Source organism: Bufo bufo, chromosome 7 (assembly GCF_905171765.1).
Source record: "Bufo bufo chromosome 7, aBufBuf1.1, whole genome shotgun sequence".
Classification (NCBI taxonomy): Eukaryota; Metazoa; Chordata; class Amphibia; order Anura; family Bufonidae; genus Bufo; species Bufo bufo.
Window position 1 is genome coordinate 174,221,141 of NC_053395.1, and position 288,358 is coordinate 174,509,498.

General features: G+C 43.9%; 4 protein-coding genes across 6 annotated transcripts; 3 read left to right on the forward strand and 1 right to left on the reverse strand.

Moving 5' to 3' along the window:
• Window positions 1-750: 750 nt before the first annotated feature.
• On the reverse strand, window positions 751-35,321 carry NUP35 (nucleoporin 35). Of its 2 annotated transcripts, none has more exons than XM_040440148.1 (9): window positions 35,203-35,321; window positions 16,252-16,410; window positions 15,835-15,962; window positions 13,456-13,516; window positions 12,491-12,632; window positions 12,081-12,150; window positions 11,869-11,997; window positions 7,868-8,020; window positions 751-1,217 (listed from the first exon to the last, which is right to left on the reverse strand). In XM_040440148.1, the coding sequence occupies exons 2-9, from the start codon at window positions 16,397-16,399 to the stop codon at window positions 1,140-1,142; spliced, it is 909 nt and encodes a 302-aa protein (XP_040296082.1). In that variant the 5' UTR covers window positions 16,400-16,410; window positions 35,203-35,321; the 3' UTR covers window positions 751-1,139. The 2 variants fall into 2 exon arrangements, with proteins under 2 accessions (XP_040296082.1, XP_040296081.1); XM_040440147.1 differs by lacking the exon at window positions 35,203-35,321 and adding an exon at window positions 21,859-21,971.
• Window positions 35,322-35,730: 409 nt separating this feature from the next.
• Window positions 35,731-50,516, forward strand: DUSP19 (dual specificity phosphatase 19). The gene is made up of 4 exons (XM_040441259.1): window positions 35,731-36,072; window positions 37,790-37,836; window positions 39,281-39,433; window positions 50,192-50,516. Exons 1-4 carry the CDS (start codon window positions 35,847-35,849, stop codon window positions 50,414-50,416), a joined length of 651 nt encoding a protein of 216 aa, XP_040297193.1. The 5' UTR covers window positions 35,731-35,846; the 3' UTR covers window positions 50,417-50,516.
• Window positions 50,517-69,886: 19,370 nt separating this feature from the next.
• Window positions 69,887-189,095, forward strand: NCKAP1 (NCK associated protein 1). 2 transcript variants are annotated; one of them, XM_040439388.1, is made up of 31 exons: window positions 69,887-70,249; window positions 105,029-105,139; window positions 111,591-111,683; window positions 114,142-114,198; window positions 124,708-124,850; window positions 124,999-125,089; window positions 127,737-127,874; window positions 130,969-131,017; window positions 133,101-133,257; window positions 134,619-134,675; window positions 135,636-135,732; window positions 137,721-137,827; window positions 140,787-140,919; window positions 143,602-143,683; window positions 146,300-146,358; window positions 158,033-158,178; window positions 159,801-159,924; window positions 160,899-161,018; window positions 162,978-163,117; window positions 164,770-164,901; window positions 168,550-168,768; window positions 171,460-171,590; window positions 173,526-173,623; window positions 175,167-175,260; window positions 177,195-177,277; window positions 180,658-180,738; window positions 182,626-182,719; window positions 184,743-184,859; window positions 184,960-185,069; window positions 185,455-185,544; window positions 188,073-189,095. In XM_040439388.1, the coding sequence occupies exons 1-31, from the start codon at window positions 70,142-70,144 to the stop codon at window positions 188,187-188,189; spliced, it is 3,378 nt and encodes a 1,125-aa protein (XP_040295322.1). In that variant the 5' UTR covers window positions 69,887-70,141; the 3' UTR covers window positions 188,190-189,095. The 2 variants fall into 2 exon arrangements, with proteins under 2 accessions (XP_040295322.1, XP_040295321.1); XM_040439387.1 differs by having other exon boundaries at window positions 70,142-70,249; window positions 159,792-159,924.
• A 52,991-nt stretch (window positions 189,096-242,086) lies between these two features.
• FRZB (frizzled related protein) lies at window positions 242,087-285,122 on the forward strand. The gene is made up of 6 exons (XM_040440597.1): window positions 242,087-242,831; window positions 253,209-253,268; window positions 272,849-272,914; window positions 274,707-274,911; window positions 283,346-283,409; window positions 284,476-285,122. Exons 1-6 carry the CDS (start codon window positions 242,372-242,374, stop codon window positions 284,569-284,571), a joined length of 951 nt encoding a protein of 316 aa, XP_040296531.1. The 5' UTR covers window positions 242,087-242,371; the 3' UTR covers window positions 284,572-285,122.
• The last annotated feature ends 3,236 nt before the right edge of the window (window positions 285,123-288,358 follow it).

The window sequence follows — 288,358 nt, forward strand, 5'->3', positions numbered from 1 at the left end:
CAGTGGAAAGTTTTTTTTGGGATTAAGTTAATTTTCATGGCAAAGAAGGACTATGCAATTCATCTGATCACTCTTCATAACATTCTGGAGTATATGCAAATTGCTATTATAAAAACGTATGCAGCAACTTTTCCGATTTCCAATATTTATCTCATTCTCAAAACTTTTGGCCACGACTGTACACCCCGATTAGTCTACCGAACACAGATCACCATAAACTTGAAACTTTGGTGAAAGTAGGGTTTGATTCAGTAAACACCACATAAGGTCCTCATTGTCGGAGGCCCTGTAATCAACCTCTGGGTGGTATCACACACACTTATGTGGGTTTTTTTTTTTAGCAGCTACAGACTTTTGATGGAAGTCTATGGGAATTAAATACAGTAGAAACATGCAATTTTCCAATGGATTTTTTTCCAATGAATCAGTTGCATTTTATGTCAATGGAGTTTTATTTTAGAAATTGCAACATGCTCTGAGTGTGAATATTTTGCCTCTGTGGCATTTTTGTCCCTTAGCTATCCATTGTTTTTTTGGGTCTGCTTGGAAAAAAAAACAAAAAAAAAAAAACACAAGCACAAATCAGGCAATTATCAATGCACACACAAAACCGTAGTGTCAGCACCCTAACAAATTTAACTAGAATACTTCCGCTATCCATCTCAAACATTTAGTGCTTTCATAGACTGAACGACAAATACATTTTGTACATTTATTAGAAAATAATAAAATTGTAAAATGTGCTCAAGCAACAGACTGACATTTTTGCAAAATTTCAGAAAATGTTTACAATCAATTAGGACATAAAAAGAAAGTTCACAAACACACTTGCATTGGGGAGTAGTGCATTAATGATTGGAATGGCAGCGAGTACTACGGTCACACTGTAGTAATTGGTTTCCAATGGTACTGAAGGGTTTCCAGATGAGAAATTACATTCGTTAACTGGTTCAAGTCCAAGCAGCATCATAATAATACAGTCATACACCGCAGATAGAAAAAGAATGAATGAGAAATATCTGTACAAAGTACATAAAAGACGAGTTTGGTGTGTTCATGTCTCCACTGAACTGCCAAGAGCGGTTATACAACTAACCAAGAAATGTGGCAGTGAGTTTGAGAAGTCTCATAGTTTCCTACTACCATCCAAACACAAATTCCATAGCTTTTGATACAAGACTTTCATCCTTTTTAGGCGTCTGCTTGTCTGACAAAACCTTTAAGAAAGGAATAAAAAAAAGACAAAATTAGACAAGAGTCCAGAAGATTGGAAATGTTATAATAAACCACACATTAATGAAATCATAGCGATAGGCTTTTCCTTGTTGTGGCTTGGGAGCAAGAGGACAGCGTGACTGAAGTCCTGGGCATGGGACATCACCTCCGTTTTATGAGGTCCATAGGAGACAGCTCATATGGAAATTTGCCTTTAAAGGGATTCTGTCACCAAGTTTTAGGCTATAGAGCTGCGGACATGCACGGCTAGATCGCCGCTAGCATGTCCGCAATATACCGGTCCTATAGGGCTGTGTGCTTTTATTTTCTTTAAAAAAAGGATTTTAGAGATATGTAAATTAGTCTTGTAGCTGCCCAAGGGGCTGAACGAAACTTCATGGTGCCCAGCCACGCCCGCCTGTGAAGGAGCCCAGCACCGCCTATGTCCTCCGAATCTCCTCCTTTCGTTACAGTTAGATAGCCGTAATCTCACGATGCGCGCGCACGCGCAGTGCCAGTATAGTGTTCCTTCCCTGTGCTGGCATCAGCCTCAGGGAAGGAACTGCGCATCGCGAGATTACGGCTATCTTGCGATGACGAAAGGAGGAGATTCGGAGGACATAGGCGGTGCTGGGCTCCTTCACAGGTGGGCGTGGCTGGGCACCATGAAGTTTCGTTCAGCCCCTTGGGCAGCTACAAGACTAATTTACATATCTCTAAAATCCTTTTTTTAAAGAAAATAAAAGCACACAGCCCTATAGGACCGGTATATTGCGGACATGCTAGCGGCGATCTAGCAGTGCATGTCCGTATCTCTATAGCCTAAAACTTGGTGACAGAATCCCTTTAAATTGAAAGTCCTCCTTTTATCACAGGTCATTATTCGGTCCAACATTCTGTAATATCAGTTTCTTGATAAAGAATTGCGGACAGAGCTGCAAATCCTCTGCATACACAGAGTTAAACAGTACAATTTAGTAGCCCCCTGCGTATGGCTTTATTATTCAGATAGATGCATAAAACTTATGAAGTAGGCTCCCCCTAGTGGTGACTACAGGCTGTCTGACTTTCATCATTTAAAGAGGACCTGTCCATTTTCCTGACATGTCTGTTAGGTATACTGTATGCCCCTTGAAATAACAGTTCTGATTCATTTTTCTTAGAACTCCACACTGTTCCTTCGCTCTGTTATTCCTCCTGGAAATGTATAAGTATACTGACAACTGGAAGTTAATATTCCCCTTGCCAAAAGGGTGACTCCTTAATAGAGTCAAACAATGGAAGCCCTTTCTGGACAGTGTGAAAGAATGCAAAGGCAGATGCCAAACTAACGAGGAGTAACAGAGCAACTGCAGAACAGAGTTTTAAAGAAAGATACTTCAGAATTATTTCATGGGAAAGAATACAAAATTAAAAAAACAGAATGCCCCAAAGTCCATGGGGTGACTGGGACTTTTCTATCTATCTATCTGTCTATTACAACAATTAGGGTTCCTGCACACAACTGTATCCATGTTTTGCCATCCACAAAACAAGGAGGATACTGGTCGAAATCATGCCACCATATTTTTTTCTCCTGCAGAAATGTCCTATCCTTGTCTGTAAAACAAGAATAGGACATGTATACAATTAACCAGTCCTAGGTCATCACTAGTAATGGAATAATGCGCCTTTTCTTCCTTTCTGGATTTTATATTCATTCTAAGTTTTTTATTTTTTTTTTATGTATATGTGATATCTATTTTAATATAGTATGTTATCTTTGGATGTGTAAGGTGCAGATAATGTATCGGACACATGATCTAGTAAAAGTCACTGCAATGATTGCAAGTGTAGGAATGAATAATGTGAAGAAACACCTAGTAATGTTTGTATTGAGGTCTAAGTCACGGTCCGTTCCAGGTTTTAGTAATGTCATTAGCCCTATTTAAGGAGCGATATGTCCCTCATTTATAATATATTTTTTGTCATTGAGGAAGAAACCACTGAGGTTTCAAAACGCGTCTGGCAACATCATACTGAACAATAAAGCTGCGATTCCCTGAGAAGTCTATCCCTGCTTTAAGAGCGATACAAAAGTTAAAACTTGGCGTTTGGATACTCTTGATACGCATGCGCAAAGTGCTGGCACGAACACGGAGACTGCCTGGAGGTCCGGGAGGTTGTTGGTGAACAGTCAGCATACAACAGAACCTCCGGAGCAACGTATGTATTATCTCACACGCAGCCACACCGGAGATCGGTAAGAGGCGCAGTAGCGCATAACGTTCTGTGAGAACGTGCAATAAGAAGACTAAGCCCATTCGCAGGGTTTTACGTGTACTGTCTCACACACAGCTATACCGGAGCTTTGTTAATAAGCGCAGGACACCTTAGGCCTCTTTCACACGGGCGAGTTTACCGCGCAGGTGCAATGCGTGAGGTGAACACATTGCACCCGCACTGAATCCGGACCCATTCATTTCTATGGGGCTGTGCACATGAGCGGTGATTTTCACGCATGCTCTATATTGTGCATTTTTCACGCAACACAGGCCCCATAGACGTGAATGGGGCTGCGTTAAAATCGCAAGCATCTGCAAGCAAGTGCGGATGTGGTGCGAATTTCACGCATGGTTGCTAGGATGAAAGTCTATTCACTGTATTATTTTCCCTTATAACATGGTTATAAGAGAAAATAGCATTCTTTAACCACTTAAGGACCACAGGTTTATACCCCCCTAGTGACCAGGCCCTTTTTTCCAAATCGGCACTCCACAACTTTAGCGGTTTATTGCTCGGTCATGCAACTTACCACCCAAATGAATTTTACCTCCTTTTCTTCTCACTAATAGAGCTTTCATTTGGTGGTATTTCATTGCTGCTGACATTTTTACTTTTTTTTGTTATTAAATCGAAATGTAACGATTTTTTTGCAAAAAAATGACATTTTTCACTTTCAGTTGTAAAATTTTGCAAAAAAAAAAAAACTGATAAAAAAAAATGGTTTGGGTAAAAGTTATAGCATTTACAAACTATGGTACAAAAATGTGAATTTCCGCTTTTTGAAGCAGCTCTGACTTTCTGAGCACCTGTCATGTTTCCTGAGGTTCTACAATGGCCAGACAGTACAAACACCCCACAAATGACCCCATTTCGGAAAGTAGACACTCTAAGGTATTCGCTGATGGGCATAGTGAGTTCATAGAACTTTTATTTTTTGTCACAAGTTAGCGGAAAATGATGATTTTTTTTTTCTTACAGTCTCATATTCCACTAACTTGTGACAAAAAATAAAAACTTCCATGAACTCACTATGCCCATCACGAAATACCTGGGGGTGTCTTCTTTCCAAAATGGGGTCACTTGTGGGGTAGTTATACTGCCCTGGCATTCTAGGGGCCCTAATGTGTGGTAAGTAGTTTGAAATCAAAATCTGTAAAAAATGGCCGGTGAAATCCAAAAGGTGCTCTTTGGAATGTGGGCCCCTTTGCCCACCTAGGCTGCAAAAAAGTGTCACACATGTGGTATTGCCGTACTCAGGAGAAGTTGGGCAATGTTTTTTGGGGTGTCATTTTACATATACCCATGCTGGGTGAGAGAAATATCTTGGCAAAAGACAACTTTTCCCATTTTTTTTTATACAAAGTTGGCATTTGACCAAGATATTTATCTCACCCAGCATGGGTATATGTAAAATGACACCCCAAAACACATTGCCCAACTTCTCCCGAGTACGGCAATACCACATGTGACACTTTTTTGCAGCCTAGGTGGGCAAAGGGGCCCACATTCCTTTTAGGAGGTCATTTTTTGACATTTGGATCCCAGACTTCTTCTCACGCTTTAGGGCCCCTAAAATGCCAGGGCAGTATAAATACCCCACATGTGACCCCATTTTGGAAAGAAGACAGCCCAAGGTATTCAATGAGGGGCATGGCGAGTTCATAGAAATATTTTTTTTTGGCACAAGTTAGCGGAAATTGATTTTATTTATTTTTTTCTTCTCACAAAGTCTCCCTTTCCGTTAACTTGGGACAAAAATTTCAATCTTTCATGGACTCAATATGCCCCTCACGGAATACCTTGGGGTGTCTTCTTTCCGAAGTGGGGTCACATGTGGGGTATTTATACTGCCCTGGCATTCTAGGGGCCCTAAAGCGTGAGAAGAAGTCTGGAATATAAATGTCTAAAAAATTTTACGCATTTGGATTCCGTGAGGGGTATGGTGACTTCATGTGAGATTTTATTTTTTGACACAAGTTAGTGGAATATGAGACTTTGTAAGAAAAAATAATAATAATTTCCGCTAACTTGGGGCAAAAAAAAATGTGTGAATGGAGCCTTACAGGGGGGTGATCATTGACAGGGGGGTGATCAGGGAGTCTATATGGGGTGATCAGTGGTTCATAAGGGGTTAATAAGTGACAGGGGGGGGGGGGGGTGTAGTGTAGTGGTGTTTGGTGCTACTTTACTGAGCTGCCTGTGTCCTCTGGTGGTCGATCCACACAAAAGGGACCACCAGAGGACCAGGTATATTAGACGCTGTTATCAAAACAGCGTCTAATATACCTGTTAGGGGTTAAAAAAAAAATCACATCTCCAGCCTGCCAGCGAACGATCGCCGCTGGCAGGCTGGAGATCCACTCGCTTACCTTCCGATCCTGTGTGCGCGCGTTCACAGGAAATCTCGGCTCACGCGAGATGACGCCAATCGGCGTTAGTGTGACCTGGGAGCGCCGCCGCGATGACTCCTTTCGGCGTTAGCGTGGCGGGAAGTGGTTAATACAGAATGCTTAGGTCAATTGAGGGTTAAAAAAAAAAAAATTAACTCACCTCCAATTGATCGTGTAGCTGCCGGTCTCCTGTTCTTTCTTCAGGACCTGTGGTGACATCACTGTGCTCATCACATGATTCATCACCATGGTGATGGACCATGTGATGAGCTCAGTGATATCACCCTAGGTCCTTTGACAGGTCCTGAAGAAAGAACAGGAGACCGGCAGCTACGCGATCAATTGGAAGAGGAGAGTTAATTTATTTTTTAACCCTCAATTGACCTTCTACTAAGAATTCTGTATTAAACCATGTTAAAAGGGAAAATAATAAAATTTACAAAATACTGAACCCAAACCCGAACTTCTGTGAAGAAGTCTGGGTACCAAACATGCAGATTTTTCTCACGCGCATGCAAAATGCTTCAAACCGCTTTGCACTCTCGGGGGAAAAAAATTGTGCATGTTCCCGCAACGCACCTGCAATGCCCGTGTGAACCCGCACCCACAATGCCCGTGTGAACCCAGCCTTACAGAAGCCCATCCTTAGGGTTTTGTGTGCATTGCTCTATACATAATTGCACTGGAGTTCGGTAAAAAGTGCACTAGCGCAGGACATTCTGTATGAACATACCACAAGTACGCTCTATAATTAAACCCAAGATTGAATACTTATTTACCTAATAAATCAGGAGCGGGATATGGGAAAAATCGCAGCATATGAGTTACAGCATATGCATTGTAGGTTGCGTGAGCTCCGCAACTTATAGTATATGAGGGGAGGGACTGGCCACCACAATATATACATTTTTATATGTATTGATTTTTTATTTAAGTGTCTGTGTGAATCTAGTGTTAGTGATAAATAAATACTGTATTGATTACTTGCGAGCCGACCATCATTCTAGAGTATACATTTATAACAATAAAATAACTGGAACAATACTGTCATTTTTTGTATGTTTTTAGTTGTTTTTTTTTTTATCTTCATTAAATATATTAGAGATATATATTTAGAGCACCTCCCCATTATTATCCAATAGGACACGTTCTATTTTTTTGTAGACCAAAACTACGGCCGTGAGCATGAGCTCTTAAAGGGAACCTGTCACCAGTTTTATGGTGTCCTAACTAAGGGAAACAAATAAGTGACTGATTCTCTTAGCAGAATGCTGGGTCACTTTCTTTAATTGACCCAGTCAATCTGCCAACATCTTGTATTGAAAAGCTCCAGCTCATAATGATGAGTCCTGAATATTCATGAGCTCTTGACTCTCCCCGCCCACCTGCTGCTGATTGACAGTTATTTTCCATATGAATCAGCAGCAGGTGGGCAGGGGAGTGGCTTTAGCTCTGAATTAAAAAAAAACGCTGGACTCACTGACATCACGCTAGACTCAAATCAGCTCATTAGCATGCGGCATCTTTGTGTGTATATTATGAGGTAACCATCTGTCACACCAGTAAGTGAATACATCTAAGGTACTTTTTAGTAGTTAATGATTGTATATAATTAGTTAGATTATAATCAAATATCCACATGACAGGTTCCCTTTAAACATATGGCCGTTGTGTGAACATATGCTAAAGCAGTGGAAGATTTATTCATACAGATAATGGCAAAAAAAAAAATACCATCAATAAGGGCTTTGAAACATTCCCTAAATCAATATTTCACTGCAACAATTATGTTCCACACCAAAGACAATAAGGAGTCTTGTCTGTCAGTCTGCAAACAGACACCTGAGCGCAGGAGGATGGTTTTCAGACCTTGATTTTGCGACTGTGCATGGATAAAGACAACAAAAACGTACCTGACAGTACGGTAACGTCATTGACATACAAATATTATAAATTTGCCACTGGGGGCTTTTATTGAGAATGCAGACAGAAAGTACCTGGTAGTCATTTGCTGGAACTCTGTATGCTGCAGAAAGAGGTCTCATTCCTGATCTTGGTGTACCCATCTGCTGAGTAGGGGTGCCGAGAGCTGTAACTGGCGATGTGAAGACTGAAGAGACCGAGGTCTTCTCACCACTGTCCATTATACTCTACAAAGATTAATAAATGCAAAATCAATTAGGAGGCTAAAAAGAAAAGTCAATTAAAAGGACTTCTGCCAACAACTAGAACTACAGATTGCCCAACTCCTTCATGTACTATATGTCTCCAGAACTAGTCACCTTCTGCAATACTTCTTTATGTAGACCTTTTGTCATTACATCCTTCTATAATAAAGGAATGGTGCCCCTTTAGCTTACAGGGAATCTGTCACCAGCGACTTCCCTATTTAAATGTTTGCATAGATGCAGCTGTGGTTCACCTGTTTAAAATGCTGGTTTTCTTTGTTGATCCAGAGTTAGGATCATTTTTCTTAATATGCAGCCTTTGGTGCAATGAGGACATCACCTTTACTCTTGAAGCTCCATTCCTTGTGGTGGCCAGTCCCTCCCCGGCAGCTTTGCCACTGAACCAAATCAGGGAGGGAGCGGCTGGCCGCAGAAAGGCGAGGCGCTTGGGAGCAACAAGAGCAATGGTGACACCCTCTGGTCACCAAAATCTTAATTTGCATATTAAGAAAAATAACTCTGGAATGGAGCCCAAGATCAACAAAAGAAAGCAGCATTTTAAATTAGGTGAACTACATCTGTGTGTCTATGCCCACGGTTGGATAGGGAGGTCGCTGGTGACAGATTCCCTTTAAAGTGTCCCTGTACTTTGGGAAAACTTTTGATATGTCATAGCAACAGATTCAAAGTTTTAATCCGTAAAGAGCGAGTAAAGAGAAGCGCTTACATATCTCAATTTCTCTTCTTGCTGCAGGAGACAGGCCCAGAGACCATCAAGTCCGCCTTGCTTCAATCTCCTGCCGCGTGCAGAGAAAGTATGATAGGCAAGCGGTTCACTCCTCGTACTAGCGATCAGCGGGATTCTCTGCACTAGGACCCCAATTAATCAAAAATTTTGATCTGTTGCTATAAGCTATCAAATATTTCCCCAAATTAGACACTTTACATCAGCCTACCCTCTCACACTGTTAGAATGTTGGTTGACAGTTTGTAACAATCCCTGCAGTGTGATCTATTGTGCACCGTGCTAAGTGCATATCCACAGGCGTTCATGGCTCAGCTTCTCACACCCCTCCGGTTTGCTATCAGTTTCTATTCAAAGCTGCCGGTATATCAGCGTCTGCTGCACTATAATCGCATATACAGCCTCATCCTGCATGAATGACTTCCATTACAAGATAACTGGGCACCAGGGTCTCTGCTGTTTCTTCCTTCAGCCTGCTATGGCCATTCTTAGACAGCATTTGACCCAGACCTGTCTGATGGAGAAATCAGCATCTATGATCATGAGGAATACTATGATGCTGCTACTGGATCCCTACCGTGTCCTATTAGCAGCAATCTGTCTATTCCACTGCCGGCAGGGATTAACCAATTTATGTTTCGCTGTGTAACCGGTTACTTCTGGGGGTGCCACAATGAAATGTACATGGGGTAATCACTGCTGGAGTTCGATGCACAGTGCACCAGACAGTGAAGCTCCGCCTCCAGTGCTCCCATTGAAGTGAATAGGAACTGACCTGCAGTTGTCTTGATGCAAGAGGTGCAGGTAACCACTGCAGCCTGTGATTGGGCTCAGCGGTCACATAACCTGGCACAAGGCAAATGCTGTGTGCAAATTAGGAAGAAACTAGAGCTCTCTCTCAGCTGTTCATGTACCTAGACAGAGGTCCGTAGGAGTGTGAATGCTTGGCATCTTCTCTATAAAACCCCTAGTAGACTATTCTAGTGACTGGTCGAGTCAAAGCAGTGATACCTCCAACAATCTAAAATGCATCACTTCTATGGCTATTAGTGTCTGGGACATCACTTTAGGGCTCATTCACGCATACTGGAATTGCTGTGGATTTTCCTTCCAGGTGGGGATTCCTAAAGCAGATCGTTCTACTGCTTGCTGCTCTTGCCCACGGTTCTCACGGCTCCTGCTGCAATGCACCAGAACTGTAAGAGCTAAAGAGAATCTGATAGACTCTTCTGCAAGTAGTAAATTACTCTGCAGTCACATCACTTCATGGACAGGAAAGGCTGGGGATAGTAAATCATTCTCCTGTATGTGATCTGTTACCTTGCAGCACTGGACCATGAAGCAGGAGCTGGAGGCTTCTCTCCTACAAGGCTCTCATGCTTTGGCACCAAGTACGGTAAATGTGAGAGCTGTGGGAAAGAGGAGCCGGCAGCTCCGGCTTCATATAGTCCAGTGCTGAGAGAGAACAGATCACATACAGAAGGGTGAACACTTAGCCATTCACTGCACATACACAGTCGGCAGCAGAGGAGACTGAACATTATAATAATGCACGGGACAAGGCCTCTATCCTGGAAGTCTATGTGTCGTCCAACCTAGAAGATGATGACAAGTGGGGAACGCAGAGAACGAAGGAGCTGGAACACATCAGCAGGGAGCGGATAAATATGCTTCTCTCAGCAAATCCAACAAGGTCAGGGGTGATTATGGTGGAGGGTTTAGCCAGAAAAGTCTTTTTAAAGGGAATGTGTCATCAGAAAATGACCTATTGTTTAAATCATGTTTACCTTACTTATATAGAATTTTTTAATCATGTTAATTTTTAATTTTCCATGTCACTATATTTAAGCAAAAACCATGAAATCCTGCAGTTTTTCGCACTGGCCACTAAACCCAATAGGCGCCACTTCTTGGTCTATACCAGGGATGCTCAACCAGCTGTTGCAAAACTACAACTCCCAGCATGCCCTAATAGCTGTAGGCTGTCCAGGCATGCTGGGGGTTGTAGTTTTGCAACAGCTGGAGGGCCGCAGGTTGGGCATCCCTGGTCTATACAGATCATTTTACTGCAGTTACCTGCTTATCTGTCATTCTAATCCTGCCTGTAAATATATCACCTCTGTTTATAGATAAGACAGGATCCACCATTCACAATAGGCGATTGTCAAAGCTTATCGGTTCTTTCCTTGTACAATGACCTCTGCACAGGTCACAGAACATGCCTAGAAAACGCTCCCATAGAGGTCAATGAGTTCCCCTCTTTGATAGTGTCTATGGCCCATGGGGCTGCCGTAAAGCAATTTTTTTTTAATGCTTTCTAAGAACAGCTGAGGCAAGATTGCCGCCCTCATAATCATGCTCTGGAAATAGAATAAATAAATCTACAAATCAGAAAATAAAATCAGATTTAAAAAAAATAAAAAAAAATAAAATAAAATAAAGGGCTGTGTGTTGAATATTATTAATAGTAATAAAATACCGGTGGTGCTCTCAGTACTGTACAATTTAGTCTACTGAGATGCCACCTCGTTCCATGTGACTGCTGCAGAGAATCATAGGCTACAGTGATCTCCTGGAACAAGAAGTCTTGGCCAATTTCAACAGCTGAATTCTACAAGCAAATCTACAGCTACACATTTCCCCCAGCAATAACGCTACCTATGGACGTACCCTTGGAGTGGCTCTGCAGAGATCAAAACCTAGTATCTTTGGGGCTGAGCGGCGATATCAAGCACAGCCGCTATACAATGTACCGCGATGTGCTTGGTGAGCTGAGAGAAGGCTGCAGCGCTACTCTGAGCACCGCTGCCTTCTCAAACCGCTGATCGGCAGGGGTCCTGGGTGACGGACACCTATCCAGAGGACAGCTCACCAGTATATAAAAGTCTCAGAAAACCCTTTTAAATAAAACTATTTTAATAAGGAAACCTGAGTAAATGAGATTGTTTGAGTTTTTACAGCATTTCAGAAACCATAAACTTGTTTCACATTATACTCCAATAAGCAGAAACCATCAATGTGACAAACATGGCAGCTGCTTCCGTAACCCATGCAAGCCTGGTATTCGTTAGCTTCCATCACTCACCTTATCAATACAAGGCTTCACACCAATCATAATGCAATCTCCAAAAACCTTGCCGTCTTTACTTAACGCTTTCCTCGCCTGCAGCTTTGACTGGTACTGTATGTGCATCCAGTTCCCTGCATTTGACATCTGTAAATGTAATAAAGCGTTAAAAGCGACGGAATTTGGAGAGTTCACCGAACCGCTGTTATACCGTTGAAAATGCTCCTTACCACATGTTTCACTATATTCCCATACTGAGCAAACTGCAGCAAAATGTAAGAGGCCGAGGCTTGAGGAAACCTAAAACACAGATGGTGCCCGCATTAGTTTCAATAGTAAAAAAGTTATATGACCAACGCAATGTGACAGACATGGCAGCATACCGCCAAACTATTTGTACAGATCCCTAAACACATGCTAAAACTAAGGGGTAGTGCTAAACACTAAAAAAATAAAAGAATCGGCAAATAGAGGCGAGAAACACATTCGTGCAAAAATAAACCATACTAAAAAGGATAACATAAGTAAAAACCATAAAGTAAATTGCTTCTCCCATCCCAAGGAGACCAGTCAGTCATTCACATAAGAAACAAGAACTGGGTCAGCGCGGCAAGCTGACATGTTAGATGACACCGCTTACCCGAATACTGTAACCCAAGTATCATCTAGTTGGTCATCAGATGTCAAAGCATCGCCTTGTGTGTAAAACGGATCTAGCTGGGCAGGAGATAGCGTTCCCTTCCTGGTTTGCACAAAGGTTGCAGGGCTAAAAACATTTGCAGCTGTTTAAAAGAAAAATGCCAAAAGTTTAACACATTTGGTATACACAAAGTACTTCACAGCAGCTGGAGTGCCACAGGTTGCCCACCCCTGCGTGGGCTATGGTCACTTTCACATGGATGTATCTTAGGGCTCATGCATTTCGTTACGCGTCCGTTCCGGCTTTTTTGCGGCCCGTATGCGGAACCATTTATTTGAATAGATCCCCCCCCCCCAAAAAAAAAATAAGAAGTTACTCTGTGTCCGTATAGCAAAAAAAAAATAGAACACGTCTTGTCCGCATTACGGACAAGGATAGGACTGTTCTATTAGGGGCCAGCTGTTCCGTTCCGCAAAATACGGAATGCACACGGACATCCATATTTTTTGCGGACCGCAGAATACATACAGTCATGTGCATGTAAAGTAAAAACTAGGAGAAGGACCAAAATTAAAATTTAACTGAAGTCTCCATTTGAAAATACTGACGTGTGAAAATAAAGACGACATTAAACGAGAAAACCTTATGCTTCCTTTTCTATAGAGCAGGGCGGGTATTTTCCTACAAATCATGAAATCCACTTACACTACAAGGATGACACCTAGTGACCACATTGAAGAAGTGAACAGCAATCCCTTCACATTCATCCTCTCTTTGGTCTAAGACAGGGATGCCCAACCTGCAGCCCTCCTGCTGTTGCAAAACTACAACTCCCAGCATGCCTGGACAGCCTACAGCAGGGCATGGTGAGAGTTGTAGTTTTGCAACAGCTGGTTTGGCATCCCTGGTCAAAAGATGATAAGGATTATCTATGGTGGAACGGTCCCGAGCTGGGTAAGACTTACCTGCACATGGTGTAGATGGCGTTACCCCTGTGTGAGACATCTGCGCTGTAGAGAAGTTGGCCTATATGAGAATAGGAAACAAAACGGGAAATCACAAGGTAACATGACGCATACAGAAATGAGCATTTCTAATGGCAAACACCAGTACAGGGCTGCGACCCCCTAAGGTACAGCCAAGTGTTCAGGTTTCCCGATGCAGTTTCGGAAGCCAAAACCAGGGCACTCAATTCAGCCCAAATGCCAAGATTCAGACCCCGATCAGATATGTATGTGACCTACGCATTGTTTGATGGACATTAAAGGGGTTTTCCACGATGACTATGATTTTTAAGAGTCAAAAGCGGCTGGGCAGCACTGCAAACAATAGTAGAACAAAGTAGAAAAAGCGGTGCCAGCGGCTGTGGCCGTGATCCTCCCGTCAAACCATAAATGAAAAAAGAAATTCCACGCCACTTCCCAAAACAGATACGGGTTTATTTCACCAGATGCAACGTTTCGGTTCTCCCTCTGAAACCTTGACTGCAGGCACTGCTTGAAAAAGGTTTCAGAGGGAGAACCGAAACGTTGCACCTGGTGAAATAAACCCGTATCTTTTATTTATTTTTTTCCCAAATCCTTTATTATTTTCTGGAACAAATATACAAATTTTCATATCAACCAGTTAAAATTTACAAATATACTTTATACAAGTTAATACACTTGTTCCTTTTAACTCACCCCATCCCTTTTGCTTCCCTGCTGCGGGGTCCATCCGCATTTTAATAACTACCTTAACTTCTGTTTCCAGAAATTCCAAATATAAGGGACCCTGGGGGCCTGAAGCGAGTAAGGGAGCCTGCCCCCGCAGGAGCATTCACTCCAATTTCCTTGTCATTCTTCTATAGGCCTCAATAGTGTCTAGCCGAGCCCTCCATTCATTAAAGCTAGGGCTATTCTTCGTACCCCAATATTTAATTATCAAGGCCTTTGCGACCATAAAACTTTCCATGCTAACTCGTAATTGGTAGGGGGTCAGTTCAGAGGGGGGGGAAAGACCCAATATTGCCTGCGTAAAACTTCGCTTCAATTTGATCTTATATCTTTTATATAGTTCCTCATAGATGCTAGTCCAATACCCCCACACTTCCCGACAATCCCATAGTAGGTGACTTAACTCCGCATTTTCTGACGAACATTTCCAGCACAGGTCCTTCCTTTCCTTGTATATCTTGGTGAGGAAGGAGGGGGAGTAGTATAGGCGGTGAACAATCTTGAACTGTATCAATCTGTATTTCTGAGAGATCGATACTTTTTTTATGTTTTGATATACGATATCCCATTCCAAGCTGTTCCCCTCGCCCAATTCAGCTTCCCAGCCTCCCTCACTTTTAAATGTGGTTATTTCCCCCAAACAGTCCCGGAGTTTCTGATATATTTGAGAGAGTGTAAGTTGAGTATCCTTAAATCTAAAACAATAGTCCAAAAAGGGGCTTGTCCTAATGGCCAATAAATTTTTGTCCTGAGTGCTCATATATGCGTGACTAATTTGTGCATACCTATATCTATCTACAAAGGACGGTATACCTTTTATTAGTGCATCTAAAGGAATAATATTACCATGTGATATTATATGAGTTAAGCGGTTAATTCCGCGTGAATTCCAATATTTATAGTCTACAATTGACTTAAATTCTTTTAAATTATAATTGTGCCAAAGTGGAGTAAAGTGTGTAGGGAATGTCTCACCCAATAATTTTTTTATCTTATTCCAAACCTTGTTTAGTGTATCACTGATCAAACATAGTTTTTTCCTCATGTCCAAATGGCCAGTCTCCAAGACAGAAAAAATGTCCCCATATGGCCCCTGGAAATCCCTTGAAAGGATACCCAACAGCAAAGCAGCCTGACTTTCTGCCCTCCCCCCTCCCAAACACCCGTATCTATTTTGGGAAGTGCCGTGGAATTTCCTTTTTCATTTATGATTTTTAAGAGAGAGGCCCGTGTAGTTTCTTAGCTCATGTAAATCTCCGATGCTTTTCCCAATCTGGATTCTCCTGACCATCTTTACAGTGTAAATATATCACTCTGGTTGGTTTTCACCCCATAGGTAGCACTTCCTGTCGCTATATCCAACCAAACCCATGATGCACGTCTCCATTCTCTACCACAGCTCTAGCATAGCCCCCAGGCTAGTTTATATCTCCTCCCCTATCACTACCTATGGACATAGCTCAGGAAATAAGAGCGAGCTGCTTGGACATGACCATGTGACCACAGCCCAGAACGGAAGATAGAAGCAATAAAGGTGAAGGAAATACATTATAAAATTACAGCTATCCTCATAATGCATGATGCAAACAGGAAAATACCTTTAAAAAATAAATAAGGAAATCTATTTACCAGCTTTCTGGAACTTAAAGGTGTAGAGCCAAGACCGGGGCTTAGAACGTCATCATAAATACTTGAAACTGGAGGTGCACCACTCTTATCTTTATGAGCTGGAACCACAGGCTGCGGTGGAGAACTCCCTAAAAGAAAACAGTGACACCCCCGCAAATTGTGTTAAACGGAGTACAGCCCGATTCACGTGTTATTCTAAAAGGGTCGGCCCCTATACATCGCAAACTGCATGTGCTGTCCGCATCTTTTGTGGACCTGTTAAAATGAATGGGTCCGCATCCCATCCACATATGTGGATCGGATGCGGACCGAAACCATGGTTGTGTGCATGAGGCCCAAGTGGAAGTAAGCAGCACTGATTTCTTTTTGGGTGAAATATACATGGCTGTGTGAACAAAAAAGTCGAAAATAAATTACCTCCCATCAACGGTGATCGCAACTCCATTACTCCCAAGGATGGACGAAGCTGTGGCGTTACAGGTGTTTGAATATCACCCATGAGAAAACCAGGCAGAAATTGAGCACCCCCACCAGGCTTTGGAGATGTCGGTGAACCCAGCGCCATTGGTTCGCCACCTGTTAAAAAGGGGAAAAAGAAAATATGTAAGTTAATTCCAAAATGGGGGCGTTGAATCTCTTCAGATCGTTCACTTATGGGGTCATTTATCAAACTGGTGTAAAGTAGAAACTGCTTATTTGCCCATAGCAACCAATCAGATTCCACCTTTAAATTTATGACAGCTCTTTTGGAAAATTCAAGGTGGAATCTGATTGGTTGCTATGGGAAACTAAGCCGGTTCTACTTTACACCCAGCTTCAGTTAGAACAGGCACTGCTGGGGCCATTGTAATGGACAGGGGCAGATTAGGAACTTCAACTGGGCAGCAGGTGGCATAAACATGAACAGGTGGGCTCAGCAAACTGGCAGCTATAGCCACACGGGTGTTGGGAGGGGGCAGTGCAGAGATACACTGGAATACCCCTTTAAAGGGACTGTCCGTTTTTTTTTAAAGTGTACCTAAACTGTTGAATACGCTTTACTAAGGCTAGTTTCACACTTGTGGCAGGACGGATCCGACATGCTGTTTAGCATGTCGGATCCGTCCTGTGGCTGTTCGCCGTGCCCCCGCTCCGTCCCCATTGACTATAATGGGGATGGGGGCGGAGCTCCGGCGCAGCACGGCGGTGCACGGAGAAAGCCGCCGGACTAAAAAACCTGACATGCAGTAATTTTAGTCCGGCGGCCTTAAGCCGTGCACCGCCGTGCTGCGCCGGAGCTCCGCCCCCATCCCCATTATAGTCAATGGGGACGGAGCGGCGGCCCGGGGGCACGGCGAAACAGCCGCAGGACGGATCCGACATGGTGAACAGCCTGTCGGATCCGTCCTGCCGCAAGTGTGAAAATACCCTAAAACCTATTATAAATGTTATTAAATGAACGTTTAGAACATACTTTTTTTACGTTTTCCTTTCACAATAGGGTAACCTGAAGTTCAGGTGTCTATGGCACTTTGGAATCCGCACACTGCTGACATGCCTGCGGTGTATTGGTGTATTGGTTCCATTGTGGGGCTGGAGTGAGCGATGTACAGGCAGGAGTACACATGGCTTCCCCTGGCATCGTACATCCCATGTGCTAGATCAGGCTTTAGAGGTGCAGGCAGCAGCCATGTGCTATGCAGAGCTCCTGCCTGCACTCGTTCCACTCGGCTAAAAGCCTTGCACACCAGTAGTTAGAAATAAAGAATCTGTACTCTCCTCCACTGATCACCCCCTCTTAAGGCCATCAGCAGGCCGCCATGAGGACAAGCCTCCCTAGCATCACCCGCAATGCTAGGGAGGCTCGTTCCCATCGCGGCCTGCTGATGCATTCTTATATGTACTCTCCGATTGTGTTTAGAAGGCCAGAGCATTGTACAAAACATGCACTTTTTACGTTTTGAGTCACCCCCGTCTCCTCAGATTGTAAGCTCCTGCGAGCAGGGCCCTCATTCCTCTTGTTTTAATTGTAAAAGGGTCATTCTCATCTCAGACAGGATATGGCGCCAATGTCCCATAGGTGCGGGTCTCACCTCTGGGAATGAATGGAGGACGGGCGCGCATGTGCAGTGCCCCCTCCGGGACTTTGGGGGGTCCATTCTAAGTATAGGAGCTGGGCCCAGAGGTGGTGCACCTATCAGACATTGGGGGGCATTTTGCTAGAATATGCCACCAATGTCTGAGAAGGGAAAAACCGTTTAACTTGTTTTACTATGTAATGTCAAGAAGGAGCATACTTACCCGCTGCCCAGCTCCTTCCCTGGGCTCCCTGGATGTAAAGGGAGCAGGTCACTGCTATGGGCAGCGATTGGCTGCAGCAGCGTCAAATATGAAGTTTACATCTAGGTAGCCCAGTGGGACCAGGGCCGGTAAGCAGGTAAATAAGCTTCCCTTCACAAGTCTGCCAACCAGCCTCCTCCCCCCCACCAAAAGGTGAACCACCCCTTTAACAAAGAAGCATTTTGGCTGTTTAAGTAGGATACACGTGTTCTGTGTCAGAATTTTTTAATATAAAAATATATTAATTACAATATAGACAGATATATGTGCTGTTTGGGAACCATCTTGTCAGACTGTAAAAGGGCAAAGGGAGTTCAATATCCTTTGGACTGAAACTCACTAACCAAGAGATTAGGGATCTCAGTAGAGACTTTGCAAACTTAGGAGTGTTTGTACAGTCTGCTCTTGTGAGAAGAAAGTTTTGACACAATAAAAGGCATATGATTAGATAAGAAAAAGTAGAACGAATCTAAAGTGCGCTATGTCAGAGACTAGGGTAGGTAGTACGTTTTTAGAAAATCTCTTGAAGGGGAATTGTAAACGCAAGTGTCCAGAAGCAAACAAGGGATTTTCACAGAGACAATGAGGATAAGTGTTTTACAAAACTGTTTTTCTCTCAATGAATAGGAAAAGGCATTTGTAATATGTGTTTTTAATAGAAAAGGTCTTAGTCCTGTCTGGGAGTGTATACTGTATATGTCTGTGGGAATAGAGGTCTAATCCCTGATTCACATTCATGTTTGCGTTCTATTGTTAGGAAGTGTTGGCCAGAAATTTAGGTTCAGTCAAATTCATCCATTAAGTTCTATCCAAGCAGATCAATCGATTTAGATCGAACCATCCATTAGTCCAACCCATCCAAGGAGGCTACAACAATAAGGAGACTAAATAGGAACAGACCAGACTACACTCCTGAACCTTAACACTGATCTGTTCCAGTCAGATTCTGTAGTATTAGTATAAATGTCTATTTCAGAAAATTAATTATATATTATATCGACCATATTTTGTGGGTAGGATCTAGACAAAGGGGGGGGGAATTGTAACTGCAGTATCAATTGCATCCTCTTCAGTACAGGGAGATCAATATATCGTTGATGTATATTTTCATATCACTGTATCATCTCCAAAGAAATGTTTTTAGTTCAAGTTACATATGGTTGGATGAATGAAATTTTATATATAATATGAAACATCTGTTGGCTGGAAGAAATCAAGTGTACGGTTAAGGATTTGTTTCCTTGTGTTAAGATATCCAACTATATTATCGATTAGATCTATATTCTTTGGGTTATTTTGTGTTTATTAATTGCATATCATTGTTTATCACCATTTTATTGTCACTGATTATATATTTTATTCTATTTGCACTGAATTATTAATATATACCTTTTTCTTTTCTGTTTGTTTTTCTTAAATTCAGCGCAGATAAAAAAGCTCTAAGGCTACTTTCACACCTGCGTTAGGTGCGGATCCGTCTGGTATCTGCACAGACGGATCCGCACCTATAATGCAAACGCTTGTATCCGTTCAGAACGGATCCGTTTTGACTTAAATTGAAAGTCAATGGGAGGCGGATCCGTTTTCAATTGCACCATATTGTGTCAGTGAAAACGGATCCGTCCCCATTGACTTACATTGTAAGTCAGGACGGATCAGTTTGGCTCAGTTTCGGTGCAAGCAGCGTTTTGGTGTCCGCCTCCAGAGCGGAATGGAGGCTGAACGGAGGCAAACTGATGCATTCTGAGCGGATCCTTATCCATTCAGAATGCATTGGGGCTGAACTGATCCGTTTTGGACACTTGTGAGATCCCTGAAACGGCAGTGTGAAAGTAGCCTTAGTAGTTCTTGTTTTGTTTTTGGAAATAAGTTGGAATCTCCTTTATTATAGATCCTGACTCGATTACATAAATAAAAGACTTTCAGAGCAGTATAAATATTCTGACATCTGAAAGGTTCCCAAATTAAGAAATAGCGTAGCTTGCTGTGTTACACCGTTTGCGCAGCTCCGGTTCACTACTATGGGATTTACGGAAACAGCGGCGCGCTGGCCGCCCGGCCTTCTCCATGACTACACCTACACGTCACTCGCGCTTACTGCAGTTAGTCCCATCTACGGCCATGAAAGGCTAAGATGGGACGAGTCTCTCTGAAACGTTCAAGTGGCAACATTACTGTCTGTATGGATTTTATGAAGGCATTTCCATAAAGCTTGAACGGTTTTGGCTCTACCCGGATGCTGGAACCGACATTCTCTCATTTGGTGCCACATGTAGCCCCTCAGGTCTGTGCATTCAAGCTGACCTTTCCTCCTATGGGCCTCTGCACCCCATTGCACACACACCAAAATATGGTTGTAAGAGTAAGCCCTTAGCGGAGCTTTCTGCACCCAGAAATACCAGCCAGGTTCAGGACTTATTCACACATGACAGTTTTGTGGTGTTTATTTTGTGGGAATCGCAGCAAACTGTGTCCTTGGCCCTCTGCTGCCTTGCCCGTGGTGATGTCTTGTTGGCACCAATCGCACACTTGACCCAGTCTTGATCCCGCTGATGTTCAAGCGGCCGGGAGTAGCAGATGTAAAATGTGGCTGTGGATCTGTAAAACATGTAAACTGACGGTGTGCACCTCGCATCGCAGACTCATTGACTTCAAAGGGTCCACAATCCGCACGTTGTGGACACGTCCGATCCCTTGCGGGGGGTGGGTAGCCACATGGACCCAGAAGCACACAGAAACCCGCAAAACGGACACAGACATACGACTGCACCCTTTTTGTGTCTTGCTAGCTTGTCAAGTGTCTAGAAAAGGGGAGCGGTTTTGTAGAGTCAAAAATGGCACCAGATAAAAAGGACTCCTTCGGGAATAAAGACTTTTTCTTTACATCCCACAACCAGTCTCCGTAAATAGAAGAGTCATACTTACCTGATCCCGCGTGTCCATATTTCAGTGCCCGGACTGTTTACATGCTCCACTACATCGGTGACGTGACCACTGCTGAAGCCAGTTATCGGCTGCAGCAGAGAGCGTGACCACGCCTGGATGATCATGGATGACGTTCCAGAGATCGGAACATGGACATGCACGGGTGCGGAGGGGGAACCGTATGGAAAAAGGGGGCGATCTATCAGAACTGGTGTCATGGAAAACTGGCTGTTACCTATGGCAACCAATCAGATCCCAAAAGAGCTCTGAAAAATGAAATCTGATTGGTTGCTAGGGGCAACTAAGCCAGTTTTCCTTTACACCCGTTTTGATCAATCTCCCCCAAGGTCTATGGCTAGAGAACCGTCCATGCACCATTTTTCGAGGGCACAAAATAAGGGAGTAAAGCAGGCCAACTGAGCTGCGATAGATATGGCTGCCTTGTCCGCAACATGAAGCACGATTAGTACATCTGCCCCAATATCTAATTATGTAAAATTGCCAGCCCTTGTGAATACCAGTAAAAACGTTACTGGCAGTGGTTTCCCACCAGTCAGGGCTCTGGTTTGCTGGTCTTGTGACAACTCCACTCGTCAGGGTGTAATTCCAGTAACAGCATTACTCTCATCATACCACGTGACATACAGGCACAGTACAATGTAACACACAACAACCTCCCGCAGCAGTGACATTCTATTTAGTGTGTCCCTCTTCGGCTCCCATTGCTGACTAGTACGAAGGTTATAAAGGTGTGGAGTTAGGTGCAGGAGCTCTACTCACCCAGCAACTCCAGAGAGAAGGCAGACATGATGACAGGAGCGGCCACACAGCTCTCCCTCCCTGCACACGTTTCAAAAAATACAAGCGCTGACCGCCGGGAAGTCCTCGCCTTACGTCACTTCCCCTCACACAGCACTTTTTTTTTCTTTTGGAAATATAAAGTAGCCCCGCCTAGCGGTGACTGGTGGCGCAGCACCTGGCCCCTGACGCTTACCCTCAATCTCAATAAAGATACAGGCAGTCGAACGCTCAAGCTAGCCGTTGCCATGGAGACAAGTGGGCGATAATGGCGTTCTGAGGTTGTAGATATACCACATCGGTTTGACAGAAGTGTCTGCAGCCTTGTGGACTTCGCGGCCATTTTGTGGTGGATTTCGGCAAGCTGTTAAAGGGTGTGAATCACATTTGTAAGAAGAATCTCAGTAAAATGTGGGATGATTTTAAGGCTTGGTGCGCCTTTCTAAATTAGAAATGAAGTGTGGAGACGTTTTTGTATATCTCTGACATGTTATGCACCTGGTTTACCAGCAAGTGGAGTATGTACGGCAGTGTTTAGCAACAAGAATTGACCTTACCACTACATTCTACCCCCTCCCCCCCTTTGGCAGAAGTGGGGTAAGCCGACTGCTTGCCAAGAGTGGGTCTGTAATAGTCTAAGGTGACAGGTCAGTCTGGAGGAGGGTGAGGTGGAGAGGGGATGTGTGTGGTCCCTCTCCTGCCTGAGGGAGGGGGGAAGCAGCTCCTAGAGCACCCACTCCCTAGAGCAGGGCATAGCTAGAACTGACTGTGCCCCACAGCAATTTTTTGTACGGCCCCCAACCCCGTCCTCCCGCTCTATACTATATACTTATCCCGTTACTATTGTATGCAGAACATGGCAGCCTCCCCTCTCTGCCCACTGTTCCACCATGTACTAGTGTTTATTATGGCACACATAAGTACATATAAGCACCCGATGCTAGCCCAGGACCATCCTGGCATCACATGTGTGCACATGTAAGAGTGCCATAATCAGCCATAGTACATGGCGGAACAGCGGGCAGGGAGGGGAGGCTGCCATGTACTGTATGCTATAGTACAGGAGGCTGGCAGAGGAAAGAGTAAGGAGAGGTTAGGTTGGCCACTGGCTTCACCCCAGAAAGCCGGACCTCACCGACCATGCCCCAGAACTGATAAACCACGCCCGCCTCTGTGAAGCCACGCCCCCACCCCCAGCTGGGGGGAAAACGGGGAGAGGAGAGGGAAGAACTTTCTGAATGGAAGGTGAGCTGGGGGCAGCCCCGGATGCTTCTCTCCCCCTCAGTCAGCCACAGGGAGCCATGTTTGCAGGCTCTAGTGACTGACGGGGGATGGGAGAAGCCTCAGTCAGTTGCTGCAGCTCACACTCAAACAGCGCAGTGCTGCTGTCTGAGCGTGAGCTACTGAAAGGGTGGACAGGGAGCCAAAAAACCGGACTGTCCGGCCTAAAACCGTACGTCTGGCCACCCTAGGAGTGATGGCTGCCTGGCAGCTGCATGCTGTTGCCTACCCTAGCTTCACACTCTAAACTGCTTTCCGGCTGTACCTGGCCTCGTCTTTCTTCTACTCTCCCAGTCTGTCTCTTCCACTTTGCCCTGCTCTCCGTATCATGCCCAGAACCTGCAGGCAAGAGCCAGGGCACATACCTTAAAAAACGATGCTGTGCCAAATCCCTGCTGCTCCTCTCACCTGCTGGATATTGTACGGATCGGTGATAGGGCACCCATAGAGGTACACGGATCCTTCACCGTACCTCCATAGCCCTCAGATTTATTATGGAGGCATATGGAATTTTTTGAACGATTGTTGCATTCTCTATGGCAGGGCTGGCCAACCTGTTGTTGTAAAACTACAATTCCCACCAGGCCCTGCTGTAGGTTGATACCTGTAAGCAGTCTGGGCATGCTGGGAGTTGTAGCTTTGCAACAGGGCATGCTCTATGGTGGCGGTATTCCTTTCTAGAGACGGTAACATAGCAGAACACAGCGGTACTTAGGAGAAGGGAAGGGGAGAATTTTTTTTAATTTTTTTTTAAGGGGGGTTATGGGGTAAAATAAGAGGAACATTTTGGGGGAGTTTCTTTCTTTGCTAACAGTTCTGCGGCTTCGTGCTTGTCATTTCGCAGCTATACTGGCTCTTTGTCCAGAGGATGTTTAGACTGGATTTTTTCCTCCAGAATAGTCAAATGCTGAAAGAAAGAAAGAAAGAAAGATAAGTTATTTGATATCTGCTATTTCCATGTGTGGTGTAAATTCTACTCTACAGATACAGAAATTGCAGAATAGTGAGGTCCAGCAGTGCCATAGCGCTGTCTCCTCATCAATCCTTATTATTAGGGGCAGATTTACTATTCGCCACCAATTCCATGGGCGTTACGTTAGTCATGGTTTTAGATGCTTTCCTGCTCCTCACAAGACACTTTGTAAAGAGTGTAGAGAAGGGGCCGTGGCCAGGTAGATGTATAAAAGCTACCAGAGCTAATAATGGAGTGCGCCAGTTTGTGGGTGCAAAATAATGCCCAAAACTAAGTTAACCTTGATCTGGCGTAAAGTAAAGAAACGAACCTAATGTCACGCAAGATGCCCAAATCTGTCACACAGCGTGCACCACTGTGATACATTTGGCGCATCTCGTGACTACGTTTACACTGTGTAAATATTAGGCAGCATTAATAGATGTGGTCCATAGAGTAACTTATAAATGTTACCTACCATAGGCCAGCAGTCATCATGATGGTGACGGAGCCGGCCACAGATGTTCCTGTGAGGGGGTTATTGCTCTTACCTAGTCCCTCAAGAAGTGGCGGCTCAGGCGCTGGGATGTCAAGCATGTCAGGAAGTACAGGGCGAAGCTGGTGTTTTTCTGTTGATCAGTTCCCATCCTTTCAGAACTAAATGAAACAAAATTAGATGAATAGTTCATACCATGAAGAGTGACCACGGCATGGTGGTGTATCTGAGAGGGGAAATCACATTCTAGATAGAATTTATCAGAACCATCTCTTTCATGGCTCATAATGACTTCAGTGTGTGCGCCAAAGGTATTACTGCTGTACGGAGCAATGAAGAAGCTGCAGAGCAGAGTGGAGCACCACGGCCTCACAGCTGATCAGTGGGGGTGCTGACACCCACCACCCTAATACTGATGGCCTATCCTACGGAAAAACCATCAATATTACTATTTCGGACAATCTCTTCAGTTATATTGAAATTGTTACATTCACCTTAGACTCATATGGTGCAAATCTACTACTGGTCGGTCTGTAGAAACTACAGTGTGCATGGAGACCACCCTCATTTATAAGGAACCCGTCACAGTGAGCATGCAGTGCAGGTTATAGAGCAGGAGGAGCAGAGCAGAATGGTCTACAGTCAGGTCCATAAATATTGGGACATCGACACAATTCTAACATTTTTGGCTCTATACACCACCACAATGGATTTGAAATGAAAAGAACAAGATGTGCTTTAACTGCAGACTGTCAGCTTTAATTTGAGGGTATTTACATCCAAATCAGGTGAACGGTGTAGGAATTACAACAGTTTGCATATGTGCCTCCCACTTGTTAGGGAACCAAAAGTAATGGGACAATTGGCTTCTCAGCTGTTCCATGGCCAGGTGTGTGTTATTCCCTCATTATCCCAATTACAATGAGCAGATAAAAGGTCCAGAGTTCATTTCCAGTCTGCTATTTGCATTTGGAATCTGTTGCAGTCTACTCTCAAGATGAGATCCAAAGAGCTGTCACTATCAGTGAAGCAAGCCATCATTAGGCTGAAAAAACAAAACAAACCCATCACAGAGATAGCAAAAACATTAGGCGTGGCCACAACAACTGTTTGGAACATTCTTAAAAAGAAGGAACGCACCGGTGAGCTCAGCAACAGCAAAAGACCCGGAAGACCACGGAAAACAACTGTGGTGGATGACCAAAGAATTCTTTCCCTGGTGAAGAAAACACCCTTCACAACAGTTGGCCAGGTCAAGAACCCTCTCCAGGAGGTAGGTGTATGTGTGTCAAAGTCAACAATCAAGAGAAGACTTCACCAGAGTGAATACAGAGGGTTCACCACAAGATGTAAACCATTGGTGAGCCTCAAAAACAGGAAGGCCAGATTAGAGTTTGCCAAACGACATCTAAAAAAGCTTTCACAGTTCTGGAACAACATCCTATGGACAGATGAGACCAAGATCAACTTGTACCAGAGTGATGGGAAGAGAAGAGTATGGAGAAGGAAAGGAACTGCTCATGATCCTAAGCATACCACCTCATCAGTGAAGCATGGTGGTGGTAGTGTCATGGCGTGGGCATGTATGGCTGCCAATGGAACTGGTTCTCTTGTATTTATTGATGATGTGACTGCTGAGAAAAGCAGCAGGATGAATTCTGAAGTGTTTCGGCCAATATTATCTGCTCATATTCAGCCAAATGCTTCAGAACTCATTGGACGGCGCTTCACAGTGCAGATGGACAATGACCCAAAGCATACTGCAAAAGCAACCAAAGAGTTTTTAAGAGAAAGAAGTGGAATGTTATGCAATGGCCAAGTCAATCACCTGACCTGAATCCGATTGAGCATGCATTTCACTTGCTGGAGACAAAACTGAAGGGAAAATGCCCCAAGAACAAGCAGGAACTGAAGACAGTTGTAGTAGAGGCCTGGCAGAGCATCACCAGGGATGAAACCCAGCGTCTGGTTATGTCTATGCGTTCCAGACTTCAGGCTGTAATTGACTGCAAAGGATTTGCAACCAAGTATTAAAAAGTGAATGTTTGATTTATGATTATTATTCTGTCCCATTACTTTTGGTTCCTTTACAAGTTGGAGGCGCATATGGAAACTGTTGTAATTCCTACACCGTTCACCTGATTTGGATGTAAATGAACATGGCATACATGCGATAAATACCATATTATCTCAGAGGAAAGATCTTAAAATAGAACAGTTGCAATTCATCTTGGACAGCATTAGATATGTACTAACACATAATTATTTTTATTTTTATTCAAGATATTATTTACAAATTAAGGAGTCTAAATTTGTATGTAGTACATATCAAAAAGCTGTAGCAAAGAACAGTTTCATTCTAAACACGAGCTGCCACTTACCTCGATGGCTGCTGAATGTACCATTCAGCCAGTTTCGTAGACTGAAACGCAACTGTACAGAAAAAGAACAATTTGAATTGGAGGCAACATCTATGAAAAACCAATTTATGGAAAAACAATAATCCATCCGCATTACTGGATGATGCATTAAATAGAGTGAAGAACTTAGATAGACGCACATTTTTTGAAGAAAGGGATAAAAGAAACAATCAAGGAGAGGAATCATCTAAGCTAGTATTGCCCTTTAATACAGAATACAAAAAAATGTCTACTGTTGTAAATAAACATTGGCGTATGTTACGAGAAGACAAAGTTTTGGCCACTGTTTTGCCAAATAAACCACCTATTAACTATACTAGAGCAGCTAATTTAGGACTACAGGTAGCCCCCACTATTAAGAAACAAGAGCAAACATCTATAATTACACATTGGAAGACCTTAAAGGGGTTCTACAGATGCGGCACCTGTGGTAATTGTAGAACAACAAGGTTCCCCAAAAAAACGATGAAAGTAATTTCCCAAACTAATTCATACGAATGGGAAATTAATTAAATACTATCATGCAATTGTGAGGGTGTAATATATTTGCTGGAATGTCCATGTGCATAACAGTATGTGGGCCGCACCAGTAGGACCCTTAAAATTAGGGTATCTGAACATATAAACATTAGGAAGAGCTTTGAAAAACATATGCTGTCCAATCACTTCAAAGTACACCATGCCAGTGATCCAACAGGTTCGAAATTTACAGCTCTCCAGTCTGTTAAGAAAGATTGGAGGGGAGGTGACTTCATATCTAAGATGTCAGTGTATGAGTCAAAGATGATTTATGAATTCTCAAGGGACTTAATTCTGAACTGGAAATTTTTGGATTTCTATAGATGGTCCGTTGGCAGGTTTACATGACATGTCGACGCCAGGCTGTTTTCCAGCGTGTCGACATGTCCTGCATCCTCCCACCGGTACCAGATAATCCATCAGTTGAAGCAAAGCAGCCAGTGCCAATCAATGTATAGTAATACAAGGAATGACTTTGAGAATTTTGTAGACTTAATTTTAAAATGTCGCTGTTTTTATAAAAACCTAATGTTAGGTTTATCTTATAGCAATTGTTTATATGTGGAAAATGATATAGGCTTATTAAGCTAAATGTAAACAAAATGGTCTATTGTATACGCTATATGATTAGAAGTCACGGTCCGGTCCAGGTTTTAAATTAAGCTCAGGCTCTATTTAAAGAGTGACATGTCCCCCTTGCTAACACAATTCTTGTGCCACTGAGGAAGAAACCCTTGCGATTTTGAAACGCGTCTGGTGATAAGAGTGACTGCGTCCCTGTGCTATATGTTTATACCGTCAAATCCAGAGTGCTACTAAGTACAGAAAAAAGGAAACAACTTGATACAACTCGGCGACTGTAAAATCCAAGCACGCGTGCGCGGAGTCACGATAACAGCGAGGAACAACTCGTGGAGCTGTCAGCGTCCGGAAACACACACTGCGCAGGCGCGAAGTGCCGCCACCAGTGAAACAACATCTGTGGAGCCGCCGGTGGGTAGCTTACATACAAACAGATATCGCTTTGCGGATCGAGCTACAAGGACCCGGTAAGAAGCGCATTTCATTTATACAACAGTGACATACATCGGATGTCCGTGTGGCGCATATGTGAGTGAGTGAACTTCCATTCACTATACTAAGCCGGTTACTGACAACTATCAGACGCACCAAATATAACCGCATAATCATACTGGACTTAACCAGAAAGCCGCACAAGTTTGTGTCCTTGTTCAAAATCTGGATGACTTTACATAGGGAATCACAACCAAGGCTATAAAGTTTTGCAGTCACCATATTAAATTGTGAGCTGCGAGAGCTCCGCAGCTCATTACAAAGGAGGGGCCGTGATCATTTTAGATATTTTATGTTGTTTTATTTGTCATTCTACATTGGTATTATCTATTGCTTATGTCTGTATATGATTGATCCGTAAGGGTTATTGTTATTTCATTAGTGAGGATTAAATAAGTTATATTTGACTTCTTGTGAGCCGACCATTCTTTGTATTTCTTATTATTATTAGCTACGGGGTGATAGCAGGTCGTGCTCTATTCTGGTGAGCTTCCCACAAGTCTTTTGTGATATATACGATTTTTTGGTAATCATGTGAATAGGGCCTTACAATCATGTGAATAGGGCCTTACACAATCATGTGAATAGGGCCTTACACATTTATGTTTTTTTTCTTTTATAATACCATATTTTATTTTTCCTTTTATTCCCCCCCCCCCCCCCCCCCCCCTTCAATATATCTGTATCATGGCATTGCAAGCCAATGGCTCTGAACTAGCCTGTCAGTATCATTATAAGAGTGGGCTTGCAGGCAGCATGCACACGGTTACATCGCAAGCTGCCTCCCCTGTTGTGCTGTCATTATGATAATGAGAGAGCACAGCAGAGATGCTAGGGCTGGCACTTGCATACCTCTCAACCGTCCCGGATCCTGCGGTACAGTCCCGGTTTTCAGTGGCTGTCCCGCGGTCCCAGTACGGGGGAGGTATGTCCCACTTTCTGGCAGCTGTCCTTGCTTCCATAGGACTAAGAGACAGCTGCCTGTAATGATGAAGCAGAGAGCCGTCCGTCTGCTCCCTGCTCAATCATTTTCCCCCATGTCCTGCTGCTGCTGGGGAACAAGGTGAGTATGTGGAGTTTATTTATTTATTATTTACTGTCTGTGAAGGGGGCACAGCTGGGCATATTACTGTCAGGGGCACATAACTGGGCATAACTACTGTGAGGGGGCACATAACTGGGCATAACTACTGTGAGGGGGACATAATTGGACATAACTACTAAGAAGGGGCACATAACTGGGCATAACTACTGTGACGGGGTACATATCTGGGCATAGCTACTGTGAAAGGGGGCACATATCTGGCCATAACTACTGTGAGGGGGCACTTATCTGGCCATAACTACTGTGAGGGGGCACATAACTGGGCATATTACTGTGAGGGGCACATATCTGGCCATAGCTACTGTGAGAGGCACATATCTAGGAATATTATTGTGAGGGGGCACATAACTGGGCATAATGACTGTGAAGGAGGCACATATCTGGCCATAGCTACTGTGAGGGGGCACATATCTGGCCATAGCAACTGTGAGGGGGCACCTATCTGGCCATAACTACTGTGAGGGGGCACATAACTGGGCATATTACTGTGAGGGGGACATATCTGGCCATAACTACTGTGAGGGGGCACATATCCGGCCATAACAACTGTGAGGGGGCACATATCTGGCCATAACTACTATGGGGGGGCACATATCTGGGCATAACTAGTGAGAGGGGGCACATATCTGGCCATAACTACTGTGAGGGGGCACATATCCGGCCATAACAACTGTGAGGGGGCACATATCCGGCCATAACTACTATGGGGGGGCACATATCTGGGCATAACTAGTGAGAGGGGGCACATATCTGGCCATAACTACTGTGAGGGGGCACATATCCGGCCTTAACAACTGTGAGGGGGCACATATCCGGCCATAACTACTATGGGGGGGGCACATATCTGGGCATAACTAGTGAGAGGGGGCACATATCTGAGCATCGCTACTGTGAGGGGGGGCACAATTCTGACATAAATACTGTGTGATGGCATAAAGGGGGAATAATTTTGCGTGCCACACATAGTGTCCCTCTTTCTTCTTTTCAAAAGTTGGGAGGTATGTTGTACGTCCCCGTTTACATGAGTGGTATGACATCACTTTCTGTGATACTAAGTGTAGGACTACCCCTCTGCACATGCTGTGAATTTTCGTGCATAAAAACAGTGGATTATTTTTGTACATGTGAAAATTGCCCTCCTGTGCGGACTGTAAAAATCTGCAGCACATCAATTGTTTGTGCGGATCTGCGGCTGATGCATACTTAGTAACGTTTAGGTTGGTAAAAATCAAGACATTAAAAACCCCGCCCCTGGGAATGCCTAACTCTGCACGGAATTTGCCCGGACTGTCTCTGAAAACAAGGGAAAATCTCTGCAAATTCGGGAACTTTGTTGGCGTAATGTTGTTTTCTCCATAGACTTCAATGGGGTTGTTAAAATACACAGAAAATCCACACCAAAAACAGCAACCACAAAAAAATGCACAAAAACTATGATAAATAGTGCAGATTTTTTTTTTCCAGTGGCTTTTATGCGGATTTTCTGCATACTTGACTTGCGGTGGGGATTTTAAACCCTCAAAATACTTGCAAAATTTACGCCTGCAGGGAAAATTCCGCCAGCTGTGCTGCAGTTTTTCTGCTAGCAGAGAATCCTTAGTGGACCTATTCTGTGTGAACATGCCCTTAGGTTAGTCACACACGAGTTGAATGCGAGGAACTCGCAGCATGTGTCAGTGAGAGGTCCCGTTCTGGCCTCCTCATCCTATGACTGGATCGCACAGCATTAAGGCCCACGGCCGTAGCCATTTTTGTGGTCCGCAAATTGTGGATCCGCAAAACACGGATACAGGCCGCGTGCATCCCGCATTTTGCGTAACGGAACATCTGGCCCTATATAGAACTGCCCTATCCTTGTCAGTGGCGTACATAGAGAGGTAAGGGCGCCATAGCAAGGATCACACCAGGCCCCCACACAGACAAAAGGGTTTCCGCCTAAAAACATTTCAGTGACCCTTGAGCCATTTTTTCCACTGCCTCATTTGCTAAAAGTTGTTCTTTTAGGCCTCTTGCACACGACCGTGGTTTTGTTCCACATCCGAGACGCATTTTTTGCGACTCGGGTGCGGACCTATTCACTTCAATAGGGCCAAAAAAGATGCGGACAGCAAATCGCACATATTTTTGTGTGGTGCGACTTTTCTGCAACACGTCACCATGTAGTCTAACCCTTAGGCCTCCTGTAAAAGTTGTGGAATATGCAAGGTTTTTAGACACGGGAAAACCACAGCATAGTACAGTACCAGCAAGGTGTATGAGATTACACAAATCTCATGTACACTTTGCAGATTGTTTCCGCGAGGAAATTGACCTGCAGTGCAGATTTCCAAATCTGGTCGGCGCTGACTGATTCACGCGCATAACAAAACACAAGATGCATGTTAAAATATATAATACACTGCTCAAAAAAATAAAGGGAACACAAAAATAACACATCCTAGATCTGAGTTAATTAAATATTCTTCTGAAATACTTTGTTCTTTACATAGTTGAATGTGCTGACAACAAAATCACACAAAAATAAAAAAATGGAAATCAAATTTTTCAACCCATGGAGGTCTGGATTTGGAGTCACACTCAAAATTAAAGTGGAAAAACACACTACAGGCTGATCCAACTTTGATGTAATGTCCTTAAAACAAGTCAAAATGAGGCTCAGTTGTGTGTGTGGCCTCCACGTGCCTGTATGACCTCCCTACAACGCCTGTGCATGCTCCTGATGAGGTGGCGGACGGTCTCCTGAGGGATCTCCTCCCAGACCTGGACTAAAACATCTGCCAACTCCTGGACAGTCTGTGGTGCAACGTGACGTTGGTGGATTGTCACGAGGGTATCAAGAGCCACGTCTGACTCCGTTATACCCGGGGTCAGGAGGTCGCAGCGGGTGGCTGCGCGCTCTATATCTAAAGATCACGTTGTTTCTTAGTGATTGTTTTCTGTGTTTGCCTTGCTATCCTTTTTGTCTCAATCAGGGATCCGTAGCTTCTCCTCCTCAGCTGTTTCTTGTCTGCCACTCCCAACCTCCTTATATTCTCCCCTCACACTTCTCTAGTTGCCAGTTATAGAGCTTCCTGCCTGGACATCTATACTGACCCACTGGAGTTGTGAATCCTGGTTGTCGTTCCAGAGTGCTACCCTCCGGATCCCTGTTGGGCTTCTTGTTGTCTCCTGTTGTCGCCCACCTGGGATTATATGTTGAGTTTGTATTGTCTGTCCTTCCCTTGGTGTTTTCCTTTAGAGCTAGTGGTGCGGACTAGTGTTCCCACCGCCCTGTTCACTATCTAGGGCTCAGCTTAGGGAAAGCCAGGGCTTTAGGCACGTGATCGGCGAACGGGTGAGGAACCCGTCTAGGGACGTCAGGGCAGCCAGGTGCCAGCCGCTAGGTGAGTCAGGGGTCACCACCTTCCCTCTCACTTGGGCAGGGCCTTCCTTGTTCCCTCCCTCTGTGTCACGTATGTGATAGTCACGCCGACCGTGATATGGATAGAGCGAGACATGATGTCCCAGATGTGCTCAATTGGATTCAGGTCTGGGGAACGGGCGGGCCAGTCCATAGCATCAATGCCTTCGTCTTGCAGGAACTGCTGACACACTCCAGCCACATGAGGTCTAGCATTGTCTTGCATTAGGAGGAACCCAGGGCCAACCGCACCAGCATATGGTCTCACAAGGGGTCTGAGGATCTCATCTCGGTACCTAATGGCAGTCAGGCTACCTCTGGCGAGCACATGGAGGGCTGTGCGGCCCTCCAAAGAAATGCCACCCCACACCATTACTGACCCAATGCCAAACCGGTCATGCTGGAGGATGTTGCAGGCAGCAGAACGTTCTCCACAGCGTCTCCAGACTCTGTCACATCTGTCACATGTGCTCAGTGTGAACCTGCTTTCATCTGTGAAGAGCACAGGGCGCCAGTGGCAAATTTGCCAATCTTGGTGTTCTCTGGCAAATGCCAAACGTCCTGCACGGTGTTGGGCTGTAAGCCCAACCCCCACCTGTGGACGTTGGGCCCTCATATCACCCTCATGGAGTCTGTTTCTGACCGTTTGAGCAGACATATGCACATTTGTGGCCTGCTGGAGGTCATTTTGCAGGGTTCTGGCAGTGCTCCTCCTGTTCCTCCTTGCACAAAGGCGGAGGTAGCGGTCCTGCTGCTGGGTTGTTGCCCTCCTACGGCCTCCTCCACGTCTCCTGATGTACTGGCCTGTCTCCTGGTAGCGCCTCCATGCTCTGGACACTACGCTGACAGACACAGCAAACCTTCTTGCCACAGCTCGCATTGATGTGCCATCCTGGATAAGCTACACTACCTGAGCCACTTGTGTGGGTTGTAGACTCCGTATCATGCTACCACTAGAGTGAAAGCACCGCCAGCATTCAAAAGTGACCAAAACATCAGCCAGGAAGCATAGGAACTGAGAAGTGGTCTGTAGTCACCACCTGCAGAACCACTCCTTTATTGGGGGTGTCTTGCTAATTGCCTATAATTTCCACCTGTTGTCTATCCCATTTGCACAACAGCATGTGAAATTGATCGTCACTCAGTGTTACTTCCTAAGTGGACAGTTTGATTTCACAGAAGTGTGATTGACTTGGAGTTACATTGTGTTGTTTAAGTGTTCCCTTTATTTTTTTGAGCAGTGTACTATATAACGATTACATTTATAATTTAAATGCACTGGTCTGTGCTGCAAGGGGCTCTGCAGCACTGGGCTCTGCTGCAAGGGGCTCTGCTGTACTGGGCTCTGCAGCACTGGGCTCTGCTGCAAGGGGCTCTGCAGCACTGGGCTCTGCTGCAAGGGGCTCTGCAGCACTGGGCTCTGCAGCACTGGGCTCTGCAGCAAGGGGCTCTGCAACACTGGGCTCTGCTGCAAGGGGCTCTGCTGCAAGGGGCTCTGCAGCACGGGGCTCTGCTGCAAGGGGCTCTGCTGTACTGGGCTCTGCTGATGTCTGTCTCTGTGATATTTTCAAGGTGCACATGACAGGAAGAGGAACTGCACTCCAAGGTCATTCTCCCGCTCCCTCCCTCCGGTACTAGCTGAAAGAATTCCGCCCTCGGCATTTGGCCCGTCATGTTTATTTCCATTGGTGGGGCAGTGACATCCTAACCAATCCCTCTCTCACACCCCCTTTATCAGGCTTTTCATTGGTGGCAGTGGCTGGCCAGCATCACAGTTAGAAGGAAGCAGCGCTCTCCTTCCTTCCTCCTCTGCCACCTGAAGTTGAGTGTGACGTGCGCGTCCCGCACGCATGCGTCTAGCATCTCTCCTCGTCTGTATTGCCGCGGCAGGCAAACAATCATCCAGGGCCCGGTCCTGGGCTGCGGACCGGTGTTTGGGGAACACTGCCCTAAGGTAAGGGTCAGCAACCCTCAGCACTCCAGCCATTGGGAAACTATGAGAGTTTTTAGAAGAGCAGAGCAAGTATGCATGCTGGGAGTTGTAGTTTCAAAACAGCTAGAGTGCCGGAGGTTGCCTACCTCTTCCCTTGCGGGCTCCTTCACACAAGCAAGTTTTCCATCTGGATACGATGTGTGTTGTGAACGCATAGTATCCAGACTGAATCCTGGGTCTGTATATTTTGCGTTCGGGAAAAATCGCAGCGAAAAACGAAAAGAATACGAATGCAATGCCGGATGGTAGGAGATGTAGATTGTTATTCACGTGCGTGAAAAACGCATCCAATCCGGATACAATTCAGACGGAAACACAAACACTGAACGCAATTGCTGAAAAAAGCTGATTGAACTTGAGTGCAAAACCATCCGTTTTTTCCTGGACAGATCCTGACACAATCCGTATCGCTCGTGTGAAAGAGTTTACTTCCTGCAACACATTGCATTTCTGTGACCACACAAGTGTGCAGCACACAGCTGCCAGCAGGGGGGGGCCTTCCATTCTGTCTTCCAGAGACTTTCTGTTCTCACTGCACAGCAGCTGGGATCTGCGGCTTCAGCTTTCAGCCTTGTAAAGAGAAACCAATGAGAATTAGCAGCACAACGCCCAATGGCAGGTGGCCTAGAATATATAACAGGAAGACAAGAACTTCAATGGGTGCAGAGGAGCAGATACCAGTCAGTGGTGGCAATCCTCTGCTGCGCATCGTAGGCTGAACACCCATGGGATGCACTCACTGGGAGATGAAATCAAAGGTTTCTCAAAAAACAGACTCAAGAAACAATGTACGAGAGTGACAACCTTATCCGGGAAGAGGATTATAGAGACCTGGAAAGATTCTCTAGTGCATGTGGTGGATGATCCCAATCAGCAGGATGGACCAGCCTGTGGATACGTGCAGGACCTCAGCCTGGACCTACAGATTGGGGTTATCAAGCCATGGCTTCTACTTGGTAAGCGTCCCGACAGGATGTTATAATATCAATTCCTGTGATGATATAGGGTATAATGTATACCTGGGAGGTCCTGCGACAGGTCGAATCCAGGGCACAGAACTCCTGGTGACTGCTACTATGCTTGATAATGGAGACACCTCAGCTGCTGCAGAACCCTTTTCAAGAGAAATGCAGCGCTTCTATTATTTCTTTCATTTAGGGATATAAACCCGGCTTTTCAAACAAGGTCTGTAGCAACAAAGATACAGAACTGCAAAGTACAACTGCAGCTGCTGAAGAACCTCTTCGTAAAGGAGTTTATCCATAATGAAAACATATCACCTATCAACATGATTGGTTAGAAGTGTCTGATCGGTGAGGGTCTGACTACTCGGGCCCCCACAATCATGAAAACAGGGCTCCCATGCCCACCCCTACCCACATCGCATGACCAAAGATCTCTGTGTAGCAGCCATGGAACTGAATGGGGTCACAGCGCAATTCACAAGTGGCAGCAGATCGACCCCAGAAATGCAAAAAGATCCAACAATGTAGGATTTTTTTTTTAAACAATTCTGGAGTCGCTGTCACAGAAATTTACACGCTGCACAGAAAGTCACGCTGCAACCCCATTCAGTTCAATGGCTGCACTGCAACATAGCGATCTCTGGTCGTGCAAAAGGTATTTCAGGCAGGATCGCAATGTAGCCCCAGCCAGTAGACTGCTGTGAACCTGAAAACCTGGCGGACTAGTGTCACCATGCAGCTATACACTTATAGGGGTTTTCAGGGATTTTAATATTGATGACCTATCCTCAGGATAGGTCATTAATATCAGATCTTTCCTCTAAACTTGAATAGGAACAACTGCCCCATTGAAATGAATGGGATGGCTTCTTGTATTTAGTGCAAGAAGTTGAACGGCACACCTCTTCTTTTTGTGCGAGTGGGGCTCAGTGGTAATTTTTGACGTTCATATAGTAGAAGATAGACCACGGCGATCAGTTGCTGGTGTATCAAATATACTTTTTTTATTAGTTGATCGTTATGGCATTCGTCCAGAAGGTGAATACAAATTTACTGGCCAACGTTTCGGTCAACACTAGACCTTGGTCACTGCCTGGACGGCCGATGTCGACAGCGAGCAGGTAAGCACACAAGGAAAGGCAGTGCTTGCATGGAGTGCGGCCTTCCCTTCAACCAGATGACCGGCAGACCCCCAACCGATCTGCTATTGATGACCTATCCTGAGGATAGCAATCAAACAACAGGTGACGGCAGCATCTCCAGACGATCTTTATTCATCGTACATCCATGAATGTGTACAAAAAGAGCAATAAAGTGCAACGTTTCAGCTACATGGTAGCCTTTTTCAAGCATGCTTGTACCCGAAACGTTGCACTTTTTGTACACATTCATGGATGTACGATGAATAAAGATCTTCTGGAGATGCTGCCGTCACCTGTTGTTTGATAGCTGATCTGTGGACCGCTGGGGATCGTGGACAGGCTATGGCATTCCGGTAGTGTCGACAAGGTCCGTGGGTGCTGCTCTTAACCATTATTGCTTTACTCGGTCATCAGTCTTAAAATCCTAGAAAACCCCTTTAAAGATTACTTAGGTTTGAATAAGTATAAATCGAAACTCCTTATTTGCATAACACTTTTTTTTTTTTGGATGGTTTGTGTTTTGTACATTTATGTTTCGCTCTGTTTTTATACTTTTATATCTCTAGGAGCACAAGATGTTGCCCAGGACCATGATGTACTGAAAAAGTATAAGGTAAAAAAAAGCAGCCCTGGCAGTAGTGGACGGTGGAAGGAATGTAATGGGCAGGAGGAATGAAATTTAAGCTTAATTCTATCTATCAGCACATTGGGTTCTCTCATTTCTTATTTAGAATATCCAGTAGATAGGTAATCAATGCTTTTAAAAGAACAAGAATACAATTCGGGTCATTTTACTGCAGCCAGACAGTCCTCTCTCATCCCTACGATGTTTCCTGGCTTTATTGAAAGGGAAGACTGTTCCTAAGGCCGGCCGTGCACGTGAGAGAAGATTTGGTCGATTGGTGGTCTATGGGATTGTTCATACAACCAGTCCTATGTGCAACAACTGCCATTAGGCCTCATGCACACGACGGTAGCAGGTCCACGCAAAAAGCAAGTCCATAATATACGGGCACTGGCCGTGGGCGCACCGTATTATGGATGCGGACCCACTCACTTGAATGGGTCCACAATCCGGAAGATATGGTGCAGTGCGGAACGGAGGCACAGATCGAAAGCCCACACCATGGGTTTTTTTGTCCGTGCCTCTGCATGTACTACCTTTCTGCAGTGCGGAGACGGCTGGCACACGTTCATGAGGCCGTAGGGATCCAGTTTAGAAAAAAACACACCATACTTGCAATAATCAGCCAAATTCAGCCAGTCATGCCATACACTAGTATTCTTTGCTGACCATGGATGAAATTTGTCAACGGCACAGATCACGCTTTCAGCAGACAATAGTCTACCATCGGCCATCCTGTTAAATGGTTAAAGCTGGATATATGCACAAGCATGCATACTGTATGTAGAGAATGACAGGAAAGGAGAGAAAGCTGCAGCCAGACTCCTCTATCCAACTTCTATGTTGGAAAAAGTGGAACCAGTACATTTATCCTGAACACTGCCATAAATACATTGGTAAATCTCTCCACAGACAGCGCTATGTCTGCTGCTTCCCCCAGTGTTCTATAAAACAATCTACATGAAGCCACCACTAGGGGGAGCTCAGAATATAGGAATTTACACAGTCACAGTTGACTGCAATAGAAGGTGGAAACACCTCTTCGCTGAGCTCCCTCTAGTGGTGGCTGCATGAAATTCAGTGTTTTCATGTCAGGAACAGAATAACGAGATCAGCACTGCACCCACCCCGGGGTCCCATGGCTTCAGTTTATATGGGGCCATGACTATTCTACCGGAACAGAGACCGGCAAAACCTGATGGACCTTAGTGGAGTCTGTCAAGGCTCCATTCGTTTTGTAGGCCACAGTAGCTCTGCAGACTGCCCTATTCGTGCTGTCAAAAAGCCATGTGAAGCCCATTAAGTGTGAACAGAGGTTTACCGATTGTAGTAAGCCACCTAATCACATTTGCGTATCAGTGTTCATACAGTATATGGAATCCCTGTCCAGATTTCACTTTCGGAGCTTACATACATGTGCTTTTCTCTGTAGGTCACACACGTCTTGAACGTGGCATATGGAGTAGAAAATGTTTTTCCAGATGAATTCACCTATAAGAAACTTTCCATCCTTGATCTTCCAGAGACTGATATAACATCTTATTTCCCAGAATGCTTTGATTTCATAGAGGAGGCAAAGCTACAGGTAATGATATTTTGCTTCCTCATTAGAAGGTCGTGTACCATATCTATAGCCAGAAACATTTTATATTCCGAAAAGCACGATGAGACATCGCTCTAGTTTAAAGGGAATCTGTTACCTTGAAGAGGATCTGTCACATCTCCCGACATGTCTCCTACTTGCTTCCCCCTTGTAATGACAATTCTGGAGCATCAATTCTTATGACTCAATGATGTGTCATTCCTTTATTATTCCTGCTAGAAGTAATGAATTAAAGGGGTTCTCCGGGCTTTTAATTTTGATGACCTATCCTGCTATGCTATGTCTATGGTAAAGCAGCAGCAGAGCAGGAAGAGAGGCAGGAGGCGGCACATGCACACTGCACGCACCATCTCCTCATACAGCGGATCGGCGGAGGTGCTGGGTGTCGGATCCCCACTGATCTGATATTGATGACCTATCCCGAGGATAGGTCATCAATATTAAAAGCTCGGAGAACCCCTTTAATTACAAGCAGGTTGCAATGAAAGTTGAGATGGGTCTTACCAGTTGGGGGTGAGTCCCTGCACAGTCTGACACTATCCAATCAGTGCTGCCAATATAAGATGGTGCAGGGACCCCCCCCAAACTGGCAACACCCATGTGGACCTTCATTGCAAACTGCTGGCAAATCATTCATAACCTCTAGCAGGAATAATAAAGGAATGGTACAACATAGTCATAAGAATAGATGCTCCTGAATCATTATTACGTGGTTGTTGTATATTGCGGATAGCGGACCCATTCAAGTCAATGGGTCTGCACCGCAGCATGGAGTTCACAAGGCCAGTGCATGGCGGACTGCTATTTGCAGTCCACAGCGCAGGTATGGCGATCATATGGTCGTGTGAATGAGCCCTTGGGGGGGTTATTGAGTGGGTAACAGTGCAAAATCTGCAACTGTGTCACAGACGTACCGAGACATACGGACGTCCCCGTGACAGTGAGTGGCAGGAGATCTTTGAGACTGGCAACACGTGGTTTGATCTGACATGTTTACCTCGTGGATCAATAAGTGTCAGTGTTGTTTCTGGTACGGGTCACACCCTTAACTTCCAGGTGTTGCTATTGTTGTCATTTAACTTTCCCCATTTATAGTTGTCTCTCCCACAATGCTGTGCGGTTTATAACTTCAGTTGGACCTGTGGATAGCTGGTGTTTGGATCTCAGCTGAGTTCCTGGTGCTGCCATAGCTTCTTGGAAGCTAAGTGTGTCCTTTCCCTCTGTATTTTGGCTTTTCTCTGTTTTGCATTTCTTTGTAGTTTTGTTTTAGGCCTTAGGGAAACTCCCGTTCATCCTTCCTTTTGGAGGAACAGGATGTCTCATTCCTGTCACTAGTACTAGGGTCCTTTAGGGTTAGATAGGACTTTAGGTATTCCTGTGTATGAACTCACCTACCTTTTGGGGTCTGTTCATACTGGTAGTCATTCAGGGCTTTGGTTAGGGTTTTCACTAGGAGGTGTCCATCTTCCTTCCCTAGTTTTCAGGCCTTATTTCCTTTCCCCTTTCCCTCCTACGTTCGGTGTGGGGTTCCCCTCTCACACTAGACCGTGACAAACAGGTCCCCTCAACTACCTTTTAAAATACTGTAGTAGTTTTCAATAGCAGAGGGGTCATTGGGCACACTTAGGCACCAGGGCCTTTGTGCAACTGCCACCTCTGCACCAACTATAGCCATGCCCCTGGGTTAAAGAGATATGTCTCACACAGTCTGTATAAAGTGTAGTATCCATTTTGGTGGATCTACTGTTGATTAAAAAAAAAAATCCTAGTATCTACCTATTCACAAAATTTCTACCTTTACAATAAGATACTTTCCAATAACAGATCGAAAACCTGCAGATGATCCAAACTTCGGTCAACCCATCAACAGGGAGGAAAAATGGAGCAAATAATTTTAAGGATGGTTTCACACACAACTGGTTTGGAGGAAAAAAAATACAGTGGCCCAAATTTACTAATGTGTCGGAGCCAAAAATGTTTTTAAAAAGTGCTGCAAATTGGCGCATCTAGGTTTTCTACCCTCTTTTTAGACATGTTTGACAGGGGCATGCTTATGGGAAAGGGCGAGGCTTCACAGGAAAGGGGAAGGTCTAAGATGCACCATTTTGCTCCAAAAATTGCACCACAATTCTGGCGTAAAACTCTGTCTAAAAGACAGAGAGGGTTAGAGACACAGTTTCCATTTGTCCAATCACATAACTTTCTCTTGATCTAGCCAACCGCATTTATCATCCAGCCTGAGCCCCTGCGATAGATCTGGTGCAGGTCTAAACTGTCTGCCTAAGTTTACACCTTCTTTAAGATTAGTAAATCTGGGCTGCAATGTTTGATGCTGTTTTTTAAGCCAGAAGTGTATCCAGCAGAAAGGAGAAATATATGTTCTTCTTTTATATTTTCCACTAGCAGAAGGACCCGGCTTCGCATGGGTATATTTCATCTATTTCATTTAATGTTTGTGTATGTCATTAAAAGATATCGACAGAATCCACTATAACAGTGTCATCCACAGCACCCTGCCCCTTTAAAGCTGACCTGCAGCAGTGAAGAAAAATGGCTGGGTTGTTATGGAAACCTGGTGTAAAACTGTGTGTATGTGGAGACTAAGGGCCTGCGAGCTTCTATTGGCTGATAAGGGTCATGTGACCAGGCTTCTATTGGCTAATGCATTTTTTAGGAATATCTCACGCAGGGATGTCCTTTTGAACAGCTCACTCTCAGACAGCAGCACTGTGTTGTCTGAGTGTGAGCTGCAAGGAGAAATTCACCATCCCTCCCACCCCTGCAGCTGACAGAAGTTGATTTTTACCTTCCTTTTTTTAATCCCTGTCGGCTGCGGAGTGGGAGGGGTCGTGGCCAAACCGGATTGGGGCATGGCTTAGCGCGGCCTGGGGTTTTTAAGTCCGTCTTTTGAGGGTGGCCTGAATGGCCACCCTACCTTCCCCCTAGACTGTCACCTCCACAGCACTCCACTCCCTTAACAGTGTCATCCACAGTGCCCTGCCCCTTCAAAGCTGACCTGCAGCAGTGAAGAAAAATGGCTGGGTTGTTATGGAAACCTGGTGTAAAACTGTGTATGTGGAGACTAAGTACCTGCGAGCTTCTATTGGCTGATAAGGGACATGTGACCATGTGTATGGCAGTTGGGATATGAAGAGAAAAACCTGCAGGCTTCTATTGGTCATGTGATGTGCCATATTTGAATTTTTTGGGAATATCTCTGGAACGGTACGTGCTAAAAAGCTGTGACACCCCCCCCCCCCCCCCCACACAAGATTTCTTTCCGGGTAGCAAGGGATGTGTATACCAAATTTAGTTGAAATCGATGGTTTGCGTAATCCACTTATGACTTTTTGCACAAACACATCCAAAACTGCAGCTTTTTTCAAAAAATGGTTTGTGTGTAACCAAAGCGAAGGAGGACACACCACACATGCGCGGCCACAATCCATTCATCTCTGTGGGAGTTACGGAAGTAGCCGGAGGGTGAATGGAAGGTGGCCATGCTTGCGCATTGCACCCTTGTTCAATTTGGGGCCCTGTTCTAGAGATGTGTGGGAGCCGCACCTATCTGACATTGGTGGCATATCCTATTCATATGATAACAATGTGTAAGATGGGCCTACCCCTTTAATGGCTGTCTTTTAAAAAGCATCTGCTAGAAAAAGGCTATTAAAAACGGGCCATTTTTGGCTGCTGTTTTTTTAATGTTTGTGTAAATGCACCCTAACAGTGATTTGGGAGTTGACTGACTCCCTTTAATGTATATATATCTATTTATGGGTGTTTTCATATTTCTGTGAATGGTGTTTTCTCCAAATGCATTTTGCTACAAACAAGAACAGATCTCACTGGGAACCAGGACTGGAGTTAAAGGGAACCTGTCATGTGGATATTTGATTATAATCTAACTAATTATATTCAATCATTAACTACTAAAAAGTACCTTAGATGTATTCACTTACTGGTGTGACAGATGGTTATCTCATAATATACACACAAAGATGCCGCATGCTAATGAGCTGATTGGAGTCCAGCGTGATGTCATTGAGTCCAGCGTATATTTAATTCAGAGCTATAGTCACTCCCCTGCCCACCTGCTGCTGGAGTACGGCTGATGCTCTATATAAGCAGGAGTACGGCTGACGCTCTATATATGCAGGAGTACGGCTGACGCTCTATATATGCAGGAGTACGGCTGACGCTCTATATAAGCAGGAGTACGGCTGACGCTCTATATATGCAGGAGTACGGCTGACGCTCTATATATGCAGGAGTACGGCTGACGCTCTATATATGCAGGAGTACGGCTGACGCTCTATATATGCAGGAGTACGGCTGACGCTCTATATAAGCAGGAGTACGGCTGACGCTCTATATAAGCAGGAGTACGGCTGACGCTCTATATAAGCAGGAGTACGGCTGACGCTCTATATAAGCAGGAGTACGGCTGACGCTCTATATAAGCAGGAGTACGGCTGACGCTCTATATAAGCAGGAGTACGGCTGACGCTCTATATAAGCAGGAGTACGGCTGACGCTCTATATAAGCAGGAGTACGGCTGACGCTCTATATAAGCAGGAGTACGGCTGACGCTCTATATAAGCAGGAGTACGGCTGACGCTCTATATAAGCAGGAGTACGGCTGACGCTCTATATATGCAGGAGTACGGCTGACGCTCTATATATGCAGGAGTAGGGCTGACGCTCTATATATGCAGGAGTAGGGCTGACACTCTATATAATCAGGAGTGCGGCTGACACTCTATATAAGCAGGAGTACGGCTGACACTCTATATAATCAGGAGTGCGGCTGACACTCTATATAATCAGGAGTGCGGCTGACACTCTATATAATCAGGAGTACGGCTGACGCTCTATATAATCAGGAGTACGGCTGACGCTCTATATAATCAGGAGTGCGGCTGACACTCTATATAATCAGGAGTGCGGCTGACACTCTATATAATCAGGAGTGCGGCTGACACTCTATATAATCAGGAGTGCGGCTGACACTCTATATAAGCAGTAATCAGTGAATTGTTTCTTCACGTCTTCTAACCCTCCACAGACCTCTGTGAATAATTCCAGGTATTCATTACCAGACATTAGGGGTTTCTGTCTTTATATGGAATTAACTTCTCATCAGATCTAACGTGGATTATCTATCACAGATTAACATCTTGGAAGATTAGATTGCACTGCTCTTTGTTGTGTGTGGTGTCTTCTTCCTTTGTGGAGCGTAATTTACACGACATCTGAATCCCACTTTGCAAAATGACCGCACTTGGGTTACATACCAGCGCTGAAACGTGGAAGTTTTCCGTTTTGTATACATGAAAAGCATTCAGTGACTCTATCACTCAGTACGGCGTGAAAGAGAACTTTTTTGTGGGCTTTCCAATTACAAAAACTGTTATGCGATTTTATGAAGTGTTGAAAGTGTTCATATTTAATCAGCTATTATCCATTTAACTCATGAATTAGTTACGTCATGCATGAGAAAACTATAAACTATTACCGCTCGGCGCTCCTCATTAGCATGACTTTAATAAATAATTGTCTCATCATGTTTGAGTTCTTAAAGGATATTCATGAAATGCGTAAATGTCTGATTGGTGAGATACCCTCTTTCTAGAAAGAAAAATGTCTGCAGACCCGTCCAGCATTGTTTCTGTAAGTGCCCATTCAAACAAACGTATGGCCGCCGTGCCTGTGTTGCGGACCGCGAATACCGCTCCACAAAACACAGGCATCGGCCATGTGAACTCCATGCTGCGGTGCGGACTCATTGACTTTAAAGTGTCCGCGTTCTGCACGATGCAGCAAAAGATATGTCCTACCATTAGCTGTGTGGTGGCACTGACCCGGAAGCCCATGGCAGGACTCCCAAATGTTTCCATGTGCTTCCAATCCGTGCCCCTGCTCCACAAAAAATAGGACATATCTATTGCTGTATCTTGCGGATTGTGGACTCCTTCAAGTCAAAGGTTCTGTACCGCAGCAGGGAGTTCACAAAGCCAGCGCATTGTGGACCCGCTGTTTGCAGTCTACAACACATCCACGGCGACCATAAGGTGGTGTGAATGGGGCCTAAAAGGGCCGCTCTGGGTCAGGTAATCTGTCGCTAATTTTAAGGAAAAAACACCTTCAAAAGTGAAGATCTTGTTTGGTATTAAAGGAGTTTGCCAAACCCCAGTAACCCAATACATCCACAGCACTTTGAATTGAGCTGTGCTACCAGCTCCATTCTCATTGGTGGTTCCAGTGCCAGCAGGTAATAGCTGACCAGTGGGGGTGCCAGGTGTCCGACCGATTATTATTATTTATTATTAAAGCGCCATTCATTCCATAGCGCTGTACATATGATGCACATACATAATACAGACAAGTGCACTAAGCAGTTACAGACTGGTACAGAAGGAGAGAGGGCCCTGCCCGTGAGGGCTTACAATCTACATGGTATTGGAGAAGGACACAGTAGGTGCGGGTTAAGTTGGTCATGGCGGTATGGAGGCAGCAGAGTCACTGGTTGTAGGCTTGTCTGAAGAGGTGGGTTTTCAGGTTTCTTTTGAAGGATTGCGGTACGCCAGACCTGCAGGGTAATGCGAATGTGAGGTCACGGTCAATGGCAAGCGAGGGTTACTCACAGTTCTGTATGGAAACCCTGGGCAGGTATACAGCAGTGAAGGAGAGGCTGGCACAAAAGTCCTCTGGGGCACACTCGGTATTTAGGGACCAGGCCTGATGTTGGATGAGGTGCCCTGGATGTTGCAGGTGTTTTATGTGCCCGGGGCAAGGTCCCTTTAAGGTTCGTGACGCCAGTGCCAATGGAACGGTGGCACACCGTGTAGTGACAGATGGAATAATGGAGGAATCAGTAGATAAACCAAATGTCTTTTTACTGGAAACTCACAGTGCAAACTTTACACATACAGTTCAATTTATGGATGGTTGTAAGGCAGTTCCTCAGACAGTTCTTTCACAAACAGGTAGACTTCAGATGGTGGCAGGAAATAAACAGGCAAGATACTTGGAGGAACACAATGATGATTGCTTTACAGTGCAACCCTGCTCTATCCCCTTCAGCTATTCTAGCTGGCTGGATCCCAAGGCCCGGATGCCTAGATGCTGGCTTTTATCCTTGGTATATCGTTCCTTCTCCAAGATCGCACTTGCTGCATTCTATATAACTCTGTCCATCATGGTACTTATCTGACCTGGTGTTGACTGGAATGGAAGGGAGGATAACTGCTGGTTTTCCCCAGGAGGCGTTATCCTGCTACTGGGGTGTCTTCAGAGCTAACCTAGGCTCTCTTGATCCACAGGTAGGCTAGGATCCCTCGACTAGCCCCCTGGTTACAGCTAACAGCCTGGGCTGTCCAGCTGCATGTCAGGGGGAGGCTCTGGCTTGTCCTCCTCACTGGTCTCAGCAGACCCCTGACTTTGAACTCTCTCCACTCGACCTCCGAACTGACCCCCTTCCCTGTCTGGGAATACTTATCCTAAGGCTACTCTAGCTCCCTCTAGCGTCTAGGATGACTAACTACAGGGACTAGGCCTGATACTACATAATACAGGGAAAAACATTACATATAAAAACAACAATACTTTACAATTCACATAACATATGCACAGCTGGAAATGACACTCCTGTCCCTAGTGAAGAGAAGTCACGCACACCCCAATTGACCCTCGTGTAGTGCCCACGCTTAGTCCGTGAGGCCACTACAGGATTCCACTGTAGGTGAGAGTCTGATATGTTGGGGTAGCGACTTCCAGAGTATGGGGGATACACGGGATAAATCTTGGAGTCGATTGTGGGAAGAGGCAATAAGAGGAGAGGAGAGAAGGAGGTCTTGTGAGGATCGGAGAGTGCGTGTGGGGGTGTATCGGGAAAGTAGCTCAGAGATGTAGGGAGGGGACAGGTTATGGACGGCCTTGTATGTATTTGTTAGTACTTTGAAGTGAATTTGTTGGGCAATGGGGAGCCAGTGAAGGGATTGGCAGAGGGGAGAGGCATTGTGTTTGGTCATCCTTCATTATCTGTGTGTGTGTACAGTGTTGCTATCTTGCCTTATTTAAGCCCCTAGCATTACAATACAGCTGTCAATAAAGGGTTTTCTGACTTTTTGATACTGATGACTTATCCTCAGGATAGGTCACCAATATCTAATTGGGTGGGGGTCTGACACTTGGGACCCTCGCAGATCATCTTGTTGAGGAGCACCTCAGCCTCCTCACAGCTTACCAAGCACAGTGCTGTACATAGGTATCGCAGCTCAGACCCAGGGGCGAACTGGCAATAGACCCCACAAGGACATTTTTTGGTGGGCCGATGCCCAGGGGACCAGCCAGGCCCTCCTCCAAGTGCATAGCGATCTGATGCTCTCAGCATTAATTAATGCTAGGAAAATCAGGTACTTATACACTTGGTCAGCGGCGGAAAGTGCCCTCCTGCTTTCAACTGTATTGCCATCCTCAGGACAGTGATGCAGTTTAATATTGCAACTGGGGCGGCAGTATTTAATGCTGAACTGTGGTATTTGGCCCCACCTAGTTATGTTGACTCTGCCTACAACATGGGGCCACTTTTTTTTTTTTTGCAGCGCTCAGCTCATAGCCTGAGAGTTTTTTTTTTCTCTCAGGCTATGAGCTGAGCGCAGCGATTGGCCAGCGCTACAGCCTGGGAGAAGGAGACGCCGGCAGGTTCCACTGGGTGGAGCCTAACTATGAAGATACCGGAGGCTATACCGGGAGAACGGAGCGGCGCCCAGGGATAACAGTAAGTGCAGGGGATCCCTGGGCGCCGCTCTCCGTGTCTGTATAGTTAGTTTAGATTTTTTAATCTAGTGAAAGGTCCTCTTTAAGCCCCATAATCAGTTGTTTGCGATGCAAAGGGAGGGGACACTCTTGAATAACAAACTGTGAAATCTGGCGCCACAATCGCTGGGCTAGCTGGTATACATCAACTCCAAGCAGAAAAGCAAAATAGCACCACACATTTGTAGAAAATATAAATACATCTTTATAAGTACATGTTTATATCATAAAATAGGTTTAAAGCATACTGACAGCTTAGGCTACTTTCACACTTGCGGCAGGACGGATCGGACAGGCTGTTCACCCTGTCGGATCCGTCCTTCCGCTATTTCGCCGTGCCGCCGCTCCGTCCCCATTGACTATAATAGGGACGGGGCGGAGCTCCGGCGCAGCACGGCAGTTCGCGGTGAGAGGCCGCCGGACATGCAGCACTTTTAGTCCGGCGGCCTTTCGCCTTGCACTGCCGTGCTGCGCCGGAGCTCCGCCCCCATCCCCATTATAGTCAATGGGGACGGATCGGCGGTCCGGCGTAATAGCGGAAGGACGGATCTGACAGGGTGAACAGCCTGTCGTATCCGTCCTGCCGCAAGTGTGAAAGTAGCCTTAGGACATTACTGACATGCCATATACAGATACTGCTGTCCAAAATCCCTTCTGATCTCAAAAAAACTATTCATAATGGGAAAACCCATCTAACCATAAAGGACTTGCAATGGTATGGGGGTTGTGTAGAGATAATTCAAGAAAAAACTATTATAAAGAAACGATCAAATTCAAGTGTTAACAACCTTCATCAAACCTCAGCCCCTAGCTCATGCATATAATAGCCACTATTAAATAAGCAATTGGTAGAAGGTGCCTAGAAAAGATAATACAGACTAGGGTGCTGGGGGGAGGGGTACCCCAACATATGTTGCTTCCTTAATGTTCCAGGATGTGGGTAGATTTTTTAACTATTTTATGATATAAGCATGTACTAATAAAGATGTATTTATATTTTGTACAAATGTGTGGTGACATTTAGCTTTTTTCCTTGGAGTTGATATGCAGGTGCATCTCAATAAATCAGAATATCATTGAAAAGTTAAATGGGGTTTTTCGGAGACTTTAATACTGAGTACTCAGTATGTGATCGGTGGGTGTCCGACACCCAGGACCCCCACCAATCAACTGTTTGAGAAGGAATCCATATATAAAAATTCTAAATAATTCCGTCTTCACCAAAATAAACAATACTTCATAAAAAAAAATCAACATCATGAGCATCGACGCATGTGAAAATGCTGATTAAAATATTTTAAAAAGTTATCCCATAGGGTGAATGGCGTAACTAAAAAAAAAATGATGAATTTTATTTTCTATCACTTTACCTCCCAAACAAAATTTTATAAAAAGTGATCAAAAAGTCAAACACATGCCAAAATGGTATTAACAAAAACGACTGCATATGCGGTAATCATACTGACTTGGAGAATGAAGAACACAAGTCAGTTTTACCGCATAGTGAACGCCGTAAAAACAAAACCCATAAAACGGTGGCGGAATCGCAGTTCCACCCCATTTAGATTTTTTTTTACATTGTATGCCATATAAATTGTGGCATTAGAAAGTACAACATGTTCCACAAACAACAAGCCCTCATATGGCTATGTGAATGGAAAAATAAAAAAAGTTATGGCTCCGGGAAGGCAGGGAGCAAAAAATTAAAACCCAAAACCTGAAAATCGCTGCGTTAAGGAGAAGACAAATTTATCAAGTAACATGAGACATTTGATAAATGTGGCATTAAGCACTCCAACACAGACTCAAGCAAAACTGGCTTCAAATATCATCCTCATGATAAATTCCCCCCTTCGACTAGATGCCTGTGCACCGGGGAGATTGTATTAATGCAACTGAACATTTCTTTTTCTTTGCAGAATGGTGTGGTGCTTGTCCACTGTAATGCAGGAGTGTCTCGTGCACCGGCAATAATCATTGGTTATTTGATGTACAGCGAAAAACTTAATTTCGCCAGAGCTTTTTCAATAGTAAAAAATGCAAGACCCGCAGTGTGTCCGAATTCTGGGTTCATGGAACAGCTCCACAAGTACCAAGACGACAGTAGAAGACAAACAGATGGAATCCATGAAAAAAATGACTGACATACATTGGGATGATTTCAATTTAGCCGTGTTTGTGTCCTATCTGTAGTTACGCTGTTTTTTTGTGTTTTTTTTTTTAAATAAAGATGTGTGTAGTACAGTTTTTTGGAAAGTCAGAGATCATGTCATGAGACTCACACAAATCCACAAACGCCACCAATCTGTAGCGTAAGCAATCAATTACTGTGGTGGAAAAAAAAATTAACTTTGGGGTATGTTCCTGTGGACTCTCCATAGGGAATCTGAAGGCAGAAAATCTGCAGGGTACTCAAATGGAGCAGCAAAATGGATGAGACTTGACCAGTTCTTACACACATGCAAAATACCTGCACAGAAATACGGTGCATATCTGGAATCTGTAGCATGCCAATTTAGGTTGCATTATCACTGTGGCAGGGCCGTATTTCCAAAGGGCTAAAGGGCTTCCTCCGGGATGTGGGGGGTTAAATGGTGCTGTGCCACTGCATACTACAATCGCAGCATGACTTTCTTGTCTGCGATGAAGCTGTCGGCAGCACCTCAAAGGCAGGGGACGAGGAGGGAGAGGAGCGATTCTCCTCCCTCTCCTCTGCTAACTGTAAGCTGATTGGTGGAGCAGCAGCACTCACCGCCGCTCCACCAATCAACTTACAGACAGGAAGAGACTACTGCGCCCGCGCTACAGAGGAAGCAGCTGAACAGGCCTGTGAGACCTGCCTGCCCGCACATCCGTCCTCCCATCCACCTGAATGCCTGCTCGCCTGTCCTTCGATCCAAATGAAGGCCTGTATCTGCAGGAGGTCTACTATACATACACTATATGAAAGAGATAAGCTATAAATAGTAGATACCTTGCATATAGGGCATGTACAGTAGTATATAATATACTATGATATATGCACTATATGCAAGAGACCTACTATAACCTATCTGATCTGTGTCTGGTCACTCTAAGGCCTCTTGCACTCAAAAAAAATATAACCTGTCCTATTCTTGTCCGTTTTGCGGATAAGAATAGGCAGTTATATCATGGCTGTCCGCGCCGTTCCGCAAATTGCGGAACGCACATGGACGCCTTCCGTGTTTTGCGGATACGCAATTTGCGGACCGCAAAACACACAACGGTCGTGTGCATGTTGCCTTATTGTAATATACACTCACCTAGAGAATTATTAGGAACACCATACTAATACGGTGTTGGACCCCCTTTTGCCTTCAGAACTGCCTTAATTCTACGTGGCATTGATTCCACAAGGTGCTGATAGCATTCTTTAGAAATGTTGGCCCATATTGATAGGATAGCATCTTGCAGTTGATGGAGATTTGATCCAGGGCACGAAGCTCCCGTTCCCCCACATCCCAAAGATGCTCTATTAGGTTGAGATCTGGTGACTGTGGGGGCCATTTTAGTACAGTGAACTCATTGTCATGTTCAAGAAACCAATTTGAAATGATTCGAGCTTTGTGACATGGTGCATTATCCTGCTGGAAGTAGCCATCAGAGGATGGGTACATGGTGGTCATGAAGGGATGGACATGGTCAGAAACAATGCTCAGGTAGCCCGTGGCATTTAAACAATGGCCAATTGGCACTAAGGGGCCTAAAGTGTGCCCAGAAAACACCCCCCCACACCATTACACCACCAGCCTGCACAGTGGTAACAAGGCATGATGGATACATGTTCTCATTCTGTTTTCGCCAAATTCGGACTCTACCATTTGAATGTCTCAACAGAAATCGAGACTCATCAGACCAGGCAACATTTTTCCAGTCTTCAACAGTCCAATTTTGGTGAGCTCGTGCAAATTGTAGCCTCTTTTTCCTATTTGTAGTGGAGATGAGTGGTACCCGGTGGGGTCTTCTGCTGTTGTAGCCCATCTGCCTCAAGGTTGTGCGTGTTGTGGCTTCACAAATGCTTTGCTGCATACCTCGGTTGTAACGAGTGGTTATTTCAGTCAACGTTGCTCTTCTATCAGCTTGAATCAGTCGGCCCATTCTCCTCTGACCTCTAGCATCCACAAGGCATTTTTGCCCACAGGACTGCCGCATACTGGATGTTTTTCCCTTTTCACACCATTCTTTGTAAACCCTAGAAATGGTTGTGCGTGAAAATCACATAACTATGTCATACCCAGCTGTGTCATTGGCTCATATGGGAAAATCCAAGCAAATAGACATCTAGCACAATTCCCTTAAAATATCGCATCGCACATCGTTATCGCAATTTTTAGGGCCCTAATCGCAATTAGGGCAATATCGTGCAGCCCTAGTATATTGTATATAGCATAGATATTGACATGGAAAATTAAAAATAACAAAAAATTATTTAAAAATATGTTTAACCACTTTGCATCCGCCCATAGGATATTAACGTCCTATGGGTGGATGTTTATCTCTGAATGGACGTTCTGGAACGTCCATTCAGAGATGGCAGCTGCACGCTAATCGTGCAGCTGCAGAGCGGGGGTCCCGCTGTCAGTGGCATTAAATGTCCCCCAGAGGTCTTGTATGACCTTATGGGTGACGCAAAGTGTAATATAAAAAATAAAATGTTTTAAAAAAAATAAAATAGAAAAAAGGTTTCACATGTAACAAAAAAAAAAAAATCCCCCAATTACCGGTAAGTAATTAAAAAAAAAGTTAAAAATATAAAAAATAAAATAAAATAGACATATTTGGTATTGCCGCGTCCGTAATGACCGGCTCTATAAATATATCACATGATTCACCCTGTCTAATAAACACCATAAAAAAATAAATGATGTCAAAAAAAGCCATTTATGTCACCTTACATCACAAAAGGTGCAAGTCCAACTGATCAAAAAGGCATATGTGCCACAAAATGGTACCAATAAAACCGTCACCTCATCCCGCAAAAAATGAGCCCCTACATAAGAAAATCAGCTCTATAAAAATATCACATGACCTAACCCCTCAGGTGAACACCGTAAAAAAAAAAAAAATACAAACAGTGCCAAAAAAGCCATTTTTTGTCACCTAACATCACATAGAGTACAACACCAAGCGATCAAAAAGGCGTATGCCCCCCAAAATAGTGCCAATCAAACCGTCACCTTATCCTGCAAAAAATGAGACCCTACCTAAGACAATCGGTCAAAAAATTAAAAAAACAATGACTCTAAAATATGTTTTTTTTTTGCTTCGAAACTGCTATTATTGTGTAAAACTTAAATAAACAAGAAAAAGTATACATATTAGGTATAGCCACGTCCGTCTGCTCTAAAAATGTCACATGACCTAACCCCTCAGGTGAATGCTGTAAAAATAAATAAATAAAAACTGTGATAAAACAACCAATTTTTTGCTCACCTTGCCCCATAAAGTGTAATAATGAATGATCTAAAAATCATATGTACCCAAAAATGGTACCAATAAAAATGTCAACTCTTCCTGCAAAAAACGATCGGCAGAAAAGAAAATATGGCGTTCAGAAAATGGAGACACAAAAACTATTTTTTTTCCAAAAATGCATTATTATGTAAAACTCAAACAAAGAAAGTAGACATATTTGATATCATTGCATCCGTAACAACCTGCTCTATAAAAATAGCACATCTACCGTGTCAGATGAATGTTGTAAAAAATAAAAACAGTGCCAAAACAGAAATTTTTTGGTTACCTTGTCCCACACGTAATATAGAGTAATTAAAAATCATATGTACCCCAAAACAGTACCAATAAAACTGGCTCCTAGTTTCCAAAATGGGGTCTTTTTTGTGGAGTTTCTACTGTAAGGGTGCATCAGGGGGGCTTCAAATGGGACATGGAATCTAAAAACCAGCTCAGCAAAATCTGCCTTCCAAAAACCATACGGCGCTCCTTTTCTTGTGCGCCCTGCCGTGTCCCCTTACATCAGTTTACGACCACATGTGGGGTCTTTCTGTAAACAGCAGAATCAGGGTAATAAATATTGAGTTTTGTTTGGGTGTTAACCCTCGATGTGAAATTTAGAAATGTCATCTCCATTTTCCTTTAATTCTTGTGGAACATCTAAAGGGTTAACAAAGTTTGTAAAATCAATTTTAAGTAACTTGAGAGGTGAGTTTTTACAATGGGGTCATTTATGGGGGGTTTCCACTATGTAAGCCCCACAAAGTGACTTCAGACCTTAACTGGTCCTTAAAAAGTGGGTTTTGGAAATTTTCTTAAAAAATTTAAGAATTGCTTCTAAAATTCTAAACCTTCTAACGTCCTAAAAAATTAAAATGACATTTACAAAATGATACCACCATAAAGTAGACATATGGGGAATGTAAAGTAATAAATATTTTGTGAGGTATCACTTTCTGTTTTAAAAGCAGAGAAATTGACATTTTGAAAAGTACGAATTCTTCAACATTTTTGGTAAATTTTGAATTATTTTATAAATAAAAGGTGAAATATATCACCTGAAATTTATCACTGTCATGAAGTACAATGTGTCACGAGAAAACAATCTCGGAATGCCTTGGATAAGTAAAAGCGTTCCAAAGTTATTACCACATAAAGTAACATGTCAGATTTGCTAAATTAGGCTCTGTCAGGAAGGGTGTAAATGGCTCGGATGTGAAGTGGCTAACTTAAAAACATGATTTGAAGAATAGGTCATTTTCTGTTTTATGGCTGCCTGCAGCACCTCTAAGGGGAGTGCATCACACACATATGTATACTACTCCTGTAGGGCTATAGAGCAATGTCTCATGACAGCAAGTCTCAGAAAATCATTAATCTGTGATTTGCAACAATTTAACCCCTTAAAGGAAATCTGTCACCTAGTTTGAGCGTATTAAACTGTTAACATAGCAATGTTCAATAAAGTACCTTCTTTCTAGCAAGGGTCTTCTTTCTTTTATTCAAGTTGTCATTTTGATAAAAAAGCGATTTTTCAGATATGCTAATTAACCTTCAAGGTGCCCAGATGGGCGTTATTCCTCTCCTCTAGTGCCCAGTAACGCCCCCCTGCAGTGCCCAGCACGCCTTTATTTCAAGCCCAGCACGCCTCCTCAAAAATAAATGTACTCCCACAGCCGAGTTGAACGGCGCCGGCCCCTCCGCTACGTCATGTAATTTATTCACCCCACGATCCTTGCGTCCTCCTTCCATGCCCATGAAATCTCGCGCAGCCGCAGTATCGCAGACTGCCTGCGCCTGTCCGTGAGGGCAACAGCCTCAATAGTGTCACTGGGCATGCGCAGAGCCCAGTGACGTAATCAGAGAACTGTTGCCTCTGCAGCTGCGCGAGATTTAATGGGCATGGAAGGAGGATGCAAGGATGGTGGGGTGAATAAATTATATGACGTAGCGGAGGGGGCGGCGCCGTTCGGCTCGGCTGTGGGAGTACATTTATTTATGAGGAGGTGTGCTGGGCTTGAAATAAAGGCGGGCTGGGCACTGCAGGGGGGTGTTACTGGGCACTAGAGGAGAGGAGTAACGCCCATCTGGGCACCTTGAAGGTTAATTAGCATATCTGAAAAATCAACTTGAATAAAAGAAAGAAGACCCTTGCTGGAATGAAGGTACTTTATTGAACATTGCTATGTTAACAGTTTAATATGCTCAAACTAGGTGACAGATTCCCTTTAAGTACCTGGCCCATTTTTGGTTTTGCATTTTTCGTTTTTTCATCCCTAAGTTCCAATAGCTATAACTTTTTACATTTTCTGTTCATATAGCCATATGAGGTCTTATTTTTTCTCGAGATAAGTTGTATTTTTAAGGGCACCATTGAATTTACCATGTCTGTTATTGGAAAACGGGGAAGAAAACATTTTTAATTACACTTACCGGTAATTTGATTTTCAAGAGTCCATGACGGCACCATGAGAGAGGGTCCGCCTCCCAGGACATGAAACCCACAGGTATAAAAAAGGAGGAGCCTCTCCTTTCCTCAGTGATTTTCAGAGATGAGAAGACCTCCATAATCCAATCATCTGACTTTCCTCGCTTGCTTGACTGAAGGCATATGCTCTCTTCATGTTTAATTATATTCTCTTATTCTTTTTTTTTTTTTGCACACCTCGTGACCATACCCAAGAACAGCCACAAGCACCGAAGTAAAAAGGGTGGAAAATTTAGGGGTGCTGTCATGGACTCTTGAAAATCAAATCACCGGTGAGTGTAATTATAATTTTTCCCTATCGTCCATGACAGCACCATGAGAGATCCCAGAGAAAATCTAGGGTGGGACCACGGCCTGGAGAACCTCACTACCAAAGGATAAGTCAGAAGAAGAAAGATCCAACCTATAGTGCTTATAGAAGTTCAATGGAGATGACCAAGTTGCGGCTTTGCAGATGTCTTGGATTGAAGCTTCTGTTCTCCCTGCCCAAGAAGTTGCCACCACTCTTGTTGAGTGAGCCGACCATCCCCGGGGAACCGGCTTCTGCAGGGAAACATAAGCTAAACAGATAGCCTGGCTATGTAACTTTTACTAGCTGATTTCCCTCTATTAGGGCCTACAAACTGTATAAACAAGGAGGTTGCCTTCATCCACCCCTTGGTAGCCTCTAAATAAGCCAACACACATCTCCTAACATCCAAATGATAAAGCTCAGCTTCCTTAGGGTGACCACAAAAGGAAGGGAGAAACACTTCCTGGCCCTTGTGAAAATCCGAGACTACCTTGGGAGAAATGCTGGATCGGGACGAAGATTAATCCTATCCTCCTGAATGGACATATAAGGAGGGTTGATGGAAAGAGCTTGCATTTCACCTAATCTTCTGGCCGATGTGATGGCCACTAAAAAGACACATTTTAATGTTAGGATCTTGATGGAGACTTCAGAGAGGGGTTCAAAGGGCGCTTTAACCAAAGTCTGAAGGACCAGGCCAAGGAGGGACTCTTGCGATCCTAGCTAGGATGTTTCTAGCAACAGCCTTACAAAATCTAACAATCAGAGGATGTGCAGCAAGACTTGAATCAAATAAGACACTTAGGGCCAAAATCTGAACCTTTAAGGTACTCAAGGCCAACCCTTTATCTAATCCCCTCTAGAGAAACTCTAAAATCCTAGGGATGCTAAGCTGACAGGAAGGGGATGGAGGTATCCCTAAAAACTTAAAGAAAACTGACCATACTCTCGCATATATACCTGTAGTCACTTCCTCCCTACTCCTTAATAAGGTAGAGACTACTGACCCCCGATAACCCATTCCGGATCAAAAGAGACCTTTCAAAAACCAAGCCGTCAAGTGAAGGCACCTGACTCAGGGCCGGATTAACGTAGGGGCTGATGGAGCTGCAGCTCCAGGCCCCTACCATAAAATAGGCCCATCTGCCAGCCAAAAGGCCGTCGGAGGGTTAAAAGTCCTCTGTTGTACACAGCGCAGCGTCACATAGCAGCACACAGACAATGCGGAGACGCTCACCTCACGCTGGCAGCAGGGAGCCTGAGGGCGGGACTCGGGAGGAGCGTAATATGATCCTAGAGTGGAAGCTGCTTCTGCCAGCCCCTCCCCTCCCCGCCCACCAACCAATCAGAGCTGAGGCAAGGCAAGCACTTCACAGGTCCTGTAAGGGAATTGCACAGTGTAAAGTGTAGTTCCCAGGTTAGAACAGTGCATCTGCCAGGACCTGTGATGACATCATCTTCAGCATCACAGGTCCTGCAGAATCTAGCAAAGGAACAGCACCAAAAATGCTGTAGTTCCTAGGTTTGAAAGGTACATCTGCCAGGACCTTTGATGACATCATCACAGGTCCTTCAACCCCTAACAGCAAGTATTAGAAGTTCACAATCAGCTCTGCATTGATCCATACAGACTGGAATGGAGTGGTAAGAGGAGGTCCTCCACTTCTCATCATTTACCCCCCCTCCATGCCCTGTTTTTACTCAATGCTCACTCATGTATAATACTTCAGACAGGTACAGTGACCACTACCTCATGTACTTCACACACACAGTGACTATAATGCATAACTGACCACATATTTCTATAAACACTGCATCTACAGTATTATACCTTGTATGCCTCACATCTATATGTATATACACACACACACACACACACACACACACACTCCATATATTAAACAGTATTATAGATGCAATATGTACAGATATATAATATATATTGCAGTGTACTGATATGTGAGGTACAAGGTATAATATATGCAGTGTGTATAGATATATTGTATATACAGCAGTGTACTGATATGTTAGGTACGAGGTATAATAGATGGTGTGTACAGGTATATTGTATATACAGTATTGGATTGATATGTGAGGTACGAGCTGTAATTTATACCTCATATATCAGTACACTGCTGTATATACTATATACCTGAACACACTGCATATATTATACCACGTTCCTCACATATCAGTACACTGCTGTATACACTATACATCTGTACACACTGTATCTATTATACCGCGTACCTCACATAACTGTACACTGCTGTATATAATATACATCTGCATCTATTATACCTCGTTTGTGTGCCAGGCCTGTTTTGTAATCCCAATCCGGCCCTGATGGCATAAATTATAAAACAGCAGCGAACATAGTTCATGGAACAAAGAGAGAGGCCTGGAATGGGTAGTGGGAGGGGATATAAAAGGGGAATGGGGGCCCAATTTAGATTCTTGCTATGGGGCCCAGTGATTTGTATGTACGCCTTTGACAGGAGCAGAGAGATAAGAGAAGTGACAGATGACACAGAGTTTAGATTACAGGTTGAATTAACCCTTTAGGATCAAATTGGCTTCTCAGGAGATATATATGTTAAAGGCATCTCATTCAGTAGCTATATAACTAAGGGTGGGTTCACATCTCCTTTATGGATTCCGTTAAGTGGGGACTGTGGGGACTATTTTATTATCAGCCAGTGACTGTGTTACTGTAATACTGTTATCAGTTCAGCACATAGTTTTCCCTGTGCATTCACATTTCACTTCACTTGGTTCGTTGTACTACTGTCAGTGTCAGACTGTTGTCACTGTGGGTAACAATGCACAGCAGACAACAATGCACACCACAGTGACAGCTCCTGACTCCTGTCTGGCGTCAGCCTCAGCTTCCCTTCACTATCACTATAATCAATCACTCTTCCTGATCCGGACTCACTCATTAGAGAGCTGAAGAGCCGACTGAGTCAGCAGCAGCAAGTGAATCGAATGGATAGCATCTGCGCATGCGCACCGGCACCTAGAGTCTTTGGTTCACTTGCGAGTCAGCTCAGCAGTCAGTGACTCAGCAAGTGAACCGAAGATCCGATTCATGAATCGGTTCATTTGAATGAGCTGATTCAAATGAACCGATTCATCTGAAAGATCCGAACTTCCTATCACTACTGAGGTCATATCCGGCGGGCCGCGGCATTACAGGAACAGCACCAGCTGCTCTGACGTCCTGCCGCCGGATATACGTCACAGGATATCCGGCGGCAGGACGTCAGAGCAGCTGGTGCAGTTCCTGTAATGCCGGCCCGCCGGATATGACCTCAGTGCGCCCGCGGTTATCCCTCCTGCACGCTGCGCTGTGTACAACCTACTCAGCAGTTTCGACCAGCACATGGCCCACAGCGCTCAGCCACACCAGCCCGTGAGACAGCAGGAGCTTCTGGAGCAGGGCAGGTATCAGATAAACTCATCCAGTTGGAAGGGAGGGCAATCATAGTGCTGTTAGGATTTATGGACACAGCTCTCAGCATGCTTAGCCAGCCTTCTATCTGGCTGTGCTTCTTGAGAGTCACAGTCCACAGGCTGTTTCTGAGCCTGTGGACTGTGACTCTCAAGAAGCACAGCCAGATAGAAGGCTGGCTAAGCATGCTGAGAGCGGTGTCCATAAATCATAACAGCACTATGAAAATTACTGACTGGCTAAGCATGCTGAGAGCTCAGTCTCTATAACATAACACATAAAGAAATTACTGTTTCTAGCTGCTAGTCCACAGTCCACAGTCCACAGCAGCTAGAAACAGTAATTTCTTTAAAGGGATTCTGTCACCAGGTTTGACCCCTGTCAGCTAAAAATATGCTGATGTTCAGGGCGTCTTCACAATTCCTAATGTGGGCTTATAAATGTCATCTGTGGGCTTATTTAGCTAAAAAACAGCTTTTACTAACCTGTCAGTCAAAAAAATAAGGTGCCCAAGGGGATGTTAATGGGTGCAAGATGCCCGCCGCACCCACCGCCGTTCGTGCCCAGCGCCGCCTTTCTGGACTTCTGCACCGCCTCCTAATCCTCTGTGCCGCCTCTCGCTCTCCCTCCCTCCCCCCTCCTTCTGCTGTAAGATCTCGCGCTTGCGCACAGGGCTCTGCCTGATGCGCCCGTGCAGACTTTTCCATTTGGCTTCTTACAGCGAAGTGCACATGCGCCGGCACTTCGCTCAACCCCTGTATGCGCGAGATCTTACAGCAGGAGGAGGGGGGAGGGAGGGAGAGCGAGAGGCGGCACAGAGGATTAGGAGGCGGCGCAGAAGTCCGGAAAGGCGGCGCTGGGCACGAACGGCGGCGGGTGCGGCCGGCACCTTGCATCCATTAACATCCCCTTGGGCACCTTATTTGTTTGACTGACAGGTTAGTAAAAGCTGTTTTTTAGCTAAATAAGCCCACAGATGACATTTATAAGCCCACATTAGGAATCGTGCAGACGCCCTGAACATCAGCATATTTTTAGCTGACAGGGGTCAAACCTGGTGACAGAATCCCTTTAATGTGTTATGTTATTTAGACACAGCTCTCAGCATGCTTAGCCAGCCTTCTATCTGACTGGCTAAGCATGCTGAGTGCTGTGTCCATAAATCATAACACAGCTCTATGAAAATTACTGTTTCTAGCTGCTGTTGTCCACAGTCCACAGCAGCTAGAAAACAGTAATCTTCATAGTCATGTTAAATGATCACTATAGTGTCAGGAAAACAAAGCGGTTTTCCTGACACTATAGTGCCCTGAGGGTGCCCCCACCCTCAGGGTCCCCCTCCCGTGGTCCCCCTCCATGTTGCCAAGATAGACGCCAAATGAAGGGGTAGTTGCAGGAACAAAATACTTTAATGGTATCGATAAAATATATATGTAATTAAGACACTGAGTGCAGTTCCATAAAAAGGCCCAGCAAAATCCTCAGCACCAGGCCCATGATGCTCTTAATCCGGCCCTGACCTGACTGGTGTATTACTGGGCCTTGATACAAAAGAGACCAAGAATCTCCGGAAGGACCCATGGTTCCCTGACCGACAGCAGTCTTAACTAGGTGAACCATGCTGGACCAGGCCAAAAGGGTGCTATCAAGATCACCCTTATTTTGTTTAACACCTTGGGAATCCACTGTAACAGAGGGAATGCATAAAGAAGCACCCCTGCCCCAGGAAGGCATCTACTGCTATGGGAGAATCCCCTGGACAAAGGGAAAATAACCTTTTCACCTTCCTGTAGCAAAGAGGTCTATGTCTAGCAACCCCCACAGGCTTACTATTTTGGCAAATATCTCCTGATTCAAGGACCATTCTCTCCGGTCTAGTCTGTTTCGACTCTTGTAGTCTGCTTTCCAGTTGTCTATACCTCTGATATGTAGGGCTGATAAGGACAACACCGTCCCTTCCAATAAGGGGAATATTTGACTCGTAATTCCCATCAACTCCTTGGATCGGGTTCCCCCCTGATGATTTAGGTAGGCCACCTCGGAACCATTGTCGGACAAAACCCTTAAATGTCGGTTCTGAAGCAAAAGCAGAATCTCCTGCAGAGTCTTCAGAACCGCTGTCAATTCCTTTGCATTGGAAGAAATTTATCACTCTGCACTGCCCCAGGATCCCTGAAAAACTCTGTCCAGAACATGGGCCCCCCACCCAGACGGACTGGTGTCTGTAGTAGGGTTGTTTCAGGAATCGAACTTTCGATACCCAATCGATACTTTTAGCCCGGTATCAATACGATACCGGGATTTGTCTTTTATTGATACCAGGCTGTGCTACTGCACAGCCTAGTATCAGAGAATATGGATCGGGCTGCTCTCAGCGTGCGCCATATTCCCTCAGCAGCACAGGGAAGAAGGAAGCAGTCTCTCCCTCCTCCCTGTGCTGCTGCCGCTGTCTCCGATGAGAGCGCAGAGGGGAGGGTGCACTGCGCCACCAATGATAACTAACGTTTAATACATTACAAATGCAGGCGGCGGCAGAAACACATTACCGGCACCCTGCCTCTGACAGGGCGCTGCGGTCCACGGCAATTAACCCCTCAGGTGCGGCACCTGAGGGGTTAACTGCCGCTGATCGCAGTGCCCTGTCAGAGGTCGGGTGCCGGCAATGTGTTTCTGCCGCCGGCTGTATTTGTATATTAAACGTTAATTATCATTGGTGGCGCAGTGCGCCCTCCCCCTCACCCCCGGTATTAAAAACATTGGTGGCACAGTGCGCCCTCCCCCCACAGTATTAAAAACATTGGTGGCGCAGTGCGCCCTCCCCCCCCTCCACAGTATTAAAAACATTGGCGGCAGTGGCCACAGAGTCCCCTCACCCCCAGAAGTGTAATTGCGAGCTCCGATCGGTTAGCATGGCAGCCAGGACGCTACCGAAGCCCTGGCTGCCATAGTCAGCTCCCTGAGTTTACTATGCACAGGGCAGCAGGGAGAGTGTGAAGTCCTATTTACCCTAATAGAGCTCTATTAGGGCGAATAGACAAGGGATTAAAAGATCCCAGGTTCTAGCCCCTAAGGGGGGAAATAGTTATTAAATAAACTGTAAGAAAAAAAAACCATTTAAAAAACACACCAAAATATTAAGTATAAATCACCTCCTTTCCCAATTTTAGATATAAAATATAAAATATATAAACTATGAAAAAATTAAATATTACATATCGCCACGTCCGAAAAGTCCAAACTATTAAAATAATAAAAAATCTCTCAGGTTGGAGTTCAGCTCTTCACCGCCAGAAAAAAATTAACGCCGTAAAAGAAAAAAAAAGAAAAGAAAAACTGGGCAATTTTTTTTAGTCACCTTATCCCCCCAAAAAATAGGATAGGACTGTTCAATTATGGGCCGGACGTTCCATAAAATGCAGAATGCACGCGACTTTTTTTGTCTTTTTTTTGCGTGGTATCAAGTGTCACAATACTTTTTTATGGTATCGAAACCGACTCACAATGTTGGTATCGAAACAACCCTAGTCTGTAGTGACTACTAAAGGGTTTACCACCTTCCACGGGCCCCCTAATCTAGATTCTCCTGTACCAGCCACCATTCCAGCGACCGACGGGTCTTCCTGGAGAAGAGAATCTTGCTGTTTAGCTCCTCCGACCTCCCTGACCAAGACCGGAGAATATCCCACTGGAGATCCCTGGAATGGGCTTGAGCCCACAGAACTGCCGGAATGCACGATGTTAAGGTACCGAGGACAGACTTAGCTTTCCTGACTGAAACGGAAGGGCATAGACTCAGATCTTGCACCACTGACCTAACTTTACAAAGGTCAGAAAGGATCTCTGGGAGGTCAAGACAAACAATATCCCCAGGAACGTCTGCGACTGTAGGGGATCATTCTGGATTTTTCCATGTTCACGATCCAACCCAATGATTCCAGGATCTGAATTACTTGATCTGCCTGTGAAAGACAACTCTGCTTGGATGGGGCTACTATAAAAAAAATCATCCAGGTATGGGACAAACAAGATGTCCTTCTCTCTTATGTGAGCAGCCATCTCCGCCACCAGCTTGGTAAATATACAGGGAGCCATAGAAATTCCCAAACGGAAGCACCTGGAACTGAAAGTGGTTACTCTCCCCTTCAGATGCAGTGCTACTCAGAAATTTTTGATGACCAGGATAAATCGGCAAATGGTAATACGCATTCTTTATATCCAGCACTACCATAAAACAATCCTTGTAAAGGAGATCTATTACAGATCTGAATGTCTCCATCTTGAGCTTTCTATATTTCAGAAATTTGTTCAAACCTTTTAAATTTATACATGTCCTGTAATCCCCGTTTGGCTTCTTCACTAGAAAGAGATTGGAATAATAACCCGAACCTTCTTCTCCAGGAGGGAGAAGAAGGAATAAGAGCACCTTTTCTTGACAACGTATCCACCTCTCTTTCTAGCGCCCCTTGCGTATTCAGACCTATTTCTGAAATGAAAAATTTTTCTGGCGGGGAAGAGCTGAACTCCAACTTGAACCCCTCTTTTAGAGAGGTTAAGATTCAACTGCTGTTGGAAATTCTGGACCAGGCGGGGAGGAAGTTTGACAATCTTCCTCCCACCCTGGCATCATTGTGTATTTTCCTTCCTGGGGGCAGAGCCCTGACCCTTGAACAGGAAGCCTTTTGATTTAGAAGAGGAGAATTTCCACCTGTTATTCTTTCCATCCGCGTTCCTATCTTTACCAGAAAATCTTTTATTCTCATGAAAGGGATTATATTGCCTGCGGAAACCAGAGGGGAACCCCTTTTTTCTATCACCAGCTTTTCTAATATATCATCTAAGGTTGAGCCAAATAAAGACTTTCCTTCGCAAGGAATATTACAAAGGTTTTTTTTTGATGCCACACCTCCTGATTTTTAACCATAAAGCCCTCCGGGCAGAGTTGGATAACGAAGCGGCTCTGGCAGATAATCTAACAGCGTCTACAGAGGCATCCGCTAAAAAGTCAGCTGCCTTAGCAATAACTGGAATATTCTCCAATAATTGTTCTCTGGGGACTCTATCTTTAATCTGATCCTCAAGCTGTTTAATCCATAGGATCAGGGCTCTGGCTGTGCAAGTAGCGGCAATATTGGGCTTAAAAGAGACCCCCAGTGATTCCCATGTGCGTCTAAGAAAACTGTCTGCCTTGCTATCCATAGTGTCTTTTAACGGACCTAAATCATCAAAGGGAAAGGGAGGATCTACGGATACTTTTGCTACGGGTACATCAATCTTTGAGGCCCGATCCGAAGATTGGCAATCCGACTCCTCAAAGGGATACTTCCGCTTCATGGATGACGGAATAAAACTCAGTTTATCTGGATTTTTCCATTCATTAGATATTAAGGAAGATACATTTTTATGAATAAAAAAACACCGCTTCTTTTTCCCTTCTAGACCTTCAAACATTACACCCTGAATGGAAAGAACTTCTTTTTGGTCTTCAACGTTCATGGTCGCTCTTATTGCTTTTAAAAGCTGATCCGTATCCTGAATAGGAAACAGGGGTTTTCCATCCCTATCCCCCTCAGAAGATGAATCTGAGCCTAGTTTCTAACAAAAACTCTTCCTCTTCTGAACTAGAGATATCGGAATAAACCAGGGGAGATTTATGAGGAACCTTCTTGGATTTAAGCGCGTTCCCCACTTCCTCTCTAAATAACTTCTTCATGCATTTCATCGTGGAAGGTGATTCTTCTGCAATTGTACACTCAATACAAGGACGACAAAGTGGCTTAGTATAGGCGGGAGCTGACTTTGCTTTACACAATCCACGTTCTTTGTATTTTGTTTTGGGGGTGCCTTTTTAGGTTTATCCTGAAAAACAACAAGAGTGCCATAAGCCAATATTCAATAGAACAGAACATATCACCGTACAAACCCTCCATCCATACCACAGGCGCAGGGGTAGACGGCTCCTTCTGGTCACCAGTACTCTCCATGACCTTCAACAGCCTGGATCCGGACCTTCTCAACAAGGATCTCCGCTTGTAGCTGGGTATCTGAATTTAAAACAGCCATTTCCCCGCACTTCCTGGTCTGCAGTAGGGATCGACCGATTATCGGTTTTACCAATATTATCGGCCGATATTCAGGATTTTGAACGTTATCGGTATCGGCATCTATTTTGCCGATATACCGATAACGTATGGGGAACACAGAACGCGCTGCTCTCATCGCTCTCCGTGTTCCCTCAGCAGCACAGGGGAGAAGGAAGCAGTGTCTCCCTCCCCCTGTGCTGCCGCCAATTAGAGGAGAGAGGACAAAAGAAGGGGAGGGGCTAGGGCCACCGCTCCACCAATGAAGAGAGATCTCTCATTAATTCATATACAGGAGGCGGGAGCTGGCTGCAGAATCACATAGCTGGCTCCCGACCTCTATGAGCGGTAGCTGCGATCTGCGGTAGTTAACCCCTTAGGTGCCGCGGATCGCAGCTACCGCTCATAGAGGTCGGGAGCCGGCTATGTGATTCTGCAGCCAGCTCCCGCCACCTGTATATGAATTAATGAGAGACTTATATTCATAAGTCCCCCAGTATTATCTTCATAAGTCCCCCAGAGACTTATCTTCATAAGCCCCCCAGTATTAATCATTGGTGGCGCAGTGCGCCCCCCACCCCCATCCCAGTATTAAAAACATTGGTGGCGCAGTGCGCCACCCCACCCATGCCCCCCCCCCCCCAGTATTAATCATTGGTGGCAGTGGCCACAGGATCCCCTCTCTCATGCTCCTCCGATCGGAACCCCAGCAGTGTAATCCTGGGGCTCCGATCGGTTACCATGGCAGCCAGGACGCTACTGAAGCCCTGGCTGCCATGTTCAGCTCCATGCTGCTGTGTGCACAAAGCACAGAGCAGCAGGGACAGTGTGAGATCCTATTCACCCTGATAGAGATCTATCAGGGTGAATAGGACAAGGGTTCTAGTCCCTAAGGGGGCTAAAAGTTAGTAAAAAAATAATAATAATATTAAGTATAAATGAAAAAAAAAGATTTACAAAAAAAATTTAAATACACGTTAACAATAAACATAAATTTTCAGCAGATTTGTGTAGGAAATTTTTCCTAAATGAAAATTCCCAGAATATCGGTATAAATTATCGGCTATCGGCCTGAAAGTTCACAAATTATCGGTATCGGTCCTAAAAAATCAATATCGGTCGATCCCTAGTCTGCAGGGACAAATCTCGTGGGATTTTATGACGTCACACGCTCCCGCGTCTTGCGCGCACGTGACTCACCAGGCTGGTCCTCCTATTATTATAATATGACTCCGCCCCCTTCCCCGCTTAGCATGCCGCACGGGGGCCTGCCTCGACCGCTGGAGATGCCCGCAATTGCAGGGGACTTTGCTACCTGGTTAGTAACACGGAGTGAGGGAAGAGTGAGGACAATTATGGCAGAGATGGAGTTGGGAAGCTCATCTCGCGCACAGCCGCTCAGCTCAGTACAGATGCCTCACTCTCCAGTATAGTGCTCACGTCCTTGTGTCTTTCGGGTGTGTGGAGCGGGGAACTCACCCGGCGCACCCCCCCCCAGCTAAATAAAACTTTCCTAGATACTCCACTCTATGGCCATACCTGTAGGAACCACTTCCTAGGACAGGAAACCACTGAGGAAGGGAGAGGCTCCTCCTTTTTTTATACCTGTGGGTTTCTTGTCCTGGGAGGCGGACCCTCTCTCTTGGTGCTGTCATGGACGATAGGGAAAAATTCTTTGTGGGGTTAAATTGAAAAAAAAAAAAAAAACACAATTCCGCCAAGGTTTTTAGGGTTTTGACATCATGGCGTTCACTGTGCGCTAAAAATGAGATGAAGTTCTTATTCTGCGGCTCAATACCAATACAGTGATGCCAAACTTGTATAGGTTTTGTATTTGTTTTACTACTTTAAAAAATATATATATCTTTGAAAACAAATCGAAATTTTCTTTGCATCACCATTTTCTGACAGCCATAACTTTTTTATATTTCCATCCACAGAGCTGTATGAGGGCTTGTTTATTGAGGGACAAACTGCCGTTTTTATTGGTGCCATTTTTTGCCATGTTTGATCAATGGTATTAAAAAAAATTGGGGGGGAAAGGCGACTAAAAAATGGCAAATCATGTGTTTTTCAGATTTTTTTTATTACGGTGTTGACCACAGGAATTTTAAAAAAACAGTTTAATAGTTCAGAGATTTTTGGACACGGCTATATCGGATATGATTTTTATTTATTTATTGTTAATTTAGTTTTATATATAAAATAGGGAAAGGGGGGTGATTTAAACTTTTAATATCATAATTTTTAAAGACAGTTTTATTTTTATAACTATTAGCTCTCTTAGGGGGCTAGAACATGGGATCTTTTGATTCCTTGTCCTATTCACCCTAATAGAAATCTTCTAGGGTGAATAGGATTCTGACACTCTCCCTGCTAAGCTGTGCTTTGTGCACAGCGCACCAGGGAGGTTACCATGGCAGGCCTGGAAGGCTTCAGAAGAATCCAGGCTGCCATGGTAACAGATCGGAGCCCCGAGATTTCACTACAGGGGCTCCGTTTAGAAGGCTGAGGAAGCCATATCCCTCTGCCTTGCCTCACAGGTGCCGCAATCTGCGCTGATCGAGGCACCTGAGGGGTTCAGTGCCCAGTCAGTGCGGTCTGGTGCCTGCTGTATGATATGGCCGAAACCCACCGCGTATGTGAGTGAGGTCTTACAGTCCCGACTCTGTCAGAAAAGGACAAAACGCATTCAGTGGGTCTACGGCATTCAGTGAGGCAGAGGCAAAATGTGCTGTGTGAACACGAACTAATTCACATGTTTACAAGTTTTTAGCACAGGTTTCAGCGCTGAAAACTGCGTCAAATCTGTGTTGAAACCACCTCCCATTGTTTTCAATGGAAGGCCGGGTTCATGTGGCAGAAGATTGTCCACTCGTGGTTTTCCTGACCGCGCCCAAAAAGGTGCTTGTCCATTCTTGACACCTCAATGGAGCTAAACTAAAAGCAGGACCGCAGCATTCAAAATGGCAGAAACCTTAGGGTACTTTCACACTAGCGCTGTTCGGATCTGGCAGGCAGTTCTGGCCACGTACCGTATGCAAACGGAAATATGTTTTTCTCCGGATCCGTCTCATCCGGAATAACGGATCCGGTATTTAATTTTTTTCAAAGATCAAAAGCAAAAATAGCTCCTGCTATGTCCCGGCGCACGCACAGACCGGAAAAACCGGAAAAGGCAACGTGGCAATTTCCGGAACACTTGGTACCGGATCCGACATTAATACATCTCTATGGAAATTCATGCCGGATCCAGCAAGTGCGGTAGTGTTCTGGGATTTTGTCCGGTCAAATACCGCACAAAGGACGGAACGGAAGACATCCGGATGCATACTGATTGCTTTCCATTCAGAATGCATTAGGAGAAAACGGATGCGTTTTGAGACCCTTTAGCGGATTTCAATACCGGAAAAGAATAACGCGCCCTGCTTCTGGTGCTGTGCACACTGCGGTCCCTGCCGTCGCACACACAGCGCGGGATATGAGACTGATTTTGACACAGTCAAAATCTATCATGTGAACAGACCCCAAGGCTGCGGCTGTACAAGGGCAGATCTGATAAAAGTCGCAGGTGTGTCCCGTCACAGGACGCAAGTGACAAGTGACCGCCTTGGGTGTTCGCCATACTCGTTTCTTCTCAGGGTCACTGCTTCGCTACACCAATGACCTGAACAGTCCCGATTGTGGACCGGACATGACAGACGTAACAGTCTCAGGGCAGCGCCAGGACCAACCCGTCCACAGCGGGACAGCCGCAGACCCGAAGCGTCGGAACGCGCATGCTCAGTATCCCTCAATCTTCTCCATTGGGAACGGCAGTGGGGGCGCGGCATGGGAAGGTCCCGCCCACATTCGGCAGGAAGGGTGGCGCTGGACGGCGGGTGCCAGGCAGGCGTGTCATCGCGTTAAACTGCGGAGCATGGGATGTGTGTGAGGGTCCCCCCTTCCATAACAACGACCCCTCCTCCTCCTCCTCTTCTTCCCAGGCCGCTGCTATCGTCCCTGAATCGCGACACCGTCGCTTCGCCCTCGCTGCGAGGCCTGGGACAGCTCCGGCGGCGGTAGTGGCAGGACAGAGGCAGCATGTCGCGATCCGTGCTGCAGCCCAGTCAGCAGAAGCTGGCCGAGAAGCTCACCATCCTCAATGACCGGGGCGTCGGGATGCTCACCCGCCTGTACAACATCAAGAAGGTAAAAGGAGGGGGCGGGGGGCTCTCGTCGTCTGTGCGGGGATGAGGGGGGTGATCCCTCCGCTGGTCTCTGCGAGCAGGGCGGTGCAGGATGAGGGATCCCAGCTGCAGGGAGGAGGAGGAGGAGGAAATCCTCCATGTTATTACTGATGGCAGGAAGAAATCTCTGCTGACATTCCCATGTCATGTGTGTGCAGGAGGGTGTCATGTGTGTGCAGGAGGGGGTCCTGGGTCATGTGTGGTCATGTATGTGCAGGAGGAGGCCCCGTGTCATGTATGTGCAGGAGGAGGCCCCGTGTCATGTGTGGTCATGTATGTGCAGGAGGAGGCCCCGGGTCATGTGTGGTCATGTATGTGTGCAGGAGGAGGCCCCGGGTCATGTGTGGTCATGTATGTGTGCAGGAGGAGGCCCCGGGTCATGTGTGGTCATGTATGTGCAGGAGGAGGCCCCGGGTCATGTGTGGTCATGTATGTGCAGGAGGAGGCCCCGTGTCATGTGTGTGCAGGAGGAGGTCCTGGGTCATGTGTGGTCATGTATGTGCAGGACGGTGTCATGTGTGGTCATGTATGTGCCGGAGGAGGTCATGTGTGTGCAGGAGGAGGTCCTGGGTCATGTGTGGTCATGTGTGTGCAGGAGGAGGCCCCGTGTCATGTGTGGTCATGTGTGTGCAGGAGGAGGCCCCGTGTCATGTGTGGTCCTGTATGTGCAGGAGGAGGCCCCGTGTCATGTGTGTGCAGGAGGGTGTCATGTGTGGTCATGTATGTGCAGGAGGAGGCCCCGTGTCATGTATGTGCCGGACGGTGTCATGTGTGGTCATGTATGTGCAGGAGGAGGCCCCGGGTCATGTGTGTGCAGGAGGAGGCCCCGTGTCATGTATGGTCATGTATGTGCAGGAGGAGGCCCCGGGTCATGTGTGTGCCGGAGGAGGCCCCGGGTCATGTGTGGTCATGTATGTGCAGGAGGAGGCCCTGTGTGGTCATGCCTGTGCAGGAGGAGGCCCTGTGTGGTCATGCCTGTGCAGGAGGAGGCCCCGGGTCATGCGTGGTCATGTATGTGCAGGAGGAGGCCCCGGGTCATGCGTGGTCATGTATGTGCAGGAGGAGGCCCCGTGTCATGCGTGGTCATGTATGTGCAGGAGGAGGCCCCGTGTCATGCGTGGTCATGTATGTGCCGGAGGAGGCCCCGGGTCATGTGTGGTCATGTGTGTGCAGGAGGAGGCCCCGTGTAACATGCAGCCTTCATATAATCTTGTGTTTAGAGTGTAATGATTGACACAATGGATCCTGTGTAAGCAGAGCAGACCCCGGCAGAGGATGCATGTACTGGGACACCTATCCTCCACATAGATCCAGCTGTAATGTGTCAGAAATATCAGTACCTTATTGATTGTGTGCCCCCCGCTGTACTGACCCCCTCCAGTCCCCATGTTCTGTAATCTGCAGAACGGCCACACGGGTCCACAAAAAATACCGATGCATGTGGTCGTTGTGCTCCACAAAAAAGATAAAAAATATGGTTGTGTCCATGTGACCTAAAGTGATGTCATGTGATGATGGCTGCCGCTGTCAAACTGCGTGACGTCATCATCATCTACATCCAGTAAATTAGGAGAGTGAGTGCGCTGCCATTGGTTTTGCTTTCCAGGTGTAGAGCCATTAGAGGTTCAGCTAGTGGCCTTTATCATGTAGAGAACCTTAATACAAACCGATTACTAATGTGATCCTCCATATTGCCTCCTTTGCTGGCTGGATTCATTTTTCCATCACATTATACACTGCTCATTTCCATGGTTACGACCACCCTGCAATCCATAAGTGGTGGACGTGCTTTCACACTATAGGAAAAAGTACCATCCTCTCTAGTGGCCCAAACCAAGGGAGCTCACTTAGGCTGGTGCTTTTTCCTATAGTGTGCAAACACGGCCACTGCTGATGGATTGCAGGGTGGTCGTAACCATGGAAACAAGAAGTGCATAATGTGATGGAAAAATGAATCCAGCCAGCAAAGGAGGCAATATGGACAATCACAATACATTAATAAGTGCCTTGTGTTAACTTTCTCTACAGCAGGCTTGGCCAACCTGCGGCTCTCCAGCTGTTGTGAAAACTACAACTCCCACCATGCCCTGCTGTAGACTAATAGCTGTAGGTAGTATGGGCATGCTGGGAGTTGTAGTTTTGCAACAGCTGGAGAGCCTCAGGTTGGCCATCCCTGACCTCAGGATACATGCCACTTGCTAAAGTGAGACAACCCCTTTAAGGCTGCTTGTTTTCCGACTATTTTATATTGATTTCTCTATCCATAGGATCGGTCATCAGTATGAGATCAGTGAGGGTCCGACTCCCATCAGCTCTGCCGATTGGCTGTTTGAAGAGGCCACGGTGCTGACCTAGGCCTGTGGTCACGTGGCCTAGGCGTAGCTCAGTCCAATTCAAGTGAATGCCGCTATCCAGTGGACGGTCTGTACTTGGTCATCTCACTGGAGTGCTGTGACCTCTGCAAACAGCTGATCAGTGGGGGTCCCGGGTATCAGACCACCATCAGTCACGAGGATAGGTCATCGGTATAAAACACTTGGAAAATCCCTTCATCCTTTCAATAGGATTTTAATCTGACATATTCTGCATCGCTAGGGGGTCCTAGGTTCGAACTCTAGGACCCCCAATGCTGCAAGGCACCAGTTTTGACCACTGAGCCACCGTGCTGCCCATAATAAAGGGGTTGTGCATGCAGTTTAGGGTCCATTCACACATCTGTAGTGTATTGCGAAACCGCAAATTGCAGATCTGCAATAAACCTGGCCGGCGCCCCCATAGAGCTGCCTATTCTTGTCCGCAATTTTCTGGAGCTGCGGACCGGAAGATCGGGGGCGCACTCCAGAAATGCGTATGGAGACAGCACACTGTGTGGTGTCCGCACCCATTCCTGCCCCATAGAGAATGAATGGGTCTGCACCCATTCTGCAATTTGCGGAATGAATGCGAACCCATTCTACGGACGTCTGAATGGACCCTTACATTGATGACCTATGCATGGGGGTGCATGCATGGTGTAATCCCATTCACTTTGGGGGGGGGGGCCTATTTTGGAGATAGGAGCAGGTCCCACCTTTGGGACCTGCCCCTATCTGACATTGGTGGCATATCCCAGTGATATGCCATCAACGTCGGAGAACTTTCTGATCACGTGCGGCCAATCACTGGCCTTAGAGATGCACTGGAGAAGCCAGCGATTGGCTGCAGCAGTCACGTTTATCAGAAATCTGAAATCACTGATCTATGCCACCCGTGTCAGCTAGGGGCAGGTCCCAAAGGTGTTCTTGGATTTCCCGCAGTCCCATAGTGGTGAACGGAGAGGGGGCCGCTAGGGTTTACATGTGTTCACTTATTAACACAAGGTAGATCTATAGAAATCTACGGAACATCTGTAAACAGACACCGTGTCCTTTCCCCTGGTGGCTGTGGACGGGGGATGGGCAGACTGGATGTTAGTTCTGCTATTTAGCCGTGTCTGTGTTTCCCTTTAATGCTGTCCTTATTCTGTAAACCCGGTCACATTGCCGGTGCTTGGAATATTCCGCATGGCCTCCGACGGAGAAATGGTCAGAGCGGGGCCACAGGAACCGGGCTCTTGGACTTTCTGAAGCATGTGTCTAGGGTTACATAAGCCCGATGGGGGTAAAAGGAGCACAGTGGACAATAAAAATAACTATCTATATCTCTGTATGGAATTCATCACGGGCATCCTCTTAGTTGGAGGCCATAGAGTTGATGTGAACCAAAATCTGAAGATCTAAACCAAGAACATGAATGGATCCCAGAACAGAGGAGACGGGGAAACCAATCTCAAACCTCTTCTTGATTGATGTCATTACTTCCCAGTGGATTGCGTCCGCTCCACGTTCCTGTACATACAGATTCCCACTAAGCCGTGTAGGAAACCCATATGGCGTCAGGGTCTGGCCCTTTTATTTTTCTCCTCCACCTTTCGCTTGCATGAATGAATTTTGGATGAAAAATGGACAAGAATGGTTCGGGCCATAAAATATAAAATTGAGTTACACGTTGTACCACTTACTTTAAAGGGATTGTTCACCTTCATGACCCTTTGTACAGACCTCACAGTGTAACCGGACCCACAATGGTAAACCTGATCCCCCACCCCTAGTTTCCGGTTCCATCGCTGCCCCGTAGGCTTTGCAGGTCCCGGTTTTCCTCTCCATCATCTAGTTTGACGTCAGATCACATGACTGCTGCAGACAATAATTGGCTGCGGTGGTGACGTATCACCCATGCGTCATGTGACCCGGCGTCATGTTGCTGCTGCAGCAGTCACCCGTTGACTTGGCGTCAAACTGGATGTTAGCATTAGGTAGACCTGGGACCTGCGGGGCAGTCACTGAGTATGATTACCACCGCGGGTACAGCCACACTTTGAATTCTGTACAAAGGGTCTTAAAGGTGAACAACCCCTTTAATGGGTCACTGTACTGTTGAGATGCAGTCTGGATAACGCATGGACGGGAAATACTGTCATGTGTATCAGGTCTTAGGCCTCTTTCACACGGGCGTCGCGTGTGAGGGCCGGATAAGATGTGGGTGCGTCGCGGGAAAATGCACGATTTTTCCGCTCAAGTCCAAAGCGTTTTAATGCGTTTTGCACGCGCGTGAGAAAAATCTGCATGTTTGGTACCTGTTGTGTAGATTTTATTATTTTCCCTTATAACATTGTTATAAGGGAAAATAATAGCATTCTTAATACAGAATGCATAGTAAAATAGTGATGGAGGGGTTAAAAAAAATGTAAAAAAAATTTTTCTCTCCTCATCCACTTGTTCGCGCAGCCCGGCTTCTCTTCTGTCTTCTTCTTTGATGACCTGGGAGGAAAAGGACCTGTGGTGAAGTCACTGCGCTCATCACATGGTCCATCACATGATCCATCACCATTTTTTAACCCCTCCAGCCCTATTGTACTATGCATTCTGCATTAAGAATGCTATTATTTTCCCTTATAACCATGTTATAAGGGAAAATATAAAAAGATTGGGTCCCCAGCCCGATCGTGCCTAGCAACCGTGCGTGAAAATCGCACCGCATCCGCACTTGCTTGCGATTTTCACGCGGCCCCATTCACTTCTATGGGGCCTGCGTTGCATGAAAAACACACAATATAGAGCATACTGCGATTTTCACGCAACGCACAAGTGATGCGTGAAAATCACTGCTCATGTGCACAGCCCCCTAGAAATGAATGGGTCCGGATTCCGCACGGGTGCAATGCGTTCACCTAACGCATTGCACCCGCGCGGAAATCTCGCCCCTTGTGAAAGGGACCTTAGGCTAACGTTTCATACTCAAGCGTGAACCCCATGAGCGGTGGATTGAGTCTGTGCTCCGTAATCAAGTTTAAGTCACCTTCGAGGTTGCGTAAATCTGCACTTTGAACTAAATTTTGGAATGCATAATAAATTTGTCAGATCAAAGGAGACCACTTCCCCTTCCTCTAAGTCCTGGCCGCATTTCATAAATATCCATGTGTAGAAAATAGTGCAAAGATAATGGCGCAGTTGTCCCTGGCAACCAGATGTATTCTAGTCATCATTTATACGTTAAAATGGCTCTAAACGCCGCGCCTGCCATTTTATTCAGAATTTTGTGTAAGCGTGCCATCGAGAGTCCAGCTTCAGGCCGGCAGCTGAACTGTATCCCTCAGCTTAAATACCGTAGCATACCTGTCTGCGTTACGCCATTAACCCCATGTGCGCACTATCTACTTTATACCTGTAATAGCTGTATATAGCACCAGCATGTGCCACTTTACAACGGGCGAAATAACAAATGAAAATCAAAACGGATAATGAGACAGAAAGAGAGACTCCTCTGACCATAAGAGCTTGCAATCTGTAACACCAGGTATATGGAGCTGTAATATCGAGGCCTGTACAAGTCTACGGGGCCTTATGTTACCACCGTACAGAGTTCATACAGAGGCGTAGACATATATTTTTCGTTTTTGTAAGGTTGGCTGTAAGTGTAAGGCCAATTGGACATGAAGTGAAGAGATGCCAATTGATATCAGACATGAGATGCTTAGCAGCAGCTTAAGGGCTCATGCACACGACCGTATGGCGTTTTCAGTGTTTTGCGGGCTGGTTTTAACGGCTCAGTTTTTCCGTGTTTTGTTTCAGTAGTGTTTTCGGCTCAGTTCCATTTTTCCGTATGGCATATACAGTAATTACATAGGAAAAATTTGGGCTGGGCATAAAATTTTCAATAGATGGTTCCGCAAAAAACGGAACAGATACGGAAGACATACAGAGTACATTCCGTATGTGTTCCGTTTTTTTTTTGCGGATCCATTGACTTGAATGGAGCCACAGAACGTTATTTGCGGGCAATAATAGGACGTGTTCTATCTTTGAACGGAAATACGGAAACGGAATGCAGACGGAGACACTTCAGTTTTTTTTTTTTTTTTTTTTTTGCTGACCCAGTGAAATGAATGAATCAGTATAAGTAACGCATACTGAACTAAAAAAACGGCCAGTACACTGAACACAAAAAAACGTTTGTGTGCATGAGCCCTAAAGGGGTTGTCCAAATTGTGCCAGAGAGGACAAAGGAAAAAACCCACACTCGGCTTTTCAGTGCCGCGCCGCTCCACTACCGTTCATGTAAACGCAGCAGCCAGTCGGTGGTTTCGGCAATCACATGCTGTTCATGCTGCAGACGCCAGTGATTGGCTGCAGTGGTCATGTGACTGCGGCAGACCCAGCATGGATTGGAGCACAGGGGACAATTTTAAAAGTGTTTTTTTTTTTTTTTTCTGTTTTCCACTGCTGCTCCAATCCCAGCCGAACTGGAGTTGACGACATGCCGTGTACATTCACGAGTGGCGATGGTCAATCAGTTTTGATATGTGCACGAACTTCATGTGTGTGACTGCTGATTACGGGCGGGGGACACAGCTGGTATCCGGACACTGCGAACTGTTTTTACACTCTATATCATTACTTATTCAAATATTTTTTTTTTTTTTTAATGAATGACCTGCCTCCACCATAAACATGTGAGATCTTCTAACCTCAGTATACATGTTAGCTTCTGTGGCGGATGATAGGTATGTTATAATCTAATGTGTATAGATTTAAAGGGGTTGGCCAGGTTTTTTTTTTTTTTTTTAAATTATTTATATATATATATATATATATATATATATATATATTTTTAAATCTGCAGCTGAAGACCCTAAAGGAGCAAGTTTTCCCGCGCGGGTGCAGTGCATAAAGTGAACTCATTGCACCCGCACTGACTCCTGACACATTTATTTCAATGGGTCTGTGCACATGAAGTGTGAAAAACAATGCTCATCTCTGCGTTGCGTGAAAATCCCAGCATGTTCTATATTCAGCATTTTTCACGCAACCCTGGCCCCATAGAAGTGAATAGGGCTTTAGTGAAAAACGCATTGTATCACTGATGGTTGTCAGGAGATGTTGTTTATAAATTTTATTTTTTATTTTTATTTTTTTCACGCGCGTGAAAAATGCATCAAAACTGATGGCGCCTGCGCTGAAAAAAACTGAAACCCTGAACGCAATTGCAGAGAAAACTGACTGGACTTTCTTGTGAAATGGTGCGGGTTTCACTGAACGCACCCTGACACAATCCGTATTGTTAGTGTGAAAGAGGCCTAAGGGCACAACTACACAGCGTGGTCGTGATCCATTCAGGTCATGGCCATTTGTAGTTAAGAACTACGCCGCCAATTAAGCAGCAACTGCCTGATATTTTACTAATGAAGACTGGTTTGTATAGGCACACGCGGCCATTTTAGAATTCAGACCTCCTGTACAGTGCGGTCTTCTATCAGGCAGCTCCGGCCTAATTCTTGACCACAGTTGGCCGCGATTCGAACTGATCACAACTGCACCGTGTGGTCATACCCTATCGGAGCCTCCAGGGGCGTTGTGAACACATTGGAAAATCAAGTAGTATCGGCTTTTGTTTTCTATTGCGATGGATTTATACATCTGACATCCAAGGTGAAGACCTGCCCTGGAGGCATCTCAAGGCTTTTAGCTAAACGTCAGGGATTCTGGCCCAAATGCCATTGCCGATCAGAAGATAAAGGGGGAGATTTATCAACCTGGTGTAAAGTAGAATTGGCTTAGTTGCCCATAGCAACCAATCAGAATCCACCTTTCATTTTCCAAAGGAGCTGTGAAAAATGAAAGCTGGAATCTGATTGGTTGCTCTGGGCAACTAAGCCAGTTCTACTTTACACCAGGTTGATAAATCTCCCCCTTTATCTTCTCATCGGCAATGGCTAGTTTGATAAAACTCCCCCAAAATTGCTGCTTCTTTTAGCACCTTGTGTGGCCATTGCTGCAAATCCTGTGCCTTTCAGGCCTTTGTTTTCATTCCGCCCCTAGCCGTGCACGTTCTTACATCATGGCAGGACACCACTGTTTGTCCGCCCGCTGTTCTGAGGTCAGCACTAATGACCCGAGGTTTCTCCTGCTGTGCAGCGCGGTGCAGCTCGCCGTACAATACGTATGTGTTCTAGAACTGTTGGATGGAGGTCAGAGGCCCCCAGACTTGTTACCATCAGCTGGTTTTCATGTGTGATTATTAGTCACCATGTAGATGACTGACTTATCAGATGTCTGTTGTCTTGGTCTGTCAGCAATCAGATGACAGCAACTTCCTCAACTGAAAGCAATGCAAAACTACTAATCTGCGGCACTGTGGTTTGTGGTCAGGATCCCCATTGCACTTTGGTTGTGTGTGTATATATATATATTTATACACTGCTCAAAAAAATAATGGAACACAAAAATAACACATCCTAGATCTGAGTTAATTAACTATTCTTCTGAAATACTTTGTTCTTTACATAGTTGAATGTGCTGACAACAAAATCACACAAAAATTGAAAAATGGAAATCAAATTTTTCAACCCATGGAGGTCTGGATTTGGAGTCACACTCAAAATTAAAGTGGAAAAACACACTACAGGCTGATCCAACTTTGATGTAATGTCCTTAAAACAAGTCAAAATGAGGCTCAGTAGTGTGTGTGGCCTCCACGTGCTTGTATGACCTCCCTACAACGCCTGTGCATGCTCTTGATGAGGTGGCGGACGGTCTCCTGAGGGATCTCCTCCCAGACCTGGACTAAAGCATCGGCCAACTCCTGGACAGTCTGTGGTGCAACGTGACGTTGGTGGATAGAGCGAGACATGATGTGCTCAATTGGATTCAGGTCTGGGGAATGGGCGGGCCAGTCCATAGCATCAATGCCTTCGTCTTTCAGGAACTGCTGACACACTCCAGCCACATGGAGGTCTAGCATTGTCTTGCATTAGGAGGAACCCAGGGCCAACCGCACCAGCATATGGTCTCACAAGGGGTCTGAGGATCTCATCTCCGTACCTAATGGCAGTCGGGCTACCTCTGGCGAGCACACGGAGGGCTGTGTGGCCCTCCAAAGAAATGCCACCTCACACCATTACTGACCCAATGCCAAACCGGTCATGCTGGAGGATGTTGCAGCCAGCAGAACGTTCTCCACGGCGTCTCCAGACTCTGTCACGTCTGTCACATGTGCTCAGTGTGAACCTGCTTTTATCTGTGAAGAGCACAGGGTGCCAGTGGCGAATTTGCCAATCTTGGTGTTCTCTGGCAAATGCTAAACGTCCTGCACGGTGTTGGGCTGTAAGCCCAACCCCCACCTGTGGACGTCGGGCCCTCATATCACCCTCATGGAGTCTGTTTCTGACCGTTTGAGCAGACACATGCACATTTGTGGCCTGCTGGAGGTCATTTTGCAGGGCTCTGGCAGTGCTCCTCCTGTTCCTCCTTGCACAAAGGAGGAGGTAGCGGTCCTGCTGCTGGGTTGTTGCCCTCCTACGGCCTCCTCCACGTCTCCTGATGTACTGGCCTGTCTCCTGGTAGTGCCTCCATGCTCTGGACACTACGCTGACAGACACAGCAAACCTTCTTGCCACAGCTCGCATTGATGTGCCATCCTGCACTACCTGAGCCACTTGTGTGGGTTGTAGACTCAGTCTCATGCTACCACTAGAGTGAAAGCACCGCCAGCATTCAAAAGTGACCAAAACATCAGCCAGGAAGCATAGAAACTGAGAAGTGGTCTGTGGTCACCACCTGCAGAACCACTCCTTTATTGGGGGTGTCTTGCTAATTGCCTATAATTTCCACCTGTTGTCTATCCCATTTGCACAACAGCATGTGAAATTGATTGTCACTCAGTGTTGCTTCCTAAGTGGACAGTTTGATTTCACAGAAGTGTGATTGACTTGGAGTTACATTGTGTTGTTTAAGTGTTCCCTTTATTTTTTTGAGCAGTGTATTTAAACATTGGCTTTTCACGGCAGTCTTTCCTCTTTTGTGCTGGCTTTGCTGGCAGAAGATGTGCCTAATTTATGACGAGGCGCACCTTCACAGTCTGTGCGCCTAGCGGAAAAACTAGCCCATCCGCTGGTTGGAGTAGTTTTTCACCAACCTTTACACATGTAAATGTTTGTTAAATTTGTCGGGGCCGAAGTCCTGGTTCTCACCACACCCTCGAGACTCCGATGTGTCCAACGCAGTGCAAAAAAAAGCGTTCACAAATTCATTCAAACCACAAAAAGTGATTGTGGGACATTTAAAAAAAATTTTATGCCAAAAACTGCCGTAAAAATATTAGTAAATGACCAGGTGATTAACAGAAGTTTGGTCTCATGGGGCCCATTCTGCAGTCACCTGTGTTGTCTCTCATGGCAGGGCTTCCAGCCGGCATTTTTCAGCAAGATAAGGCCTCATGCACACAAACTTAATTTGGTCCGCATCCGAGCCGCAGTTTTTGCGGCTTGAATGCGGACCCATTCACTTCAATGGGACCGCAAAAGATACAGGTAGTACTCCGTGTGCTGTCCGCATCCGTTGCTCCGTTCTGCGGTCCGCAAAATAAAATTGTCCGTTTTGCAGACAAGAATAGGCAGTTATATTAATGGCTCTCCGTGCCGTTCCGCAAATTGCGGAAAGTGCACAGACGCCATCCTTGTTTTGTGGCTCCACAATTTGCGGACCGCAAAACGCACAACAGTCATGTGCATGAGGCCTAATTCTCACCCACGCACAACAAGAGATTTCTAAGAATGTCTCCACCAGATTTCAAAACTTCCTTGGCCTTCCCGTTCACCAGATTTATCACCAATGGAGCATTTAAGGGAGCAGCAACCTAGAAGTGTGCAGGATCTGCGGACCCAGCTGCAACATCTGTGGGCAAGAGTGCCGCAGGATACCATACAGAACCTGTATACCTCCATGTCCAACTGTATCTTATGTTATGTTGACTTTCAAGGGAGGACATTTAAGTTGAAGCAGTGGTGATTTCTTCATCTCAAACAAGTTATAGAAACAAAAGCCGACCCCCCCCCCCCCCCCCCAAAAAAAATGTCAGTGTTTCAATAACTTGTCATGTGGCCTTGAGCATCAATTACAGCTCGACCAGGGCCGTCTTTAACAAGGGGCAAAAGGGGCAGCTGCCTCTTGAGCCCTGCTAGCCACTGCCCCGGGTGTCAGGCTGTCAGCTACACAGGGGGTGCTGCCGGCACTCCAGGCAGCGTACTGTGAGAGCTGTGATTCTCTAGGACCTTAGATGACATCATCACCATGTGACCAGTAACCTAGCAATATTACTGGTCACATGGCTATGAGGTCATCAAGGTCCTTTCTACCAGGAGTGTTGCTGTAGAAGTTTGCCTAAGGCTACTTTCACACTAGCGTTCAGAGCGGATCCGTCTGGGGTCTGCCCAGACGGATCCGCTCATATAATGCAGACTTGGGATCCGTTCACAACGGATCCGTCTGCATTATATTGTAGAAAAATTTCTAAGTGTGAAAGTAGCTTCAGACGGATCCGTACAGACTTTACATTGAAAGTCAATGGGGGACGGATTGAAGATTGAGCCATATTGTATCATCTTCAAACGGATCCGTCCCCATTGACTTACATTGTAAGTCTGAACGGATCCGTTTGCCTCCGCACGGCCAGGCGGACACCCGAACGCTGCAAGCAGCGTTCAGGTGTCCGCTTGCTGAGCGGAGCGGAGGCTGAACGCTGCCAGACTGATGCATTCTGATCGGATCCGCGTCCACTCAGAATGCATTAGGGCAGTACGGATGCGTTCGGGGCCGCTTGTGAGCCCCTTCAAACGGAGCTCCCAAGCGGACACCCGAACGCTAGTGTGAAAGTAGCCTTAACTGTGGAGCTTTTTTACATCAGAAAAAGGTGACAGGGGCTGTTAAGCTAATATACTGTAAACTACTGTATAGTGTGGGGGCCTGTATATTGTGGAGTGCTATACCGCTGTACTGTATACTGTGGGGGGCTGTACACTGTATACTGTGGGTGCTGTATATTGTGGAGTGCTATACTGCTGTGCTGTATAGTGTGTGGTGCTGTATAGTTTGGGATGCTGTATACAGTGAGGTGCTATACTGCTCTACTGTATACTGTGAGGTGCTGTATACTGTGGGCTGCTATACTGCTCTACTATATACTGTGGGGTACTGTATAGTGTGGGGTGCTATACTGCATATACTGTGTGGTGCAGTATACTATAGGGTGCTATACTGCATACTGTGGGTTGCTGTATACTATAGGGTGCTATACTGCATACTGTGGGGTGCTGTGGTGCACTGTAACACTAGGGTGAGCCGAGCCCTGGTCTCCTTCCTGCAGAGCGGTGCCCACTTCCAGCCTGAGCCCAGCTGCCCAGAGCACTGATCCTGAGCCGCTGGAGTCTTCAGAACTGGAAGTATTTACAGTCATTCACTGTACTCTACCAGATGTGTGGATTTTTGTGTGTGTGTGTGTGTGTGTGTGTGTGTTGTGGTGGAGGGCGTGATTGCCTGCTAAGGTGTGGGAAGGCGGGATCCAGGGGGCCCAAGAAAATTTTTGCCCAGGGTCCAATCAATATTAAAGACGGCCCTGAGCTCGACAACGACTTCTCATACTGTTCACAAGTCGACTTATTGTCTGCTGAGACACTGTTCTTGAAGGGCGGCCCTCAGGTCATTGAGGTTCTGGGGTACAGAGTTACGAGCCTCTACACGGCGACTCAGCTGATCCCATAGGTTTTCAATCGGATTCAGGTCTGGAGAAAGTGCAGGTCACTCCATTTGAGGTACCCCAGTCTCCAGCAGCCATTCCCTAAAGATGCAACCTCGATGAACTGGCACATTGTCATCTATGAAGATAAAATTAGGCCTGTGTTCATGTAGAGGCAAAATGACTGGATAAATGTTGTTCTTAATGTAGTATGGGCTTGTTGCTGTACCATTCACAAATTGTAGGGCAGTTATGTATTGACTAGACACACCTGCCCACACTGTAACACCACCACCACCAAAGGCTCGTTTGGTGACAACAGTGATGCATAGCGATCTCCTTGACATCTCCAACATCGTTGGCGGCCATCATTTCTGCTCAGCGTGAATCGACTTTCATCAGTGAACAGCACTGAGGACCATTGGTCCCTCGTCCAGCGTAAATGCTCCCTGGTCCGTGCAAGACGATGACGCCTGTGCCTGGTGGTGTGGTCAGGTACCAGGTACCATTGCAGGTTGTGTAGCATGCAGACCACGCTGATGTGAATGGTTTTGAATGGTCTGAACACTTGTGTGTCTCTCAGCTCCCTTAAATGTGCCTGGAGTTGTGTCATTCATAATTCGGTTCTGCAGGGCTTTGTTCACAATGAAGCGGTCATCAGTGTGGGATGTGTCCAAAGGACGTCCACTTCTATGCCTTTCTGTGACTCTTCCAGTCTCTCTGTATCTCTGATACAACCTGCTGATGACACTCTGTGAGACTCTAAGCTCAGTGGCCACTTCAGCCTCAGAACATCCTGCTTGAAGCCTCGCAATGGTGAGGTACTGTTGATCATTTGTTAGGTGTCATCTTGGTCTCACGATGTCAAAATTTGAACAGCATGATGAGGAGGACTGTTTAAATACCAATTCTAATTGAACCAGGAAACTTATTGGGCGATTCATGGATCAAACACCTGTTGTGAATTTTGCCATTAACCACCTCCGGACCGCTGTACGCACAGACGCGTCCTGGAGGTGGTTGATTCATTCCGCCTGGACGCATATACGCGTCATCTCGCGAGACGCGAGATTTCCTGTGAACGCGCGCACACAGGCGCGCACGCTCACAGGAACGGAAGGTAAGAGAGTTGATCTCCAGCCTGCCAGCGGCGATCGTTCGCTGGCAGGCTGGAGATGTGTTTTTTTTAACCCCTAACAGGTATATTAGACACTGTTTTGATAACAGCGTCTAATATACCTGCTACCTGGTCCTCTGGTGGTCCCCTTTGTTTGGATCGACCACCAGAGGACACAGGTAGCTCAGTAAAGTAGCACCCAGCACCACTACACTACACCCCCCCCCCCCCCCGTCACTTATTAACCCCTTATTAGCCCCTGATCACCCCATATAGACTCCCTGATCACCCCCCTGTCATTGATTTCCCCCCTGTCATTGATTTCCCCCCTGTCATTGATTTCCCCCCTGTCATTGATTTCCCCCCTGTCATTGATTTCCCCCCCTGTCATTGATTTCCCCCCCTGTCATTGATTTCCCCCCCTGTCATTGATTTCCCCCCCTGTCATTGATTTCCCCCCCTGTCATTGATTTCCCCCCCTGTCATTGATTTCCCCCCCTGTCATTGATTTCCCCCCCTGTCATTGATTTCCCCCCCTGTCATTGATTTCCCCCCCTGTCATTGATTTCCCCCCCTGTCATTGATTTCCCCCCCTGTCATTGGTTTCCCCCCCTGTCATTGATTTCCCCCCCTGTCATTGATTTCCCCCCCTGTCATTGATTTCCCCCCCTGTCATTGATTTCCCCCCCTGTCATTGATTTCCCCCCCTGTCATTGATTTCCCCCCCTGTCATTGATTTCCCCCCCTGTCATGCTTCATTCAGACGTCCGGATGCGTTTTGCGGATCCGATCCATCTATCAGTGCATCCGTAAAAATCATGCAGACATCTGAATGGAGCTTTACAGGGGGGTGATCAATGACAGGGGTGTAAAGCTCCATTCAGATGTCTGCATGATTTTTACGGATGCACTGATAGATGGATCGGATCCGCAAAACGCATCCGGACGTCTGAATGAAGCCTTACAGGGGCGTGATCAATGACTGTGGTGATCACCCCATATAGACTCCCTGATCACCCCCCTGTCATTGATTACCCCCCTGTAAAGCTCCATTCAGACGTCCGCATGATTTTTACGGATGCACTGATAGATGGATCGGATCCGCAAAACGCATCCGGACGTCTGAATGAAGCCTTACACGGGCGTGATCAATGACTGTGGTGATCACCCCATATAGACTCTCTGATCACCCCCCTGTCATTGATCACCCCCCTGTCATTGATCACCCCCCTGTCATTGATCACCCCCCTGTCATTGATCACCCCCCTGTCATTGATCACCCCCCTGTCATTGATCACCCCCCTGTCATTGATTTCCCCCCCTGTCATTGATCACCCCCCCTGTCATTGATCACCCCCCCTGTCATTGATCACCCCCCCTGTCATTGATCACCCCCCCTGTCATTGATCACCCCCCCTGTCATTGATCACCCCCCCCTGTCATTGATCACCCCCCCTGTCATTGATCACCCCCCCTGTCATTGATCACCCCCCCTGTCATTGATCACCCCCCCTGTCATTGATCACCCCCCCTGTCATTGATCACCCCCCCTGTCATTGATCACCCCCCCTGTCATTGATCACCCCCCCTGTCATTGATCACCCCCCCTGTCATTGATCACCCCCCCTGTCATTGATCACCCCCCCTGTCATTGATCACCCCCCCTGTCATTGATCACCCCCCCTGTCATTGATCACCCCCCCTGTCATTGATCACCCCCCCTGTCATTGATTACCCCCCCCCCTGTCATTGATCACCCCTCTGTAAGGCTCCAGACATTTTTTTGGCCCAAGTTAGCGGAATTATTATTTTTTTTTTCTTACAAAGTCTCATATTCCACTAACTTGTGTCAAAAAATAAAATCTCACATGAACTCACCATACCCCTCACGGAATCCAAATGCGTAAATTTTTTTAGACATTTATATTCCAGACTTCTTCTCACGCTTTAGGGCCCCTAGAATGCCAGGGCAGTATAAATACCCCACATGTGACCCCATTTCGGAAAGAAGACACCCCCAGGTATTCCGTGAGGGGCATATTGAGTCCATGAAAGATTGAAATTTTTGTCCCAAGTTAGCGGAACGGGAGACTTTGTGAGAAAAAAATTAAAAATATCAATTTCCGCTAACTTGTGCCAAAAAAAAAAAATTTCTATGAACTCGCCATGCCCCTCATTGAATACCTTGGGGTGTCTTCTTTCCAAAATGGGGTCACTTGTGGGGTAGTTATACTGCCCTGGCATTCTAGGGGCCCAAATGTGTGGTAAGGAGTTTGAAATCAAATTCTGTAAAAAATGACCTGTGAAATCGAAAGGTGCTCTTTGGAATATGGGGCCCTTTGCCCACCTAGGCTGCAAAAAAGTGTCACACATCTGGTATCTCCGTACTCAGGAGAAGTTGGGGAATGTGTTTTGGGGTGTCATTTTACATATACCCATGCTGGGTGAGAGAAATATCTTGGCAAAAGACAACTTTTCCCATTTTTTTATACAAAGTTGGCATTTGACCAAGATATTTCTCTCACCCAGCATGGGTATATATAAAATGACACCCCAAAACACATTCCCCACCTTCTCCTGAGTACGGAGATACCAGATGTGTGACACTTTTTTGCAGCCTAGGTGGGCAAAGGGGCCCATATTCCAAAGAGCACCTTTCGGATTTCACAGGTCATTTTTTACAGAATTTGATTTCAAACTCCTTACCACACATTTGGGCCCCTAGAATGCCAGGGCAGTATAACCACCCCACAAGTGACCCCATTTTGGAAAGAAGAGACCCCAAGGTATTTCGTGATGGGCATAGTGAGTTCATAGAAGTTTTTTGTCACAACATAGTGGAATATGAGACTTTGTAAGAAAAAAAAAAAAAATAAAAAATCATCATTTTCCGCTAACTTGTGACAAAAAATAAAAAGTTCTATGAACTCACTATGCCCATCAGCGAATACCTTAGGGTGTGTACTTTCCCAAATGGGGTCATTTGTGGGGTGTTTGTACTGTCTGGGCATTGTAGAACCTCAGGAAACATGACAGGTGCTCAGAAAGTCAGAGCTGCTTCAAAAAGCGGAAATTCACATTTTTGTACCATAGTTTGTAAACGCTATAACTTTTACCCAAACCATTTTTTTTTACCCAAACATTTTTTTTTTATCAAAGACATGTAGAACAATAAATTTAGAGCAAAATTTATATATGGATGTCGTTTTTTTTGCAAAATTTTACAACTGAAAGTGAAAAATGTCATTTTTTTGCAAAAAAAAATCGTTAAATTTCGATTAATAACAAAAAAAGTAAAAATGTCAGCAGCAATGAAATACCACCAAATGAAAGCTCTCTTAGTGAGAAGAAAAGGAGGTAAAATTCATTTAGGTGGTAAGTTGCATGACCGAGCAATAAATGGTGAAAGTAGTGTAGGTCAGAAGTGTAAAAAGTGGCCTGGTCTTTCAGGGTGTTTAAGCACTGGGGGCTGAGGTGGTTAAGCTTCTTGTTAGAGAACAGCAAGTTGTGGAAAAAGTACTGAAACACTGAACAGTGGGACATGTGCATTCAGAAGTTAAGAGAAGGTCACATTAACCACCTCCGGACCGCCTAACGCAGGATCGCGTTCCGGAGGTGGCAGCCCTGCGCAGAGTCACGCATATATGCGTCATCTCGCGAGACGCGAGATTTCCTGTGAACGCGCGCACACAGGCGCGCGCGCTCACAGGAACGGAAGGTAAGAGAGTTGATCTCCAGCCTGCCAGCGGCGATCGTTCGCTGGCAGGCTGGAGATGTGTTTTTTTTAACCCCTAACAGGTATATTAGACGCTGTTTTGATAACAGCGTCTAATATACCTGCTACCTGGTCCTCTGGTGGTCCCATTTGTTTGGATCGACCACAGGAGGACACAGGTAGCTCAGTAAAGTAGCACCAAGCACCACTACACTATATTCCCCCCCCCCCCCCCCGTCACTTAATAACCCCTTATTAGCCCCTGATCACCCCATATAGACTCCCTGATCACCCCCCTGTCATTGATTACCCCCCTGTCATTGATTACCCCCCTGTAAAGCTCCATTCAGACGTCCGCATGATTTTTACGGATCCACTGATAGATGGATCGGATCCGCAAAACGCATCCGGACGTCTGAATGAAGCCTTACAGGGGCATGATCAATGACTGTGGTGATCACCCCATATAGACTCCCTGATCACCCCCCTGTCATTGATCAACCCCCCTGTCATTGATCAACCCCCCTGTCATTGATCAACCCCCCTGTCATTGATCAACCCCCCTGTCATTGATCAACCCCCCTGTCATTGATCAACCCCCCTGTCATTGATCAACCCCCCTGTCATTGATCAACCCCCCTGTCATTGATCAACCCCCCTGTCATTGATCAACCCCCCTGTCATTGATCAACCCCCCTGTAAGGCTCCATTCAGACATTTTTTTGGCCCAAGTTAGCGGAATTATTATTTTTTTTTTCTTACAAAGTCTCATATTCCACTAACTTGTGTCAAAAAATAAAATCTCACATGAACTCACCATACCCCTCACGGAAACCAAATGCGTAAAATTTTTTAGACATTTATATTCCAGACTTCTTCTCACGCTTTAGGGCCCCTAGAATGCCAGGGCAGTATAAATACCCCACATGTGACCCCATTTCGGAAAGAAGACACCCCCAGGTATTCCGTGAGGGGCATATTGAGTCCATGAAAGATTGAAATTTTTGTCCCAAGTTAGCGGAACGGGAGACTTTGTGAGAAAAAAATTAAAAATATAAATTTCCGCTAACTTGTGCCAAAAAAAAAAAAATTCTATGAACTCGCCATGCCCCTCATTGAATACCTTGGGGTGTCTTCTTTCCAAAATGGGGTCACATGTGGGGTATTTATACTGCCCTGGCATTCTAGGGGCCCCAAAGCGTGAGAAGAAGTCTGGTATCCAAATGTCTAAAAATGCCCTCCTAAAAGGAATTTGGGCACCTTTGCGCATCTAGGCTGCAAAAAAGTGTCACACATCTGGTATCGCCGTACTCAGGAGAAGTTGGGGAATGTGTTTTGGGGTGTCATTTTACATATACCCATGCTGGGTGAGAGAAATATCTTGGTCAAATGCCAACTTTGTATAAAAAAATGGGAAAAGTTGTCTTTTGCCAAGATATTTCTCTCACCCAGCAAGGGTATATGTAAAATGACACCCCAAAACACATTCCCCAACTTCTCCTGAATACGGCGATACCACATGTGACACTTTTTTGCAGCCTAGGTGGGCAAAGGGGCCCACATTACCAAAGAGCACCTTTCGGATTTCACAGGTCATTTGCCTACTTACCACACATTAGGGCCCCTGGAAAATGCCAGGGCAGTATAACTACCCCACAAGTGACCCCATTTTGGAAAGAAGACACCCCAAGGTATTCCGTGAGGGGCATGGCGAGTTCCTAGAATTTTTTATTTTTTGTCACAAGTTAGTGTAAAATGCTGATTATTTTTTTTATTTTTTCATACAAAGTCTCATATTCCACTAACTTGTGACAAAAAATAAAAACTTCCATGAACTCACTATGCCCATCAGCGAATACCTTGGGGTCTCTTCTTTCCAAAATGGGGTCACTTGTGGGGTAGTTATACTGCCCTGGCATTCTAGGGGCCCGAATGTGTGGTAAGGAGTTTGAAATCAAATTCTGTAAAAAATGACCTGTGAAATCCAAAAGGTGCTCTTTGGAATATGGGCCCCTTTGCCCACCTAGGCTGCAAAAAAGTGTCACACATCTGGTATTGCCGTACTCAGGAGAAGGTGGGGAATGTGTTTTGGGGTGTCATTTTACATATACCCATGCTGGGTGAGAGAAATATCTTTGCAAAAAACAACTTTTCCCATTTTTTTATACAAAGTTGGCATTTGACCAAGATATTTATCTCACCCAGCATGGGTATATGTAAAAAGACACCCCAAAACACATTCCTCAACTTCTCCTGAATACAGAGATACCAGATGTGTGACACTTTTTTGCAGCCTAGGTGGGCAAAGGGGCCCATATTCCAAAGAGCACCTTTCGGATTTCACAGGTCATTTTTTACAGAATTTGATTTCAAACTCCTTACCACACATTTGGGCCCCTAGAATGCCAGGGCAGTATAACTACCCCATAAGTGACCCCATTTTGGAAAGAAGAGACCCCAAGGTATTTCGTGATGGGCATAGTGAGTTCATAGAAGTTTTTATTTTTTGTCACAAGTTAGTGGAATATGAGACTTTGTAAGAAAAAAAAAAAAAATCATAATTTTCCGCTAACTTGTGACAAAAAATAAAAAGTTCTATGAACTCACTATGCCCATCAGCGAATACCTTAGGGTGTGTACTTTCCGAAATGGGGTCATTTGTGGGGTGTTTTTACTGTCTGGCCATTGTAGAACCTCAGGAAACATGACAGGTGCTCAGAAAGTCAGAGCTGCTTCAAAAAGCGGAAATTCACATTTTTGTACCATAGTTTGTAAACGCTATAACTTTTACCCAAACCATTTTTTTTTTACCCAAACATATTTTTTTATCAAAGACATGTAGAACTATAAATTTAGAGCAAAATTTCTATATGGATCTCGTTTTTTTTGCAAAATTTTACAACTGAAAGTGAAAAATGTCATTTTTTTGCAAAAACATCGTTAAATTTCGATTAATAACAAAAAAAGTAAAAATGTCAGCAGCAATGAAATACCACCAAATGAAAGCTCTATTAGTGAGAAGAAAAGGAGGTAAAATTCATTTGGGTGGTAAGTTGCATGACCGAGCAATAAACGGTGAAAGTAGTGTAGGTCAGAAGTGTAAAAAGTGGCCTGGTCTTTCAGGGTGTTTAAGCACTGGGGGCTGAAGTGGTTAAGTCACAAGCCAAATCTCCCTAAATTTTTGTGAGTAGTGTGTGTAAAATATATATACACAGCGCTGGAAGCTACCGCATCGCTGTCTGGCCCCATTCACCACAACGGGGATCTGCGGAGATCCGGCTGCAACCCGGCAAACATGCCGAGAATCGGCCGGAAGAAAACTGCTAGACTTAGAACTCTGCAATGTACCGTTCCCCTGCTATTCCTCTCAGAAGTTTATAAAAATTGACAAGGGGAACGTAACACCCAGTTGTCAAAAGGGTGTGTCCCGACTCCCTCCACAGTCTGGCAGTGTCGGCATCGATTGGATAATGCCAGACTATATAGACAGCCCACAACCATTATTATTCATACATTTCATGGAGGAATAATAGAGAAACAGCACATTGTAATGTTTTAATAAATGAGGTTACAGAATTGTTATATTATTATTATAGTCAGGAGAGGTGACAGGTCCTCTAAAGAGTTCCGTTCAGCCATCTGAATGGACGCCATGCAATATTAGGTGCCAATAATTTCTCTAAACCTATGTGCGACACATTTTGTGTCAAAATCAAGGTGTCCTCGACTCCTCACATTAGTAAATGCGGGCCGCTTTTGTTACAAATCTTAGTGGTGAGCTACGTTACTGATGTTTCCGTTCATTGTCAGCAAGCAGCGCTCTTGATGCATAAAATAAATAAATATCTGAGCTATATTAGAAATGAATAATCGTATTTTACATAAGACGGTACAGCTTCTTTAAAGATCCCCCCTGTTCTACGGTGCAGTGGGGTCTGAGGAGTCAGAACGGCAGTATAACTAGCGTTTGCTATTCTTGTCATCCCAATTAAGCCTCTGAGCGATCCTGAGCTGTGTAGGAGGCAAACAGTGCGGCTGACGTCCGTCATGGCTGCTGAACATTGCAAAACAGCTGAATAGTCTTTCATTTTAGGCCTCATGGGCACAGCTGCAGTTGCGGCCAGCATCCGCGCTTTTTGCGGATTTCATACTGACCCATTCATCTTATTGCTGTTCACATCCATAAGTCTGTTCCGTGGCCCAGCAAAGAAATAGAACATGTCCTATTCTTGTCTATTTTCCTGACAAGACTAGGACTTTTCTCTAGACGGGAGAGAAAAAAATAAAAAGATGGCATGCTCGCATCCGGTATTTTGTGGATCCACGATTTGCAGACAGCAGAACACTTATGACCGTGTGCATGAGGCTTTAGAGCTCATGCACACAAACGTATTTTCCTTCCGTGTCCGTGGACTGTATGCGGAACCATTCTTTTCAATGGGTCCGCAAAAAAACGGAAGTTACTCCGTGTTCATTCCGTTTTCGTATGTCCGTATTTCCGTTTCGCAAAAAAATATTACGTATTACGGACAAGACTAGGACTGTTCTATTAGAGGTCTCCTGTTCCATTCTGCAAAATACGGAATTCACACGGACGTCATCCGTATTTTTTGCGGACCGCAAAATACATATGGTCATGTACATGAGCCCTTATTCTGATTCATTTTCCTGCCATTACTGAACTTGAATAAAACATTAAAAGTTAAAGGGGTTATCCAATGTCGTAAACAGCCCCCTCATGTGATGGGCCCCTCACACGGAATATACTTACGGTACCCCGCTCATGGCGCTGCTCCTGGTCTCCGCACAGCTGCTGCTGCTTCTCCCTGTACACGGATGAAAACTTCCAGTGTTGGGGGGGGAATAGCCAATGGCAGGCGTGGACGAGCCGTGTGCAGGGAGAAGCAGCGACGGGGATCGGGAGCGGGGTAAGTATATTCCGTGTGAGGGGCCGCCCGGCACATGGGGGGGCTGTTTATGACATTGGATAACCCCTTTAAAGGGGTATTCTGGTTGTAACAAGTTATCCCATATTCTCTGGAAACCACAGTGGATGTCCGCTTGCGATTTGGCTCCACTCGATGGCGTTAAACCTTGAGCTGGGTGCCAACACTTAAATATTAAAAACGCAATCACATTAAAGCTCTAAAAAAAATAATAATAATAATATTGGGAGAGATACCACCTTTTCATTTTGTGCTCTCTGCATCCGTATGTCCGTTCCGTAGCCCCGCAAAAAAGAGAGAACGTGTCCTATTCTTATCCGTTTTGCGGACAAGGATAGACATTGTTACAATGGATCCGCAAAAAAAAAAACGGATGCAGCACGGATGTCACACGAACATTATCCGTATTTTTTTCCAGATCTGCATTTTGTGGACCGCAAAATACATTCGGTTGTGTGCATGTAGCTTTATTCTGTTACTTTTGTATTGTTACATTTAAAAAAACAAAAACAATAAAACCAATAAACCAATTCTATAGGTGTTTTATTTGGGCTCCTTGTAGGTATAAATCATAGTTGGTTTTGTGTTCGGTAATGTTGTGGTTGGTTGTTTTTTGTGTGTTTTTTTTTTTCTTATAACTGATACACCCCCTCATAGGAACATGACTGTACAGTCGGCAGATGTCATACTTGGGAAGGGAGTGTCTGGATTTCTATGGGAGAAGCTGTCCTGCCACATGATGGGTGTTACATGACATATCTGATGCATGGATAGATAGAAATGAGGAAATGCTGTCATTGGAGATATCTCCTCAGCGCTCTGGTCAGGGAAAGGTCACCTGTAAAGAAGACCTGTCGCCTCTTCTGACAACTATTAACTACTTGCATTCCACATGTAATAACAATTCTGGAACTTCTATTCTATAGTTCAGTAATTCAGTTCAAAAACTGAACCTCATATTCTATATCTGTGAAGGTTCTCATTTATCCAGGTCATGGTATATCTGTAAAGAATAAACCAAGGCGACTGGACTTACTGTAGATTTCTTGAAAACGTTTCACTCGTTCTTCCAACGAGCTTTCTCAATTCTGAGTGACTGTACAAGAATTCTCTGGGAATAAATATGTAACTGAATCAACATCTGGTAATTATACCCAGCATGGGGTCAGGGGTCATTATACCCAGCATGGGGTCAGAGGTCATTATACCCAGCATGGGGTCAGAGGTCATTATACCCAGCATGGGGTCAAAGGTGTTGATTCCATTAGCCTCATATTCTATAGAATCCTTCATTACACACACCGTGATCTCTTTCAAGCGTTTGTCTTTTTAATGTTGATGATTATGGCTTACAGCTAATGGAAACCCAAAATTCTGTATCTTTACAATATTAAAATATTATATAAAATCAATTAAAATGTTTTTTAATACAGAAATGTTGGCCTATGAGAAGTATTTACAGTGTATGCGCTCAATACTTGGTCGGGGCTCCTTCTGCATGAATTACTGCATCAATGCAGCGTGGCATGGAGGCGATCAGCCTGTGGCACTGCGCAGGTGTTATGGAAGCTCAGGTTGCTTTGATAGCGGCCTTCAGCTCGTCTGCATTGTTAGGTCTGGTGTCTCTCATCTTCCTCGTGACAATACAGGATAGATTCTCTATGGGGTCCAGGTCAGGCAAGTTTGATGGCCAATCAAGCCCAGTGATACTGTGGTTATTAAAGAGGACCTGTCACCACTCCTGACAGGCCTGTTTTAATAGCTTCATGCATTCCCCATGTAATAACAGTTCCGGAGCATCTATTCTTCTCTATGTTGTGCCATTCATTTATTTCTACTAGAAGTTATGAATGAACTGTTAGCAGTCTGCAGTAAGGGTACAGAGGGGAGGGAACCAGTTGGGGGGGGGGGGTGTACCTGCACAGCCTCACTCTATCCAATCAGTGCTGCCATTGTCAGACTGTGCAGGTACACCCCCCCCCCCCCCCCCAACTGGTTACCTCCCCTCTTTACCCTTACTGCAGACTGCTAGCAATTCATTCATAACTTCTAGTAGAAGTAATAAAGGAATGGCTCAACATAGAGCCATAAGAATAGATGCTCCAGAATCGTTTTTACATGGGGAATGCATGAAGCTATTAAAACGGGCATGTCGGGAGAGGTGAAAGGTTCTCTTTAAATCAGGGATTGTTACTTTTGGCAGTGTGGGCAGGAGCCAAGTCCTGCTGGAAAATGAATTCAGCGTCTCCATAAAGCACGAAGGGCTGTAATATTTTATGGTAGATGGGCTATGTTGACTTTGGATTTGATATAACACAGTGGACCAACACCAGCAGATGACATGGCTCCACAAACCATCAATGACTGAAACTTCACCCTGAACCTCAAGCAGCTTAGATTGTGCGCCTCTCCACTCTTCCTCCAGACTCTGGAACCTTGATTTCCAAATGAAATGCAAAATTTACTTTCATCAGCAAACAGGACTTTGGACCACCGAGCAACAGTTCAGTCCTTTTTCTCCTTAGCACAGGTAAGACTCTTCTGACATTTTCTCTGGGTCATGAGTGGCTTGACACATGGAATGCAACCGTTGTAGCCTATGTCCTCTATACGTCTGTGTGCGGTGGATCTTGAAGCACTGACTCCAGCCGCAGTCCACTCCTTGTGACTCTCCCCCCAAATTCTTGAATGGCCTTTTCTTGACAATGCTTTCAAAGCTGTGGTTAATCCCTGTTGCTTGTGCACTTTTTCCTTCCACTCAACTTTCCTTGGATACAGCATTCTGTGAAGAGACTCAATGACTGTCTTCTGGACAACTGTCAAGTCAGCAGTCTTTCACACTATTGTGTAGCCTACTGAACCAGACTGAGGGACCATTTAAAGGCTTAGGAAACCTTTGCAGGTCTATTGTGTTGATTAGCTGATTAGAGTGTGGCACCATGAGTCTACCAGATAGAATACTGTGAAAAAGTTCAAACTTTCTGAGATACTGACTTTTGTGTTTTGATTAGCTGTAGGCCATAATCATCAACATTAATAGACATAAATGGCGGGGGGGGAGGGGGTGAAGCCGGTACTGGGAGGGAAGGAGGGAGTGAATCGGGGACAGAGACACAGCCAGAGCCGCATGCGCCCCGCCCCCATTTACTTCCACGTCAGTCACTGCCAGAGTGGGTATATTATATACTGGTATGACCTGCTGTACTGTATGCTCTATACTATACTATACTGTACTACATATATAATACACGTCAGTCACTGCCGCGAGTGCAACAGCAGTTGCCGGCCTCCAGCCCCTCCTCCCACCCCGCGTGATAGAGGTAAACTGTAACTGATACATCGCAGGCCGCTCAGTGCAGCATAACGGCCGGTGATTTATCAGTGTCAGCAATGTAAAAAAACTGCACCATTCGCTTTATAAGACGCATTGCCATTTTCCCCTCACTTTTGGGGCGAAAAAGTGCGTCTTATAAAGTGAAAAATATGGTATATTAAGTACCAGCCTGTTGATAATTTTAGAATCTCCACCAGGACTTTTTAAAGGGGTTATCTGGGAAAAGATATTGATTGACGGGGGTCGCCGATCAACTGTTAGAGGAGGCCAGGCACCCCGTGAGTGCCACGGCCTCTTCTTGGGCCATCTGACCCATCGGTCACATGGCCTAGTTGCAGTTCAGCCCCATTCAAGTCAATGAGGCTGGGCTGCAATACCAAGCACAGCCACTATACAATGTATGGCACTGTGCTTGGAAAGCTGGCGGAAGCCCACAGCGCAGGTACTTTGTGTCTCTTTGTGAATTTTCTGGTGATCCCAGATTTCCCACCATGTCAGGGAGAGGGACAGCTAAAAGCAGTTCTCCAGTGGGAGAACCCTAATAAAGATCACCCCATGACAAAGTTTCCTGGCGTGTGACGTGGGATGTTGGTGTTGCTTGTGGTCAGACCTAAATTTTTAGGCTTAATGTGTTATAGCGGTCTCATATGCAGCATTATTTTTTTTATTTTTTAAACTCCATTCTTGTGGCAGCTTTTCGTGGCTTTTTGAGGCAAAGCAAAAAGTGGATTCAAAAGCCATGGTCATTATAAAGCAAGGGCGTGTATGTCGTCTTCCTGTTGGATTCACCAAAACTGCATCACAATTTGCACTGGTGTTTTTCCCCAAAACTGCTTTTTGTGTGTGTGAAACCACCCTATGGCCACCTACAAACATAAGATCCGCGCAAATTTCTGTGTGGATTTCTGTGCATTTCTACAGCATATCTGCGCCAAAATTAACAATTTCTAATTGCGGGGATTTCCCTGCGGATTACGTGCGGTTTTACCGTAGATCTTGCCATTCCATTTAAAAAAAAGATGAAATCCACAGCTAAAAAGCAAACATAATTGACATGCTCCGAATTTAGAAATCTGCACTGCAGGTCAATTTCCGCATGGAAAAAGCCTTTGCTGGTTCTGTAATGCACTGCAGTTTCTCTGTGTATTTATTTATATATATATATAATTTTTTTTTTTCCACGCAGATTTTCTTGTGGAAAAAACATAATATAGAGCCAGCAAAGTGAATGAGAGTACGAATCTCACATACACAGTGGGGGTCATTTATTATCCTGAAATATTCCTATATTAGGCGTATTTCAGGCGCAGATTGTGGTGCAGCGGTTAGTTGCGCCGCCATCTGTGACTTTTCCCCCATTTCACGCCAGGTCTAAAAAAGTGGCATGGGTGGGCCGGCAGACCCATCTCGTTCATCATTTTCTACACCTGTTTTAAATAGAAGACAGCAAGGAAGCTGTTAACTTCAGCAGCGCCAGTCTAAATGTATGTAGGGGCCGGCGCCTCTTCATAACTGCGGCGGATCCACCGCCAGATATAGGGGTTATTTTAAACGCCGGTCTTCATAAATGACCTCCAGTGTGTATATTTTCTGTGAGAAATTTGACCCTCCACGTGGATTTTAAAATCCACAGCACGTCAATTATTTATGCGGATTGCACCCTTTGCAATGAAAAGGGTGAGATCGGGGCACATTCACATCAAAGTCTGCAAGTAACACAAGCGGATTTTGGTGCAGAAAACGCAAAATAATCTGCACCCCTAAGGCCGCTTTCACACGGGCGTTGCGGATTGGGGCCGGGTGCGTTCAGTGAAACTCGCACCACTTTGCAAGTAAGTTCAATCAGTTTTGTCTGCGATTACATTCAGTTCAGTTTTTTTCCGCGCCGGTGCAATTCGTTTTTCACGCGCGTGATAAAAAACTGAAGGTTTACAAACAACATTTCTTAGCAACCATCAGTGAAAAACGCATCGCACCCGCACTTGCTTGCGGATACAATGCGTTTTTCACTGAAGCCCCATTCACTTCTATGGGGCCAGGGCTGCGTGAAAAACGCAGAATATAGAACATGCTGCGATTTTTCACGCAACGCAGAACTGATGCGTGAAAAAGAAAACGCTCATGTCCACAGACCCATTGAAATGAATGGGTCAGGATTCAGTGCGGGTGCTATGCGTTCACGTCACGCATTGCACTCGCGCGGAAATCTCGCCCATGTGAAAGGGGCCTTAGGGTATGTGCACATGGGATGGATTCTCTTCAGGTTTACCTCTGCCTATTTGTGCGGTAAACCCACAGCGTTTTTACCAGCAATTTTAAGAAATCTCATCTACACAATGCAAAAAAATATAAACATCTGCAACGTAGATCGGCCTGTGCTGAGGATTTGAGATCCTCACTGCCTGAATTTATCCTGCGCAATTCTCGCTGTGCGGCGCATAGTGTGACGTCTGTGACAAATCCACAGCGGACCTTCCGCCCCACGTGGCCGTGCCTTAGGAATACCGCTGGGAGTTTCCTCGGGGACCTTTTCCGTTTTCCTACATAAATGTATCTGTAAGAACATAAGTGGATTATTATTTGATGAGATGTTCATGTTTATTACAGCTATAGACCTCGTACGTGTTATGTGTGATTTTCTAATACCCCTCCAGGTACAGGAGATACGTCTGGGAATGCTAGGAATCGCTGTCTGCGTGTATGTTTCTTGTGGGATTCTGCCCATTGTATTACTCGTGTGTTCCGGGGGAGGGAATTGTTCCAAGAAACTGTTCTGTTAATGATTTTTCTGTAAGTGTATCCCATGTTAAAGGCACTCTAACCTCAATCTGTTTTCTGCAGCCTGAACAGAGTAATGGGTGACAGATCTAATGATCCTCACCGTCTGCGGAGAGCGTCCTTTGTCCTGTCCATCAATCACATCATCTTCTATAGCTGGACGCAGCTCGTTTTAAGCGCCCCACAATCAATGTTCTGTTGGAGCCTATATATATTTTTTGTAGATCATCTTTATTTTGAGTTTTTGGCACGTGTGTCTACTTGAGGGTTTCCCAGGTTATAGATGGGGAAGGTCCATCTTCAGGATAGGTCATCAAAATCAGATTAGTGGGGGCTTGACACCTGGAACCCCTGTTGATCAGCCAGAAGCTTCCATGTTGGGTTCCCAGCCTGATATATGGCTCATGCACACCACCGTTGGGTCCGCATCCCATCTTCATTTTTTGCGGATCCCATGCAGACCTTTTGATCTCTATAGGTCGGCAAACTTGAAGACAGAACGTGGATATCAATATAGAACATGTTCTCTTCCTGTCTGTTTCTCGACCAAGAATAGGCAGTTGTACTATTGGGACTGACAAAAAATGCGCGTTGCACATGTCCGGCACAGATATTTTGCAGATCGGAAAACGGATACCTTCAAGCACATGAGGCCATATACTTATTATTATTTTTTTTTTTACTATAGAACTCAGTGGCAATAGGATCCAACTGTATAGACCTAATCCAGTTGCATATGCTGCTTGTACATTTCTACAGAGGGTTATGTCACCCATGGGTTCCTCTTGTAATAAAAGAACTGTATTCTATGCAGTATTTTTTATTTATTTTTTTGTTTACCAACATAAATAAGCCTGATGGGGGCCCAAAGGACACTCTTTTACCCTATTGCATATATGGGTTCTTATGAGGCATAGGACCATCACATGCCGTGAACGTGCCCTCAACTGTATGGCAAAGACATGGAGTGACCCATGCTTTGGTGACAGCGGCAATGGAGGAATGGGAATATTTTTTTTTAAGGGGTACCCAAATGGTAATATGGTTGGAAATCATTGCTCTAAGGAACGCCATCTTCCTTTCCATGCGGTGGACTCCAATAAGTAATACATGGTGTGAGGTTAGAGTGCCTTTAAGTGGTGTTTTATATGTCTGCTCCTTGTTGTTGAGATTTTGCATGTTTAGCTTGCTATGAAATGTCTCTATGTAATTCTCTCTCTCTTTATTTAAATGCTTTCCCAGCAAGGACAAGTTTGGAAGGTTTGCATTGCTTTTCACCTTCCCTCTGCCCCTTCTCTGACCAGCTGCTTACACCATGACTTCTCTCTTTCTATAACTTTACAGCATGGCCCCAAAGATCAATGGGAAATTTAGTAACCCAACCACTGCTGCACAATGCCACCGAGCATGCGGGGACAGGAGTGCATGCACCGTAGTGCCCACTTCTCTCTTGGTTTTTGGTGATGCCTGTAGACTAGATACTTGCTCTATACTACCCTTTTTTTTAAATAAATGTTCCCTCAAGTCCTAGCATGCTTAACCACAGTACAGATGTATGGTTATGGTGCCTATGTGCTAACCTGCACACAACTGAATGATGCCTTCCCCTGTACGTTGTTGTAATGTACCTCCCGCACCTCATTGCCTACCCCAACACCCAATTATATAAGTGCCTTATTGGATTACTGCCTCTAGCTAAGGCGACCCTTATCCTAAACGGTGCCATTAGACCTTTTAGTCGTATCATGCTGCTGTGTCGGGCCACTTATGACTAGTTTCAGCGTCGCTGGGACCATTGGTGTTGGTGGCTTGCAGCTGTAGCTAGACCCACATAATCCAGGTAAGAGGATATGAAAAGCAGGGACGGTGACCCATTTTTAAGTTGACAATGTTTAATGTAGTATTTTTTTGCTAGACTCCTAAAAATGTCATTAATAAAACCTGCCCCCAGTTTGTAATGAGATGAATTGCAATATAATGTGAATATTTCTGCTGCCTTATGGAAAATGACAGGTTGGAGAGATCACCCGCTAAATGGTCTCTGAGCATTCATAAAACTTTTTATATGTCAAAGGTTTTGCCGGATCGCTAGAATTCGGAGAGAGCGCTCACATTTCACAGTCTCTGTCAGCAAGAAGAGCGAGTGTAATATGTGGGCACTTCTTTCTCCTTGTTGTAGAAATCATGGGGTTTTCGGCATTCTTCCCCCATTCTTCCCATTCTTCCCATGTCTGTGATATACCAAAAGTTTTATAAAAACTCTGTGACCCTTTCAAGTGGTTTACTGGTCCAATAATTATTTTTTTTTATCTTCCCAGAGTACTTCAAACACTGCATATTTTTGCCCCAAATACCTACTTTTTATGTCAGCACTTTCCTTCCCCTATTCTAGGCATCATTGCATCCAGGCAGGATGTTTACATGCAGAACTTCCTGTTTTCATCAGCTTTATGCAGGGTTTGCTCTGTTTCTCATGACTGCCATACTGTTCCCTCTGCAGTGCATAGCCCCCTACACCCCTCTTCTCCACGTTGGTTAGACAAAGCAAGCCCTATGAACAAAGCATGCTGGGTTTAGTTGGCAAAGCCAGCAGGATGCTGAGAATAGGGGAAAGAAAGTGCTGACATGAACATGAGTATATAGTGAAAAAATGCAATGATTGGGGGTATTCTGGGCATATAAAAAAAATAATTATTTGACCAGGGAACTCCATTAGGGGCTGTGTTATACTGAATTGTTTCATCTCTGCTTTATTATTTTTTCCACCAAAGGACCAAATTCTGGAACCAGGTAAAGGAAGACTTTCCCTATGGTTTTTTATTGGCCATGTGCTAGGATGGTGGTGGAATACTGTTGTGTAAATGAGCCCTTGTAGACCAGGATTTGGTACGGTCTGGTTCTGTAGTCTCTCCATGAATCCATTCTTTAATCTTTAATTAGTGACTTTACCCAGTTTCCCAATAAAAGTCCAGTTGTCCGTTGAAATCCCTTGAAATTTGTGAGTTCAGCTTTTCAGTCTGTGTGCTTAAATATACAAGAAAACCCAACTTTTAAAATTTTGGATAATTTACACAATTCCATACTTCCCTCTGTGTTAGTTTCTGGCTTCCTGGAAGATGATATTGGATGTTGGGTAGAGTTTTTCCACCAAAATACTACTCTAGCTGTCCATGTGTTTCCAGAACTGATGTAGATGATTGCCAGAGATTTTCATTTCCTAACAAAGCAGAGGCTCCTCAGGGTCAAACAAAAATCCGTTTTTACTTGGTCACTCTTCTGTTGCAAGCAAGATAAAATATGTGGGGATCACCTTGTAGGTTTTGCAGGCACACTAGAGAAGCTTGTCAGGGCCCCACAAACACAGCTCAAAACTTGGCTTCTTTGACTTTTTGGAAGTCGATTAAACCTGTTTTGGTTACTGGAAGGCTTAAATATTTAGGCACATTGAGATGTGCAGGAACGATATATATATGGTGCCAAGAGCTGCATCTTATCCCATTCTTGACACCAAGACTTCAAATTTCGTAGAGCCATAATATGACCATGTGAATGTGACCTTATGCAATAGTTTAATTGGTCTCATGCAATATAAGAAGCAATGCGGAGACCACCAGTAAGTGTAACATCATGCTGAGTAGATCTCTGTGGGAACCCCTGATTGTCTGTGTTTGTAGATGTGAATTCAGATCTCCTGGGATTAAAACACCAATAACTAGAGAATATGGTGAGGTCTGAATGTACACTGCTTGTATTCTTGCTTCAAGTCTCTGTATTACTTTAAGAAAAATTCCCAAGTCTGCGGAACTGTGTTACTGCTCGTCATTGCTGTAATGCATGGCGTCTCCTGAGGCAGAAGAGCTGCATGGAACAACTTTGGAGTGTTGCATTAAAACCAGTCACAAAGTGCATTGAAGAATGTTTTAAAACTCCCCTCCCTGCTTATTAAGTTGAGAGTAGTGGTGTAACAGGAGGCATCCTGTTGGGTGATGGGTTTGGAATGTATCTGTGTCCCTAGACAACAACAGTAGATTAGTTCCAAAGATGACCACATTCTGGTCAATCTCCATCTTGATTTCACGGCTCCATGACTTCTTCAGAAACCCCTCTGCACAAGCTAATATCTATGTTGATCCAGAGGAAAAAGAAAATAAAATCTCTGGTGGGTTAATGCATATTGTCCTCTCATAAGGAGAACCTTTAACACTAACTCCAAATTCGAAATACCCGGAACATGAGTATTTATAACAGGAAGAAAGGAAGGAATCCAACTCCCATATTATGTAAGTTAACAAACTAGCCAGCTCCATGACCCTTAGTACAGAGCTCTTATTTTCATTCCAAAATCTCCTCTAAACACAATAGATGTCTACAGGGTTGGAGTACCAGAGGATCTAACGGTGGGCCCCGCCTCTGAAGCCATTTTGGACCTACTAGGGTCTATTTTTAGAGATTCCCTAAAATTAGTTTCAAGCTCAAAATCAGCCATGAAATTTGATTCGGATATGATTCGATTCTGCCCAAATCAAAAGTGCTTTAAATGCTTGGATTCTCTCGCTCTCCCAAGCAAATCTGAAGAAATTCTGACTCTACAGAATCAGATTTTTTCATTTATTATTTTTTTTTTTTATTCTGGTTGAATTTTGATTCTAACAAACCAGTTCTCACATTTCTAGTCTATTTATTTCAATTAAAACCTATTAGACTTTATAAGTTTGCATTTCTCTACTTATGATGCTCTTAAAGGGGTTCTGCAGTTTTTTTAAACTGATGATCTATCCTCTGGAAAGATCATCAGCATCTGACCGGCGGGTGTCCGACACCTGGGACCCCTGCCGATCAGCTGTTTGAGAAGGCAGCGGCGCTGGCAGTAGTGCCGCGGCCTTCTCGCTGTTTACCGCAGGCCCAGTGACGTCACGACTAGTATCACTGGCCTGGGCGCGGCTAAGCTCCATTCAAGTGAACAGAACTAAGACCCGCCCAGGCCAGTGATAAACAGTGAGAAGGCCACGGCGCGCTACTGCCAGCGTCGCTGCCTTCTCAAACAGCTGATCGGCGGGGGGTCCCGGGTGTCAGACCCCTGCCGATCAGATGCTGATGATCTATTCAGAGGATAGATCATCAGTTTAAAAAAAACTGCAGAACCCCTTTAAGAAGTTTTTGCCTCAACTTCATGGTCGAAAGGAATCTATGGGAATTGAAAGGGCCTTTGACTCTGAGTAGTTTGGCCAGGTGGCTGGAGTTTTTCTTTAAGGCAGCAGAAACGGATTTTGCATCTCTTATTATAACCAGAGTGATAGGTGCCAAGTAACTGGGCATCTTTAGGACTTTTACATCGCACAATCTTCCATTTTTTTTTCAGATTGTGTAGTGTTGATTATGGTCTTTATTAACACATTCATTGCTAGGGTAGTTCAGTGAACTTTTAGCAAAGTAAATCATGATGTTCTTCTCTTTTCACCCATTGACCAGTTTTGTTATTGCTGCTGACATCTCTACCTCAGTTTTCTGTTTATTTTCTAGATATGCGCTTTTATTTTCTCTTAGGTGCTTTCCACATCTCCATACATTTATACTTCATTCTTTTCTATAGGAGACCTTCTTTTGCCTTTTTTTTTTTTTTTTTGTTCATTCTCGTTTTTCAGCTCTGACAACTCTCGCGCTGTCTTTGTTTTTCATTTCACTATGAAAAAAAAACTTTCAAAAACTACTATAATTCTATAAAAATAAAAATGTTCTCCTATATTTTTTCCTCAATTTTTCATTAGGCATGTGGGGATCCCAAAGCAAAGCCTTCTTACCTGATCGACAAAAACTTAGAATCTGCCGTCAAGTTTATTGTCCGGAAGTTTCCTGCCGTAGAGACTCGCAATAATAATGTAAGTAGATCTTATTTTAATATAGCATGTAATGTACTCGCGTAGGCTGGTCAAAAAGATGTCAGAAGGTGGTGGTTTTGGTGGTGGTGCGGTCAGTGATCTCAGTGCAGTGGTATCATTTTTGATTATGAAAATCTGAATGTATTTCGCTTTAGGTAGGTGTCTGAGCTCATAAGCCAGTGGTGGAGATCATTTGAGATTAGTTTTCCTCGGTAAAGAGGTTATGCCATGATTGATGTAAAATATGAATCGGATATCATATATATAATACATGACAATGTCTTTCTAGCAAAGCTAGAACCAGCCCTGTACCTCACATGGATTTAGACATCTCCCCCTTAGTTTCTCCAGTTGTTGTGCTAGATTTTCTTCAGGCTGGCAGATCAGTGGTAGGGCCTTTTAAACTGACCGCGTGCGACCACCTCAGTGAGGTGGAGAAGAAATAAGGAAAAGAGCAAACAGCAGGTGGCGCTATGCAGATACATCAGGGCTTGACAAATTTCCTTGGAATCTAGGAGCCAGCTAAAAAAGTTAGGAGACAGGCGGAGCCACATCATAAAGCACCCAGTAGATGCCCCCTTAGTGCCCCCCCCCCCTTCTCCATAAAGCCCCCTAATAATGCATGCCAGTACATAGGGCCCCCATAGTGCCCCCCCAATATTGTGCCAGTATATAGGGCCCCATAGTGCTTCCCCTCTTCTCCTAGTGCCTGTAGCCTATCAGAGGAACGGGCAAGGGAGACGCCTCTCCACTGCTCCTCTGCACCTGAGGACAGCGATACAGATGAATATGGAGATGAGCGCTTCCACAATGGAGGTGCTCATCTCCACTCCTGCTGCCACCGGACAGAACGGGCCCCCCTCCAGCGCTCTGCACCCGTCGCCCGTGCACCTTTGAAAACGGGCTGACAAATACCCAAGCGCCAGGACTAAATTCCTGATCGCAATGGCGACCTGCCTCCTGGGATTTGTCGGGCCCTGAGATACATTTTATTAAATACGGGATCCCTATTCTGGGGATTGCTTTGTGTTTTTAGATTAGGACCTCCCACAATCCTACACTTATCACCCATAAATGAAGTTCGTGAGAACTCCTGTTTTGGAGGCTAAGACGCTGTCACCTCTGCCAACTGTAAGGAGAGGGAACAGAGTTTCTTAGCTTGAGATCGTGACCTAAGAGCATGGTCCATGAATTGCAAAAGTCTGTATTAGGACATTTTATGTTGTCATTTTCCTTTTTCTTATGTGTTTTTGTTCTTTAAGAACTATATTTTATAACTAAACTGGAAGCCACCATATAGAATAGATAAAAACTATATTTACAGTCTTAAAGATGACCTGTCACCTTCCCTGACATGTCTGTTTTAGTAACTTCCCCCCCCCCCCCCCCCCCCCACCTGGAGGCACCCAGTTGCAGGTTAGTTATAGAGGTTATCCAGGTAAATATAATGACTTTTCCTCAGTATAGGTCATCATTATCACATCGGGGGGGGGGGGGGGGTCCGAGTCCCGGCACCTCTGCCGATCAGCTGTTACAGGGAGCCTGTGCTACAACTAGGCCATGTGACCGATGTACATGGCTTTTCACCTTTTCTAACACCTGATCGGCGGAGGTCCTGGGCATTGGACCCCCACCGATCTGATATTGATAACCCGTCCAGAGGAGAGGTCATCAATATTATTTACCGGATAACCTAATTAAAGACCTTCTAGTAGTGATAACTGAAGAACGGAACAACATAGTTTTTTGGATGGCCCAGAATCGTTATTGCATGGGGAACGTAAACATCAACAGACCTGTCAGGAGAGGTGACCGCGCCATTTACGTAGGGAATGGCTTTCTTCCTAAGTATTTTTAGCAAGCAGGTTCCTGATCGGTGACTGTATTCCGCTTTGCTGAAATGATCTTTCTGCATTCAATGAACTCTGCTCTGAGACCTTCATGTCAACCTCTCAGATCATTCCTTGGATAGCCAGACAAGATCCTACAAGTCTTGCCTAGCAGAGGACGGTTGCTCTGCCAGCTGGATGACTCTTCCAGGTTGAAGAAAGTTCGATGCATTTTGTTCTCAGACCCTTAACTCTGGGCAGAAATAAAAATGCTTAAAACATAGTTGTCTCAAGGAATGCCGCAGCGTCTTACCCAAACAAGCAGGAGCTGCGTGGTAGTCCTGGTTATTGGCCGACAGGAATGAGTCAGCGGCTGAGGATTATGGGAGACGCACAGCTGGTTGAACCTGTTACCTGTGCAGCACATACATGTCGGACTCTCCAGGAAGCGGCTGGCTGCTCATTGCCGCAGTGCACACTTGGGTGTGGTGTTTGCTGTACTTATCAGCTGTAAAACACCAAATATCTGAAATATGCCTTGTGTGTGTCTGTACTATACGCAGGCCTTGCTGCTGAGCTTGTCCGGTGTGACTGCACGTGGACTATGTACTATGCTGTTGTGTTATGGCAGAGATATTCAGAGAATTTAAAGGGGTTTTCTGACACTATTCTCTGGATAGGTAATCAGTATCTGATCGGTGGGGTCTGACACATGAGAAGTCATTGCCGCGGACTTCTCGTACTTTAGTCCAGTGACCTAGGCTCAGCTCAGTCTCATTAAAAGTGAATGGCGCTGGGCTATGATACCAAACACAGGCACTATACAGTACGGCGCTGCGGAAAGGCCGTGAGCGCCAACACCTCCAGAGACAGCTGATTGGCAGGGATCCTGGGCGTCAGGCTCCAACAGATCAGATACTGATGACCCCCTTAAGGCGCTAGTCTCTTAGAGGGCCCTGGGTTCATATATAAGGGAGCTGCAATATCTGAATCACTGCTTTTATTAGCCAGTTGCCACAAGATGTTTGTTTTCGCAACATACCTAAAGTCGTCCGTAAACATTAGATGAAGGTGGTCAGCACGCCGATTATCTAATATGTATCGTTGTGCCTGAACTCTTTCCTGACAGCTTTTCAACATGCTCAATCCTTTTTTTTTTTTTTCAATGGAAGATAAGTCAGAGGTCTCTGTTAACCTCTTTTTCCCATTGTGTATGCATTGAGTTGGAAGGTAGCTAAAGCGTCTCTTCTCCTTCACCTCCAAGTTGTATTTATTGCCGCATTAGGAAAAACAATCTACTACCATTTTGTGTTTGAGTCTACAGAAGCATAGGTCTTCAGTATCATTCAGCAAAGCGTTGTGGCCTCTTCTTCAAACCGTGACGTCACATCCATTGGCCACTTGGCCTTTATGCAGCCCAGTCCCATTCAATACAATGAGATTAATCTTCAGTACCAAGAACGGCTGCTACACAAAGTTCGGTGCTATGCTTGGTTTATTAAGAATACGCCACAACGCTTGTCCGATTGTGACTTGAAACAGCTGATCATTGGGGGTACCTGGTGTTGGACTACCACCTATATGATATTGATGATCTATCCCGAGGAGAGGCCATTAATATTTAATTCCCATAAAACAGCTGTAAAGTGTAACTTGTTTCAGTTTATTAATGTAGTGTATGGACAGGGGTGCGGTACTTATTAGTGAGCCTAAAAAAACGGATCAGTCAACCATTGACTTTTAATGTATTTAGTGACGGATCCGTTATTTTTTCCTTTTTGATTTCACACAACCACATCCCAACAGAACGGATGCATCCTGATGTGCAAAATCAAAACTGATCCGTTTAATTCCGGTATTTAGATCCTCTTCCGGATCTCAATATCAGAATTAACAGCGCAAGTGCGAAAGTAGCCTAAGTAACACATTCGGTTACAGCTTTTCTAAGAAGACTCTTTACATTGTTGTTTAGTAGAAATAAACCTCTTTCCCTGATGAAGCATATCACAAAAATGTTTAACATCCCTGTCCCTACATTTTATTGAAAAATAAACTGAAACGACAGTCACACCTAAAGGTATTTTAAAACTGAGTTTATGGGTCCACTCACACGTCTGCAACTGTTTTGCGGTCCGCAAATTAGGGTTTCACTGGGTATCGAATTAGCGATACCCAATAGATACTTTTGTACCGGTATCGATTTGATACTGGGATTTGCCTTTTTCCAATACTATGCTGCACACATGGCCGGCACTATAATAGAAATGCCTTTTCTTGTCCGTGGATGCGGACAAGAATAGGACATGTTCTATTTTTTTGCGGTGTGCTGTCCGCATCTTTTGCGGCCCCATTGAAAACTAATGGGACCTCACCCGTTCCGCAAAATTACCGAACGGATGTGGACCCATTTTGCGGACTGCTTTCACATGAGCGTGTTGAGATCCTTTAGTATTCTGGCTCAGGATTCCTGATGATAGACCCTCAGTATTGCTTCAGGATTTACATGCGTATTTCTTCCTTCCTTAATTATTTATGCACTGCCTATTTGGAAACAAATCCGCACAAAACTCGGACGTTCTGCGGATTTCAAATACTGACGAAATAGCTCTGTTCATTAACATTAGCAGTAGATTCTGGGACATAAAATCCGGACCATATACGGATTGCAAATACGCTTGTGTGAAATCGGCCTAAAGGGATCCTGTCGCCAGGCTCAATACAGTGCTGGCTCAGCCGAATGTAATGATACCTGGCACTTGGAGATCCGTTGATTTTTATTCTGGAGAAAAATGACTTTTAATTCATATGCAAATGTTCAATTAACTGGACAGAAGCAGGGCCCAAGCCGTCGGTGCACCCTTGCTCTTCCTGATTCTTTCTGCCAGCCCGTTTAGGATGATCATGCAGGACCCTGACCCTGTCCATCAGGAAGGAGAGGAAGGGGCTGGCAGAGGAAGCGGAAGGAGCAAGTGGCTAGGACCGTGCCCTCGGTGCATGTAGCGGCGCGCTGCCAGGCCTACAGGACATTGGCCCAGATTTACTAATCCTGTTGGCGGTGTCCTAGACCTGCACCAGATCTCAGGCTGGAGGATAAATCTGCTGCGGGGACAGAAGCTTTTCCCAGACTCTCTAGCAATTATTGATTGGCTTACCTTGAGACAGACACAATTGTGGTGCAATTTTGGCACAAAATGGCACCTCTTAGGTCTGCCCCCTTTCCCTTTAAGCTTCACCCCTTTCCGATTGTCAAGCATGGCAGAGAAAAGTGTAGAAACCCTAGATGCCTCAAATTGCGTGACTTTTTAGATAGAGATTTGGCACTAATACATCTGCGCCATTGTACCAGGTTTAACTGTGAATTTCCCAGTAACGGATTCCTTTTAAGGCATTTATTATCAGGATCGTCCTAATACCGAATCCTAGTTAGTGATGGAGGAAATCTCTACTGGTCCTTTTTTCTACTGTTCGTTTTTTTTGTCGTCTGTGCTCCTCCAAGCCAGATGTGCAGATGGCCATACTTAGGGCTCATTAAGATGACTGTATCCGTTTTGCAGTCCGCAAATTGCGGATCCACAAAGCACGGATACCAGCCAGCCCTGTGATAGAAATGCCTTTTTCTTGTCCACAATTGCGGATATCCTTTTTGCGGGGGCCACAGAACGGAAGTTTTCTATATTGTGCCATTCCTTTTATTATTCCTGCTAGAAGTTATGAATGAATTACTAGTAGTTTGCACTGAAGGTCCAGATGGGTGTTACCAGTTGCGGGGGTGTCCTTTTTATATAGTCTGTCACTGACAGCACTGATTGGGTACTGTCAGACTGTGCACGGACACACTCCTAACGGGTAACACCCATCTGGACCTTCAGTGCAAACTAGAAGTAATTCATTCATAACTTCTAGCGGGAATAAGAAGGGAATGGCACAACAGGCCCTCTTTGAAGGAAGAAAACGTCTCTTTAGATTTATGCTAGTTTCTACCCAGCGCAGGTATATCGGCTCCTTTATTTCTTGTGCTCCCATTGCATACTCTCCAGATCAGCGCCATCCCTTCTTTCCATGAAATAACCTCCTTGCTTTGCTTTAATGTACATTGCCTCATTGTGTCTTCACGTTCTCCTGTGTGGATAGATGTTAACTCTCTAATATCTCTCTATGCCTTGCCCATTAATCTCTCGTGTCTAACAAGTGTTTTGCTTCTTCTTCTTCTTCTTTTTATTTGCTCTTGTGTTATTGTGACTCTCTAGTTCTAGATCGTTTTACTGTATTTTATGTTTGTATCTACATTTATTTTGCATGCGTAACGTGGCTTTGCCTGGATATTCTGTTTGGTAAGTTCAGAAGTTTAAGTGTCCAATGCTTCTACATCTTGAGATGCCTTGCTCTGGTCTTCTTCTTCTTTGTCCTCTTTAGGACAGTTTCTTTTTTTTGTTTCTTCCATTCTCTGCACTTAACATGCTTTCTAACACTCTTTATATAAATGTATACGCCTTGTACGTTCCTAGAAGGGGCGGTAAGTATGATGGCGTACTAGAAGAAGGATTCGGATGGCTGTCATTCTGATCTGTCATACTGTGCGCTCATTTGACGTATCTGAATATTTGTTTTCCACATTTTTACAGCAACAGCTTGCGCAACTCCAGAAGGAGAAGTCCGAGATCCTGAAGAATTTGGCACTTTACTACTTCACGTTTGTGGATGTTATGGAATTTAAGGTGAGTTTCGGGCTCGGACTCGTACCCAATAGCAGTGGCTCTTGTTGAGCATCTTGAACAGGGCAAATGTGTGGCCTTCGGGGAATTTTTCAAATTATTTATATGTATTTTTATTTTTTTGTTATTGTGTCCTATTTATTTTGGGCTTTTTTCAGTTGTTCTTTATTAAAAATTCACGGTGACTTTAATAATTAGGCTCCTGATAAATCCGCTCCCTATACGATTGTATGGTAGTACATGATGTAAAGCTGGCCGTACACATTCAGTAGCTGTTGTTTGGCCGTCAGCTCTCCTGACAACGCCATACACGTACAGTTTAGCAGATGGTGTATGTGTTGTCAGTGAAGAGAAAGCTGCCACCAAACACTTCTGGCGGCTGCTTATCTCTTTGGTGAAAATATTCAGTTCCTCCGACGATCCTTCTCTCCCCCCAGCATTATTTGTCCGGGGAGAGTCGGGAGCCCTCCACACATATTAGACTGTCAGCCCAACCCGAGAATACTTGGTTCGGCTGACAGTACGCTAATGTATATGGATGGGGCCTTTACTCAGGACCAGAAAAAGAAGTGTAGCAATGTATTATATTGACATGGAAATGTAGCAGGGAATCCTCACCTTAAGAATCCTGAATATTAAAGGGGATTTCTGGGATTTTAATATTGATGACCTATCAGTCAGGATAGTTCATCAATGCCAGATCAATGGGGGTCCGACACCCAGCACCCCCGCCGATCATCTGTGGGAAGAGAAGACCGCGCTCCATGCGAACGCAGCCTTCCCGTCATTGTTAACCTGCTCGCCGTCAAGCAGGAAGGAGCCGTCCCATAGAAGTGAATGGGACGGCTTGTAGTTACACCTGCTCAACGCTGCGATGTCGCCGGCGAGCGGGTACATAAAGAAGGGGAAGGCAGCACTCGCACGAACTGCAGCCTTCTCTTCAACCAGCTGATCGGCAGAGTGCCAGGTGTCGGACCCCCACTGATCTGATATTGACGACCTATCCTGAGAATAGGTCATCAAAATCCCAGAAAACCCCATTAACATGGAGGGACCAGCACTGTGAATGATGAGTCTCTCCACATCGACCACTAGTGTACCCATAGCCAGGCTCGGACTGGACCACAGGGGAATCCCCCGGTGGGCCCCTGAGCAAGGTTGGCCCCTAGTCTCCCACCCCCTGCACCAGTGGCACATAACACATTAGAGTTAGTACACTACATACATATATTCAATGTACAGCACCTCAACCAGCTTATGTTCATATAAAAAACTTGTTAGATTATTTATTATATTTGAATGTATTCGTACGGTGGGCCCCCAAAATAAATGTTACTGGTGGTCCCTAGGTACCCCAGTCCGACACTGCCCATAGCTGCAGACTGGATGAAATTTAAATGTAAAATGATGCCGATTTTTCCAACTGCAATGCCACAGCCACAGATCTACAGGGTATAATCCCCCAACACAGATTCTACTGACAAATGCTGCAGACTTCTAGAAGACCTGTTGCCTCTCCAGACATGTCTGTGTTAGCAATTACTTGCATTCCCCATGTTATAACAATTCTGAAGCATCTATTCTTATAAGTCTATCATGTGCCATTATTCTGTTATTCCTGCTAGAAGTTAGGAATGAATTACCAGCAGCTTTCAATAAAGGTCCAGCTGGGTGTTACCAGTTGTGGGGGTGTCCCTGCACAGTCTGACACTGGCAGCTCTGATTGGATAGTATCAGACTGTCTCAGACACCCCCCAACTGTTAACACCCAGATGAACTTTTATTGCAGACGGCTGGCAATTTATTCATAACTTCTATGAGGAATAATAAAGGAATGGCGCAACATAGTCATAAGAATGGATGCTATTACATAGGGAATGCAAGTAGTTCCTAAAGCAGGAAGGGTAGGCGACAGGTCCGTTTCTGCTGCAGATTTGTTTCCCTAGTGTGTGGATGGTACACTTTGCTGGTACAGTAAAAATGTTGCAGATTTTCTGTCCGCAATTCCATGGTGGAAAATTTGCAGCATGTCCGTCATATGTGAGCATACTCTTAGGCCTCATGCGCACAACCATATGTATTTTGTGGTCCGCAAACTGCGGATACCGGCCGTGTGCATCCTGCAGTTTCAGCGGGCCCTGATGTCAAAATGCCTATTCTTGTCGGCAGAGCGGGCTGGGATAGGACATGCAGACTTAGAGATGAGAACAGCGACCCCATTGAAATGAACGGGTCCGCATCCAATATGTAGAAAATGCGGAAAAGAAATACAGTTGAGCACATGAGGCCTTATATAGTGCAGTATATGGCACTTTCTACAGTCAGTCCTGGCGCAGCTTACACGTCTCGTCATCGGTCCCTGTGATGTGAGGTGCACTCGGCATAATTCCCAGGTCTCCTGTCTTTAGCTAGGAGTGGACTGTGATTACAAGTCATTATTCTATTTTTTTTTCCTTTTCAGGATCATGTCTGTGAACTGCTCAACACTATTGATGTGTGTCAAGTTTTCTTTGATATTGTAAGTATAAAAGATTTTAGATGACAGCGCACATGTAGCTGGATGATAGATATTTGTGTCATCATCTAGTATAGGTTGCCGCCCCTGTGTGTAAGTGAAGAAGCAACAATAAGAGATCAAAATGAATTTGATTGTAAAAAAAAAAAAATAACCATAATCCTGTTTACAGAAATAGAATAAATCAGTGCATCCTGCATGGTAGAGCCAAAAGGCGGTGCACGTCGTCATAACCCCTGCGTCCCTCATTCAGCATGAATGAGTGGAGCATCAGGGCATTTCATGTGCGATTCAGCTCAGAGCTAGGGCTTTTTCTTTAGATCCAGTGACTTACCGGCTCTCTCTAGGGACTTTGGCCTAGCAATGATCCCGGTGACGTCACCGGCACTAATGGGCGCTGCCCTAATCTGTAAAATCGCTATAGACTGCCCATTAGTGCTAGTGATGTCACTGGGATCACTGCTAGGCCGAAGCCTCCGCCTACCAGTGAGAATGTAAGCAAAACAGCGATTCAGGGCAAGGGGGAGCATCGGAGCGGGAAATGCTCCATTGTGCTACGCATTCATGCTAAATGAGTGAAGAATGGGTTATGTCAGGGTTCGGCTCTGAACCCGTCCAAGCCCTTTAAAGGGAAAGTCACACAGGCATAGCAGCATTCTATATAAATGTACAATATATAATCTATATATAAACTCATACTGCATAAAATATCAAAATATACCTGGGCCCATCCGCCAACAGCTAGGTTTACCTTAGAGGTATTCCAGGTATTTAATACCGATGGCCTGTCCTCAGGATAGGTTATCAGTATCTAACCAATGGGGGTCTGACTCCAAAATCAGCAGTTTGAGGAGGCCGTGGTGCTCCGCCATCCTCACAGCTTAGCAAGCACAGTGCCTTACATCAGCTCAGGCCTTTTCACTTGAATGGGACTGAGCTGTGCCTTAGACCATGTGACCGATGAATGCAATGTCGCTGACCTTAGAAGACCACGGAGCGCCACTGCCTTTTAAACAGCTGCTCGGCGGGGGTGCCAGGAGTTGGGCCCATACTGATCCTGAGGATAGGTCATCAGCATTAAACTTCTGGACAACCCCTTTAATACTGTGGGTTCTTAACATGGGAGAATTTTGTCTAGATTGAGAGGACCCATAAACCTGATCTTTCCGAAAACACTGAGATTGCCTGTATTTTGAATGTGTTCAGTGGGATTTATTAAAACAAGGATGAGTGGAGTAGATTCCCCTTTAGCTTTTTTTTTTTCCTGCACAGCAGCACTCAAGCTGCACCCCAATAAATGTCTAATCGCTGAGAATGTGGGTCCTGTGTTCACCTCTCGAGAATGTGGGTCCTGTGTTCACCTCTCGAGAATGTGGGTCCTGTGTTCACCTCCCGAGAATGTGGGTCCTGTGTTCACCTCTCCTTCCTACTGCAGCCCTGCACTGAGGATGGGCTTGAACGGAGCAGCATCTGGACCTGCACACCGCCACTCTATTTGGCTCTATCAGACTGATGGAGAAAGCTGAGCATGTCCTCTGTTTCTCTTGGGGCAGGTTCATACTATGCTTCCAGGAAACGCCTAACCATCAGAACACCTATATATTTTCCCAGATAATGTATCATTACAATAAAAGGACTCAAAAAGAGTAATCAATCAATTCGCAAGGCTCGGGGAACCTTATTTACTACATCTAGATGGTCATATGGCGACATTATGTCACAACTTGGTCTGTATTTTGAATAATACTTTTGCACGTGCTCATATTTATATTATTTATATATAGAGTCTAGATTTCGCATAATCTTTAGTTATACTCTGCAATTATGCACATAATTATGCACACCAATTGCTAATATTTTGCTTAGAATTATTTCTCTACCTGTTATCCTGGGGTTCTACTGTGTATAACCACTGATTACAGTGCTCGAATAATTTAATTATGTTCTATCTAATATTAAATATTTGAGTTTTATAATCGGTGTGCAGTGCACACATCCCTCTTGTAATTATTTTAATGTTTGATAGGTTTTTGTATGTGTGTGTGTATATATGTGTGTGTGTGTGTGACACACACACACACACACACACACACACGGGAGGGGACAACCAGGAGCTGGAATGGAAGGAACTTCATAGAGTGAGTGGGTTTTTTATTTTATATTTTAACACAATCCTGCCTAAAAAAAGATCCTCAAATATCTTATTTGTTTTTTTTTTAACAATACACTGCGTGCAGAATTATTAGGCAAATGAGTATTTTGACCACATCATCCTCTTTATGCATGTTGTCTTACTCCAAGCTGTATAGGCTCGAAAGCCTACTACCAATTAAGCATATTAGGTGATGTGCATCTCTGTAATGAGAAGGGCTATGGTCTAATGACATCAACACCCTATATTAGGTGTGCATAATTATTAGGCAACTTCCTTTCCTTTGGCAAAATGGGTCAAAAGAAGGACTTGACAGGCTCAGAAAAGTCAAAAATAGTGAGATATCTTGCAGAGGGATGCAGCACTCTTAAAATTGCAAAGCTTCTGAAGCGTGATCATCGAACAATCAAGCGTTTCATTCAAAATAGTCAACAGGGTCGCAAGAAGCGTGTGGAAAAATCAAGGCGCAAAATAACTGCCCATGAACTGAGAAAAGTCAAGCGTGCAGCTGCCAAGATGCCACTTGCCACCAGTTTGGCCATATTTCAGAGCTGCAACATCACTGGAGTGCCCAAAAGCACAAGGTGTGCAATACTCAGAGACATGGCCAAGGTAAGAAAGGCTGAAAGACGACCACCACTGAACAAGACACACAAGCTGAAACGTCAAGACTGGGCCAAGAAATATCTCAAAGACTGATTTTTCTAAGGTTTTATGGACTGATGAAATGAGAGTGAGTCTTGATGGGCCAGATGGATGGGCCCGTGGCTGGATTGGTAAAGGGCAGAGAGCTCCAGTCCGACTCAGACGCCAGCAATGTGGAGGTGGAGTACTGGTTTGGGCTGGTATCATCAAAGATGAGCTTGTGGGGCCTTTTCGGGTTGAGGATGGAGTCAAGCTCAACTCCCAGTCCTACTGCCAGTTTCTGGAAGACACCTTCTTCAAGCAGTGGTACAGGAAGAAGTCTGCATCCTTCAAGAAAAACATGATTTTCATGCAGGACAATGCTCCATCACACGCGTCCAAGTACTCCACAGCGTGGCTGGCAAGAAAGGGTATAAAAGAAGAAAATCTAATGACATGGCCTCCTTGTTCACCTGATCTGAACCCCATTGAGAACCTGTGGTCCATCATCAAATGTGAGATTTACAAGGAGGGAAAACAGTACACCTCTCTGAACAGTGTCTGGGAGGCTGTGGTTGCTGCTGCACGCAATGTTGATGGTGAACAGATCAAAACACTGACAGAATCCATGGATGGCAGGCTTTTGAGTGTCCTTGCAAAGAAAGGTGGCTATATTGGTCACTGATTTGTTTTTGTTTTGTTTTTGAATGTCAGAAATGTATATTTGTGAATGTTGAGATGTTATATTGGTTTCACTGGTAAAAATAAATAATTGAAATGGGTATATATTAGTTTTTTGTTAAGTTGCCTAATAATTATGCACAGTAATAGTCAACTGCACACACAGATATCCCCCTAAAATAGCTAAAACTAAAAACAAACTAAAAACTACTTCCAAAAATATTCAGCTTTGATATTAATGAGTTTTTTGGGTTCATTGAGAACATGGTTGTTGTTCAATAATAAAATTAATCCTCAAAAATACAACTTGCCTAATAATTCTGCACTCCCTGTATATGTATATATTGTGGCACAGTGAAGGGTATGGACTGGGAAAACAGGTATTTTCCTCCCAGTGTGTGCTGCTGGGCTGATTTGCAGCCAGATGGGGTCAAACACCGGACTGGATTTTAAGTGCCGGTCCGGGTTTTGACAGCACCTAGCTGTCCTTCAAAGACAGCTGTGCTCAGCAGCAAAGGGTGTGTGTGCTGGCATCTGAGGCTTGTGCCGTGCTGCAGGGCTGAGACCCATGTTTAGAGGAAACAGGCCCCCTAAAAGCCTGCTATGGACTGCTGGAGATAGCAAATATCACCTTGTTGGCAGTTCTATGTGGGCTTTCCATTGTGTGTGAACTAACACCAAGACTGCAAAGTGATGTTTTGTTTTTGCCTTATGTGTGAATAAACACAGAAGTTTGATTTAAGAACTGGTAATTTGCCTCTGTACTGCGTCCGCATACCCTGTCTATCAGAGCGAATCCCCGCAATTGGTGGAGTATGTGTGCATGCGCAGAGAGGCTGGTGTAAACGCCGAAATATTTTTGTTTTCGGGTACGGCTGGATGTCCTGGATTAAACCAGCTAAATTCAAACCTGTGTCACGTGACAAAATGGAGGCTGTAATGAAAGCTCTCGTGTAGGCTAACCAACACCACCAAGAAACAAACCAGCTGCTGTTACAACATGTGATGGCTTTACAGATGGCAGGAGCGTTCCAGAGTGTCCATGATGTCCAGAAAGCAGTCCGTGCGGCGATCCCCAAGATGACACCCTCAAATGACACCGAAACCTACCTGGCGATTTACGAGAAGGTGGCCACAAGGGAGAATCTACCCCAAGATCATTGGGCTAAGTTCGTTGCTCTGTTCCTGGCATCCGATTCCCAGCGGGTGTATTTCGACTTGCCGGACGATCAAGCGGCTGACTACCAGAAAGTCATGGGTGAGATTCTGGCAAGACTGGGGGTGAATGTGTTGGTTTGGGCCCAGCGGGTGCATCACTGGGGGTTCAAACCCTGCTGAGCCCGTGAGACCCCAGTATTACAACTTACTTCACCTCTTGCAAAAGTGGCTACAGCCTAACGTGATGAGCCCCACTGCTATTCTGGATCGTCTGTTAGCTGATATGTTCTGGAGGGCTTTGCCACCACCTTTCCAGCACTGGATCGGCCAGTTGTCTCCTGGCAATGCCTTTGAGATGGTGGACCTGGTGGAATGCTATGAGGCTAACGGGTATCTAAAGGGGGGTTCTTTCGGGAGGGGGCCAGTCAAACCCCGGAAATCTACACCCCAGGCCCGGAGGTTTGAGCCGATAAAACGCGCCCAGGATGTACCCACTGCAGACCTGGCTCCGATAGTCTGCTGGCCATGTAAGGGTTAACTGTCCCCATCGGGTTGAGCCCATGGACACTAACTATGGCTACCGTCAGTCGCTATATGACAGGAAGCTGTGTGAAGCAGGTACCCCAGAAACTCTAAATCACTTGTGCCAGGTGAAAGTGGGAGACACTCGTGCAGAGGCCCTGCTGGACTCAGGGAGTCTGGTGTCCCTAGTAAGGGCTACCCTGGTACGGTCCGCTGAGTATACTGGCCGGAGAGTTGGGGTCATGTGCATTTATGGAGACTTAAAAGACTATCCCACCGCCTGGTGTCTCTAACCGGCAGGTGGACTCACGAAGTGGCAGTTGCCACAAACTTACACTACGAACTTATAATCGAGAGAGACTTCCCGGGACTGTGGCCTGCTACGAAAGTAACTGATACCCATGAGACTGGGGTAACACAAGCAGAGTGGCCTTGCTCCGGGGGGAGGCCTGAACCCTAGGAACCCGAGGCGAAGGGCCAGCGGTAGGGATGACTTCCACTTCGGTGGAAGAGGGGGAGACAACCCCACTGAGTGTAATGGTGGGAGGCGTGGAGGACTTGCCACCGGGGCTTGAGCTTGTAGACCTCAATGTCTCCGGGGATAATGTTCGTACAGCACAACACCGGCACCCAACCCTATCCCGAGCCTGGTAAAATGTATTAATAGTAGATGGTGAACCACAACAAGCTGGGGCAGAGTCAGTGTTCCCTCATTCTGTGGTTCATCAGGATATGTTGTATCGGGTAAACCAGCTGCGGGGTGAACCCATTGAGCAGTTGGTGGTACCCCAGGCTTATCTCAAACCTGTTAGTTAGCTCACCAACATGTTCTCGGGGGTCATCTGGGAAGGCAGAAAACATATGACCAGATACTACAAAGGTTTAACTGGCCCAGTGTGTTTAGGGAGGTGGACAAAGTCTGTAAGTCTTGCCCGACCTGCCAGGCAACTAGCCCCCAGCACCTTTTCTGCAGTCCCTTGGTACCTCTCCCGATCATCGAGATATCGTTTGAGCGAATCGATATGGACCTCGTAGGCCCAGTACCGAAGTCCACTAGAGGACTCCAACACATCTTGGTCGTCCTGGACTACGCCACTCGGTACCCAGAGGCGGTGCCACTGCAACATAAATCGGCTTAACTTATAGCTAAGGAGCTAATGGAGATTTTCTCCCGAGGGGGGCTACCTAAAGAGGTTCTGACTGACCAGGGGACCCCTTTTATATCCAAGATCATAAGGGAACTGTAAGTTGCTGCATATCAAGCAGTTACGAACGTCCGTGTACCATCCGCAAACGAACGGTCTGGTAGAGAGGTTTAACAAAACTCTAAAAACTATGTTAAAAATTGTGGCGTCTAAAGATGGGAAGGATTGGGACCTTCTTCTGCCCTATCTCATGTTCTCTGTGCGAGAGGTGCCCCAGGCCTCTCCTGGGTTCTCGTCCTTCGAACTGCTTTATGGCAGACATCATTGTTGTTTGTTGGACGTAGCCAAAGACGCGTGGGAACAGCAACCTACTCCACACAAGTGTCCTTGAGTACGTTACCCAGATGCAAGAAAGGATAGAGACAGTGTTACCTCTTAGGGAGTATATAGAGGCAGCTCAGCAAGCGCAAAGTCGGATCTATAATCGTCAGGCCCGAGTGATCGAGTTTTGGTTCTGGTACCGACCGTGGACAATTAGTTCCTGGCTAGGTGGCAGGGGCCCTACGAGGTACTTGAGAAATTTGGAGAGGTAAATTACAAGGTACACAAGCCAGGGCGGCAAAAGCCGGAGCAGGTTTACCATGTTAATTTACTAAAACCTTGGAAAAGATAGGGAGACCTGTACTGAAGACAGCCCGCGACCGGGTTTTCTAGGGGAAGAGGTTCCGACCCCTCTGTCTGATGCAAGGGAAGCGGTTGCCACAGTAAAAATTGCTGACAGCCTCTCTTCTAAACAGGCTCAGGAGGCCAGGGAGTTCGTTAGTCGAAACACGGATGTGTTCTCGGACCTCCCTGGACGCACATTCGCAATCCAGCATGACATTGTCACTGAGTCTCAGCCAAAAGTCTGGTTAAAACCGTACCGGGTACTCGAGGCTCAGCGACAGGCCATCTCGGAGGAAGTGCGGCTAGACGTCATCGAGGAGTCAAAAAGTGAGTGGGCCAGTCCTATAGTCTTAATACCCAAGCCGGACGGGACGTTACGGTTTTGTAATGATTTTCGTAAGCTGAACAACATATCTAAATTTGATGCATATCCAATGCCCCGGGTGGATAAGCTAATCGAGAAGTTAGGACAAGCACGGTATTTTTTGGTTTTGGACCTCACAAAAGGGTACTGGCAGGTGCCCTTAACGGAGGCTGCCAAAGAGAAAACGGCCTTCATCACGCCTGAGGGGCTGTATCAGTATAAGGTGTTACCCTTTGGTCTGCATGGTGCCCCCGCCACTTTTCAACATCTAATGGACATTGTGCTTCGTCCACATCGGCGGTATGCCTCGGCTTACCTGGATGGTATTGTCATTCACAGTACCGACTGGGAAAGTCACCTGCCCAAAGTACAGGCCGTAGTGGACTCCCTTCGGAAGGCTGGACTAACAGCTAACCCAAAGAAATGTGCGATAGGTTTTGAAGAGACTAAGTACATTGGGCGCGGAGTCATCAAACCCCAAGTAAACAACATAGAGGTGATACGGATTTGGCCCGACCTATCACCTCTAGACAATTAAAGTTGTTCCTGGGGATGCTATTACATGAGGTTTGTCGCCCACTTTGCTATGATAGCCGCGCCATTGACAGGGCTCTTGAAGGGACATAAGTCCGTGATTGTTCACTGGGATGATTGGGCGGAAGAGGCGTTCTCCGCTTTGAAGTTGGCCCCGTGTGGGTCCCTGGTTTTGGTAACGCCAGACTTCAAGCGGGAATTTATAGTACAGACAGATGCCTCTGAAGTAGGCCTCGGTGCTGTACTGTCCCAGGAAGTCAACGGGGAGGAGCATCCCGTTGTCTTCCTCAGCCGTAAGCTCACCCCAGCCGAGACCCGGTACAGTATAGTGGAGAACGAGTGCCTGGCTATCAAGTGGGCACTAGAATCTCTCCGCTATTATTTGTTAGGGAAAAAATTCCGTCTGGTGACTGACCACTCCCCTCTAGTGGATGAGCCAGGCCAATGACAAAAATGCCCGGGTCACCCGATGGTTCCTTTCCCTACAGAACTTTAAATTTACAGTGGAACACAGGGCAGGCCGGTTACAGGGGGTGTAACACTGTCCCTATCCTTTCTTGCATCTGGGTAACGTACTCAAGGACACTTTTTTGTGTGGAGTAGGTTGCTGACACAGTGAAGGGTATGGTGTGGGAAAACAGAGGTATTTTCCATTGTGTGTGAGCTAACACCAAGACTGCGTTTTGTTTTTGCCTTGTGTGTGAATAAACGCGGAAGTTTGATTTAAGAACTGGTAATTTGCCTCTGTACTGCGTCCACATACCCTGTCTACCAGAGCGAATCCCCACAATATACACCCTGTTTTAGACCTATAAGACATGTCAGTGCATCTTATTGGGCGAATACTAATGAGCGATTCCATTACTACTGGAGGACCAGGTACCCCAGGATCTGTAATCCACCATTTCCTGGTCCTCGTCTGCTCACTGTCCTGTGACCTCAAGCTGTGCATGTCGGGTCACAGCGCGGCAGGCTGAACTAGACGAGTATGGATGTGAGGAGCGGTGGTGGTGTCTGGAACAGGAGAGGTAAGTTAATTGTTTTTGTTTGCTCTGAGGTCTGCTTAGGGGTCATTGACATCGGGCTCTGATCTGAGGTCTGCTTGGGGGGCATATTCACATTGGGGCTCTGATCTGAGGTCTGCTTGAGGAGGTCGTTCAAATTTGGGGGTCCTATCCGAGGTCTGCTTGGGAGTCATTTACATTGGGGGCTGAATGGGGGGGTTCTTATTTAAATTGGGGCTGTGGTCTGATTTGGGGGTCTGAGCTGAGGTCTGATGAAAAATATATTTTTTCTTTTCCACCTCTAAAACCTAGATGCGTCTTATGGGCAGGTGCGTCTTAAAGGGTGACAAATAGTGTGTGTGTATATACGTGTGTATGTATATATGTGTGTGTGTGTGTATATATATATATATATATATATATATATATATATATATATATATATATATATATATAATTATAGTACAGACCAAAAGTTTGGACACACCTTCTCATTCAAAGAGTTTTTTCTTTATTTTCATGACTATGAAAATTGTAGATTCACACTGAAGGCATCAAAACTATGAATTAACACATGTGGAATTATATACATAACAAACAAGTGTGAAACAACTGAAAATGTAATATTCTAGGTTCTTCAAAGTAGCCACCTTTTGCTTTGATTACTGCTTTGCACACTCTTGGCATTCTCTTGATGAGCTTCAAGAGGTAGTCCCCTGAAATGGTTTTCACTTCACAGGTGTGCCCTGTCAGGTTTAATAAGTGGGATTTCTTGCCTTATAAATGGGGTTGGGACCATCAGTTGCGTTGAGGAGAAGTCAGGTGGATACACAGCTGATAGTAAGTAAAGAAAAACGAGTGGCCATCATTACTTTAAGAAATGAAGGTCAGTCAGTCAGCCGAAAAATTGGGAAAACTTTGAAAGTAAGGGCTATTTGACCATGAAGGAGAGTGATGGGGTGCTGCGCCAGATGACCTGGCCTCTACAGTCACCGGACCTGAACCCAATCGAGATGGTTTGGGGTGAGCTGGACCGCAGAGTGAAGGCAAAAGGGCCAACAAGTGCTAAGCATCTCTGGGAACTCCTTCAAGACTGTTGGAAGACCATTTCAGGGGACTACCTCTTGAAGCTCATCAAGAGAATGCCAAGAGTGTGCAAAGCAGTAATCAAAGCAAAAGGTGGCTACTTTGAAGAACCTAGAATATGACATATTTTCAGTTGTTTCACACTTGTTTGTTATGTATATAATTCCACATGTGTTAATTCATAGTTTTGATGCCTTCATAGTCATGAAAATAAAGAAAACTCTTTGAATGAGAAGGTGTGTCCAAACTTTTGGTCTGTACTGTATATATATTTAATTATTTTTTATTTTATTTTTTTATTACACCTATGTCTTTTTAGGCAGGACTGTATTTAAAATATAAAATAAGAAACCATTCACCTTATGAAACTCTTTCCACTCCAGCGTCATAGCTCCTGGTTGTCCCCGCCAAAACAGAAGTGACGGGGATCCATTTTTAGTCATGACTGCAGTCTGAGAGTAAATGATAACTAACACCCCTTTTAAAGATTTCTGATGGATTGGATTCAAAGGGTTTATGACAGGTTTTAAACTTAAAAAATAACGATGTTATTTCTGTATTTTGTTATTTCTCCAGACTGTCAACTTTGATTTAACCAAGAACTACTTAGATTTGATCATAACCTACACTACACTAATGATAATGCTTTCTCGGATTGAAGAAAGAAAAGCAATTATAGGACTGTACAACTATTCTCATGAGATGACTCACGGATCCAGGTACGTAGGTTCCATTGTGCCTATCACCAGACTGCGGGCTGCCCTATGTTTATCTCCTCGGAGACGATCAAAACGGGAAACTCAGATTATAGATTGTAAAAATGATTTGAGATGTTGCGCTATATTCTTTTGTTTGTCATCCCTCCAGTGACCGAGAGTATCCTCGACTTGGACAGATGATCGTAGACTATGAAAATCCTCTAAAAAAGATGATGGAAGAGTTTGTACCCCACAGTAAGGTGAGGATATCCTTGTTAGGGATAGAAATCTGCCTTAAGATTTGTTTTGCTTTCCACATGATTGCTGATTCATAAGGATCGGGAGCGTCACTGTGCACAGTATACAAAGGTTTAAAGGTCTCCGCAGACAGTTGTCCAGAGCAGGTTATTCCTGACTGCACCTGATGAGCGCAGATGGATTACAGTCTGCGGCAGAGAGACTGTCGGCCAGAGGATGGACATTGGCAGGCACTCTGGAGCAGAACTTGTAGGACTTAGAGGCTATGGACAGCTTTGGAGGATTTTTTTTTTATTATTATTGCATTGTACTGATTTTGAACAAAATTTTTTTTCAATTGGTCTTTATTAAAAAAAAATGTCAACAGCTTTTCTCTGTACAGGGTTGAGATTCTCTCTTAGCAGATGAAAGCACAGTTATGCTAAAAATGTAACCCTTCATGACAAAAACTGCTGAATTTTTTTTTTTATAAAGTCCAATTGAAAAAATGATTTTTAGCCCAATGTGAGTAAAATGCAACCATATAAAAAAAAAACGCCCCCTATGGTGTTCATAGCCTTTAAGTATCACAACTGCAGAAGCATTCCAACCTTACTAGGCCTATTAAGACAGGCATTGGAGAGTGGTGACCATAGAGCAAAGTGTTCTCTCCTCAAGCAAAAGTATGTCACAAAAGTGATGAATCTACGTGGTAGGTCAGGATCAGAGAATCAGCCAGATTTTAGGGTACATGGAGCCTCTCCATCAAGGAACAAGCTCTCACCGATTCACAAGTTGGGACTTATATCATGCCAACCTGTAAGCCGCCATAGTTGTGTTGTAGTTGGAAACTAATAAGCCCTCTCCAAAATGCAGTGCAAATGTTTCATGCCTGCTTGGTTTGGGTTTTTCTAAATGCTCAAGAAGTAGATCTCAGGCACATATTCCATCTGCTTTTAATCACATCATTGAACCGTATTTTGCACAATATCGCAATTAATATCTTTTTGTACTGAAACAATATGGTCGTTTCCGATATGAAGGAAGACCAATAGGAATATATGAAGTTGAAGTGGTAAAAAATATATAATCACACAGAGGAAATCAGATTAAATAATTAATTTTATTAACAAATATTACTCAACATGATTAGCAAACCCGAGAATTAAAAAATTAATTAAAAACAAATCGATTGTGGTAATCTGACAACGAGGTAAAGATAATAAAGTGCAAGTGCATAGATCAATAGACGACAGTATAATCACGGCACAACACGTATGGCTGTGAGAGTAACTATTTACATACAATGCCAATAGTGCATTAACAAAGTAGAAAGGTAGAAAATACAAGCAACCTGCCCACCAAAACAAGTAATACCATGTCTAGTATAGACCACCGCCATTCCCTGACGCTCTTGTTGCTCCCCATATGTGTCCAAAATGCTTAGAAAAATTATGTTTTAATATTTGCATATGAGCCTGTAGGAGCAACGGGGGCGTTGCCTTTACACCTCGAGGCTCTGCTCTCTCTGCAACCGCCATGCCCCTGCACTTTGACAGGACCAGGTGTGATGACGTTTTCACTGCCTGGCCCCGTGAATAACGTGCAGAAGGCGTGGCGATTGCAGAGCCTCTAGGAGTAAGGCAATGCCCCCGTTGTTCCTAGACGCTCTATTGCATATATTTGAACATTTTTCTCAGTAATGCGGGCACATATGACCATGGGTCCCACACAGCTGCCAAGCGCACATGGAACAGGTCAGCCAGTTTCATAGCTACAAATCTGCTGACAGATGCACCTTAGGCCTCATGCACACGGCCGTTGTTTGGGTCCGCATCCGAGCCGCCGTTTTTGCGGCTCGGATGCGGACGCATTCACTTCAGTGGGGAAGCAAAAGATGCAGACAGCACTCCGTGTGCTGTCCGAATCCATTGCTCCGTTCCGTGGCCCCGCAAAAAAAATATAGCATGTCCTATTCTTGTCCGTTTTGCGGACAAGAATAGGCATGTCTACAATGGGCCGCCCGTTCCGTTCCGCAAATTGCGGAAGGCACACGGGCGGCTTCCGTTTTTTGTGGATCCGCCGTTTGCGGACCGCAAAAAACGGCACGGTCGTGTGCATGTAGCCTTATGAAAATACAGCAGCCTGTGTGCCTTCATTGAAGTCCTAGATTTGCCCTAATACATTTCGGTATCAAGTGTGTTTTTATTTTTTTCTATTGTATGTTTTTTTTTGTTGCAAGAAACGTCTGTTTCTTTTCGGGGATTTGTTTAATTTTCATCCTGGATTCTCTGTTTCCGTCATTGGGAAATCTAAAATGGAAACGTATTCTGCTCTGTGGTTTCCACATCCACTCTGAAAGTCCGTAATTTCCTCGAGTTGATGAACTTCCTCCTCGCACTTAGTGCAAATCCGAATCCAGCTGTGGAATGAAGTTCTTTTCTGAGCAGATTGAGTTCTCATTAGCCTCCCAGTTTAGAAAACCATTTAACCGCTTCCAGAATGCCAATGTTGGCCCTCAGATGGTACGTTCATTGATGCCACGATTAGAATAGATCCCATATATCTGCCTTCTTATTGCTGTAGGAATACTCCAGCCTCCTGTCTGTAATGCAGAGGTTTACGTTCTCTTTTATGTGTTTTTTTTTTTTTTTTTTCCCTTTTGTTCAGTCTTTGTCAGATGCCCTCATTTCTCTTCACATGGTTTACCCTCGAAGAAACCTTTCAGCAGAACAGTGGAGAAATGCTCAGCTTCTCAGCCTCATCAGTGCCCCGAGTACAATGCTGAACCCTGCGCAGTCCGATACGGTACAGCACTGAAAATAATATCCGTTAGGCTTTTCTGTTGCTTGTGTAGCACCAACATATTCTGCAGCGCTTGTCATCACGTCGGTTTATGCTCAGTGGTCACGTGCCACTCAGAAACATGTCACCACGGAGGATAGTGAATGGCTGCAGCTTTCAACATGACCACGGTCTGCCTTGGCCCTGGAACGCCAAGGGTAGTGGGGTGTTAGACAATCCTTTTAACTTGAAACCATCCTACTGCTGTAGTGTCATGATGTGTAAGGACTCCTACCCTCATCAGGTAACAGATAGTTGTCTATTTATTCATGTGTTTCTAGGAGGAATAACAGAGGAACAGCACAATGGAGATGTCAGCGAAGGTGCTCCAGAATTCTTCTTCCATTTGGAATGCGTTATTTGCTAAAACAGACAAGTCAGGAGTCGTTAACGAGTACCTGTGACTGCTCCAAAAATGAAAAATGCGCACATTAACCCCGAACTGCTTAGGGGGCCGAAAGCAATGTGGTAGCTTCCCTTTTCCTCTTGATTCCTGAGAAATAGACTCCGATATTCTACCTGCCTTGTATGCCGATATACAGTGGTCTGCCACAGAAGCTGCAGCCACAGCCTTACTTCTGGGGTGGACACTTCTTCTAGCCCCTATGCTGTCCAAGTATCACTGGGCAGCTTCAGACTGGTCTGGTCAGCGTAAGTTCCCAAGTCCTGGTTTAGGCTACTTTCACACCAGTGGTTTTGCTGGATCCGTCACGGATCAGCAAAAACGCTTCCGTCACGATAATACAACCGTCTGCATCGGTTATGAACGGATCCGGTTGTATTATCTTTAAAGTAGCCAAGACGGATCTGTCATGAACTCCATTGAAAGTCAACGGGGGACGGGTCCGTTTTCTATCGTGTCCGAGAAAACAGATCCGCCCCCATTGACTTACATTGTGTGTCAGGACAGATCCATCTTGCTTTGCACCACATCGCGGACAGAAAAACTCTGCTTGCAGCGTTATTCTGTCCGCGATGGGGACGCAACTAAATGGAATGGAATGTATTCTGATGCACTCCGTTTCTTCAGTTCAGTTTTGTCCCCATTGACAATGAATGGGGACAAAGCTGAAGCGTTTTCCCCCCGCTATTGAAATCCGTCATAGGAAAGGGAAAGCGCAAGTATGAAAGTAGCCTTATGTCACAAGCCCGTGTACGAAGACTCAATTCCCACCATCACTGTCAGCAGACTGCCCGGACACTATCCAGAGGTGATTGGACAAAATCAGAGCAAAGAAGAAGTCTCCAACCCAAAATTTTGACAGCCTTCCCTCTATTACTGTGTATACAGAAAGAACTGTCAATCACCGATAGCTCCGCCTCCTGGACTTCAAAGCCCAGAATGAGCAGGAAAGTAAATGTATAAAATACAGTTTTCCTGAATCTTTTCCCATAAAACTATATAGCAGTCTGCTCCGCTCCTCCTGCTCTATAACACACTGCCTGCAGCTCAGACACCATGTTCAGCGTGACAGTCCCTTTAAGCTTTGGTCTCCTCCGCAAACCACTGTATATCTGCATATAGCATGCACAATATGGAGCCATATATCTGGAATGAGGGGGGTGGGATCCCCTCCAAAGTAACGCCAAAGTGCTCAGGGGGCTGACTGCAATGTGGTAATGTGCACACTTCATTTTGGCAGGTCCTCTTTAAAGTAGTTGTCCCATGAAAGTAACCCCTATTCTTTAGGAGCTCCCATACATGGAGTCTTTTTTGTTGGTCGTTTTCTCCCAGTTAGGGTACTAGATAAACAGAATAATTAAACCTTTTAGCTTAAATATCTAGATTATATCCTCTAGATTCCCAGATTAGAGGTTTGTCCCTGCGCAGGCCGACACAGGCAGCACTAATTGAACACTGTCGCGCTATGCAGGGAAACTTCATTTATAGACTTCGGCCGGAACAGCCTGCTGGATCGGCAAACGCAAGTGTGAAACAAGCCATAGGAATCTATGCTCCTGAATTTTATTGCATGGGGAATGCAAGTACTTACTAGAACTAGGAATAAGCGAACGTGTGTTTTCAAGTTCGGCGTACAAGGTTCGGGTTATCTAAGAATTCCGTTATGGATTCCGCTACCACGGACCATAGGTTATGGTTCTTGGTATCAGAATCCATAACTGAATTGTTAGATAACCCGAACCTTATACGCCGAACTTTAAAGTACAAGTTTGCTCATCCCGAACTATAAGGCCTCATGCACACGGCCTTTGCCAGACCGTGTCCATATTGCGGGTGGCCCGCAAACAGCAGGTCCGCAATATCCGGGCACCGCCGTTTGTGCACTGCATCATGGATTCTGACCCATTCACTTGAATGGCTCCACAATCCAGAAGGTGCGGTGGTGTGGAACGGAGTGCGTCCATGGGGTTTCTCTCCGTGCCTCCGCACCGCAAAAAAATAGAACCTATGCGGTGCGGACAGATCACGGACCTATTCAACTTGAATGGGTCTGAATCCGTCTGCGGCACCCGCACGGATGGTGTCCGTGTATTGGGGACCGCAAATTGGCCGTGTGCATGACGCCTAACAGACCTGTTTCCATCTACACGCCAAAGATTTACTGATGCGTTATCTGAAATCCAGATTGTGCGCTTCATAGGGAACAGGGATCGGTATTGGTGACAACTATGCAGCGCTGCGGAATATGTTTGTGCTACAGTATATAAATGAATAAAATATTACCGGTACTTTTTTTTTTCTTTTTAAATGTACTACTGCGGTTTCCCACCGCGATGAATGATGATGTGAAGTCTGCACGTCACCTTTCCAACCCCTTCCTCCTTGTCTGTGCAATGTGCGCTCACTTACATGGCTAAGAGAGGGTTGTCCTGCTGCGGTCATGTTAAACACTGACTCATAAGAATGTCGCCAATGCTGGAAAACCATACAGTTGTCCCATACATTGCACAGGGGGGGGGGGGGGGTAAAGCGCGTACAGAGCAGCACTACAATGTGTATATGTGCAAGGAGGGAGGGGAGTCCGATCAGTCATTAAGAAAAATAAGTCTTTTGTGTGTATCTCTATCTACATACGTATGTTTCTTCTTCCTGCAGATGCCTTGTGAATATCTTTCGCTGGACGCAATGGAGAAATGGATCATCTGTAAGCAAAAGAGCGTTAATTGCGGATTTACCTGTAGCCTTGGTTTATAAATCTTCACATTCGCCAGTAATAATATTATTACAGTAAAGTTAATTTCCTGTGGATTTGTCGTCATCCTATTCTCCCCCTCAGCATATTATTGGGACCAGTCTGCTCTATTGGCCCAAACAGCATGAAACGTATTGTGCCGTTTGGCTAAGGCTACTTTCACGTTGGCGTTTTGGCCTTCCGTTTGTGAGATCCGTTCAGGGCTCTCGCAAGCGGTTCAAAACGGATCAGTTTTTGCCCTAATGCATTCTGAATGGAAAAGGATCCGCTCAGAATCCATCAGTTTGCCTCCTTTCCGCCTCCATTCCGCTCTGGAGGCGGACACCAAAACGCTGCAAGCGAAACTGAGCCAAACGGATCCGTTCTGGCACACAATTTAAGTCGATGGGATCCGTTTTCTATGACACAATCTGGCACAACAGAAAACTGATACGTCCTCCATTGACTTTCCATGGAGTTCATGACGGATCCGTCTTGGCCATGTTAAAGATAATACAAACTGATCCGTTCTGAATGGATGCAGACGTTTGTATCATCTGAACGGATCCGTCTGTTCAGATCTATGACAGATCCGCACCAAGCGCGAGTGTGAAAGTAGCCTAATAGAGCCCAATGGGAAAGAGTCAGCATGCTCATAGTCATGCGTCCACTGTGTATATACGAGGGAACGCCTCACCCTCTGGCCAGTGACTGCTGGGTGACATGTAGCACCACGTATACATGGCAGTCACTGAGGAAAGGCTCAGAGGAGCACGGCCCCTCAGGAATACGGCAGACTCCTAACCGGATGGACTCGTAGTAGACGGACCTGTCTCCATTCTATGCTGTGTATGGGGAGAGATCCACTTTAATCTGGCGTGAAGGTGTTCTGATGCTGGATTGTCAGATACTGTGAATTATGAGATGAAGAATAGCCTCTCCTGTAGAGATAAAGAACTTCCGGGCATAAATTCTCAATAAATAATAATAAATTAACCCCCTCCCTCCTGCTCCATGTGAATAACTGGACTGAGGGCATGGCCCCTGCGCCAAAAGCCTGCTCGTTTCCAAGCTCAGGGCTTTCACACTGACAACCCGATCCTGCTCTGTGACGGGGAACTGAAATATTCAGTTCCTTGTCATGTAAAACCTGCGGACGTGGTGCTCCCAGATACTTCTGTAATCAGGAGCTTGCCGGGGAACCCGTGACATCACGTGGACTGCTTGTGCAGAGAAGGTGCGATTTATGTCGTGTGGACATATCACAGGTAGCGGTGGTATAATCTGCTCCCACCCTTTGATCCCTGATCTGTATGTAGGGAGAGAAGGGAACAAATAGAGAATATGGTCTCTGCTAACTTTGTCCTAGATTACACTGCCCGATTTTAGGGCAGAGCAAGCGCCAACGGATAATAACGCACCCACTGATGCTCGCTTGCACAGGCCTGATTACACAGGGCGATGCGGACTGGATGTGGGAGGAATGATTACTACTGCAGCCCTTCCTCCCTCCCTCATTTAGTTCTGGTGATTATTGGCAGCACGTCCCTGATTACACAGGGTAATGTGCTGGCGATAATTGGGCATCAGCTGCTCGATTATATGGACCAATTATGGGGAATGAGCTTTCATTTGAACCCTTGTTCCCGAAAATAGTGCAGTCATACATTGTATTCCTCAAACACTGTTTAATACCTGGCCCGTCTCATTTACCATTTTCTACGCCTGTTTTAAGCGTAGAAACTGGTGTAATTGTAAGACGGCTAGATTAGCTGAATTGCATTTAGAAGCGGAGGTGGATCCGCGGAAATTATGCAGAGGCATCTCTACCTAACTTTACCGGATCCACCGCAAGGTATAGGGGTTAGTAAGGCCGGTGTCTAAATCTGTGTCCAATACAAAAGGACTAAAGAAGAGAAAAATATTCACCCTCACCATACAGGATACGGAAAAGTGACCTTTTTGAAGGCCCAGAACACCCAGTCATGAGACAGTAAATGAATGTCACTGTGAGAACGGTAATACGTGTTGTGAGCGTTTTTCTGTTCCTTCCCAGTTGGATTCATCCTGTGCCATGGAATACTAAATACAGACGCCACAGCCCTGAACCTGTGGAAGCTGGCCCTGCAGAGCAGTTCTTGTCTGTCCCTCTACAGAGATGAAGTCTTTCATATTCATAAGGCGGCAGAAGATCTTTTCGTCAATATTAGAGGGTACGTCACGGTCTGTTTTTGGCTTTCACCGGAAGTACAGATATCGCAATTATCATGTGTATTGTTACAGTAAACTAGGTCAATGGTGGCCAAAGTGTCCATGATCTACCAGTAGACCTCAGATCGGAGACCAGTAGAGCTTGATGTTAGGTCACCATGTTGTTCTGCTGCTGGCTTTTAACATTGGACTGTGAAAACTGCCTCCTTGTACAGTAGATCCAATACTTGCTTGTAATACTTAACAGTGGCCACCCTCCCTATTGTGAAACCACCGGAGCATCTTAACAGGAGCAAACGATACATTTACAGCACAGTAAGGGCTCTTTCAGACAGGCATGTCCTGTGCGGGAATCGCGCTCCGTTTCACAGGAGCTCATCACATTATAATGCTCTGCGCTCCTGCAAAACTACATGTGCCCATAACGGAATCGCGCTGGTCCAAAAGAGCCCTAAGTGATGTCACAGCTTATCTGCTCCCTCCTGACCTCTGCGTAATATCACAGCTTATCTGCTCCCTCCTGACCTCTGCACAGGTCCCAGAGCATGCCTAGAAAACTCTCCCATAGTAGACAATAGAGTCCACTCTTGTCCATTCTATATCCTATGTGGTTAGTCTCCAAAAGTCTTAACGTAGGCCTAGTGGTCAGTGTGAAAATTTAAAATTAAACAAAAAAAAATCAGTTTAACATAAAAACGTGATTTAAACAATAGGTCATTTTCTGATGACACGTTCCCTTTCATTTTCCATGGTAACATAAAGAAAATACCCAAAATGGTGCCGTTTTCACACTGGCCTTTAGGCCTAATAATATGTGGAGATTTCCTTTTCTGCGCTGGGAACTTTTCAGTAGCCATTGCCTTATGACATGTAGGATTACAATGACCGATATCACCGCTGTATAGATATTACAGGATCCACCATTCACAGTAGGTGATATCACAGCTTATCTACTCCCCCCCCCCCCCCCCCCCCCTAAACTTCTGTATAAGTCACAGAGCATGCCTAAAAAAATGCCTAAAAAAATATGCCTAAAAAAATATTCCTGGCTGCCGTCAAAGAACAGGAAGTCTTTACATAGACTTAAGACCTAGTGGCCAATGTGAAAAGTGCAGGATTTTAGGATTATTTTTATTTTATTTAAAAAATGTTTAAATCACCAGAAATTGGAAAACTACATGTACTGAACTCCACTTGGACAGCGCTGTGAATGGACGGCGAGCTGCTTGTAATCTCAGCAAAAATGGTCCGATGCCCCCTCACTGTGCAATGTCTTAATAATGTCCATTATGGGGAGTTTTTATTTTTGTAAGGAGTTTTTTAGGAATTCTATTAACATATTTTTCCCCCCCCCCCATCTCAGTTACAATAAGAGAATTAACGACATCCGCGAATGCAAGGAGGCTGCAATCTCACATGCGTAAGTAATGGTTATTATGGGAGCTCTGCATTTCCGTAGATTTCAGTCCGTCTAACGCGGTGTTCATTTAGTCTGTTGCTAAGGAACAAAGGAGGAAAAATTGGGGCAATAATTTAAAGGGGTTCTGGCGTTCTTCCCTAGGCTACTCCTATGATGGTACGGATGGCAGCGTTCTAGAAATGTTAACCTCTCTGATTATTTGGGTGGGATAGGCTTTTTTTTCAGGCTACTTGGCGCTGATTGGATTCGCACATATTTGTTTCATCATTTGGGCCATTGGAAAGCAATTCTATGGCGATTTGCTTCCAGTGCTTACCTCCCAGCTGTATCCGTGCCATGTTATAGGGAGAAAAAGTCATTTTCCAAGCTCGTGTGTTACAATAATGAAGTTCGTATTGTCAGTACAAGAAGAAATTTAATTAGTAAAGGGGTTGTCTGGTTTCATGATATTCACAGCCTATCCTAAGGTCATCAATATCCGATCGTTGGTGATCCGACTCCTGGCACCCCCCCATCGATCTTTACCTGCTCGCGGTCTACGTGGTAGCGGCAGTGCAGTGTAATTACAGCTGTTTCTCCTGTTCACTTGAATGGGAGCGGAAGTGTAATTACACTGCACGCCACTAGAGTGTACATGGTGTGCTGCTAGACGCTGCAGCGGGTGCAGCAATCAGTCGAGCAGCACGGCCCCTTCATACAGCAATACTGCAGATCAATGGGGGTGCCAGGAGTCGGACCCCCGCCAATCTGATATTGGTGAGGAGAGGTTATCGGCATCATGAACTGGAGAACCCCTTTAAATAGGCAAGTGTTGGGTGCATTATGTATACAAATTCATAAAATATGCAACTTGCGCCCCTGTAGACCAAACACAGATGTCCTCTCAGTGTGGCCAGTGTGAGATGTATCGCTGTACATGGTGAGCTTTTATACATGTGTGATTCTTTGCTTTTTATGTAGTGGAGCCACGCACAGGGAAAGGCGCAAATTCTTAAGGTCTGCGCTGAAGGAGCTGGCCACTGTCCTTTCTGACCAGCCTGGATTACTGGGGCCAAAGGTACGTGTAACAGACTTGTATACTCTATAGCAGGCATCCTCAAACTGCGGCCCTCCAGCCGTTGTAAAACTACAACTCCCATAATGCCCTGCTGTAGGCTGATACCTGTAGGCTGTTCAGGCATGCTGGGAGTTGTAGTTTTGCAACAGCTGGAGGGCCGCAGTTTGAGGATGCCTGCTCTATAGCTTCCAATGGAGTAACGTCTTAACTGGAAAACACACTAGTTTTAGTGGTGGCTTGCCTCCGGCACTCCAGCTATGGGGAAACTACGACTGCCAGCATGCTCCATTTCTATGGAGTTCTTGTAACAGCTAAGCAAGTGCACATCTTGGGAGTCGTAGTTTTACCACAGCTGGAGTGCCGGAGGTTAGCCATCACAGCCCTAGTTTGTCATAGCACCATTGGCTTATGGCCTGATGGCCGCACACAGGCAGCACACTGATCCATAGAAGACAGTGGTGCAGTTCACACTAGGGTTGGACGATATCAAAAATATTCAGACGATAACGATATAAAAAAAATCTATCGCGATAACTATATATATCGCGATAAATACCAGTTTAAAAGAAAAAAACACAAGGAGCGTTTATACTGTATGGGGGGCCACAAGGAGAGTTTATACTGTATGGGGGGCCACAATGAGAGTTTATACTGTATGGGGGGCCACAATGAGAGTTTATACTGTATGGGGGGCCACAATGAGAGTTTATACTGTATGGGGGGCCACAAGGAGAGTTTATACTGTATGGGGGGCCACAAGGAGAGTTTATACTGTATGGGGGGCCACAATGAGAGTTTATACTGTATGGGGGGCCACAAGGAGAGTTTATACTGTATGGGGGGCCACAAGGAGAGTTTATACTGTATGGGGGGCCACAAGGAGAGTTTATACTGTATGGGGGGCCACAAGGAGAGTTTATACTGTATGGGGGGCCACAAGGAGAGTTTATACTGTATGGGGGGCCACAAGGAGAGTTTATACTGTATGGGGGGCCACAAGGAGAGTTTATACTGTATGGGGAGCCACAAGGAGAGTTTATACTGTATGGGGGGCCACAAGGAGACGTTACACTGTATGGGGGGCCACAAGGAGACGTTACACTGTATGGGGGGCCACAAGGAGACGTTACACTGTATGGGGGGCCACAAGGAGATGCTACACTGTATGGGGGGCCACAAGGAGATGCTACACTGTATGGGGGGCCACAAGGAGATGCTACACTGTATGGGGGGGCCACAAGGAGACGTTACACTGTATGGGGGGGCCACAAGGAGACGTTACACTGTATGGGGGGCCACAAGCCACCATACATACAGTAATACTTTACCATATACTTTTCCCAAGTGTTTTATACTGATGACCTATCCTCTGGATAGGTCATTAGATTCTGATGGGTGGGGGGTCCAACACCTTGGGACCCCTACTGATCAGCTGTTTGAGAAGGCACTGGTGCTTGCAGTAGGGCAGTGGCCTTCTCTCAGCTCACTAAGCACATCGCCGTACATTGTATAGCGGCTGTACTTGGTATCACAGCTCAGCCCCATTCACTTCAGTTCACTTTCACTTCCGCCCCATTCACTGCACCTAGGCCATGTGACCGACGAATGTGACGTCAGACAGTCTAGGAAAAGCTGGAGAAGGCGAGCGCCGGTGCCTTCTTAAACAGCTAATCAGATACTGAGGTCATCAGTAAAAAAAAAAAATACTTGGAAAACCCCTTTAATAATTGCATTTAATACGGTCATCAAGCCATTTTAATACGGTCATCTGGAACACTACCTCTACGCCAATCCCCCCCCCCCCCCCTCCCTTTATTGTAAATTATGTACATTTTCCCAGTTTTCATTTAGACATAAAGCATTTTGTAAATGTAGAAAACTAATTCTGTACCTGTTGGATCCCTTCTCAAGCTGACACTTCTGCTTCGGTCATGACCATGTTCCAATTTCCTCCAATGAAACGCAATGTGTTTTCTCTTTTTCTCAAGGCTCTTTTTGTGTTCATGGCTTTGTCATTTGCTCGAGATGAAATCATTTGGCTGCTCCGGCATGCAGATAACATTCCAAAGAAGGTGGCAGACGATTTTATGGATAAGTGAGTCACTTTTGTGTTCTCCGTTGTGCGTGTGGCTGCATACGTAATAATCAGTAATGGATATTTGTTGAAGACTGGAGATGAAAGTTAATGTGGGAGAAATCAATCTCCGTTTAACTGTTTGAAAGAAAAGTGAGATGGCTCCATTACCGATGAGGAAGACTTTTCCATATGGAAAGAAAAATATCAGACATGATATAAGATGGCAGGGTGGGGAGCGATAGTAAGGACCGCTTTTCTTGCTTCACCGTTCCTGGTCTGAACTGAAAATGGCTCTTTAGTACATCCATGGTTAGCAAGAGGTAATGGTAGATGGATGCTAATTTAAAGGGAACCTGTTACCTGGATTTTGTGTCTAGAGCTGAGGACATGGGTTGCTAGATGGCCGCTAGCACATCCGCAATACCCAGTCCCCATAGCTCTGTGTGCTTTTATTGTGTAAAAAAAAACGATTTGATACATATGCAAATTACCCTGAGATGAGTCCTGTACGTGAGATGAGTCAGGGACGGGACTCATCTCAGGTTAATTTGCATATGTATCAAATCGTTTTTTTTTTAACACAATAAAAGCACACAGAGCTATGGGGACTGGGTATTGCGGATGTGCTAGCGGCCATCTAGTAACCCATGTCCCCAGCTCTATACACAAAATCCAGATGACAGGTTCCCTTAAGTGCAGGATCAGACCACAGAGTTTGTAGTCTGTTACCGTAGAGACAAGGGTCTCCATAAGGGTTTACCAACCAGATAAATATTTGTCATTTCCACATAATATGTCATCAATGTGTGATTGGTGGGGTCTGACCAGGATGGACCTATACAGTCACAATAATGGAGGGGTTGGCACATGGTAGGTAGGAATATTCACACCACAATGAAAAACGGCCGTCACACAGTTCTTTTCAGAACCATTGCCGTCCGGGCAGTTTATTCACAGGACTGTTTTTAACGGGCCAACAGCCACCATAAAATTCAAGGGGGGGCGTTTTTATTTTATCAGAAAGACATTTTGAAAAAACAGGCTTCAATATGCACTCTTTTGCCGTTATTAATGGACCTTTTTTTCACTTTTATGTGATTGTACCCTGAAGCCAGTGGAGCAGCAGTGATTTACCTAGAGCAAGGATCAGCAACCTCCGACACTCCAGCTGTTCAGAAACTACAACTCCCAGAATGCTTCTTTCACTTCAGCAGGCGTTAGAAGAACAGCCGTGCATGTTTGCATGCAGGGAGTTGTAGTTTTGCAGCTGCTGGAGGTTGCTGATCCCTGTCCTAGAGCCTCTACCCCTTTGTTCTAGCAATCAGTGGGGGTCCCAGTGGTCAGAACCCCATTCCAATCTATAAGCTTTTGATGACTGGTGGGAAAGTGCCTTCAAGAAAAATCGGAGTGCCCGAACATGGTGCAGGCGGTCCACTTTAACTCCATGCAGATTACCACTAATTGCATCTGTACTTTCCATGGTTTAAACTGCAAATATAGGTGCAGCCCAGCAATTCACAGTAATCCGCATGTGCTTACCGCTGCCTGGTCATGAAGTATACCCTTACAGATTAAATTTACTGAAGTCAATAACATTGATCAGAACATGTCACAGGGGTAGGAAATATTAGCAAGTCATTCCCGGTATTCATTTGGATGTTACTTTGACATGTACCACCTACCTTAACATTGTACAGGCCAAGTATATACCCTTATGGCAGCAGTATTCGCTACGGGCAATGACCACTACAAGAATTGTTCAGGAATGTTTTGAGGAACATGACAAAGATTTCCAGGTCTTGGCCTGACCTCCATATTTTCTAACTCTCCATCCGATGGACCATCTGTTGGATGTGCTGGAAAAATAAATCTGATCCATGGAGGTCCCACCTCACAGCTTACAGGATCTGCTGCTACCGTCTTGGAGTCCGATACCACAGGACACCTTCAGAGGTCTTGTGGGCTCAATGTCTTGATGGGTCACAGCGGTTTTGATGACATGGGTTTTCGATTAGGCGGGTGGTTTAATGTTATGGCTGATCCGTGCGTGCTTCAAGGGTTACACGTAGATTACTTTAGTCTGTGGTCACTAAATAGTAGTGAGCAGCTGGTGTTTTATTAAATAGGTTTTCAATTAAATTTTTTTTTTTTACTTTCTGACCCATCCTCTGGATAAGTCCATCAATATCTGATTAGTCTAACACCCGGGACCCCCACCAATCAGCTCTTTAAGAAGGCGCAGTACCTCCTCGGCCTTGTCTCAGCTCACCAAGCACAGCACCGTTCATTGTATAGTGGATGTGCTTGGTATTGCAGCTCCAATGAACGTGACGTCATATCGAGGAGGCAGCAGCGCTACTGTGAGTGACGGTGCCTTCTCAAAAAGCAGCTTGGTCAGGGTCCCGGGTGTCAGACTCCCATTGATCATATACTGATGACTAGCGTTGAGCGAACTTGTGTTTTAAAGAGGACCTTTCACCAGAATAAAACATCTAAACTAAGTATACAGACATGGAGAGCGGTGCCCAGGGATCTCCCTGCACTTACTGCTATACCTGGGCGCCGCTCCGTTCTCCCGGTATAGCCTCTGATATCTTCATAATTAGGCTCCACCCAGGGGAACCTCCAGGCCTCTTTCTCCTATGCTGTAGCGCTGGCCAATTTCTCAGGCTATGAGCTGAGCGCTGCGATTGGCCAGCGCTACAGCATGGGAGAAAGAGACGCTTGGGTTATCGAAGAATCGCGTTATGGAGTCTAAATTCAGTTATGGTCCGTGGTAGCGGAATCCATAACGCGATTCTTCGATAACCCAAACTTTAGACGCCGAACTTAAAACACAAGTTCGCTCAACACTACTGATGACTTATCTAGCAAACCCCCTTTAAGAGATGAAATATACATCATATAATCGTTTATGAACTGTAAGTCAGTGATTGATCAATAAAGGTTAACGTGACGCGTTGTATCTCGTCGGCAGGCACATAGCTGAACTCATATTTTATATGGAAGAACTGCGAGCACATGTCAGGAAATATGGGCCAGTGATGCAGAGATATTATGTGCAGTACCTGTCTGGCTTTGATGCAGTGGTCCTGAATGAACTGGTACAGGTAAGAGACCCTCTTTCTATTAGAAGCCGTTGCTGTTTCAGGGCTCTTTCACACCTGCGTTCTTTTCTTCCGGCATAGAGTTCCGTCGTCGGGGCTCTATGCCGGAAGAATCCTGATCAGTTTTATCCTAATGCATTCTGAATGGAGAGAAATCCGTTCAGGATGTCTTCAGTTCCGGAACGGAACGTTTTTTGGCCGGAGAAAATACTGCAGCATGCTGCGCTTTTTGCTCTGGCCAAAAATCCTGAAGACTTGCCGCAAGGTCGGATCCGGAATTAATGCCCATTGAAAGGCATTGATCCGGCCTTAAGCTAAACGTCGTTTCGGCGCATTGCCGGACCCGACATTTAGCTTTTTCAGAGTGGTTACCATGGCTGCCGGGACACTAAAGTCCTGGCAGCCATGGTAAAGTGTAGCTGGGAGCGGGGGAGCAGTATACTTAGCGTCCGTGCGACTCCCGGGGCGCTCCAGAGTGACGTCAGGGCGCCCCAAGCGCATGGATCACATGGATCACGTCATCCATGCGCATGGGGCGCTCTGACGTCATTCTGGAGCGCCCCGGGAGCCGCACGGACTGTAAGTATACTGCTCCCCACTACACTTTACCATGGCAAACAGGACTTTAATAGCGTCCTGGCTGCCATAGTAACACTGAAAGCATTTTGAAGACTGATCCGTCTTCAAATGCTTTCAGTACACTTGCGTTTTTCCGGATCCGGCGGGCACCTCCGGCAACGGAAGTGCACGCCGGATCTCAACAACGCAAGTGTGAAAGAGGCCTCATGCATCTAAAAAAAACACTTAGTGTTAGGGAAACGTAAACAAAAATTTGTTTATTTACAAAAGCCGTTGTTTCCTTTGGCTCCAGTTTTTATTTCTATTTAATTTCTTGCTCTAATAAATCAAATATAAAATGTGAAGCTCCTGCACAGAACTGTGTCTCCATATTAAAGGGTTTGTCAGGATTCTGAGCTGAAGCCGGACCTATCCTGTTCTTCACCCACTCAGCCCCTCTGACATGAGCATTGGAGCATTTCATGCCCTGATGCTCTCCTTTGCCCTGCTCTGAATCGTGCAGGGAAAAGGCTTTTTCTTGAGATCCGGTGAGCCTGGTGACGTTACCAGCACTAAAGGGCAGGCTTTAGCGCTGCCCCAGCCTGTAAAATGGCTAGGGCAGTGCTAAAGCCCGTCCATCAGGAATACTGCTTGGTGGAAGCCACCACCTAGCAGTGTAAAAATATAAACAAAAAAGCCATGAAATGCTCCGATGGTTATGTCAGAGGGGCAGAGTGGGAGAAGAAGGGGATATGTTCACCCCTGAACCCGGACAACCCCTTTAACATACTACACACAAACCCTGTGATGTCTGCTCTTTCAGATTTTCTCCCTTTTGTACCTGATGTATGTTATTTAAAAGAAAGAGATGGATGGAGTGTGACTACAGAACCCGAGCGCACAAGGTTTACATGTAGTCTGTAATGGTGGAGACACAATTTTGCACATGAACCCAATATGCAAAACAGTAGATTTTTAATTGCAATTTGCTTCATATTTTTCCATTCCAATCCTGTAAAAAGCCCCCCCCATATGCCGGGCCCCCTACACTAAATATACTTACCTGGCTCCTGGTATAATCACATTATAAAAAATCCTGTTCATGATGATCTTCATATTTATCAAACCCCCCTGGCACTTTTTGCAAAACCTTTTAAATATCCACATTAGAAAAATTGTATGCATGGGATTGATTTGCGAAAGCTCGCTTTTCCAGACAGTCCAGTAGCTTTACCTTGTTCCTTAATCTACAGACGTTATTTTGAGCAAGGCTCCAAGTTACAACTGACATGGTTGTAGGATATTTTGGTTGGATTTTCATTTTTAGACTCATCAGGCAAATGGCAACCAAGTGATTGATTTTCCTCTAGAGCCCTTGGATATGGAGCATCCTGCACTGTAATTAAATATGTCATTTTTGGTAAATGTGCCCCTAAAATATAGGTCAAAGGGGTTGTCTCACTTCACTTCCATATTGCCTCCTTTGCTGGCTGGATGCATTTTTCCATCACACTATACACTGCTCATATCCAGTGGTTATGACCACCCTGCAATCCAGCAGCAGTGGTCGTACTTGAACACTATAGGAAAAGTACTGAGTGCGCATGGGCTGGCGCTTTTTCCTATAGTGTGCAAGCATGACCGCCGCCGCTGGATTGCAGGGTGGTCATAACCCTGGACACGAGCAGTGTATAATGTGATGGAAAAATGAATCCAGCCAGCAAAGGAGGCAATAGGGAAAATCGCAATACATTAGTAGCTTTCTCTACGTGGTCAATGCCATTTGCTGAAGTGAGACAACCCCTTTAATTGTAGACCTGGAACAGTAGGGGGCACTGTGGCGTCACATTCTGCTCCTCATACCAGGCAGAGGTTTTATCAGAGTGTTCTTTTTGGCATCTTTAGGCCGTCGGTTTTGATGAGAATGTGTTTTATGATTCCGACCTGTACCATTATAGATATTTTTCTATGCTCCAACATTTTGCAGCACTTGACCACTAGATGGCGTGTTCCCCATGTAATCCTTGCACATTGACTTGTCCCCTTATAGTAAGCACTGTGACCAGTAATGGTTCCTCTGGTTAGATGCAGTCCCAGAGTCTGACTTGTGTGGTCTTTTTGCTCTAGAATCTCTCTGTGTGTCCTGAGGATGAATCGATCATCATGTCCTCCTTTGTAAACACGATGACGTCACTAAACGTGAAGCAGGGTAAGATCGTCAGTAGATTGGAACAAATAAGACCATCTGCGAGATTTACACTGCGAGAGGAGCTGTCAGTCCTGATCACGACGGTTTTATGAAGTGTATGGTATTCCCCATGAAACTGCCGTTTCTCTTTTATTCCTCATAGAAATGTAAGAATAAATTGATGCCTGGGTGGAATAACAGAGGAATGCCACAATGCAGAATAGTAAGAAAAGCTGCTCTTGGGGGGTACAACAGACGTCTGGAGGGAGAGAAGTCATACATGATAATGACATGGTGTATCGCTAGGATATGCCATCACTTCATGATTGGGGAGGGTCTGACCTCTGAGACCAGGCTAATCAGCTGAACTAAAGGTCATGATCCGTGAAATAGCCAGAGAGCTGATTAAGCAGAACCGGGCCCCTGACCAGTCAGACAATAATGGCACGTCCTAGTTATGGACCATCACTTTTAATGATGGGGGGTGGGGGGGAAACGCATCAAGATTTTGTTGTTTTTTAATAAAAAAATTTAAGCAATGAAGGTATTAAATTAATAATGATTATAATAAATTAAACTCACCATTCTGAACCCCCATAAGTTTCATTGCCACCAATCCTATGCTGCCACCATGACGTCATGTTTTTGACCGCAACAATGATGTGCCCTTATACCACATGTGACCACTGCAGCCAATCACTGACTTCAGCGGTATACAGCGCAAGACTACTGAGACCAGTGATTAGCTGCAGTGGTGACTTGTGGTTATACAGGCATGTCACCGCTGCAGTCATGGAAACAAAGCCAGCGGCGAGGATCGGCTTCCTGAGCATGTCCATTCCATCATGACCTGCACATATATTGTTGTCATGTACAGTGCCTTGCAAAAGTATTCACCCCTCTTGACTTTTTTCGTATTTTGTTACATTACAGCCTTAAGTTCAATGTTTTGTTAATCTGAATTGTATGTGACGGATCAGAACACAATAGTCTAAGTTGGTGAAGGGAAATGAGAAAAATATATAAATAAAACTATTGTTTTTAGAAATGGAAAACAGAAAATTGCCATGTGCGTATGTATTCACCCCCTTTGTTAAGAAGCCCATAAAAAACTCTGGTGCAACCAATTACCTTCAGAAGTCACATAATTAGTGAAATGATGTCCGCCTGTGTGCAATCTATGTGTCACATGATCTGTCATTACATATACACACCTTTCATGAAAGGCCCCAGAGGCTGCAACACCTAAGCAAGAGGCATCACTAACAAAACACTGCCATGAAGACCAAGGAACTCTCCAAACAAGTAAGGGACAATGTTGTTGAGAAGTACAAGTCAGGGTTAGTTTATACAAAAATATCCAAATCTTTGATGATCCCCAGGAGCACCATCAAATCTGTCATAACCAAATGGAAAGAACATGGCACAACAGCAAACCTGCCAAGAGACGGCCGACCACCAAAACTCACGGATCGGGCAAGGAGGGCATTAATCAGAGAGGCAGCACAGAGACCTAAGGTAACCCTGGAGGAGCTGCAGAGTTCCACAGCAGAGACTGGAGTATCTGTACATAGGATGACAATAAGCCGTACTCTCCAAAGAGTTGGGCTTTATGGCAGAGTAGCCAGAAGAAAGCCATTACTTTCAGCAAAAAACAAAAAGGCACGTTGTGAGTTTACGAAAAGGCATGTGGGAGACTCCCAAAATGTATGGAGGAAGGTGCTCTGGTCTGATGAGACTAAAATTTGAACTTTTCGACCATCAAAGAAAACGCTATGTCTGGAGCAAACCCAACAAATCACATCACCCAAAGAACACCATCCCCACAGTGAGACATGGTGGTGGCAGCATCATGCTGGGGGGACTGGGAAACTGGTCAGAGTTGAGGGAAAGATGGATGGTGCTAAATACAGGGATATTCTAGAGCAAAACCTGTACCACTCTGTGCGTGATTTGAGGCTAGGGCGGAGGTTCACCTTCCAGCAGGACAATGACCCCAAACACACTGCTAAAGAAACACTTGAGTGGTTTAAGGGGAAACATGTAAATGTGTTGGAATGGCCTAGTCAAAGCCCAGATCTCAATCCAATAGAAAATCTGTGGTCAGACTTAAAGATTCACAAGCTGTTCACAAGCGCAAACCATCCAACTTGAAGGAGCTGGAGCAGTTTTACAAGGAGGAATGGGCAAAAATCCCAGTGGTAAGATGTGGCAAGCTCATAGAGACTTATCCAAAGCGACTTGGAGCTGTGATTGCCGCAAGAGGTGGCTCTACAAAGTATTGGCTTTAGGAGGTGTATAGTTTTGCACATTGACTTTTTCTGTTATTTTGTCCTATTTGTTGTTTGATTCACAATAAACAAAACAAAAACAAAAAACATCTTAAGTTGTGGGCATGTTCTGTAAATTAAATAATGCAAATCCTCCAAAAATCTGTGTTGATTCCAGGTTGTGAGGCACCAAAATAAGAAAAAAGTCAAGGGGGGTGAATACTTTTGCAAGGCACTGTGTCAGACATTCCTTAATATAAATGAAAGCCTCTGGATGTGCATGTGCTCTCGATATCACATGTCCATGTACAATGAATGGGTTGGATATAATATGTATCATTTATTATTATTTTTTGTTTGTTTCTAGTTGAAGATGGAGAGGTTTTTGACTTCAGAGGCATGCGATTGGATTGGTTCAGATTGCAGGTAATTACTTTTTTGAGCTTTATTTTTCCTATTGCTATAGACTGAGTTTTGAGGATGGTAACCTGATGTATTTTTGATGATGATTCTGCATAAGTGGTTTTCAAACCCCCATTCACACATCGCTGTAACACAAAATACACTTCACCTGAACCCCCTAATGGGTGAAATGATAGAGAACACAACTATTTTTTTTTTTACCTAAATCCTTTTTCTAATGTTGACCTAATATGCATGTCGTACTTAAAGAAAGGTGTTGTGCCAAGTATAAAAGCCATCGCAGCATAGGGGACACGCACCAATCTTGAGAAAGGGGGTCTCATGTTCCCGTCCTGATGGAGTGGGAGGCTTAGCCTTCTCCCTGCGACTATATTCATTCCCTATAGGACGGCCGAAGAGGGCAGAGAACATCTCTCGTCTATTGTCGGCAGTCCCATAGAAAATGAATGGAGCTGTGGGGCATATGCTCAGGGCGGGCACATAGGGCTCCTGTTCTCGGGATTGGTGGGCTTCCCAGCAGTCACATCCTCACCGCTAAGTTGCTTGCGGGTACGGGATAACTTTTTCTACTTTGGCACAAGATCATTTAAATTTGGTTATAGAGTTCTAATCCTGGCAAGAGCTTCATGGCGACCTGTGATGTCAGACGTTACATAGCATTGCATCGCTTCTCTTCGGACAAGTGTGGTGCAATGTGACTGCTAAGTATATAGTTGGGTTCAGTGGTCCATGTTATTTGAAGGCGTTGGCATATACCTAGAATATGCCATCAGTATCAGATACATGTGGGTTCCATCTCTGGGACTCGCTCCTATCTAGATACTAGGGCCCCTGAGTAAAGGAGAGCACATTGTGCACGCTCAGTGTACTCTCTATTTATTGCTATGGGAGTTCTGAGAATAGGTTATAAATATCGAATGAAGAACGCCAGCGCTCTACTATTTTTTGGAACTCCCGTAGCGGTAAATGGAGGGTGGGCGCTCATGCGCGGCTGCTCTGTTCACTTTGGGGGGGAGTGGGTCTCAGAGGTGGTTCCTGCACCTATCTGACATTGATTGCATATCCTAGCGATATGCCATCAATGTCCCAGATGGGAATTAGGGATCGACCGATATAGATACCGAATCTGTGAACTTTCAGGCCGATAATTTATACTGATATTTTATATCTCCTAATATATACTATATTAGTTGGTAGTCACTTAGGTGGTGGAAATTTGCATTTGGCACTAGTATATTATAAATGTAAATTATAAATGAATAAAGCCCTTAGTTGGTAGTCAATTTATATTTACATTTATAATATACTAGTGCCAAATGCCAATTTCCTCACCATCCCCCTCTCCTCACTGACTTTATTAACCCCTATCAGACCTCAGATCAAACCTTTTTATTAACCGCTATCAGATTTTTATTAACCCCTATCAGACCTCAGATCAGACCTTTTATTAACCCCTATCCGACCTCAGATAAATCAAATAAAAAAACTTCTCTCCTGCGCCGCGGCTCCTCTTCATCTCCGGGTCCAGAGTCTCGCTCCCCTGTCGTCTCCGGCCCGCGCTGCACTGTCACCTGACAGCGTGCAGCGTCAGGTCATAGTGCGCGTTCTACGTCCTGATGCTGTATGGGGTCAGGACAGTGCAGCGCGGGCCCCATCAAAGAAGACCAGGGAGGGTGAGTATTGGAAGCGCTTGCTGTGCTTCTTCCTCACTCCCGGCACCCGATGCATACTAGTGCGCGCTTCCATAATGGAAGCGCTCACTAGTATTCGCTTTATACGCATTATCGGTATATCGGCAAGGTTAGATGCAGATACCGATAATGTACAAAATCGCTAATATCGGTACTTCCAATAATCGGTCGATCCCTAATGGGAATACCCCTTTAAGGAAAGCAGGCTGTCATGTAGCAGCGCATTTTACCCACAGTGGCTGCTGCAGGATGTCTGGGGGCAGTTTAATAAATAACTATCCATCCAGCAGCTTATCGTGCTGAACGTCATGGACTGAAATCTCAGCCTTGGGCACCACGAGAGCTTGTGCAGCCATCTGTTCTCCTGCATATATTTGTCTGCGCCCTCAGAGCAGAACCTCCAGATTGTGGTGTATTTTATAGACTGCGTTAACCGTTAATTTAATTTTAAACCATTGACTTTTTATACCACAGAAAATATCATCATTTCAAGGGAATCTGTCTCCAGCGAACTCCTTATCCAGCTCTTAGCATAGAAACATTGGCTAGAACTCTATTCGTAATGGAGAATGCGATTTAAAGTGAATCTGTCACCAATGAACCCCTTCCCCTTGTTTGCATAGACACATAGCTGTGGTTCACCTGATTAAAACACTGCTTTTCTTTTTTTTTTTTTATATGAGGCATCCTTCTTAAAACATAGATTAGGCCTTTGGTGCAATGAGGGCGTCACCATTACTCTGGTTGCACCCTAGCTCCGCTCCCTTCTATGGCCAGCCCCTCCCTCCCTGCTTTACCACTGCCTGGCCTGTCAATCGAAGCAGCCAGCGAGGGGCAGGGCACAGAAAGGAGTGGAGCTTGGGTGTAAGAAGAGCACTGGTGACGCCCTCACTGCACCAGCAGTCTAACTTGCATATTAAGAAAAAGCGTCATAACTCGGGAACGGATCCTCTGATCAACAAAATCAAAACAGCGTTTTATTCAGGAGAAACACAGCTATAGGTCTATGCCAGGGATCGGTAACCTCCGGCGCTTCAACCTCCAGCACTACAACTCTCAGAATCCATCTTTCACTTTTATAGGAGTTACAAGAACAGCCTAGCATGTTGGGAGTTGTAGTTTCACAGCAGCTGGAGTGCCAAAGGTTGCTGATTGCTGGTCTATACAAACTGTTGTATAGGGAGGTCGCTGGTGACAGATTCCCATTAAGCCATGCTCAGTGCAGTATGTTCATCGCACGGCAGACATTTCTCTACTTTAAATGATGAGAACTAGACTTACTGGAGGAATATCACCTATCGCACTTCTTCTTGGAAAAGCAGATTTGTTACGATGCCACGTCCTGCTGAAAAGGGCCTTTAAGCAGAAGCATTTAATATGTGGAGCAGGTTCGGGCTGACCTTGTGGGCAATATTTAACGTCTAATTTCTGGGCAATGTACAAGTCAGATTAATGCTTCGCTGAAAAGCGTCCTGTTCATTTGTATGGTAAGCGTAACAGCAGGGAACTGTTCTGCGGGGCCGCCATCAATCGCCCTTCTCAGCCAGTGCTAAATGATTTGTGGCAGAGCACGGCCCAGAGGAAACCACTTCCCCATAAACTGGAATCTGAAATGGGACGCGGAGGTTTTTAGGGTTTTCTGCACGTTAATCCGTCTTTAAATGTTGCTTTGCAGATGGCAGTTTCCATTATTTTTGTGAGCTTTTTTTGATTTCTAAATTGCATTTTGTTGAATTAAAATAAATTGAGAGATGGCATTAAAAATGATATTGAGTACACTTACAGGCGCTCTCTAGGTCTGCCACATTCGACTTGGCATAGCAACGATGGTAACAAGTTTTTAGTCATTGTAATAGGGATTTTTTAGAGCCGATACCGATTATCTGTGAACTTTTAGGCCGATAGCCGATAATTTATACCGATATTTTATGTTAGTTGGTAGTCACTGAGGTGGTGGAAATTTGCATTTGGCACTAGTATATTATAAATGTAAATTATAAATCAATAAAGCCCTTAGTTGGTAGTCAATTTATAATTTACATTTATAATATACTAGTGCCAAATGCCAATTTCCACACCATCCCCCCTTCTCACTGACTTTATTAACCCCTATCAGACTTCAGATGAATAAAATAAAAAACTCCTCACCTCTCCTGCGCCGCGGCTACTCTTCATCTCCGGGTCTGGCGTCTCGCTCCCCTGTCTTCTCTGGCCCGTGCTGCACTGTCACCTGACAGCGTGTAGCGTCAGGTCATAGTGTGCGCACTACATCCTGACGCTGTACGGGGTCAGGTCAGTGCAGCGCGTGGGCCTCATCAAAAAGACCAGGGAGGGGGAGTATCGGAAGCGCTTGCTGCACTTCTTCCCGGCACCCGATGCATACTAGTGCGCGTTTCCATAATGGAAGCACTCACTAATATTCTCTTTATACGCATTATCGGTATATCAGCAAGTTTAGCTGCCGATAATGTACAAAATCCTGAATATCGGCCGATAATTTCAGTACTCCCGATAATCGGTCGATCCCTAGTATTGATGCATGGTAGTGCAATCATGGCCTTTAATGTCTAAATGTCCACAGCTACGTTTCGTCCTTTGGAGCGATGCATCTTACATTTCTTTGAAAGTGATCTAAATTTACCTTCACACAGGGGGACGTTTATCAACTCCTGGACACCAGAAAATCGGTGTAAAAAAAAAACAAACCAAAAAAACGCACACGCCATGTTTGTACAGAATTTTGTGGCGTTTTGAGGATTTAGAGCCATAGCTACCCCGACACCTTTATTATCAGCTACCTCATGATCACGGCGTAGGTTATATTGGAAATTTACAGCAGTTTCCTTGCTGGCCTAGATTTCTGGTTTGGCACCACAAATATAAAAGAAAAATCATGGAAAATATACAATAAATGCAAGCATTCTATATGGACTAAGCCCTCACTCTGATATGATAAAATCCAAGACTCTCAGCCAATATGTTTTGATCAAAACACATCTGTGCCCGCCTACCAGCACGAAGGTGGTCTCAGTCAGGCAGTTCCTACTCTAAACCTACCTATGCTGTTGGACATCTACATTCAGGAGAGAAGACCCTGCACGTGTAGGGGCACATTTATTAAGACCGGCGTTATTAAACCAATGTAGGCCACCTCCAGAATTGTATACCATTTTATAATATTTTTTTATTCATACTTTAACTTGACCACTGAACTGATTTCTACCACAGCAATGTTAATGATACGGAGAGACGGATATATAGATAGTCAGGTCCATAAATATTGGGACATCAACACAATTCTAACATTTTTGGCTCTATACACCACCACAATAGATTTGAAATGAAACAAACAAGATGTGCTTTAACTGCAGACTGTCAGCTTTAATTTGAGGGTATTTACATCCAAATCAGGTGAACGGTGTAGGAATTACAACAGTTTGCATATGTGCCTCCCACTTGTTAAGGGACCAAAAGTAATGGGACAGAATAATCATAAATCAAACTTTCACTTTTTAATACTTGGTTGCAAATCCTTTGCAGTCAATTACAGCCTGAAGTCTGGAATGCATACACATCACCAGACGCTGGGTTTCATCCCTGGTGATGCTCTGCCAGGTCTCTACTGCAACTGTCTTCAGTTCCTGCTTGTTCTTGGGGCATTTTCCCTTCAGTTTTGTCTTCAGCAAGTGAAATGCATGCTCAATCGGATTCAGGTCAGGTGATTGACTTGGCCATTGCATAACATTCCACTTCTTTCCCTTAAAAAACTCTTTGGTTGCTTTTGCAGTATGCTTTGGGTCATTGTCCATCTGCACTGTGAAGCGCCGTCCAATGAGTTCTGAAGCATTTGACTGAATATGAGCAGATAATATTGCCCGAAACACTTCAGAATTTATCCTGTTGCTTTTGTCAGCAGTCACATCATCAATAAATACAAGAGAACCAGTTCCATTGGCAGCCATACATGCCCACGCCATGACACTACCACCACCATGCTTCACTGATGAGGTGGTATGCTTAGGATCTTGAGCAGTTCCTTTCCTTCTCCATACTCTTCACTTCCCATCACTCTGGTACAAGTTGGTCTTGGTCTCATCTGTCCATAGGATGTTGTTGCAAAACTGTGAAGGCTTTTTTAGATGTTGTTTGGAAAACTCTAATCCGGCCTTCCTGTTTTTGAGGCTCACCAATTGTTTACATCTTGTGGGGAACCCTCTATATTCACTCTGGTGAAGTCTTCTCTTGATTGTTGACTTTGACACACATACACCTACCTCCTGGAGAGTGTTCTTGATCTGGCCAACTGTTGTGAAGGGTGTTTTCTTCACCAGGGAAAGAATTCTTCGGTCATCCACCACAGTTGTTTTCCGTGATCTTCCGGGTCTTTTGGTGTTGCTGAGCTCTTCCTTACTTCTTTTTAATAATGTTCCAAACAGTTGTTTTGGCCGCGCCTAATGTTTTTGCTATCTCTGTCATTTAAGCTCCTGCTTTCATGTATTTCTCTGTTAGTACTGGAAAAAATTGCTCAGAGAAAACAGTGCAGGCAAAACCACCCCTTCACCCTTGATCATTGTCCTATTAATTCACATTAGTTCACATAACCCTTCCAAAAAAAAAAACACTAGCCTTGCAAAAGCCTAGTTTCCACAAAGTGATGCAATGATGCTCTTCCCTTATTCAAGTTATAGCAAATAAAAGTGAATTATTGGCCTTGGTTTTACACAATTTAACGTCTGAACAAAGAGTCACATTTTTTTTTTCAAATGTCAGACATTGTTTTACAAGTAAGACATTAAAGTGATTGTCAGAATTGGGGCCAAAGATGTGTCGGCTGGGGACTGAATGTAAGAGGCGCCCAAACATCTGTGCAACAGTAGCTGAATGGCACTTTGTCTCGTCTGACCTGAGAACACTTTGATGATTGCAGAATGCCTTCCGCTTGTATTATTTTTGGCCTGGAAGCCAGGAGATTGTGCATCAAAATGCAGAATGGCTTGGACAAAAACAGGCTGCCCTTTTCTTGGTCGCCTTTCAAGGAGGAAAAAAAAAAACCTTTAAAGTCAAGCTATCTGGGAATTTTGTCTTTGTTTTGAGATAATGGTGAAACCATGCTTCAAAAGATGTGCTGACAAACCTTAACATCCCACTTCTGAGTCATGGAAATCCAGAGAGAGCGTTTTAACAGATTCATAGCTGCTCGAATCGAAATACAGAGGAACTTGGAGCCGAGGAATTTTCATCAGAAGTGGCTGCCAAACTTCTCTTTTAAGCTGTTTTAGGAAGAAGAAAAAAATATCACCAAATCTGAGCTTTATCCTTTCAACAATGGCACTTTAATCCTCCAGAGCTCAAATCCCAAGGCTGCTTAGTAGATTTTGTACTTTTCACTGAAGACTGGTGAACTGAAATCTGGAGAGACCCATAGTGGCAGTAGACCTTATGGGTGTGGGGTGGCAGTGGCATGGTCCTGAAGGGTCATGAAAACAGAAGAGGAGTGATAGTAGCAAGTAGGGCTGAAACGATTACTCGATTGACTTGAGTAATTCGACACCAAAAAATCCTCGATGCGAATTGTTTCCATCGAGGTTTCGTTTGTCAAGTGACCACGGAGCGGGAGTGAAGCGCTTGCTATTACTGTTCCGTGGTCACCCGCCGGCCCGTACCGCGATGCACTTTCAGCCCGGACACATTGTCAGGACATAGTGCATGTATGTGTGCACTATGACTCGACGCTTTGTGACGTCAGTGCAGCGCGCGGAGAAGAAGACGGAGGAGGTGTGGAGCAAAGCCCCTACAGGAAAGGTAAGTACTGGCCACTCCATGTCCACAACCTCACTGAAAGAAACAGCAAAGTAGGAGTGAGGACGCTGCCATGAGCACACTACAGAGATCTGGGGTGACATGGTGCAGGCAAGGAGGATCCGTGCGGCCGTCAATTTAGACCTGCAGTTTGCGGCGGCGATCGGCGGTGACATCGGGTCCCCATGGGGCTGTAGGGGGGGGACCCGATGGCATGGAAGGCAGCGCGATGCCTAAGGAAGGCATCGCGTTGCCTTCCGGTGACGAACCTGTGAGATCCAGCCCCCTGGATCTCACAGGCCGGAAGCTGTATGAGTAATACACACAGTATTACTCATACAGCCAATGCATTCCAATACAGAAGTATTGGAATGCATTGTAAAGGATTAGACCCCCAAAAGTTCAAGTCCCAAAGTGGGACAAAAAATGTGAAAAATAAAGTTTTTCCCCCCAAAAAATTACGTTTCAAATAAAAATAAACAAAAACGTAATTTTCCCCAAAATAAAGTTAAAAACAAATTGGTAAAAAATAGGGGGGGGGGGGGAAAGTATACATATTAGGTATCGCCGTGTCCGTATCGACCGGCGACCGGCTCGATTAACATATCACATGACCTAACCCCTCAGATGAACACCGTAAAAAATAAAAACTGTGCTAAATAAACAATTTTTTTGTCACCTTACATCACAAAAGGTACAACAGCAAGCGATCAAAAAGGCGTTTGCCCACCAAAATAGTACTAATCTAACCGTCACCTCATCCCGCAAAAAATGAGTCCCTACCTGAGACAATCGCCCAAAAAATTAAAAAACTATGGCTCAGAATATGGAGACACTAAAACATCTTTTTTTTTTGTTTTAAAAAAGCTGTTATTGTGTAAAACTTACATAAATAAAAAAAGTATACATATTAGGTATCGCCGCGTCCGTATCAACCGGCTCTATAAAAATATCACATGACCTAACCCCTCAGATGAACACCATAAAAAATAAAAACTGCTAAATGAACTATTTTTTGTCACCTTTAAATCACAAAAAGTGTAATAGCAAGCGATCAAAAAGTCATATGCACCCCAAAATAGTGCCAATCAAACCGTCCTGAGACCCTTCCTAAGATAATCGCCCAAAAACTGAAGAAACTATGGCTCTCAGAATATGGAGACACTAAAACATGATATATTATTTTTTTTTGTTTCGAAAATGATAATATTGTGTAAAACTTACATAAATAAATAAAAAAGTATACATATTAGGTATCGCTGCATCCATGACAACCTGATCTATAAAAATATCACATGATCTAACCTGTCAGATGAATGTTGTAAATAACAAAAAATAAAAACTGTGCCAAAACAGCTATTTCTTGTTACTTTGCCTCACAAAAAGTGTAATATAGAGCAACCAAAAATCATATGTACCCTAAACTAGTACCAACAATACTGCCACCCTATCCCGTAGTTTCTAAAATGGGGTTACTTTTTTGGAGTTTCTACTCTAGGGGTACATCAGGGGGGCTTCGTATGGCTTTCCTTTCCTTCTGCGCCCTGCCGTACAGCAGTTTACGACCACATATGGGGTGTTTCTGTAAACTACAGAATCAGGGCCATAAATATTAAGTTTGGTTTGGCTGTTAACCCTTGCTTTGTAACTGGAAAAAAATTAAAATGGAAAATCTGCCAAAAAAGTGAAATTTTGAAATTGTATCTCTATATTCCATTAATTCTTGTGGAACACCTAAAGGGTTAACAAAGTTTGTAAAATACCTTGAGGGGTGTAGTTTCTAGAATGGGGTCATTTTTGTGTGGTTTCTATTATGTAAGCCTCGCAAAGTGACTTCAGACCTGAACTGGTCCCTAAAAATTGGGTTTTTGAACATTTCTGAAAAATTTCAAGATTTGCTTCTAAACTTCTAAGCCTTGTAACATCCCCAAAAAATAAAATATCTTTCCCAAAATGATCCAAACATGAAGTAGACATATGGGGAATGTAAAGTAATAACTATTTTTGGAGGTATTACTATGTATTATAGAAGTAGAGAAATTGAAACTTGGAAATTTGCAATTTTTTACAAATTTTTGGTAAATTTGGTATTTTTTATTTTTTTTTAAAATAAGAATTAATTTTTTTTACTTCATTTTACCAGTGTCATGAAGTACAATATGTGACGGGAAAAAAATCTCAGAATGGCCTGGATAAGTCAAAGCGTTTTAAAGTTATCAGCACTTAAAGTGACACTGGTCAGATTTGCAAAAAATGGCCGGGTCTTTAAGGTGAAATAAGGCTGTGTCCTGAAGTGGTAAAGCACATCTGTCAGCAGATTTGTACCTATGACACTGGCTGACCTGTTACATGTGCACTTGGCAGCTGATGTTCATATGTGCCCACATTGCTGAGAAAAATGATGTTTTAATATTTGCAAATGAGCCTCTAGGAGCAACAGGGGTGTTGCCGTTACACATAGAAGCTCTGCTCTCTCTGCAACTGCCGCATCCTTTGCACTTTGATTGACAGGGCCAGGAGCGATGATGTTTTCACTGCCTTGGGCCTGCCTATCAAAGTCAAGATTATGGCCACCTAGAAATGAATGGGTCCGTGCGCAGACCAAAAACACGGTCGTGTGCATGATGCCTAAAGAGCGTAGGTTAATGGTCATTGTCTGGTTGAGGATTTAGACAGGTTGCCCTCTTCTTTCACAACGGCAACATATCATATTTTATGCTTGACACTATTGCTGCTCTCTATGTGGTTGGCATATTTAGTAGAACAGCTCAATACGAATCCAACCTTTCCCCCGATATATCAGGACTGCTGTCAGTAGTGTAAGAAGCCTTCCTTCTGTACATTACCAGATCTACGCTGCTTACCATAAACGACTGGCCAGACGCGTTTCAGGATTTTTCAGAATACAAACATTCGTTCACGAAGTGGAGGAAGTTGGTCTTTTCTTTGCCACTCGTCTTTCAACTTGGGTGTGCTGCAGGGACTGGTTGGCAGACTAACAGATATTATCAGTTTAAGGGCTTGTTCGAAGGTCCACAGGATAGGTCATAAGTGTCTGATTAGTGAGGATCTGACCACTGGGACACCGTCTGATCGCTAGAAGGGAGATCCTGTCTTCCCCGGAGTGGTGGTCGAGCATGTGCATTGCTGCTTTATTCAATCTCTATGGAATTTACAAATATAGCAGAATACAGAGCTTCCCCATCAGCCATCTCTTTGAAGGGAGCAGCGGTGTGCATTCATGACCATCCATCCCTTCCTTTTGAATGGGGGGGGGGGGGGGGGTGGAACCCCCATGTAGACCCTCACCAGTGGCTAGGTGAGATGTCTATCTTTGTATGTTTTAACATTACAGGGATTGATAGCTTTAGATGTTATCACATTGTGACTGGTATGCTGTGCCTTGAATAAGTATTCATACCCCCTTGAACTTTTTCCATATTTTTTCACATTACACCCACAAACTTAAAGAGGACCTTTCACCGATCCTGACATTGTGAACTAACTATACAGACATGGAGAGCGGCGCCCGGGGATCTCACTGCACTTACTATTATCCCTGGGTGCCGCTCCGTTCTCCTGCTATGCCCTCCGGTATCTCCGCTCACTAAGTTATAGTAGGCGGAGATTCCAGTCACTAAGTTATGGTAGGCGGAGTCTGCCCTTGTTCTGCTCTAGCGCTGGCCAATCGCAGCGCAGAGCTCAGAGCCTAGGAGGTTATTTTCTCCCAGGCTGTGAGCTCTGCAATGCGATTGGCCAGCGCTACAGAAGAACAAGGGCAGACTCCGCCTACCATAACTTAGTGAACGGAGATACCGGAGGGCATAGCAGGAGAACGGAGCGGCGCCCGGGGATAATAGTAAGTGCAGTGAGATCACAGGGCGCCGCTCTACAGGTCTGTATAGTTAGTTCATAGTGTAATAATCGGTGAAAGGTCCTCTTTAAATGTATTTTATTGTGATTTTAAGTGATAGACCAGCACAGAGTAGCAAATGTGTGAAGTTAGAAGAAAATGTTACATGGTTTTCATAATGTTGCTCTTCATTTCCATTGGATTGGCTGCTTTTCTCTATTTCTGACATATATGGTTTAGGAGGCGAGTTCCTTGGTGTACCATTTCTGTGCCCTGGTCTTGTAATGCTGGTCTTATGTATATATCTTATTATATCCATGTTTCACCCCTCAAGGCCTACACCAGTGTTTCTAAAGCATCGCTGAGCCTCGCTGACCACAGGGAGCTTGGAAAGATGATGAACACTATAATATTTCATACAAAAATGGTGGATTCCTTAGTTGAAATGCTGGTGGAAACCTCCGATCTCTCCATATTTTGGTACGGACCTTTCTGGATTTGAATGCATTCTTACATTTCCATAAGTTTAATTTTCTGATTTGAGACTTTCTTGCTTAACGTCAGATCCGTTTTTTTTTGTTTTTTTTCTTGTAAGCCAATCTGTACACTAGAGTGAATGATGGATAGATGTTAGTGTTTATTCATACGCCCCCAATGTGTGTCCTGCATACATGGATCCGATTACTTGTATTATACACCATGGTGATTGCAAGTAGTCATATTGGCTCAAAATGTTCAAACGTGGTGGAAATTTAATATTTTTAGCTCTGCCAGTTCATGTCATTAGATGTAATTCTTCAAGCCATGTATCTCTTTTGCATCGCTCACAATTCCCAGCAGAGTCCCAGATCCAAACCTGTATTTGGTCCATACAAGCCCTCATATGATGGTGGATATATCCTGAAGGTAGTCATGAACAGTTGATTATCTGGTGAACGTTGCATCAAAAGCAACCATACACATTTTAGTCCATGTGGGCCATTACATTAGTTCCAACTGATCATATCAGAAAAGAAACTAAGGACTTCTACGGTGCTGCTGGTAGAGAAGGTCTTCAAACAGGTATCTTTCAAAAGAACTTTGAGGGCCTAATACATGATATCTGCTTGAAGACCTTCTATACCAGCAGTGCGGTTGAAACCCTCCATTTCTCCTACATGATTGGTTCTGCACCTGGAGGAAGATGCAGCAGCTCACTTTTCACCCCTTGACTACACTAGAGTGGTACCAATTGGTAGCACAGCAACCAAAGGTGAATGGCCACTTAAGTGCTTGAGCCATACTCGGTCCAGATGATATTGCTCTGTGTTCTGCTATTTCATCTTTTGCATTAGTTCACACGGGCAATACTTGTTCAGTGACACCAGCTGAATGACGAATGTTCTTCCTGGGAACATTCTTTTATGGAAAGATCATTAATGGACTACAGGTTGTCATCACCAGACTCAAAAGATTGTTCGTTGTTAAAGGTCATCTGTCCGCAGACTGGTACCTACGAAGCTGGCTGACCTGTTGGCAGCTGAAGGCATATGTGTTGGTCCCATGTTCATATGTGCCCGCATTGCTGAGAAAAATGATGTTTTAATATATGCAAAAGAGCCTCTTGGAGCAACGGGGGCGTTGCTATTACACCTAGAGGCTCTGCTCTCTCTACAACTGCTGCGTCCTCTGCATTTTGACTTTTTTTTGGAGAAGTCTGGCCCTGCCAATCAAAGGGCAGAAGGCACAGTACTTGCAGAGAGAGCAGAGCCTCTAGGTGTAACAACAACCCCATAAATGATCATTTGGGTTGAAATCATCTGTTTTCATCACTTTGGGGCTAATGTGTTTGGTCCAGCTGCTGCAGTGGTTGGGGTGCCTGCATTCTCTTGGAACAGAGGTAGGCAGCCTCCAGCACTTCAGCTGTTGTAAAACTACAACTCCCAGCATGCATACTTCCTTTGTTTTTCTCAGAACTTTCAAATAAAAAAATGAATGGAGCATGCTGGGAATTGTAGTTTCACAACAGCTAGAGTGCCGAAGGTGGCTGACCCCTGAGATGGAGGATCTGAAAAATGTGTTTTTTTTTTATAATTTTTTTCTATAATATTTAGCTTTTACAGTCGAGCATTTGAGAAGATGTTTCAGCAGTGTTTGGAGCTGCCATCACAGTCAAGATACTCAATCTCGTTCCCCCTCATCTGCACTCATTTTATGAGCTGCACCCATGAGCTGTGTCCCGAAGAGGTATAAATCTGTCTTTAACTTAAATTTTTTACATTGACATATGTTAAGCATTCTATAATATAACCATTGATAAAACCATATCAGATCATTGTCAGTCAATTTATTCCTGTAGAGAAATATTTGACAAATTAATCAAATTAGCAGAATTAAACTAATGATTTGCCTAAATTATTACTTTCTCCGGTGTTATGAAATGGTAGATATACAAATATGGGTAAATGAACATGTGAAATTATTATATTTTGTACTATAAAGGAGAAACCGGCGTGCCTGCTTGTCTGTCTGTACATTACTATGTCTGTGCACACGGCTGGTCAGCTGAGCGTAAATCTGTAAGATTAGGATTTGAGGATTGAATTTTAGGTAGGTTTTAGTGATTCTAGACATTACATTATCTGCTCCCTGCATGGTTTTCGGGTGGGGGCTGCACAGATTCCAGCTACGTTTTTCTTGGAGAAGCACAAAGTCATCCTTCTTATTTGAGGCATGAAATATTTAAAGAGGACCTGTCACCGCTCCTGACCTGCCTGTTTTAATAGATTCGTATATTCCCCATGTAATAACAATTCTGGAGCATCTATTCTTATGGCTCAATGTTGTGCCATTCTTTTATTATTCCTACTAGAATTTATGAATGTATTGCTAGCAGTCTGCAGTAAGGGTACAGAGTGGTGTTACCAGTTGGGGGGGGGGGGGAGTACCTGCACAGTCTGAAAATGGCAGCACTGATTGGATAGAGCCAGACTGTGCAGGTACACACCCCCAACTGGTTACCTCCCCTCGGTATCCTTACTGCAGACTGCTAGCAAATCATTCATAATTTCTAGTAGAAATAATAAAGGAATGGCACAAATCTAGAACCAGCCCTGTGTACCTCACATGGATCTCCAAATTCACTGCTCCAATCATTCTCCTAGATTCTCTTCTGCCTGGATAGCCCCTTTACAATTGCAACTGTTCTTTTAACATTTCAGAGACATCACATCGGCGATCGCAGTCTGTCTCTGTGTAATATGTTCTTGGATGAAATGGCGAAGCAAGCTCGGAATCTCATCACGGACATCTGCACAGAACAGTGCACCCTAAGTGATCAGGTGAATGAACCAGTGTATGAACCAATGTAGCAGGCCACTGGAAGATCTGGTCTGCCATGCACTTGAGTGGTTGGAGCGTAATGCTACATTTCTCCTGCAGTGGTACCCGCTGAAAAAATGTATAGACAGCTGTGTCTTCCTTTGGTGATGGAAGGAAAGAGTTTGTAGTGTTAGTATATTGATGACCTGTCCTCAGAATAGGTCATCAATATCAGTTTGGTGAGGGTCCAACTCCCAACATCCCCACGATCAGCTATTTGAAGACGCCACAGCACTCTTACGGTTGGCGAGTCCTCTTCACGGTCTCACTTTACGCCATCTGACTTCTATACGCCAACTGACTTCTAGTTGCGCTGCCAAGTAACTACAACTGCTGGTCCCGTTCAAAGGAACAAGTTGAGCAGTTGTAATTACACTGCACCATCGCTACAAGTTAGACGGCGTGCAGTGAAATGGTGAAGAAGACACTGCACCCACAGGATCAATGTGCAAGGAATCAGACCCCAGCCGATCTGATATTGATGGTCTATCCTGAGGATAGGTCATCAGTATACTAGCACCGCACAACCCCTTTATGGAAATGTCTGGGCTCTAGATATTGACGACCTATTATTAGGTTGTCATCCATATCAAATGAGTGAGGCTCCGACACCCAACAACCCCCTCTGATCAGCTGTTCTCAGTATCCACTGGTGTCTGAAATCAGAGTGGACAGAGATTAAACCAGACAGCCTCGTCCACTGTCTAAAGGCCGTCCTAGCGTTCTGGAGCTTGGTTCCCTTTTAAGTGAATCTCTTTGTGCTACTAGACAGAGCAGAGGTGGGAGGCTCCTGCTGCAGCTAGTTATCTTACAGTCAGATGGAGGACAGTGATGAGGAGGAGGGTGGACATGACTGTATGGGGAAAAAGTAGGGACTAGTTCTCAATTTCAATTGCAATATTAGACCATATAAAATGAGAAATGTTGGAATTTTTTTGTGAATTTTCTGTTTAGTGTTCCCTCTAAAAACAGAATCGGTATTAATTCAATACAAATGAAATACCAATGCATCAATATTTTAAACACTCTCCAGTCCTTTTTTTTGTGCTGCTATTACGAAAGACCTCAAGAAAGGCACCTGGGTTCATCTTACCTTATGGGGGAGATTTATCAAAACCAGTACAAAGAAGAAGAAAAAATGACTTGGTTGCCCCTAGCTACCATAAGCCAGTTTTCCTTCACAGCAATTTTGATAAATCTCCCCCTATGTCTAGATGAGTTTATATTAGAATCGGTTGGAGTCTTTTTTATGTGTATCTTGTTCCTTGCTTCTCTTTGATGGCTTAGCAAGGCGCATGTTGGGATAGACTGCCCACCTGAGCAGATGCATTTAGCTCATTTTGAGCTAAAAATCCATTTTTCAATTGGTCTTTATTAAAATTGTTGAGCCCCTTTCTCTGTGCAGCCTTGAGATTCTCTAGCAGCAGGATCTGTATTTTTACTCTGTTCCATAAACACTCATTATAGCTCAGTTCTTATTCTACTGATAAGAATGTGACTTAAATAAGTGTTTCTGACCTTTTAGTAATTTAAAGTATATTAGATGACCGGCACAAAGGATTCACACGGCTAGACAAAGACTAAACTCTTTGATAGAACAGTTGAATATTTTTAATAAAAACTCATCGAAGAAAATTGTTTTTTTTAGCCCAAATGAGTAAAATGCAATAAAAAAAAAGGTGTACATGGCCTTTAATGAAAATTTTCTGAGTGTGGCAGTGCAAAAAAAGTCATTTCATGTGTGTTCCCATCTTTTACTTGCCCATTTTGTCTCATAGCTGTATCTTGTTACGTGCTTCTCTTTGATGGCTTAGCAAGGCGCATGTTGGGATAGACTGCCCACCTGAGCAGATGCTATTCTTATGAGATGCTTGGATTCCAAGGATTTAATTATTTTTCTCTTCATTATTCAACTGTAGCTACTGCCAAAACACTGTGCCAAAACAATCAGTCAAGCGGTGAACAAAAAGTCAAAAAAGCAGACGGGAAAGAAAGGAGAACCTGAACGAGAGAAACCCGGGGTTGAAAGCATGAGAAAAAATAGACTTGTGGTTACAAAGTAAGAGCATTTTAGATTTTTGTAATTAAATGTTGTGTGGAATGGCTGACTTGTGTCTTTATTTTTCCCATGTGATGAGTTTTTCTAAAAATTAATCATACTGCATCAAATAAACATTTTCTTTTTAAGCTTACTCTTCTACATCTAAAATAAGTTTTCCTAAAATAATCTGTTGGAAGTCTGAAAGAATAATCAGACTAATTTTAGAAAACATAAGTGAGACTGGAGTCCCAAGTCTAGTGCTTGAACTCTGTAAAGGGGTTGTCTCACTTCAGCAAATGGCATTCATCATATAGACAAAGTACAAGGCACTTACTAATGTATTGGGATTGTCCATGTTGCCTCCTTGCTGGCTTCATTAATTTTTCCATCGCAGTATACAGTGCTCCTTTCCATGGTTATGACCACTCTGCAATGCAGCAGAGATGGTCATGCTTGCACGCTATAAGTGCCAGCCTATGCACACTCTCACCGTCCCGGTCACCAAAGAGGCTGGTGCTTTTTCTTAGCATGCAAACACTGCCACCATTGCTGGATTACAGGGTGGTTATAACCCCTGTATACCAGCAATGTATAAAGCAATGGAAAAATTAATCAATCTGTTTAGCGGGGGTGCAGGGAGTCGAACCCTCACCAATCTGAAACATGACGACTGTGGCAGAAACATTATTTAACCTTTATGAACACTACAAAGACCGCACTAAAGTAATTTTAGCCATTATACTTCTTTTATAATGTATTATACCATGTTATTATAAGGGATCGACCGATATTGATTTTTTTTTTAGAGCCGATACCGATAAACTGTGAACTTTCAGGCCAATAGCCGATAATCTATACCGATATTTTATATCTCATAATATATGTTCTATTAGTTGGTAGTCACTGAGGTGGTGGAAATTTGCATTTGGCACTAGTATATTATAAATGTTAATTATAAATGAATAAAGCCCTTAGTTGGTAGTCAATTTATAATTTATATTTATAATATACTAGTGCCAAATGTCAATTTCCACACCATCCCCCCTCCTCACTGACTTTATTAACCCCTATCAGACCTCAGATGAATAAAAAAAAATCCTCACCTCTCCTGTTCCTCTTCATCTCCGGGTCCGCCGTCTCGCTCCCCTGTCTGGCGTCTCGCTCCCCTGTCTTCTCCGGCCCGCGCTGCACTGTCACCTGACAGTGTGCTGCGTCAGGTCATAGTGCGCGTTCTACGTCCTGATGCTGTACGGGGTCAGGACAGTGCAGCGCGGGCCCCATCAAAGAAGACCAGGGAGGGTGAGTATCGGAAGCGCTTGCTGCGCTTCTTCCCCGCTCCCGACACCCGATGCATACTAGTGCGCGCTTCCATAATGGAAGCGCTCACTATAATTCACTTTATACGCATTATCGGCAAGGTTAGATGCCCATACCGATAATGTACAAAATCCTGAATATCGGCCAATAATATCGGTACTACCAATAATCGGTCGATCCCTAATTATTATATACATTTACTGAAAAACATGCTTTTTCATATATTTGCCTAGAAATAGCTTAACGCATTAGCAGAATTTCTAGGTGTTTGAATGTAGCTTTACAGATACTGTTGCACTGTTATAGATAATATGAATATTGTATTATTATTTTTTTTCCATTTTCCTCTCCAGTTTGGATAAACTGCATACTGCACTTTCAGAACTCTGCTTCTCTATTAATTATGCCCCTAATATGATTGTATGGGAGCATACATTCACCCCAAGAGAATATCTCACCTCGCACTTGGAAATTCGCTTCACCAAGTAAGTGTTGGACACCTGGTATGAAGTTCATTTTTTTTTTTTTTTTTTTTTTTTTTTTATATTATTAACTTCCTGAAAAGTACAATTGCAGATACATCAGATGTGTCATTTCCAGAGAAATATTAAATATGAAAGTATTTTTCTGACTTAAAATGATGATGTGTGGGGAATTCAGGGGTTGTCTGTCATCGGTGATATTTGGAACAGAAGGATGCTTGTGGCTTAGAAAGGAATGTATCGCTTATAATGTGAGCTACAGGAAAGTGAAGGCGAAAGGATATGTTTTCATTAAACCCAATGGCCCAATATTCTTACACTGACAAAATGCAGAATCTCATGACACTGAGCAAATATTTCATTTAAAGGGGTTTTCCATACTCCGGATACTGATGAACTATCCTGAGGCTGAGGTCATCAGTATCCTATCAGTGGGGGCCTGATACAACACACCCCTTTAACCAGCTATTCATTGTAGCCTCCATTGCTGGAACTTGCTCTTGAATGGAGCCGGAAGCATAGCTCCATTGTGGCCAGCTCGACTCCTCTTGAAGTGAATGGGAGATGAGCTGCTGTAACCCGACGTGGCCACTACACTTTGAACGGAGCTGTGCTTCCCGTTCCATTTGTAGTGCTAGCTCCAGTGCCAGAGTTGATCTGCCTCCGTAAAAGGGCCTTAAAGGGGTTGTCCCACAAAAAAAAAAATCTACATTTCTCCAACCAGTATCTCGAGCTGAATACTTCTATAATTGCATGTAATTAACAATTTAGTATAGCCACCTGGTGTTTAAGTTCCTTATTTCTCTGTCCATCTTGCGGAGGTGGATGCGCATGCTCAGTTCCATCCTTCAACTGCCACCAGCCATATATTCCATTACAAGTCGTGACTGTTACAGGGAGAGAGCTGCGGCAGAAAGGGCACACCTCCTGAGATGACATCTATGTGCTGCAGGTCTATGGAATTGTCCATTTGCATACTTCAAGTCCTGTCCAGTATAATAACATCCCTTTTTCTCGTTAATGTCATTGGGGGGACACAGCAACATGTATATACGCCCAGCTACCACTAGGAGGCGACACTAGATATGAAAAAGGTTGGCTCCGCCCAGATGGTCTATAGCCTCTCCACAGGCACTAGGCTAATCAGTTTTAGTCTAGTGTCCGTAGGAGGCAGACACGACCTGCTCTTCTCCTGCAGGTCTTGCTGCAACTTTTTAGCTTTTTTCTTCAATGTCTCTCAGGCGAGTGTGTCTCCACTTGTATTACCAGGGCCTGCGACTGGTTCCTTTTTTCCTGAGACTTCATGTGGCCAGGGATTTCTCTGGTCTTACATTTCACAGTGATATTTTGTTGCAGTTTTTCTGAGGCTCGATTCTCGCCTCCTTTGTATGGGAAGCATGTCTTTCCATTCCCTTCTCCCCCAGGGGTTGGCTGCTTTCTCTGGCAGGATGGGGTTTCCTTCCCATAGGGTGTTTCTCTTTTCCCACCTGCCTTGCAGTGGAAGAAGGCTTGCTCCCTTCCCATGGTGAGTCTTTGCTATTCTTTCTTTATTTTTCCCACCTTGGGTGGCGCTGGGTGTTTCCCTTTGTTCCTTTCTTGCATATGGCCTTTTTTCCCAGTCACTTGTCCTTGGGATCCTGGCGGTCTCCCACAATTTTTTTTCTTTGGAATCTTCCTGGTCCTGGAGCCTCTCTCGGCTCACTTCCTTCGTTTTTCTATCTACCATTTCATGCTATGGCCTCTCCTGGTCCTGTTGGGTCACATGGTTCTCCTGCACCTGTGCGCAGGCTCGGACTGGCCCACAGAGACACAGGTGAATCCCCTGGTGGGCCCCTGAGCAAGGTCGGCCCCTAGTCTCCCACCCCCTGCACCAGTGGCACATAACACCGTGGACTTACTGCATTACATACATATTTTTAATGTACAGCACCTTAACCAGCCCACGGTCATATAAAAAACTTGATAGATTATTGAAGAAACTCCCCACTTTATTATTATAGACTGGATCAGAGCTGAGATGACTTCTAGGTATAGAGGAAAGCTAGCCAGTGTCGTCTTCTCCCCAGGACCTACCTTAAGGTGCTGCCGGCACCCCTATATTCAATCATCTGGCAGCATCTTGCTGCTGTGTGAGCAGGTAATATTTGAATATATCCGTACAGTGGCCCCCCAAAATACATTTTACTGGTGGGCCCTAGGGACCCCAGTCCGACCCTGCCTGTGCGCCCACCCTCGGGGACTGCTTTGGGACATCCCATGGTGCTGTGTCCCCCAATGACATGAAGAGAAAAATTGGATTTTTGTACTTACCGTAAAATTTCTTTCTCGTTCAATTCATTGGGGGACACAGATCCCACCCTTTATTTTCATTTCTCTCCCTGTCTCCGGGCTGCTGTTCTTCTTTCCTTCCCCGGTCCACGACATGTTGGTTCTTTGCTTTTTGTTTCTCTCTCCTACTGCTATTGGTACAAACTGATTAGCCTAGTGCTGTGGAGAGGCTATAGCCCACCTGGGCGGAACCAACCTTTTTCATATCTAGTGTCGCCTCCTAGTGGTAGCTGGGCGTACACCCATGGTGCTGTGAATTGAAGGAGAAAGGGATTTTACAGCAAGTACAAAAATGATTGCATTGTTAGCAGCATTGAATGTAACTATAGAGTTCAAACGCACCAGTATTGTCATTTAATTTCATAGCCTTTTAGCCTACATAAAGATTGTTTTCTATCTTGGTGTTGGGTATTATACATGTGCGGGGAATAACTGAGGCCTCTTTCACACTTGCGTTGTCCGGATCCGGCGTGTACTCCACTTGCCGGAATTACACGCCGGATCCGGAAAAACGCAAGTGTACTGAAAGCATTTGAAGACGGAACGGTCTTCCAAATGCGTTCAGTGTTACTATGGCACCCAGGACGCTATTAAAGTCCTGGTTGCCATAGTAGGAGCGGGGAGCGGGGGAGCAGTATACTTACAGTCCGTGCGGCTCCCCGGGCGCTCCAAGGTGACGTCAGAGCGCCCCATGCGCATGGATGACGTGATCCATGTGATCACATGATCCATGCGCTTGGGGCGCCCTGACGTCACTCTGAAGCGCCCCGGGAGCCGCACAGACGGTAAGTATACTGCTCCACTGCTCCCCACTACACTTTACCATGGCTGCCAGGACTTTAGCGTCCCGGCAGCCATGGTAACCACTCTGAAAAAGCTAAATGTCGGCTCCGGCAATGCGCCGAAACGACGTTTAGCTTAAGGCCGGATCCGGATCAATGCCTTTCAATGGGCATTAATTCCGGATCCGGCCTTGCGGCAAGTGTTCCGGATTTTTGGCCGGAGCAAAAAGCGCAGCATGCTGCGGTATTTTCTCCGGCCAAAAAACGTTCCGTTCCGGAACTGGATGCATCCTGAACGGATTTCTCTCCATTCAGAATGCATTAGGATAATCCTGATCAGGATTCTTCCGGCATAGAGCCCCGACGACGGAACTCTATGCCGGAAGACAAGAACGCAAGTGTGAAAGAGCCCTGAGCTGTGCTATTCCATACCACTTTTTTAATGTCTAATGCCAGGCTCCAGGAGAAGTTGTTGGCCCCCAGTCAGGCTTGAATTTTGCAGAGATTTAGCTAATATTCTCCTCTCTCTCCCCCCATACAGGTCTATTGTTGGCATGACCATGTACAATCAGGCTACACAAGAGATTGCAAAGCCTTCCGAGTTATTAACTAGTGTAAGGGCCTACATGACGGTGCTTCAGTCCATAGAAAACTACGTGCAGATTGACATCACAAGGGTTTTCAACAATGTTCTGCTTCAGCAAACACAACATCTTGACAGCCATGGAGAGCCGACCATCACCAGTCTGTACACTAATTGGTAAGTACTTATGATGATGGATTCTCTTCACGTCTCGTTTAGTGATGTGGATAACTTTTTAACCTTTTTATATCTCGGATGAAATGGCTCTGTGCCTGCAGCACATTCCTAATCCGTGCGCTTCTAAAAAGGTTCACCTTAAAAGGGTTCTGCAGGGTTTGTAGGACCAGCCCTGTCCATGGGTTGTGTCTGGTATAGCGACGAATGAGGCTAATATGCAGTGCCACACACCATGGACGGGGCATGGTGCAGATTTTGGAACAAGGAAGCCATGTTTTATATTCCTATATGCCATAAAAAAATAGTGGTTCCTATTGTCTAAACTCATTTCTGGTGGAACTCAAGGAGCTCAAATATTGCTCTTTTACAAGGGCCCTCAGATATCTGCAAGCTGCTGTGAGATCACAAATGCTTTTCCATCAGGGGTCACAAAGGGATCTTACTAAGGCCTCTTGCACACGACCGTATGGCTTTTTCTGTATTTTGCGGTCCTTTTTAAACGGATTCGTTTTTCTTTCTTCTTTTTTTTTTTTTTTTCAGTAGTGTTTCCGCTTCTGTGTTGCTATACATTTTTACGTTTGGTTTCCGTTTGTGATCCGTTTTTTGCGTATCGGAAACGGCAGCATACAATAATGTTTGAACAGTAAGTACATAAAAAAATTGGGCTGGGCATAACATTTTCAATAGATGGTTCCACAAATACGGAACGGTTACAGGAGACATACGGATGCATTCCGTTTTTTTTCTGCGGAACCATTGACTTGAATAGAGCCACGGAACGTGATTTGCGGGCAATAATGGGACATGTTCTATCTTTGAATGGAAATACGGAAACAGAAACTGAGTACCTTCCGTTGTTTTTTCGGACCCGTTAAAGTGAATGGGACCGCAAAACGGAACACAAAAAAGCGGAACGGAAACGAGAAAAAAAAATGTTCCTGTGCAAGAGGCCTAAGTTATATGCTGCTGTGGTAGCACAAGGTAGGGTCTCGCTAAAGGTACACTGCTGTTATATTATAAGGGGGTCTCGCACAGGTTGCACATGACAAACCATGTGGGTCTCACTCAGTTTTATGTTGCTTTCGGAGATGCACTGTTTGTGCTCCTTAATGCAGTCAAGGCTGGTGCCTCCACCTTGCGGGCTTGGTCCTTTTCACCCACACTTGTATACACAGATTAGTACAGCGGTCAGTGACGGCACACAGCAGAACAGCCGGGGTTAGGCGACAATCGTTTTGGCTGACAATATGCTGGATGAAAGCTTATTTTCAGCCAAAAAGCAATATGCATTACATAGTGTAAGGGATCGCTCTCTCACAGGGCGTCGCAATCTGACTTCTCCTCTGACAACGGGGGTTTAAGTCCAAATGGTGCTTTATTTTGGCTCTTTAGCACCCGCACAAAACATAAACAAAATAAACCCCTGCCCGTCCAGGCCCTAGCTAATACAGAGGTCGTCTCTACCTCACCTATAGAGTGCAGTTCACACAGGACTACGGCTTCCCTCAGCCATGAGATCCAGCAGCCTCCTGGCTTTCACACAGCCTTGTGGCCCCCAGCCCTCCTCGCTGGAACCACACAGAGCCGCTGCTGACTTCCTTCTCCAAGTTCCCCCTGGGCTTCTACACTGACGGCTGGTTTATCCCCTCCCCCCAGTGATTACACCCAGCAGGCCTCGCCTGTGGTGGAATAGTGGTGTGGACTGACTATCCACCCCCTCTACACCTCCATATTGTATGAGGCCTGTCACTCCCTCACAATAGGAAAGGTTATGCTGCTGTGACATCGAAAAGGGACATCACTCCGGTTCACTGCTGTGATATCACAAAGGTTATGCTGCTGTGACATCAAAAAGGGGTATTAGGTACGCTGCTGTGACAAGGGATATCCCTCTGGTATGCTGCTGTGATATCGCAAAGGGATCTCACTCAGGCATGTTGCTGTGGCATCACAAAGGGATATCCCTCAGGTACACTATGACATCACAAAGGGATATCCCTCAGGTACACTATGACATCACAAAGGGATATCACTCAGGCACTCTGCTGTGACATCACCGAGGGATCTCACTCGGGTACACTGCTGTGACATCACAAACTGGTGTCACTCGGGCACTCTGATGTGACTTCACAAAGGGATGTCACTCAGGCACACTGCTGTGACATCACAAAGGAATATCTCTCAGGCACTCTGCTGTGACATCACAAAAGGATATCACTCGGGCACACTGCTGTGACATCACAAAGGGATATCACTCGGGCACACTGCTGTGACATCACAAAGGAATATCTCTCAGGCACTCTGCTGTGACATCACAAAAGGATATCACTCGGGCACACTGCTGTGACATCACAAAGGGATATCCCTCAGGTACACTGCTGTGACATCACAAAGGAATATCTCTCAGGCACTCTGCTGTGACATCACCGAGGGATCTCACTCGGGTACACTGCTGTGACATCACAAACTGGTGTCACTCGGGGCACTCTGATGTGACTTCACAAAGGGATGTTACTCAGGCATACTGAGCCTGTGATGAAGCTAGAACAGCTCTATGCCCTCATTCTTTATACCGTATCTTTTCTTCCTGAATTTGAAATGTCACCTAATTATTTTTTTTTAACCAATAACATGATAAAGAAAAGCGCTTGTCTTCTGCTTATAATCTGTCTCGCTGTATGTTATTTCCAGGTATTTGGAAACACTATTGAGGCAAGTTAGCAACGGTCACATAGCTTATTTCCCAGCAATGAAAGCCTTTGTAAACCTGCCCACCGAGAATGAGCTAACCTTTAACGCTGAGGAGTATTCTGACATATCTGGTGAGTGAAATACGTTTAGTGGTTGACAGCTTGTGCCTCCAATTACACCTTGACCAGCACCTAGGGGGTTGCCCAAGATTCTAAAGGTGTTGTGCACCTTTGGGGAGGGGGGTTGGCAATCCCCCTCCTGGCTGGCATGCGAAGGTCAGCCTATTTAGCTTCTTCCCGTCGCTGGGTGCGGGCAAAACCCCTCTCAAAGATGGACAAGCCCTTTAAGAAATTGGAGGAGGACATATATTAAACGAACCATCACTTATCCGTTGAATCCCTGGCCAGTCCTGCAGCAATGACATAGTTTTGTACATCATTCATGTGACCGCTGCAGCCAGTCACTGGTCTCAGCAGTCACATGTTGTGCATGCAATTGTGTATAATATACGTTACTGCTGCAGGAGCAGCTAAAACTACTTGAACGTTGGGATATTGGATGGGCAAAGTAATGGTTATTGTTTCCATCTTGGTAAACCATGGAGAGAAAACACGGCAGAGGCCATTAGAGGATACGTACACTGATGGGCAAAATGTTTTGAACTTTTGACTTTCAGGCTCCATATTTCACCATCCACTACAGCTTTGAACGTGAGACTAACATCATTTTATAGACAATCGTCTTGGCTATCTCATCTTGCTTCCGATCAGATTCAAGCATGTCTCGACCGAAAACTGTTCCTAGGCCTCCTCTACATGTTCCCAATGTTAGTCGACTCACTAGGGTACGAAAACAGCTTTTTCATCAACTCTACCCCCAACTGTCCGATTGGGTTGAGGTATGGGGACTGTGGGAGTCAATCCAGCACCACAACTTTATTGTCATTGAACCATTTCTACGCCAATCTCGACCTATGCTTTGGGTCGTTGTCCTGCTGGAACACTGTTGTCCTTTTCATACCCATAGCACTTGAGTGTACGAAGTAGCTCATGTTGTTAGTTCCCTTTTCCATTCCAGACCCATTTGCACCCATCAGAGCCCAGTCTATATTGACTTTAGTCTCATCGCTCCAAATCACCTGTTTCCAATCCTCTACTGTCCACTGTTTCTTACTTTTTTGCAAACTCAAGCCAACGCCGCTTATGACGATATTGAAGTCTAGGGTTCTTCCCCTTTTTTTGGGACACCATACCAGACTTGTGTAATGCGTGTCGTGCTGTGCTTGCACGGACGTCTTTGATCTTACTATTACGAAGCATACGAGCCACCTCCACTGCCCTGTTTGTCGCACCAGAACTGATAGTGCCGATTTGTGACGAGCCGATTTGTTGACGCCGATATTTTGCCTGGATGTCCACCTCTTGGCTTTGGAATGGATGGACAGACTTCATTTTGTATTCTTCCAACTGTCATGGCGCTCACATGATGCAGTTTGGCTATTTTCTTTGCCTGAGATACCGCTATTGAGCTGCATGATGCTGTTACTCTTTTCTTGGGAAATCTTCTTCATTGCTGCTCCTGGATTCGAACCAGTGACCTTTTACTTGAGAATCAACCTAATAACACACTGAGCTATTAGGGATTGTGAGAACAGGTTGAAATTTGTAGTCTACAAGAAGAAAAAGTGTTCCACCACCAGGAGCAAAACCGTAACAATGCAGTTACGTAACAAGAATCTGCATAACTAATCATATGCTAAATAGATGCTAGTCCAATTCATGTATGAGATAGCCAAGATGATTGTCTATAAAATGATGGGAGTCTCACGTTCGAAGCTGTAGTGGAGCCTGAAAGTCAAAAGTTCAAAACATTGTTACCCTTTTGCTCGTCAGTGTATATTTCTTATAGTGTAGTATGTTAGAATGCATGCCCGGATATCCAGAAATACATCTTTTTTTTTTTTGTAACGGTAAGCATCTTTGTCATCCAGAACTACTTGTTCTGTCTTTTGCGGTTGCTGAAGTTTTATATTCTGATTATAAACATTTGGTTTTACATTTCCACAGAAATGAGAGCGCTCTCCGAGCTGCTGGGACCATATGGCATGAAGTTTCTCAGTGAAAGCCTAATGTGGCATATTTCTTCCCAAGTGGCTGAACTCAAGGTATTGTATGCGCCTATTTTAGAAGTACTTATAAATGTACAGTATAGTTTAAAAAAAAAGTTCAACATCATTAACTTGATAAATCACTGTTTTTGGTGGAAGTGATATTTCTACACAGCAAATACTTTACTTGTAAATGTAGTAGAGTAATAGAAAAATATAGGCCTAACAATTTGGACACACATGGCGCTCATTCTAAGTAACTGAATTATTTATTGAGAGTGGTGTGCTCAAAATAATAGCAGTGAGGAGTTAAACTGGCGAAGTTATTAATTCTGTGGAATAACCAATTTTAATTTTGGCCCTTATGTAAAAAGGTAGGAGGATGGCAAATGTTGTACAAGTTGGTTATAGGGCATTTCCTTCTGAAATACTGGGGGAAATGGGGTTTTCCAGATATTGTTTTAATGAAGAACATACTTTGATTGAAAAGTTGATTGGAGAGGGAAGAATATGTAGAGAAGTGCAGCAAATTATAGACTGCTCAGCTAAAATGATCTTAAATGCTTTGAAGTGGTAACCAAAACCTGAAAGATGTGGAAGGAATCAGGAAACTACTGTTTGAATGATTGAAGAATAGCCAAAATGGCAAAGTCTCAGGCAATGATCACCTCCAGGAAGATGAAAGAAGATCTGAAGTTGGCAGTGAGCACTGCTACAATCAGAAGACTATTAAAAGTGAAGCCATGTTACCAGTAAGAACTCCCTGGAAAGTCCTGTTGTAATGGGGTGACCAGCCCAATCTCCTGACCTCCATCCTGTAGAGACCTTGTTGGGTGACACCGAAATTGCTGTTTAGGAGGCAAAACCCAAAAATGCAGAACAACTGTGAAATGTAGTCCAAACGTCCTGGACTTGAATACCTGTTCAGAGGGGTCAGAAGTTGGTTGAATCAATGGAACACATATGTCAAACAGTTCTCAGAAACGATGGTTATGCCACTAAATATTCAGTCATTCAAAGTAAAGTAAAATCTCTAACTTTTTGTCCGTTTATACATTACATTTTTGCGTTTTTTAAAGGAAACTTCTGGCACTGCTATTTTTCTTGAACAGCCTAATATTCCTTTTTTCGTTATACGTTGCATACCCCATGCAATAACAGTTCTGAAGCATCTATTCTTATGACTCTGTGCCATTCCTTTATTATTCCTGCTAGAAATTATGAATAAATTACTAGCAGTTTGCAATGAAGGTCCAGCTGGGTTTTTACCAGTTAGAGGTGCGTCCCTACACAGTCTGCCACTGGCAGCACTGATTGGATAATATCAGACTGCGCAGGGACACATCCCCAACTGGTAACACCCATCTGGACCATCATTGCAAACTGCTAGTAATTCATTCTTAATTTCTATCGGTTAAAGGGATGGCACACCATAGTCATAATAAAAGATTTTCTATGACGTTACTAACACAGACCTGTCAGGAGAGGGGACAGCTCCTCTTTAAAAGAGTTTTTAGTGTCTCACACAGTCTATGTTCTGAACTGTGTTATAAAGGACTTTTCTTTGTTCTGTGTATTAACTTTTTTTTTTACTTTGCAGAAACTTGTGGTGGAAAATGTTGAAGTTTTAACACAAATGAGGACAAGCTTTGACAAACCTGAACAAATGCAAGCACTTTTCAAGAGACTATCCTGTAAGTGGTATTCAGGCTCCACAGCTTTCTGTGTTTTTTTTGTTTTTAGGCCTTTTCCATTTATAGTCTTTACTATTTCATATTCGTATAAGGACTCGTACACGTGATCAGCCCATGGTCCATGTGTCTGCTGGAGTTCCTGGGCCAACTGTGGCTGGCCTGAACAGACCGATCGGGGATCAGTACTAGAGATCTGTGATCCGATATTTATCAACTGACCGCATCATAAAACACTCTCATACAGTTCAGTTCCTGGGAGATCCGGCAGACGTGGCGGAGGACTGACTACTGAAGTTCACTTTAAATAGGTTGTCCGGGTTCAGAGCTGAACCCGGACATCCCTCCATTTTCACCCCGGCAGCCCCCCTGACTCAAGCATCGGAGCAGTTCATGCTCCGATGCCCTCCTTTGCCCTGCGCTAAATCGCGCAGGGCAAAGGAATTTTTTGGAGATCTGGTGACGTACCAGGCTCTCCATGGGGCTGCCAGGAGGCCCGGTGATGTCACCGGAACTGATGGGCGGGATTTAGCGCTGCCCTAGACAGTAAAACGTCAGTGTGTTCCGCCCGGCAGTGTGTTATGATAAACAAAAGAGCCCATGCCCTGCACGATTTAGCGCAGGGCAAGGGAGCGCATCTGAGCATGAGATGCTCCGATGCTAGCCTCAGGGGGGCTGCCGGGGTGAAAATAAGGGTATGTCCGGGTTCAGCTCTGAACCCGGATAACCCCTTTAAACGTTTGCAGTATTAATTACAAAACGCTATTGAACTATAAAGCCTATGCATACGGCCATCACCAATTTTATTTAATATCCCAATCAATCTAACACACTAACAAAAATAGGGATCGCTAAGGTATCAATATGTCAAACAATAAGAGTGGAAGGATGTTAAAAACTACAAAACAACAAAGTTTTATTTGTAATGTATTTAAAATGGTAAACGGTGTACAACCCAAATTCTCATGTTCTCTAGGCCCAATCTGTAATCCACACTTGTTCACAGATGTAGCGCAGTTTTGGTGCTGCACACTGGTTACACTGTATCGGCCAGGTGAACTGAACCTCCCAGTGTCTATTTGCAGGCTAATCAAACCAGTAGTGCAAATAGATCCATAGTGTGTTTCTGGAAATCATGGTTAATGGTGTGTACCAGCATTAGACTAATAGATGTCGCATAGATTTTGTACTGTGCATCTAGTGGTAATCAATTAGATCAATATTGCAGCACACGCTGGGTCAGTCAGACGCAGTGAGAGTCACTCAACCCCTGGCTGAACACATGCCCATAGCCGAGGACCCCCGTTAATAGGTGCTGCACTCAAAGCCTGTATTATGACATTCCGATATGGCTCATACACAGCCAAACACCAGCGCTAACAGGTCCGAGTGCACAAGTTAAATACATTACCAATAGAACTTTGTTGTTTTGTAGTTTTTAACGTCCTTCAGCTCTTATTGTTTCCCAATCAATCGAACATGAGGAATACATTTTCATTAGATATATATTGATTAAAGGGGTTTTCTGACATTTTGTTATTGAAGTCCTATCCTCCGGATCGGTCATCCGTATCTGATCGGTGGAATTCCGCCCCGGGACCCCTACCGAGCAGCTGTTTGAAGAGGCTACGCCTCCCCACAATTTACTCAGCACAGTGCCTCACATTGTATAGTGGCTGTGCTTGGTATTGCTGCTCAGGCCCCTATACTTGAATGGGACTGAGCTGTGCTTAGGTCATGTGACCAATGAACGTGACATCACTGTGGTCATCACAGGGCAATACTTGTAATGCACTTCACGTTGGGCAAGATGAGATTAAAAAATAACTCTAACTGCCTTTAACGTAATCTCTGTGTATTTGGGCAGTAAATCATGTACAGGTCATCGTTTGCTTTCTCTGGGCTTAGTTTGGTTTTGTTCTTTTTTTCCGTTGTAGCTGTAGACAGTGTCTTGAAGAGGATGACCATCATTGGAGTTATATTGTCCTTCCGCTCACTTGCACAGGAATCCCTCAGAGATGTAAGCATTCAGTTTTCTGTTACTTTTTTACTCCAGTCTTTCTCATCATGTCTTATAACCTGGCCATACACATAAGATGTATGTCAGCCGAGCATTATATATATATATATATATATATATATATATATGTGTGTGTGTGTGTGTATGGCTGTCCTTACATGTCATATACCTTTTTCTAATGGTGACTCTCTGTGTGGGAAAGCGCATACACCAGGCCGTAAAACATCATCTCACCTGGTCCTGTCAATCAAAGTGCAGAGGGCACAGCAGTTGTAGAGAGAGCAGAGCCTCTAGGTGTAACGTCAACGCCCCCGTTGCTCCTAGAGGCTCATTTGCATATATTAAAACATCATTTTTCTCAACAATGCAGACACATATGAACATGGGTCCCACACAGATGTCTTCAGCTGCCAAGTGCACATGTAACAGGTCAGCCAGTGTCATAGGTACAAATCTGCTGACAGATGCCTTGTAGAGATGTGTTTAGGGTTATATCATCCAAAGTCGCTTCGTTCAAAACTTCGGAATAATTACTGTGCGGAAAAATTAGCCGAAAACCACTTTAAACTGAACTCTGCTTCGGGTCCGAGGTACTAGTCTGAACCAAAGCAGAGTTCGGTTTCTAAGCTCACTTCGCTCAACACTAGTTATAGTCTCAAGGCGTCAGTCTAATAGTTGAGGGTCTGGCGGCAGCACGGCAAACATGGCGAGAGGCGGCCATAAAAAAGCCGCAGCATGATGTAGTTTTATTCTTGCCGCCTCTCTGCATGTTTGCCGTGCTGCGGCTGGACCTACAGCCCGTCCCCATTATCGTGAATGGGGCCGTATGGCAGACTTCCGGCGGCACGGTGCACTAGCTGCAGCACGGATCCGGCAGGTTGTTCCCCCGCCGAGACATCCTGCCAGAGAAGGCTACCACAAGTGTGAAGAAGCCTTAATGCAGCCACTGTATAGAAGTGAGTGGTTTACATTCGGCTTGTTCTGTCATTTCTACTTTCTGAGGGTGGGCATCAGTTGGTTCATTATGGGGGCACCTGTTATGTGTGCCACAGAGGTGTGCTAGCCACTCGTAGCAACCTTAAATTAAATTTTAACTATGCTAGAGCCTTTTTTTTAATATGATGTGCAGAGCCCACGTGAGCCTTGGGAATATTGAGCTTGTGTTAGCAACATCTAGGTCGGAGTTCCCATTCATTGCCTCTACATGCAGCTCTTTTACATTTCAAAATGGGTCACCCCATCAGAACCCAACTGCTTTATAAGTCAGTGGGGTCCATCAGGCTCCGCTGGTGTCCTCGTGCAGTGGATCCGGCACAGAGTTATGGCTTCCACTATTAATTCAGCCACAATGTTGGTGTGAACAGAGCCCCAGAACAGACTTTTATTTCTCCGAGGTTCTCTCCGGTCTAGCAGATTCCCAGTCCTGCTGCTCATTGGCGGCAGACGCATTGCTTTTGATGTATAATTGAGACTTTTCGATACGGCCAGGTGTATAATTATACAAGTTGCCGTTTTCTCACATATATCAGGAACAGAACAGACTCCTTTTGATGCCTCAGCTGTTCCGATTTGACTCATCCTCTTAAATATTACAGTCTGTGAAGTGTTGAAAGGCTGTGCTTGTGATAATGTTTCATGCTTGGATGCCATTGTTCTGCATCTTGAAGGCTTCCCTTTGCCAGGTTGTTACATTAGACATTCTGGCCTAGTTAAATCTCTGCGGAATTGATTACTCGTTCATTGCAATATTTATATGCACAGATACTTCATGAAGGGGTCCTCCGAGAAACACATACAGGGCATAGTGTAGGGTTTTCCGCCGTCGGACTACAGCTGCTGTGAATTGGGCTGAGCTGCAATATCAGAAAAAGACCCAAAACTCACTAGTTAAAGGGCATCTGTCAGCAGATTTGTACCTATGACACTGGCTGACCTGTTACATGTGCGCTTAGCCTCTGATGGCATCTGTGTTGGTCCCATGTCCATATGTTTTAATACATGCAATTGAGCCTCTAGGAGCCATGTTCTTCCTGCCGTAACTATCACGGCTTCTAACAGTAGACTACGACTGGTGGCAGTTGGAAGATGGAACTGAGCATGTGCGACCACCTCAGTAGGCGGACGTGCACTTTATTATACAGATTACACACCAGGGGGCCAAATTATAATGAAGTGAACAATATCTCAAAACTGGAGCGTTCTTGTAATAGAGCAATTTACGAAAGTAACTAATTTTTCTTGCTGAATTATATTAAAATAACATTTAAAGGGGTTCTGCACTTTGTTTTGACTGACTATCTATCTTCTGGATAGATCATCAGCATCTGATCGGCGGGGGTCCGACACCCGGGACCCCCGCCGATCAGCTGTTTGAGAAGGCAGCGGCGCTCCAGCAGCGCCACGGCCTTCTCACTGTTTTACCGCTGGCTGAGTGACGTCACGACTAGTATCACTGGCCTGGGCGGGGCTAAGTTCTGTTCACTTGAATGGAGCTTAGCCCCGCCCACGCTAGTTGATACTAGTCGTGATGTCACTGGCCGGCGGTAAACAGTGAGAAGGCTGCGACGCTGCTGGAGCGCCGCTGCCTTCTCAAACAGCTGATCGGCCGCGGTCCCAGGTGTCGGACCCCCGCCGATCAGATGCTGATGATCTATCCAGAGGATAGATCATCAGTTAAAGCAAAGTGCAGAACCACTTTAATGGTAGTACAGCCTCCCGTTCCAGCTCTGGTGCTCCCAGCTTTGTATACTTGTATACAACAATGACGTTGCCATCTACACACTGCAGGCAATCACTGGTCTCAGCCCTCTCATACTGTACATTGGTGAGGGCAGCAGTCACGTGTGTAGACAGGCACATCATTGCTGCACCCAAGTAAGCAAACCGTGGAAGGCAGGAGGGCGATTTTGACACGTATTGGGTCTTTTTATTAGTTTTTGTAATTTAGCTAGATTTTGTCTAATCTTGGACAACTCCTTAATAATTGTATGTGTGTATGTGCACGTGTTACTTGGACTTTGGATTACATCTGTCCCTTGGAAAGTGGATCAGTTCCACTGCCCCGGCAAATAGAAGAGTTATATAAAAGAAAATACTAGACCCAGGGAGAATTATTCGTGCTCATACACTTTAACCATTGCGGGTGATATCAGGCATTGTGAAGCTGAGGAAAAGATGATGTATAAGAAATAACATGTTTCACAGCTTTGTGGGACCTTTCATCTAGTTCTGCGCTGTGAAATCTCCAGACCGGCCTCTCCTCTATTTATCTGACAGATCATGTCTGGTATTATCGGAATTACCTGGTTATTAAATGCACCGTAAAACCTCTTATCTGCTGATGCTTGGCATTCTGACATAGTCTTCAATTTCTCTTTCAGGTCTTAAATTACCACATTCCTTTCCTTGTAAGTTCTGTTGAAGACTTCAAGGATCACATTCCGAGAGAGACGGACATGAAGGTAACAACGCTCTTGCATACAGTTTCCTGCCCCTGGTTAGATGTTACACTGCAACAAAGGGTTAACCATTTGTCATACATTTAAGGCTACTTTCACACTACCGTTCAGAGCGGGTCCGTCTGATGTCTGCCCAGACGGATCCGCTCATATAATGCAGACTTGGGATCCGTTCAGAACGGATCCGTCTGCATTATATTGTTGAAAAAATTCTAAGTGCGAAAGTAGCTTCAGACGGATCCGTCCAGACTTTACATTGAAAGTCAATGGGGGACGGATACGTTTGAAAATTGAGCCATATAGTGTCAAATTCAAACGGATCCGTCCCCATTGACTTACATTGTAAGTCTGGACGGATCCGCTTGCCTCCGCACGGCCAGGTGGACACCCGAACGCTGCTTGCAGCGTTCAGGTGTCCGCCTGCTGAGCGGAGCGGAGGCTGAACGCTGCCAGACTGATGCATTCTGAGCGGATCCGCATCCACTCAGAATGCATTAGGGCCGTACGGATGCGTTCGGGGCCGCTTGTGAGCCCCTTCAAACGGAGCTCACAAGCGGAGCCCCGAACGCTAGTGTGAAAGTAGCCTTACTTTTACTTTGTGCCGGTCATCTAATAAACCTGATCTCTAGATTACTAAAGGGTCATAAATGCTTATTGAAGCCACATTCTTATCAGTAAGATAAGAATTGAGCTATGATGAGTGTTTATAATGTCAGAGAGCAGAGATGAGAAGCCCGTCAGGTGAGCTGGCTGACGGAACAGTGAAAATTCAGATCCTGCTATTAGAGAAGGCTGTACAAAGACGGTGGTTAAGAGACAAAATGAAGAAAAAAAATTTGTTCAAAATGAGTACAGTGCAATAATAATAATATATATTTTTTTTTTTAAATGCCCCCATAGGTCTACATAACCTTTTAAGGATAGATGAAAAAGGCCTTTTCTGAGGAAACCTCTTTAAAGAGGACCTTTCACCGGTCCGGACATTATCATCGTATAACTAGCGGGTTGTGTAGGGCATGTTTCAGGCATGTTACTATGTTTTCTATGCACTGCTCCATGCCCCCTCGTCCGCAGCTTTCCCGCCTGGTATGTAAATTCATACAATCAATACAGGGAGGAGGAGATGGCCGCCTTTCTCAAGAAGACGCCCATTAAGTAACGCGGCCGTCTCCTCTTCTCTGTATTGATAGTAGGAAAAAACATAGTAAGCGCTGTAACATGCCATCAGTATGCCCTACACAACCCGATAATGTCCGGACCCAATAAAGGTCCTCTTTAAAAGCACCAATGTCGTAAAAAGTAAATAATATAGTAAAAAGTGATCTTTTCCTACAGTAAAACCTTCAGTAATACTTGGAAGATTATTCTAAGGAGTTATATGTGCCCAGACCCAAGAGAAAGTCAGTCCTAAGCACACATGTAAGATGCAAATTTATCTAAAGGTTTGTGGCCAGGATGAGTTTTTTTGATTATTAGAGATGAATGGGGTATTCTTGTGCCATAATTGCCCGTTAGATGCAGGTGGCATCTCTGGGACCTGCTGCTGTCTCAACAACGTGGCCCCATCTTGCGTCTGCATAAAGAAAGGTGACCATGCACGGCTTTCTACATTCTCTTCTATGGGACTTTCAAAAATATCCAACTAAGTGTCCTTGGCTATTTGGAAGTCCTACAGAAGTGAATGGAAAGAGGTATATGTGGTCTTCTCTCTCTTGACACAAGACAGGGCCACGTCCTCAAAATAGGAGCCGGTGCCAGAGGTAAGAGCTGTTGGACATTTATGGCATATACTGTGAATATGCCATAAATGTCCACATGAGAGGACTACTTTAAAGTCTGCTACACTGCGGAATATGCTGTAAGATTTTGCTTCGCTTCTTTGTTTTTCAGGTTGCAATGAATGTCTACGAATTGTCATCAGCAGCCGGCTTGCCATGTGAAATAGACCCAGCCCTGGTTGTGGCGCTGTCGTCTCAAAAGTCTGGTATGTCATTTACAGTGCTGCGCCCTCGCCTAAAAATGACAGTTACTTGACAACTGTCATGGCACACTGCACCAGACACCACCTTTCACCACTCGCTACTTGGCTAAGCCTATATGATCGCTTCCCTGTAGCTGTCCCCTGAGTACTCTAAATGGAATGTGAGGCCATAAACCACAGGGGGGGGGGGGGTCATCAGTACAATGCAGCCATTAACCCTTTGAAATATTAAGCATGAATATAGAAACACAGGGAGTCAAATACAAATGACTTTTATTAGTTTGTCAGTACTAGGCCTCATGCACATGACTGACCGTATTTTTATCTGTGTGCTATCTGCATTTTTTGCAGATAGACCACCGACCCATTCATTTCTGTGAGACCATACATCTGATTTAATTTAATTTAAAAAAAATTTTTTTTTTTAACAACTGATCCATTTGGTCGTTCTGCAGATTTATAAAACATGCTCTGCTGTTCTTGTCTGTTTTTCCGATAAGAATAGTCCTTTCGATGATGAAAGTGAGAAAAAGCTTAATGAGCATGGAAAGCATCTGTTTGCCTACTGAAATACAGATCCGGTCGTGTGTGTGAAGGCCCTGATCATCCAAACGCCCACCTGATCTGAGGTCTGAGGCTTGGGGGTCTGATGAAATAGTTTTTTCTTATTTTCCTCATCCATATCCAGGTGCATCTTATGGTCTAATGGCTAGATTAGGTAAAGAAAATAAATGACATACAGTAAATGTTTTATAGTCAATGCTTCATATATTTTTGAATGTTCTAGCTATTACCGTATTTTTCACTCCATAAGACACACCGGACCATAAGACGCACCTAGGATATGAATAAAGAAAATTTTAAAAAATGCTCATCCGTCCTCTGTATCAGACCCCCTTTCTGCCTCGGACCTTAGATCAGACCAACATCATACCCCCATTCCTCTTCAGACCTCAGATCAAACTTTTACCAGATCCCCAAGCTCCATCACACCTCTGTATCACCCCCCGCCCCCCAATCCTTCTTCAGACCAGACCCCCAAGCTCCGGCAGACCAGAATTTAACTTGCCTCTCCTAGTTCGGACAGCGCTGACACTCACCGCTCCCTGGTCTTTTGCCGGCCTACCGCTGCACTGTGACCTGACGTCACACAACGTGCTGGCTCTGTAGCTCAGAAGACCAGTGAGTGGTGAGTACAGCCAGTGCTAGCAGCGCTACACTCACTGCTCCCTGTGCCTCCTGCATACTGATGACTGCTTCTATAATGAAAGCGCTCTTTACTATTTGCTTCATAAGACGCACTGCCATTTCCCCCCTTTTAGACCCCACTTTTTTGGGGGGGCGGGGAGGCCATCTTATGGAGTGAAAAATATGGAATTTCTTTAAAAATAAATTTCTTGGAGCCTCTATATAGGAGTGACTGCCTTCCTTTCTCTATTATCTGTATAGTACATTCGGGTGTGTGAGATAGAAGGCAGTTGCAATGGATGGTACTTGATCAGTGTCAGAAAAGTGTCAGATTAAGTCAGTCTCCAAGATGTGATGGAGTACAGCCCCCTCCACCAGAGACCAGAGAGTAGCATGATTGGAGTCTCATCTGTATGTGTAGTGTTGCTCAGCAGTCATTAAATCCCTTGTCCTCTGCTGACTATGTCCCAGTCTACACTGCAAAGCTGACAAATCAGCTGCAGAAAATGGGTAAGATCAGCCTACTATGACTGCTCTAGTCTGTGTGAAAACTGGAATCTTTCAACATTTCTTGAAATTTTTTATACGAGGAGTCACTAATTTAAAAGGAATGTACCTTAAGAAACGTATGCATTGTTTAAACTGATGGCTGATTTAGTTTTTATGGCGTTAAGAAGTCACTCTACATTGTCAACTCGCATTAAGGGCTCTCGTGGTAGTTGAAACGAGAATCTCCTGTTTCAATTTCCTCTTATTACTCTTAATTGGAATTTATAACGTGGCAGACATGGCACTGCACTTGCAGAACCTGAAATATTTTCCTTTTGATTCCCTCCAGAAACCATCAGTCCAGAGGAGGAATATAAGATTGCTTGTCTTCTCATGGTGTTTGTGGCAGTTTCTTTGCCAACCTTGGCTAGTAACGTCATGTCACAGTACAGCCCGGCCATAGAAGGTATCGTAATGTTATCCTGCTGATATCCAGTAATCCAGCAGGCTGGGCTGAAATACCTAACAGCTGTACACAATCTCACCCGTTTGCTTTTGGTTCTTAGGTCACTGCAATAACATCCATTGCTTGGCAAAGGCCATCAACCAGATTGCCGCAGCCTTGTTCACTATTCACAAAGGGAGCATTGAAGATCGTCTTAAAGAATTCTTGGCCGTATGTATATCTCGCCTTTGGGACGTTTGACTTTTTCTGTAGTTTTTGTTATTGGGTGATTTATAATTGCTGATTTAACCACAGTCATTTGATATGTAGGACATTGATTTGTATGTGTTGGGAAGATTCTGGTTCCTTGAAAACATTGGTTGTCCTCATTTCCTCGTGGTCCCAAAACTTATCACTAAGATAACAGTGTCTAGGAGGTCCGCTACAGGGAGGACTTACTGTCTTTGTGGCTACTTGCTGCCCTAGAAGCGTTGCATTCCCATGGGGTTAAGTACTGCAGCAATGGCTTGTGGCCCAGTGTTAGTCACAAGGAGATATCATGTCTATATGTAGGAGTCAGAGGACATACTCCAGTAATCTTGTCTTTTTCCCACAGCTTGCATCTTCCAGCTTGCTGAAAATTGGCCAAGAGACAGATAAAACAACTACAAGGAACAGGGAATCTGTTTATCTGCTGCTAGATATGGTAAGCCGAGGAGCAAAGAAATACATGACGTATTGCCTCTGCAGATATGGCTCCCTAGAAATTGCGATTCTGGTTCGATTCTTTCAATTTTGTCAGGGATGTCTATCACGGCCCATCATGTTTAGATATAAAGGAGCCTGAGAAGTCTTTTTACCAGAATGGTGCACAGCTTTATTTATGGTGGGAAATGTGCAAAAAACAGTAGCTTGTTCTGGTCTTTTATGTGTGGGTCAAAATGTTGCAGCAGCTAGTTCCAGTATTGCCACCAACTTGGACTTCTGTCTATGATCTCACCTCTGACCATTCTTGGTAGCCAAGTGCCAATTCAACTTAGTGAAAAAGAGCGCAAAACCAGATTTTAAAAAATGCAAGCACAAAGGCCAAACAAAATGGTACTTGCCAACGCAATGGCAGGTTACAGTACTAGTCTAAGGCCTCTTTCAGACGATTGTGTCCTGTGCGGAAATCACGCGCCGTGTGTGAGCGTAGTTTCCCATTTTGGACACTGCTAGTTTTTCTGTAGCGCACAGCATTATAATGATTTATAATGCTGTGTGTCTCTGTATAATCTTACTTCTACTGAATTATACTGACACTATTATGACAGTATAATGCTGTAGAAGTAAGATCTACTGCATCACGGAACGCGCTCGTCTAAAATTAACCTAACGCAGTGTGCAGAGAAGTCACAATTCTCTCTAGAGGAGTGGGCTCCACTGAGGGATTGGCTGGATTTATGGTCGTTGCCACAGTATGGCAAAACTCAATGCAGTACTTGTCCTATTCAGAGCATGGGTCATCAGTATCTGATCGGTGGGGGTCTGACACCCATGACGCCCAAGGATCAGCTGTTTGAGAAGGCACCAATGCTTGTGGTAGTGCCACGTTCATGTCTGCTCACCAAGCACAGTGCCGTACATTTAATAGCGGCTGTGCTTAGTATCGCAGCACAGCTCCATTCCCTTCAATGGAGCTGAGCTGTGCCTAGGCCATGTGACCGGTGAACGTGTCGTCACTGACCTAGGGAAAGCTGAGAGAGGGCCGCGGCGCTACTGTGAGTGCTGGTGCCTTCTTAAACAGCTGATCTGTGGCGGTCCCAATTATCATCTGTTAAAAATCTCGGAAAAGCCCTTTAAACTCTGCACACTGACATCAAGTCTTCCGTGAAAGGTATACTGTCGGAGGAATTCCTTATTTCTCTGATGGAGGGATCTGACATGTGCCCCTCTCATGTCTCTCACTGACTCCCATTGTAACAAAAAGTTGTCCACTGTATAGGAAAGTGCCGTCTGCGCAGTCCTATGCAGGAGATAAACAGGTGTACCATGCTGTATTGTGCATACCACCTCAACCGAGGCAAGCACTCTCTTTCTGGCCTATTCTGGCGAATTCAGCCCTATGGATACATTGTTCTGTAGGGCTCTAATGCCATGTGCACAGTCAGCCTTAGTCAGATACAGAATATAATCGGCAAATTATCCTTGCAAGCCCGCTACTGGATAAAACATTCAATTTTAACCTGCCATTGCACTGGTAAGTAATTCACACTTATTACTTCCCTGTGTATTGCATTTATTTTCTCATGTTAATTCCATCTTTTCAGTATATTAAAGGGTCTGACTCCCTTCAGCAAATGGCATTTATCATGTAGAGAAACAAGGCACTTAGGCCGAGTTCACACTACAGTGATTTGATCAGTTATTTCCATCAGTTATTGTGAGCCAAACCCAGTGGTGAAGCCTCCACAGAGATCAGGTGTAATGGGAAGATCTGCTCCTGTTCTGTGCTTTTGACCGACACCTGATCAAATAACTGAAGTGTAACTTAGCCTTACTAATGTATTGTGATTCTCCATCTTGCCTCCTTTGCTGGCTGGATACATTTTTTTTCATCATATTATACACAGCTCATTTCCAGGGGTTATGGCCACTGCTGCAACTCCGATACGAGGTGGTTGGGAGTGCGCCAATGGTCTCGGCCACCAGAGGCCAGCGCTTTTTCCTATAGCATGCAAGCACGACCACCACTGATGGATTGCAGGGTGGTCATAACCCCTGGAAGACAGCAGTGTATAATGTGAAGGAAAAATGAATGAAGCGAGCAAAAGAGGCAATATGGACAATCACATTAGTAAGTGCCTTGTATTAACTTACTCTACATGATAAATGTCATTTGCTGAAGTGAGACAACCCCTTTAAATAGCCTTTACTTTTAGTCTGCATGAGTCTATAAGGTCCTGTAGAGCGGAGCCCTCTGGGGAACCTTGTATGACATGCTCACCTATATGTAGTATCACATTGAGATGTTGGCTACCCACAGCTTCACCTGGTGATAACTGGGGTTTCAGCTGTTGGACCCTCATCAATCATCCTCATTTAGACTCCTCGGCAGGTCCCCACTTAGAGAAGGCATTCGAGATAACTGAAGATTTTAGGTTTAAAAAAGTGAAAAAGACCTCATTATTGTTCTTTGAAGCCATCCTGTTTGTATTTAACATTGACCTATCTGTATTTCCTAAAAAAAAACAGATTGTGCAAGAGTCACCATTCCTGACCATGGACTTGCTGGAGTCTTGTTTCCCATACGTCTTACTGAGAAACGCTTACCATGCAGTTTACAAGCAAAGTGTCACATCCTCTGCATAAATCTTCGCTCCTTGAAAACATCGCTCGTCATCATCTTCTGAAAACTGTGGAGTACTTTTTGCTTTTAAATGGTTTGGAAAAGATAAAAAAAAAACAAAAAAAACAAAATGGTTTTGTGACTTAAACTCTTTCCCCATTCCATTGTATTTTTGACCAGTGGTTCCTTTATGCAGTCGTTCTACCAGATAAGCTTGGTTGGTTGCACTTCACTACAATATTAGAAAATATATATATAATAAAATCGATAAAAAAATATAAAGTAAAAAAAATAAAAAATATTTTGTTTCTGGACAGTTACATGCAAGGAATCAACAATAGGGGGACAAAAACACAGACACTACTTTTTGGCTGTTTTGATATTTTGATCATGCAAAAATATTGCTTGTTTATTTCAAAAATGTATTTAGTGATTCTTTTAGATGGTGGTATAGGTGACATACATCTGTGTGTAAATTATTTCATATAGGGAGAATTATAATCTGTACCTTTTTATGTTCTTATCGATGCCGGTTTGGACAGGTGGTTCTGTGATTTCTGTGAAGTAATTGCATCATTTGTTTCTTCCTCAATGCCCTGCCCCCACCCAATGCATCTTCCTTCATATCCGAACAAAGCGACGGAACATTTCTCGATGAGACAGGACTCCTCCCTGGTATTTTAAGCAGCAGCGAATCTTGTTTGTAAAAAGCATAGTATAACTTTTTTTTAGACTAATTTCCACAATGCTATGGTGGCATTAACATTACCATTGTACCCTGCTATATGGTATGATAAGACATTCTTATGCATTTATCAAATGTTGATACATTGTTTTTTTTTCCCCTTAACCACTTTTATATGTTTTAACTTTTTGGAAATTCAAGTGTACCTTCCATAACATACAATAAACACTAGACTGTATCGAAAGACATTGTCTGCTGTATGTGCACTCCTAACATTTTCATTAAGAGCTCTTCGGCAGGCTGTTCCGGCCGGAGCTCTCTTGATGTAACGCAGCCAGATGTTACCGCATGCCCTCTGGCCCCTATTGGCTATAATGGGATCCGGCGGTGATCCAGTCACTACTCAGCAAACGTGGATGGCCAGGATTCAGCCGGACAAAAAACACTTCTAGCTTTGTTTTCTGGGGAGAAAGGTGTAGCATGAGGTGCCGTGGACTCCTATGTCCGCGATTGAGGTTTTTCATGTAGCACATGTACATGGAGTCCAGAACTCAAGTCAGTTGGTTACAACGAGGTATTTTTGGTCACACTGCCGGGTATGTGTGGTTCATCGTTCTGGCACAAAGCAGATCATTGGAGTCTAGTGAGCCATGATGAGTTCTGGGCCTTTCAAAAAAAATACAGAAATGAATCACTAGGAATGTCAATAAGTAAACCAGTTATATACACTGATATATTTACTTGTGGGTGAAATTTCAGGATGAACCTAAAATTCACTCTAACCTATTACAGGTGAACTTAATGTCACCTTCTCTAAACTTTTGAATGCACATGTCCAACTGTTCAATGTTTCACAAATTTTTGCACAACTTGTTGTTCTCTAACAAGGAGCAAAATTCACCACAGGTGTTTGATCCATGAATCGCCCAATAAATTTCCTGGTTCAATTAGAATTGCTATTTATACAGTCCTCCTCATCTTGCTGTTCACATTTTGAAATCATGAGACCAAGATGACACCTCACAATTGATCAACAGTACCTGGCCATTGCGAGGCTTCAAGCAGGATGTTCTCAGACGGAAGTGGCCACTTAGCTTAGAGTCTCACAGAGTGTCATCAGCAGGTTGTAACCGATACAGAGAGACTGGAAGTCACAGAAAGGCATGGGCCAGGGAGCATCTATGCTGGACGAGGGACCAGTGGGCCTCAGTGCTGTTCACTGATGAAAGTCGATACACACTGAGCAGAAATGATTTCTGCTAACAATGTTGGAGACATCAAGGAGAGCGCTATGCATCAGTCACTTGTCACCAGATGAGCCTTTGGTGGTGGTGTTAGTGTGGGCAGGTGTGTCCAGTCAATACAGAACTGCCCTACACTTTGTGATTGGTACAGTGACAAGCCAATATTACGTGAATAACATCATTAACCCAGTCATTGTGCCTCTGCATGAACAACACAGGCCTAATTTCATCTTCATGGACGACAATGCGCCAGCTCATCGAGGTCACATCATTAGGGAATGGCTGCTGGAAACTGGGGTACCTCAGTTGGAGTGGCCTGCACTTTCTCCAGACCTGAATCTCATTGAAAACCTAAGGGATCAGCTGAGTCGTGTAGAGGCTCGTAACTCTGTACCCCAGAACCTCAATGACCTGAGGGCCGCCCTTCACGAAGAGTGGGATGCCATGCCTCAGCAGACAATAAGTCGACTTGTAAACAGCATGAGACATCGTCGTCAAGCTGTAATTGATGCTTAAGGCCACATGACAAGTTTTTGAGACACTGACATTTTGTGGGGGTATACCCACCACTGGTGTTGGCTTTTGTTTCAATAAATTGAAAATAGTTTTAAAAGGGGAAATCACCATTTCTGCTACTACTTAAATGCCCTACTATCCTGATATAATATCACTGTAGCGTGAACTTTTTACGTTTTCCATAAATTTCACCCGAAAGCCAAATATCCCTAACTTTTTGTGAGTAGTTTATATACAATCTAGAAATGAGCAAATCACTTTACATTTAAAATATGGTAAACTAGTGAGGGAAACGGGGCAGAGAGGATAACATGGGCGGTCCCCTGGTGGACTTGCCCACAATCCTTTGCAGTCCGCCTGACAGTCAATCAGGAAGATGGATAAACACAATTAAATGTATTTTAGGGCATCAATTACAGTATATAGTTTGGTCGCACCCAAGAGACATGTAATTGCGCCTGTATTTTTTTTTTTAAAACCTTTGCAATTTTTCTACTGTATATAGGTGGCCGGTTAAGTGTATTTTAGTGTCAGATGCAGTTTATAGTGTATTATAGTGTAAATATTTTATTGCATCATTTTCAGTGTATAGTGTGATCGCACACAGGAGACATCCAGTTAGGCCTGTAGTTTTTTCCAAAAAACCTGTTGCAATTTTTCTACCATTTACACACTGTAATTGCGCAAATAATCTTATTTTAGTGCGTTAGTAGCAGTGTATAGTTTGGTCGCAGCCCGGCAGTCAGTCCAATTGGGTCTGTATTTTTTTTTCTAGGTGCTCACTGAAAATAATTAGATGTGTATACGCTGTAGGGATTCGTCTAGTCACTGTGTATACACAGACTGTATTATTTAAAAAAAATCCTTTTGCAATTTTTCTACCATATATAAGATTGCAATTAAGTGTGCTGCTATTACCCCTACATAACTGCACATCTTTGTAAGGTTTGACACCCACACTGTACTGCTGCTCCCAAAAAAAAAATATGTGGACGCTTGTTCAGAACAAGCTGTTTTTTCCAATACTAGCACGTGACAATATACAGGACCTCCTCATTTCTGGTCCACAAGTGATAGGAAGCAGCTGGGATGGGAGCCTTGGTGCTGGAATGGAGGGGAGTTCAAAGCGCAAGTGGATTTTTTTCTTTTTTCAGAAAACATTCCTGACTGTCAGTCACAAATGCATTGCAATACCGGATCCGTCTCTCCGGTTGTCATCCGGAAAAACTGATCCGACATTTATCTTTTTCACATTTTAAAGGTGTGCAGACCGCAAAACCGGATCCGTTTTTACGGAACACTTGGGGCTGGATCCGGCATTAATGCATTCCGGCAAGTGTTCTAGAATTTTAGACGGAGAAAATACCGCAGCATGCTGTGGTGTTTTCTCCGTCCAAAAACCGTACAGTGACTGAACTGAAGACATCCTGATCAGTGATGGCCAGTTCGCATTGTTCGCCCGCGAACACATGCGGGCTGCCATCTTTTCTCACAAGTCCGGCGAGGCACAGGTAAGCCCTTACCTGTGCCGCGAGCAGGTCTGAAATCAAATGCGGTCACCGGGAGCAGGCAGTTCCGAGAACAGCCGCCGGGGGGCCTTCATCGGGCTGTTCTCGGAACTGCCTGCTCCCGCTGACCGCATTTGTTTCAGATCGGCTCGCGACACAGGCACAGGTAAGGACTTGTGAGAAAAGATGGCAGCCCGCATGTGTTCGCGGGCGAGCCCGCATGTGTTCGCGAGCCCCTAGGACGGAACTCAATACCGAAAAAGTTTAACGCAAGTGTGAAAGTACCCTTAAAGCAACATTATCCATTTTGACAGACGGTAGTAAAGTTATCTAGGTGGATTAAAAATGTGTCTTTTTTTTTTTTTTGTGTGTGTGTTTGATGCTTTTTTTCTTTTTGCCGCTTTCGGGGCTCTTCTTTGTTTTAACAGAGCAGACTGGTGTAGTTGGTTCATTTAATCTGAAAGCTGACTAGATGGATTATTCTTTGATCGCAACGGTTAAAACTTTTCCTCTGGACAGTTCCCAGTCTGGACATTATACTGCGCTCCTTCGTGAATTTTATGTAAACACTTAACAGGGTTTTTTTTATGATGAAAGAAAAGCTGCTCTGTGCTCATCCATTATAATAGCTTCTTGTGTTCAAGAATGAGGGAGGGAAAAAAAAACCTCTGTGGGGTGAGATGGAAGTAATACAGGGTTACAAATTGCTTTGATATTGCCCTTTGTCTAATACATCAAACTATGGCTCCGGTTCAGCACAAGACCAAACATTTGCCAGCTGATTAAAAAGAAGATTGGAACAGTACAGAGTTGGCTTTAAAGGAAGGGACTCTGAGCAAAGCAGAACCACACAAAGTGGTCAGTTCATCAGTAATTGATGCCTTTATATTACTTCCAAGGCTCCAGGTCCATGTGGTATTGGTTACCGTTACAGCTTTTCTCCATTTTGAGGTTTTTGCATAGTTTTATATATATATTTTAGGCTACTTTCACACTTGCGTTTTTGCCTGATCCGGCAGGGTTCAGCAAAAACGTTTCCGTTACTGATAATACAACCGTCTGCATCTGTTATGAATGAATCCGGTTGTATTATCTTTAACATAGCCGTAGTGAATGAGGGACGGATCCGTTTTCTATTGTGTCAGAGGTAAATGGCTCCGTCCCCATTGACTTGCATTGTGGGTCACGACGGATCCGTCTCGCTTCACATCCCATGACTGAAAGAAAACCACAGCTTGCTGCGGTTTGCTCTCCGATATGAGAACGCGACTGAACAGAATGCCTTTTGGAGCACTCCGTTCTGTTAAGTTACGTTTTGTCTCCATTGACAATGAATGGGGACAAAATGGAAGCTTTTTTTTTCTGGTATCGAGAACCTATGACGGATTTCAATACCGGAAAATAGAAATGTTAGTGTGAAAGTAGCCTAATCTGACAGCTTATTATCCATACTGCTGAAAAACATTTACATTCTAATTCTTTTTATCTATCCAGATGGTTGATTTAAAACTGTATTTCCCGCTACTGTACGGGGTATTAACATTGATACCGGTTTGGAGTAAGGGGGTGTGTTGATTTAAGTGTATAGATATTATCATTTCTAATCAAAATTGTAATAATTCTTTCATTATTTCCCCTATTTAATAACTTGCCCCTCTAAATTCTTTCCTGTGATTGAGAGAATATTTTTAATCCTGCACTTATAGCTTCCTATGTGCCCATACTTTACCTCTTTGTGGCTCCATATATTTATTTTTTTTGATGGGGCCATAATTATTTTTTCCAACACATGGTATGCATGTATTCTCCCTTTCATGCATTGGGGTAAATAGGGTGCTTTCAGATAGTAACACACTTTTTTTTTTTTTTTAAATCTGTTTTTATTTTCTGATTGAATTTTTTTTATTTTATTTTCTGAACATGATTATGAGGGCGGCTATCTTGCCTAAACTGTTCTCAACATCATTTACAAAGCATTAAAAAATTTCTTTACGGCAGCCCCATGGTCCATAGACACAATGGTCAGGAGCGGACCTCAGTGACTTCTATGGGAGAGTCTTCTAGGCTGTTCTGTGACCTGTGCAGAGGTCATTGTACAAGGAAAGAATAGATACGCTCTGACAATCACCTGTTGTGAATGGTGGATCCTGTCTTATCTATACACAGAGGTGATATCTCCTTATCATTACAGGCAGGATTAGAATGAGTTAACTGCAGTAAAGTGATCTGTACAGACCAAGAAGTGGTGCTAATTATTAGGCATAGTGGCCAGTGTGAAAACTGCAGGATTTTTGGTTTTAGTTTGAATATAAAAAGGGACATGGAAAATTAAAAATAACATCAAAGATTCTTTAAAAATGTTAATTCTAAAAAAGATTTGAACAGCAGGTGATTTTCTATTGACACATTCCCTTTAAGTCCTCATGCACACAACCGTATTTATAGTCCGCATCCTACCTGCAAAAAATGTGGATCGGATGCGGACCCATTCATTTCAAGGGGGCCATAAAAAAAATGTGTACAGCAAACCGTGTGCTGTCCTCATCCGTATGTCCCTTCCAACAGCCAACAAAAAAAAGAGAGAACATGGAAAGGACATTTCTATGGATGTGGAAAAATGGCAGCATGCACACAGCTGAAATCTGGAAAACCCCTTTAAAGATGTGCTCAAAACTAGTAGGTAACAAACAGAAAACTGGTTGTCCCTTTAGAATTACCTCCTTACTGAGCAGATCATTCTAAAGTGCGATCACTGCTTGTTGACAAACAAAATCTCATTATCAATTCCTAGTGAGAAGCAATATGGCTGCACTTCCTGTCATCAAGCTTAACCACGTGGCCACCACAACTTAGAAATACTCCAACTTCTTTCAAAATAGAAGAAGATTAGTACAAGGCTTTGGTTGCTGCTCCAGCTTCTGATCTCCTCGTATTCTGTATGTCCAATTTTATATATTTAGTGAAAATTCTCTCTAAACCAATAAACAGCTTAAACACTTTAAAAATTCTTAAGCTTCCATAGAAACATGGAGAACATTTTCAGATTCATATAAATATCTCCAAATACATATCCCTCCCCAAGTATATGTATTATTGAATCATCAAATAAATAAAAACCATTTATCTACAATTAGCAGAACCCTATCTGGATTCACCCATCTCTCACATTTGAGAACTGAACACAAGCATCCCTATGACCAAAGGGAAAAAAGCCTATTTAACTTCAATGTGCAGCACATCATGTTCAGATCATCACGAGGCTTACTCCAAACTAATCTTCAGATGGTATTACACTCCATACAGGCTTTCTAAAATATATAAAGATTCCCACAATCTACGTTGGTGAGGCTGTAATCAAGTCGGCACATTGCTACATATATTTTGGGAATGCCCAATTATTACAGGTTTCTGGAAAGAAACTGCCCTTTCAATCTACTCTTCACTTAACATTAATCTACCATTTAACCCTGACACTTTTTTTTTTGTTAAGACTTGTTATCAATAGGTACTCAGTCCCCCAAAGGACTGTTCTCTGTCATATTTTAACAGCCTCTCTCCAATGTATAGCGCAAAATTGGAAATCTTTGTCAACTCCTCACATGTCTTAAATAATAAGGAAGGTAAATGTCAATTGTAGCTTTGAAAAAATAATTGCCAGAAGCAACAATACACTTAATAAATACACAAAAAAATTAGACATCATGGTCTACATCAAGGTACTTCTCGTTATTAGACAGTATTAGGTTGTGATGTACGTTTTCTAAGTTCTCTCTAGTTACCTATCTTTTTGTTTATTTCATCTCTACCCTCATCTACCAGTTTATTTTTTCTTCTACACTTTACATACAGTACCCAATACTTTTTGGCCACACGAAGCACCAAATAGAAGGTTGCTTCATTAAAGCACAATAAAGAATAGGATGATGTTTTACATAAAATGTTATCTAAAGAATTGTATTATATTGGAATTTATATTCTCCTTTGATTACCAGATTATAATGGTATTCTGCTTGACACTGTAACCAATCAAACTGTATCGTACTTTCTTTAACCGTTTGAAAAGAAAAACTCAATAAACTATTGAAACAGAAACATTGAGAACAATAATTATGTTCTCTGAAGAGTTCATTGAACCCGAAATATCTTTTTAAGGTTTGTCAAAATATATGCAGTGATCACTTGGTGGGAACTTGGAATTTTTCCCTATATTTTATTTTACCATTAAATGAATGTCTTCATTAAACCTTTCCGCTCTTCTCCTCTAGATCCTCTCACTGCTCTTCATTCTCGTTAAAATATTTCAGATTTTTATAACATAAGAACAATCTAACTTGTCTATGACCATAAGCCTTTACATCCTGTGACTTGGAACAGCTGCTTTCCATAGATTCCTGTACATGGCATATTATTCTCCATGGAATCCAGCAGGACGCTTTGGGGTCAGACCTTCTTAAAGCAGTAACTCTCTGACATGTAAAGACCTAGAGATCAGATGGTTATATTTATTTAGCATTAAAAGAAGGTCATAGGTTGAAATGCACAACTAAACATAAGGGGATTCTCTTTTTTTTCTTTTTTTTTTTTAATCTTCTTGTGGGGATTGTCAATTCCTCTTAGAAAGGCCCTATGCACATAGTATTGAACCGTATGGCGGCACATGGAAGGCTGTATGGTTCAATACTACAGAGATCTAACCAGCCCACGTGCCACTGTATAGTGATCAGAATAGAAATGTATTGTAGGTGTATTCTCCAACCGGAATATAGTGTTGAATCTATTTTTATTGAATAGAAAAAGAACACAACAATCATACATAGCAACCAAGACATTGTATGAAAAGTATATCTCCAATTCCATTTCCAAGACCATGTAAAACATAAAATAAAGTGCACAGATGGATTCAGAGACCACCATATTTCTCTGGGACGCAACCATGAAGACCAGAGAAAACAAATGCCATCAAATAAATGCTAAAGGAGAGGTTCAGCAATATTAGATACATACAGTACGATATGAAGAACCTTGACTACTGAAAGGGAAGGCAAAAGGAACTTAGGACACAATCCTGAGATACTCAGTGATGGCGTTTTGAACAAAGGGCTACTAATATGTAACTCTTAAGTGAAACAGATTAAATCGTTAACCTAGGAGAGACAGGGGGACAGACAAGAACAAAACACGACGAAACAAAAGACAGGGGAGGGAGGGGGGGTGGAAAGTAGGGGGGGGCGGGGGGGAAGGGGAAAGGACAAGACATCATATCACGTATCCCAGGTACAGTCACCTGAGACCAACCAGGTTTGAAAACGAGAGGAGCTCCTAAATTGATTCCAAGGTTCCCAGGTTAGTGCAAATGTTTGGACTTGGTTACAGGCCTCAGCTTCCATTTCTTCCATCCTGAATAAGGCATCCAGGGCACGTATCCACGTAATTCTCTGCAAACTGTCTGAGGATCTCCACTGGCGTGGTATGATCTGTCTCATAGAAAGGACAAATGTTTTAAGTACTCCCTTTTTGACATGTTTGATCCTACCCGGGAATATAGAGAGCAGGGCAATCAAAGGGGAGGGAGATATAGTAGACCGGTAAAGTGCATTATACAGAGAAAAAACATCTTGCCACAAAGGGGCGACCCCAGGGCAGTCCCACCAGATATGTAGCATGGAACCAACCTCTGAATGGCACCGCCAACAGGTGTTGGGGACCGATGGATAAAAATGATGCAACTTAACCGGCGTCCTATACCAACGAGTAAGGATCTTATAGTTCAACTCCTGTAAACGACAGGACCTGGATGATTTATGCGTAAATAAGAGGGAACGATTCCATTGCTCAGAGGACAGGGAGAACGTCAGTTCACTCTCCCAACCAGAGGCAAACCCAACACCTCTCATCTGTTCAACGAGTGATAGGTCCCCATCTCCACCGGCACCCAGCAAGCCATATATCAAAGAAATACCATGATCTGGGCCTGTGTTGGCAACACAGAGCTTTTCAAAATTTGTCAGAGGGGCAGACAGCTGCGATCCGGGAGCCAGAGAGCCCAAGAAGCTACGAAGTTGAAAGTAGTGGAACCAGCGGCTCGGGGAGTTTTGGAATATGTGTGATAGATCCACGAGAGGTAGGAGCCCTGAGCTGTTAAAGATGTCCCTAATTAGGATCCGGGGCGGGGGAATTGTGCGGAAGAAGGGGAGATTCTTGATCTGTGAGGGGAGGCCAGGATGAGCCACAATATGCGTCAAAGGACCCGGTGCGGAGATTAACTTGATTTTGGAGGCAAATCTACTCCATAGTTTGATCAGGATCTGAAGTAGGGGAGAACAAAGAGTATGTAGAAGGCTATTTAGTGTTGCTATAGGGAGCCAAAATATCCCAGGTACCATATGGGGCTCGAGGGTGTGTTCTATGTCTACCCAAAGTTTCAGAGATCGTTTGTGTATAAGGTCTAGAACACAATTAGAAATGGAAGCTCTAAAATATGCCTGGAAGTCAGGAAGGCCAGCTCCCCCCACACTCTTCGCTCTGGATAAAACTCTGTAACTCACCCTGGCCTTAGTGCCATTCCAGATAAACCTAGAAGCTAATGACCGCAATTGGGCAAAAAAACTATTTGGTATAATACACGGGGCAGTCTGGAACAGGTAGAGGAATTTGGGTAAGATATCCATCTTTAGGGCATTTATTCTACCAAACCAAGAAATCTGCAGGGGGGACCACTTCTGGAGAGAAGCCTCTACCTTCCTAAATAAGGGTTTGTAGTTCATTTGAAAGAGGAGATTGGGGTTTGCTGGGAGGTTAATGCCTAAGTGGCGAATCGAGTCCGAGGCTACTTTAAACGAGAAGCTTTCTTTAACATGAGAAATTTCCCTGCGTGGTAACGAAATATTCAAGATTTCAGATTTCTGGATATTAACTTTGAAGTTACTAAGCCTCCCAAATCTCTCAAATTCCCGCAGGACCGAAGGAAGGCCTATTCTGGGGTCCGAGAGATAGAGAAGCAAATCATCGGCAAAAAGGGAAAGTTTATGCTCCTTAGTTCCAACTCTCACCCCCTTTATATCTTGATTATTGCGCAGTGCATTAGCTAAGGATTCCATGGTCAGAATATATAGGAAGGGGGATAAGGGGCAACCCTGGCGTGTACCATTCTTGATAGCAAAAGGTGTGGATAAAAGGCCATTAGCCCTTACCTGAGCTGAGGGAGAAGAGTAGAGAGCCATAATACGTTTAATCATTTTAGAACCGAGTCCTAAATGCTCCAGGGTTAAGGTTAAGAAGCCCCAATTGACCCTGTCAAAGGCCTTCTCTGCATCCACTGAAAGTAAACACAGAGGAGACCTAGTATTCCTAGCTCTAGCTATGATGCCCAAGGTCTTCAAGGTACTATCTCGAGCTTCCCTGCCCGGGACAAAGCCCACCTGTTCCTGATGGATATACTTCGGGATGAGGGGGTGTAATCGTAAGGCTAGTAATTTAGCGTACACCTTTAGGTCCACGTTTAAAAGAGAAATAGGCCTATAATTGGAGCAATAAGAGGGATCTTTATCAGGTTTAGGTATAACCGTTATATGGGCCTGTAAAGTTTGGGGAGGGAAGGGGGTTCCCACTGCTATGGAATTAAAAGATTCGAGTAATAAGGGGGATAGCTCATCTATAAGAAGCTTATAAAAGCGTGGGGTAAGGCCATCTGGGCCTGGGCTTTTCCCATTTTTGAGATCTCTTATAACTCCCGCAATTTCTGGGGATGAAAAGTCATCTTCCAGCGCCAAAGAATCTACGCTAGGAATCTTTTCAGGGCCGAATTGGTCTAGATAATCTTTAGTATCCTGTGTAAAGGAAGCAGACGCTGAGTCCCTCCCTGTGTTCAAGTCATAAAGAGAGCTATAATAGGTGCGGAATTCTGATGAGATTTCGGATGGAGCATAAACAATTCCCTTGTCGGATGTGTTAAGTGAGGATATCTGGGTCTGGGGTAACCTAGGATGTAGAGCTCTGGCAAGCCACTTCCCACTTTTATCGCCATATTCAAAAAATCCAAATTTTACCTTATCACGCAAACATAGTGATCTTTGGTCTAGAATTTGAATTACTTGTTGGCGGAGCAGCGAGATATCAGCTTTCAACTGATCAGAGGGGGTCAATTTATTTGAGGTCTCTTTCCCGTCGAGTTGTGAAAGTAGGGAGGAGAGTTTAGCGGACTTCTCCTTTTTGAGTCTAGCGCCATGAGATATGAAAATCCCCCTGAGCACACACTTAAGGGCTTCCCATTTAATCGGCGGGGGAGAGGGGTCTGTTTGGTGGTTAACTGTAAACTCAGAGATGGCCCTCCTAATGTCTGACATGCACACCAGGTCGTTAAGAAGATTGTCATTCAATCTCCACGTGAAGGGACGGGAAGGCGTCTGCTGAAATCTCAGTAGGCCATACACTGGAGTGTGGTCAGACCAAAGGAAGCCATCCATTGAGCTAAGTGGATCCTCCTCAAGCAAAGATTGTGAAATAAATAAATGGTCTAGTCTGGCATAGCTATTGTGGGCTAAAGAATGAAAACTGAAATCTCTGACTCCCGGATGCAGCACCCTCCAGAGATCTACAAGGCGGAGAGAGGACAGGATTTCCCTAAAGGAACGCTGGGATGTCGGAGAGATAGCTGACCTACCAGACGAAGAATCCAGATCCGGGTCCATCACCATATTCAGATCACCGCCCAGGATGATAGAGGATCCATCTGCAAAGCGAGCCAGTTTCCTGAGAATCTTGGAGCCATATGGAATCTGCCCCTGGTTGGGAAAATAGACATTAGCAACCGTGTATACACGTGGACCATCAGACAGCTTGAGGAATACATAGCGCCCCCTACTATCAATATCTGTAGCCAAAATCGTAGGCCGAAAAGATTTATGGAATGCAATAGATACACCTCCTGCTTTTTTGACGGGGTTGGGACTATGGAACCAAGTCGTGTAATACCCACGGTCACACCTGGGAACCGAGGCAAGCTTAAAGTGGGTCTCCTGGAACATAATAAGCATGACCCGCTTCCGGTGAAAGCGATATAGAATCTGGCTACGTTTTTCTGGTTTATTTAGGCCCCTGGCATTATACGTACAAAAAGAGAGAGGGGACATCTTACCGACCTCTGAGAGGAAACTGGATTAAGTGGGGGAGGGAACACGAGGATCCAAACAAAAGGAAAGAGACAAGGACTAACAAGCAACACGCAGATAAAACAACAAAGAAAAAGAAAAGAAAAAAAACAAAACAAAAGAAAAACCTCCTATAAGAGAGAGCCAAAAACTATGGCTCCGAGGTAGACTAGTAAGTGACTATAGTCACGTTCGACACCAGGTGTCGATACCCCTAACGAGGGGAGGAGAGGTCAAGGGCAAGGCAGCAGCCCCACTGACCCCCGGCATATAAAAAGGAATATCAAAGATATATAACATATAGCATAAAACATTAGAACATGAATACTATACACTGAACCAGCGCATTGGGATAATATGTGAAGTCCCACGAAAGCCAATTAGGCTCAAACAGGTGGTCTGGAATGGCGTCTGGGATGCCTCTGCGGTTTCGGGATCGCCTCTTGCCATTCTTCACGATCACTAACGGGCGGCACCATGAGGGGTCTGGGCCAGTCAGGCAGCTCCACCGCGGGGAGATCTAGTGTAGCCAGAAATCTGGGGAGGTCTTCAAGAGATTTGAACGTAGCAGACTTCCCGTTTCTCTTGGCCGAGAGCTGGAAGGGATACCCCCATCTATACAGGATCTCATTGTCCCTGAGTGTGGATAGAAGCGGTTTCAAGGCCTTCCTAAGTTGTAAGGTGCGGCGTGCTAGGTCCGGGAGGATCTGGATGGTATTCGGGCCCGATTCAGGGCCAGCCGCAGCTCGAGCAGCTTTGAGGATGGACTCCTTCTCCTTGTAAAAGTGAATACGGCAAATAATGTCCCTGGGACGTTTCAGGTCCGTTGATTTTGGGCCCAGCGCCCGATGGATCCGATCTATCTCAATGATCCTGTCCGGATTAATTTCCAAAAGTGAGGCAAAATGGCGTTGCGCCCAGGATGGCAGATCTTCTACAGATTCAGGGACCCCCCTTATTCGGAGGTTGTTTCTCCTATTGCGGTTTTCAATATCGTCCATGTGGGTTAGAATGTCCTGCATTTGAGCAGCGTGCTCATTAATGACTGCACGGTGACAATCCAGAGTATTAAAGATCTGCTCCTGTTTGTTCTCCACCTCCTCTACCCTCTGCCCCACATGCCTGATATCCTGATGCAAGGCCGCAATATCTTGCTTGTGGGAAGCTTCCATCCTGCTGAGCAAAGCATCTACCTCAGCAGTAGTGGGAAGGGATTTTAAATGGAGCTTCCAGTCCCAGTCATCCTCATGGGAGAGGGCAGTGGGCGATCTACTGGAGGCAGCCGACAAGGCAGGGGAGCTGTGGTGGGAGAGCTGTGGGCCTGAATAGGCCTCTGAACCCCTGGAGGCTGGCGATGAAGGGACGGACCCCAAGGTAGGACTCACCGCTGCTGCCACTGCTGCATATGAAACCGGAGGTCCTCCGGTGCTATGTTCCCCCTGGTTCCTGGAGGTGAGGGCCGCAGTTTTCCCTCTAGTCAGAGGAGTAGAGGCGCTCGTTTCCCGCGCCTGCTCCGCCATCTTGGAGGTTGTGGCGCCGGATCTCAGGCTTTCAGGCTGGCTGGACGGGCACAGGAACTTTGTGATGTCCCCCGATTCTCGTGATGCGGGTGCCGGGGTGTTAGCTGTGCCCCTCTTGCGACCCATGAAAAATCTGTGGGCTTCTGGATGCTATATGGGGCTGTAAATGCCGGCGGTGCTCAGGAGCTCAGGCAGTGTGCTGCTCACTCCGCCATTGGCAAGCTCCGCCCCCTCCAACCGGAATATAGGATATCTCCATAATACAGCATCTGATAGAACACAACCAACAACACCAATTTTTTCCTTTGGATTCCATATAAGTCAGAAAGAAAAAAATCCTGTATGACGTCATAGGTATAGAAAATTATAATACGGCCCGTACATTAACGTATAAGTTTTTTTTTCCCCCAATAGAACTCTATGGTGATGGATGCCACAATATGGTACGTGTCTCAGGCATCCGTTAACATGTGCGTTAAACGTATGACAAAAACGTGGTGTGAACCCACCCTAACATCTGGATGATATCATTAAATTAGAAATAAACTCCAAGGTACGGCCTAAACTTGGCACATATTGCCATTTTTTTGTAACAAAATTAAACAAATGTATATTGTATCAGTCAAAACCATTGCTGCTGCGCCTAAAGAGGTTGTTCCATCTGGACACTGAGACTGGAACAACAAGGTGACATTTCGCGCAACAACAAAAAAAGTTTGATTAGGGTTTGGAAACACAGCTAAGGGACAGAAAAGTCACAGGCAAGTCACATGTTGCACACAACTTACATTAAAGTTAATGGAGTAAAAGTTGCATGGGACGTGTGACCTGTGTCACAATATCCATCAGGTCTGGATTTTACACAATTGTCGTGTTGCAGTTGCGGCATCTCGTGTGTCACACATCGACAATCATTAGATCCACTGTCCTATCATCAGGTGATACTAGAAATGTCTGATAGATGCGGGTCCCACGTGGTCCTCTTGCGTCGAGGGAATGAAGAGATGGTCACACGTACAGCTTTCATTCACTTCTTTGTGACTTCTGAAAAATAGCTGAGCTCACTTATTCTGCTATTTTCTGAACTCCCATTGAAGTGAATGGAGAGAGCTGCGCATGTGCACTGTAAAGCCTCATTCATATGTCCCTGATGTAATCCGTGATTAGATGGTCTGTGGTTCATCGTTAAGGTGTCCATGAAGGATCCATGTTTGGTCTGTGTCCGTTTTTTTGCTCTTATGCATCATTAGTGTTTCACGGACACTGTACAGTTTACAATTTTCTTTGCATCTCCTCCTAATGGCCCATAAAAAACGAATGACATCCGTGTTGCGTCCATGTTTTTTACGGATCCATAAACTAAAACCACGTACCCATGGACTGTGCTAAAACATGTGCAGCACACATCTGTGAATCAAGTGTAAATGAGGCGCAAGACTGCACCATTCTCAACATAGGAGTTGGGTCCAAGAGGTGAGACACCCACACCTCTCAAACATTTAGGGCATATCCTGCGGATACTCTATAAAGGTCCAGATGGGACAAATCCTTTAACAGAGTTTCAAATAAAGCACTGCCGATAAATATTCATTAAATGTAACATCTTTCTAATATATGTTTATTACCTTTTTGGTATCTGCACTCCAAAACGTATCCTGCTGCTACCTGGAAACAGTCAGCATGCTGTCTGGGGTTTTTTCTGACATTAAAATTGTTAAATAACTATATTCAGTATCCTGGACTGGGCTCTGATTAAATGGTCACAAAATTTTGTCATAGACACATCAGAAGTTGTGATTTGTGAGAGGAAAGGAGAACAGGACATATACTGATAGGGAACTTAGATTGTGAGCTCCATTGGGGACAGCTTGACGCTAATGTCCGTAAAGCGATGCGGAATATGTCAGCGCTATATAAGTGAGTATAATATACACAGCTCTAGGAGGAAAATGGAGATGGGTTGAGGCATGGTAAAAGCACCACAGCCATTTTGTTCTATCAGTGTTCTCTATAAGCACTTTTAGTAGCTTTTAAGCAGTTGTATACCTGGGCACTATTCTCTCTATTCTGGACCTTCCACAAAAGCACCAGAATAATACTGACATATGGCACACAAATAATTAGCCGTACAGTAGCCAGATAAATCAGGACAAGACAAAAATTGCGTCTCTGGTGGCCTCTAAGCATACATTTGTGCAGCAAGCCCCTGAGGAGCCAGTACAGGGGATGGAAGTGGGAGTGGCCATGATGAGATGGTGTCACGGTGTACTCCCTCAGGCCGTTGCTCCCGGGGGATCGGTGCAGTGAAAAGGTGGTATAAGGCAGTGTTTCCCAACCAGTGTGCCTCAATCAGGCCAGATGTAGAAGAATATAATATTCACTTGCAAAATAGGAGTCGTAGTACATCCAGCAGTAGTTTGTACAGTGCAGTTTCTCTCCCCAGATGATGAGATATGGTAGCTGGCAAAGTGACAGATCATGGCACCTCTGGCATGCTATCTTGCTGATGTCGCTCTCCTGAACATTTAACTAAGCTGGCATTTGTGGCTGTAAGTGTCCACTTGTTGAAAATACAGGCTTTTTTGAGTTGTCCTGACCTGGATGTGATCTAGGTGATTGCTGCCTGTGAGGGACTACGACTGAGACACCCGTGTCTGGATAGTTATGGTGCTGGTCACTCTGCTGTACCTCTGTGGCTTTGCAGAATATCTGTACTTTTGTCTTTGAAATCTCTCTGGAGTAGTGGTCTCACAGATGAGTTGGTTCTCTGGTCTCTAAGGCCCTAGGAGCAGGAGGAATAGAATGTGCTTCCATACTTTTTACAGTCCTAGCTAGCACTCCTCTCTCCTGGAAGGAAGTAGGACCAGCCCACTCCTACTGAGAGGGGAGGAATGTGGCGGTTAGCCCCATTCCTGATGCCAACCATACCTCACCTGTTGGTGTATAGGGCAAACTTTAAATAAAATTTCAAACAAAACTTTTGCAGATACCCCCTACCACTGGAGCACTGCATTTGCTGATGAAATAAATAGTCGATGTCAATGAAAGATGGAGTCAGCACATTCATACATCAGCCGTATAAGCTGCACATATAAATTGCAGGCATTTTGTGAGCTCTGATGTAGTCATACCGTATGGGTTACCAACATCTGAAAACAATAACCACAGGCGCTTAGCCAGATGCACCTGCTCAGTAGCAATGTCAGGCTGATCTGCTCTTGGCAGAATTTATAAACCCCATAATCCTTGTTATGTCATGTTATGAACATTTATATTTATCTTAGATATTCCTGTTTTATTAAATGCTGCAAAAGCAATCTGACCATAAGACCCTAGAGGCCAGACAGCTGGTAACAAGCTTCTACATGGTTGTCCAGGTAATTCTAACAAAAGAGTGTCCATCCAGTGATGATTACACTCCTCAACATTGAAACTGCAACACCAAGAAGGACAAGCCATAAAATTATGCAAATTGAGGATGTTTCAGGTGTTGCAATAATATGCAGATGATCAAATTTTTAAGCACCTAGCTCCAATCTGGCATGTGGGAGGAACATAAAAGCCAGATTGAAAGTAGAGTTTTTTAGACACATGAAACCTCAAAAATCAAGTTGTGTTGGATGATTGTGTGATGCCTCCTGTTCATCAACATGCCAGTTATCGATACTTGTTGCAAACTGAGAAGGACAGAATCCTTGAACTGACCTTGATTTAACAATGTTGAGAGAACAATGACGAACTGAAATGATAGCATGGAGAACCTCTGCATGGACGGATCGTCTTATTAGAAGAATGGAGCATAACAATCCATTCTGTACTGCAAGTGAAAATGGGTATCACACCCCAAGCCTAGGGTGGCAAACAGTGTCTACACAAATCATAAGAATGCGTTTGCACAACATTGGGCTATGAGCCAGGTGTCCAGCTACAGTTGTTCCAGTGACTTCACACCACCGCTCTCAAAGGCTGTCATGGTGCACAGCAAGATGGCAATGTAGGCTGGAATAGAGGTCTATCCTCTTTAGTGATGAGTCCCAATATTGTCTTGGATGCAATGATTGTCAGAGATTGGTCTGGAGACCATGTGGGCAATGCCGTGAAGAGGCCTTCACAAGGGAACATCACATCAGTCCTACTCCCAGAATTATGGTGTGGGGTGGCATAATGTAAGGTAGCCGGATTCCTGAAGTCTTCATTTCAGGTACACTAACAGCTCAGTGTTACTGTTAAGGGGGTCACTGTTAAGAAGCGGGCTCTATGAAGGTCACTGTTAAGGGAGAGGGGCGCTGTGGAGGTCACAGTTATGGGGGCAGGTTGCTGTGGAGGTCACTGTTAAGGGAGTGGACCTGTGGAGGTCACTGTTAAGGGGACGACGGGCCGCTATGGAGGTCACTCATGGGGGGGGGGAAGGCTGTGGAGGTCAATGTTTAGGGGTGGGGTGCTGTGGGTGGTCAGTATTAAAGGGGCATACCGCAGTGGAGTTCACTGTTAAGGGTGGTGGGGTGCTGTGGATGTCACATTTTAAGAGGGGCACTGTGCACATTGCTGTTAATGGGCAGGCTGCTGTGGAGATCAATGTTAAGGGGGCAGGGTGTTGTGGGGGTTATTGTTAAGGGTGCGCTGCTGTGAAGGTCACTGGTAAGGGGGCAGGGTGCTATGGGGGTCACATTTTAATAAGGCGGGGCTCTGTGGAGGTCAATGTTAAGGGAGTAGTGCACTGTAGAGGTCACTGTTAAAGGGGCAGAGTGCTGTGGAGGTCACTGTTAAAGGGGTGGACCGCTGTGGAGGTCAATGGTTAGAGAGCGGTGTGCTGTAGAAGTCACTGTTAAGGGGGCAGGTCACTGTGAAGGTCAATGATATGGGGGTGGAGTGCTGTGGAGATTACTTTTAAGGGGGTGGGGGGCTGTAGAGGTCACTGTTAAGAGGGTGGACCGCTGGGGAGGTGAATGATGAGGGGCGGGGTGCTGTGGAGGTCACTGTTAAGGAGTGGGGCACTGTAAAAGTCACTGTTAAGGGGGCTGGGCACTGTGGAGGTCAATGTTTACAGGGTGGGGCACTCTGGAGGTCACTGTTATGGAGAACACAGTGGATATCTTTTAATCACACACACAAACATTAAATAAAATATATACCCATGCGACGCTGGGTCATCCTGCTAGTATATATATATATATATATATATATATATATATATATAATGCTAATGAATAAAACAAGCACTGAAAAAAATACATATATAGGGAAAGTTTTCCAAGATGTACATCTTGATAAATAAGAGTATAGGACTTTGCTTTGATATGCACTTTATAACATTTTTAGCCCAAAGTCTTACATATAGAGGAGGGGGAAATTTATCATGAGGGTAATATTTGTAGTCTGTTTTGCTGAAGTCTGCATTGGTGTACATTGTGCCAAATGTATCAAATTTCATACTTTGATAAATTTGGTGCCTCTGTAAACCTAAGGGACCTTTTTTTTTCTGCTGAATTTTGAAGCAGACAGCCGCCCCAAAATTTCACCGAAATCCTGCGTCCTTTCTGCCTCCCATTAATTTCAATAGGAGGTAGAGTTGAAGATCCAAGAACGGCGGTTTAAAACTGTGCCAAGAACAGACCCTTTAACCCTTTCGCTACCAGCGCCGTACATGTACAACGCTGGAGCGATGTGTAAACATGGAGCCCGCTCGCATGTTTAGCGGCCGCCATGGCCAGCAGGTCTCTGCTGTTTCATACAGCAGAGACCTGCGGCTAATTACTGTGACCGGCAATAATGCCGATCTCGGTAATTAAATGCTTTAGATGCCGTGATCAAGTGAGATCACGGCATCTAAATGCGCAAAAACCCAGAAGCTCGTGCTGACGAGGCTTATAGTGTTCATGCTAAAATTCTTACTTTGGCCACCAGGTGGCAGACCAGGTTAAAAAAAAATATTAAAAAATATATAAAAAAATAAAAAAAACATAAAAGTTTAAATCACCCCCCTTTCCATATAATAAAAAAATAAATACTTAAATAACAATAAATATAAACATCATGGGTATCACTGCGACCGAAAACGCCCGTACTATTAAAATATTTTTACAAATTTCAAAGACGCCAGATGGCGTAACAGGAAAAAAAAAGGGTCAATATGGGCGATTTGACATTTTTTCATTGCTTCTCTTACCCAAAAAAATGAAATAAAATGTGATAAAAAAGTCACACACACTCCAAATTGGTATCAATAAAAACTATGAATTGTCCCGCAAAAAATAGCCCCTATATAGCTCAGTAGACATAAGTATAAAAAAAGTAATGGGGGTCAGAATGTTTTATTTTTACACAATTTAGACATGAAAAACCTATACATATGGGGTATCTTTGTAATCGTACTGACACAGAGAATGAAGGGCATGGGTCAGTTTTGATGCAAACGAAACGCCTTGGGAACAAAACCCGTAAAACGGTGGAAGAATTGCGTTTTTTTTTCCAATTCCACCCTATTTGGAATTTTTTTACTGCTTTGCACTACATTTTATGCCATAATTAATGGTGGCATTAGAAATGACAACTTGTCCCGCAAAAAATAAGCCCTCATACAACTATGTGAATGGAAATATAAAAAAGTTATGGCTCAAGGAAGATAGGGAAGAAAAATAAAAACGCAAAAACCTCCGGTACTGAAAGGGTTAAGCTGCCACTCCGCAATCATCAACCCTGCCTCACATTGAAATAAACGGGAGGCAGAAACCAGCAAGAACCACTCGGCCGCCCGCGCAATTTCAGCACAGGTGTCCATGCCAAAATTCCACAGCAAAAGGCTCCGTGTGAACACCTGGTTTTGGGTCACAATAACTGACCGAAATAAATGACCAAATAAATGATATGTGAAAAGAAAAAAAAAAACTAATTAACATAACTAACTACGCCCCAATTTGCCACTTACTTTTCAATACTGGAGTGAGTGATTTAAAAAATGCAAAAAGTTTAAAACTTTTTGAGCAAATAAACCCCAAAAGTCCCAAAAGCTCTACTTTACTACTTTTTAAAGTCAGGATTCTGGAGTGCAGAGCATGATGAATTCCCCCACAAGCTTTAAAATTGGTTTAAGGTCTGTACAGTTGGTGACGAGGCGCAGCATAAACTTCTCAGGACAACAGGTTCCTTTCATTGGTTTAAAGGAATAGCAGTTAACATCTAGAATCTGGATGACTGCCCATTTTTCATAAAATTAATATGACATGTTATGGACAGATGTTTCATGGAATTATCGGGAATGAACTAAATATTCCTGATAATTGTCTGATCATGAAGGAGATGAGGGCTGCATTTACACGCAACATTCACCTCTGCTGTATGTGGACAAGTGATCCCTTGTCCCATAGAAAATTATTGCTCCCAGGCGGAAAATCCCTGTTTAGACTGAACAATCTGCTGCAGATACATGATTTTAGGTGCTGACTGATCACCCAATGACACACATAGCAGTCTAATTTTTAAGTTCAGAATGTTACATATTTAGTTCTTTATTTGGCATTAAGGGCAGCCAAGCTAAACCCAGAGAGGGGTTCACCCAGTTTTCACTCTCCCTGCCACTGTCCCTGCCTCTTTCTTTGCAACTGTCCCTGCCTCTGTCCCTTTCTCAGCCTCAGATCTGCCCCCACCTCCATTAGCCTCAAATCAGCCTCCTATAAGACACCCCAGCCTACATCAGCCTCAGATCAAACTCCCATCAGGCCTCCCAGCCTCACATTAGACCCCAATCAGACCCTCCCTAGCCTCAGATCTGACCCCATCAGAACCCCCAGCCTTAGATCAGACCCCCAGCCTTAGACCAGACCCCCAGCCTTAGACCAGACCCCCAGCCTCAGATCAGACCCTTCCCAGCATTAGACCAGACCCCCTTGTCAGATCACACCCCTATCAGACCTTCCAGCCTCAGATCATCCCCATTAGACCCCCAGCCTCAGATCAGCCTCCATCAGACCCCCCAGCCTCAGATCAGACCCTCCCCAGTCTCAGATCAGCCCCCATTAGACCCCCCAGCCTCAGATCAGACCCTCCCCAGTCTCAGATCAGCCCCATTAGACCCCCCAGCCTCAGATCAGACCCCAATAAGCCCCCCAGCCTCAGATTAGACCCCTATCAGACCCCAGCCTCAGATCAGACAGACTCATCCATTAATAATGATCTTCCAATCATCCACTATGTTCTGTACTTCGGTTTTTAACTTATATTTCTATTTCTCATTTTTATCGCCTTTTACATTTGCTCATTTGCCGGTAGGGTCAGCATTCCCAAGTTTTGTCTTCAAATGAAGCAGATTATATTGATATTAGGCATCTTCTATAAGAGAAATCTCTGCAATTGTCATAATTAAAGGTGTTGTCCGGGTTCAGAGCTGAACACGGACATATCCCTATTTTCACCCCGGCAGCCCCCCTGACTTGAGCATTGGAGCAGTTCATGCTCCGATGCTCTCCTTTGCCCTGCGCTAAATCGCGCAGGGCAAAAGCATTTTCTGGAGTTCCGGTGACGTACCGGGCTCTCCATGGGGCTGCCAGCACTGATGGACGGGCTTTAGCGCTGCCCTAGCCTGTAAAACAGCTAGGGCATTGCTAAAGCCCACCCATCAGAGTTGGTGACGTCACCGAACACACTGCTGGGCAGAAGCCTCCTCCCGTCAGTGTGTTATTGTAAATAAAAGAGCCCTTGCCCTGCGCGATCCAGCGCAGGGCAAAGGAGAGCATTGGAGCATGAAATGCTCCGCTGCTAACATCAGGGGGGCTGCCTGGGTGAAATTATGGGTATGTCCGGGTTCACCTCTGAACCCAGACAACCCCTTTAAGGTTGAGCGAATCGGATTTGGATAGATTGTTTAAAAACTTTAACGTTAATAATATGGGCTTCGTTCTACTGTAAAATGTATGTCCTCCGCAGAGGTCTTTCCAAAGATTCAGTAAATATCACGAGACTTACTTCGTCTCGCCTCTATCACGTGTTAGTTTGTTTATTGGCATAAATTACTGTGTCAAAATATGAAGCTGAACTTGGCCTCGTGCCTCATTATCGAAGCCGAGTTCAGGTTCATATTTTGGTACAGTAATTTATGCAAATAAACGAGGAGGACATACATTTCACAGTAGGACGGAGCCCATATTATTAACGTAGTCAAAATGATTAGAACTGAGATGTCATGAAAACTACCAGGGCCATTAATAGGATTTTTATTTGTCACTTAACACCTATCACTTAACCACAGGATAGGTGATAAATGATCACAGGGAGTCCCAACGCCTACAATCAAGAGAATGGGGTCTTGTGTCTCCATCTCAAGGGAGCAGAAGTGGAATGTGTCCTAGCGCTCTAATCAAAGGAAAGGACTGACGCAGGTAGACAGGTACAGCTCTATGTTGACTTTCTAACATCAGCTGCAAATCCTTCTCTGACACCACTTAGGTTACTGTCTCAGAAACTTTACGTTTCTATTTTCCGGTATTGAGATCCTTCATAGGGTCTCAATACCGGAAAAAACGCTTCTGTTTTGTCCTCATTAATTGTCATTTGGGACAAAACGTAACTGAACAGAATGGAGTGCTCCAAAATGCATTCTGTTTAGTTCTCATACCGGAACGTAAGTCAATGGGGACGGATCCGTCTTGGCTATGTTAAAGGGGTTCTGCAGTTTTTTTAAACTGATGATCTATCCTCTGGAAAGACGTCCTCATCCTCCTCCTCATCCCCTTGTGCCCAGCCACGTCAAACCAGTGGAATTAAAGTTCCGTCAGTAGTACCCTCTGTAGCAGAGGCAACATTCTCCAGCTCCTCCTCCTCCTCCTCATGGTCTAATTTGCGCTGAGAAGACGAAATGTGGGTGGTCTGGCTATCACCCACACTAAAGTCCTCCCCCATTTCCTCACCTGCCACATTCAGAGCGTCATCCTTAATTGTGAGCAGAGATGGTTTGAGTACACACAGAAGTGGGATGCTTACACTGATTATAGCGTTATATCCAGTAACCATCTGTGTTGATTCCTCAAAGTTTCTTAAAGGGATTCTGTCACCGGGTTTTGGGCTATAGAGATACGGACATGCACGGCTATATCGCTGCTAGCATGTCCGCAATATATCTGTCCTATAGGGCTGTGCGCTTTTAATTTCTTTAAAAAAGGATTTTATAGATATGTAAATTAGTCTTAAATGTGTCCAAGGGGCTGCACTAACCTTCCTGGAGCCCAGCCGTGCCCAGCCACGCCCGCCTGTGAAGGAGCCCAGCACCGCCTATGTCCTCCGAATCTCCTCCTTTCATCACCGATAGATAGATTGCCGTAATCTCACGATGGTGTGGGTCGACTTCTCCCTTTTGCCACCCCACTGCCTCTTACAGCTTGTTGCGGTGCAGATCCCTCCCCGTCTGTACTGCTTTCCTCACTCGGCTTTTCACCTTTCCAAGTTGGGTCAGTGACCTTATCGCCCACCACCTCCTCTTCCACTTCCTCATCCCCATCCTCCTGACTTGACCTAAGCACAACCTCAGTGATTGACAACTGTGTCTCATCCTCATCCACCTCGTGAACAAATAATTGACGTTCACCACCTTCATCTTCTTGACCCTGTGATAGATCAAGAGTTTGTGAATCAGGGCACAAGATCTGTGCCTCTTCAAGCGTGCTTGGCCAGAGGGCCAAATCTAGTGAAAGCGATGAAAATAGGTCCTGGGAATGTCCGAGTGTGTTATCAACGGTTTGTCCGACTCCTGACTCTACATGGTGGGAGGAAGGAGGATGAGGGTGAGGATTCTGTGGACCAGACTCTTTGCTAATGAGACTGGTCTTGGTGGAAGAGGGGGTGGAAGAATAATCTTCTGTCATCCAAACCTGGTCGCACCGGTCCGACTTGGACAGTGTTGTCCTGCGACGCCAAGTTAACTGTGAAATGAAACTGAATACGGTGTTTTTTTTCTTTTTTCCAGTTTCAACGGCAGCTGGCACAGTTTCATTGCGCCCAGGGCCATGGCCTCTGCCTGAACTGTCAGCAACACGCCCACTTCCCCGTCCTTTAGTGCTCGCCTTCTTCATATTAAAAGTTTTATTGTATAGATGTTGGACAATGTTGTTAAATTTGCCACCAGCAAAATTTCTTCTCTGCTGAATTACTGTATATATGGTTGCAGCCTAAATGCAGATAATATAACAAAATAATAGCAAAGACAGGTGCACTCTGCGGTCTTACTAAACCCTCAAACTGATTTTAAAATTGAGAGATTAGCCAACATGTCCTATGGTGTACGACATGTCTGAGCCCGAGCACCGCGCCAAGGTTTCTCAAGTTGCTCGGGACCTAACACTCACCTACCTGTGCCATGTGGGCAATACCAGGAGCCAGTGGGCAAATTACAGGAGCATGAGGCTGACTCACAAACAGCTCACCAGTTACCTCCAGCATGTAACCATGCTAGCAATGGGAGGAGGGAGGAGTCTGCGAGTCCCACTCAAGACTGGCTGATAAGGCCCAGGCCTCGCAGGTGCTCCTAAATGTAGCCTGTAGATGGAAAACAGGCACATTTAAATTGGAGTTTATACACCTCAAGGAATCTCTATATTTACAAATTGAAAATCAGTTTGAGGGTTTAGTAAGACCGCAGAGTGCACCTGTCTTTGCTATTATTTTGTTATATTGTTATATTGATTATCACATCCACATAATTGCTATCTTGTTTAGGATGTCTATTGTGGTACTTGTGGTTCGCTGCAGGCATCCTCCACCGTATGCATTTTTGCTGGGGATCGTCATTAGCAACGGGCCACAAGTGCAGGATTTGCTCCCCTGTATATATATATGCACAACTGCATGTGGGTTTGAGCACTTCCTGCCTGTCTAATACCACGCCATTCTTTTCAGTTAGCCTAAATGCAGACACAGATGTGACCAAAACCAGTGAAACTTGTCACAAATAGAAATAATTTTCTGGTGACTAACTGTATATATGGTTGTGGCCTAAATTCATGCACAGATTAGACCTAAAGTAGTGAAATTTGTCCCAAATAAAAATAAATCTATGCTGAATTACTGTATATAACGGTTGCGGCCTAAATTCAGGCACAGAAGTCACCCAAACTAGTGAAATTTGTCACAAATAGAAATAATTCTCTGTTGACTAACTATATATATAGTTACGGACTAAATTCACGCACAGAAATCACCCAAACTAGTGAAATTTGTCACAAATATAAATAATTCTCTGTTGATTAACTGTATATATGGTTGTGGCCTAAATCCACGCACAGATGTGACCAAAAGTAGTGAAATTAGTCACAAATAGAAATAATTCTCTGATGACTATTACTGTATATATAGTTGCGGACTAAATTCACACACAGAAGTCACCCAAACTAGTGAAATTTGTCCCAAATAGAAATTATTCTATGCTGGAATACTGTATATAACGTTTGTGGATTGAGTGCGCACACAGATGTGGCACAAATTAGGTTAATTTCCCCAGAAAAATGTGGAGCGGTGTATATCTCACTAGCAGGCACACTCTAGTGAATAAGCCCCTTTTTAGAATTTCTGCTAAACACACTGCTTTCTGAAGGTCTACTGTAGATCTCACTGATATGTAATATTTCTTTCTTTTGAAAGCTTTTTGGTACTGAACACAGCGATTTTACAGCCCTGCACTATCTGTCCCTTCCTGCAGATGCCAGTCCCCAATACTGCTGAATTTAACCCTTTAAAAAAAAAAGGCTGCACTGCTGTCAAACACACACTTTAGTCCTGAAGAGGACTGTTTTGACTTTCAAGAGCTTTTTGGGAGTACAATCGTGGTAATTTCAGCAAACCGCTATATGTCCCTGCCTACTGTCGGCTCTCCCTGACGCTGAATGATCCGAGCGCGGGACGTCGGCTCCGATATAAACTAGTATCCCGTGTTCCGGCCAGCCAACCAGTGTAAGGCTTATAGCTAACATAGCTATGGCATTACACTGGAGGGAATTACTTACCTGAATGCTGATTGGATGCTTCAGGAGGCGCCAAACGTGCGGGGCGGAGACTCGAGCAATGCGACGAGCACACGTAGTATTCGGCAGAGTACCGCCATGTGCCGAGCATAGCGATGCTTGAGCCGAACCGGTACTCGGCCGAGCATGCTCGCTCATTACTATTATTTTTCTCTTAGGGTACGACCACGCGGTCAGGTTTCCTGATGCAGTTTTGGAAGCCAAAACCAGAAGTGGATTAAAGCAACAGAGGAGACGTCGTATCCGTCCTTTATACTTTTTCTCCTTTTAGGATCCACTCCTGATTTTTGCTCCCAAAACTTCATCAGAAAATCTGACCGTGTGGCCGTACCATAAGGCCAAACCACACTCACTTGATACGGGTGGCATTTTCAAATGGAGTGCTAATTTTTTCACAGGAATTTTGTCTGGCTTTTTTTTTTTTACCACCTGTGTTTTTTTATCTGGTGTTTTTTTGCACACAATTTATCTTACCATGAGTGTTTTCTTCATGGCATTTTTCTCCTATAGAGAAGATGATGTAAAAACAAAAAATGCCAAGAGCTCCAGCATGCTGCATTTTTTAAAAGAAGCCTGACAAAAAAAAAAAATGCCACCTAATGAACAGAAATGCCAGGAGCAAAAATAACACTTGTGTGTCCTTTCATGTTTCCCAAAGACCTCCAGCTAAGGGATCATTCACACAAATGTCAGTTCCAATTTTTTTTTGCGGGCCGTATGCGGAATCATTCATTTCAATGGGTCCGCAAAAAAGTGGAAGTTACTCCGTTTCCGTTTGTCCATTCCGCAAAAAAATAGAACATGTCCTATTATTGTCCGCATTACAGACAAGGATAGGAAGGTTCTATTAGGGGGCAGCTGTTCCGTTCTGCAAAATATGGAATGCACACGGACGTCATCCATATATTTTACGGATCCGTTTTTTTGCGGACTGCAAAATACATACGGTCGTGTGCATGAGCCCTAACACAGACCACAAAAAAAAACACTAAAAGCACTAAAACACTAAAGATGGTGCAAACTGCCACTAAAAACATAAAAGTGCAAAAAAAACAGCAAGAAGCTATTTTATTGCAGAAATTCTGTAACTAAAAACCCATTCTATTCACTTGAATGGGGCTTGCAGAAATCCATGTGCTTGCCGCCACCAACTTTCAGTGTCAAAAATTTCTGCAACAAAATCTGCCACGTGTGAAGGCCTATTATACTATCTGAAGAACCTGACGTTTTCTATTTCGCTGTCAATGGCTACTGAAAGTGGAAGCCTGAGCAAGAAGATGTTCACAAAAGCAATTAAGAATAATCTATTTATCCGTGAAACAAGGATGGAAACGTCTCAACACAGAGGTTAATAAGTGCGGATAAACAAACAGTCGGCGTTTCTGCCACTTCAATTACCTTCAGACAGATAATATGAGCAGCATCAAAGAGCTGATATGAATCATGCTGCATTCCGGACCTTCAAATGGACTTTCTGATGCATAAGTAGGAATGCGGAGCACTGGAATGAGTACAAGTTTCATGACATGGCTGAACACCCACAGACTCAATGTTTTCTTTTGTCCAATCTACCATTAATAATGAAAGCTGCAATCAGATGAGAAGCAGAGGAAATGCATCTCCAGAATGGTGATGCGGCGGAGATGCCACCAGTGACCTGCCCTACCACAGGACAGGCAAAGTGATTTGGTACCTTGAGTTGATAAATACATATTACTAGCGATGAGCAAAGTTTTGAAAAATTTGATTCGGCAACTTTGCCGAAGTTAGTCAAGAAATTTGATTCATTATGAATTAATTAATCACAAATCGCTATAAATCAGGTATAACAAGGTCGTGCTGCAGCTGCCTTTCATTTAATACCGAAAACCACACTATATAGTCCTTCATCATTGTTAATGGCCGTGCGGCCCCTTTGAAACAGGGGCTGTCACTGGCATGGGGTTTGGCTGGTTAGGTGGGGGCACAATATGCATATTATTGCTGTTATTGACAGTAAACACAGAACATTAATCAGCTCTGGCATACCCACTTCTCTAACCCCAGCGCGTTCCTGCCCTACAGATGGGAACCCTTCTTCTGCCATCTGCTTTTCCTCCTTTTCCACATCATCTAATATCTATGCAAATATGTCATCAGGAACATCCAGCTCCTCTTCTCTTTGCATCTTGCTGTCTTTTCTAGGACATGGAGACTTGTAAGAATTATATGTAAAAAGTAATTCCAGCAAAATATAAGGATGATCATCATTAAGACCTGGCCCCCTAAGGGGTGCAGACTGGATGGTATTGGTTGGCACGCTGGTCCTGGAATAATAAAGGCTTCCATCTTCTTGGTATTGAATTACATATCTTAGTTTACAACTGATGTAGGAATAAGTAAATGTAGGAATAAATGAATAAAACTGATGCAGAATAAGTCTCCCTGCAGTCTCCCTGCAGTCTCCCTGCACTCTCCCTGCAGTCTCCCTGCACTCTCCCTGCAGACTCCCTGCACTCTCCCTGCAGTCCCCCTCTCCAATATTCTTCTATTGATTGTTATCTGCAACACTGTCCCTAGAGCATGAGCGCTTCCCACGTCTCTCCCTAGGCTCAGCTCACAGGACAATGGTGGAGACTGCGCAGGATGAGGGTTTTATAGGGCTGTAACATCACAGGGGATGCCTATCTGCGGATTGGCTGGCCACATGGTATTATGGGTGATCTCACGTTCCCAGACTTCTTACTTTCACTTTGTAACACGTGCAGCTGCCATTTTAGGAAAAACTGATTCGTTACCACGAAGCGCAAGGAAATTCGGATTCGTTGCGAAATGAAGTTTTCCTAAACTTCGCACAGAATTCTGCTTCAAATGTTTCGCTTTGCCCAGCACTACATATTATGCTTCCTACGAGTAATAGCCCTAGAGCATACCTAGATGACATCTGGCATCAGCCATGCAGATGGCAAGTTTTCCAAAACTTGCACATTGAGGAGCGAGACCAAGTTGGACTTCAAGGAGTTGAAAAAGCTTCATAGTATGGGTACTTTCACACTTGCGTTTTTCTTTTCCGGCATAGAGTTCCGTCACAGGGGCTCTATACCGGAAAAGAACTGATCAGTTTTATCCCCATGCATTCTGAATGGAGAGTAATCCGTTCAGGATGTATCAGGATGTCTTCAGTTCAGTCGTTTTGACTGATCAGGCAAAAGAGAAAACCGCAGCATGCTACGGTTTTATCTCCGGGAAAAAAACGGAAGACTTGCCTGAATGCCGGATCCGGCATTTTTTCCCATAGGAATGTATTAGTGCTGGATCCGGCATTCGCAGATCGAAAAAAAGGTGAAAAAAATAAATGCCGGATCCGTTTTGCCGGATGACACCGGAAAGAAGGATCCGGCATTTCAATGCATTTTTTCGACTGATCAGGCATTTTTAAGACTGATCAGGATCCTGATCAGTCTTACTAATGCCATCAGTTTGCATACATTTTGCCTGATCCGGCAGGCTGTTCCGGTGACGGAACTGCTTGCCGGATCTCTCTGCCGCAAGTGTGAAAGTAGACTTAGGCAGAGAACATTTTCAGGAGACTGTTATTAGGCTCAGGCAGGCTAACCTGGGGTACATAGTCTTAGGGTTCCTCAGATCTTCACTCTTAGCCCTTATGAAGAATTGTCGATTTTATTGGTCATATAACCAGGTCAAGGTCCCAAAGATAGAGGGTTGGGCAGCTTATAGCAGGCTGGGCTAACATACTCAAAACAGACATTTCCAGGTTGGGAACAAGTAGTTGAATGTCAGGTCTAGTGATGACGAGCATCAGGGCCAATATTCGAATTTGCGATATTTCGCGAATATTCGTCATAAATTCACGAATTTGAGAATTCACCATTATTTTCTTGATTGTGAAAATCGGCAATGTAATATGTGTGTATTGCGCTCGCAATACAGGCGTGGGTCACTTTTGCTACATTTTTCTAACTGCTAGAAGTTTCCTGAGACTGGAGAAAATGGTTGGCACGGCAGAACATTACAATAGCTTTATATGCAGATAGAGTGCTCCAATATATTCGAAATTGCGCAAATCGGCAATTAATGATGCGCATATTTTGGCGCAATACGTGCAACTTCACATTTTAGCAGGTCTGACTACATATTACTGATTGGTGCACTAAGTATTGTTGTGAACTTGTGACATCACAGCACTATGTATGTAGCATGTATGTATGGACAGCTATACTATATCACTATCTAACCTACACTGACTATCTCTCACTAACTATCTGTAATATATAAGCTATCTAACTGTCTAATGTAATGACACAGCAATGACACTGCTCTCTCTCAGAACTCCATAAAACAGCAGAAAATGGCTGCTGGGGAGATTCTTATATAGTAAGGGGTAGGGAACTTTCCTATTGGTTGCTAGGGATGTTGCTAAGCTCAGACAAAGACATTGCAGCCTTCTCATTGGCCCACAAGCAAGAAGCAGGGAGGGATCATGGGATCAGATGAAAAAAAATCTAGAATATTCGCGAATACGAATATATAGCACTATATTCAAAATCTTTGCAAATTCTCGAAGTGGCGATATTCGCGATTAAAATTTACGATTCGAATATTCGTGCCCAACACTAGTCAGGTCCACCATTGGTATAGGAAAGCAGGGGCTGAAGGTCAAGCCAGGGTTTGGTACACAGATATTCAGGTCAAGCAATGTCATGTAAGCTGGAAATCACCAAAATTTAAACTGGAAAACAGCAAGGAAACTTAACACAGGGCTGATAACGAAACACTGGAAGATTGGAGCAGTTGTCCTTTAAAGGAAACCTGTCACCTGGATTTAGTGCATAGAGCTGGGGACATGGGCTGCTAGATGGCCACTAGCACATCCACAATACCCAGTCCCCATAGCTCTCTGCGCTTTTATTGTGTTAAAAAAACGTTTTTATCAATATGCAAATGAACCTGATATGTGTCCTGTGTCCGGAGATGAGTCCAGCGGAAAGGAGCCCAGCACCGCCCCGCGTCCTCCGAATCTCCTCCTTGCTGGCTGACGTCACAGAGCTGGAGCGCTGAAATCTCGCGATGCGCAAGCTAGCGCATGCGTAGTTCGTTCCCTGTGCTGATGCCAGCACAGGGAATGAACATGATGCCGACACTGCGCATGCGCTAGCTCGCGCATCGCGAGATTTTGGCGCTCCAGCTCCTTGACGTCAGCCAGCAAGGAGGAGATTCGGAGGACGCGGGGAGGTGCTGGGCTCCTTTCCGCTGGACTCATCTCCGGATATAGGACTCATATTAGGTTCATTTGCATATTGATCAAAACTGTTTTTTTCCACAATAAAAGCACACAGAGCTATGGGGACTGGGTATTGCGGATCTGCTAGTGGCCATCTAGCAGCCCATGTCCCCAGCTCTATGCACAAAATCCTGGTGACAGGTTCCCTTCAACCCCTTTATGCTACATGAGGTATATATCTGTCGTGAGTGAGGGCTTCTTCATACCCTGTGACAGATAAATATGTAATATTACCATGGCAGGAGCGTGGGTAGTATGCACAACTGGGCTCCTGCTAGGATCAGAGCTAGCTCCCATCCTGGCAGTTTATCCCCTTAGATCAGGGGCGTAGATAAGGGGGGGATGGGGGGTCTTGTAGGCCTGAGGCCTATGCGGTAGTGAAACCCCTGGCCAGGCGTGCGTGTTGACGTCATCGCGCGCCTGTGCCGGGACTCAGCACTGTGACGCGCCTGAATCATCCCGCCTTCCTCCAAGAGCAAGCCCCTGGCCCTGGACATAGGTGAGTATTTAGCTTTTCATTTTTTGTTCATTTTTATTTTTTTTATTTCATGTGCCTACTTTGGGGGACATGGGGGGGGAGACACACAGGAGGACATATTAGGGAAGATAAATCGAGTACATGATGGGGGGGAATGGGGGGGCTATATGGGGCCAAATTATTATGGGAGGGAATACTATGTGGGGGCAAATTACTATGGGTGGAAATTACTATATGGGGGTTGGTATTGGGGAGGCACTGTAGGGGCAATTCTATTATTTCTGGGGACAGCCCCGGGCCTATCATGCACTTAATCCGCCCTGCCTGGGCACACCCTAATCACACCCCTGTGCTCCGCCGCCTGCCAGCCCCGCACTAGTGTAATTTGAGAAAGCTGAACCCCCCCCAGGAAAGAAAATGATCTACGGCCCTGCCTTAGATAGCAACCATGGCATCAAATCAGTTAGAGGGAGGGGGCTCCTTCTGTCATTCCATCACTGCCAGAGGACGGGTGCCTATCAGCATTATGTTGACAGGCATAATACATTGCAGAACAGAAGACTATGTCAGCGATGAAAAAGATTTAGAGAGCATCTGTCACCATGTACCTAAGTAATAAACCAAATAAACTGGTTGCTACATCATGGTCTCCTGATTCAAACATTGTTGTCTCCCTGCAAATCAGTGACTCTGAGCAGATTGATATATAGATTTATCAGAAAATATTTAGTAAAACTTGTAATTTATTCATTTATATTCCTGCTCATTCTGGACTTTGAAGTCCAGGAGGCGGAGCTATCAGTGACTGACAGTTCTCCCTGTATACACAGGCATAGGGGGAAGGCTGTCAATCACGAATAGCTCCGCCTCCTGGACTTCAAAGCCCAGAATGAGCAGGAATTTAAATGTATAAATTACTATCCTATCCTTGTCCATTTTGCGGACAAGAATAGGCATTTCTACAATGGGCCGCCTGTTCCGTTCCGCAAATTGCGGAAGGCACACGGGCTGCTTCCGTTTTTTGCGGATCCGCAATTTGCGGACCATAAAAAACGGAATGGTCGTGTGCATGAGGCCTTTATCAGAGAATATACAATGCATCACTTTTCCAATGCATATACCGAATGTAACCATAAAGTGTGATGTGAACAAAGCCTTAGCATCCAGAGTGTCTGAGACGGGTCCGGTAATTCTTATCTTTTTGGAGACTGGAAAGAGAGCGATGTAGGGCCACAATGCCCTAGTATTATAGTAAAGCCATTACACATTTGATTCTACACTAGTGATGTTAGCGTGATAGTAAAGTTTAGCCTCTAGAGGGCAGTGTTGCCAGGTTAAGACTGAAGAGAGTGACAAGTCTTTGCCGTTCTTACTGCATGTCAGTAAATTGAATTCCGTGGAATAATTCTGGATGGTTCAAGAACCAAGATTCCCAAAATGAGGGAGATATTTGGAATTTTTGTATCCACGAAAATGAGCACTAACTGGAACTCCTGCTGTGAGGAAATAATGAAGTGAGGCGTTAGATTGAAAGGAACAGCAATAAAGAAGAGATCATAAGCTGTTAAAAGGATTTACCGTACCTTTCCTTAAATACTGATGACCTATCCTCTGCCATGTGATGTCACGTTCATCAGTCACGTGGCCTAGGTGCAGCTCAGTTCCATAAAAGTGAATGGGACTGAGCGTGATACCAAGTACAGCCACTATACAATGTACAGCGCTGTGCTTGGTAAGTGCTCAAAGAGCTGATCCGCGGGGGGTTCCGGGTGTCAGACCTGCACCGATCAGATACTAAGGATATTAAAATTAAAATCTCGGAAAACCCTTTTAACTGTTACACTATTAAATGACAGTAGTAGTCACAAAGTCACACTATGTCCTAAGCGGTGATGTCTGCAGACATGGCCTGTCACACTTCTGGTCCAGCAGGTACCAGAAGCAAAAGGAGAAGGGAACTCGGCACAGGAACTGGAGCACTGGCGACAATTTCATTTTTTAACCCTTGCACCCTGACTGGCCAAATAAAATGGGATACTCATCTCATATAACCCCTTAAAAATGATAGGATAAGATTTTTGGAGAAATATTCAAACCTTGTGAAATCTGCACTTATTAGAAAAGTTTAAAGGGTTTATCCAATGATTGCTGGAAAAAAAACGAGAATCAAATATTATATAGTATGTGACATTCTCTTTGGACAGAGACAGAGAAATTAGAAAAAGAGCAAACAGCAGGTGGCGCTATACAGATTGATTTCAGTGAATAACTCAGTGCCTGTCCTAAATTTTTAATTATATGCAATTACAAAATCATTCAGATCCAGGTGCCGGTTTGAAAACTGTAGAATATTTTTCGTGGGACAACCGCTTTATCTTTTTTTTTTTTTCAACAAAAAAATGCTGCAGCCAGTACTTGTATGTTGGCCAACAGGAAATTATAAAGTGCCCTACACAGTTTTTTTTAAATGGTGTTTTGGTCTATTTCATTTTTTTCAGACGTTTTTACATACCGGTAGATTTCTTTATAGGAAAATAAAACGGACAAAAAAATCTGTGCAATAAAAAAACGTCTATGCCATTTTTTACAAGCAAAAAAAAAAAAAAAACAAAGAAAATGATGTACCGTGACAGCACCCTAGCTAACCTGCCTTTCTTTCTGTTATGACAAATATCTATGTGGGTCTCGCGATTTCCTTAACTAGTTCTTAGGCTGGGTTCACACCTGAGCGTTTTACAGCGCGTTCCTACGCGCTGTAAAACGCTCAACAGGCAAGAACCAATGTTTCCCTATGGGAATGGTTCTCACCTGAGCGCTTCACGGCGCGTACGATCGCGCTGTAAAACGCCCGACGCCCCAAGAAGTACAGGAGCTTCTTTGGGGCATCTTGTCGCGCGTTCCCGTACATAGACTTCCGGGAACGCGTGACAATGGGCGTTCGTTTGTTCCGGAGCCGCGTCTGTAAACGCGCATAAAATCGCGCATACAGAGCGCTCCATCCCGTACGCTCAGGTCTGAACGCAGCGTCAGTGTCCAGCAGTTTTCCGCCCTAGTATTCAGCAATTTAATGCATCCCAGTGATGATCTACCTTCCGTTTTGCTCCCCAGTTAGGGTGGGTTCACACTAGCGTTAGGGATTCCGTTATGGCTTTCCGTTATAACAGGGTTATAACGGAACATAACGGAATCCATAGGATGGAATGCAAAACGGAAGCCTTTAAGAGGAGAAGTCTATGAAGAGTCTAGAAGTCTATGGGAAAACATAACGGATCCGTTTGGGTCCCGTTATGCAAGACGGAAAACAAAGTCCTGTCGACTCTTTTTTTTTCCGTCTTGCATAACGGGAACCAGACGGATCCGTTATGTTTTCCCATAGACTTCTATTAGGACGGAGCAAAACGGAATGCCTTCTAAAGGCGTCCGTTTTGCATTCCGTCATAACGCAAGTCTATGGGCAGCAAAACGGATCCGCCCTTCCGTCTTATGGATTCCATTATGTTCCGTTATAACCCTGTTATAACGGAAAGCCATAACGGAATCCCTAACGCTAGTGTGAACCCACCCTTACTCTTATCCCTCCTCCACTGAATGAATTTTTTCATGTCATGAGTGTAGAAGAGTGGCTAACATCTGACAGCCTCTCTGACAACCCTGCGGCAGTGTAACTGTCCCATCCTGACAGATGCTTACAAATAATGATGCCATGTTACAACTCCCAGCGTGCCCTAATAGCTGTAGGCTGTCCAGGCATGCTGGGAGTTGTAGTTTTGCAACACCTGGAGGGCCGCAGGTTGGGCATCACTGGTCTAGTGCATATACATTGTATCCTGGATTTTTACATTTTACTTAAATGTTTATCCAGACTTTTCAGAACGTGTGTTATTTTAGATGATGTGGTAACACAAACAATGCAATACTTTACAGAAACCAGGGCTAATGTAATCTGCAGTGTAAATATAGGACGTATTGGTGATTTATTCTTAAGGAGGATGTGGGTGGAGCTGTCAGGTGAAGATCACAATACTCGTTAGGATGTGATTTGTATAATCTTATCTCTTTTGTGTTTTTCTATACAGTTATAGGTAACTAAGGTGATAATAACATGAGGAAACAAATAAATAATACAGTGATATAATCACTTATTACATAATGTAATGTACGCGCAGGGTTATACTCTAGTTTGCAGTCAGTAGGACTTTCTATCACTGGACAAATGATTTTTAGGCCTATACTCTATTCACTATTTAGAAGCTATCCTATTACACATTTTGTGCATGTTACTCAGTTACATCGTTAATACAGTTGAAAAAAGACATAAGTCCATCAGCTAGGTTCTTTTCAAATGTAAAAACAAATCTTTTATTTCTGATTAAAAACAAAAAATAAGTTATTTCACTGCTTTTTTGAAAATAGAGCGTTCAAACTATTTCTTACGGTTCAAAGTATTTTTCTAGATCTCAATAATTGATCCACACACAAATACAGTATAATCAGGGTGGCTTTATAGGGGGTGGTCTATATTTAATATAAATTATTTTTATTATTTGATATTTTAATATTTCTGATTATTTTCTTACTCCTCCCTCTCTCCTCCCTCTCTAAAATACATTTAAAAAAAAACACTGAAACAACACTGAATATATGGTAAGAATGTATTGTTTAAGCAAATTTTAAATGACCCCCCTGCCACCCAGAAACTTCTTTGAAACCCACCTACTCCTGTGCAACCCGCACTCCTGTGACGTGTCAAGATGGCTCTCTCATACCAAGCCTGGCAGCCTCTCCGTCTGTTTCCTACACGTATATACTGTATGTAATTTCACTGTATATACTGTCACTGTATATAATGTCATTGTATAATACTGTTGAGGGGGTCCTGACAATAAAATCTTTTAGTCCTCCTCCTGGGTGGGCCCGTTCTGAGATTTGGCCCCAAAGCAGCCACTTTCCCTGCTACCCCTATAGCTACAGACCTGGTTTAAGCCTGGAATTGAAGGACTTAAAGGGGTTGTCTCATCATGGACAATAGGGGAATATCGCTAGGCTATGCCCCCATTGTCTTATAGGTGCGGGTCCCACCTCTGGGACCCTCACCTATATCGAGAACGGAGCCCTGCAAGTGAAGGAGGGCGCATTGCACATATAAGCAGCCACCCTCCATTCATTTTCTTTGGGACCGGCGAAAATAGCCGAGCGGCACGCTCCCACTTCTATGGGGAGCCGGCTTGGTGGTGGCCGGACCGGAGTCCTCCAGCCACCACCTTGCGGGGCTCCGTTCTCGATATAGGTGTGGGTCCCAGCGGTGGGACCCGCACCTATAAGACAATGGGGGCAGATCCTAGCGATATTCCCCCATTGTCCATGATGAGACAACCCCTTTAACTTTCTCAGAATACAAGACTGAGGGGTTTGCATTCATCTTTTACAATGTAAGGTTGCATTCACATGGCCATTGGACGGCCATGCCTGTTTTGCGAATCCGCAAAACACGGGCACCAGCCATGTGCACTTGCATCGCAGTGCATACCAATTAACTTTAGTATGTCCACAACCCACAAGATGCGGCCGAAGATAGGACATATCCCATCTTTTGCAGCACGGACCCGGCAACACACGGCAGCCAATGGGTCCACACCGTGATGCAGAGTGCACACAACTGGTACCCATATTTTGCAGATCCGTAGTTTGCAGTCAACAAAATGGGTACCCACAGTCATGTGAATGCACACTAAAGGCGCAGAAGAAATTTGCAGTCATCCTATGGTTATACTCTTAAGATTAGCTAGAATATGGCTGATCAATCATATGTATATATGATATGACCATCAACATACCATACTAGACTGGTAGATCAAGGACATATGATGATTGTCCAATGATGCTATATACATCTGTTTTGTAACAGGGAGACGGCGGTGCGCTTCCTCCTTGCAGCACCGCCGGCACCCTGCTGACAGAAAGGGAGGAGGAGCCGGCGTCGGACGTGGCCGGCGTCCTCGTCTCCCTGGCAACAAGGAAGGGGGGAGGACCCGGCAGCGCGCGCTTCCTCAGCGTGGCCGGCATCCTCCATCCCCTAGGCAATGAGCAGGGGAAGGAATAAGTGCCGAGACAGAATAAATAAATAAAAATCTGGAAATCACATTGTACGATTTTTAAAGAATTTATTTGTCTTGCACTGCTGAACATAAGTATTTGAACACCTGAGAAACAGCAATAATTCTGGCTCTAAAAGACCTGTTACTATGCTTTTAAAAAGCCCACCTCTAATCCACTCATTAATATAACTTAGTAGCACCTGTCTGAGCTTTTTAAAGACACCTATCCACCCCACAGTCATCAGACGCCAACTACTACCATGGGCAAGACCAAAGAGCTGTCAAAAGACACCAGAGACAAAATTGTGAACTTCCACAAGGCTGGAAAGGGCTACAGGGCAATTGCCAAGCAGCTTGGTGAAAATAGATCAACTGTTGGAGCAATTGTTAGAAAATGGAAGAGGCTAAAGACGACTGTCAGTCTTCCTCGGACTGGGGCTCCATGCAAGATCTCACCTCGTGGGGTATCACTGATGATAAGAAAGGTGAGGAATCAGCCCAGAACTACAAGGGAGGAGCTGGTCATTGACATGAAGAGAGATGGGACCACAGTTTCAAAGGTCACTGTAGGTAGAACATTACGCAGTCATGGTTTCAAATCATGCATTGCACGGAAGGTTCCCCTGCTCAAGTCATCACATGTCCAGGCCCGTCTGAAGTTTGCCAATGACCATCTGGATGATCCAGAGGAGGCATGGGAGAAAGTCATGTGGTCAGATGAGACCAAAGTAGAACTTTTTGGTCTAAATTTCACTCGTCGTGTTTGGAGGAAAAAAAAGGATGAGTTGCATCCCAAGAACACCATCCCTACTGTGAAGCATGGGGGTGGTAACATCATGCTTTGGGGGTGCTTTTCTGCGAAGGGGTACCAGACGACTGCACTGTATTAAGGAGAGGATGAATGGGGCCATTTATTGTGAGATTTTGAGCAACAACCTCCTTCCCTCAGTCAAAGCATTGCTGGGTCTTCCAACATGACAACGACCCGAAGCACGCAGCCAGGATAACCAAGGAGTGGCTCTGTAAGAAGCATATCAAGGTTCTGGAGTGGCCTAGCCAGTCTCCAGACCTAATTCCAATAGAACATCTTTGGAGGGAGCTGAAACTCTGTGTTGCTCAGTGACAGCCCCGAAACCTGACAGATCTAGAGGAGATCTGTGTGGAGGAGTGGGCCAAATTCCCTGTTGCAGTGTGTGCAAACCTGGTCAAGAACTACAGGAAATGCTTGACTTCTGTAATTGCAAACAAAGGCTTCTGTACCAAATATTAACACTGATTTTCTCAGGTGTTCAAATACTTATGTTCTGCAGTGCAAGACAAATAAATTCTTTAAAAATCATACAATGTGATTTCCAAATTTTTTTTTTTTATTCTGTCTCTCAGAGTGGGAATGCACCTACAATGTGAATTTCAGACTTCTCCATGATTTCTAAGTGGGAGAACTTGCAAAATTGCAGGGAGTTCAAATACTTCTGTTCCTCACTGTAGTTCGTTTACACGGTATACCGGAGAATATTGTTTCTGATAGAGGCGTTCAGTTTGTTTCAAAATTTTGGAGAGCTTTTTGCCCTAAATTTAATGTTTCTCTGTCATTTTCTTCAGCCTTCCATCCTAAGACCAACGGTCAAACTGAACGTCTAAATGAGTCACTGGAACAATATTTAAGGTGTTATGTCTCTGACAACCAACATAGTTGGGCGAAACTATCCATGGCGGAATTCACCATTAACAATCAGATGAACTCGTCCTTTCTTTTGTAATTTGGGGTTTCATCCGCGATTTTGCTAATTTTCGCCGTCTTCTTCCCAGGTTCCGGAGGCAGATGTTGTAGTTAAAGAACTGTGCACAGTCTGGGCCCAGGAGGATCAGAAGGTTACTGCTGACAAAAGGCGTTCTCGAGGTGTAAAGTTTGGGTTGGGAAACAAGGTGTGGTTGTCCACCAAGAATTTGCATCTTAAAGTAATTTCGAATAAATTTGCACCTGGAATTATTGGTCCATATAAGATTATCGAGGTCATTAACCCTGTGTCTTTTAAGTTACGGTTACCTGACTCCTTTCGTATTCATAATGTGTTTCACAAATCTCTACTCAAAAAGTATGTGCCGCTTGTATCTCCTGCACAGGAATCTCTGTCGCCAGTGGAGGTTGCTGGTCAACTAGAATACGAGGTTTCTAGAGTCCTAGATGTAAGAAAAATTTGTAATTCTTGGCAGTATTTGGTTCACTGGAGAGGTTTTGGCCTGGAAGAAAGGTCTTGGGTGCCAGCTAGTAAAATGCATGCTACTAGCTTGATTAGAAAATTTCATCTGGCACACCCTGAAAAACCGGCTCCGGTGAGTAAGGGTCTGGTGGCCCCTCGTGGCGGGGGGCCGGAGTCCTCCATCCCCTAGGCAACGAGCAGGGGCAGGAATGAGTGCCGACGGTGATGAGTCGGCGCTCAGAGTAGTGGTTGGGGCTGAAGCAGGGTCATGTGACGCTGGCCACGTGACGTGACCATTCAGTCTGGCCTATTTAACAGGCAACTTGCTGGCCACAAGTTGCCTGTGATTGGTCTTAATACTCACCAGCGTATTTCCTGCATGTGTGTTTGTGGAACTCGACCTCGGCTTGTGTTTGACTCCTGATCTCATGTTATCCCTTTGTACTGACGTGATCTCCTGGCTTCTGACTTCAGTTTGTATTTGACCTCGATTCTGTTTCATCCCTTTGTACTGATGTGATCTCCTGGCTTCTGAACTCAGTTTGTATTTTGACCTCGATTCTGCATTATCCCTGTGTACTGCCGTGACCTCCTGGTACTTGACCTGGGCTTCCATTTTGTCCTGTTTTGTCTACAGTGTGTTATTGCTTGTTTGGTTTCTACCCAGCCTGGAAGTTTACGATTCTGTCTTTGTCTCTTGTTTTCTCCACTTTGTTCCCTCCCTGTAAGCCCCTGCACGTACTTAAGCTAGGGTCTGCCGTCCAGTTGTTCACCATCGGTTAGGACGGTTCGTGCAAGTAGGTAGGGATAGCGGTGTGAGCGGAGCTCTTGTGACATGTTTTGAGTTGAGAGTGGGCAGCTCGGTGGCTCAGTGGTTAGCACTGTGCTAGAGTCCCAGGTTCGATTCTGACCAAGGACAACATCTGCATGGAGTTTGTATGTTCTCCCCATGTTTGCGTGGGTTTCCTCTGGGTTCTCTGGTTTCCTCCCACACTTCAAAGACATACTGATAGGGACCTTAGATTGTGAGCTCGATGGGGGACAATGTGATGATAATGTCTGTAAATGCTGCAGAATATGTCAGTGCTATATGAGTGTGTAAAATCAATAAATAAATGACAGTAGCCCAAAAATTTCAACATAACAGATCACCTTTTTGGCAGGCAGTAGTCTACCACTGGCCATCCTGAACAATTATTCCCATATAATGATGATAACTCGAAATGGTAAAAACTGTCTGGCTTTTATTTACGAGCATGGTCAGCTTTACCCAGAGCACTAGAATCCTGCAATATAACATTATGCACTACAAGACGTGTTCTCCTGATGTGGATCCAGACCAATGGTCTCTTGACATGTATTTCCTTTATGAAACCTTCTGAACTATCATAAACCTATGATTCCATGAGACGGGGACAGTTTTTCTTTACTTGTCAATTGTTCTTTCCATGTGTACAGAGCTCTGCTTATAGCCTGTAGGGACTCAGGTGCTCTATTCAAGAGGCAGCTCATTGAAACATGAGACCTGCTCATTTGATATAAGAGAAATTATTACAGTGTTCAGCCAAGGTGAACTTAAGGTGAAGCTTTCATGTTTAATTTAGGGAGCTGAATATACAGAGTAAGTCTCTAATATATTTCTGCTGTCAAATTGAGAAAAAGGCAAGAAATCGATTCCCTAGGCTTCCCAGTCATGGCCACGGGCCACTGTGATGACGCATGTCTGGTTAGAAACCCAACCTGATGTTCCTGGGTCTCAATGCAAAATCAGGACCCTCGATCTTCCATGTGCTATTTTACTACTGGTGCCTTTTTATGTCGCAGGGGGGCATTTGAGCCCCCTTAGATATCAGGGTAAGGTGCAAATGCCCCTTCTGCACCCCTATAGCTTCTATATGTGTCCACTTAGAATACAGTGCTTTAATACCATACACGTACGGATAATATTTAACACTCTGATTTAGGGAAATCTTGTTCCAAGGGTAGAAGCCCATTCCACCCCTAGTTTAACTCCAGATGCTGATCCAATCATTCATCCAGGTAAACAGAAAACTCATTAGTAGCACTTTGCATTTAATGTGTAGAAGGAAGAAGAAGGTGAGAAGCTGTAATAAGGTATTCTCTGAGCACATCCTGATTCCTCACATTACAGCAGGGAACACATAAGATTACATTAATCAGGCAGAGGTAACACAGCTTCTCTGCAGCAGTGTGAAAAATTGGGGGAGGGGGAACTTCTATTCTTCTCCGTTCTTTGGAAGTGTTAAGACATCTTGGATTAATAGAATAGTTTCCATTCACAAAATAGACAACAGCCACTGGCATAATTATACACAGTAACTCTATAGGGGTTCTACAGCTCTGTGGTGACCATGATATAATTATGACAGAGCAAAAGCAGAGAGAAAATGTATAGACACAATGGTATTTACAATGCATATCCTTCTGTCTGAATAATTGTAGCCCTTCCTAAAAGGCAGCTTTCACGGTTAGTTTAGACGGGGACGATTTGTAGCAGAAATGTCTGTGGCCATTCCATACATCTGAATGGGGCTCGCAGAAGTCAATGCACATGCTGAAAGAACTTCATTCAGAAGCATGGAGAGCATTTTCTGTCGCATCCATGGATCTCTTCAAAACTACTGTCGTTCCCTTCCAAACTCTTCCTGTATTGGGTCTATGCTGATGGAAAGGAAGTCGGGACACGTATGGATCTGTCCAGGAGTGTAGAAATCCAGATCTGCTGTGGGTGCACTAGTAGATAAGAACCTGAAGTTGTTAGTAAATACCAAAGCTGACAAATTGATAGTATTCTATTATTCAGGACTGACACCATCTAATATATCATTACAATTAGTGATGAGCGAAGCGAGCTTCGGATGCTACGTCCAAAGTCACTTCGCTCAAAACTTCAGACCACTTTAAAACTTGGAACCGAACTTGACTTTGGTTCCTAGGTACCAGTCAGTGAGTATACTATACGGATCATTATTAAATACCTGTTGCCTCACTGTTACCATGTGGGATGCAGGGTCGGTTTACACTATACCACCAACAGTGAATATAATATATGGATCATTATTAAGTTCTTACCAAGGAAGGACCAACAAAGTAGAACTTTGAACTGAATATACAGGGAGTGCAGAATTATTAGGCAAGTTGTATTTTTGAGGATTAATTTTATTATTGAACAACAACCATGTTCTCAATGAACCCAAAAAACTCATTAATATCAAAGCTGAATATTTTTGGAAGTAGTTTTTAGTTTGTTTTTAGTTTTAGCTATTTTAGGGAGATATCTGTGTGTGCAGGTGACTATTACTGTACATAATTATTAGGCAACTTAACAAAAAACAAATATATACCCATTTCAATTATTTATTTTTAGCAGTGAAACCAATATAACATCTCAACATTCACAAATATACATTTCTGACATTCAAAAACAAAACAAAAACAAATCAGTGACCAATATAGCCACCTTTCTTTGCAAGGACACTAAAAAGCCTGCCATCCATGGATTCTGTCAGTGTTTTGATCTGTTCACCATCAACATTGCGTGCAGCAGCAACCACAGCCTCCCAGACACTGTTCAGAGAGGTGTACTGTTTTCCCTCCTTGTAAATCTCACATTTGATGATGGACCACAGGTTCTCAATGGGGTTCAGATCAGGTGAACAAGGAGGCCATGTCATTAGATTTTCTTCTTTTATACCCTTTCTTGCCAGCCACGCTGTGGAGTACTTGGACGCGTGTGATGGAGCATTGTCCTGCATGAAAATCATGTTTTTCTTGAAGGATGCAGACTTCTTCCTGTACCACTGCTTGAAGAAGGTGTCTTCCAGAAACTGGCAGTAGGACTGGGAGTTGATCTTGACTCCACCCTCAACCCGAAAAGGCCCCACAAGCTCATCTTTGATGATACCAGCCCAAACCAGTACTCCACCTCCACCTTGCTGGCGTCTGAGTCGGACTGGAGCTCTCTGCCCTTTACCAATCCAGCCACGGGCCCATCCATCTGGCCCATCAAGACTCACTCTCATTTCATCAGTCTATAAAACCTTAGAAAAATCAGTCTTGAGATATTTCTTGGCCCAGTCTTGACGTTTCAGCTTGTGTGTCTTGTTCAGTGGTGGTCGTCTTTCAGCCTTTCTTACCTTGGCCATGTCTCTGAGTATTGCACACCTTGTGCTTTTGGGCACTCCAGTGATGTTGCAGCTCTGAAATATGGCCAAACTGGTGGCAAGTGGCATCTTGGCAGCTGCACGCTTGACTTTTCTCAGTTCATGGGCAGTTATTTTGCGCCTTGGTTTTTCCACACGCTTCTTGCGACCCTGTTGACTATTTTGAATGAAACGCTTGATTGTTCGATGATCACGCTTCAGAAGCTTTGCAATTTTAAGAGTGCTGCATCCCTCTGCAAGATATCTCACTATTTTTGACTTTTCTGAGCCTGTCAAGTCCTTATTTTGACCCATTTTTCCAAAGGAAAGGAAGTTGCCTAATAATTATGCACACCTAATATAGGGTGTTGATGTCATTAGACCACACCCCTTCTCATTACAGAGATGCACATCACCTAATATGCTTAATTGGTAGTTGGCTTTCGAGCCTATACAGCTTGGAGTAAGACAACATGCATAAAGAGGATGATGTGGTCAAAATACTCATTTGCCTAATAATTCTGCACGCAGTGTAATAACAAACGCTTACTCAATGCTTTGAGATAATTATATACTTTTATGTTTTAATATTTTATATATTTTATATATACAGTACAGACCAAAAGTTTGGACACACCTTCTCATTCAAAGAGTTTTCTTTATTTTCATGACTATGAAGGCATCAAAACTATGAATTAACACATGTGGAATTATATACATAACAAACAAGTGTGAAACAACTGAAAATATGTCATATTCTAGGTTCTTCAAAGTAGCCACCTTTTGCACACTCTTGGCATTCTCTTGATGAGCTTCAAGAGGTAGTCACCTGAAATGGTCTTCCAATAGTCTTGAAGGAAATCCCAAAGATGCTTAGCACTTGTTGGCCCTTTTGCCTTCACTCTGCGGTCCAGCTCACCCCAAACCATCTCGATTGGGTTCAGGTCCGGTGACTGTAGAGGCCAGGTCATCTGGCGCAGCATCTCATCACTCTCCTTCATGGTCAAATAGCCCTTACTTTCAAAGTTTTCCCAATTTTTCAGCTGAATTTCTTAAAGTAATGATGGCCACTCGTTTTTCTTTACTTAGCTGCTTTTTTCTTGCCATAATACAAATTCTAACAGTCTATTCAGTAGGACTATCAGCTGTGTATCCACCTGACTTCTCCTCAATGCAACTGATGGTCCCAACCCCATTTATAAGGCAAGAAATCCCACTTATTAAACCTGACAGGGCACACCTGTGAAGTGAAAACCATTTCAGGTGACTACCTCTTGAAGCTCATCAAGAGAATGCCAAGAATGTGCAAAGCAGTAATCAAAGCAAAAGGTGGCTACTTTGAAGAACCTAGAATATGACATATTTTCAGTTGTTTCACACTTGTTTGTTATGTATATAATTCCACATGTGTTAATTCATAGTTTTGATGCCTTCAGTGTGAATCTACAATTTTCATAGTCATGAAAATAAAGAAAACTCTTTGAATAAGAAGGTGTGTCCAAACTTTTGGTCTGTACTGTATATGCGGTCAGAGTGAATTACCTGCTCATTTACTGGGAAATCATCAATGTCACATTTGAACTTATGATATTGGATATCCATTTCCCTTTGTCTGTCACACATATAGTGTATTCATCTACCATACTTTTACTGAGATTACTAAGTTACATCTTTCATTCTTCACCTTGTGTGAGACCAGAATGAACTATTGGTATTAAGTCATACTATTATTGCCATGTTGGCTGTATGGCTGATAGACATTGTGATTTCATTGGATGTATCATCGACACAGCCCACTGCGATATAATCTTTGATCATTTTTGTTTTAATATTTTATTTAATATTTTTGACTATATATTTCATATATATGTCTTTGGAGATGTGTTAATAAAAACGTATATGTTGGATACAATTTTATATACACGCAATCATTGTTCTTGAGTGGTTCCAAGTGAGGAGTGCATGTCTATAATACTGTATATTTATTGCATTGATAGGGTGAGTCATACAGACAGAGCACCTTTTTCAGAATAAGCAGGGTGGTGAGCCACTATTATATAGAAAAATCAACTATCGAAGTTATTCAATGAAGTCTCGCGTGACTTCGCAAATAACTGAATTCGGCCCATCAGAGCCCATACATTTTAATACTGTACAGAGACGTTCTCTGTACAGTATTAATCCGAAGTTTTGAACAAAGTTACTTTGCATCCGAAGTTTGCTTCACTCATCGTTAATTACAAACAGAATGTTCCTCTTAAAAAAATAATAATAATAATATACCTATATACAGTACAGACCAAAAGTTTGGACACACCTTCTCATTCAAAGAGTTTTCTTTATTTTCATGACTATGAAAATTGTAGATTTACACTGAAGGCATCAAAACTATGAATTAACACATGTGGAATTATATACATAACAAACAAGTGTGAAACAACTGAAAATATGTCATATTCTAGGTTCTTCAAAGTAGCCACCTTTTGCTTTGATTACTGCTTTGCACACTCTTGGTATTCTCTTGATGAGCTTCAAGAGGTAGTCCCCTGAAATGGGTTTCACTTCACAGGTGTTCCCTGTCAGGTTTAATAAGTGGGATTTCTTGCCTTATAAATGGGGTTGGGACCATCAGTTGCGTTGAGGAGAAGTCAGGTGGATACACAGCTGATAGTCCTACTGAATAGACTGTTAGAATTTGTATTATGGCAAGAAAAAAGAAGCTAAGTAAAGAAAAACGAGTGGCCATCATTACTTTAGGAAATGAAGGTCAGTCATTTAGCCGAAAAATTGGGAAAACTTTGAAAGTAAGGGCTATTTGAACATGAAGGAGAGTGATGGGGTGCTGTGCCAGATGACCTGGCCTCCACAGTGACTGGACCTGAACCCAATCGAGATGGTTTGGGGTGAGCTGGACCGCAGAGTGAAGGCAAAAAAGCCAACAAGTGCTAAGCATCTCTGGGAACTCCTTCAAGACTGTTGGAAGACCATTTCAGGGGACTACCTCTTGAAGCTCATCAAGAAAATGCCAAGAGTGTGCAAAGCAGTAATCCAAGCAAAAGGTGGCTACTTTGAAGAACCTAGAATATGACATATTTTCAGTTGTTTCACACTTGTTTGTTATGTATATAATTCCACATGTGTTAATTCATAGTTTTGATGCCTTCATAGTCATGAAAATAAAGAAAACTCTTTGAATAAGAAGGTGTGTCCAAACTTTTGGTCTGTACTGTATATACAGATGTAGAAAATGTAAACTTGGCACTTCATGTTGAAACCATGTTAATAGATTACTAGTGCTGGTTTAGTAGCAGACATACATGACATACATGTAATCAGTATCTAGCATACAGTATATTATAACATTATTACATTTCCTATTAGGATCCAGATTACTCCACATCCTGATGTAGCTACCATGAATAGATTGCGTCCTCAGGATATGTCAAATATGCATTGATTGTAAGATGCTGAACTTCAAATAATACAGTCATTTTTATGGAATCTGTGTAATGTTTCAATGGTTTATCAGTCATTTCACAGTGAAAAAGACATTTTCACCTTGCATGCCATAACATCATTATAGCAATATTTCAAGAGTATAGCTTCCAAGCCCTTTGGCTGAGATCAAGTGTACTATCTCTGGCCTGTTGGCTGGACTTCAATATGAAGAATTTTTATAATTCCAGTTAGAGAGCTCAGCTGTGCAGTTTCTCCTGTTTGTCTATTGAAAGGATCATTGGGTTGCGGAGACCTTATGTAATGCAGTAATTAGCAAACCTAATGGAAAAATTGCTTTATAGATGTCAAATCTAGACTGATCTACCGAAATAAAGTTGGCTTGGTCCTGAATGGTAGAACAAAGCAAAAAGGGATCAAATATTTTTTATGGCAAAATTATCTGTTTTTATTTGGCTCTTTCACAATGAGCATCTTTGTAGTAAAAAAAAAATGAAATGCTTGCTGGATTGGCATTGGACCGAATTGGCCATAGACACAGAATTGAGCCCTCAGTCAAACCAATACCAAAATGAAATGGTGTGTCAATGGCCAACTGATTTGCCAGGAAAGGTATCCACCTGCTGCAAAAAATGTGACAATTGTAAGGTCAGTTACAGAACCCCACTCAAGAATGGCACAGCAAAGAAGCATTGAATGTGGGAATCAAGTTGTAAGAAACTTTAACAATAGGCCACAACACTTGTTTGGTTACAGTAGACAATGGCTTGGTGTTTAGAAGGTATATTTAAGGCACTGAGCTTGATGGTTATTATTAACAGCAGGACAGTGTCTGAGGGCACAGAGTGTATCTGTAGCAGTCTCACTTAAAGGGCATACAGGTTATTGATTGCAGTCTCTCAGTGAGAGCACTGGACTTGGTAGGGCACCTTAGGTTGGTACTCTTCCACTTTCTGGTCACAATAGCAGGGCCCACAGTACAGACTCCCTCCTTGAATTGGTCCAGAACCACTGACAATGCTTCCAGCGACACATTTAGTTAAGGTCTCTATTCAGACGGGACTGTCCCGAAGCAAGGCCATTGCCAGGGCTATTCAGGATGAAAGGGCAGTGGTTCACCACCCAACAGGATTCCAGAGTCAATAGCTCTAGTGTGGCTTGCTGGCTGGACCCAACTCTACTCTTGTTTACCTGGCCTGTTTGCTACTGCAGATCTTCATCAGTCCTTTGCAGCCTCAGCTGCCATACTGTGCTCTTAATTGCCCAAGATACACAACTTGCTACGAGGTGCGCAAGACCACCCCAAATATTTGTGGCAACTTCATCTTGGATGGAACCTGTGCTGCACCAAGACCCAGCATCCAGGCCAATGATCAGAACCAGTTCAAACCAGGTGCCTACCTACAATATCAAATGTAATACAACCAAATGAAGACCGGAATAACAATGCACATTGGTATACAACAAAGGAAGCATAATATGGCCCAGGTAACTTCACTGGGTTATCAATCATTCAATGCACAATAAATAAAGTTCAGACACAACTTTGGGTTGCTGGGTCAGGGTTGCAGCTGGTTTTGCTCAACCGCCCCCTTACAAAATCATTATCATTTTGTAAATGATGATCCGAGAGACGACTCAATTACAGGGAGATGGAGGGTTTATTCTGCAATAAAAAAAGTGCATTTTTCTGTGTAGAATTTGTTTCAATCTTATGAAAGTATTTTTTCTGCAATGATATTTGGATTAAAATCCATTCTGATTCTTGCTATGTAAACTTATGTTAAGACATTATCTGTTGTCAGCGAGTAAAATGATAGCTTAGGGGCACATTGGCATGTACATGGCCAGAATGGAGCATACAGACACAGAAACAGTCTATCTAATGTGCTACAACAGTAGGTGTGGAATCAATGTGTTAACCAACATTTTTCGTTTAGGGCTAACCCTAAGGGTGTTATCCTGGTTTTCACCCTTTAACCCCCTATACAGGGTACTGATCTTTGCTTCAAAAGACCCACCAGGCCACTACCTTCTGGAGTAGTCTCTGTGTGGTTAACAGCTGAGCCATGGATGTCAGAAATACCAGTGCAGGACACCAAAGGGTCGAGCAAAACTGTAGCAGGGACAGGCCAAGGTCAGGGATGGCAGAGAACGTGCAATATGAGAATATTGAGGTCAGGGCAGGCAGCATAGCAGCAATACATGCACAGGTCAGGTTAGGCAACGGAAGGTCAGTAAACAGGGAGTTCAGTACACAAGCAGACGACAGATCAGCACATCTTTTCAGGGAACTAAGGCCTCTTTCACACTTGCGTTGCCCGGATCCGGCGTGTACTCCACTTGCCGGAATTACACGCCGGATCCGGAAAAACGCAAGTGTACTGAAAGCATTTGAAGACGGAGCCGTCTTCAAATTGCGTTCAGTGTTACTATGGCAGCCAGGACGCTATTAAAGTCCTGGTTGCTATAGTAGGAGCGGGGGAGCGGTATACTTACAGTCCGTGCGGCTCCCGGGGCGCTCCAGAATGACGTCAGAGCGCCCCATGCGCATGGATGACGTGATCCATGCGATCACGTGATCCATGCGCTTGGGGCGCCCTGACGTCACTCTGAAGCGCCCCGGGAGCCGCACGGACGGTAAGTATACTGCTCCCCCGCTCCCCACTACACTTTACCATGGCTGCCAGGACTTTAGTGTCCTGGCAGCCATGGTAACCATTCAGAAAAAGCTAAATGTCGGGTCCGGCAATGCGCCGAAACGACGTTTAGCTTGAGGCCGGATCCGGATCAATGCCTTTCAATGGGCATTAATTCCGGATCCAGCCTTGCGGCAAGTGTTCAGGATTTTTGGCCGGAGCAAAAAGCGCAGCATGCTGCAGTATTTTCTCCGGCCAAAAAACGTTCCGTTCCGGAACTGAAGACATCCTGATGCATCCTGAACGGATTTCTCTCCATTCAGAATGCATTAGGATAAAACTAATCAGGATTCTTCCGGCATAGAGCCCCGACGACGGAACTCTATGCTGGAAGAAAAGAACGCAGGTGTGAAAGAGCCCTTAGCCAGCTAAGGAACTTTTTTGCTCAGGTTCCTTCCAATGGGAAGGTTGCCTTAAGTATCCCAGGACTACAAGCCATTGGCTGGTGAAGATTGGGGCATGCTTTGGCCCTTTAAGAGCCGGCAGGAGCGCGCGTACATGCCCTACGTGCTCACAAGGAGAGGCCAAACCAGCAGGCAGGCCACAGCCTACAAGAAGAGACAGATTGGACCTGGCTTCCAGGCCCACCTGTGTGAATGGAGTAGCGGCAGTTGACAGCCACCTCTGCAACATAGTGTTTGTTCAGAATTGCTGTGTAAAAATAAAAAATTAAATTCTTACAATTAATCGTGATAACGGTATGCATAACATAGAGGCAGTCCTTGCGGAATCAGACCAGTGTAGAGTGAACCAATTCCAGGTTGGTCTTGTCCCCATTTCAATGGGGGCTGAGAACCTGCACATGGATGTGGTAATCATGGGTGCTGCAAATTCAGAAGTAGAAAATATGATAGGAGTACATCCTGTTGCGGGTGTTTAGGTGTGTGTGGTGGTGTCAAGCAGCCACTGGCCTAATATCATTGCCATTGATTGATCCTTGATCACTATCAGGTAAGAGTGACATGTATTTGGATCTGAAGACCTAGGATCATTGATTCACTGTGGGACATAGTCATGCATAGCTGAAGAATATGAGGCTCATCAATTTCCTTGTAATCGTATTGGTGCAATGACAAAAAAATGGAGAGCATAACTCTTACTACAAAGTCTAAATAAAAAGTGCTGAGAAATGTTGACTACCCACATCATGATATACAGTAGATGCGTAATGTCTGAATGAAACATGTTCATATAGAATAAATGCAGACCAAGTACGGGACAAGAGTTGCCAACCAGAATTTTTCTTTTTTCTGGACAACTTATCCCAAAATCACAAGCAGCCAACATTTTTATTGACAAATAGGGAAACCATAATGAATAATAAAGATTATAAGTAATACACGTCTATAGTTAAATATACTGATAAGAACTGATTTACCAGAATTTACTGTGAGCTGTAAAATGATGAGAATTACTTCCAAAACAATGTAGTCAAGTACCACCAGCCTCAAAATAAAATAAAAAAAATCATGGCCATATCTATTTTTTTCACAGACAGTTGGCAACCCTGTCCGGGACATTAAATCACAGCTCACCTTGTGACGGTGAGTGTTAGCACGAAACAGCGATCTAATGTATGTGGTGCACTGGGCTAATGAGCTGTTTTACACACTGCAGATCTGAATGGTAGTAGTTGTGTGTCCACAGAAAAGGATTTTCTAATGGCTTTTAGTTTACAGAAACTCATACATCTGGTTTAGAAAGTGGGATCTCTTTTTCAAACACAGCACTGCTTGATTTATTATAATGATTTGGGAAGTTTAGGTGTGAGCAGGGAAGACAGTTTTTTCAGAATTTAACATCTATTGTAGGGGAAAAGTCGTCTCCCCCCCCTAAAGCCCAGACAGGGGAGGGCTGGAGACATCTGAGAGGAGGAGCCCTGGGCACTGAGAGATTTGCTGGAGTAAAAAGAAGCCAGGGCTCGACTGGACTTGAATTTATTCCTGACTTCTGCTTCAGGAGAGGAGAACAAGAGACACTTTCACTACAGCTCTGCCAGACGGTGGCCAAATGGATCTATTATCATTAGAATTTTAACCTTTTTATACATTGTGACTTTTTAGATTGGCATTCAAGGATTTTAATACTTTTTTATTTTATACTTTTTTGCACTTTTTGCATTTCCACTATGCTATTTCCTTAAAGTTTATGCTATCTAATTTATTTAATTTTTTTGGCTGACCATAAAGTTGACTTCATCATAACTCTAAAAATGTCCCCTTCTGGGAATTTTTATGTTTCTTTAATGGTTCTCGGGCTGCTGACCACCCTGCCGAGAGCACAAGGTGCATCATGTGAGCCTGTAAGGATCCCCATGTGCAAGTCAATGCCTTGGAACATGACTAAGATGCCCAACCACTTGCATCACAGCACCCAAGCCAATGCTATACTAGCCATTGAGCAGTTTGAGGCATTATTGTCCACTCAATGCAGTCAAGACCTTCTGTTCTTTCTTTGTGCCATGTATGCCCCAATATGCACCATTGATTTCCAGCACGAGCCCATTAAGCCATGTAAATCAGTTTGTGAGAGGGCAAGAACAGGCTGTGAACCCATTCTCATCAAGTATAGACATACTTGGCCAGAGAGCCTGGCATGTGAAGAACTACCTGTCTACGACAGAGGGGTCTGCATCTCTCCTGAGGCCATCATTACAGTGGAACAAGGACCTGGTAAGTGTTGTAACTTATCAATACAAATTATAGTTGTTTTACCTTTTTAAAGTGTAATTTGAAGAACCTCGAATTGTTAAATGGGTGACATTTACCAAGGTGCAATTATCGTAAATGCTCTGGATATTTCCATCACCCTTGTGAGAACATACTGTCTGTAAGAGTATCTCAATAGATCAGTAGAAGTTGAAACTACCAAAAAGTGGTGGCCATACATGTAGTAATCATTTGACAGCTCTCATCCGTAAAAAAAAAAATTGATAATTAGGGTCTCTACAGTGACAAAATGATCAGTTCTTCTGACTGAGTCGAATTTCATCTATCAGTCAGAAAATGTAATGGATGAGATTAACAATGATTTATTATCCCTGTCTCTAAAGTTTTCGGTGGGTTAGATGATTGGTTACAACATTTGCTGTATTAGGAATCATTTTCTATGAGTTAGTTATTATGGTTGTTGTAAAATATTAGAATGGTATCTGTTCTGGTTAGCTGAAGTTGCCTGTTAGCTATCAAATCTTTAAAATGCGTAATATGCTTTCTATTACATGTCTGGACAGATAAAGAGATCAGATATTTTATGACTTTATGAGTATAGTTTTTCATAAAGTACAGTTTCTTGGATTTGCTGACAAGAAAGCACATCAAAATCTTTAAACAGAGTTACCTGTCTAATGATACAGAATGAATTGTCGATAATTTACAGCTGTGATGTCACTATTTTGTAACTAAAAATGATGACATCACCATAAGGGTACGTGTAGTTATCTAGATTGGTGAGATATCTGTACTTTAATAAATATTTCTTAAAGCTAGTTTGTTTAACACCTGCTGCTGTCCTCTCTGGCACGCTGTTATGGCATAGAATGCCGGGAATCGGCCAGACAAAAAAACGTTGCGTGCTGTGGTTTTTGTCCAACGATTCCCAGCATATTTGCCAGGTAGGGGCCAGATTATAGTCAATGCGGTCCAGCGGGCAGGCGGCAGGAGAACTTCGGCAGGCTGTTGGAGAAGACTGCAACTGCAGATGTTAAACTAGCCTAATTATTTCATGGCTTACTTGACGTGGAAAAATCCATGACAATTTACTCAACCTCTTGTAGGTCAGTTTAGTGCTTATTTAAAGATGCAGGTATTCAAAGCTCACTTCTAGCATTTGAATAAAGCTCAACCACCGACCTTGGAATAACTAAGCAGAGGACATAACTTCTTGAAATGTGACAGGTGATGCTCATGGCACGCTCCCAAGTGATTGACTATGTGGCTCGATCTCAATGTCAAATCTAGTTGTCATTTAGTGAGTGGAATGGTGAAATGAGCCAGAACGGGAAGCTTATCTTATATTTTGCTGTAGTTTTTGAAGCACAAGTCTTGCTATTTTTGCCTGAAAGTTACCTTTTTTATTTTTTTCATTTTACCAGATGACAAGCATTGCACAATAATGAATACTTTTAAGTTGGCTGTAGACACAAAAGATTTGGCTATGATCGGACGAGCATTCCGATGTCAAAATGCCCTTTAACCACATACATATGCATAGCTGTTTTGCTACAGTTAGAAAGTTTTTTTTTTTTATAAAATAAGTAGGATTTCACATTTACAATGCCTAAAGACCTGGGTGCAACAGTTCAGCATGGCCTCCCTCCTGCCCTCTCCACCTATGGTATGACGAAACCATCCTGTATACATTTGTGTATACAATATATATCAGATAAGTGGAAACTCATACATGTCTGTGCATAGACATGAGTCTAAGCAGGTTTAAGTTGTACAAAGCTATAATATGGCTCCCATAATGCTTCATGGGGCCCTACTGTACCTCATTAAGCCTCAGATGTCATATAGAGGCATGTACAGACTTTTTCTATGGGATTCTATATGAATGTGTCAGCAAAAAAAAAAAAAATGGGCCTGCTCCATCGCATGCCTTATCATGTGAGGTAACCCAGGAGAAAATATCAAAGTATGAACCAGAGGTCAGACGGGTCATGTGGAATTTCTGCCATTGTGTCACTCTAATGTCTCTTTTTTCCGGCTGTGATTAATGCAAAATTCCAAACCCTAAAATAAATTTAAACCCTATTCCAGACCCTAATATTAATCCAGACCTCACACTAGGTACCAAACTAAACTGAAACCCCAGACCAGACCCCACAATGAATCTACAACCCAGATCAGCTCCAAAATTTATTCAGACCCCCTAATTAATTAAGACCCCAGATGATACCCCAAAAATGTACTCAGAGACTATAATAAATGTACCCAGACCCCAAAATAAATTAAGACCACCAGGCCAGACCCCAAATTAATACAGACCCCCAGCGCTCAATATCCATTGAGAACTCAAACAAGACCTCCACAGTTACTTGCTGCTCCACACTCCTGGGTCAGGTTCTCTTCAGCTATAGGCATGGGTTCTGACAAAGTTCAGCATCACAACATTGTCTTTGCACCAGGCATTGAATGTCCTGATACTGAATGGTTTCAGGAACAAGTGTGACATCTCCCGGGGCTGAAGAGGACTTAACCGGGGAGCAAGTAGGGTAAGTAAATGAAGGAGTTACTGTAGTAACTGGAGTCAGTATAGTCTCACCTTACTGAAACTACAGAGTTATCGCACTTACTCTGCTGATAGACGAATTGCAAAGTCTGGATCATGGTGCGGCTCTATAGCTACGTCACTGAATATCTGAGTGATTGTTGTCTCTGTAGATTATTAGAGAGATGATCATCTTGTTACCATAGATGTCGTGTGGCACATTAATACACATTGTCACCAGGGGTGGACTGGGAACTTAAAGTGGCCCTGCAAAAAAACACTAAAAGTGCTCCCGTTTTGTAGTTGGGTCCAAATTGATGAAAGGCAGGGCCAACACAAGTAGGCAGGGCCATCAATACCATATTGTGGCACATTATACCTCCCCAACAGAGCCAAATACCACAGTCCATCACAAAATACTGACAGCAGCACAAAATACATCCCCGAAAACTTCCACTGGCCGGCCGTGAGGAGGGCTCAGGCGGCCCCCTGTGCATCGGCCCACCAGGAAACATCCCTGTAAGGTCTATGGCCAATCCGCCCCTGATTGTCACTGCAATCAAGAGCATCACAATAAAGGCCAGAAACAACACGTAAAGCTATTAGATAAATGTTCTTGCAGTGTGATGGGTGAAACTCCTTTCAAACATATTTGTCAGCGCAAAATACACACAGTGTATTTAACAGGCACATAATGACTGAAATAGCTTTCATAAACCGAATACCAAATGTTCAGCACATCTTTTGCCCGTCTCTAGCCATTTTTTTTATATTCACTAAAATGCACTTGGTTATTCGTATGGATAATTATAAGGAATGACACCCTCCTAGAGAGGTTACTTGAACAAACATCCAATCCTCTTGTATTTGACCGGAATATGGGATTTCTTTCACTGACAATTGCAGTTAAAGTGCTTTTCTGGGAATGGTTTAAAATGGCCACCAGCAACCTGTCCTAGTACGTGAGCAGGACTGGTTACCACCACTTGCAGAGCTGCCTATGGGCGTGAAGGGGCATGGCCTCACTACACTGCTCTACAATAGATGGTAATGATGTCATCCTATCTACGATATGTCATCATGGCTGAGCAGCCTGACAGGAACACTCACCAATGTGTAGTATATGCAAGTGCCAGAGCTTAGCGAGGCCCTGCCACCTCACCCTCCTAGAAAGTGGAGGCAACCAGTCCTGCTCACATTCTGGGCCAGGTTGCAGGTGGCCTTTCCTGGAGAACCCCTTTAAGGAGCCTGTACACGTTGTGGTTGTGCTGAGAGCTATGCAGAAAAAAAATACACCCTGTTTAGCATAAATTGTTGCAGTTTTAAAGCACGTTCAGGGGAAGCAACTGTAATTAATGTAGCACAACCACTATGTAAGAGGAAAATGGCAAAACTATCACAATTTGACCAATAGTAAAGCCCATGTGGAAGAAGTTACTGCAGCGCTGCTCCCAATGAAGCAGGCTGGGAACACATGGCACATGTATAAAAAGTGTATGCACATGGCAAAGCATGTGCACAGAGCCAGTCCACATCATGACCCCTAGGCAGGCAATATGGGCATGTGTTTGAGACCGTAAAGGGGTATTCCCATCTCATACAGTGATGACACTAGGATATACCATCATTTTATGAGATGGGAATACCTTGATAAGGTCTCAAGCACATGACCATAATTCCTGTTTATTAGTCACATTATGATCAGTAGCAATCTGACCTTAGGGATCGCTACGTTGTCCTCTCCATTGGTTTTCGTTGCAGAGCGACCGGAGAAAACTACGATCCGATGGTATAATAGGGACTCCTGACTTTACATTGAAATGTAATGTTTGACAAAGGCTCATAGTAGCCGAAACGCGTCACTTACCACATGTATGTGACCATTAAAATCACTTGAAAATTACTACCAAAGCGAGTGCCGGTCCTTTCTATACAAGTATCTGCGGACCTCCCCTGAACACGCGCACCGCATCACTGACAGCGGAGTGCCGCCTGTATCTTCTTTGAATCTGTTTATATTGAAAGTCAATAGGGACGGATCCGTTTGCAATTGCACCATATTGTGTCAACGTCAAACGGATCCGTCCCCATTGACTTGCATTGTAAGTCAGGACGGATCCGTTTGGCTCCGCACGGCCAGGCGGACACCAAAACGACTTTTTTTTCATGTCCGTGGATCCTCCAAAAATCAAGGAAGACCCACGGACGAAAAAACGGTCACGTATCACGGAACAACGGAAATCCGTTTTGCGGACCGCAAAAAAAAAACGTCCGTGTGCATGAGGCCATACAGACAGGGAGTCATTTCCGTTTTTTTCAAGGCTCGATTGAAGTGAACGGTTCCGCATACGGGACACGGAAAAAAAAAAAGTTTGTGTACCTGAGCCCTTAATGAGGTGTGGAAAATAGAGCACACACCTGAATTACATTTATGTAGTGTCTGGGCCTCTTATTTTTGCAAGTTTCCCTCATGTCCAAGAGTTCTTAGGTTAGGGGTATGCTTTGATTTTATCACTTATGGCTCATTGTGTGCATCAAATTTACTTACATGCCTGCAATAGTTTTTAAGAACCTTTAGTGCAAAATCTGTAGTGGATCATAAAAGGAGAGGAAGTATAAAGGACAGACATACATCTATTACAACGCCCATCATTTTACAGTTTACTACAATGCATTACTCTGAAAAACCTGCATCCATTAAATGGCGGAGACAGCCAACTGGGGAGTAGACCTTTCCTATAGAGGATTCCACAGTTTTGTGAAGTGATTGTGCTCGGTACCACTGCCAGGTTTCTTTCAAGGGATTGTGGAGTAGTCATGGTGGACATTAAGTAAAGGCAAACATAAAGGAGCCTAAAGATTATTGAAGCTTTTCTATTGAGGCCTAATGGGAAGTTTCTTTACACATTGTCGCTAGTCTGGCAAACAGTTGTTGCATAATTACTTCTGATGGATAATTTAGCCTAATTCACAGTGTCAGCCAAGAGCCTTTGTGCGAGCGACTCAAGGGATTCTCAGAATAGAATGGGAGGACTGGAGAATGGTCATTTTACTTGGCTGGATGTTGAATGAAGGATTTTCAATGTTACAAATTTGCTTCTGGGTAGGGGACAAAGGATCAGAATCAGAAGATTTCTAGGCTTATTTTATTTGTATGTACAGTATGTGTGTATTATGCTGATGGACATTGATTGTTTAGACAGTTACTATTAGGGTGCATTCACATCACTGTTTAGCTTTCCGTTCTTCTGATCCGTCAGAAGTAGAGAAAGAGGAAAAAAAAACAGGATCCAGTCAAAAAACAGATCCTGTTGCATCAGTTGTCATCCGTTTGAGCCATTTCTATCTGAGATCCATTTTTTACACGGGTAAAAACTGCATGCAGGACTTTTGTTTCCATCTAAAAAAACGTATCTCAGATGGAAATGGCTCAAACGGATGACAACTGATGCAACAGGATCCGTTTATTTTACTGGATACTGTAAAAATCGGATCCTATGCAATCCTATGCATAAGGGCTTATGCACACGAGCGTATTTTCTTTCCGCTTCCATTCCGGGTTTTTTTGCGGACTGTATGCGGAACCATTCACTTCAATGGGGCTGTAGAAAATACAGAAGTTACTCCTTGTGCGTTAAGTTTTCGTTTGTCCGCATGGCCGTTCAGCAAAAAAGTAGTGCATGTCCTATTATTGTCCGCAGATCACGGTCCGAGGCCCCGTTCAAGTCAATGGGTCCGCAAATAATACGGAACGCACACGGAACACATCCGTATGTCATCCGTATTTCACGGATCCGTACTGTAGAAATGCTATGCCCAGCCCATATTGCTCATGTGTTTGGTGATTAATAAGTTACTGTTTCTGTACACTATCCGCAAAAAATGGATCAAATAGGGAAACCATACGGATATGTTTTGTGCAATAACGGAACAGAAGAGGACTTAAATCAGAGAAAAAAAAACTCAGATACAGAACGGATCAGTGAAAAACGGACCTCAAAACAATAACGGTCGTGTGCATGAGCCCTAACTGTTGGAACAGGATCAGTTTTTTTTACAGGATCCTGTTGTTTTTTTCTCTCTTCTTCTGATGGGTCAGAAGAACGGAAAGCTAAACGGTGATGTGAATGCACCCTTATCTATCTTATGTAGTTGATTTTAGTTGCAATCAAGTATGTTTCTGCATCATGGTAAATGCTACTCTGATAATGATATTCACTAATTTGTTACTATCTATCTATCTCTATCTATCAACAAGAAAAAGAGTCAGCACTCCAAAAATATGTTAAAAATGTGGATATCTTTATTCACCCATGTATCACGCATTTTTGGAGAGCTGCCTCTTTTTCTTGTTTTTTTGCATATGGCGGATTTTGGTCACCGATCGATAGAGGGATTGCACCCAATTTGAATTAGCTTTTTCTACTTATCTATCTATCTATCTATCTATCTATCTATCTATCTATCATCAGTCATACCTACATAAAAAAAAGCTAAACAAGCAAGAAATTGTCTTAAAATTGCCAGTTAGGTACGTAAAAAAAACTCCCTCAAAAATATGCACAAAAAACAAAAAAGTCGAAGATACCAATGTCCTTTTCACTGTCATCCAATAATGGACTTTTTTCTCACAATGGATGCTCAAAATAAAGGATCATTATTTTTTTTTTCTGTTCTTCTGACAGATGAGAAGAATGGAAAACTAAATGGTGATGTGAACTTACCCTAAGCCTTTAAAAAACAGTCCATTCTGAGGTGGAGTATTCCACAGATTTAGGCCTCCTGCACACAACCATTTTTTTTAAGGTCCGCAAAAACGGGGTCCGTAGGTCCGTGATCCGTGACCGGTTTTTCGTCCGTGGGTCTTCCTTGATTTTTGGAGGATCCACGGACATGAAAAAAAATTCGTTTTGGTGTCCGCCTGGCCGTGCGGAGCCAAACGGATCCGTCCTGAATTACAATGCAAGTCAATGGGGGCGGATCCGTTTGACGTTGACACAATATGGTGCAATTGCAAACGGATCCGTCCCCCATTGATTTTCAATGTAAAGTCAGGAGTCCCTTTTATACCATCGGATCAGAGTTTTCTCCAATCCGATGGTATATTTTAACTTGAAGCGTCCCCATCACCATGGGAACGCCTCTATGTTAGAATATACCATCGGATTTGAGTTAGATCGTGAAACTCAGATCCGACAGTATATTCTAGCACAGAGGCGTTCCCATGGTGATGGGGACGCTTCAGGTTAGAATATACTAAAAGAACTGTTTTTTTTGACGGACAGGAAACACGGATCACGGATGCGGCTGGAAAACGGTGCATTTTCCGATTTTTCCACGGACCCATTGAAAGTCAATGGGTCAGCGAAAAAAAACGGAAAACGGCACAACGGCCACGGGTGCACACAACGGTCGTGTGCAGGAGGCCTTACAGTTGTCACAGTAAAGAATGTAAGACTATGGCTTCTTATGACTAGTAATATGGGGGAGGTAGTAGTCTAAGATTATATAGTAATGTAGTATACAGCCTAAGGCCTCATGCACATAATCGTGTCTGTTTTGCAGTACTTAAACCGTGTATCTGAAAGATACAGATGCAATCCGTGTGCTTTCCGCATTTTACTTGTAGACCTATTGACGTCAGTGGATGCAACACGGACGGTATACATATTTTGCAGGTCTGCAGCTTGCGGACCGCAAAATACATATGGTTGTGTCTATGAGGCCTAAAGCCAGTTTCAGCCATGTGAGACCATTTTTCCCAGACTACATGTGGCCATCTTAAATTGGCCAAAGGGTCCTTTAACACTGGCCGGTAAACCGTCCTTCACGAGAGTTGATTGTTGCTTGTTTAAATTCATTTTTATAATGCAATTATTGTGAGGGATTTGTGTGGATGAAAGTTCGCCCGATCATTCATTACCCACTTCTCGTGTGATTTTTATTATGGGCGGTACATCTGTTTACACGAGGAGCTGTCGATCAACGATAATTGTCCACATAAAAGATGTAATCAATGACAAACAAGCATTTTATTGCTTGTCATTTCATCTGGGAATATTTCTAGGATAGCTGAAATGGGAACATCTACACTGAAAGCTCCCTTCGGGGCCTCCGTCACAGATTTCGTGAAAAATAGTGGCAAGAAAAATCTTTCTCTGCTAAAAAAAATGTGTAATCAGCCTCATACGCCTCCTTTCGAAATCACCTCTAAATGGAAATGTCCTCTAATAGAAATGTAGTAAATGGATAATTCTTAAAAAAAACCACAAAAACAGCTGATCAGTGGGGATGCAGGTTGTCGTCCCGCACCAGTCCAATATTGGTCTGAGGAAAGGGTATCAATATCCCAAAAGCACCTTTAAAAAATAGATTTTTAAAAATTGGGCCTGAGATCATTGTGGTACCCCACTGCTGACTTTAGCCCATTTTGAGTATGCACCATTTACTATGACTCTTTGTTTTCTGTCCCATATGCATTTATTCACCCATATGAATATATTGTCCCCTGGTCCCAACATCTGTAGCTTGAGTGCAAGACTGTTGTGTAAAATCATGTTATTTAGTAAAATCTAGATATATCACATCAGCCATGTGACTATTTTTTTTTTTTACACTGTGTTATTACTGTCAGATGCCACGATCTGCTATGAACGTGGCATCTGAGGGGTACAATGAGGGGGGGGGGGGGTAGGGGTGGCAGCTCAATCGCCACTCCCTGTCATTGCACCCACTACTTACAAAGAAATGCCTTTTTCAAGAAAAGCAGCCTAATTGAATTTTTGAATACTTTGCTCATCTCTAATTAGTAGAACATGAGCCATCCTCCAAACCTGTGGTACTGACCCTGTTACAACATGAGACACAATGGGCTACCATATACCGAGCTAAGCTCCCTCAATAACCATGGATGAATGCCGTCTGGGTCAGCGGCTTTATCAATATTGAATTTGCTCACACACAGCTGTACTTCTTGTATTATGTAAATAATATTAGGGGAGAGCCTTTGATTACTTTGCCCCTGAATGATACCTGGCACCGACAACTCAAGGGTGAACTCACTCTGCTCTAATATCTCAGCCTCCACTTTGTCCACTACAATTATATTCCTATGGTCATCTTTTAGGGGGACAATATTATCAGATTGTTTTCTTTTTCAATGGATGAAAACATAAAGTCCCAAAGGAGTAGTTTCAGTCAAAGTTAGTAAAATGCTAATTATATCATTCGTTCTAGCAATGGAGCAAATTTTAGATGGCGACCAATTTTATATATACAGAAAGTAATACTAATATGAAATTATATGTAATGAACAGCAGTAGGTACATTATTCCATATAATACACACCACAGCTGCCGTAGAACCTCTTTTTCCAGGTAACCTGGGAGCTTTATATAAACCATTGATTGGGTGACATGACAGTGTATTGCATCATGATGACCCACAATAAATCCCCAGATATTCATGGAAATTGTCTTCTCCTCCTGACCATATGTAGAAGAAATTATTGTCTGTACAGGGTCGTGGGGGTTCCTCTCTCTGAGCCTGTTAAAATGAAAGCGATAGAGAAAGCAGATTTTTATAATTTTTAATCCCCTTGTGGTTGTGTGGTTGTTTGGTGTGTATCTTCCAAAAACATAAATGATGGAAGGGAAAGGGGATTTTTATATACCTTGAATAACATTTCATATGGTCCTTCTGTATAAGGTCCCAACTGTGTATGGTCAATGTACAACTCTGATATGGATAATTTATACAAAAAGAGCATTCCTCAATATAATCTTTAAGAACCTTTGATATTGACTAACATTATTTTTGTATGTTTTTTGTATTTTAAGAATCAATGCCGGACTACCCAATTGACTCAAACAATGGAAATTGTGGTGGACCTGCGAGTGGTAAGTTACCATAATCTATCAAAGAAAATCTTTGCTCCCATCAGTTTTGTAACATTCACTGTGAGGGTCAGGTAATGAGATTTATTTGGCCATTTGACCATGGACAGATTTCAGGTGAGCCCTCAATCCAAAATGTTTCCCATTTCCAAAATATCTCCACTGTGTCTGTTCTTTCTTTGTATCCTGACTAGAATTTGTGTTAAAAATTTCATATAAATTGCTCAAAGATACTATGAGAATTGTTCACTTTGTTCAACATTTCTAAACTTTTGGCACCATGCTTCAGACCAGATTTTGGAATATGAAGAACTATTGCAGTCATTATCGCCTTGTGACGTACACCTTTCTGCAGCTGCATAAATATTCAGTGAGACTCTGATTATATAGGAAGTGTTGGAAAGGCCCTTTGTCAGATGAAAACTTCTTTTCACATGATAATGGTCCTTCATCTGTTGGCTAAAACCATCATTTGTTGCTAAATTTCAACTTCCGAGTGTTTGTTTTGGTTGAAATCGGCCATTTTGGTCAACTTTAGATTAATGTGTATGGCCACCTTTAGTGGGATGAGACTCAACTCCACCCTCTCTGTCTCTGCAAAGCCAAAAGCACGGTGGGAAATGACCCATCATGACAAATAACCTATAAATTGTACATTAACTAAAAGTACACAAGGCACACCCAAGAATCTCTATATTATTTTTTTTATATTAGTTTATGCTGCACTGTATAAGAGAAAACCTTCTCTGCTTGCATGTCCACTCTACATTCAAAATCCCTGAAATTATGTTTTTTTTACACTATTTTTGTTTGCATTCTCTAGGCATGAGAGACACTAGAGGTCCAAACTCACCTCCATACGTCCATAGGCATAACATGGAAATTGCAGAATGATAACATAAATTTATGGGGAGCTCTAATTTCTATTTACTGTATCACGTACCTAGGGGTTATTTATTAAACATAAATACGCCTAAATTAGTCTGCGACTTCTCCCCACTCACACCAGGTCTAATAAAGTGTCCGTGGCGTGGGCAGGGAAGGGGACGAGATGGCTGGCCCATCTCATTTACCATTTTCTACACCTGTTTTAGGCGTAGAAAATGGTCTAAATGTAAGACAGCTAGGAAGCTGTCTTACATTTAGAAATGGCAGCGGATCCGCCGAAGTTATGTAGAGGTTGGCGGCGGCGCCTGTTCATAACTCCGGCAGATCCACCGCTGGTGCAGGACCTTATTATGACCGGTGTTTAAAACACCGGTCTTAATAAATGTGCCTCCTAATTTGGATAAGCACAACACCTAATGTAGACTGTCCCTGCCACATCTGCCAACTCACATTGCCTTCATGTGGTAAGGAGTGGAACAGGTAGAGCATAAAAACAATTCAAATGCAGATCAGGCTTGTAAAACCACAACAGCTATAGATACTTAAAAAGTACTTAAAATATAGGGCTGTACAATTTATTTTAGATCATTTGGGATTATAGCAGCTGACAGCCTGAAAAAAGATATATTCAAAATTGTTCCTGCTATTTTGATTTTCTTTTCCTGGCTACAGTGTTCACCATATGGGACAACTATATATATATATATATATATATATATATATATATAGTTATCCCATATGGTGAACACTGTAGCCAGGAAAAGAAAATCAAAATAGCAGTTTTTTTATTGCCTTACCTGCCTAAAAGTGGAATAAAAAGGGACCAAAAAGACATGCACAGACCTAAATGGTGTCAATAAAAACTACTACTACTACTACGACAGATCGTCCCTCAAAAAATGAGCGCCCACACAGCTCCGAAGACTTAAATATACATTTTTTTTATGGGGGTTATAATATGGTGATGCAAAGACAAAAATCATTTTTTTAAGTATTAAAATACGAAAAACTATATAAATGCTGTATCACTGTATTTGTACTGACCTGGTCAGTTTTGCCACATAGGTGACGAGGTAAAAATCAAAATCCTAAAGCTATGGCACAATTGCATTTTTTTTTCCAATTCCACCTTATTTTTTTATTTTTTTTCCAGTTTCCCACTACATCATATGCAATGTACAAAGTGTCCTTTAAAAACAACAAGCCCTCATACTGCTTTATGAATGGAAAAATAAAAAAAATTATGGCTCTGGGAAAGCAGGGAGTAAAATAGGAAAATGGAAAAAAATGGAAAATCCATCTTTCATTATATATTTATTTTCAGAATTTTGCAATAAATACTTGGGCAGGAGTTGTGGTGGCGAGCATGGAATGCATATTTGTGCCAGGAAGGGACACCAATAAATCATTGTGTCTTGGCCTAGGTAATGTGATACAGGAATAAGGTAGTGAAATGATTCTTTGCTCCAGGTGAAGGAAAGTCTGGTTGCTATTACTCTGCAAATATAATTTTAGTAAGCAATTGTCAAGTTATCAGACTTGTGGACTATCAAGGACAAAGTAAACTAACTAAATCTTTCTTATACAGTATCTCACAAAAGTGAGTACACCCCTCACATTTTTGTAAATATTTTATTCTATCTTTTCATGGGACAACACTGAAGATCTGATACTTTGATACAATGTAAAGTAGTCAGTATACAGCTTGTATAACAGTGTAAATTTGGTGTACCCTCAAAATAACTCAACACATTAGTTTGCGTGGCCACCATTATTTTCCAGCACTGCCTTAACTCTCTTGGGCATGGAGTTCACTAGAGCTTCACAGGTCGCCACTGGAATCCTCTTACAACCCTTTCATGACGACATCACTTAGCTGGTGGATATTAGAGACCTTGCGCTCCTCCACCTTCTGTTTGAGGATGCTCCACAGATGCTCAATAGGGTTTAGGTCTGGAGACAAGCTTAGCCAGTCTAGCACCTTTACCCTTCTTTAGCAAGGCAGTGGTTGTCTTGGAGGTGTGTTTGGGGGTCATTTTCATGTTGGAATACTGCCCTACAGCCCAGTTTCCGAAGGGAGGGGATCATGCTCTGCTTCAGTATGTCACAGTGCATGTTGGCATTCATGGTTCCCTCGATGAACTGTAGCTCCGCACAGCCAGCAGCACTCATTCAGCCCCAAACCACGACACTCCCGCCATCATGCTTGACTGTAGGCAAGACGCACTTGTTTTTATACTCCTCACCTGGTTGCTACCACATACGCTTGACACCATCTGAACCAAATAAGTTTATCTTGGTCTCATCAGACTGTAATCCGTGTCCTTGGTCTGCTTGTCTTCAGAAAAACTTGTTGCAGGCTTTCTTGTAAATATTCTTTAGAGGAGTCTTCTTTCTGGGGCGACAGCCATACAGACCAATTTGATGCAGTGTGCGGCATATGGTCTGAGCACTGACAGGCTGACCCCCCCACCCCTTTAACCTCTGCAGCAATGCTGGCAGCACTCATACCTCTATTTTGAAAAGACAACCTCTGGATATGATGCTGAGCATGTGCACTCAACTTCTTTGGTCGACCATGACAAGGCCTGTTCTGAGTGGAACCTGTCTTGTTAAACTGCTGTATGATCTTGGCCACTGTGCTGCAGCTCAGTGTCAGAGTGTTGGCAATCTTCTTATAGCCTAGGCCATCTTTATATAGAGCAACAATTCTTTTTTTTAGATCCTCGGAGAGTTCTTTGCCATGAGGTGCCAAGTTGAACTTTCAGTGACCAGTATGAGAGAGTGTGAGAGCCATAACACCAAATTTAACACACCTGCTCCCCATTCACACGACACCGGGGAGGGAAAATGGCTAATTGGGCACAATTTAGCCATTTTCTCTTAGGGGCTGTGTGTTGAGTTATTTTGAGGGCACACCAAATTTACACTGTTATACAAGCTGTACACTGACTACTTTACATTGTATCAAAGTATCATATCTTCAGTGCTGTCCCATGAAAAGATATAATAAAATATTTACAAAAATTTTAGGGGTTTTCATCTGCTTGGCTTCTCAATAGATCTGTTCTATAGATCTGTTCTCCACATGAGCGAAAAGCCACACTGAGCCCATAAAAGCAAAGGTGCAGAGGATTCGGAGCAGCACTTCTGCACCTTCATGTTTTCTAGAAAGATTTAGGTACCCTTTAAAAATTACTTTGTATATTACCATCCCCAATTTCTACATTTGTAGATATGTACCTATAGACCTTTGATAGGCCTTCTAATACATTTAGTGAGTGGATAATTTAGAACTACAGTATAAACAACCCTACAGGGACAGTCCATAGACGGAAGCATAATAACATGCATTATGCAAACATTAATTATGGAAAACATCCAATGATGTGTAATAGGATAATAACAATCTATCATAGTCTACCGGGCCACTTTGTTAATTCAGTTCACATGCCTAAGGCAATTACGTACAATACATGCCATGTAATCCTGCTCCGCTAATATCATTGTGTTAGATGACCATAATTGGATTTTTGCCTGAGCTCACATTTCTTGTGAACTGCGGTAGTCTCTAATTAACCTGAAGTCTAGTAGTTCTGTAGGAACCTCTTGCATTGGGATATGTTGTAATACATCAGCCTTAAGGTGGCCATACACATTAGTCTAAAGTTGATCAAAACGGACAATTTTACCAAATTGAAATTTAACAACATACGATCATTGTAGCTGACCAATGATACATCATCACTGTGTGAAAAGAAGATCTTTCGTTCAAAGAAAGAATGTTCGTGAATGGAAGATCTTTCTTTGAAAGGACACACCCTGACAGGTCTTTCGTCCTTCGTCCAGTTTCATTGAACATGTATGTCAAGTCTGAACAACTGCTAATGGCCAATATGGACTAAAATGTGTATGGCTGTGTCTGTGATATAATTGTTCACCAGGTGATTGTTCAACTGCTGCTCAACCATCAGCCAACTTCTATCTAATGTTTATGGCCAGCTTTAAGCTGGTCATATTTAACAGCTATCTCTCCTGGATCAGCTATATACATACATGCTTGGTTTGGCCGAACATTTATATGTTGTCAATGGGGAGAGAGCTGCCACCAAAAACTTCTGACGGTGGCTTATCCCCTGGGAGAACAAAATGATTGGGTGAAAATATTCAGTTCACCTGATCCTTCTCTTCTCCAACATCATCTGTCGGTGAAGAGTTAGGAGCTCCCCATAGACTGTGTGTAAAATCTGCAGTTCTTGGCAGGTTTGGCTAATAATACAGTACTGTGTATGGGAGTCTTTAGGGCCTTTAGATATTCTATTTCTTCCCTTCCTCTCTCTCTCTCTCTCTCTCTGTACTACTTTAATATAGGAATGGCTTACTTGCCGTAAGTGTCTCTCAGACTATGTGCTTCTCTGGGACTCAAGCCCAGTCTTCTGAGGAGTGAGCACATGCAGCTACTCTCTCTTTCTCAGCTAGACTCAAACTCACTGAATTAGGGGCAGACCTAAATACATCTCCTAGTATCCCAGAAGGGGCAGAGTCAGGATTCTTAACCCTGACCTATCCATACAAAACCATCAAGTGTACAATGCAATAAATCAGAACATTACATTAGACCAATTAACATAACAATAAACCTTATTGCAAGTACGCTGTTCTTGGGTACAGCATATATGGAGCTCCTGACTTTGGTGTGCTGAATTTCAACATCAAATTTTTCTTTCCTCCGACATCTGCCTTTGGTGTAAACGTGGGACCCCCCCATACTAATTAGATGGTCATCACATTTGGAAGAAAGCCGTTTTTTGTACAGCTGTTTTAGGTACAGAAACACCTGCTCCAGATGTCACATGGAAGTATTAAATGTAGGACAAACAGGAGTTTTTTTTGTAGCTGCAGTATTTGTCACCCTTGAAGTGTGTTTTTTTGGGTCAATGCAGTATGCCTCAGATCTGGCATTTTTCCCTCATTGCCTGCCATCTTTGTCTCATAGACCTCCAATGTTTTTCTTTGTTTGTTTTGTAGATTCAAAAACATATCTACAATGGTTGTTGGCATTTTAAAGGGTTTCTGTCACCAGAATTACCCTCTTAAACTGTCTGACATTAGCGATGCTATTTTTATGTTTATTGATGCCCCCTTACTGCACAATTCTTACTTTTGTAATATGCAAATTGCTCCTGCTCCTAGAGGCTCTGTTCTCCCACCTCATTCCACGCCCTGCCGTCCTTGATTGACAGGCCAGCGTTCGTCTTCTCCTGCCGGCCCTGTGAGCTGGTTAAACAGCACTGCGCAGGTGCGAGACTTACCCAGCACACAGGGTCAGCAGAAGAAGACAATCGTTGGTCTGTCAATCAAGGACAAGAGGGCGTGGAATGAGTGCATATTACAAAAGTAAGAATTGTGCAGTAAGGGGGGGGGGCATCAATAAACATAACGATAGCAGAGTTGGATTCTGCTGACATTAGCACATCGCTAATGTCAGCCAGTTTAACAGGATTAATTCTGGTGACAGAAACCCTTTAAATTGTATTTAGAATTTTTTTTTTACCAATGCTTTTTCCATACAGTTCCACAGAGGAAGAAAATATGCCAGCCACACAAAAACATATATTAAAAAACACCAGGTGCTAAAACACTATGGGGCACATTTATTAAGACCGGCGTTTTAGACGCCGGTCTTAATAAGCTCTATTCCTGGTGGTTGATCTGCTGGAGTTATGAAGAGGCGCCGTCCTCTGCATAACTTTGGCGGATCCTCCACCACTTCTAAATGTAAGACTGCTTCCTAGCTTTCTTACATTTAGACCATTTTCTAAGCCTAGACCTGCCTTGAGTGGGAAGAACTCACAGATTGCGATGCCAAGGACCTTTGTGCCTCAATCTGCACCAGAAATACGCCTCATTTTGGAGTATTTCTGTTTGATACATGACACCCCTATGTAGGTAAAAAAAAAAACTCAAAATGCCTCAACATCAAGTCAATGGTAATTTAAGGTTTTATTGCCCTCCCAAAAAATGACAGAACCAAAACTGTGTGTGAAGTGGGGTTGTCCAAGTTAAATTAAAAGTCTCCAAGCAGTAGTATTTTAATTTAACATGGACAATCCCTTTAAAGCTGGCCATACACATTAGTATTTTGTTGGCCAAACACTAATATGTGTGGGGAGCTCATGGCTCATCATCTGTCGGGGAAGACAAGGATCAGGCAAAATGAATATTTTGACCCAATCCTTTTGTTCTCCTGGAAGATAAGCAACTGCCAGAGGTGGCTGGCAATAGCTTTCTCCACTCTTCCCATAGAATACACATCCATGTCCAGCTCAGATGAACATGTATGCGTATGGGGAAGCCGGGAGGAGGTCTGAAGAGATAGCTATTGGCCGTATGATCTGAATGTTGTATTAGATATGCCATGTGTGAATTATACCCTAATGCTGCTCAGACATTGCATCTGGTCAGGAAGAAAATAAAGGTCATTCACTGCAGAATGATCAGTTACACACATTTCTAATATACTATATGCATACTTACCAATGTTTTCATTGGTTAAAATCGGGGTATCTAAGCCCTACCCATTGGAATGCCCATTCCCATGCCGGGAATACTGCTTATGTACGGGGTTTATGTTAGTACCGCCTATTTTCGATCCAGGACATTCCGAATTTGCCAGAACCATCTCTGAAAATCAGGGACAGTCATACCAAATTTGGGACAGTTGGCAACTTTATATCAATTCTGTATCACTTCTTCACAATTTTCAAGATCTCTGCTTGGAGTCACTATTATTTACTTCTAGGGGATGAAAGTCTGTCCTTTTCGTGTGATGGACACAGATATAATACACATACTGTAACGGTAACAAGCATTGCACCCGTGTGTTCAGTGCACCACAAGGACAGATTTTTAACCCCAGAAAGTAAGCAATAAAGCTCCTTTTGAATGGCAACAAGTAGAGCTTCTTGATAAACTACAACTTTTTGTTATAGAATCATAATTTTACTTGCCTAAACTGGGGTAGATTTAAAAAAAGTGGTGTAAAGGAAACTGGCTTAGTTGCCCATAGCAACCAATCAGATTCCACCTTTCATTTATCAGAGCTTCTTTGGAAAATGAAATGTGGAATCTGATTTCTATGGGCAACTAAGCCAGTTTTTCTTTACACCACTTTTGATAATCCCCCCCTGCATTTTCATACAGTTTCCACTAGGGGGAGCATAGAACAAAGAGATTTTTACAGCTTCCATTGAAGCCAATGGTAACAGTATACATTCCTATGCAGTGAGCTTCCCCTAGTGGTAGCTGCATCCAGACAGTTTTATCATACACTATATGAGGGAAGCAGCAGACATAGAGCTGTATGGGAAAATGTAACTATATATTTATGCCAGTGTCTAGTTTAAATGCACTTAGAAATATGAGGGCACATTTATCTCTAAAATATACTTTTTGTGTCGCAAAAAAATAATAATAAACTGCATATTTGTGAATTTTTAAATGCCTCTTGTGCAAAAAGGGAGTGTAGCAAGTGTGGGTAGGGGCAAGACCAGCAGCCCTGCCACATTTATCATCTTTTACGCCATTTTTCAGGCATAGATATCAGTATATCCCCACGGGCTGCCAGATGCTGTGCCTAATTTATGACAAGTCTATAATAAATCTGGCCCACAGTGTTCAGAATGAGCGGCCGCCACCATAGTTATGAAACACCTGCTCTACTTTTATCCAGTATAGTTAGATAAAGTGGGTGAATTGGAGAGTAACCTTTTTACAATACAATACAATTTTTTATTATTTGAAATTTCTTCAGCTTAACATTTTTATTTTATTTAACAATTTGTCAGAAATCTGGACCATTTCGCTTTGCATTCCAAATTGCCTGGGAGTGTTTTATGCAAATGTACTGGGAAACTGGGGGGCTCATACTAAGTCTCGCTATAGGCCCCTATGAGATCTGTGTATGCCCCTGGCAAAACATAATTTCATTTACCATATGAAAATCCTTTCAGCTTCATTAAAGGCCATGTACATCTTTGGGGGACAATTTTTGCTTTATGATTGCATTTTACTCATTTAGGGCTAAAAATAATTTGAAAAATTTGTCTTTATTAAAAATATTGAGCCGTTCTGTCTCAAAGGGTTAACAGTTTTATATAGCTGTGTGCATCCTACTTTGATTTTCAATTTGTGCCGGTCATCTAATAAACCTTAGCTCTAAATTACTAAGAGGTCATAAACACTTATTTAAGCCACAATCTTATCAGTAAGATAAGGATTGAGCTTTGATGAGTGTTTATCAAGTCAGAGATGAAAAAAAGGAGCCGTCTGCTCCCCAACTGACGGAGCAGGAAGAAAAAACAGATCATGTTAGTAGAGCATCTCAGCTCTGTACAGAGAAAAGAATCCATATTTTTTATAAAGACCAATTGAAAAAATTATTTGGCTCATAATAAGTACAATGCACTAATAAAACAAAATTGCCACAAAAGGTGTACATAGCCTTCAAAGAGATTATCCCATGATTAATGCAAAAAAAAATAAGAATCAGACATCATATAGTACATTACAGTCTTTTTCCAGTAAAGCTAGAACCAGCCCTGTGCCTCACATGGCTCCAGAGAAATTCCCATTCATCACTCCAATTGCATTGCTAGATTTAGTTCACGCTGGCAGCCCAGAGGGCATGTCCGTCTTCAGGATGCATGTCCTTTCTGCTGCAGTTAAAGGACGGAACTGAGCATGTGTGTCCACTTCAGTGAGGTGGACAGAGAAATTAGAAAATGAGCAAACAGCGGGTGGCGCTACACAGATACATTTCAGTTAATAACTACATTTTTAATGACATGCAATTACAAAAGTATTCAGCTCCAGGTGCTGATTTGAAAACTGTAGAGTATTGTTTATGGGACAACCCCTTTAAGTGAATATGTGAGAGATATCCAATATCGTAGAATCCCTAGAGAATAAAACAGAAGCGCTCTGACAGTATTTAGATGACGTTTTACGGGACCTGAGACCTGCAATTTTCTTGACGGGGAGAGGAAGTGGTCTGATATCCAGAGCAGCAGAGAACCAAGGTTACATTTTTCATCCACAGTAAACATTTTTGTCTTTATAATGGTGTCTTTGTGCATTCATTTCTACACACTTGTACTTTAAACATTGTGACCATTTTTGGTCATTTGGCATAGAGAGTGTAGTGAACAGTGCCCAGATATGTTCTGACCAAAGAGAATCTGTCTCGTAGGGTGAAAAATGTCTAACTTTTACCAATGCAACCCAGCAGGCATCAGCAGGATTCCTGTAAATGATTCCAGTCTTATAAAATACCAATTTCTGCTTTTCTTCTAAGTAGTAATCTGAGATTTCTCCTGAAGAATGTGTTTGGGTTAGATGATGCTGCTATTATTTGGCAGCAATTATTAGCAATTATGCCGCAACTGATATAATTTATTTACCCCTAAGTGGGGTAAAATATTATATGACTGGTCAATAGTGTTGAGCGAACTTCTGTTTTAAGTTCGGCGTCTAAAGTTCAGCTTCCGGTTAGCGGAGAATCCCGATATGGATTCCGAATTCCGTTGTGGTCCGTGGTAGCAGAATCAATAATGGCCGATTATTGATTCCGCTACCACGGACCACAACGGAATTCGGAATCCATATCGGGATTCTCCGCTAACCGGAAGCCGAACTTTAGACGCCGAACTTAAAACAGAAGTTCGCTCAACACTACTGGTCAACACCATTTCCACATGGTCCCAAGCTCTGAACCAAACAAGGTCCAGCAGAACACAAGCCCATTTGGAGCTTGGTCTGAACTTTGAAGCCAATTCCTATAAATTAGACCTAGATGATTGTGAGCACCATAAACACAACTCTGAAAAGTGCAGGAGGGGCTGGAAATGTGCTTTCATTGGTGCCTATATTTTTTGCAAATATGAAAACTATGAGGGGAATTTATCATCCCCTGCCCTCCAAAATTCTGGTTTCACAAAGTCGCTTTGTGAATTTTTGGACTTAAGCTGGGTTCACATCACGTTTTTGTCTTACGTTTGATGTATACAAAAAACATATACGTTAAATAGATGCTTCAGATGTCATACAATGCTATCTGTCACCATAGAGTTCCATTAAAAAAACAAAATGTATAAATTAACTTATACATTTTTTACTAGACTCTGAAGGATGTAAAAGCATGTACTACCCTTTTGTGTCACTTTTTTCCCAAGGTATACATCAAACGGATTGGAAAAACGTGATGTGAAGCCAGCCTTACTTGTGTTAAACTTGGGGACTTTTTTTTTTATTTTTACACCACTTCAATTTTTAAAAGTGGGCTTGAATGGGTCTGAGCTGCACCCATACCATGTGACCGATGAACGTGACGTCACAAGCCTAGAAAGAGGCCGCAGCGCACACTGTAGTACTGTGGTCTCTTTAAACAATTGATCAGCAGGTGTGCCAGAAGTCTTTCCCTCACTTTTCTGATACTGATGACCTATCCTTAGGATAGGTCATCAATATCAAAATCTCGGACAACCCCTTTAAATTGTACTTCCGTTACAATAATACAACCACATGCATCCGTCATGAACGGATCCGGTTGTATTATGTCTTCTATAGCCATGACGGATCCGTCTTGAACACTATAGAAAGTCTTCGGGGGACGAATCCGTTTTCTATTGTTTCAGATTGTTTCAGAGAAAACTGATCCGTCCCCATTGACTTACATTGTGTGCCAGGACGGATCCGTTTGGCTCCGATTCGTCAGGCGGACAGCTAAACACGGCAGGCAGCGGAGGCAAACTGAACGGAGGCAAACTGGTGCATTCTGAGCGGATCCTTTTCCATTTAGAATGCATTAGGGAAAAACTGATCCGTTTTGGACCGCTTGTGAGAGCCCTGAACGGATCTCAGAAACGGAAAGCCAAAACGCCAGTGTGAAAGTAGCCTTTACTGCGAACAATCCACAAGATAATGGACATGCTGATCCGAATGAAGATATTGTATCTGCATGTAAAAAAAAATCTGCAGATGGGGATTGGACAGTCCCATAGACCTGTACTTTACTTTGCTGCAGATTTGTGGTACGGAATAGGTGATGCCTAGATGATTTATATATGACCCTGGCTTGCTAGGAAGCTGCTCCTGTTGATATTTGCATTACCATATTCATTACTCCAAATCCTATTTCTATCTGGCATATATACTGTAGATTAGGCGGCGTTCACATCACTGTTTCGTTTTCCGTTCTTCTGATCCATCAGAAGAACAGAAAACAAAACAAAAAAAAAAACAGATCCTGTATTATAAGCATCTGTTATGCTCAGTTAAGTTATGCTCGTTTGGCATCCGTTTTAGTCGTTTCTGTCTGAGATCCATTATTTGAAATGGAAAAAAGTCCTACATGAGGTTTTTTTTTTTCCATCTAAAATAACTGATCTCAGATGGAAAGAGCTAAAACGGATACAAAATGAGCAGAACTGAGCATAACACAGGCTTAAAATACAGGATTCGTTTGGGCACTAAATAAATAAAGATTGGTAGAATCATTATTATTGTATTTACGGTAACTCTCTCTTCAGTATAGCATTATTAAACATTTTCTTTTACTTTTTGACTTCAGAACATGGAAACAAGAGAGTTGGTTACAAATTCCAAAATTCCTGATGAAACATTCTGAGATTCCTTTTATTTCTGTGCTGGTATTAGACACGGATTAACAGATAACTTTGTTGCTGCCCTGGAATGTTTGATAGAGCAAAAACATCACAATTCATTCTCTTGAAAGCAAGCACAAATGTTGGCAGAACGTCTGGCAGATACAGTGCTATAGACACAGTAACCATTGAGTGCATTTCAATGAGCTGCTTTTTTTTCTATAGGGATAAGAGGTCAGTGAAAGTGCAGCGAAAAATAACAATAAAATTGCCAACGTCCTATAGTTCTGTAAATAACAATGTCCCTTCCCATCTACATAGAGAAGACTCTCAAACATTTACACTGCATGGTACTGTACATTTGTAATCTTGTGGCAATAATGCCCATAAATATGTGAAACTCCCCCACAATGATTGAGGTCAGGTGTTTCAGCTATACCCATTTCAAACAGGGGAATAGAATCAAGCACACAGTCACGTAATCTCCTCCATAGACGTACATTGGTAACAGTAGTGGACGTACTGAAGAGCTCAGTTACAATAAACATAGCACTGACATAGGATGTGAACTATTCCATGTGTGAGTTTGTAGATTTTTCAATCTGTTAGATCTGCCCTGGTTAATTGTAAGTTTTATTAAAGGGGTTCTCCAGGCAGGGGCATAACTACCATAGCGCAGACCATGTCACTGCCATGGGGTCCAGGCCCAGTCTTAGTTAGGATTATCTCCTCTTCTACTGGAGGTGAAAACTTGGTCAGGACTCTACCCCAAAAGGCATAACTTTTGGCAAATTAAGCAGGAAAAATGGCCCAAGGGTCATTAAAAAGGGTTTAGGGAGAAACCATTCTATCCTGTGGGGGGGGGGGGTGGGGGGGGGACTGGTTTGATCCTTGCTATGGGGCCCTTACTTCTCTATGTACGCCACTGTCTCCAGGAATTAAAAAAATGAAAATACTTAAATATTACTTTATTATAAATATATTCCCAAATGCATTTTTATTAGTTATAATGGCTCTTTTAGTCTAGGGAGTAATCATTAGGGGAAATAAAATGGCCGCTGTCCCATTAGTACAGGTAAACAAAGAGTCGGCACTCGATTCTTTTTGCACGCTGGCACGGGAAGGAACAATATCCCAAAACGTAATATAAAGAAATCGCAGCTGGCGCTTGAAGTCTTCTATTATGTACTCTTTATTATGTCACATTAATATCTCGAAACAGTGGACGTGTTTCGGCTAATCCAGCCTTTATCAACTGATAAAGGCTGGATTAGCCAAAATGCGTCCACTGTTTCAAGATATTGATGTGACATAATAAGGAGTACATAATAGAAGACTTCAAGCACCAGCTGGGATGTCCTATTAGTACACACACAACCTGACCTAATCACACAGGAGGAAAAGTTACTTCACAACACTGAGCTAAAGAGCTGCTTCATCCTCCTCTCTGCTCTACTTGTCAGGGTTTATGATCCTGAATACAGCTGATAAGATCTACTGCTGAATCTCTGTAGGATTGGAGTTCATGAGGAGACATGGAGTACAGAGAGGATGGACAGGGCAGACTGGGGTAAAGAAGACTGCACACAAGTGCTCCTGCTCATTAGCCACACCTCCACCTCCTCTCTGTACTTCATGTCTTCTCATGAACTCCATTCCTACAGAGATTCAGCTGAAGATCTTATCACCTGTACTCAGGATCATAATCCCTGACAAGTAGAGCAGAGAGGAGGGCTAGGCAGGTCTTTATCTCAGTGTTGTGAAAGTAACTTGTCCTCCTGTGTGAGAACTGGTTTTGTGTGTACTAATAGGACGGCAGCAGTTTTATTTCCCCTAATGATTGCTCCCTAGACAAAACAAGCCATTATAACTAATTAATGGGATTTGGGAATATATTTATAATAAAGTAATATTTAAGTATGTCCAGTTATTTTATTTTCTTAATACCCCATTAATATGAAATGGAAGCATTTAGGAGTAAAATAATCTCAGCCACACATCGGTAGACCAAGCAAACTCACTTCGAGTGCATGGGGCATCAAATCACCAAGCACTGCACAGGTCCAAACTGCTACCTTGCATTGAGGGGTTCATGACATGGGTTTCAAACAAGCTCTGATCACGTGTCAGCTGGAGTCACTAGACTCTGGAGCTGTGGGAATGTGTTCTTTGGATTGAAAAATCACATTGTTGTTTGACTGATGAACGAATCTGCATTTTGCAGATGCCTGGAGAATGCTACCTACACACCTACTGTGAAATTTGGTGAAGGAGGGATAATGATCTACATCTGTTTTCAGGGTTTGGGCTAGGTCTTGTATTTCCAGAGACCTAGGGCAATGTTAATGCTACGCATACAAAGACATTTTGAGCTACTTTTCCTCTGCATGGTACTGGCTCTACCCTACTTGATTTTGTTTGCTTTTAGTACCAGGTACTTCGTTTTCCATTGTGGATATGGTACCCACTCAATGTAGCTGGTCATCATAACGACACGACATGACTACAGGGGCATTGTCGTTAAGTTGATACACAGGAACAATGGAGGATATTGGAAGGATGCTCTTCTTGTGGGTGTTTGTCCCAGCAAGGAGACAACTTTTGTTCCACAAAAAACCGAAGGAAGCAAGAGCAAAAACTGCACAGATGACACAGTGTAGCTTCTCTGAGGCCAATCACTAGTCGGAAGGGTTTTGATGTGACATCCATGGTGTCGCTTTGGCTTGCTTGGAACTTCATTAGACCTCATGCACATGACCAAATGTATTTTGCGTCCGCAAACCGCGGATACAGTTTTTTGAGGATCAGAAAAAGACATTCAATAATTTGCAGAACAGACATACAGATGCAGACAGGAACACGGATGGCATCCATGTGCTGTTCACCTTTTTTGCAGATCCATAGAAATTAATGTGATCGGCCAAAAATGGGGATTGGACACGGACCAAAACTACGATCATGTGCATGAGGCCTATGATGTGGTACCAAAAAAGTACCATGATCGCAAATTTTACCTAGTGAAAGCCAAAACAGGCTGAGTAGAGTTACGTAGATCCAGTTCGAAGCTGTGGAAAAGGGGCTTTAGACAATTGTGTGCTTCCAACCTTAGGGCTACAGTTTGGGCAAGACCTTATTTCAGCATGACTTCAGTTCCCCTGCGTATAAATCAACGTTAAAACATGGTTTTGTGAGTTTAGTGTGGAGGAAATTGTGTGCCCGGCACAGAGCAGTAAACACCTTCAGGATGAACTGGAATGCTGATTGCAAGCCAGAATGCTTATATATAAATATACAGACAACCATTTCTGCATGAATAAAAATCCCCTTATTGACATTATTGGAGCATTCTGATAATGAACATGTACGGATAATTACAATTTCGGTCCATTGCCTGGTACGCAGTAAAAATGTAAATGATCAGAATGCCTTTCCTGTTAAAGAGAACAATCAGATAATAACATTATAGTAACATAGTAACATAGTATATAAGGCCCAAAAAAGACATTTGTCCATCCAGTTCGGCCTGTTATCCTGCAAGTTGATCCAGAGGAAGGCAAAAAAAAAACCTGTGAGGTAGAAGCCAATTTTCCCCACTTAAGGGGGGAAAAATTCCTTCCCGACTCCAATCAGAATAACTCCCTGGATCAACGACCCCTCTCTAGTAGCTATAGCCTGTAATATTATTACGCTCCAGAAATACATCCAGGCCCCTCTTGAATTCCTTTATTGTACTCACCATCACCACCTCTTCAGGCAGAGAGTTCCATAGTCTCACTGCTCTTACCGTAAAGAATCCTTTTCTATGTTTGTGTACAAACCTTCTTTCCTCCAAACGCAGAGGATGTCCCCTCGTCACAGCCACAGTCCTGGGGATAAATAGATGATTGGGTACTGACCCCTGATATATTTATACACAGTAATTAGATCTCCCCTCAGTCGTCTTTTTTCTAAAGTAAATAACCCTAATGCTGATAATCTTTCAGGGTACTGTAGTTGCCCCATTCCAGTTATTACTTTAGTTGCCCTCCTCTGGACCCTCTCCAGCTCTGCTATGTCTGCCTTGCTCACAGGAGCCCAGAACTGTACAAAGTACTCCATGTTTGGTCTGACTAATGATTTGTAAAGTGGCAGGACTATGTTCTCATCACGGGCATCTATGCCCCTTTTGATGCAACCCATTATCTTATTGGCCTTGGCAGCAGCTGCCTGACACTGTTTTTTACTGCTTAGTTTACTGTTTATTAAAATTCCTAGGTCCTTTTCCATGTCAGTGTTACCGAGTGTTTTACCATTTAGTATGTACGGGTGACTTGCATTATTCCTTCCCATGTTCATAACCTTACATTTGTCAGTGTTAAACCTCACCTGCCACTTCTCTGTCCAAGCCTCTAATCTATCCAGATCCCTCTGCAGTAGTATACTCTCCTCTTCTGTGTTAATTACTTTACACAGTTTAGTGTCATCTGCAAAAATTAATATTTTACTGTGCAAGCCTTCTACAAGATCATTAATAAATATATTGAAGAGAATAGGGCCCTATACTGACCCCTGAGGTACCCTACTACTGACAGTGACCCAATCTGAGTGTGTACCATTAATAACCACCCACTGTTTTCTATCACTCAGCCAGTTACCCACATACAGACATTTTCTCCCAGTCCGAGCACTCTCATTTTATATACTAACCTTTTATGCGGTACAGTGTCAAATGCTTTGGAGAAGTCCAGATATACGACATCCATTGATTCGCCGCTGTCAAGTCTAGAACTTACCTCCTTATTACTGATTAAATTAGTTTAACATGACCGATCCCTCATGAAGCCATGCTGATATGATTCTATTTGCTTGTTTTTCTTGAGATCCTCCAAGATAGCATTTCTTATAAAACCTTCAAACAGTTTACCCACTACAGATGTGAAACTTACCGGCCTATAATTTCCGGGGTCTGTTTTTGCACCCTTTTTGAATATTGGCACCACATTTGCTATGCGCCAATCCTGTGAAACACTCCCTGTCAGTATAAAGTCTGTAAATATCAGAAATAAGGGTCTGGCTATGACATTACTTAATTCTCTTAGGATACGGTGGTGTATGCCATCTGGTCCTGGCGATTTGCCTATTTTAATCTTTTTAAGTCGCTGTTGTACTTCTTCCTGGGTCAGACAGGGCACTTTTAATGGGGAATTTACTTTTACATTCTGCATTTCAACTGACAGTTTATTTTCTTCAGTGAATACAGTGGAGAAAAATATATGTAATAGCTTTGCTTTCTCCTCGTCGCTCTCTGCAACTTCCCCCTCATTGCTCTGTAGAGGGCCGACACCTTCAGATTTATACTTTTTACCATTTATATAATTGAACAACATTTTAGGGTTAGTTTTGCTCTCTTTGGCAACTAATCTCTCGGTCTCTAGAGTAATTAAAGTAATTGCTATCTATTGTTACACTGGTGGCCTGTGTCCATGGCTCCACTCTCCCTGCTTCTGCCTTTCTGTCTGTGAATAAGTTCTAAGTTGCTTTGTGTCTCATTTCTGTCCTTTGGCATTCTAGAGGTTAACTTTCTTTGCTGTGTTCTGTTGCATTATGGCTGTGCCTAATTAAACCTCTGCTCTGCTCCTCTTCCTTGCGTGTGCAATCTTGTGTCATTCTCTGTATCTGCCAGGCCTTTACAGGCTGTTGCCTGTAATTAAGACATTTTCAAAACTGGACCGCGCTGCTGTATTAGCCAATCCGGGAATCTTCACTCCAGCACAGAGCCGTCAGTAAATGGAACACCGAGAACCAGACCTCCTTTCACAGGCACACTCCTCTCTTCCAACACACTCCTGTCAGATATCGAGAAAGCGCATCGATAGTGAAGTACTGCTTTGTCTAGTCAGATAAAAAGGTTTATTATACTCACAAGAGCAGATCTTGGTTAAAAGCATATCCATAAAACGCCTACTCCTGCCCGACCCGGGTTTCGCTTTTGCGCTTCATCAGGGGCATATTGGTGTGAACACTGCCCACTTCACATTTTTTGGATCTGCGGCGCTGGCAATACAGACAACGTACCGAAGTGTTTTATATTTTATAGACATGTTGCCTGTAATTGTTGTCTGTGTGCAGGCTTCTGTCTGTCTAGTCTGGTTTTTGTCCATCTTCATTCTGTTCCGGTGATCTTGTTCTAGTTCCTTGTCCAGTGATTTGTCTGTACTAGTTCCGGTAATCTTGTTTATTATCCACTTGTACTGTGTTTGTACTTGTTCCAAATATATTGTTTAATTGTCTGCATGTGTCCTGTGCCTTGCCTGGTTCTGTCTTGGTACCTTTCAATGGCGTCTGCATCCCAGTAGGTCAGCAGCCAACCATTTGGCGATTGGTACTGTTGTCCCACAAACAATGTCCATAACATGTACATAATTTCTACATAATTCCCTATTGCATTTCTGTAGGTTTACAAAAGGTTTGGAATGGATGACACGAAACTGAGGAAAATATCAATGGCAATACAATTCATTGACTGAAGACTAGCTGCCTTTGGTTCCTGTACATATTGCAGCGCCAATAAACACACTTTTTGTGTCCTACAGCTCTCTATGCGTGGCCTTTATGGACTAGTTAAATAATACTAATGAATAGCCATACACACTAGATAGAAGTTGGTTGATGGTTGAATAGCTGTTGAACAAACTATCATCTTGTGAACGTTCATTTTGCAGACATGGCCATACACATTTTAGTCCATATTGGCCATTATAGTTCTTGAAACTGGCAATATGTGTTCAATAAAAGAGAGATGGATTAAAGATCTTTCTGGGAAACTTTTTTCAAAGAAAGATCTATCACCCACAAATGATATTCTTTAAAAAAACATGTTTTATCTGACTTTTGGACAAAAATTTGATACCAACTTCTTTCAGGCAATATTGGTCATCGCTAAAATGTTTGTTGTTACATAGCACCTGATAGCCTTGTGATTTATCATCCAAATCTCATAATAAATGAGTTTTTACCATCTCAATGTTAACACCGTTTTCTTTTTTTCTTCAGAGCATTGTAAATGTAAGCCAATGAAAGCATCACAGAAAACGTATTTGAAGAACAACTACAACTATGGTATGTGAGACAATACATTTGTATGTTCTACCACAATATCCTTACGTTCTCTTACAAATAGTTGTTAGCTTTAACAATTCCTACTTAATAGTTGGATCCCTTGACAAACAGCTGCTCCCCCAATGATGAGCTCTAATCTGTGGAGAAACCTGGCAGTAAGTGCTCAGTTTCCTGCAGTAAGCACCCTTCAAATGCAAAGGTTGTCTATGTAATGCAGAACAGGACAGGTCCCCTAGGACATGAGGACCTTGAACAGTATATATCTCCCTTCAGGGTATATAACAATGAGTTTTCTAAAATGGACAACCCCTTTAAAGGGGTTATCCAAGACTAAACTTTTTTAACAGACCTCTTCAGAGTGGTGGACCAGCAGTGGGGTTAATACTTACCTGGTCCCCGCTGCAGGATTCCAGCTGCATTGCTCCATGGCTGCCTCTGCTGGTCCCGGGTCTCTGGTAATCAACATCCTGTTGACGGGCGTTAAGTGACCACTGCAGCTAATCACTGGCCGCAGCAGTGACCTGTCACCCATGCAATACGTTAATGGATCACGTGCCACATGGGTGACAGTTCACTGCTGTGGCCAGTGGTCAATGATTGGCTGCAAAAGGCCTTGTGATGCCTGTCAACAGGATTTTGATTCCTAGAGACCTGGGAACTGCAGAGACAACTGTGGAGCGATACAGCCAGAATTTAGGTAAGGACCAGGTAAGTATTAACCCCACAGCTGGTCTGCAACTCTGAAGAGGTCTGTTAAAAAAAAAGGTCAGTCTTGGATAACCCCTTTACGTTAAAGCAGTATTCCTTTTTTAGGCATTTATGGCGTCATAAATATCTGATAGATGCGGGTCCCACCTCTGGGTTCTCCACATCCTCACCCAACTCCACAAGGAGTCATCGAAACATCCTAAACCAGAGAGCAATGACACCCATAAAAGTGACTGGAGAGAGGAGCAGTGTGCATAGGCTGCAACCTCTCCATTTACTCCCTGTCTGGATGTGGTGGGCAGCAGGCACCTCATTAGTAGAATTGGGGTCTGGAACACAGAGGTTGGACTCCCATCTATCCTGTAGGAATTACACAAATGTCTAAGATAGAAATATGCCTTTGAAAATGTTAAATATGGAACAGGCAATGCATTGGGATTGGGCTGTTAAGAGATTTAAAAGAGTCAATCAGATGTGTAGTATATGGGCATCTGGTTAAAAGTTGAGCTCCACAGATCCCAAAAATGAGCAGGGCCTGGTTCTATATTTAGCTAAATGGAGCCTGCATGCATAGCCACCTCTCCATTGAAATGAGAGAACTGGAAATGATCTACACAGGTTGGTGAGGACCACAGTTACTCTGGCATCACAAATGATTGATTGATGTGGCATAAAAGTCTATTTGAAAACACTTTCTTCAGTTCACTTATTTAGAATATGCCAGAGGGCCCCTTTAATTATCCTTTGGTTAAAATGCCAATGTTTATAACTATGTTGGTTTGTCTGGTTTGCTGACAGCAGGAAATGGGTAAAACAACCCAGCAGCAATCGGGTCTTCATTGCCAGTGTGTGGTTTCACACACTGCTTTTTTTGGGGGAAAAAAGCCAATTTTTTTGGGACAGTTTTTGACATACGAAGGAAGGACTTGTAGTTCTCCTTCCTGCTGGATCCACTTCTGGCTTTCATTTAGAAAGCATAAAAAAAATACAGATTAGAAAAAAAAAAAAAATAAGCCACTCGTACTTATGTTTCTTAAAATGGATTCAGGCTGAGGATTTTTTTTTTATCATTTGCTTTATCCAGTAATCCGAGCAAAAGTGAAAGAAGTGAAGGTGAAATGCCATGATGCCACTGCAGTCGTAGAGGTCAAGGAGATTTTGAAGTCTTCCTTGGTGAATATTCCAAAAGATACCGTCACCCTGTACACCAACTCTGGCTGCCTGTGCCCACAGCTGCTGGTCAACGAAGACTATATAATAATGGGATATGAAGATAAGGAGCGCACCAGGTAATAACATGGATTTTTTTCATCCAAAATTTCCTGTGCATCTGCAGCAAATCCGCAAAAAAAAAATACAAAAGTGTGTTACATGAGGATTTAGCTGAAGATTTACCACAGCAAATTTGCAACATTATAGGCATGATGTGAAATAAACTTGCTGTGTGAATGGGTCTTTATGCAAGTAGACATATGGAGGTAGAGTAATATATATTAGCAGGATTAAAGGGTTTCTCCTCACTGTCCACCAATGAATAGAGTGGGGGTCCTGAGGCTCCTCACTGTGGCATCCATTCAGTCTCAGGTACTGATGGAGATGCCTGCCGATTCAGTCAGTCTCTGGTACTGATGGAGATAGATAGGAAACGGATTTGTCAATCTGGGAGAGAACAGTGCGTTCGCACCTTTCCCTAAGTACTGCTCAAAGCGAAAATACAGAAAGTCAAAGAAGGGGCAGTAACATAATAAAACTAAACTTTTAGTATTACGAAATAAAAATCCTCAAGAGGACAATAGCCCCTACAAACATAAACACACAAACAGATACAGGACCTCAGACCATGCTCTACAGTGGTGAAGCAAGGTCACAAAACCTCAGGTCCATACGTCAGAACCCCCTAAACTGATTTTGGATCTGGAAACGTGCCTTTTCAAGTAAAAAGGAAAGATCTTACTGGTTTCGGTAGATAATCAACGCTGTTCGCAATGAACAAAATGCCCGTAGAAAGGGAGGTTACTTTGATCCTGCGAGCTCAATAACCCGGTATCCATTCTGAAGATGATGCTTCGGTTATGAGCTTGTCAGGTAAACGGTCTTTGAAGTGGGGAAGCCTCAGGGAGGCAAAGCTGACCCTGTTGCGCCCTACTTGACCTATTGGACCCTAGTAGCCTCCTAACAGGGGGTCCGTGCCCCGCAAGGGGTGGCCCCGTCCGGAACCTTACCCTGATCTAGGATCCCCTGGAAAGCCCTACTGGAGGTTGTGCCCAGTGGCTAAAGAGTGGGTACCTGATCGGGTGAATGCGTTTCATCTAAAGAACGTATCAAACTATATCTATATAGGAAAGCCCCATGAATCATCAGGGGACACTGGGCTTAGGGCTAAACTAGCTGCACTTGCTGAAGGGCGTATGGCGTAACTCCGCAGTGTAACTGCAGACACTCCTGGGAAGCGTATGGCAGGTATCCAGGGAGAGGGGCATGAGAGGTAAGCGTGTCCCAGTTAAGACATTTGGTTTTGCCCAACAAACTGCGGAGTTACGCCATACGTCCTTCAGCAAATGCAGTTGGTTTAGCCATAAGCCCAGTGTCCCCTGATGATTCATGGGGCTTTCCTATATAGATATACAGTACAGACCAAAAGTTTGGACACACCTTCTCATTCAAAGAGTTTTACTTTATTTTCATGACTATGAAGGCATCAAAACTATGAATTAACACATGTGGAATTATATACATAACAAACAAGTGTGAAACTACTGAAAATATGTCATATTCTAGGTTCTTCAAAGTAGCCACCTTTTGCTTTGATTACTGCTTTGCACACTCTTGGCATTCTCTTGATGAGCTTCAAGAGGTAGTCCCCTGAAATGGTCTTCCAACAGTCTTGAAGGAGTTCCCAGAGATGCTTAGCACTTGTTGGCCCTTTTGCCTTCACTCTGCGGTCCAGCTCACCCCAAACCATCTCGATTGGGTTCAGGTCCGGTGACTGTGGAGGCCAGGCCATCTGGCGCAGCACCCCATCACTCTCCTTCATGGTCAAATAGCCCTTACTTTCAAAGTTTTCCCAATTTTTCGGCTGGCCGCCTGACCTTCATTTCTTAAAGTAATGATGGCCACTCGTTTTTCTTTACTTAGCTGCTTTTTTCTTGCCATAATACAAATTCTAACAGTCTATTCAGTAGGACTATCAGCTGTGTATCCACCTGACTTCTCCTCAACGCAACTGATGGTCACAACCCCATTTATAAGGCAAGAAATCCCACTTATTAAACCTGACAGGGCACACCTGTGAAGTGAAAACCATTTCAGGGTTGAAGCTCATCAAGAGAATGCCAAGAGTGTGCAAAGCAGTAATCAAAGCAAAAGGTGGCTACTTTGAAGAACCTAGAATATGACATATTTTCAGTTGTTTCACACTTGTTTATGTATATAATTCCACATGTGTTAATTCATAGTTTTGATGCCTTCAGTGTGAATCTACAATTTTCATAGTCATGAAAATAAAGAAAACTCATTGAATGAGAAGGTGTGTCCAAACTTTTGGTCTGTACTGTAGTTCGGTACGTTCTTTAGATGAAACGCATTCACCCGATCAGGTACCTGCTCTTTAGCCACCGGGCACAACCTCCGGTAGGGCTTTCCAGGGGATCCTAGATCATGGTAAGGTTCCAGACGGGGCACAGACCCTGTGTTAGGAGGCTATTAGGGTCCAATAGGTCAAGTAGGGCGCAACAGGGTCAGCTTTCCCTCCCTGAGGCTTCCCCACTTCAAAGACCGTTTACCTGACAAGCTCATAGCCGAAGCATCATCTCCGGAATGGATACCGGGTATTGAGCTCGCAGGATCAAAGTAACCTCCCTTTCTACTGGCATTTCGTTCATTGCGAACAGCGTTGATTATCTACCGAAATCGGTAAGATCTTTCCTTTTTACTTGAAAAGGCACGTTTCCAGATCCAAAATCAGTTTAGGGGGTTCTGGCGTATGGACCTGAGGTTTTGTGACCTTGCTTCACCACTGTAGAGCATGGTCTGAGGTCCTGTATCTGTTTGTGTGTTTATGTTTGTAGGGGCTATTGTCCTCTAGAGGATTTTTATTTAGTAATATTAAAAGTTTAGTTTTATTATGTTACTGCCCCTTCTTTGACTTTCTGTATTTACTGATGGAGATACCTGCCGATCCATTCAGTCTCTGGTACTGATGGAGATAATGGGGTCCCAAGCAATCAGATATTTATGACCTACCCTGCCTTTAATAAGCATGTTGAGCCTAATATTAACACAACATGAAAAGGTGTATATTCGTTTTAACCACCTCAGCCCCCATGGCTTAAACACCCTGAAAGACCAGGCCACTTTTTACACTTCTGACCTACACTACTTTCACCGTTTATTGCTCGGTCATGCAACCTACCACCCAAATGAATTTTACCTCCTTTTCTTCTCACTAATAGAGCTTTCATTTGGTGGTATTTCATTGCTGCTGACATTTTTACTTTTTTTGTTATAAATCGAAATTTAACGATTTTTTTGCAAAAAAATTGCATTTTTCACTTTCAGTTGTAAAATTTTGCAAAAAAAACGAGATCCATATATAAATTTTGCTCTAAATTTATTGTTCTACATGTCTTTGATAAAAAAAAAATGTTTGGGTAAAAAAAAAAAAATGGTTTGGGTAAAAGTTATAGCGTTTACAAACTATGGTACAAAAATGTGAATTTCCGCTTTTTGAAGCAGCTCTGACTTTCTGAGCACCTGTCATGTTTCCTGAGGTTCTACAATGCCCAGACAGTACAAACACCCCCCAAATGACCCCATTTCGGAAAGTAGACACCCTAAGGTATTCGCTGATGGGCATAGTGAGTTCATAGAACTTTTTATTTTTTGTCACAAGTTAGCGGAAAATGATGATTTTTTTTTTTCTTACAAAGTCTCATATTCCACTAACTTGTGACAAAAAATAAAAACTTCCATGAACTCACTATGCCCATCAGCGAATACCTTGGGGTGTCTTCTTTCCAAAATGGGGTCACTTGTGGGGTAGTTATACTGCCCTGGCATTCTAGGGGCCAAAATGTGTGGTAAGGAGTTTGAAATCAAATTCTGTAAAAAATGACCAGTGAAATCCGAAAGGTGCTCTTTGGAATATGGGCCCCTTTGCCCACCTAGGCTGCAAAAAAGTGTCACACATCTGGTATCTCCGTATTCAGGAGAAGTTGGGGAATGTGTTTTGGGGTGTCATTTTACATATACCCATGCTGGGTGAGATAAATATCTTGGTCAAATGCCAACTTTGTATAAAAAAATGGGAAAAGTTGTCTTTTGCCAAGATATTTCTCTCACCCAGCATGGGTATATGTAAAATGACACCCCAAAACACATTCCCCAACTTCTCCTGAATACGGAGATACCAGATGTGTGACACTTTTTTGCAGCCTAGGTGGGCAAAGGGGCCCATATTCCAAAGAGCACCTTTCGGATTTCACTGGTCATTTTTTACAGAATTTGATTTCAAACTCCTTACCACACATTTGGGCCCCTAGAATGCCAGGGCAGTATAACTACCCCACAAGTGACCCCATTTTGGAAAGAAGACACCCCAAGGTATTCCGTGAGGGGCATGGCGAGTTCCTAGAATTTTTTATTTTTTGTCACAAGTTAGTGGAAAATGATGATTTTTTATTTATTTTTTTCTTACAAAGTCTCATATTCCACTAACTTGTGACAAAAAATAAAAACTTCCATGAACTCACTATGCCCATCAGCGAATACCTTGGGGTGTCTTCTTTCCAAAATGGGGTCACTTGTGGGGTAGTTATACTGCCCTGGCATTCTAGGGGCCCAAATGTGTGGTAAGGAGTTTGAAATCAAATTCTGTAAAAAATGACCAGTGAAATCCGAAAGGTGCTCTTTGGAATATGGGCCCCTTTGCCCACCTAGGCTGCAAAAAAGTGCCACACATGTGGTATCGCCGTACTCAGGAGAAGTTGGGGAATGTGTTTTGGGGTGTCATTTTACATATACCCATGCTGGGTGAGATAAATATCTTGGTCAAATGCCAACTTTGTATAAAAAAAATGGGAAAAGTTGTCTTTTGCCAAGATATTTCTCTCACCCAGCATGGGTATATGTAAAATGACACCCCAAAACACATTCCCCAACTTCTCCTGAGTACGGAGATACCACATGTGTGACACTTTTTTGCAGCCTAGGTGGGCAAAGGGGCCCATATTCCAAAGAGCACCTTTCGGATTTCACTGGTCATTTTTTACACATTTTGATTTCAAACTTCTTACCACACATTTGGGCCCCTAGAATGCCAGGGCAGTATAACTACCCCACAAGTGACCCCATTTTGGAAAGAAGACACCCCCAGGTATTTCGTGATGGGCATAGTGAGTTCATGGAAGTTTTTATTTTTTGTCACAAGTTAGTGGAATATGAGACTTTGTAAGGAAAAAAAAATATATAAAAAAATCATCATTTTCCGCTAACTTGTGACAAAAAATATAAAATTCTAGGAACTCGCCATGCCCCTCACAGAATACCTTGGGGTGTCTTCTTTCCAAAATGGGGTCACTTGTGGGGTAGTTATACTGCCCTGGCATTTTCCAGGGGCCCTAATGTGTGGTAAGTAGGTAAATGACCTGTGAAATCCGAAAGCTGCTCTTTGGAATATGGGCCCCTTTGCCCACCTAGGCTGCAAAAAAGTGTCACACATGTGGTATCGCCGTATTCAGGAGAAGTTGGGCAATGTGTTTTGGGGTGTCTTTTTACATATACTCATGCTGGGTGAGAGAAATATCTCAGCAAAAGACAACTTTTCCCATTTTTTTATACAAAGTTGGCATTTGACCAAGATATTTATCTCACCCAGCATGGGTATATGTAAAATGACACCCCAAAACACATTGCCCAACTTCTCCTGAGTACGGCGATACCAGATGTGTGACACTTTTTTGCAGCCTAGATGCGCAAAGGGGCCCACATTCCTTTTATGAGGGCATTTTTAGACATTTGGATCCCAGACTTCTTCTCACGCTTTAGGGCCCCTAGAATGCCAGGACAGTATAAATACCCCACATGTGACCCCATTTTGGAAAGAAGACACCCCAAGGTATTCAATGAGGGGCATGGCGAGTTCATCGAATTTTTTTTTTTTTGGCACAAGTTAGCGGAAATTGATTTTATTTATTATTTTCTCACAAAGTCTCCCTTTCCGCTAACTTGGGACAAAAATTTCAATCTTTCATGAACTCAATATGCCCCTCACGGAATACCTTGGGGTGTCTTCTTTCCGAAATGGGGTCACATGTGGGGTATTTATACTGCCCTGGCATTCTAGGGGCCCTAAAGCGTGAGAAGAAGTCTGGAATCTAAATCTCTAAAAATTTTTACGCATTTGGTTTCCGTGAGGGGTATGGTGAGTTCATGTGAGACACAAGTTAGTGGAATATGAGACTTTGTAAAAAAAAAAAAAAATTTCCGCTAACTTGGGCCAAAAGAATGTCTGAATGGAGCCTTACAGGGGGGTGATCAATGACAGGGGGGGTGATCAATGACAGGGGGGGTGATCAGGGAGTCTATATGGGGAGACGCCTGTATGTGTTTTGCGGATCCGATCCTTCTATCAGTGGATCCGTAAAAATCATGCGGACGTCTGAATGGAGCTTTACAGGGGGGTGATCAATGACAGGGGGGTAATCAATGACAGGGGGGGTGATCAGGGAGTCTATATGGGGTGATCACCACAGTCATTGATCACGCCCCTGTAAGACTCCATTCAGACGTCCGTATGCGTTTTGCGGATCCGATCCATCTATCAGTGGATCCGTAAAAATCATGCGGACATCTGAATGGAGCTTTACAGGGGGATGATCAATGACAGGGGGGTAATCAATGACAGGGGGGTGATCAGGGAGTCTATATGGGGTGATCACCACAGTCATTGATCACGCCCCTGTAAGGCTCCATTCAGACGTCCGTATGCGTTTTGCGGATCCGATCCATCTATCAGTGGATCCGTAAAAATCATGCGGACTTCTGAATGGAGCTTTACAGGGGGGTAATCAATGACAGGGGGGTGATCAGGGAGTCTATATGGGGTGATCACCACAGTCATTGATCACGCCCCTGTAAGGCTCCATTCAGACGTCCATATGCGTTTTGCGGATCCGATCCATCTATCAGTGGATCCGTAAAAATCATGCGGACGTCTGAATGGAGCTTTACAGGGGGGTGATCAATGACAGGGGGGTAATCAATGACAGGGGGGTGATCAGGGAGTCTATATGGGGTGATCACCACAGTCATTGATCACGCCCCTGTAAGGCTCCATTCAGACGTCCATATGCGTTTTGCGGATCCGATCCATCTATCAGTGGATCCGTAAAAATCATGCGGACGTCTGAATGGAGCTTTACAGGGGGGTGATCAATGACAGGGGGGTAATCAATGACAGGGGGGTGATCAGGGAGTCTATATGGGGTGATCACCACAGTCATTGATCACGCCCCTGTAAGGCTCCATTCAGACGTCCGTATGCGTTTTGCGAATCCGATCCATCTATCAGTGGATCCGTAAAAATCATGCGGACATCTGAATGGAGCTTTACAGGGGGGTAATCAATGACAGGGGGGTGATCAGGGAGTCTATATGGGGTGATCACCACAGTCATTGATCACGCCCCTGTAAGGCTCCATTCAGACGTCCGTATGCGTTTTGCAGATCCGATCCATCTATCAGTGGATCCGTAAAAATCATGCGGACGTCTGAATAGAGCTTTACAGGGGGGTAATCAATGACAGGGGGGTAATCAATGACAGGGGGGTGATCAGGGAGTCTATATGGGGTGATCAGGGGTGATCAAGGGTGAATAAGGGGTTAATAAGTGACAGGGGGGGGGTGTAGTGTAGTGGTGCTTGGTGCAACATATTACTGAGCTACCTGTGTCCTCTGGTGGTCGATCCAAACAAAGGGGACCACCAGAGGACCAGGTAGCAGGTATATTAGACGCTGTTATCAAAACAGCGTCTAATATACCTGTTAGGGGTTAAAAAAATCACATCTCCAGCCTGCCAGCGAACTATCGCCGCTGGTAGGCTGGAGATCCACTCGCTTACCTTCCGAGCCTGTGTGCGCGCGTTCACAGGAAATCTCGCGTCTCGCGAGATGACGCGTATATGCGTGACTGTGCGCAGCGCTGCCACCTCCGGAACACGAATCTGCGTTAGGCGGTCCGGAGGTGGTTAAAGGGGTTTTCTCGGAGTAGAATATTGATGGCCTACCTTCAGGATAGGTCATTAATATGTGATCGGTGGGGTTTCCAGCTTCTGGCACTGATACCAATAAGCCATTTGAAGATGCCGCAGTGTTCTGGTGAGTCTTGCAGCCTCCTCATAGCATACCAAGCACAGCGCCGTTCATTGGATAGTGGCTGTGTTTGGAATTGCAGCCCAGGCCCATTTACCTAAATGGAATTGAGCTCCACCCAGGCCATGTGACCGAGGAACATGACGTCACTGGCCTAACAAGAGGCCACAGTGCTCAACAGAGCACCACAACCTCTTCAAACAGAGGATTTGCAGGGGTTCAGAGAGTTGGACCCCCACCGATTAGATATGGATGACCTATTCTTCTTTCAGAAAAACCCCTATAAGCTTTTACTGTTAATACAGAATATTAGCACAAAGGAAATACATATAACTCTCTTTTATTTTTAAACAGACTTCTACTAGTGGAAGGTTCCCTTGCTGAGAAATGGAGGGATCGTCTTGCAAAAAAAGTTAAGGTAAAATGACAAATAAAGGATATACTGACAGTTCTGAAACTAAATTATAGAAGTATACATCAAGAGGAACTAGGAGCTAAAAAGGGACAATCTTAAAGGTTGCTAAATATTTCTGCATACAGAATTTGTCCCTCACATCTACTGGAAAGCGCAGTTGATAGCATGGTAGAAAACTCACCCAAGGTAAAAGCTCTCTGAATCTAGCACTTTATCATAAGATATGGACACTTTTTTATTTTTTGAATGGCTAAATATATAGGGATTTATTCCACTTATCTTTTAAATATGAATGAATGCTGGAACATTTGCAGCTAGAAGTGCCCACGCTCTCTCCAATGCCTTGGCCTGTATTGGCTATTTGGAATGTTCAATATGTAACATAGTAACAAAGATTGTAAGGCTGGAGAAAGACATCTGTCCATCCAGTTCGGCCTGTCATCCTGCAAGTTGATCCAGAGAAAAGCAAAAAAAAAAACCCTGTGAGGTAGAAGTCAAATTTCCTCACTTTAGAGGAAAAAAATTCCTTCCCGACTCCAAATCAGGCAATCAGAATAACTCCCTGGATCAACGACCCCTCTCTAGTAGCTATAGCCTGTAATATTATTACACTCCAGAAACACATCCAGGCCCCTCTTGAATTCCTTTATTGTACTCACCATCACCACCTCCTCAGGCAGAGAGTTCCATAGTCTCACTGCTCTTACCGTAAAGAATCCTCTTCTATGTTTGTGTACAAACCTTCTTTCCTCCAGACGCAGAGGATGTCCCCTCGTCACAGTCCTGGGGATAAATAGATGATGGGAGAGATCTCTGTACTGACCCCTGATATATTTATACATTGTAATTAGATCTTCCCTCAGTCATCTTTTTTCTAAAGTGAATAACCCTAATTTTGCAGCCAAGAATAGGACATGTTCTATCTTCTCCAGAATGGAAATATGGATGCAGACCACAAAAAAAATACATACAGTCCTAAATAACAAAATTCTTACATCATATTCCTATTATTATAACAATCACTCTTATTTTTTTAATATTTACATTATTTTCTTTTCCATTTTTTCAGCGCTGGGATCAGAAACTGCGTCGCCCTCGAAAAATCAAATCTCCTGTTGCACAAAACGCCAATAAAAACAGCAACTCAAGACAAATGCAAAGCTAGACTCATGGAACGATGTCTGTAAAACTCGGTGGACTTTTATACAAAGATTTGCATTGTTGGAGCAGCAAAGAAGAAATTGCACTATTGCACGTTATAACCTATTGTTTACTACAAGATATTGTAGTCGATTGTAGTTTTTTTCCCTTCTTTTATATTTGCACGGAATACTAAGCAATAGATTTATTCCACTTTTAGAGAGGTTAAAGTTTTCTTTATTTGTAAAAAATGAAGCAACTCGGTGGGTGAGAAACAAAGATAATTCATGTTCAATAAATTTCTGATCTACTAATCCTGATTGTCTGCACAATGGCTTGTCTTGTGCTTAAACATCCTAAACTTAAAAAAAAGTCTTGTCTCCATGTACTCTCTCGTTCCTTGTAGGTTATACACAGATATCATAGGAACTCACAGAAAAACTTTGTAGACCCTCCCCCAATCTGGGAAATATCTGACAACTTTACTATTATTATTATTACTTTTTTTGTTTTATTTTATTTGTGACGAATCTTTCAATAAAAAAGTTGTGCTTCCGCAACATGAAATACATGAAACAGGTACTCTCTGAAAGTATTTATACTAGACAAAAAAACATTGATAAAGATCCCCCTGCAGTTCTAAATCCTCTGTTGCCCTTCAATGAATATGTAATAAAAACTTGCTACTGGCAGCCACTAGGGGGAGCTCAGTGTATAGCAATGCATACAGTGTCTGTTGAACTCATTGGAAGCTTTGAAAACCTTTTTGTGATGAGCTCCCCTTATTCATGACTGAAGGCAATTACTGAGGACTTATGAAAGGAAAGAGAAGTTCAGAATGGGGCCCCCCTTCCCCACTGGCCCCATAGCAGTGGCATGGTTTGCCTCGAGGGTAAGTATGTCACTGGTTCCCTGTTGTCAGCCATTTTAGGCTAGGGAGGGATTGACTATCCTGTTCTCCTGTAAGATTACTGATAGGAAGTATAGATCACACTTTATTATCTCACATATCTCCAGTTCTCCATAAGCATTTACACTAGGGATGAGTGAATCAATTCTACCTGTAAGTGTAGCAGTGCATGCACAGACGCTGCTCCTAAACTGAAATTGAGCTTCGGCAGCCTGCGCTACTAGACGCTGCTCCTAAACTGAAATAGAGCTTCGGCAGCCTGCGCTACTACTTGGGGGAGTTGAAAAGTTGCTCTTTCAATAACAATTCCACCCAAGACATAGAAATGGCCATATTCTAATAAATTGGGAGTCAGAATGATAGCCATCACTTGCTAAAGAGGACCCTTCACCTGAAAATGCAAGTTAAACTAAAAATATATACCCTTACTTGCCGGCCCCCGGTGGAGCTTATTCAGTTCTTCATTTTGCACTCAGTGCCCCCCGCAATATTTCCCGCCTTCTAAGCTAATGAGCCATTCGGCTCAACTGGGCGGGCTTGCAAATGTTCTCCCGGGCGTGTCTTTCTTCTCCTTGGCACGGAGTGCATCCAATCAGCGCGCTCCACTCTTAGCCAGGGAGAAGAAGCTCCAATTCTCGCGAGATTCTCACGGCTCAGGATGGATGAAATCGCTCCAGTTCTCGTGAATCTCGCGAGAACTGGAGCTTCTTCTCCCTGGTTAAGAGCGGAGCGCGCTGATTGGATGCGCTCCGTGCCAGGGAGAAGAAAAACGCGCCCGGGAGAACTTTTGCAGGCCCGCCCAGTTGAGCCGAATGGCTCATTAGCATAGAAGGCGGGAAATATTGCGGGGGGCAACCTGGAAAAACAGGGGGACTGAGTGCAAAATGAAGAACTGAATAAGCACCACCGGGGGCCGTCAAGTAAGGGTATATCTTTAGTTTAACTTGCGTTTTCAGGTGAAAGGTCATCTTTAAACAAGTTTTGGTGGTTTTTTTTTTGCATTCTTGTTTTGTTGTGTGAGGCATGATTGAAAAAGTGAAGGAAGTCCAGCCATATTGGTGACACCCATATTCAAGTATCACTTTGTTGGCCAGTTGAACCAGTCACATCATCATCTTATTTCTGAGTGCTAAGAAGCTAATTCAAAGTTGGCAACCAGTATGGCTGCTTATCTCTTTTGCAAAAATGTTCACCATGACAATACAGAAACATGGTAATATCTCCATAAGCAAATAAAATGTAATTACCAAACTTTGTGTATTTGTCTAATTTGCTCATATATTCCCATTTTTATAAAGTCAGGTACACTGGTGTTTATCATCATTTAGCAAAAATTTAATTTCTTAAAAAATCTGACTCCTTGAGCACCTGGGCCAATAGATTCTTCCCTCCCATTTGGGCCATCTTGTTTAGAGTAGCCTTGCAAGCCCAGAGGCTCTGCTGCTGCTACCTGAGCCACTCATGTTTGGATACACCTGAAAGTGTAGCGGCACATGCACAGACAGCGCTTGCGCTATTCAGGCAGCAACAGCAGAGCCTCAGTGCTTGTACCGCTTCTTGGAGCAATGCCACAGGTGTGAGATTGACAGAGACCGATTTTGTTATGAATTCGATTTGTACAAATCTGTTTCCTCGTCATTAATGGAAATCTTCCCAAAAGTGACTTTGGGAATGTTTTCCTTCTCCTTTTTTGATACATGAATCAATCTCCTAAATGCCACTATCCAGTGTTTAAAGACCTCATAAAGATTAAAATATCTAATGTGTAAGGGGGACCTCACAACTTCCCCCGATCCTTTTGTCTTCCAAGGACATAAGCCATTGAAGGTGTATGGGCACCTTAAAGTGCAGTGCAATTTGAATTGTCATGGTCCTGGGAAAACACTTGGAAGGTGGAAGTGTCTTCATTTCATGCAAATACTTATGATGATCCACAATTATCAGTTTCAACATAAAAAATGTTCTATCAACTCATTCTGAATTTGAAAATATAGCAACAAAGATGATTCCATTTCAGGTTGGCAGAAGAGGTCAGCATTATCACCCTTCTGTGTTCTCACATTCAGAGGCTCCATTTGGGAGTGGTTTTATCACAGTTTCAGTTTTTTTTGGTGGTGGACATTCATTCAGGCTAGCTACATTGTTGCCAATAGTGCTGAATTTGAAGGGACTGTCCAGGGCTAAAAATGGATGGGGCTCATGTGAGTGGACATCCCCAAGACAGGGCTTACCTGCAATGTTGGTAAGTATGTAGCTACTTCCTCAATCACTGCCACACCTCTAGTATAATGAGTAACACAGCTATGAGGGATGCAGAGGTAGCAGACATACCTAGGTCCTGGTGCCTAAAGTGTCCCCAAAGGCATCTCTGCCATATAAGAAGGGAAGGGTCTGTTACAGATTTTACACTGTAGGGAAAAAAAATGTAAAGGGTTGTCCTGCCACATTGTTTACATTTAATTGGCCAGCATGCTTCAAAATCATAGAAGAAATAATACTCATGTTACCGATTCCACACTACACATGTTTTGACACTTCCTACTCCCTCTCTACATGGACTTGTGACTGCTGCCAATCACTTGTTGTGGTGGTTCACCATTGTGGGTTGTGATTAGCTGAGGAAGAGCAGGAAGTAAAGATGCCCAGGAAGCATCAACACCAGGTCGGAGATAGGTTAGGTACTTCTTTTCTCATTTTAAAGCATTTGGGGGGGAGATTTATCAAACTGTTGTAAAGGAAAACTGGCTTAGTAACCCAGAGCAAGCAATCAAATTCCACCATTCATTTTCCAAAGGAGCTCTGAAAAATGATAAACTCTCCCCCTTGATGTTTTTGGATAATCCCTTACTTAAATCTCTGAGCCTCTGAGGATGATCATGGAATAAAGCACAGTTTACATGAG

Excerpts from the sequence above, each read along its gene's own strand:
- NUP35 (XM_040440147.1), bottom strand. The coding sequence starts at position 21,886 with ATGTCTGCCTTCTCTCTGGAGTTGCTGG. Across the intron at positions 16,411-21,858 it reads CTTCTCTCTGGAGTTGCTGG|GTGGCGAACCAATGGCGCTG; the intron begins GTGAGTAGAGCT and ends CCTTTTTAACAG. Across the intron at positions 11,998-12,080 it reads GGAATATAGTGAAACATGTG|ATGTCAAATGCAGGGAACTG; the intron begins GTAAGGAGCATT and ends TTACATTTACAG.
- DUSP19 (XM_040441259.1), top strand. The coding sequence starts at position 35,847 with ATGCACTCACTGGGAGATGAAATCAAAGGTTTCTCAAAAAACAGACTC. Across the intron at positions 36,073-37,789 it reads CAAGCCATGGCTTCTACTTG|GAGCACAAGATGTTGCCCAG; the intron begins GTAAGCGTCCCG and ends TTATATCTCTAG. Across the intron at positions 39,434-50,191 it reads TAGAGGAGGCAAAGCTACAG|AATGGTGTGGTGCTTGTCCA; the intron begins GTAATGATATTT and ends TTTTCTTTGCAG.
- NCKAP1 (XM_040439387.1), top strand. The coding sequence starts at position 70,142 with ATGTCGCGATCCGTGCTGCAGCCCAGTCAGCAGAAGCTGGCCGAGAAG. Across the intron at positions 127,875-130,968 it reads ACCCTGCGCAGTCCGATACG|ATGCCTTGTGAATATCTTTC; the intron begins GTACAGCACTGA and ends TTCTTCCTGCAG. Across the intron at positions 185,070-185,454 it reads GTCTTAAAGAATTCTTGGCC|CTTGCATCTTCCAGCTTGCT; the intron begins GTATGTATATCT and ends TTTTTCCCACAG.
- FRZB (XM_040440597.1), top strand. The coding sequence starts at position 242,372 with ATGTCCCCTTCTGGGAATTTTTATGTTTCTTTAATGGTTCTCGGGCTG. Across the intron at positions 272,915-274,706 it reads GAAGAACAACTACAACTATG|TAATCCGAGCAAAAGTGAAA; the intron begins GTATGTGAGACA and ends TGCTTTATCCAG. Across the intron at positions 283,410-284,475 it reads GTCTTGCAAAAAAAGTTAAG|CGCTGGGATCAGAAACTGCG; the intron begins GTAAAATGACAA and ends CCATTTTTTCAG.